The sequence below is a fragment of the Girardinichthys multiradiatus genome, chromosome 17 (genome assembly GCF_021462225.1).
Source record: "Girardinichthys multiradiatus isolate DD_20200921_A chromosome 17, DD_fGirMul_XY1, whole genome shotgun sequence".
NCBI classification, from domain to species: Eukaryota; Metazoa; Chordata; class Actinopteri; order Cyprinodontiformes; family Goodeidae; genus Girardinichthys; species Girardinichthys multiradiatus.
Genome location: NC_061809.1, coordinates 12,882,277 through 13,170,634, shown reverse-complemented (window position 1 = coordinate 13,170,634; position 288,358 = coordinate 12,882,277). Strand labels below are relative to the sequence as shown.

The following is a 288,358-nucleotide window of genomic DNA, read 5'->3' as shown; positions in this document are numbered from 1 at the left end:
GGCAGGGCATTAAACTGGTACATTCATAGGGGACAGGTGGATCAAAAAAGAGAAGGTTTTGGGTTTTTCTTTATTCTTTGTCATACAGAGAGGGCTTGATTATTATTTTTCTGTTAATGATTGTCAATCAAAAGTTCTTTATATCTGGAAAATGTGTTTTTATGTTTTTTATTACCATTATCTAATTTTTGTAACCATATTTTCTTTGTCGTTGATGACAAACCAAATTAAAACATGTTTTGTAGCTGATTTTATTTTATTTTTTTAAGTTTCAAATTGTGCCATTTATTTATAACATACTGCCTTAAAAATCATTTGGGGATTTTCTTGTGTCCACTCTTTATAAGTCAATACTTTCCATCTTTTTTTTCCCCCCAATTAAGCTTAAGAGTTCTTGTGTTTTGTATAAATTCGTGCTGTGAAGTAGCAACTCACCAAGCACAGCAGTTACTCATCAAGGAACCAGTGTTTTGTTACACAGAACCTCAGAATCCCTTTTGACTGTTCTTTCATGCGGTGCTGCCTTAAAGGGAGTGGAGCTGTGTTTCCAAAGACGCCTGATAGCATCATTTGTAGTTAAATCTCTTTAATGTTGAAGAATAAACTCATAAAAAAAAAAATCTGTTTTGTGTGCAATAATATTCAAAACTGATTTGTTGAATTGCATCTTTCCCACCAGCTCTGACCAGCTTCCCTGTCCCAGAGCATACTGCTGCCCCCTCCGTGCATCATTGAGAGAATGGTGTTTTCCGGGTCATGTGCAAATCAGAAACAATGAAGTACTACCTTAATTTGCTCAGTGAGCTTTCATCTCAGCTGGTCCATCAGCTGGTTGGGGTCACGGGGTCTGTGCGTCTCAGGATGTCGGAGGGGCTGCTTACCAGGGCAAAGTTAGGGGATGACCTTGATAAGATAGTGGCATTTGCATAGCAAGGAGAGCAAAAAGGAAAAGTGCCTCAAACTACAACAAACTATTTTGTTTAGAACACTCAACTGTTTTGCAAAGATGAGCGTCAAGCTCAGTGGGGAACTAGCAGGAAATATATTTAAACTGATTGTTTTATGTCTTTGCTACAGTCTGTGAGCTGTGATTAACATCTAAGGTCAGGGATGGGCTACTTTGTGTTGGTCTATCAAATGAAATGCCAGTTGAATACATAAAAGTTTGGGGTTGTATTTTGATAAAATATAAAACGGTTTAATTGGGTGTAAATATTTTTGTAGAACACTGAATACCCAGTACTATGCACCACACTGCATACATACAACAGCTCTTACTTTTTAAGCAGCATCTTTAGGATGCAAAAGGAGCTTTTTTTTTTTGCATCCTTTTCATCCTACGTTGTCATTTAGTTGAACCTCTGTTCATTATTATCTCCAAAGCTGTTCCTACTCAGAGCTTGTAAAAAGTTTTGCTCCTACAACAATACTCGATTTTAAGAGGAAAGATGTGTTTTATTATTATTGAAGTGCTTTCCAGAAGGTCTCGTTGCTGTGACTCGCTGTATGCCCAACGCTGAAATGTCAAAGCCATTACCTCGATTACCTCAATTCTGTTTGGAGGTTGTTACACAGTGCAGGATTTCACAATATGTGGTGCACACAGACTGCTTAAATCTTACAGGTATTCTCGTATGCCTTTAGGTTTTGGTGTCCCACCCCAAGATTATCAGTTTCCCCCATCTGGCCACGTCTTTTAAAAAACCTTTTGGATGTGCCCCTGCAGCTCAATGGGAACCTGAGTTTTGCAATCTCTGGCAGCCATTTGTTTGTTACAGTTTCACAGTCTGTTAAAAATGCCATGTATGACATAAAGATAACTTTTAGATGACCTTTTGGCTAAAAGTGACTTAAACCAATAGATAAAGCATCGCATAATAAATTTTACAACTTCTAAAAAAATGAAGTAATATTTCGAATAAATAATGATGTCAATGATTACATAAATATATATTTAAATATTGAAATGAGGAATTATGCAGAATTTAGATTAGTTTATATGGAAAGGTGTATATATAATTATTTCTGTTTGTTATTTTATCATTCCTGAGCCACAGAGTGCAATAAAACCATCAGAAATAGCATATGGCATATTGTGAAATGGCATGTTGGCTCTTTGTGAGCCTCTGTAGGGATGTGTGGGGGCTTCAGATTTGGCCGGCCTTTATTACAGCTGGCCAATGGTGGTCGGGGTCTTTTGTTGGAGGTGTGTTGCTTGACTTTGCAGGGATCTGTTAGTTGCTGGGAAGCAGCAGAATCCATCCGTTTAGTACCAGTCAGCTAGGGGGTCTTGGATGCCATGAGCTAAGGGTGCGGTTAGGGGTCAAGCCCAAGCAGCTGGCCAGGACTTGAACCTTGCCCACCCAGTAATCTGTGCCATGTTTGCAGCCCGAATCTTTCCAAAGTTTCTGTGGTTTTGCTTTGGAGACTTGGCAGGGCTGCTTCCGGGCTTGGTCGGGGTGCCGTTTTCTTTCCTGTCCCTTTGCGACTCCCTCTACATTTAAACATCTAGAAACATTGGAGGTAAATGATAAGGCCTTCTCCGGGGTGTTTAACTGGCTACAGAGATAATAAAAAGAGTATACATGACATTTGAACTGAAGTTAGCCTGGGCAAGTATTGAGGTCAGGTGAAGCAGACCTTTAAGCCTTAATCATTATATATTGATCTTTGTGAATTTAAGGTCTGTATTTTGAAATTATACAGATATTAACTGTCTTTTATGTGGGCTTCTTTTGTTGTCTTGGCACGGATTTTACATAAATCTCTGTGTGTTTAGTTACAACACGTACGAAGTGATAGAAATCAGAATTTTCAAAATGCAAATGAACTAAAGTGAGGTTTTTTTTATTAGTTGGGCCAGAAAAAATTATTGTTAGAGTTCATCTTAAATCAAACTGAGCTGTTGGTTCTCCAGGCAGCCAAATATACTTAGCATGAGCCAGATGATGCTGATATGCCAGATTTAATTAAAAGCGTAAATCGGAGCCTAACAGGACTGTCAGCCGTCTGTGTGGGACCGGAGGTTCGATAATTAGCCACGCTGTCACAGTTGGGTTGAGGCGGGATGGGGCGAGGCTGAGCAGGCCTAGAGAAACAGATGAGTTTTCCATTCTCATCACACATCTGGAAGCCCAGATGTCTTCCTAAGTCAGCCAGGCTTGAACCCCGTATTTCTGCTCACAACAAGTGCTCATTTTGATGTCAACTGTGAGAGTCAGCAAAGGGTTTTGGTGCTCAGTGGTAATGTCTTTATTGGTAGCTCTGGCTAAAACACATCTGCTAAACGAATCTTATGCAACATGCTTTAAAGATCAACTGGTGCAAACCGGATTTCACTTTAGAGATGTTTACCGAAAGTTGCAGATACAAATTTTCTCCAGATGGAATTATAAAAGCTGTAAGGGATGATTGGTAAATTGTATAAATATAAATAGATTTTGCTTGGAATTGCTTGTTGTATAGCTGAAGGTCAGCTAAGCTTCAACTATCAGAAGATGACCTCACTTTTAACTTAAATATATGTAGGTAATGCAGAAATGTTCATGCTCAATTAAATGACTCCAAAATGCCCTTGTCCTTTATTTGCAAAACAGGCACATATCTTAAGGCATCCATCTCAGGGCTTTCTTTTTTGGCCATCATCTGTTTCATCATGGGGTCACCTTTAACATTAACAGACTACAGGAGGACAATGAAAGTAATGGTTAATTAAATAACACCAAACTATTCATAAGCTCAAATCATCAACTCTCCACCTCCGTTCCATGCTTGAGAATTTGAGTTGTTGAAGATTGTATTGTCTGTCATTTGTTTTTGTAATCAGATGTAAAATTATGGCCAGATATCTCCACATTGAGCTTTTTTATCAAACGTTTCCTACAGAAGTGGAATGGATTGTTTAAAATCAACTTTGCAAACTAAAGATAAAATTTTTTCAGAGAAACATATGATTTCCCTTTTATTTAAGATATTTTTTCAGCACTAATGGCCTTTATGTATTTATTTATTTTTTGACAGTAGTCACACAGGAAAGAGGGGTAGACGTTCGGCAAATGTCACCGGGTCCAGGACTCGAACCCAGGACGGCTGCTTTGAGGACTGTAGCCTCAGTATATGGTCACGCGCGCTTAACCCCTACACCATCAGTGCTGCACATGTTATATACCATTTTTCAGCATTTTGTTTAACAGCATAGTCATCAATTTTGATTTTTAAAATGCTAATGGAGGCTTTTGCCATTTGGGGTATTAATTTGCTTTTTAGTGATCACCTGTTGTACAGATTAGGTTAAAAAATAAATAAAAAGATGGCCTTCTGTTTACTTTAATGAACTAAAGCAGAGAATTTGATGCTCAACTACATGACAGCAAACTGCTCAAGTCCTTTAGTTGCATAACCAGCACATATCATGAGCCCTCCACGTCTGTGCTTGACAGATGGTGTTGGAGCTAGCATCTTAGGTTGGTATCTTAGCTATGTACAGATCTCCTTATTAACATCTTCTCTCTAGACCAGGAGTCTCCAACTCCAGTCTTTGAGACCTACTACCCTGGAACGTTTAGATGCACCCTTGTTCCAACACCCCCAAATCAAATGGATGACCTATTACCACGCCTCTGCAGAATGTTTTGGCATGCTGAGGATGTAATTCAGCCATTTCATGTAGGTATGTGGAATTAGGGATGCATCTAAATCTTGCAGGTCAGTGGCTCTTAGGAAGTGGAGTTGAACATCCTTTCTCTAGTGTATGTACTAGAACTCCCATTGAATGTTCAAAATCAACTTTGGAAACCGGATGCTTTCTTTTGCAGATCTTTCCAAAACACCCTAACTTTTTCTATTTTTTTCAGAAAAGTGTTGTCAATGTTTGTTTAACACGCTAGCAGAAGGTTTTTTGTTTTGATATTAAACTTGCCTTTTGTCAGAAAAACTTTTGCTAGGAATAACTTGCTGAATGCCTTTAACTATCATAAGCTGGTCTTACATTTAACTTGGTTAAACAATGCTAAGGCAGAGAAGTTCATGCTCATATAAATGGTAGAAATAGATGTATAATGAACCCAGATTATGAGCCTACCTCCCCTGTGCTTGACAGTTGGTCTGAGGTACTGGAGCTGGTATTGTCGTTTAGATTTGATCCAGTGTGACATCCTGGCTAAACATCTTCATACTGATGTCTTTTTTAGATAACATCCTACAATTTCAGAGAATTGTTCCAAATCACCTTACCTGGGTATTTGGTGATGGCATATTGTATGAGAAACGGTTGCTAGTTTTAGGTATATCTTTTGATCTCAAAATGATTAACAATCTTGAATGCTTCTGACATGCTCTACACAGGTTATGAAACTGAAAATGTATCACATGAAAGTGCTACAGTTGACATATTCTGCAGATAAAGTTGGATTTGTTTAGACTGCTGCAGACACCTCTGTGCAAATGCTTGAATATATTCATGGAATCCTTTATTGAGCGGAATTTGAAATCAGACAGAATTAATGCAAACTTATATTTGTGCGACACATCTCTATGGACTCCCAGGGTGCCTTGAAATTGTCTTCCCAGCTAATGCACTGCTGATGAATGACTCACCTAAGCCCACTTCTCCAATTGTCAGTCTGTGTGACTCAGTAAATGTGGTCTGGAGATGCACTTGGAGTCTCTTTCCTTCCACGACATAACATACTCAGTCACTGACCTGGGACATACCTGTTTACCAGCTGTAACAAGCTGGCTGTAGGCATTGAGTAATATTGGATTGCTCTCTTGAACCCTTGTAATGAGGTGTTTTTGCTTTTGAACCCCTAGGAAACTGCTTCCCCTGTCCAGCACACAACCTTGCATGAGCGGCATATTCAGTTTAAAAACTGTCAGCATGGGATGGATTCCAAATTTATACCACAACCTTCCCCCAGAGTCAAAGAAAATCCTGAAGCAGAGTTGGGTCTTTGAATAATGAGAGAATCCTTCTGTGAAAGAACAAAAGCAACATATAATTTTGGGATTATTAGTGAGTACATGCTTGTGTCTGACCTGCTGCTTCTTGTAATATTGTTTATCTACAGATGTGCATGCAATGCTAAGAAGATACACACTTTTTTCATATTTCTGGGTGTGTATGTGTGTGTGTGTGTGTGTGTGTGTGTGTGTGTAATGTCAGCAGAACCCCAGGAAGTTTAACAAGAGCTCATTTGATTGCAGCCTTACATCTGGCTCATGCAGTTCGCCAGCCGAGTTCCGAGTAAGGAGAAACGAAAGAGAAGAAAAAAAAAAAATAATAATAATAACGTGATAAACTGTGATCTATAAATAGTGGAAAGGACAGCTGTCTCTTTAGCTCTGGCTAATAAAAACCAACAATGTGAATAAATAGAGATAAATAAAATGTGATGAATGAGCCGCATTTGTCTGCAGATGCACGGATAACACACTAACAAACAAGCTGCAGAAAAACCCAAAACAATTGTAGTCCCTGTCCACACAGATGGTTTACTGTAGGAATTAAAAGCATGCTGAAGCCCTCGCGCAGTTAAACTGCTGTGATCAGAGCTTCATGCTGCTGGGCAATTGGGCAGCGACATGGAATACCATAATTTAGAGGCAGATGACTGAGTGTCCCTGAACAGAGGAGAGGAAAAATAGTCAGAAAAAGGCAGGAGTATACTCAGCAGCCTTAAACAAGATAAATACTTTTTATGTTGATAAAAAAAAGAGCCCATAGGGGTAAAAGGATGCAAAAAAAATAAGATTACACTGAGGATTGCAGTCATTTCTAAATAAGTAGGAGAGCTTAGAGAGATTTAAAGGATGTGTAACTGCAGGAATAATGATGTTATAACTATCGACCAGCTTTTTAGACCTGATCTTCTATTTATCCATATACTGCACCAAAACAAATACAGACTTCTTCAGCTTTGTTGTCACACTTAAATGTTTTGGATCACCAATAAGATTTTGTTATCAGACAAAGATAACCTGAGTAAATACAAAATGCAGTTTTTATTTTTAACCTTGAATTTTCTTCCTCTCTTCTTTGGTAGCCTTTAAAGTCTAAATGGTTAAAATCCCACAAATCCAGTTAGTATATGTCAGTCTCAAGTATTATTAAAATACTAGCCTGTTTAAAGTGGGGGAAAACATTGGTAAATAACATTTTCAAAGCAGATATCAGGAAGCCAACATTTTTTTTGTCAGTAGGATATTTTTCTTTAAATGGGGAAAACAATAATGATGCATCAAATCCAATGAGCCAGTCAGACCCACCTCAGGGCCTAATAATAATATTAATAAAATATGCCTTGAAGTTACAAACAACCAGGCAGACACACAGTCACACCTACAGGCAATTTAGACAGACAAATTAACCTAAAATGCATATTTTTGAACTGTGGAAGGAAGCCAGAACAGAACATGCTAACTCTGTGCAGAATGGCCATTGCCCAGATTCAAAACCAGAACCTTTTTGCTGCAAGCCAAGAGTCTGTGTAGTCCCCAGACTCCCCACAAATTTCTGATCACTGACATCAATATTTCAAGCAACAAACTGGCTTGTTTAAAGTAGAAAAACAAAATAATATTGAACATTTTTACAGCCGTTATTGGAAACCTGATGTTTTGTGTTCTAAGGATCATAAGTGTGTTTTATTTTTCTATATGATATTTAAAATAAGCAAATATTCCATGAAACATATATTTGAAAGATGGTTTTATTTGTTCTGTTTCAACAAAACATGTGGTCTAAAGTAGACATAATAGCATTTAAAAGGTGAAACAAATCTAATATTAAATAGAAATATTTCAGACTGAAGTAGTTATACAAAAACTAAAAGCACATGGATATATAAGAATTGTTTTCTTCAGTTTTTGAGAAGCAGAGTTTTTTGCCACTAGGTCCTATTATATTAGGATCTTAATGTCATGATGTGAGGGTGTTTGAGTTTTTGTTTTGGGGTTTTCTCTGATTCTGAATATGTTCTTTTTTGTGTGTTTTGGATCTTGCTTTTAATCGTTATCCAGGTGGTGTTTTAGTTCTTTCCATAGATTTAGTTTCTTATGATTCCTGTATTCTGTGCATAGTGCATTTTAGGTTATGTTCTCTTATATCTGTATGATGTTCCTTAGGTTTGATTGTGACCTTGTATTCCTGTCGTTTCCACTCCCTGCCACAGTCAGCTTGGAATCAGCTTCATTCGGTCCACCTGCACTTTACCAGTCAGTCTCCTTGCATCACCTGTGCAATGCCCCACCTCTGTTCTAGTTACTCTTTGTTGGTTTATTCAGCTCGGTTCATGTGAAGATTATTATCCATGACTGTTTGCCTTGCCAATCCATGTCCATGCCTGCAACTGCTTCCACCTGCCTGCCGGTAAGTTTTTGCTTATTTATTTAACCTTTTTATTTATCCCCAATCTGCTCCTTCCTGCCTTCATTTGGGTCCACTCCAAGAGCTGTTCATGACACTTAAAGGACTTCTTGAGGATTAAGATTCCCACAGTTTCCTCTTCAGCAACCCTGGTTCCCTGCAACTGTTACCCATCCAGTAATTGGACCCACCTGTGTTCAGTCTAGCATTAATCCTCCCAAGTATTTAAGCCTCTCGGTTTGCATCACCTCCTTTCAGATTCTTCTGTTCTCTCCTGGGTTTGTGCCTGTTTGTTTCTCTGCTGCCTATTTGTGCCACTGCTTATTTGAAAGTCTTTATACCTTACTTTTATTTAGTATAGCCTCACCTTCAATATGAGACTCTTCTCATCTGCAACACAAAGTGTGACAATTGGTCTAAAATACATAAAATGAGGCAATTCCCATGTTTTGTTTCTTATGAATTCAACAACATTTGAAGTTTAATTTATTTCTAAATTGCTGTGCAAGAAGATAATTCTAACAAATTATAGTGTAGTACCATCAATGTATGAATGATTGTGTTTTTACAACTTTTACCTGTCATTTTCGATATAGATTAGACCCACATACAGAGAACACTCAGGAGGAAACGTTTTACGGTTTTTATTGTCAAAGTTGTCTAGGACGGGAACACCAACTGTAAGGGAAGGAAGGAAAAGGGATTGGTGAACAAACGAATGATATGAAGCAACTGATTACTTAGATCTGAGAAATGGCTTACTAAATTGTTGTGTTGGAGCAAGAACCGCCAGGGTTAGAGAGATTCAGAGTCTTAACTTGCGAAGGAGGATTGTTCAGTTGTCTTCTCTGTTGTGAGCTTGGTGGCAGCCAAAAGGAGCTCAGGTGCCGATGTTCAAGATGGAGGAAGAAGCAGGGTGTGCTGATGCCTGGGTCCTGAAGTCGAGGGAAACAGGAAGCCGCCAGCTTGGTCCATGTCCGAAAGGCACAGACGGAAGTGAGAGAAATCCACAAGAAGGTAGTTCCTTAACTCATTAGCTGATAATCCAGATGCTCAGAGATACACTAGAACGAAGTCGGAACTCAGCAAGATGAACAAAGCCTCTGGTAGAAACCTGCGTGGGAACAAAGTGCAAAATTACTTGAGTTCAAAAACGAAGCACAAAATCAGTAGTGGCTGGGCTTGTTACCACTAAGGCAAACACTCTGGCATCAAAGTGCTGCCAGCCTCCCTCTTAAGTACTCCTCCAAGCAATCAGCAGATAGAAAACACCTGTCATCCGGCGCACCTGAGAACTCCAGCACCAACTTAAACACTGAATGGTTAGATAAACAAGTACACAATACACACGCAACACACACACACACACACACACACAGACTCAGACTCTGACATTAGCATATTTGTCAATCTATTAGCACAACATGACTTACTGCTGGAGCTACTTGTTTTTAAAGCAGTCTTAACATTACCAATACCTAAAAACTACTGATCACATTCCCAACAAAAATCAGCCAAAATAGCTGATAAAAAACAAATTATAAATAATAACACAACTTCTAAAGCATCTTGGAAAAAGATAGTAAAGTATTTAAAATGATATTTATAGTTCCTGTAGTTACTAGCTGTTATTCAGGGCTGATGTTAGCTTTTATGAAAACAGAAGCGTGTAGAGATTTGGTTTAAGATGTTTTATTGTTTTTTTATTCCCCCTATGACATTCCTACAGCTAACAACAATTTATTTAGCCTTCTATGCATGATTTGAGTCTTACCTGCAGTAACCAATGCAACAAAATACAAATAGAAGTTTTACTTTTGCGAGGGCAATGAGACAGTTTTAACACTTGTTTGGCAATGAGTGGTTGGAGTTTTAAACTGCTGCTTTTCTAAGTTTCTGTAGTAGCTAGCTGTGCTGCAGGTTTAACAGTGACTTTTATGTAAACATGAACATTACACAGACATTTGTTTCAGCCATTCTTTTCTTTTTCTCTTTACAAAACTTGTACAGCTAGCAAAAAGAATCTTTGCAATGCGCTTAAAGTTGCTTTGAGAGCCATGTAACTTAGTCCTTAAGCCAGCACAAGTGAGCTGAGGGGGTTTTGGGTTTTATATAACAGATAAACAGCGTTTCTGAGCTAGTGAGCACATATCCCAGATGTATAAATGTTTCTTGAAGGAATAAAATCTTTGAACTGCAACTTGACAAAAAAAATATTTATTCTGAACTGACTAATCTTTCTCCATACAAAATACTTTGTAGTTGAAGAACACCACTTGAAATAACTCTAAAGATGGGGGAATTATCTCCATTATTAAAGCTTGCACTTCACACTGAGCAAATTGGTAAGGGATCAGCATTTTTTAAGAAACAGTTATTACTAAAAACAATAGCCATGTCATAAGGGAAATTAACAAAAAGCAGCTTTTGTATTCAGTCTCCTTCTGATTATCATGAATGAGGCATGAGACCAACCAACCTGTCTCATCACCAGGGGGCGCATTGCATTGTAATGCATGAAATGTGCTATATGAATCGAGTTTGCCTAAATATGTGAATAGCTTCATACCAAAAACACAGAACATAATTAAAACCTTTCTGAAACATGTCTTGCGGCAGCGTTTTAATGATGCCTTTAAGGGCATGCAGGTTCAAACTGCTGTGTGAAAAGCTATTTTTTCACAACGTTCTTGATGGGTCTCTTTAATAAAATCTTTTTTCCTTGACCGTTAATCCGCTACTGGCCTTTTCCACTTCTCCCTCCCAGAACTGCAGCTTCGTTTTGAGCTGCTAAGCCGATGTCTCAGGTTGAGCTGTTTTCAACACCCCGCCGTTGATCATATTTGGTTTAATTACCTATGAGTGGACCGCAGGGGCATTTGAAATCATGGCCTGATGCATATTCAATAAATTCACTGAAACAGCAAATGGGTATGATGTGTGTTCATCTCTGCGCTGAGGATTTATACGAGAGTGACCTTCAGATCTCGTCCATCTTTGCAGAGAAAATATGACAGAAATCCCATTAATATTATGTTAATAGTGAGAAAAACCTTGAGCACGCTGAATAGTACCTTATTTGAGATGCGTTTAAGCTCAGATTTCCATTATTTGCTGTGTTTAACATGAATAAAACAACTGTTGCTACTTTACTCAGAATGTATCATTTGCAATGGAATACGTTAACCAAAGCACCAATTCCATTCAGTACACTTTAGTTTATTTATATTGCGCCAATTTAAAACAAATGTATCTTAAGGTACTTCACAAACAAACCATTCCAGTTTCTATACATAAATAAATAATAAATTAAATTCCTCAATTAGATACATTCTAAATTTACCGTTTATTATACGAGTTATTAAAAAGTTTTCTATTTAATGAAAATCACCTGATCGTATTGAGTCTCTAATTTTGCAACAATCCCTCAACAGAAAGAAACTGCCAACAAAACCTGGTTCAATGTGTGCGGACATCTGCTGTAACTGACCAGTGGTTTGAAAAGAACCGGAGTTTATACACAACATAGGAGGGCAGTTTTAAACAGAGTGCTCCCAGAGCACGTGTTCCCGTGCTCTGGGAGCCCTTTGGATGTCTGTAGTTCCCATCTCCTCCATGTCTGTCTCTGGTCCTAGGAGACAGGTCTGTTGCTCCTCACACTCGCTTTTGAATATTTTTATGGAGAAACAAGCGTGCTCACACATACACCCACAGGTGTATTGATTCAGGTGTTAACAGATACACAGACATATTGAGCTGCGGTTGCCACTGAATGCATCTTGCATTCATTAGTACCATGTACTTTTCAGTATCGTTGTTTTATATGCATTTCTGCAGGTGTAGAAGCAGTCTTCTAGGATGTTATCTTGTGTTCTCTTTATTCTTCTTTAACTCCTCTTTTCTATTCTTTTCTCCTTCTCACCCTTTTACATTTTTGCCCCACTTCTCTCTTTCTTGCTCCTATTTTCTTTCCCTTTTGTTTCCGTCTCCATGTCCATTACATTTGAAATAATCCCTAAGCATACTGTATATATATATATATATATATATATATATATATATATATATATATATATTTATATATTTATATATAACATAACTGTATTTTTGCTCTGATCACTAGATAGGTGATTATGCTTTCACTATATACACACTCAGACAACAAATTTAAGTGCTTCTCTGCCAGACAGGACACGATAAACAAATAAAAAAAGCTATATTTTAAGAGATTTAACGGAAACACTTGCCTCTGTGGTTATTGTCATCCCCCATATCTGATCTTTTACTGCAGAAGCAGAATCTCACAGTGGAGACTTTTGTTTTGTTAGCCCACAGAACATTTTCCAAAAGGCTTCGAAAGACTTCTGTTGTGTTTTTATATTGTTCTTTATATCTTTTTTTATGTTTATGAATGTGAGCCAGGTCATTGTTCTTTCTGTGTTGGTTTTGGCTTGCAACTCTCCCATTTAGGCATGTTTGCCCAGATTCTGTCTTGTTGAATCATGACCATTTACCTTAACTGAGGCAAGATTTCTTCAGTGTTTCAGATGTTTTTGGTTATTTGACCTCCTGGATTTGTCATGAAGATACACTCATGAGTAGTCTCTGTAGGCTGGCAACTGTTTTTGTAGCTTCACCACTGTTTCATATTTTCTTAATGTGTGGATAATGGCTCTCACTGTGGTCAACTGAAAATAGCTTAGTAACCCTTTCCAGACTGAAAGATCTCAATAGCTTTGTTTCTCATCTGTACTTAAATCTGTTTCTTCAGATTGAAGCATGATGTGTTGGCATGTGAGATATTTTAGCCTGCTTAGTGTTGTCAGACAGGTTCTATTTATGTGGTTCCTTGATTCATCTGGCAATATGTGGAATGGGCAACTAATTAAAAAGTTGATCACAGTCAATTCATGATTTAACAAGGATTGCAAAGACATTTTTCACATGGGATCAGGTTAGTTTGGAAAGTTTTTACTCTTAATAAATAACAGTTTTAACATTGAAGTGACAAAAAAAAACTAAATTTAGATGAAATCTGTAAGGAGTGGGTACTTTTTCACCTCGCTGTATATGTTGCACATGAATCACCTTACGAAATAAAGCAGACGTTTCCTGCGCTCTTTTTATAATCACGAAAAGATAAATTCAAGTCTGACCCTGACCTGAGGAGAGAGCATCTGCCAAGCTGCTGCAAGTTTACTTTATTTACTCATCAATGAGGCTTCCCTGTGGTGGCAAGATTGAAGCTGCAACATCAGGGAATGACTTTTATTGCCTGGGGGTTCTTTTGTGTTCTTGGCAGTCCACTGCCAAAAAAAAAAGGCTTTTTATTGATTTTCTCCAAGCAGGAAAGGAGATTTGAAAACATGCACAGGCTTGGTTTGCAATCTCTGAATGTGTCTCAAGATGACTGCTAATAACACAGGAAGTTATTTTACTGTTAAACCTTTTACCCCAGTTCTATACAGTCTATATAATACACCCTTCACTGTGTATTAACATGCATGCATAAATGTTAGCCTTAATGTGTGAGTGTTTACATGGGTGAACTGTGTGTACATTTATTGCCTTGTGCAGCATCACAGAGAATTAACAGTCTGAATAACTTAAGCTCTCACCATGTTAATTAAAGCAGCTTGCCCTCGCAGTGATGCTGCAGCCATGGCGAGACTAATTCATTTTTGAATGGATGCTTTTTTTGGACACAAGAAGGTTTCTGAGAACTACTAATGTCAAAACCTTTCTGTGCAGTTTACCAAAGAAAATGTTATTAAAAGTAATTAATTATTGTTGAGCAGAACATAAATTCATTTTCCCCCTGTTTCTTACAGCTGCAGGGGAAGTCTTTGTTGTTTCTGGGGGGTTTTTTCAGATGACTGTGTTCACTAATGACTAGACAGTTATCAAAGCTAGAACACATCAAATACCCCCCGGCTAGCTTCATCTGTATCCTTGCATGTCAAATACATTGTTAGTGCCTTGCAAAAGTATTTCAACCCCTTGAACCTTTTCACATTTTAAAATGTTACAACTACAGTCCTCAATGTACACCAACAGAAATAACGAAAACCTTTTTTTGAAAAACATGTGGCGTTTTTTTCTGCCCCTTTATTCTGATTCCCCTAAAGAAAACCTGGTGCAACGAATCATCTTCAGGAGTCACCTAAAGAGTAAATTCAGTCAACCTGAACACCCCATCCCAACTGTGAAACATAGAGGTGGTTGTAGCCCCATGCTGTGAGTTTGCTATGTGACACAGCAAACATGTGGAAGAAGTTGTTCTAATCACATGGGCCTAACATCCGTCTTATTGGCTTATATACAAAACTATATATGTGGCACATAACCCTGAAAACAGCATCCAGAGAAATATGGTGTTGGCAAGATCATTTTGTGGGAATGATAAAGGACAACCAAACAAATGTCAAAAATATGTATCCAAACTGTGGAAGATGGCATTTACGGCATCATGCAGTGGGAATCCTAGAGGACAGCAAACATGTGGACATAGGTCCTCTCATCAATGAGACCAAAATTAAACTTTTTTGCCTAAAAAATATGTATGTGTGCACTTCCCTCTGAACCAATTATCCCCGTAGTAAAGCATGGTAGTGGCAACATCATGGTGTGGGAATGGTTTTTGTAGGGATAGGGAAGCTTTGGAGATGGATGGAGCCGCAAACCATGAATCATTTTCCCTCGACTTCACTGTTATGCAGTACTTGGTGTTGGTCTATCACATAAAATGATAAGATACATTAAACCATGTGATTGTAACATGACAAAATGTGAAATTCTTTTATAAGACACTTTATACTTCAATGCCTCAGTGTAGAAATTAATTAATTTAGGAGTTATACACAAGGAAAAAAGGAACAGGACGTCCTTGCTGGCAGCATTATTATCACTCAATAACAAATTTAGATGATCCACGTGATGCCGGAAAAAAGTGACCTCTCTTCCTGAATACAAACCTTGAAATTTGCATGCGCCATTGCCTACCCAAAGTTGGTGTGCCTATGATTGAGTATACATGGTTCTGTGTTTTCTGTGTACCTTCACAGCACAGTGCCAGTTGGCCTGGGGAATCTAAAGAAAACACCTGACCTAGAAAGCTGTACAAGGAATGTGAGGCATAACCCTGTCGAGCTCTCAGGTCCCCCATTCATTCCCATCAGGACCTGTAATAACGCTTGTAACTCGCATCTGAAATTGCTTTCTGCCTTGTTGGAGTCGGTACAACTGGACCGCTGCATGGGGGATGGGAATGTTTCAGTGTCAGTGTTTTTAGTGTGTGAATGTGGTTGTAAGAAGCTTGTGGTCAGCCACCATGAAACAATCATATTAGTGTAAGGATTTATTTGTGTTGAAAGACCAGGCAGTCCTTGTGATATAGGTTTACAACAGCATTATAGAGTGGCCTCCAGGCATGCTGTATTTTTACACTCCTCCTCTTCTCACCTTTTGCTATGTACTGAGCACTTCATTTGTTAGTGCTGATGTGATAAATAATGCACGCTGACATGGATTTTACAGGGTACTTAAATTCTGTGGAGCACTTTTGTTTCTGTCTGAGCAGCCACCATTTGGGTTTACATTGCATTTCATTGTAAATGTGTTGAACTATTTCCCTTTTTTGTCTCAGTACAACCACAAAAGAAAAACATATTGGGATTTTTTTGTTGCGATTTTACATTATCTACCAATAAAAAGTAATGCATAACTGTCAAGAATGAAAATAAATCTACATAGTTTTAAAATACACTCTGTATTTAGTTCCATCCATCCTTCCACTAACTTTGAGCACCTTTCCTTTCCCTGCTGTAGAACAGCATCCCCACAGCATGATGCTGCCACCACCATGTTTCAAAGTGGGGCTCATGGTGATACAAAAATTATATCAACAATTTGATTTTTATTTATAAAAATAAATGTGTATCATTTTCCTTTCATTTTCTCAATTATTCGCTACTTTGTGTTGATCTTTCACATACATTTCCAATAAAATGGAAATGGATATTTGTGTCACTAAAATAAAAATTTTAAAGGGTACAAATGATTTTGTCTCACATCTGCAGTGCCTTGCAAATAACCCCCTGGATGTCCTCTGATGATACAGAACTGTAGCATTTCACACAAAACCCCAAATTGTATCCAGAACACTCAGTATGCAGGTCAATATGACTTGTTGCAAGGTAATCAGTAGTTTCATTTAACCTGGGCTGACATTTGCAGCGATCTCGCTGCAGCTTGTCAAGCAGCTCAGGGCTCTATTTGAGAAATCTCAGCCAATCATGCCAAATATGCAAAGAGCTCTTAAAAATGTAAAAGGGTTCAAACTGTAGCGGAGGTAGAATCCCAGTGGTTACAGCCTTGAAATAATCGTATTCTACTTCGAGACTTGAGGCATGACTGTATTGATTTTACTCAAAGAGCTGGAAGGTACCCTCTTGCAGATACTGCTCACACCCTTATAGTGCTTTTTGAAAACAGCTATAAGGGCAAGCATTAAAACGGGTGATTAAGCACAAACCGACTGTCCTCCCTTCTGAAATATATATTGAGAAACTATATGCTGTGTCAGCTTCTATAAAAGCATTGTCGTCAACATCTATTTCATCATTACAACAAAAGTACTCTTACTCTGCACTCTACTCACCTCCTTCACAATGAAACTGGCAAAAGCTAACACAGGCTAGAAATGCATGACCGAAAGCTTTTTAATAAAAAGTTTAAAGTTGTGTAAGTATGATTTATTCATATATATATTTGCCACCATTATTCATAAATTATAATTGTTATCAATTTCACATTTGTGATCTCAATAATAATATTAAAAGGCTAGTTTTTGTATGTGCAGGGTAGTATGGAGTAGTTATAAACAGGCATTTGTTATTTGGAATGGAAAGTGATAAGATCAAACTCCATTAAATATTGTATGAAGCCGAGTGCCAGCTGCTAGTCTGAGTTTAATTAAACTGTTTGGGTCTTTGGCTGTTTCTTTTTAAGAATATGAGTCATCATCACAGATTAGAGGTATAGGAGAAGAGATGAATGCTTTAACCAGAGACGAAGTAAGAGAATCAACAAGATCAGTCCCAAAGGGGAAGATTTTTCAGAGGTCAAGCTAAGCAGGCCAATTCCAGAGCTAAGTGTTGTCATTTAAAATCCAAACCACTCAAAGCTGTACAGTCTATGAATGCAACAAATGATCAAATAGTTCTTAGTTTAATTAATCAGAAGGCATGTCTGACTCATGCCATAGCAGACACTCCAAGCATTTGGCATGCTGAAGTGAGTGAGCCTTCACTGTCTCAGAGAAAGCATCTGCATAACGTAGCATGAGATTAAGTAACATTAATAGTCACACTGGAACATTTGAGTAGTTTAGCTAATATTTCAAAATGTGATTCTGAGATCTTACAAACTTTGACAAAGTTCCATTATGAAAAATGGTAAAAAAAAAAAGATCTTGGAGTTAAGATTTCAGCTCAAACAATGGTGTCATGCACCAAGAACCTGCCTATCCATTTAAACTTCCTTGTCCTTTAACAATCCTGGCTCAATTATGCACCTAGGTGATATTTTGCAGATAGACTAAAACAAAAAGAAGATCTGTGCGGAATCAGTGATAAGCAGTTCACATACATCCTGCAAAGCTATGAAATATTTTCCAGAAAAACTCTATGGAACAGAACAAGTTGACATGTTTGTGTGTATCAACCTCTACACTGTAAAATGGGGACAGCCATAAAAAAATAATTGCCCTGGCTGTTTTTGGATTGATTCAGCAATCAACTTTGGAGGGGTCAAGGCTGAGTGAGGTTAAGATTAGTTTTAATGGTTTGAGCCTTGGTTTATGGGGGGTTAAATGGCACAAGGACCCAGAAATATGTGCTACCAAAAATTCAATTTCTTTTTAATGCCCTATTTTCATGAGATGACAGAAATACTGCTACCTTTATTCCTTAGCTTCCTGTGGGATTGTCACTAAATTTTGCTTATATCCGGATCATTTGGCTCAGCCCAACACCAACAGTGAGGTCATTCAGCACCCCGGTGGCTTTTCACTCTGTTATACTACTCTATGCTTTTATAGTTAAAACTTATAGTTTAAATTTTATTACATCTGCAAAATTGATATGTAGAACATATAAAATACACTCATGGACACACATAATTAAAAAACAGTGACCATGTCCTGCTGTTATGTGTTATTCCATACTCTTGTAAATATCATATTTATGTTTTTTTTTATGCACAAATATTAAGGCACATTTTGTAAACCTTTAATCCCCTTTAATAGAAAAAAATTAAAATCTCAAGAAATTATATGCATTAAGTTGCACAGTTGTTTTAATCTGATTATACTATTTATAATAACTGTATAGTATTTTATCTGTCTCTTATTTCAGATTTTTGTTAATATATTTGAAATGTGTCTATCTGCATGCTCCAGTTTTGTTGTCATGCTGTCACTTTGCTGCTGATACACCTGAATTTCCCCACTGAGGGACAATAAAGGATGTTTCTATTCTAATAATAATTTTTGCGTGGTCAAAATTGGTCCAGTTTGTAGGGTTACATTACTGGTTTTTGAGACTGTGAGATTTGGGAATACTTTTTCCAGTTATTCAAATTTATTTTTCCAATTTCTTTTTATTTGTGGCTTTTTCAGTTGTAGGTGAAAGAACTACTTAAGGATATTATGCGGCAGTTCTCCACAATTTTTGGCGCCCTTAGCCTTAGCAATGTGGTCACTGTGATATCAGGTCCTCTTCCTGTCTAGTTTGTCACAGTTCAAGTTGTTTAAAATATTGAATTAGTACTGTGACAGTAGACATGCATGAATTTTGGAAATTTTCTATTTCATGTTGCAATGTTCTGACCTATGAAGATCAAAGCACAACTGACAATGGAAAGGAATGTCCATTTGTCTTTTGGCTAAGAGTAACGAGCCTTTGTGTCACATCATATTTATGATAGGAATCCACAAGGTCTTGGAGGACTCATTGAAAGTTCCTAGACACTCTGATCATCTAAAAATAAATGATACATCAAACATATTTAAGTAAAATTTGGTTTCTTACAGCTGTCAAAAGAAATCAACTAAGATATTAGGAGGCAAATCGTGGATCTCTAATTGTGGCACTAAGGTTATTATGCCTTTTTAAACAGTGATAGGTTAATTCAAAACATTTGAGTTAAAGGATAGCACAATTGTGTATGTATGTATTTAAAGACCATAACTCAAACATGCTGCCTCTATGTGTGGCATAACGAGGATTCAAAAGAAATCAGCCATGAGATGTCAGAAAGAGAAATGTGAACAATTGGGTACAATTTCCAGATGCCTGAAGGTCCATCATTCATCTGATCAAACAATATTGTGCAAGTATAAACACCATGCCAATGCCCAGCCATGAAACCATTAATGATGGAGACAGGTTCTCTGTTGCAGAGATATGTTTGTTTTGGTGCATAATATATGCATCAACCCCAGAACAAAAGTAAAAGACCTTTTAAAAATGCAGGATGCAGGAGTGTCATTATTCTCAGTCAGGAAAGTCCTGTATCAGCATGAGCTTAATGGCCACTCAACATTGCAGAAGCTATAACACCAAAAGCAACATAGAAAGCGAGATTGCAGTTTGCAATGGCACTCAGGGACAAAGACCCTAATTTTTGTAACATGTCCTGGGGTCGGATGCACACCTGCTTCCTAATACTCATCAGTTCTAACTTAAACAATAATACTAATATCAGGTCACTTGCCTTTACACACATTAACTTGAGACATATTGTATTCTTAATTCATAGAGGTAAAATGTTGGTGGCCCACTCTATATTGCTTTAACAGCCTAATATCCTGATATAAGACTTTCCACAAGGCTTACTCAAGTGTTTGGTGGGATTTTTGACCTTTCCTTCAGAAGTGGTTTTGTGAGATCAGACACTGATGTAGAATGGGAAGGCCTGGATCTAGTTCATCCAAAGATGTTCTGTTGGGTTCAGATCAGGAGTCTGTGCATGCCAGTTAAGTTCTTCCACACCAAGCCACCTTATTCACAACTTTGTGGACTTCACCTTGTGCAGAAAGGGGCTATTGTCCAAAGTGTCTTGGTCTCCAGAAACATTGAGAGTTCCTCTCACTGGAGCTTTGGGGCCAAGCCCAAATCCTGAAAAACAGGCCCTCATCTTTAGCCCTTCTGCACCAAACCTTACACTTGACACATCCTGTCAGGCAAAGGCTGTTTTCCTGTGAAACCGTTGACCCTGGAATGTTTAGTAACACGGAAATTCCATTAAAGGACTTTTAAGGAAGCCTCCCAACATGGTCCCAAACCGGAATTCATTAAGCCACCCATTCTTTCTCGAATGAATAAGCAGTCTGCTTGTCTTGGTGGTAGATTTTATACACTCGTGCCCACAATATTTTGGCAATATAGTGTAGGCTACATGTAGTTCCCTTAAAAGAAAAAAGAAGGTGGATTTTTCTTTAATAATTTTCTTTCCTTTGTCAGTGGATGGACATTTTCTTCTTTACCACACCTTCATGACTGACTGCAGACTGACTCTAAAAATGTATTGTCCTTAATCATAAAACATATAGTCACTAATAAATCTGTAATTAAAATTATATAAGGCTGAGAAAGATTCCAGGAACAGGTCTCTGTCTGTGCCAGCTTCAGACTTTAGGCTGTCTTGAGCTAAAGGGAGTGGATTGTCAATTTGTTGCATCACTGCTTTGGTAGTCACAGAGGAGGGCAAGGGGAGCTGATGCAACACCCTGGAGGAAGTCGGTGTCCAAACTTCTAGTGAACAATTATAAAATTTTCGCACACTGGGGACACTGGGGACATACTAGAAAACAAACATCAAAGAAAGCCTTGTTTCTTGGTGGATGGGATGAAGAAAAGCACCAACAAGATATTTTTATTCTGTTATGTCTAAGTATAAAATAGAAAGAGAAATGTCTGTTATTGTCCCACAGTGGGGAAATTTAGGTTGTTTCCCCAGATATAATGTAATGTCAAAACCCAGGACATGGTCCTCAAGAATGGTTCGGTAGTCCTTGGCGCGCCCATCTAGCACAAGTATTGGGCCAAGGGAATGCCATGATATGGCAGCCCAAACCATCACTGATCCACCCCCATGCTTCACTCTGGGCATGCAACAGACTGGGTGGTACGCTTCTTTTGGGCTTCTCTACAACGTAACTCTCTCGGATGTGGGGAAAACAGTAAAGGTGGACTCATCACAGAACAATACATGTTTCACATTGTCCACAGCCCAAGATTTGCGCTCCTTGCACCATTGAAACCGACGTTTGGCATTGGCATGAGTGACCAAAGGTTTGGCTATAGCAGCCCGGCCGTGTATATTGACCCTGTGGAGCTCCCAACGGACAGTTCTGGTGGAAACAGAAGAGTTGAGGTGCAAATTTTTTTTTCTTTCTGCTCTCGGTGGAGGAGGACGCTTTTTCTCTTTCTCCCGCACCCCTCCCATATCTGTCCTGCTTCAGCTCTGTGTCTTGTCTTCTTTTTGGAGCCTCTTTTCTCATATCTTCCAAATTCTGAGTTATGGATTTGGTCAGCTGGTCTCTCAATGTAATTGATCAAATTTTATCGACGAGAAGCCAGGGTGAAGGAGAGCCCAATTTGTCCGGACCGGACGTTTTTCTCTGGATACACAATGGACTCCTGGCAGAAATTGAGGATTGTGTGTTTGTCGATAATGTCAGTTGAGGATGTGGAAGATATGTATATAATTGGATGTTTGATATCAGGATTTCTGCATTTTGGAGTCAGTGGTTACCTGGCATATCGAGAAATTCGGAGAATGTCAGCAGCTGTTCTGGCAATTGTGAAGCTGCCTGGCATGTGTGATGGGATCTTCAAGGCGATCAGCACTCAGACTGAGATGTTACGTGAACTGAATCGCACACTGGATGTGATCCTTAGGATCGCAGGCAGGTTGCGGTTCCTGGACTCGGGGGTGAAATGGGATAAATCTTGGAGAAGGTTGTTTGCTCGGATCTGGCAAAAGACCCAGAATTTGGGTGTTTGGATTCACCTTTGAGAAGCACCAGTGAGACTCTCATGGCTGACGGAAAACTAAGAGTCAGCCTAACCCAAATAATTATTGTTTTTCTGTATCTGGCTCCCCTGCACGGCTTTGATGGCTGGCTATCTTCAACTTCTCCTGGAAGTTATGTAAACATGACGCTCTGCTCCCTCTGCCCCCTCCCTTCCCTGAGGACATCTGTGGACCTGCTCAGAACTTTGTGGCCTGTTGATGAACATTCCAACGTACCATCAAGGACAATGGCCTCTGGGACAGTGCTTCATGGACTTACTTGCACACACTCACTAGCACACACACACATGCTCAAGATAAACATATGCACTCCCCTCACACCAATTAATTCTTCCATGATTTGGTCAGCCGTGGTTTTATGTTTTTTGGATACAATCTGGGTTAGCACCCGAACATCCCTTTCAGACAGCTTCCTCTTGCGTCCACAGTTAATCCTGTTGGATGTGGTTCGTCCTTCTTGGTGGCTACCGTGGCTCTTGATACATCACAAAAGACTTGCTATCTTGGTCACAGATGCGCCAGCAAGACGTGCACCAACAATTTGTCCTCTTTTGAACTCTGATATGTCACCCATAATGTTGTGTGCATTTCAATATTTTGAGCAAAACTGTGCTCTTACCCTGCTAATTGAACCTTCACACTCTGCTCTTACTGGTGCAATGTGCAATCAATGAAGACTGGCTACCAGGCTTGTCCAATTTAGCCATGAAAGCTCCCACACTAAAATGACAGGTGTTTCAGTGTCATTGTCCAACCCCTGTATGTACCTGACTGTTGTGAAGTGCCTTGAGACAACATGTGTTGTGAATTGGCACTGTGTAAATAAAACTGAATTGAATTGAATTGAATTAAGGTGCACACACTCATTCATACACCTAAGGGCAATTTAGAGTGACCAATTAACCTAACAGGCATGTGTGTTGCCCTGCGATGGACTGGCGACTTGTCCAGGGCGTACCCTGCCTTTCGCCCATAGACTGCTGGAGATAGGCACCAGCTCCCCCGCGACCCACTATGGAATAAGCGGTAGAAAATGACTGACTGACTGACTGACTGACTGAATAAAGGTGATGCACCTTCTCCGGCAAGCAGCCAGCCTTCATCCAGGCTGCAGCTGCAGAAAATCTGATACAGATGACTTCATCAGTTTTGCATAGTGACCTTTCTGGCTTCCCTGTGTTTTTTTTTCTTTGCTCCACACCTCCCTCTCCTCCCCATCCCTCCTCCCCACACATACCCTTACTACATTCATCCCAGAGTGTCTGCAGCTTTTTAAGTGTACACCATCCCAACCTTTCTCGCTGTTCACCTTGCCTCCTTTTCCACATCCCACTACCTGCCCTCCCCACACTTCCTTCCAAGGACATTATTCCAGGCGAGGTTGAGCGTTGTTTCAAGGTTAAGCACTTAAAAACTCTGTAGAGCTTGCCGTTGTTACCGTCACTGAACTCATTTGCCCGTTGCACAGAATACATCTCACCTCAAAACCAATGGCTGGAGGCAAGAGTGAGCGCAGCGATCGATGGATTTCAGCACGACCCTGCGAGCGGCTGTGAATGCAATGCAAGACTGTGCATTTATTAGGTGGAGAGATATTAATAAGATAGTTTTATAGACTGACACAAAAAAGTAAAATTCAGCTGTGTTAGTTGCAGTGCAGGGAAGAGTTGTATGTGGAGAGTGGAGTTTAGTGTGTGGAGGAGCTAAAAGAATATAGAGGCTAAGGATTTTTTTTCCTGCTCTGAAGAGTTAACTTAGAACACTTTACTGTCAATCAGAACATGCATAAAAACACACAAGGAAGTTTTGAGGTGAGCAATCAGAAAAGGTTTCATAGCTTGGCTCCCCCTACTTGCCTTTTCTTGCACACACAGAGTATAAAACAATAATTTCAATCTGAAAAGACTCACGAAGAGAGGGTTGGCAATTAGAAAAGTTTTAATGATGTGGAATTACATTATTATATCTTTGGCGCTCAGACCTGGGAGGAAGACATGAATGCTGTGAATGATATGAGCTAAGATGAACATTTGTAAGGCTTAGATTTAGAGATGTCTTCCCCCTGATCCGACACTGGTGGTGGATTGGCGGCCAGGGAGCGAGGAAGCCAGGAGTAGATGTGAAGGAAGATGGTGGAGGTGGGGTGGAGGAGGGATGAGCTCAGCTGACAAGCGAGGAGGAACACGGTAGAAGCTCCTTTAAAAACAAGGCGTCGGAAAGTGATTGGATGATGAATCAGGCGGACAGGATGCTGATTGGAAGGCCGGAAGACGCAAAGGAAAGTCATTGGACGGTGGAGACGGCGAGGGTGAGTCTTTCATTCTGAATTTTTGTTTGAACTCCATTAATAATTTTCTGATCTGAATTCGATCAAGTTTCAAGGAAGTAATTCCATAAATATTAACCTGCTTTATTCATTTAAGATTATTGTTCTGATGGAACACCCAGCTAGATGTTTAAACCATCTAGCTCTTTATTTGAGGGGAAGTTAAAGAATTTGGACATTGTCCTCCTTAATCCTTTAATCCAGTTTGCACAATGCAAGATTACCACTAGTTGTGAAATAGGTCAGCAAGATACTGCCACTACCGTGCTTGAGAGTCGGCAGTTTCTTAGGTATGAAAGCCTCTCATTGTCTCCTCCATACTTTCCTTTGTCATTGTGGCCAAAACGCTTTTGTCCAAATGTTTATCTAAAAAGCGTTTTTAAAATTAAACCAAGGTGGAGGTTGGAAATTCTACAACCTACTTTAACTAGTGCAAACCCAGTTTAGGATCTAATTTCTGATGGAACAATTATGTTGAACTACTAACAATCTGATCTATCATGTGATCCTAAAATGAAATTAATCTAATAAATAATTAATAAAAAACAAGTTTTGTTCTAAACCTTTTCATTGTGTTTTTTTAGGGGGGAATTTTTCCTTGGATTTCTTATTAAATGTATTCTTGTAGTTCCTGTATAGAAACTTTCTATGAGCCTGCTTATCACTACACTGTGTATAGATGTTTAAAGATGGTGGAAGAAGTGTAAACAGAATTGGTTTGCTTAATTAAAACCTTGATATAACTTGCTGCAAGTAAATGTGGGCTCACACACCTCTAGGGACTATGGCAGGTAAAAAAGCTATCTCAGCTACTTTTCTGTCCTTTTAAGTCATGCAGTAGATCATTTTCAGCTTCTGCGTCAAACTCACCTCTGCAAAGACTGTTGTCATCACCAAGGCAATTCTAGCTGTAGGTGAAAAGGCTTGTATTTTATTTATTTTTTGCTTCTAAAAAATAAGTCCTACAATTACTGGCAAAAATCTTCTGTAAACTTCGTTAACACACTGGTAGAGTCCGAGTTTAAAACCTTTTTGGGACAAGCAGTGATACATGGAGATCCTAAACAACAAAAAGCTGTTCAAAGCACAGTCTGTACTTTCCCAAGAAGTTGTGATAGGGATTCTTGTTATATTTTAATTAAGCCCAATAGGCACTGCATAGAGTCTGAACTATCTGAACTGATTTACAGTAGAGAAGAAGTAAGAAGTAAACCAGGGGTTACTACTCGGAAAAGGTATAGTATGGAAAATAGAGTATCCATACATATTCCATTAACTGAACGATAAAACTCGACTTTCTTTTGCTTTCATAGTCATGTTTGGTGGTGCTATCTGGGTCCGGGGGGGTTCCTTAACACGTGCCGGAGGTTGATTCTGTGAGGAAAAGGGAATAAGTGGAGAATGTGGAGAGGTTAGAATCTGTGCACTAATTTTCCTAGTTTGAGGTCAATGATTGAAGCCAGAGAGGTGTAAACAGAGTTCAAAGTTTGTTGGTCCATGTGATGAACTGGATCACGGAATGGAGGGACACTGGAGGGCAGACAGATTGAGGCTCGGATTTTACAGGAAAGTGGAAGCTTGAGGTATCTGGTCGTGGAAGGAAGTTGTCCGGGAGGCTGGGCTCGAGATGGTTTGAACAGGAAATCCAGGAACCTTTACCGTGGAGAAGATCCAGGGGAGAACTTGAGAGGTAACCTTGGGAGATGGTTAAGCATAAAGTCGGGAAATAAAAAGAAGATTAAACACTATGAAAATTCACAAAGGGTTATAGGTACCACATAGATTGATACTCAGGCGTCAATTGACTGGTAGCCAGCTCCTCTTGAGCTTCAGCTGATGAGCTTGATTATTCGCAGGTGTGCAGGAGCACACCGTTCAGCCTGCACTCCAGGGAACCCTGCAGCTCAGTTAAATAAATTTAATAATTTTGTTTAAAAAAAAATTTAAATTACAGACAGTAAACGGTGTTAGCACACAGTAAAATAGCCCGTTACCACACTCCCAAATTGGGAGGCAATTTCATTTGGCAGTTTAATGATTTGTGGAACCCTCAGATAAAATGCTAATGTTTTGTACTCAAATCTCTGAAATGTTTTAAAAACCGCCAACCAAGAATAAAAATTGTATTGTGGTAAAGTATGTAATTTAAAAATGGAGCATTTCTTATCAAGGAACCCTGGTAAGCAGTCTGTATATTCATCTTATTCCTGGCTGTGCAGCTGGAAGATTGATTATGTTAACAACTTCTGGTATTTTAGCAGCAGGCACAGTAAAGTAGTTTGTTTTAGTATGTAGTGATCTGTGTTTTTGAAGTAACCAGTTAGATGTTTAGCTGAATTTATTATTTGTGTCTGTCATGATAGTCACACATTCAAAAACGCCTACACTTTCTACTATATGTTGTCTATGTGTACCTTGAGGTGATTTTGCCTACTAAAAACAAACCAGTCTTGTGGAAAGGATTCCGTATACCAATCACAGACTTTTGACAGCAGTAAAGCAGTAGCAACACGGAAAAGCTTTAAAGAACTTCTCGTCTCTCTGAGGACAGATAATGTGAGGTCTGAAGCAGATGAAATGGAAATTTTTCAAAGGATCAAGACATATAAGAGGGTCTTCTGGGATCTGTTTCAAATGAGACTGCTGCTCTCTGTACATTGCACAGTGAGCTCAGAAATATTATCCAAATTGCATTATCCCAAGGTAAAATTTATTTTCATTTTGAAAATGCATTAAGTAAAAGCTAATAAACAGCAATCAGAAAAAAGTGTCTTAACATTCCCCAATGGAAGAAATGGAAACTTTATCCATTGACTTGACTTAGTCTGTAACTGAGACAAGGAAGCACAGTTGTTTATCTAATCCTAAAAATTAGATTGGTATCATGTCATTTTTCAAGTCTTGAAACAGAGTCTCCACTAGATTTAATCTGGGCTTTCACTGTAAATCTTTCTCTGACCTTTATTTTATCCCAACTATCTTCCCATTAACTGTAACCAGCTTCCCTGTTAAGGTTAAGGTTTCCAGCACAAGTTGTTTTAGTTCTATAAAAGCTATTAAGAACTGAACCAGCTTCAAGACAATGGAAACATAGATTTTGACCTGAACTTACTTCCCTAAACCTCTGATCCAACCAGTTGACATATTTAGCTGATTTCTGCCTCTGCGTTCAAATGCAGTGATCTAAAGAAAACTGCTCTAAACTTCTCCTGGTAAAAAGTCTTTGCCATGTCTTTCTCACAGTGATAAGATGAAAATTAAACATGGAGCTGGTGCTTAAAAATATTGAGGGCGTTGCAAGAAATGGGCAAAAAGTCCTTCAGTTTTAGTAGTTGCAGCAAAGATTGTTTAAAGTATGGTTTTCTATTACTGACAAAGCTGCCTTCAGGAAGCGACAGATGCACTTAATGTGGTATCTCCGTTATAAGAAAACTGCAAATAAATTCCAAAACCCAGTAAACAAGGGCATTTGGTCCAACAGGTAATTTAACAGCACTGCAATCCAAGATGTAAAGTAGGAATTTTCAGCTGGCATCTGGGTTTACCAAAGTAGTGCCCTCATTTTGAGGGGGGTTTCCATAGTGACACATCCCTGACATGGACATTATCTGTTAAACTTTTCTGTGCATTAACAAGTGATGCCAGGGGGTTCTGACATAGTTAGGAGTGAGATTCCTTTGAAACAGTGTAATAAACCAACTGATCTATTTTTCAATTCAGATGGAGTTGGATGACACGACATACACAGAAAGCACACATTTTCTTTCAATGCTAAGGAAATATTTCATGCGTGAAAAGGTCGTTTCATGTGTGTGGCAGTATTTAATAAAAGGAAGGTTATATTTTTCATCCGTGGGCATATGTGGTCTTCATTATTCCACCAAATGCATTAGTCCATTGCTGGTAGCATAATGAACAGTGTGTTGTATGCTTTACTTTTATGCTATTATTCTAATGTCTTTTTTATGTTTCCATGTAAAAAAAATAAAACTGATTTTATGGAACATCAAGTTAAGTCATGGCTAGGAAGCATTTATCTCACATTTGATGTGCTTCCGTTTTGAATAGTGCATGTGGGTTGGGATTAAAGGCATGGAATTCACAGTGTTCTTCTGCATCTGGACAGGGTCTGTGACTTTTGCTGTGATGTCTCATCTTTTATATATATTTTTTCATTATTAATTTGATTGATACTCTGGTATACATGGTGTGTGAGAGCTACTCCGCTGAATCTTTTTGACATGTCCCAAAGATCTCTTGGACACTAGTTTAACTGGAGATCACATTACAGATTTTCAAACTTCTTTGAAATTTAAGGGAGTGACATAAAACATTTTAATCTACGTGTGCACATAATTATGTATCGTACCTTTTTTCACATTCTATTCTATTTTTCATTTTGATGCTTACAGAAAATACTCAAGAATGCACAAAAATAGAATAAATTCCCAACCATTATGACAGAGTGGGAGATGAAATGTTGCTGTCATTTTTATTTAACAAAATTTCTAACTATATATCTAGGATTTAATGGCACATTGTATTATAAACCAAACATAAAGAATTTTACTATTTTAAAATGTATTATTGAAACACTAAGGAGCTTTATTGCACTTTCTTTGTGCACATCCCAGCACACAGGGTGACACTGACAATAGAAATGCTTGGAGTAGTGAAATGTTTCCTATCATTAAACCTCACTTCCTGAGCTCGGAGAGGTGAACAAGGAGGCGAAGTAAACATGCGACGGCGGTGACAGCACTGATGGAAGGTACACCGCATACTAACACCAACGCATTTACCTGCACTTGTAAAGGATGATGGAATGCATTTAACCCTGAATGCCAAGTAAAAGCAGTGACAGAAATTTACCATAAAGTTTACCAACAATAATTGGCCTCCTCCTAGCCTGCTGCTCTCCTTTCCCAACATATGGTTGTATCTTGGAGAGGGGTTGAGAATAATGATGGGTGGTGTGTATGGAACAAAAATCTTGCTCCACTTAAATAGTAAAAGAGCAGAAACTTTCCGTATTTTCCATAAAAAAGCACCTGGCCATTTAAAATGTTTTATTAGATATTAAATGCAGAAGGCTATCTAGCTGAGCCTTAATCTAATTTTCTTAATGTTAACCTTTCCTCTATCTTTCAACGCCCTTTTTACCCTTAATTTGAACTCATAAGAGATAGTAATTAAAATATTCCACAATGACATAGGACAACTCTTCAAAAAGCCAATGTACCACTAATAGTTGTTTCTGCTTTCACTTAAACAGATGCTAAGATTTTGCCAGACAATTATCAATTATGCTATTTTTCATAATTTCAAGAAGATTGACTGCAATAACTAAACAGATTGCACTGCAATGCACCAAACTAGACATTACAGTGTCTGTTGTGACAAAAAAATATATATATTTTTTTAAATATCTTGTTAGTTTCAGGATACACATACCTCCTGGCATGACGCGCAAACCATAGAGTTAAGGGTCAGTGCTGAGGGGTCTAATGTGATTCCCCAAAAGATTAAGATTTACTTGTTGAAGAAAAATCACAGGGGAGCTGGATGTTTAAACTGCCCTGACTACTTGTGAGGAGACTGACATGCACTAACATGTCCAACCTAGCTGTCACAACATGGGCATAAGAGAGTTAGAGATGCTCCTCCTCTTCCATTTAGAATGTTAAAGAATCTATAGTATCTCTTCTTGCTTGCATCTAAAGTAGACCCAGTTATATTGATTATCTTACACACTCACTGACCTATTTGCGAGGTACCATTTCCCAGTACTGGGTTGGACCCTGCTTTGCCTACAGAATCGCCTTAATTCTTAAGGGCTTAGATTAAACAAAGTTTCAGAAACATTCAAAGATTTTGATCCATATCCATGATAATGTTACAAAGTTGACTAAACAATTCCACCATATCCCAAAAGTGGTCTACTGGACTTTTGGTGACTGTGGAGGCCATTGGTGTACAGATAATTTGTTGTAATGTTCAAGAAACCAGTCTGAGATGATTTGAGCTTTGGGACATGGTGCAATTGCTGCTAAACGAAGCCCTTTGGGGGATAAGTACACTGTGGTCATAAAGGGATGGATATTATCAACAACACATAAGTAAACTTTGGTATTTAGTCTATTAGTTTATTTTGAACATGATTGGAAAATAAAACAGTTAAAGAAACTGAAAAATGTAACAGATACAACCCACAGAGAATTCACACTATTCACAATATAACAGCTCAATGTTATGTTCAAAATGGGGTAGGAAATGGCATAAACTTATTAAATCTTACCCCATTACCTCAAACTCAAAACTGCCCATGTCTAATCAGGTTGATGCTCTGTGAGTAGCCATTAGGCATTATACATGTTTTAAACATTAAAAGGTTCTATTTAACTTATGTCAATACAGCTTCATCAGTTAAATTATTACATAATTTACATTTACATTACATTATTTTAAGTAAATATAAGTTGCATCATGTTATTTTTGACACAAATATCTTTCAATCTTTTTTTAAACTGGTTGTTTGGATACTCCGGCATTTGAATGCTGAGACTCTTCCACAGCTTTACTCTACAGATAGAGGAACAAAATGTTTTCATAATTGTTTTATCACTGAGAATCTGAAGCTTATTTTATAGCTTCAATCTCTGTCTGAAAAGGTCTTCTGTATATTTACAGGCAGCAGGTTGTGTCTTGCTAAGTACAATATTTGTGCAGTTGTGTATATGATCAGATCAACAAACCTTAGAACATTTGACTTTTAAAATAGCATATTCCTATGTTCATGAAAGCCAGCACTGTTAATCATTCTTATCGCTCTTTTCTGTAGTTTTCATAATGGTTCCTATGCTGTTTTATACATGTTTCCCCAAACCTCTACACAGTGCTCCAGATTTGTACATTAAGGGAGGAATACAGTATTTGTAAGGGTGATCCCCCATAGTGTTCCAACTATGGGGGATCACACTCCTCAGCCTCCCTGGAAAGGCCTATGCCAGGGTATTGGAGAGGAGAGTCTGGCCGAGAGTCGAACCTTGGCTACAGGAGGAGCAGTGTGGTTTTCGTCTTAACTGTGCAACAATTGGACCAGCTCTATACCCTCTACAGGGTACTCGAGGATTCATGGGAGTTTGCCCAATCGGTCCACATGTGTTTTGTGGACCTGGAGAAAGCATTCGATTGTGTCCCTCGTGGTGCCCTGAGGGGGTGCTCCAGGAGTACAGAGTCGGGGGCCCTTTATTAGGGGCCATCCGGTCTCTGTACAAGCGGAGCAGGAGTTTGGTCCGCAGTGCCGGCACTAAGTCGGACATGTCCTTGGTGCATGTTGGACTCCGGCAGGGCTGCCCTTTGTCGCCAGTCCTTTTCACAACTTTTATGGATAGGATTTCTAGGGGCAGTCAACGGCCGGAGGGGGTCTGGTTTGGGGACCAGTGGATTTCGTCCCTTCTTTTTGAAGATGACGTGGTCCTGCCGGCCCCCTCTAGCCAAGACCTACAGCATGCACTGGGGTGGTTCGCAGCCGAGTGTGAACTTTGGGTCATCACTGAGAGAAAGAGATCCCGGATACAAGCGGTTGAAATGAGCTTCCTGTGTAGGGTGGCCGGGTACTCCCTTAAAGATAGGGTGAGGAGCTCGGCCATCCGGGAGGAAATCGGAGTAGAGCCGCTGCTCCTCCACATTGAGAGGAGCCAGCTGAGGTGGCTCGGGCATCTATACCAGATGCCTACTGGACACCTTCCTTGGGAGGTGTTCCAGGCACGTCCCACCGGAAGGAGGCCCAGGGAACGGCCCAGGACACGCTGGAGGGACAATGTCTCTCAGCTGGCCTGTGAACGCCTTGGGCTCCCCCTGGAGGAGCTGGAGGAGATGTCTGGGGAGAGGGACGTCTGGGTGTCTCTGCTGAGTCTGCTGAGTCTGCTGAGTCTGCGACCCGGTCCCGGATGTAGTGGAAGACAACGAGTACGAGTACAGTATTTGTAGGGATTCGTAATTTTAAAAGTACTTTGGTTTACCTAAAATTGAGATACTTCTTGATAAATTATATGTTTTGTGTCATTTCTAACAATGTTATGATCTATTGTCTCACAGAAAATTTTATTTTTATAAAGCCTTTCAATTATTACATTTTTTACTTTCACATTTACTTCCATAGTTTTACTAGTGTTTCCAAATATTATTAATTTAGTTTTGATATTTAGTATGGATTTGTTTCTGTTGAACCATCTCCAAAAGCTTTTCTAAACTGTCCTCTAAGCCCAAATGTCTGTGTCTTCTGCAAATAATATGAATCTCATTTTATTTGTTACCTTGCACATATCATTTATACAAAGAATAAATAATTTGGGACCCAACAATGACCCCTGAGGGACTCCGTAGGAAATTTCCAAACAGTGTGATTGCTGTATTTGAACAACTCAACTGGTATGAAGGGGCCCAAAGTCTGCCAAGTAAATATCATCCACATCATTACGCTGCCAGACAGGATTGTAGATAAAACGCAAGATGGAGGCATTCTTTCATGTTGTTTACCCCGGATTGTGGCTCTACCATCTGAATGTCACATTTGAAATCAGCACTAATTTGCCAACATTTGTCCAAAATGTTAAATTCCAACATTGCTGAGCCTGTTTGTATTGCAGCCTATGTTTCTTGGTCTTAGTTGACAGGAGTGGCACCCAGTGTAGTCTGAAGTCATCTGCTTCATGGTTCACCATTTTGTGCATTCAGAGATGGCATTCAGCAAACTTAGTTGCTATGAGTGGTTATGTGAGTTACTGTTGCCTTTCTATCATCTTGAACCAGTCTTTCCTTTCCCCTCATTTTTGTCCACACAACTAGCACTCACTGGTTATTTTTGCTTTTTTTAACATTGGCACCAACAACTATGCTTTAGGTGACATTCAAAGTCATCTAAAGCCTCTTTCTTTCCCATTCTGATGCAGTGTTTGAACTTCAGGCTAAATGTGGAGAGTTGCTGCTATATGATTGGGGTATTTTCTATTTTCTTCAGCAATTGAACAGGTACATCTAAAAAGTGGGTCATGAGTGTATAGAAGGTCAATAAGACAAAACTGAATGTTAAAACTTTAACATTGTTTAAGTAGTGTAGCATTGAGCATTAAGCAGTAAGGCTTTCAAAAACAAATGGTTTGTAAAGGTTATTAGCATAAAAAGCAACTAAGTTAGATCAAGTGGTCACTTCAGACCTACAGTGCATGCCAAACCTGTACACACCCCTGTCGAAGTGTGGGATCATCTTAAATAGTTTTAAAAATTCACGCTTCACCTACTGTATGACCAGTACTATTTAAATAAACAGCAAACCAATCTGACTGGAGAGTGTAATAAACAAAAACGTCTGCACACCCTTAAACTAATTCTCAGTTGAAACACATTTTTATTCACTTTTAGCACTCTACCTTCTTGGATGTGAATACGGCATTAATTGCATTCAATCTGACATAATTGACATACAATTCTGCTGTTTGAGTCCTGACATTCACTCAGTTTGCAGAGTGATTACAAAGAACTAGGATTAGAGGATTGTGTCATATGTTGCGGATCATAGTTTGGAAAAAAAAAAAAACTGAACTCTTGAGCCACAATTCTTAAGGATATGTGTGACATGAACCGTTTCTGTGTATGTAGGTCCTAGTAGGTTGTTTCTGTTTTTTATGTACATCGACTTTTAGAAGATGAGATGAGATGTACATAACTACTTGTCTTTTTCAGGGTATGTCCTTTCATCCCTTTGTGTTTCTTCTGGAGGCAGGATGTAAACAGCTATACCATTCATGTACACAGAGATGATCTGTGTATGTGTGTGTGTGTGTGTGTGCGTGTGTGTGTGTGTGTGTGTGTGTGTGTGTGTGTGTGTGTATCAGAGGGCTGTTGGAGCAGTCAGCCTTGCTCTGAGAGACCTTGCTTAATTTAGCACATACATCCAGGCACTGTCACACACAACCACACAGTGCTAAAGGCATGAGGCACACAAACACACTCATACACATACATGCTTGCATTCATGTGAATAAACAAGCATGCTCACCCAGGGGACAAGGACATATTTTGTCATTGCTGCTTTTCAACAGATATAAACCAGAGACAACTGATATGTGTGTGTGTGTGGGGGGGGGTGTTAGTCTAGTCAATACAATTCTAGTCAATATTTAATCATGCATGTGATGTACCTCCAAAACCAAGCAAGCAAGAGGAGTGGGAATAAAAAAATACTTCATTTCAGGCCAGAATCAGGATTCGTATAATGTCGATAGATCTGTACAAGGAGAACAGGCACTCACCTCACCCTCCCCATGCCCCTTATTAACCTTACACCACCTTGTCTAGTACAGAACAGCAATTAAAAGGGGGGAAAAGCACCACAGTGAAGCTGAGCAAATTAAAAAGAGTGTGCAGTGGGTTGCAATAATGAGCCTAATGAGAGATTTAGTGGTTGGTAAAAAAGGAGGTGAGAAAACCTCCAGAAAAACTTCCTTTATGAAACCAGCCAATCCAGCGGGTGAGTTCCTATAGTGATGAGCAGAGGCGACCAATCAACTCGCTCGTTCTGAGCCTTGGCAACAGCTTCCCCAGTACAGAGAAAACAATAGTGGGATGCATGAGTGTGTGTTTGTGTAGATGTCGTAACATCTGTAGGAGTGTAAAATGTGTATTTATGTAGAAAATGTGCACTTCGTGAATATTCCTTTAAAAATCAACCTCCTCTATTCAGGTGTGGTATGAGACCTGGTATGTCATGCAGACAGCCACGTCTGTTCCAGTCTGCTGTGTACACTGAAGACCAGGGCTGCTGAGCTGCTTTCAACCCTGTGAGTGACAGATTAATTGATGACTTCATGAATTTCTTATTGCGGTTCCCTAAAAAATGTGCGATTCAGACCTAATACACACGCAGGATTGTGTGCCTGCATAAATCCAACTATCAGGAAAAATTCTCCCAGGTTGGATCAGACAGAAATCAAATTATAGAGTAGCTGATGTTACAGATAACAATACCCTCTAGCCAAATTGAAACCAAATGAATTATTATTATTATTATAGGGTTTTTTCCAGTAGACCAAGATCAATGTCAGATTTTTTTAATACTGTGTCTGTTGGTTCTTTTTAAACTCCAGTTTCCATTTGGCCCCTGCAACAGCAAAAAGCTGCTGTGTAGAGTCAATAAGTTGAAAAATACAGTGTAAGCACAGTGCTCAAGTTCAAAGCCGACAGACAACCTTAGAAGCAGGTGCTTCAAATTCAAACATGGAAGAGGCTTTGGGGAAAAATGGCATTGACTACATCTGAAGATATAGACGTGTTTTATATCTTTTTTCAGCAATTTAAAAGCGAAAAGCTAAACCCGATTTTCTACATTTCAGTCTTATACCTCCGTTACACCTTTGTGCATCTGCCTTGCAATGTCTTAGGTACATTTTTCTGCTTTTGATTTATCTCGAACGTCAGAGCTCAGACCTGGGAATGACATTATAATTCAAGATGAGCAAACACCTTCTAGTTGAAAGTTAGAAAATCTGTAGAGTTAGCTAATTGCTATTATTGGCAATACAAGACAATAATTACCATTTTATGCATTCAAATACTAAAGGAATGATAGAGATTGTACACTGCTATGTGGGATAAGAAGTGGCTCCAAAAGGCAGACTGCCTGATCTATTTTTTGATTAACTCAGATAAGAATTATTTAACCATTGAAATACACTCACAGACCGTGTAAAAGGCTTCAAATGTTTATCTTTAGATAATTAGGTATGAGAAAAATGTTATGGTTACGTTGCCACAAATGTAACGTACGCGATCCTGATGCAATAGAACACTGGGCATTTTACACCTTTTATTCCAATCCATTTGCACCATACAAAATGTAGGAGCATCAGAAAAGACAGACAAGCTTTCTATATTCATGTCCAAAAAAAACATGACCGTGGCATTCAAAGGTTTTTGAAAGCCTTGCCTTTCAAAAGTGTCTTTCTTTTTTGAACTTTTAAAATCATTGTGACAGTCTTTGTCAAACTGCCAGTTTGAAGCTGCGACTTTGGCATTCAGCTTGGGGGGTTGGAAGGGACAATTTGAGGACAAAATCATGGAGCTGTAAATCTATATTTGAACTCGGTTGGAATAACACGTACTTCTTTGCTGAGTGACCGACAGCAAACTACTCAAAGGGGATTAATCTGAGTAACAAGATTGTCATGACAGTTAGAAGAAATTACTGACTTAACTTTATGTTTTTTCACAATCAGCAATGTTCGAAAAACTAATGGCCATAGCTGGTACTGCATTTTAGGGTCAATTGTTGACCTTATGCATCACATACACTGACATAAAAATTTATCCTGCAAAATGGTGGAAATTAAATCAATCTGCACATGTTGAAAGGTTATAAGACTGAACTATAGTGATTACAATATCAGATCAAATGACTAATGGAGTTGGAAGTACAGACACACTGCTGACCCAATATCACTAGGATTGGGTACCCTTGTGGCTGAATACAAGTGACAATTTGGTGCAGAATAAAGTCATGCTGCTATTGTATCCTCTGCTGTAGCAAGTTGCAGCTGTCCCTTAAGATCCACTATATTGGCACTTTGTCAAAATTGATATTTTTGAATAGGGAAAAAATTGGGGGACCTGACTGGACCTGGATGTTGAACTCTTACAACACAATGCTTCCGGTCCTTAGACAAATGTGATGGACATCTGACTTGTTTAAGGATTGTACCATAGGTCTTGCTGACAAGGGATATGACATGTGGACACAGAATCATGCTAATTTAGCACTGTGGTATCAGAGTCTCCAAAATCAGTACCAGAGATGACCTGAAGTCATACCTTGTGACACTTCAATCCATTATGACAGGAGTAATACCAGTATGTCTCTTTAAAACATTGGTAGGATTTTCTTCTTCCCCGTTGGACATTGACACACGTACAAACTAAGGTCATTTGTGGTGATGCAGAAGTGAGATTTATTTCTGAAGATAATATGATGCAACTTGTGACAAGTGAATGCCTCCCAGTTACAGACCACAACAAATGAGCTGCCTTTGCTTCCTGTGACTGAAACATTGAGTCTGTAGTCAGCCTTTGAAATCTGGTGCAGGAAAAGACAGGATGTTGTAAAGAGATACTGTAAGGATTGTCGCACAGTAACACAATCATGTGGTACTGTGAACCTTTCAGTAGAAAAAAATGCAAAACCTAGAACCTTCAAAGATGTGAGTGGGTGATATCATGTATCTATTGTTTCCATCATATGGCACATGACCTGACAAATTAGCATGTATTTGTATGCACCATGTACCAGGAAATTATATGATACAACCATCCTCCCTTGTGCAAACCCCTGTGCAACCATATCAAGTGCTATTAATGAAGTATAGTGTGTCTAAAATAAAAAAAAGTGCCCTCTCTATCTAAGATTACACTAACTTTTTTGCTGATTGCCAGATTTTCTGGTGACTTCTTGCAACACAATCACAATCAGTGACTCCAGCCTTTCTAGACATGCCACTTGCAACTAAATCATTAACATACCCATTGCTGGTTTGAGTGTGTACTAAATTATGTCTTGGACATTGTATGATTTTGGGTTCTTGGAGGTCTGAGATACAACAGGAGTTAGCATGAGGTAATTGTGATATAGTGAGAAAACATAGATGTTGGTATCTTCAGCGCTAAAGTTCAGGAAAACTTGACATGACTAAGAAATAAGTCAGAGAAGAGATAATGCATGCAGCTCATTGTTACATAGTATCCCCAGAAAGTATTTACATACCTTCTCTTTTTCCAAATTTTGTATGTTACAGACTTATTCTACAACTGATTTGAGTATAATATTCTTTAAAAATAGGCCATTATGAGAATGTAAAATCATGGTTTTAGGTAAACATTTTACCATCATAGGTACATTTGTATTTATATTAGAGTTCATTAGAAACTTGAGAGCTGACTTGGGGAAAAATGATTTGTGAACATCTCTGGTAATAAGTGTAAGATCTCTGCTGGCTGGTTCTGGCACTTCATTGTTCTCAGCTGCAACTCATCCAGCTAATGAGCTCATGGCTTTTTAAGACAGCTGCTGACACAGTCTGTTGCTGGAACATAGTCTCTGTTATGTGGACTTCTGTCAGCCTGCCTGATCGCTTGTTGTCCTGCCTTCCTGTCGATCTGCCCATCTGTCTGCCTGCCTGCCTGTCGCCATATGGAACTCTTCTTCAGGAAATCTGCACTGTAAATATTTCCACCGCCAGAACACTCTCTCTCTGCTCGGATCCTTGGGGCTTCCTCATCCTCTGGCTTCTAACAACTCTAATCAAGGTCTACCTAAGTTGGAACAATAAAACCTCATTTCAATCTAATTCTGTGCATCGAATCTGTGTCATCTTCTGATTTGGTTATATTTCGACAACCTGAGTAAATTAATGATAGTATGTTCCAGCCAGCAGACATGTCGAGAAACAAATCAGATGAAGATGAACAGACCTCCTGGAGGGAACGCCTCCAATCCACTGAGACCATGCTTCAACAGTTGCTACAACAACAAAGGACGACAGATGCCCATCTCACAGAACTTGGTGGTATGGTACATGCCTTAAGTGAAATATTAACCAAACTCTCACCCGCTCCTTCCAATCCTCCAGCTCGTTCTGAGAATCCTCAGCCACCCACAACCCACTCGTCCGGAATCCGAGAACCTGATTTCCGTCCGTCTGAACTTTTTGATGGCAACCCTAATAATTTTGGTGGGTTTTCTCTCCAATGTGAGTTGGCTTTTAGTCGTTCCCCCTCTCTGTTTCCGACTGCTGCTTCCAAGATCACTTTTATTGTTACCTCCATAAAAGGATCTGCTTTACGCTGGGTGCACGCTTTTCTCACAACTAACCCTATTGAGTCTCTGAGTTACGCTGTTTTTTTCAGTCACTTCAAGGAAGTCTTTGATCAACCACTCCAACAGGAGACAGTTGCTAAGACGTTACTTACCCTCAAACAGGGAAAGAGGGCATTGGCGGAGTTCGCCATCGACTTCCGGGTGGCAGCACAGGAGGTGGGTTGGGATGAAGCGGCACTCAAGGGTATTTTTGTGAATTCCCTTACAGATCAGATAAAGGACCAGTTGGTTTTAAGAGATCAACCCGTGAGACTGGATGATTTAATCAAACTGTCAATCCGTATTGACAACCGCCTAAGAGAGAGACAAGCAGAGAGGAATCATAAGTCAGAGTGGCAGCACTTTATGGCACCTCGGACCGCTTACCTTGATACACCCACTTCCTCTTCGGAGGGATCTGTGGAACCTGAGCCTATGCAGGTTGGTCACACTCGTCTCTCTCCTGAAGAGCGACAACGTCGTTTCGGGGCTGGTCTTTGTTTGTATTGTGGACAAGGTGGACATTATGTTGCAAGATGCCCTAAGAAGGGAAAAGAGGGGGCTCGTCAATAGGTCAGGGGACTTTGATGAGCATGTCCCATTTTTCCCCTATATCTCGTCTGTGTTTTCCAGTCACTATTATTATTGGCCAAGAAAAGTGTCCAGTGGATGCTTTTATTGATTCTGGTGTGGAACAGAATCTTATTTCCTTGGATCTAGTTGACAAACTTAAGATACCTTCTCAGTCTCTCAACCACCCCCTTTCTGTTTCAGGCATCACTGGTCATACCATATCTCAGGTGAAGTTTAAAGTGCCCCACCTTCACATCATTACCTCAGGTAACCACCATGAATGGGGTGAGTTCTTTGTTGTCTCCTCTATCTCCCCACAATTGGTTCTAGGATTTCCGTGGTTGCAGAGACATAATCCCACAATTAATTGGGTGGAGGGCAGAGTAGAGAAGTGGAGTGATTACTGTCTCCAGAATTGTCTAAAGACTGCTGTCTCTCACTCTAGCAAACAAATTGAACCACCTGAGCCTGTTGATCTGTCTAAGATTCCTCCTGAATACCACAATCTTGCATCTGTTTTTAGTAAACAGGGGGCTCTTTCTTTACCCATGCATCGCCCCTATGACTGTGCTATTGATCTCCTCCCAGGTGCTCCGTTACCATCCAGCAGACTATACAATCTCTCTGGACCGGAGAGAAGAGTCATGAAGGAGTACATTGAGGATTCCTTAGCATCCGGGATCATTCGGCCATCTACCTCCCCAGTTGGCGCCGGCTTCTTCTTTGTGGGGAAGAAAGACGGCACATTAAGACCCTGCATTGATTATAGGGGGTTGAATCAAATCACAATAAAAAATAAGTACCCCTTACCACTCATTGATTCTATACATGACCAATTACACTCTGCCAAGATTTTTACCAAGCTCGACCTGCGCAATGCGTATCATCTGGTTCGGATCCGAGAGGGTGACGAGTGGAAGACAGCTTTCAAGACTCCCCTGGGACATTTTGAATATTTGATGATGCCTTTTGGATTGACTAACGCACCCGCTGTTTTTCAGGCTCTTATAAATGATGTTCTCCGTGATTTCCTCAACCTCTTTGTGTTTGTTTATCTGGATGATATTTTGATTTTCTCTCAGAACATTGATCAGCATCACCAGCATGTCAGGACCATACTCCAGAGGCTTTATGAAAACCAACTCTTTGTAAAAGCCGAAAAATGTGAATTCGGTGTTTCTTCTGTGACCTTCTTGGGTTTTATTTTTGAAGCAGGCAGGTACAGAACGGATCCTGAGAAGACCAAGGCAGTGGCAGAGTGGCCTACTCCAACGGATCGCAGGCAACTCCAAAGGTTCTTAGGTTGTGCAAATTTTTATAGAAGGTTCATAAAGAACTACAGTCAGGTCACTGTGCCTCTCACTCAACTTACCTCCCCTCTGAAGACATTCCATTGGTCCCCTGAGGCAGAGAAAGCTTTTTGCAAATTGAAAACTTTATTTTCTTCTGCACCCATTCTGACTCATCCTGATCCTAGTGTGCAATTCGTTGTGGAGGTTGATGCTTCTGACATTGGAGTAGGGGCCATCTTGTCTCAACGTTCTCCTATAGACAACAAGGTGCATCCTTGTGCTTATTTCGTTTGTCGTCAGCAGAGCAGAATTACGATGTGGGAAATCGAGAACTTCTGGCTATCAAGTTGGCGCTTGAGGACTGACCATAAAAACCTCTCTTACATCCAAAATGCCAAGAGACTTAACTCCAGACAAGCCCGTTGGTCCCTGTTTTATGCTCGTTTTAATTTTTCTATCTCTTACAGACCCGGCTCCAAGAACATCAAGCCCGACGCTCTCTCTCGCCAATTTTCTCATTCTGAGCAATCCAAGACTGAAGCTTCCATCTTACCGGAATCCTGCATTGTGGGCGCCCTCACCTGGGCCATTGAAAAGGACATCAGGGAGGCACAACAATCTGAACCAGACCCAGGTACTGGTCCTGTAGGCAAACTGTTTGTTCCGAACTCCGTCATCAATAAAGTTCTGGATTGGGTTCATAATAATAAACTTACCTGTCATCCGGGGATTAATCGTATGATCACTTTTACCAAGAGGTATTTCTGGTGGCCCACTATGAATCCCGACATTAGAGAGTTTGTCACAGCTTGTCCCACATGTGCCCGTAACAAGAACTCAAATCAACCTCCTGCCGGTCTTCTTCAACCTCTGTCTACCCCCAGTCGCCCATGGTCCCACATCTCTATTGACTTCGTCACTGGTCTCCCGCCATCTGACGGAAACACAGTCATCTTTACCATTGTTGATAGATTCTCTAAGACTGTTCATTTTATTCCCTTAACTAAGCTTCCGTCTGCATTGGAGACTGCTCAACTTCTGGTTCTTCATGTCTTCCGTATTCATGGCATGCCCTTGGATATTGTCTCTGACCGAGGCCCGCAGTTCATTTCACAAGTCTGGAAGGAGTTCTGTAGGGCTATTGGTGCTACCGTAAGCCTTTCATCTGGTTACCACCCTCAGTCTAATGGGCAGACTGAGAGATGCAATCAGGAACTGGAAGTAGCATTGAGATGTGTGATTAATGACAACCCTTCTTCCTGGTGTAGACCTCTCACTTGGATAGAATATGCCCATAATATTCATACTTCCTCTGCTACTGGTTTATCTCCCTTTGAGATTTCTCTGGGCTATCTACCTCCATTATTCCCCAGTATTGAACCTGACACTGTTGTCCCCTCTGTTCAGCATTATATCTCCAGGTGTCGTAAGATCTGGCGTCAGACCAGGAGGACACTTCTACGCACTTTGGAACAGAATAAAAGGTTTGCTGACCGTCACCGTTCCACTGCACCGGTCTACTGCATTGATCAGAAGTTCTGGCTCTCCACCAAGAATATTAAATTAAAGGATACTACTCGAAAGTTGGCCCCCCGTTTCATCGGTCCTTTTGTCATAGAAAGGATCATCAACCCTTCTGCGGTGAGACTCAAGTTGCCAGCTTCTATGCACATTCATCCTACCTTTCATGTTTCACAGATCAAGCCAGTCTCGGAAAGTCCCCTGAATCCACCCACCAAGCTCCCTCCCCCTGTTCGTCTCATTGATGACCATCCAGCTTACACGTCAATCGTATCCTGGATGTTCAACGTAGGGGGCGTGGTTTTCAGTACCTTGTGGATTGGGCTGGATATGGACCTGAAGAAAGAACCTGGGTACCTCGTTCTCTTATCCTGGACCCTGCTCTCATTACATCTTTTTACAGACGTCATCCGGAGAAACGTTCGGGATTGCCTGGAGGCAATCGTTGAGGGGAGGGTACTGTGAGATCTCTGCTGGCTGGTTCTGGCACTTCATTGTTCTCAGCTGCAACTCATCCAGCTAATGAGCTCATGGCTTTTTAAGACAGCTGCTGACACAGTCTGTTGCTGGAACATAGTCTCTGTTATGTGGACTTCTGTCAGCCTGCCTTATCGCTTGTTGTCCTGCCTTCCTGTCGATCTGCCCATCTGTCTGCCTGCCTGTCGCCATATGGAACTCTTCTTCAGGAAATCTGCACTGTAAATATTTCCACCGCCAGAACACTCTCTCTCTGCTCGGATCCTTGGAGCTTCCTCATCCTCTGGCTTCTAACAACTCTAATCAAGGTCTACCTAAGTTGGAACAATAAAACCTCATTTCAATCTAATTCTGTGCATCGAATCTGTGTCATCTTCTGATTTGGTTATATTTCGACAACCTGAGTAAATTAATGATAATAAGTAGGCATAAGTAGACGAGATTTCTTTCCTATAATCTTTAGTGAGCTGTTAAATTTTTGTTTATTTTTGCAATATATTGATAATTGCCACAAAAAAAAAAGTTCCTCCTCTAGGAGTGTAATTGTTGAAAGCTCAATGGAAATGTCTAATTTATGCTTCAGATAAATTTGCATGTGTAAGCCATGGAAGGAGTTGATAAAAGGTAAGCACAGGGGCGGAAACCCTTCAACATTGGGGTGCCATCTGTGACTTAGACTATGAGTCAGAGCTTTGGAAGAAGGGTCACAGCATGTGATGTCCTCAGCTTTAAATGTCACGTGTGTGTTAACCCAGATTTTTATAGTTTCTTATGGTAAATATGGGATTTCTAAGAGCTAGAAATGCATTACAACAGATAGAGGCTTCCCCATAATAAATATGTAATTGTGTGGGTCTGATGCTGCTGCATGCTGAGGCAGTGTCACCCCCTTAACTATGGCCTCTTGCCTTGTCTTTGTGTGGCATCATCCGGCAAACAGTTGTCATCCCTGACAGGGGTTTGCGCTTGTCACTGCCGCACAGAGGAAAAGAGAGAGTTTGAGTGTGTGTGAGAGACACAAAAGGAAGGCAGGGTGTGTGGCAGAGAGGAAGGTATGCTTTATGAGGGACTGGATGCGGGAAAAAGCTTGCTTACAGCCGTGTTTGAGTGCGTGCACTTGTACATATCGCTCGTTTATGTGTGAGTGTACAGTAGCTGTGAGTCACGCAATGTGGGGGCTACGATGCATCTGTGCCCAGCATGACAAAATGTGTTTCACTTGACTTTATTTCAAGTCTACAACCACATTCCATATGGTGTCAGCTTTGCACAGTAGGATGTAGGGCTTCACTTTGTTGTGCTGCAAGATGAAAGGGATGCGCAGGCAGTTTGTTGTATGAGTGCAGGCCATCTATCTATTTCAGAGCATAAATGTGAATGTTTTCTGAATTTACTCAGTTCATGCAAGGTAGGCAGGGTTAGTGGAGGGGAGGTTCACTTCAATCTGAATCTATTATAATCAAAGAGTTGCGAATGATTGACGGTTATTTAGTTATTTATGTGTATGTCTGATTCATTGACTTCAGTGATATACTTTATATTTTCCATCAGGATGATCCTCTGTATCATCAAATATACTCAACTGCAAGCGCAGAATTCATTAGTGTGATTTTGAATGTTGCTTCACCTGATGGCTAAATGGTGAACAACTGCCACCAGCTGGTGAGGTTTGAAATTACACTTAAGGGACATTACGTTCACATGAGAAACAGAATTTAATGACCCTGTGCATTGAGCTTAATCAAGATTTTTATTATTTATTTCAATATTTAGTGTATTTTATATTGATTTTAAGAAAAAGGTAAAAAAAAAAAAAAAAAAAAAAGGAACACAGTGTTTTACAAATAAAAATCAGAAATAAATGTGCACTTGTATTTTTAGGGAATATTAGTGAGCGAAAGGCGTCATGAAGATCATCGAACACATTAAGCAGGTCAGGAATTAAGTTGTAAAGACGTTTAAGCCGGGTTAACTTAATATAATAATGTTTATCTTCCGGTTGTTCATCAAAAACTGAAGAGAGCATAGCACAACTGCAAACCTACCAAGAAAGGACTGTCTACCTAAATTTATAGGCAGCGCAAGAATAGCATTAAACATAAATAACAGCCGAGAGGCCCATTGTTACTCTGAAGCACCTGCAAAAATCCACAGCTCTCTATAAATCTTGCCTTTTATGGAAGTGTTGCAAAAAGAAAGCCATTGTTTGCAGTTTGCAACAAGCCATGTAGGGGACACAGCAAAAATGTGGAAGAAGTTGCTCCAGTCAAATGAGACTGAAATTTAACTTTTCGGCCAACATGCTGTGTGTGTTTAAGAAAAAAACACCGGTCACCATGGAAACATCATTCCCATTATGAAACGTGGAGCTGGCAGCCTCAGGCTGTGGGGATACTTTTCATCAGTATTGACTCAAGGAGTCTGAATAGAAATGCACAATGTGCTTCTTAGATTTTTACTTGTAAAAAAACTTTAAACACAATGTTTCCTTTTCTTCCACATCTCAATTATGCACTACTTTGAGTCTTTTTGAGACTTTTGGTCTATCACATCAAATCCAAACAAAATACACTGAAATCTGTGGTTGTAAAGTGATCCGATGTGAAAAGGTGCAAGGGTTGTAAATACTTTCACAAGGAGCTATATCTCTATCATTGCCCAAGTTTTACTTTCATCTAAAATCAAAACACTACATTAAAGGAACGCATCAGGAAATAAATGAAAACTTTTCTATTGTCGTATCGACATTAAAAATAATTGTGCTGTGTGGTATTCCCTTCTTATTTAAATTAATGGATGATATAAATGTAGAAAAGGGGTCATATAAGCCATAAATCTGACTTTATAGGGTTGGCATTCAGAAGTATTTACAACCAGATAGAGAACCAGGCATCTGCCTCTCTCTTTCCTAACGGATGCACAGACCTATAAATATGTAAAAGCAAGAAAATTATATTTTTTCAATGAAGCTGTAGTTTATTTATATTGCGCAAGACAAAAGCTGCCAGTATAAGAAACACATCTAGACAGACATCATAAACCTTATTGTGTTCCTGCTGCAGCAGTGATTCCCATCAAAATATCTGCGGTGCCTCTGCAGCCATCATATTATTCCACAGCTGATCTGAGGTAGGACAACACCCCCGTCACATGTGGGAATCAAACAGAGGAGAACAAGACATTCTAAATAGCTTTGTTTCTTCAACACTTAAGTCATCTCTGTGGCTTCTGCTCTCTAGACTCTGCTCAAATCCTTTTGAGGAATCCTCAGCATGGTTGCTGTAGTCACTGTATGGCTTTAACAGAAAGTGACAGAAAGCAAAATGCAGGCAGCAGCCATTTTTATCAGTCACTACATTTGACATTTTGTTGTGGAGAAAACACACAGCATTCATTCAGTTGGGCAAATGATGATCGCTTCGATCCATTTTTCAATGTTAGTGCTGAGTTGAAAAACTCTGAAAAGAAGGGGAAAAAAAACAGTGACGGAGTGCAAGTATGTAGAACACAACTATCAATGTCAGACTTTAACAAAAAAAAAGGGAGCATATTGGCTGACAGAGCTACAAATGGAGATATTACAGAAGCTTACAAGTGGAATAATTGCATTAACTATTCAAAAGCATCCATCTGGAGAGGCTGTGTGTGCAAGTGAACTATTCTTGCTGACAGTGACTGGAAACATGGGATTGCCTAACTAGCCATAGCAAAGACTGGGTCAGAGTGCTGCAGTTGATCAAGCAGCCTGCCACATTAGCTTCCATTGACTCATGTTATTATGATATTAAAACAGACTTTGCAAATTAAATCAACTGCCTTGGAAGGCCAATTAGCTGAAGCACAATTAACATTTCCATAACAATCACATCTAATAGTCATCAGCAGCCATCATTTAGATCATGCATAAAGCGACAAAAGGTGGATTTTTTTCTACTGAAATGCTGCCACTAAGCTCGCTGATCAATACCTAACCACCACAACGACTTACACTGTTTTCTATTTGCATCAGAGGTCAGATCTAGAGATAATACAATAATACATATTCTTGTTGGACTTTGAGGAGCCATTATGATGTATGCTGCTTTTAGTTTTTACTGAGAATGCAACATTTCTAAATTTCAAGTCAGAAAAAACCGCTGGGATGCCCATGAAAGGGAGATTTCTGACTTTAGCCAGAAGATTTCCCCCAAACCCGGCCCTCAAACTCCAATATGGCCGTCACATGTCTAAAACGTAGTGGTAGCTGCAGTAGTGCATTCAGTATATAGGTATACTTCTGATGGTTTGTACTTCAACACAGCACCTTGCCTGGCACTGAGCAGAACAATAAGCAAATTATACAGTTTTTTCTTTCACTTTATACTGGACCACGGTTATTTCCAGGTTCTGACTTTGGAGACAAACAGAAATGCAACACCTGTGCCCAGGGACCAGGCTATTCACTTCAATCTAATAACAATGTATTTCATTGGCTATCTGTGGTTTTTAGAATTGATTTTAAGGTGTTTTATTGGTTTTAGTACCACTCTGTAAATAAAGTATTGATTAGTTGATTGGTTGATTCATTCATTGGTTGACTGATTAATTGATTTTATGCCTTCAAACCTTGTAGCGGCACATTTGCTAACAGGTTCTGTGTGTGGCAGTCTTAATTAGATTAAAATCATCAGGAGGGTCACTAAACAGTTCATCACTGAAGCTGTCACCATGTTTTATACTTTTTTGAGGTCAGTATCTTTTTTGCTCTTGCTATTACCATGTTGACGGCCATATTGGATTTGGATCAAAGATCTTAATTTCATTTCTGTGGGGCATTTCAGATTATTATTATTATTATTATTTTTGCTTATTGACCACATACTAGCTGAAACAGATGTTTAAGTGGAAAGATCTTTTCTTTCTTTTATATTTTGTGGCACTAGTGGTCTACATGGTTTTCAAAATAAGCAGACAGGAAGTGGGGTGACAAGAGGGGGACAATATGGGGGGGACAACTGACACATTTGCTAACTATCAAAAATTAGGGGGTAATAATTTATTAGTTGGTTAAAGTGTTTGTTATAAATTGACCTTGAAAAACATGTTTTAATCATTGGTGTACTCCGACTAGAAATGAGGATCCTACCAAGGTTCCCAGACCCACAACATCACAGATCCTCCACTGGTTTGCTGCCCATAAAAATAAATGCGACATTTAGTCAGATTCAGTTAAAATGCCAGCAGGTTGGCAAATTAAAATGTATTTATGCAATGAAACAACAAAAAGGCACTCATGTGAAAGTAACCATTCTGCCATGTTTAAAACACCAAAATCTAATACATTAAACTGGAACTGCAGTTCCACCAATTTGTTTTTCCTATGCTTGCTCTGCAAGTCTAAAATATGCTGCAAAATCAAGACAGCAAATGCACTCCGTTACTTTTCAGTTCCACCATCCTCTAATATATAACCACTACCAAAGACAATATTCACTTAGATTCAACATAAACAATAAAAGCTAACTTATTTGTGCAAAGTAATACAAAGTCAAAGGGTAAAATGTGTTACACCATGTGTTTTAATGTAAATAGAATATTAATAGTACAAGACAAAGGTCTAAATTTTCCATAAATTACTAAAATGCAAGGAGAAAAAAAATGAATACACAGCAATATGAGAAAATACACATCTGTACAACACCACCAGTCCGTCCAAAATCCATTTTTAAATATTAAATATTTTCATCCTGTTAGTCGGTGATGGACAAGATGTTTTATTGATACATTAGAGGACATCAGTTGGCATAACATAGCAAATGTTTCAAAGGAGGGAATTTCATAGACTTCAGAAGTTACGGTCACATAAACACACATTTCTTACAATTCTACTAAAAGTGGCTTAATAGAGCTAACAGGTTTAACAAATAGTGAAAAAAAAAAAAGATTTAAAATTCTCCCACATCCACCCTCTTGTCTCTGAACTTGCTTCTGGCCTTGGTCCGAGCCTTGAATGCTGCAGAGTTGTGGAGATGCTGAAAAAGAAGAGTTGAGATTAGAGCAGGTCTTACACAGGAATAGTCCAACTTTATAAACAAGGGACCCTGTAATGCGTATTTACCCTTTCAAAGCGAGAAATTTTCATGGCCTTCATTGTGGCTGAATCAACCAAAATGGGTGGTCCCAGTTCAAACACATCCCTGATGAACTCATTTGCCTGGAGGAACAGAGGATAATGCATCAGTATGAGACACAGTGCTTTCCAAAAGCATTCATACCCCTTAAACTTCTTCACATTCTGCCACGTTCCGATTGCAACCTTCAATATAATCACCAAGATTTTGAGTGATAGACTCCACCTTCAACTGCAACACAACTATAACTCTTGAGGTATGCATCTCTCTACCTCCGGCTGTATCCTTAGTGTCGATGTTCTGCTGAAAGGTGAGCTTCTGCCCCAGTCTCAAGTTTTGAACCCTGAAATAGGTTTTCTTCCAAGACTGCGCTGTATTTAGCCCAACTCATCAACTCTGACCAGGTTGCTTAAGACGAGCGACAACCACATCATGATGCTTTCTCTGCCATGTTTCACATCGGGGATGGCATGTTGAGGCTGATCCGGTGTTCTAGTTCCCCATCCAACACAGAGCATTCTCTCTCTAGGCCGGAAGGCTTCATTTTAGTCTCATCTGACAAAAACGCTTGAAGGCAGGTTGTTGCCTTGACTTTATTTATGGGTATCAGTGTAAGCAGGGAAAAAACTAATTCACACCACAAAAAAATAATACAAGTAAATAAAAATTAGGCGCATTGAAACTTGCAGTTTTAATGTGACAACATGTGAAAAACCTCAAGTGGTATGTTTATATTTTTTGCATATAGAAGATATAACCAGTAGTCAAAAGTAGATAATTTTGTGGACAGAAATTTGTATATAAAAACAGGTCTATCAAATAGATTTTCCTTAATAATTAACAAAGACTTTATTACTTGTAGGTGGTAGTTCATCCCAGAGCCCACAAACTCTCTGAAAGCATCATAGGTCCTCTTTCTGACCCAGCTGTCAATGGTCATACGTTCGGTTCCAAAGCGAATCGTCTCAGATTGGAAGTCCCCCTCCTGGAAACAAATACAAATACTTTAGGAATGTCCTCTTAAAAAAATTGGAATCCTCTTCACCACAGAGTGAGAATTAAAACCCAACAAACAAAAACACCCACCTCAACAGCTTTTAGTACATCCCTAAACACAGACCTCTGCTTCCTCTTGTCAGTTTTGGCTCTGTGCTTGTTGCAGTCGGTAGCTAACGCATTCAGCTTATTACACAGTTCATCCCACTCGTCAAACTCAAATTCCTGCATATTTGAACATAAAAATATCTTAAGTTAGCATCTTGCTGTGATGTCAGAAATAAAACCATTTAGTGTCTGACAGGTGGTGGGAAATTAACCCATTTGTGAACTTACCGAATCAATGTCCCTCGCCAGCTCAAAGAGCAAAGCAATAGTCTCCCCTGCAGCGATTCTCATGTTGACATCATCGCTCTCCAGCAGCTGCTGCAGTCTGGGCAGGTGCCTGCACAACAGAACGGCAAATATTTTCGCAACAAAACTATTGATTTTTAAACGCCACTGGTCGGAATCTCACTTTTTTAAGATGTCTTTGAGCTGGCTGGCTGAGCAGATGGTGAGCAGCAGGGCCCAGGAGAGCAGTGCGTTGACGTGGAGCTGACTCGTCTGTGGATTGATCGAAGGACAAGTTCCGTCTGCCCTCGCGTACGACCGGGTGAATAGGTTCTCGAAGCACTCCATCGTTGCCTGCACGTCCTGAAGCAGCAGGAAGCAAAAAGATGTTCAGAACCAGGAGTGCAAAACCATTCACAGCCGATTTATGTAACAAACATAAACCTCAACGTATTTACTTTCTCCTCTGTTTGTGGTTGCAAGCGTGAAAAAGTTCCAGGAGTTTAAATACCTTGCGAGCCACTGCATGCCCCAGCTCAGCTGCTAATGCAGCTAATTTAGCAAGTGTCAAGACCAGATTAGGCACGACGTCACTCCTGACAGCGAGCAATAAATACACACATCCAACAAAAGCCCGTCACAGCGACGTCTCTGCTGAACCCAGAAGTGTCAACCCAACAAATAGACGTGATTAAGCTGCTCACCAAAATGTCATCCTCTGCAACAAGCGTACAGAGCCCCAGACTTGTCGCCACCTATTAAAGAAGAAAAATGCCGATTTCAGTTGACGCTAGCTTGGAAATTTCAGACGTCACAGCTGCAATGACGGGTCAATGAGGTTTCACCAGACTCACAGCTTGTCTCGCTTGTATGTTAGCTGATCCATCTGCCAAGATAGTTTTGAAGATGGGCTTTAGGGTCTTGAACACCTCCTCGCTCTCAATTCCCGAGCCTAGCTGAATACACAGCAAGCACGCCAAGGACGCTGCCGCCCTCTGCTCCTCGCCTTTACCTGACAACGGGAAGAGAAGGCGTCAACATGGTCCAGGAGAAATTTGCAAGGAATATATTGGCTTTTAAAACAACATCTGCTGATAAATGGACCAGTCATTAACATGAAGACAGATGGACGTTAGAACAGGAGGAGTCTTCTGCTGATACCTTTCTTGAGGCAACGCTCAATGCTGTCTGTGATGGTCATCCTTCGCTCTGAGATGAACTCGTACAGGATCCGAGTGGCCATCGCCGTCTTGAGGCCGTCCAGAGCCCCCTGTCTTGTCTTAGCACTAAAGAGACAGAGACAAAGAAGTGAAGTCTAATCCGAGCACGATCTGGTTTCCAGTGAAAGTTTGATCTTTACTTAGACTAAATCAGCATCAGTCCCAGAGGTTCAACTAGTGATCAGGCTATGCCTGTATGTGATAGCACTGGTGTTAGAATGAAACTATTTGCTTTACAACTGTTTTTGCCGTGAAGCCTATTTTCTGATTGGTACCGTGATCAGAGAGGGCGAAACTGAATGCTACCCAAAAATCACACCTTAACTTTGTTTCTGGCTTGTTACTAAAGTTTAAAGTTCTACATGGATCTGCGTGAAGGGAGCAATTTCCACGAGACGAGATAACATGAGGATGTTAGAATTTGAACAGGACTTTAACCTCTTATCCACAGTGCTGTCTATAAACCCCTTCAGCTTATACTGGAAGTCCTCCTGGGCAGTGTCCTCACTCGCCTCTCCACCTACAAACAATAATAAAAAGAATCACATCATTAATAGTTCAAATTTACAGACGTACGTATTAGCATCCTTTAGAAGATGTGTACAAAGCCTTATAATAAATAAGATGATCTCTATATTAAAAACTAAAATATGTCAAAAACCCAACTTCTAATTTGAGTTCATTTATTCAGTGTGGGTGGACACTTTAGGAGGTAATTTGATCAGTCTCTTGAAACGTTTTATTACCCTTTAATTAGTAATCCACAATTTCCTGTATCCCTGGGGTAGAAATATGATGTGACACAGAAGGAAGTTTCTGCCAGACTCTCTTCGAAATGGGAAAGATGAAAGAACATGGCATTCTAATAAGGATAATTAAAATGTTTTACACACACACACACAGAGGAGGGTGATAGGAGAGGTTATAACCTCCCTGGTAGACAGCTGCCACAGAATTTAGAGGTTTAATACACATCTTTACCAGGGGTGCTATTAACTGTGAAGGATGGGCACAGAATAGAAACAGGCACAGATGAGCCTACCTTCATCTGCTACACTTGTGACGTCACTGAAGCTGCTGCAATGACTGAGGGTCTCGATGGAGGCATCCTCATCACTGAAAGGCTGCACAGCTCTTTGCTGGCCCCCTGAGAAAAAAAAATAATAATTAAAAAAAATAGCATAGGAGCTTCGTTCTGCACAAACGTGTAATAGACAAATTATGTAACTCAGGTATCGTACAGGTATTGCAGCAAATACCATTGTTATCTAATCAACTGTGCGCTTTGCGTAGCTGATCCTGCAGATACCATGTATGAAAAGCTAGTCAGAGCGAACTGACTGCGGTTGCGTGTGCAAATACAGCTGGGTTCAGATTGGAAAGACACAGGTTGTCAATATAGCTCTATTGACCACTGCAGTTGCAACACTGAATACAAAGACGGAGCAAAAAATAAATAAATAATAATCCAAATGTCTAACTGTTGTTGAAAGAGGAAGCAGGCATTCACATTATGCTCAAAGTTATTTTTGACCAAAAAGGAGAAAACCACTCAAAGCCATCTAGTGGAGTTGGCATAGGGCTGATCAAGCACTTAATTCTCGTCATACCACTTCTATGTTCCATGTGCTTTGAATGGGGGTCCAGACATGTGCGGAGGACCTGTTTCTGCACACTTCTAGTCAGCAAACTGAAAACAAATGCATCTACACATCTTCCATGCATACTAGGGTCATACCAGGGCCGATCATCGATCTTTCAAAAGCCTGACCTGTTGATTTTGGCCGATACTGACTTTCTTTTTTAACTGACACCATCAGATGTTATAAGGTCATAATACACCTTCAATGTTCCAATATCATTTTATTGGAAAAAAACAGAACAATACCCATGAAACAAAATAAACTTGTTTTAACTGCATATGAGGCAGTGCTCTCAAATATAAATGAAAAGTCTAGAGCATTGCAGTTCCTTTAGTCTTTCATTTTTAATATTTTAAAAAGAAACAAAACTTGCAAAATAGTTTAGACAAGTGGATAAGATCTGTTTCGCATGTAAGTATCTCCGATCTTTCAAAATTAAGGAAGATGGGGGCCGATCGATCGGTGCAACCCTAGTGCTTACAGAAATGTTGTTTTCGCTCTGTATAGTATTAGGTGAAATAAGCACACTTATTTGAAAATGACTACATTTAGGAAATATTTACTACATACTTTTAAATAAGTAAATGACCAGTAGCATGACATTATTATAACTACAATGATCAATATTATACATTATTTCCAAACAGCAGGAATCAGAGATGCACCAGTAAAGACTTCCTGGTTGACGTAGATTTCCAGCTGTCTTTGTGATCTGACCAGCCAATTTCGCTTTGACCAATACAGATTTTTTTCTATTCTAAGGACCATTAGACAAAAAAACAAAAAAAAAACTATATGCTGCCAGTTCTTTACTAGACGTAGTTGTTTTGAATACAAGAGAAAATGGAGATCACACTCACGACGACTTTCATTGAAGCATCAAAGCAAATAGCACTCACCTTTCTCTGATTCTTTAATTCAAAAAAAGCCCATCGGAGCACATGCTGTTTATCTCTGAGTTGTATAGACCAAAATGGGAGATTTTACATAGAACTGGGGCTTTTCGAAACTAAAAACAACTTAAAAATATACTTTACTAAGTGAAGGAGTGAAATTATATATACTTAACAGCTGGCAGCGTAATGCTTTAAACCTTAGGAATCTTTCTTTATTCATTTAGAGAAGATCTTTCAGTTTTCAGGAAGAATAATTATAGCAGGTAGGAGCCAAGCTGAAATCCAACCAGACCAGACTCAACAGGCTTCACCTCAGAAGGACATGCATGTTAGTTTATCAATATAACAATTAGTTTCGCAAATATATCTGCCATACATTCAGAGCCAAGTCAATGCCCTTTAGCGAGCAATTTACAAACTATCAGTTTAATCACGTCACACATTAACGCGTGTTTACACAGTGCTTTCCCCGCAACACAGCTGATTGCTGGGAACCGGGCGGCGCCTCTTCGCTGACCCGCTATACGGAGGACAAAATGTCCTCCTTCTTCTACTACACCGCTACAACTCATAATAACAATATAAAAATACAAACACCGTTTATAAAAACGTGTGTAACGTCGGTAAATATGAGGTATGACAAACAACCAGTAAAAACAAATATGGCTAATCGAATAAGATGGAAATAATACGACTTCACCTCACAAAGCCCGACTTCTCTTGATTACGTACACATTAAACTCCAAATACGCCACTAATTAAACAGCAATGATAACCAAATGGCGCTAAAAAGTGTTTTAACACAATAATTTAATATTGACGGCAGCGACGTGTTTAGGACAGGGAGTGGCTGATGTTAGCTTATTAAGCACATAGTAAACAGAGATTTTGTGTCTACTCTTGTATGTGAAATTATTACAGAATATAAGCATAAAGTCATATAATTTCTAACTTTTAGCACAAAGCAAAGCTTTGTGGGATAATTTCTAGCTAGCTTTTGTTTCCGCCTAGGCCGGGCTCCAACGTTTGTAGTTCCAACTATTAACACGTACAATTCCACGCAATATGCAGGGAAGGCTAAAAGAACTACAAGTCCCATCACGCAGACAGCTTACAGAGGCAAAGCCACAGCTTAGCTACCGCTCGACTACTCACCCTTGCTGTTCTTCTTCTTGTTCCTTGGCATTGTCCTGTAATTCAATAACAATGTTTAATCAAAAATCAGCCAATACACGGCCAGCTTTTATTGTATTGTCTAGTAAAGTGAAAACGTTCTCGTGGCACAGTTGATAAAAAGAAATCGAAGGCGATCTTGGAGATATACTGTTGGCCGAGACGATACATTTTCCTCGCATACACCAGTGCTTCGCCACAGGATAACCGCTCTCTGTATTTATACCGGCAGCATGTCACGAGGACCTTTCCCGGCATCACTGACCAATAGGAGAACGGCGGGGAGGGGGAGCAGCGAGGGGGGTGTATTGCGTGTGTTTGAGCGTGACGCAGTGCGTTAGGTGAAATGGTGACCAATAGGATAACGGCGGGGAGGGGGAAGAGCGAAGGGGATGTATTGCGTTTATTGTGTATTGTGTTTGCGCGCGACGCAGTGCGTTAGGTGAAATGGTGAGGCCGTAAAGGTTATCAAAAAAAAAAAAAAAATTGCTACAGCGCTATGTTTATTTTACTTAACATTTCTATCAACACTTAACTGTAAACACACGTACACTGAAAACTCACTTATCCATTAAAAAATATCACATAAGATTTAAGTTTTATTACACATATATATATATATACAGGGGTTGGACAATGAAACTGAAACACCTGGTTGTAGACCACAATAATTTATTAGTATGGTGTACGGCCTCCTTTTGCAGCCAATGCAGACATATACAAGTCCTGCACAGTGGTCAGAGGGATTATAAGCCATTCTTCTTGCAGGATAGTGGCCAGGTCACTACGTGATACTGGTGGAGGAAAACGTTTCCTGACTCGCTCCTCCAAAACACCCCAAAGTGGCTCAATAATATTTAGATCTGGTGACTGTGCGGGCCATGGGAGATGTTCTACTTCACTTTCATGTTCATCAAACCAATCTTTCACCAGTCTTGCTGTGTGTATTGGTGCATTGTCATCCTGATACATGGCACCACCTTCAGGATACAATGTTTGAACCATTGGATGCACATGGTCCTCAAGAATGGTTCGGTAGTCCTTGGCGCGCCCATCTAGCACAAGTATTGGGCCAAGGGAATGCCATGATATGGCAGCCCAAACCATCACTGATCCACCCCCATGCTTCACTCTGGGCATGCAACAGTCTGGGTGGTACGCTTCTTTGGGCTTCTCCACACCGTAACTCTCCTGGATGTGGGGAAAACAGTAAAGGTGGACTCATCAGAGAACAATACATGTTTCACATTGTCCACAGCCCAAGATTTGCGCTCCTTGTACCATTGAAACCGACGTTTGGCATTGGCATGAGTGACCAAAGGTTTGGCTATAGCAGCCCGGTCGTGTATATTGACCCTGTGGAGCTCCCGACGGACAGTTCTGGTGGAAACAGGAGAGTTGAGGTGCACATTTAATTCTGCCGTGATTTGGTCAGCCATGGTTTTATGTTTTTTGGATACAGTCCGGGTTAGCACCAGAACATCCCTTTCAGACAGCTTCCTCTTGCGTCCACAGTTAATTTTGTTGGATGTGGCTCGTCCTTCTTGGTGGTATGCTGACATTACCCTGGATACCGTGGCTCTTGATACATCACAAAGACTTGCTGTCTTGGTCACAGATGCGCCAGCAAGACGTGCACCTACAATTTGTCCTCTTTTGGACTCTGGTATGTCACCCATAATGTTGTGTGCATTTCAATATTTTGAGCAAAACTGCTCTTACCCTGCTAATTGAACCTTCACATTCTGCTCTTCCTGGTGCAATGTGCAATCAATGAAGACTGGCTACCAGGCTGGTCCAATTTAGCCATGAAAAGTTTGCTTGGCCCAGGTGTTTGTTTTAGATGTGTCTCTTTCCAGGATGATGCCAATGACGGCGCTGTTGCTACCATTAACATTGGACTTTTAGTTTTTCTTTCCAGTACAAAAATTGCTTCTGACTTAAGGTCTCTTTGTTTAGGAGAAAGCATTGGGAAAAAATGGTTGTAGAGAGAAAGATCTTAGGAGAAAATAAATCAATCCGGGGGGTGATTTTTGGTATCCCTCAGGATGAAGATTTAGACAAAATAAAAAGAAGCATTACTGGTGCAAAAGTGAACTCGCTGAAAAGATTATCAAAAACTGTTAACGGAGAAAGAGTAGGAAGTCTGTCAGTGATTATTTAATTTTGCAGAAACAATCTTGCCAGAAAACATAAAAATAGGATTCTTGAGCTTCCAAGTAAGACCATACATCCCTCCACCACTTAGATGTTACAAATGCCAGAGATATGGACACATAGCAGCAGTTTGCAAAGGAAAGCAGAGGTGTGCGGAGAAGATCACAAAATAGAAGACTGTAAAGAAGTGCAAGAAAAATGTTGTAACTGTGGAGGTCAACATAGGGTTACATATGGAGGATGTGAGGTGAGGAAAACAGCAAAGGAAATCTAACATGTTAAGATGAGCAAAAACACAAGTTCTGCAGAAGCAGTCAAAAGTGTGAAAGGACAAAAGATAAGAGAGGTGGAACAAAAAGAGAGACAAATTCCTCAAAAACCGCAAACAGAGGAGAATATTGAGTTGTCGGTAGAAAAATTAATACTATTCATTGCTTACGTCATCAATTGCACTGACCAGGCCAAACATAAAACTGAAAAAATTAAAATAATTGTGAGAGGAGCAGAAACATTTCTAGGTTTCAAAGAGAGATCTTGGGAGAACATCAATAAGAGGTTGGAAACAGAGGGGAGACCAGGAACCCCAGCTGATAATATATGAGAAACTACAGTGGAATGCTAGAAGTCTGATAGCTAATGGGCAGGAACTGAAAGGATATATTGATGGACTTGAAGAGAAACCAGAGGTGATTTGTGTACAGGAGACATGGTTAAAACCAACATTAGATTTTGTTATTAAAGGGTATGGTAGTATAAGAAGGGATCGACCAGAAGGAAATGGAGGAGGGTGTGCGATATTTATAAAGGAAGGAGTACAATATCAAATATTAGGAAAAGGTAAAGATTTAGAGTATATAGTTGTTGAAATTTGGGAAAAAGAAGGAAAATGTAAGATAATTATTTTTATAATCCATGTAAAACATTATCAATGGAGTGGATGGAGGAGATGTTGGAATATCTGGAGGAGAAAGTAATATGGTGCGGGGACTTTAATGCTAATAGCACAATATGGGGAAAATGTAATGATAAAAATGGACAAGTTATAGAAGTAATAGAAACAAAAAAATTAGTATGTCTTAATGATGGAAGAGGTACAATAATTAATGTAAGAACAGGAACAGAGTCAGCAATTGATTTAACTTTGGTATCAAATTCGTTAGTTGGTATATATGAGTGGGATATAGATAAAAATACAACAATAGGTAGTGATCATTATCCCATTAAGATCAGAACAGGACTAACATTGAACATTAAGAATATAAAAATAAATAAATGGAATTTTAATAAGGCAGACTGGATTAAATTTCAATATCTCAGTGAAAATAATCTAGGAAAAATAGATATGAAAATGGATGTAAATAATATAAATGAATGTGTTTGTAAGATAATTTTAGAAGCTGCAGAAAATTCAATAAAGAAAGGAGTAAGATGATGTGATAAGAAAATGGTACCATGGTGGACCAGTGAATGTAGAGAAGTAATAAAATTAAGAAATAAAGCATTTAAAAGAAATCCAATATTTCAGAATATAAAAGAAAACAAGCAATGGCAAGGAACATTATTAGGAATGCAAAAAGAGAATATTGGAGGAATTTTTGTAATACGGTAGGGAGAGAAACAAAAATTGATAAAATATGGAAAACAATTTAAAAAATGAATGGTATTAAGAAAGAATATGGATATCCAATATTAAAAGTAGAAAATACAAATATAATAAAAGATGAAGAAAAAGCTGAAATACTAGCTAAAACATTCAATAAAATTCATAGTTCAAGTAACATTAGTGATGAGGGAAGGAAAGGGAGGGAAGCCACAAAACTGAAATATAAATATTTACTACAGAACACTGAAGAAACACATAACTTAATGAATGAACCATTTACAAAAGTAGAACTGAACTCTGTGGTTAGAAAAATTAAGAATACGGCACCTGGTAAAGATCAGATTTGTTACACAATGATACAACATCTCAGTGAATCGTCCAAAGACGTCATATTAGAGCTTTATAATAAAGTCTGGGAGGAGGGGGAGCTGCCTCAGAGCTGGAAGGAGTCAATCGTCATACCAATAACTAAACCAAGAAAATGATAAACCTTTTGCTTTAACATCAAATGTATGCAAAGTAATGGAAAAAATTATTAATAACAGATTAACATTATTTGAATTGCAACAAGTACATTACTAAAGTGCAAAGTGGTTTTAGAAAAGGGAGAAATATTAATGACCCAACGTTGTGTTTAGAACACGAAATCAGAAGAGCGCAAGTTAATAAAGAAAGTGTAGTAGCTGTATTTTTTGATATAGAGAAAGCTTATGATATGATGTGGGTTGAAGGATTACTGATTAAATGAAATTAAATGAAAATTACTGGATTAATTTTTTTTTTTAACAAATAGAACTCTTCAAGTTAAAATAGATCAAGAAAATATGCTGTAGACAATGGAACACCACAAGGTAGTATTATAAGTCCAATATTGTTCACTATAATGATAAACGACGTATTTACAGAAATTGGAAAAGAAATAGGATGTTCACTTTTTGCAGATGATGGAGCCATATGGAAAAGGGGGAAAAATGTAAAGATAACTGGAAATAAAATACAGGCGGAGATAAGAAGGATAGAGGAGTGGGCTTTTCAATGGGGATTCAAGTTCTCAGTAGAGAAAACAAAAGTTATTGTATTTACACGGAAAAAAACGAGAAGAAATAAAATTAAAATTATACAATCAAGAATTAGAACAAGTTAAATGTATAACATTTTTAGGAATATGGTTTGATGAGAAAATCCTATGGAATATACATATTCAGAAAATAATAGATAAATGTAAGAAAATATTAAATATTATGAGATGTTTGGCTGGCAGTGACTGGGGAGCAGACAGGGAAGCGTTAAAACAAATGTATACAGGATTGATCCGATCAAATATAGATTATGGAAGTATTATATATGGTTCAGCAGCAAAGACGCACCTGGAAAAATGCGATATTATACAACATCAAGCATTAAGACTTTGTACAGGAGCTTTTAAAACAACCCCAACAGCAGCACTCAAAGTAGAAATGGGAGAAATGCCGTTAGATTTGAGGAGAACACAATTAACAATAAATTACTGGATAAATTTACAAGGCAATAACCCGGGTCATCCAACACGTGAGATCTTGAAGCCATGCTGGGAAAAAATAAAAAAAGAGACAAGAAGTTTTGGATGGATCATTAAAAAAATATCAGAAGAGTTTCATATACAAAATATAGTAATAAGTCCGATACTGCCAATAGCTGTTGTACCACCTTGGATCTTACCAGAAGCACAGGTAGATATGTCTTTAATGGAAAAAAAGAAAAGAACATGTATATTAGAGTTAAATATAGTACAGGAATATGTTAATAATTATTATCAATATCTTCAGATTTATACAGATGCATCGAAAATAAATGACAAAATAGGAATAGCATTCATACTACCAGAATTTCAAATAAGAGTAGGAAAACGAATCACAAATGGTGTATCAGTATAGACAGGAGAAATATTAGCAATACTTTTAGCAGTACAGTGGGTGGAAGACATAAAGCCTTTAAAAACAATAATTTGTTCAGATTCAAGTTCAGTATTATTGAGTTTAAAATATAACCATTCAGACAGCAGGCCAGACATTCTACTAGAAATACAGCATACTTTATTCAGACTACAAATGATGGGTTTATCAATAGTATTCTTATGGGTTCCAGTTAAAGGAAATTTAATGGCAGATAAGATGGCTAAGAAGGCAACGCAAATCATATCAATTTTACAGTACATTTAAGTAAATCAGAAGCAAAAAGCATCATCAAACAAAAATTGAAGGAAGAATGGCAGAAAAGGTGGGATGGAGAAAGAAAAGGAAGATGGTTTTATAGGATCAAAAAGGCAGTCAGTGAAAAAAGAACTGGAAGAAGGAATAGAAAGAAAAATGTAATAACAAGAATAAGATTAGGACATACAGGACTTAATTATACACTTTTAAAAATATATAAACATAATACAGGACAATGTGACTACTGTGGGATGGATGAAACAATTGAACATATTTTTATAGAGTTTCAGAAATATGAGCTGGAAAGAAGAAGCATGAAGAGAGAATTTGAAAGGATTAAAGAAAAGTTTAGCATAATAGATTCATTACAAAAGACAATAGGGAGCAAACATATACAAATTATTTTAAGATTCCTTAAAAGAACAAAATTATTTAATAGAATTTGACTATATAAGATATTAATCCATGTTGAACCACACTCCATACCAGTGGTGGTGGTAATGCACACCTACAGATTCATGCCAACCGCCATTAAACACCAGAAGAAGAAGAAGTAAGAGGTCAGTCCTGGTTTGTCAGTTTAGGTTGATTCTTTCCTATGGGCCCATTTTTCTAGATTTGTTTTGTGTGCTTTTGATGGATTTTTTTTTCAACTTTCATAGAAGAATAAATGGAGGATATTTCTTGTATACTTTTGTCCTTTGTCTAACTGTTTGGTCCCTGACAATTGGTGTCAGGAGAGGGATCCATCCAGTTAAGGACATTAGCATTTATTTATTTTTTGGTTAAAATGAAAGGAGCCAAAGGAGGTAAAGACAAGTTAGCCCCTGTAGATAGGGAAGAACAAACAGACCATGAGTATTGTGAAGCGGCTGATGGTGAAGATGATGGACAGGGGAGAGAGCCAACTACAGGTCCTTCTCAAAATATTAGCATATTGTGATAAAGTTAATTATTTTCCATAATGTAATGATAAAAATTTAAAATTCATATATTTTAGATTCATTGCACACTAACTGAAATATTTCAGGTCTTTTATTGTCTTAATACGGATAATTTTGGCATACAGCTCATGAAAACCCAAAATTCCTATCTCACAAAATTAGCATATCATTAAAAGGGTCTCTAAACGAGCTATGAACCTAATCATCTGAATCAACGAGTTAACTCTAAACACCTGCAAAAGATTCCTGAGGCCTTTAAAACTCCCAGCCTGGTTCATCACTCAAAACCCCAATCATGGGTAAGACTGCCGACCTGACTGCTGTCCAGAAGGCCACTATTGACACCCTCAAGCAAGAGGGTAAGACACAGAAAGACATTTCTGAACGAATAGGCTGTTCCCAGAGTGCTGTATCAAGGCACCTCAGTGGGAAGTCTGTGGGAAGGAAAAAGTGTGGCAGAAAACGCTGCACAACGAGAAGAGGTGACCGGACCCTGAGGAAGATTGTGGAGAAGGGCCGATTCCAGACCTTGGGGGACCTGCGGAAGCAGTGGACTGAGTCTGGAGTAGAAACATCTAGAGCCACCGTACACAGGCGTGTGCAGGAGATGGGCTACAGGTGCCGCATTCCCCAGGTCAAGCCACTTTTGAACCAGAAACAGCGGCAGAAGCGCCTGACCTGGGCTACAGAAAAGCAGCACTGGACTGTTGCTCAGTGGTCCAAAGTACTTTTTTCGGATGAAAGCAAATTCTGCATGTCATTCGGAAATCAAGGTGCCAGAGTCTGGAGGAAGACTGGGGAGAAGGAAATGCCAAAATGCCAGAAGTCCAGTGTCAAGTACCCACAGTCAGTGATGGTCTGGGGTGCCGTGTCAGCTGCTGGTGTTGGTCCACTGTGTTTTATCAAGGGCAGGGTCAATGCAGCTAGCTATCAGGAGATTTTGGAGCACTTCATGCTTCCATCTGCTGAAAAGCTTTATGGAGATGAAGATTTCATTTTTCAGCACGACCTGGCACCTGCTCACAGTGCCAAAACCACTGGTAAATGGTTTACTGACCATGGTATCACTGTGCTCAATTGGCCTGCCAACTCTCCTGACCTGAACCCCATAGAGAATCTGTGGGATATTGTGAAGAGAACGTTGAGAGACTCAAGACCCAACACTCTGGATGAGCTAAAGGCCGCTATCGAAGCATCCTGGGCCTCCATAAGACCTCAGCAGTGCCACAGGCTGATTGCCTCCATGCCACGCCGCATTGAAGCAGTCATTTCTGCCCAAGGATTCCCGACCAAGTATTGAGTGCATAACTGTACATGATTATTTGAAGGTTGACGTTTTTTGTATTCAAAACACTTTTCTTTTATTGGTCGGATGAAATATGCTAATTTTGTGAGATAGGAATTTTGGGTTTTCATGAGCTGTATGCCAAAATCATCTGTATTAAGACAATAAAAGACCTGAAATATTTCAGTTAGTGTGCAATGAATCTAAAATATATGAATGTTAAATTTTCATCATGACATTATGGAAAATAATTAACTTTATCACAATATGCTAATATTTTGAGAAGGACCTGTATATCTGATCTGGCGAACATTCTTCAAGCCCATATTGGTCAACAGAAAACTCGAGAGGAACGATGGGAGAAGGAGATGGAACGTCAGGACCACAGATATAAGGCTCTCCAGCATCAGTTCAGCTTATTTCAAATGGAGGTGCAGACATACCCTTCTATAGGCCTGAGGCCTGTAGTACAAGACCCCGCCCACTCCTCTGTAGGCTTGAGGCCTGTGTCTCAGGAGAGGCCGGATGAAGAGGATTTAGACCATTTGCCACCGTTGATGGTGGAATTAGCTAAAAAAATTAAAATGGATATAAATTTCTACAAAAATAATAATAATCCTACATTTAAGCTATACACTGTTTGCTTAAACACATGTCCAAGATATAAAAACAAAATGTGGCTAGCAGAGCTTTATTAATAATTCACAAGACAGTGTAGTGTATGATGCAAAACAAGAGCTTAGTTTGGGCAGGTCCAGGGGACTTGATTGGTTTTGAATTCTTTGATGGATGAAAGCTTTCGGAGAATTTGTTTCAAAGGTCCGCTTTGGAACAGGAACTGGACTTCCTCCCGGGCCACACAAACTTGTACCCCTAAACAAAGTCAGATGCAGACTTTTGAGCTGTGTCATATTATCCAGCCAGTGAATTCAAAAGGATTCTTAATTTAGCCACTCACCAAGATTTATTCCTCTGTGAAGTCATAGAAATTCAAAGATGTGCTACTTTATCAATTTAGTTTCCCACATGTAAAGCTATGACATAGTAATGATCCTACATTGAACCATTTCGTGTATAATTAGGGATTATGTTAACCAAAAGGAAAACAAGCATTTTATCTTGCTGTCCTTTCTGTCTAGGAAATGCAGATGAAAAAATGTTTTTGCTACATTTGCAGCAACTCCCTGTCAAATAAACATTAACAATGTCAGTTCTTTTGTTCTATACTTGTCTAGTTTTTCTATGTCATCGTGATGCTGTTTGACTTTGTCATCACGCAATGTTGTTTCCTTGTGCTTGTGTGGTTGGTCCATGTTGTCTTTGGACTTTAACTTATTATATGGTATATATAATAGACGCACCATAAGAGCACCGCAGACAGCATAGACATACACAAATGTTAACGAGCATATTCAGCAGACAGTGCATCAATGAACTTGCACAAACATTTTTGCCTTATTTGGAACCCCATATGTTTTCAGATAAATTGAAGTGAACAGGAGACTAGGGAGTTTTTGTAGATGAAAAGTCAAAGTTAAAGGGCTGGTTTATGCAACACCTTTATCATTTATTTGGCTTTGTGTGTGTGTGTTTGTTTTTCTAGTACTGTACAAAAAAAGCTTGACAAATGACGAGTGAGAAATCTCACTAGAGATGCAGCCAGCTTGCTTCCATTCCCACGGCCAGACTGTCAGCAGCGTTCCTCCCAGCCCTGAAAAACGTCAAAAAGTGCTGCAGCTTGCAGAATCTGAATCTGACCTTATTTTTTTTTTTCATGCACACTGCATTAAAGTTCAGGAAGGCTTCCAGAGATGCACCAGAAACCCAGCCTTTTTTTCAATGATTACATTCATGATTCTATTTCTCTCTTCTTTGCTAATAAAATACTAACCAGCAAAGTCACTTTTCTTGTTCGGGATGCACCGCTGGATCACTGAACTCATCTGCAGCAGTGGCTACGCTATGCCCTTGAGCCACAGCGTATACGGACAGAAGTGCAGTTCTGTTTGCAGCATGAACCTTGAATAATTAATTAGACTATGTACAAAGCTGGGGTGTGTTGAGTGGGTGCAGTGACACCGTTTGAAGAGTAAAGTTGAATGGGGATCACACTCACCAATACCTCTAAATGCAAAGTGTTATGCATGGTTAAAATTAAATTATATAACACTGGTGTCTGTAAAGTACTCTTGCTTAAATTCATTTGACCCAAAAAATGGTTAGTGTCACGCTGCTTAAAATCTTCCAGCATTGCTTGAAAATATGGAGGTTCTCTGGGACTTCCTCACTTTAACCTTAACCGACTTTGACACTAGGGGGTGCCATCCTGAATGAAATTCAAAGAGACATCATCTCTGCTATCAATGCAGTGTAGCAAGTGGAATTCTCTGAGATGTTTTTATGATGCATAATTTATGAAGTGAGTGAATGTTGCTCACTGCTTGGCTGTGTCTTGCTTTAAACGTTTAATGGCCTGGAGAGTGCTATGGAAATATGAAATGATACAAGAGGGGAAGAAAGTGGAATCTAACATAGTCTGATAGATGCTGAGGAATAAATGAGCAGATGTTATATTTAAAGGCACGTTTAAGCGGCTCTGGCAAGGCAAAACTGTTGTTAGAGGGAGGAGAGAGAAATCATCGATGTAGGAGTGATAGGAAAAAAAAACAGAGCAGCTTGGTCCGTCCTCGTTCAGCATGCCCTGCGTGTTGCATCAGTGGGCACAAGCTCTGACCAACCTGATGCCACAGGAATACAAATCATTCCCTGCAGAGAGTGGGGAGTGAGACACGGAGCTGACAGGGGATAATAGAAATTGTCTGAATATTAATTCCGTTTGCAATGCTTCTGTATTAAATAATTCATAAATGACAGCCTGGAGCTATGTGTGCTGAGACTGACTGGGTTACGCCTGTTGCAGTTGAAGGAGAGCTAAAAAATAATCTTGGTTTTTGTAACGTGATGAAAACACAATGTTAAACAAAGATGAGCAGAGGTGATCTTTTAAAGACTGCAAGCAATTTCGTTTGAAATGTCAGAGTGCCCTCTCCTTGTTGCTGTAAGCTGCTTCAAACATTTCCAGTGACCAGAAGGAACTGTCTAGGGTCTGTATTTGGTCCGTTAAGTTTATTTTTCATGAAAAAAAATCTATATTATTTACAGGCCATTTCAGCAGTGTTTAATGAATATAGCTAATGTTTTAGTGTCCTTTTAAGTGGCTAAGCTACAATAATATGGACACATTTCTTCCTAAGTACAATATTCCATTGAAAAAAATTGTTATGCCATTTTTGATAGCACATTTGTCTAATAAATATTCTTTCATTTGTCATTAAACCTAGCTATGAATTATTAAATTTTGTTTGTCCACCAGATGGCACCACTTTTTCTTCATTCAAAGCATGCAGCAAAATAGTGTAGATGCATTTTGTTTAAGAACAAAAGAAGACAGTAAAGCCTTTTTTTAAACATCCAGTTCTTCGAAAGGTTAAAATATCCCACAAATGTTTTTATTAATAATGATTCATCAACATATTGTTGCTTACAACCACTGACCTAGTTTATATATATATATATAGCAAGGCAAGTGGACATTTTTGTTAACATCTTTGTTAACTCTGCTTTATTTATATAGTTTACAGTTTATAAGTTATACAATTAAATCATGGATTAAAAGTAATTGTTCTAAAATATGTCTTTATTACAAGTCAATAATGCACAAACATTGTCAGAAGTACATTAAACATGAGCACGGGCTGGTAAATAACAAAAAGGACTAGGCTGCTATTAAAACAAGTGGATGGATGATTCCATGAAGAAACTCTCTTCATATAATTTTGTAGGGTGACAACGTTATATCAAAATGAACACTACTGGGACAATGTATTTTAGAATGATGAAGCTGAGCAAGAGATGTTTGGCTATATTCTATATAATGCTCAGGGTCAGGTTTGACAAAAACAAAGCAGAACTTATCAGCACAAACCTCTCATGTGAGCTTTTAAGCAATATTATTGCTGGAAGGTTGATGATAGGGGCTTGTTGTGCTACCATAGAACCTGAGTGCCTTGCAGTCATTGAGTTGAACTTACACTAGTCTGTATTCCAAAGTGTACTTCAGGCAGATCTGAGGGCATCTATCTTATAGTTGAAAGGTTAGCTGACAGTGTCTCATGAGCAGGGCAATGAACCCAAAACATGACAGCTGATCTACAATCGTATGACTAGAAAATTAAAAAAATCAAGATGTAGCAGTGGCTCAGTCAAAGTGTAGACGGCAACTGATGAAAATGCTCTAGTGGGACATTAGGAGGATCTGCATAGATGCACCTCAACAAACCTTCATGAACTGAAGAAATATTGTCAAGTTGGGTAGAAATCTTCCACAATTGATAGACTGATAAAGTAATAGGAAAACACTATTGAGAGTTATTGCAGATATGAGTGGTTCCCCAACCTCAGCAATGGTTCCTTTTATCATGTCCTGATACTTAAAACCCAAAAACATTTTTGCCATGACAGTGGTTATTTACAGCTTATTTTACAGAAACCTATGAATTTTTGTAAGGATGATTTCCCAATAAAATTAGCATTGAAAATCAAAGGAAACCCTCTCTTTATAATTAGAAATTTAGATTTGCATTTTTATCAAACACTCACCCCATGCAATAATATTAACAGTAAAGTGCTGGTTAATAGATCTAATTGGCCCGTCCTGCTCATAACAGACTGTCACTAAAGCTCTTATTATTTCCCCTCGTTTTACTTTTTGCTTTGACAGGATTTACCACTTCATCAGACAGTGAGACTACGCTCCAGTCACTGTAATTACCTTTTCATCCTCGCCCTTGTTTTTTCTTGCTGCCTCATGTTTTGTATCTTTAATCTCAATCCATTAACCTTTTAACAAGACTCCAGAGGGACAGAAGGGTGAAAGGGCCTTTTTTCTGGGTTTCACCGAGGTGTGCGCCGCACCCTCAGCGCAATCGATAGGATGGATTTTTCTTGATAAAAGGCAGTAAAACGGAATAGAAAATTAACTTGACTGGAAGGTCAGAAAAACAAAGAAAGAGAAACAGAAAAATACCTGCGGTAGCATTTTATCACAACTTTAAACCTATTAGCAGAGGCACTGAGTCACAGTCTATCTTGGAGCATTGGTTAGCAGGTTTATTTACAAGCCAGTCATCTGATGACATTCTTAATCACTCCTATACCTGGTCATTGTTGAATGGTCTGAAGAACGTTTCATTCATGGACAAAAAATCAATATTCTAAATTTCCTAAACGATCCAGGATAGTAATCTGAGTGAAAGAATTTTACACTCCAGATAAAACTTACAAGATTAACAAAAAACTGTTTAGCACTTTAACGTCCATGTTGCAGGTTTTCACAAACAGTCAAGAAGCCCCTTGCATAAAATGCAATCAGTTTTTTGACAGCAGTTTCCATTTCCATTCCCTCAAAAAAAGCCTCTTCCATTATGGAAATGTCCTCTTTATTCCCCTTTTCCCCTCTGCTTCTAGTATGGAAAAGAGTGCAGAAAAGGCTGGCTAGATATTGCTTGAAAATGTTCAGGTATCCAAGTATACAGATTAGGCATTCATATTGTTTAAACTGATGCAACTAGTTAGTGGTGGGCAAAAAATCCCATCGATATGTCTTAAAACAGGAATGAGCTGAATTGTGGTTCTAAGTAATTCCCTAGAACAAGCAAATATTAAAATATGACATCTAACATTTACAAAGTGCATTCTGCCGGCAGTGATTAAGGCTGCTGAGTTCTGTGCATGTGAGCTGGCAACAGCCGTCCAGACAATGGGATTTCTTCGAGAGGAGACGTAATGCCCACAGGCTAAAGCAGGCAGATCTGTTGGGGAATCTCTCTGGCTTGGCAAACCAGATGACTATGTCTCATTGTTGTTTTCTCCCCCTTTACCAGTCTATCATGTGCATCCGTTCTCTTCAGTCTCTTGTGTGTACACACACAAAAACATCTGCCATCTGTCTATCAACCCTTGTGGTACTGTCTCCACTCTCACAGCCAGAAAACATCAAATGTCGGATCTGAATCTAGAATTTTTCATTTTAGTTTTTTTTTTTTTTTTTTTTTTCAGAAAGCCCTTCAGTCCAAGATTATTTTTTATTAAATACATATTTATATATTTTTGCAAGCATCTGAGTTCAGACAAATATTTAATATTAGCTGAATGTGTTTGAAAGTTTGTAAATGTGTTTTAATTTACAGGACATAATGAAAAACTTTACTGAAAATTCTATTTTCATACAGAATAATGTGATCCACATCTACAACTTTTGGACAGATGTTGTGCTAGACAGCAGTGTGTGGACCTGTGGAATTATAGCTGATTTAAAGGTTAATAAATGTCAAGTGTTTACACCAAATAAACCACAAAAAGAAATCGTACACCAACTAAGCTCTTCTTCCTGCTGTCTCGATGTTTTACCCACAGGGGGCAATTACCAGTAGGTGATTGCGCTCTTTGATTTAATGACCAGGGTTCTATCAAAGACTAATCTTAGAGTAAGTGAACAATAAAGAGCAATTGTTAGAATGTATCAAGGCACAAAACTCAAATTAAAAGGACTTACCTTTGCTGGTTAAGTTGTAAAAGTTAACAGAAACAACTTTAACAAAATGGACTCCACAAAAATGACGTCAGGTAAGTAAGTGTCAGAGCCCACAAGAACATTTCTTAGTCTTTATTGTGTTGGCTCTGATGGTTTTGTCTTCGCTGAACTTTTGCAGAAAATCAGAACATTATGTGCATGTTCTCTAAAATTTGCTTGGTTAAGGTCAACATAATTTCAGTTATTTTGTTTAATTCTTGGTCAGATATGGACTGACTCAGTCTTGTGTGGATGTGACACGAAAGGGTTGAATTACAGGTTTGACCCATTATACAGGTCCATGTTTTCATCCCAAAAATAAGTTTAAGTGACTAATCTCTTACATCAAGGCTACCTATGAGTGGCATGAAAAATGGAACATTAAACACTCTGCAGTTTCAGATTTCTGGATCAAACAGATTTTCTAAAACTGTGTGATGAGTAGCTATATTGAGTTAATTTCGACTTTCAAGGCAGCATTCGGTGGATATTGAAGGGGTAAAGGGTCTGTTTCAGATCTGCACACCAGAGAAAGTGTTTGATTTTATTTTAGTCAGTGCAGTGTGCACAATATTGTGTTGCTTTGGTCTAATTTGATTTGAAGTTCTAAAGACAGTACGATGGAGACAGAACACTATCCATTATACTCCATTGCAGAGAACTCCAGAACAGGAGCCTGAAGAGGTAGGCTGATCTTGAATCCCTTGGAGAACTTGATAACAGGTGCCTTAAAAGGCAGACCTCTCTGAACCCCCTTATGGCAGAAAGAAATTTCCGAGAAACCAGGGGTTGTCCTCAACATCGAAGATGAGACAGCCACTTGAGACAAGGTGGACCTACCAGGACCACCCCAGTGAAAAGTTAGGCCCAATGAAATGATCTGTGCTTTGTTTTAATCCACGATTTAAAGCCAGAGACCAGTTGATAAAAGAAAAAGGAACAGGTAAATGGTAAAAAGGCAATAATTGTAACTTGGCAACCTCATTCTGTGTTTCCTGAGATACGGAGTCATAACCATGTGGTATTATTAAGGGAAAAAGTACAAACCTTTGGTAAGCACTTACTGTTGAAAAGATGTTACATGGCAATGTAAAGATTTCAGCAAATTCTATGTTTAAAATTATGTTTTACTTGCTAGTTTTTTCCATTTTCATTTTAGTCAACCTGGTTTCCAGCAGTTGGAAGACCAAAACTTGTAACTCTTGCCAGAACTGTTCAGACAAATCTTGGCAGAGACATAAAAACGTAGCTATAAAGAGACGAACTTCAAAGAGGACCCAAACAGGGACACAGCCTCAAGTTCCTGTCAAGGCACTGTGTCCAGGAAGTCAACTCATAAAACGTTCAGTTCCCCTTTTAGGCTTCTCTGTTTGGTATTGTTTTTATCATTGGTGTAGGTTGGTAATGGCTGAGTTGAGTAACATCACTGAACTTTGAGGCACAGACACAGAAGAAAGTAGGTGGTAAAAAGGACGAGAGTGTTTATTTTTCAGCCGCAAAAAGATTGCGTAGATGCGGACAGATGTTCATGGCGTTGCCTGGCAACCGTATAGCCACAAAGTGGGGGAAGTGTAGTGTTGGTTCAGTTTTTTTACATGAGTGTGTAGACGAGTTTTAGAAGAAAGGACAAAATAGCATATTTTTATATAATATCTGGGAAGGCAAAACTGAAAGAATAAGAGCATTAAGAATTGCTGAATGTTATGCTTTGTGGTGGAATGTACAGCAGACAGTGTAAAAAGCATCCAACATTCACTAAAAGGTGTTACAGTTTCAACTTTATATTAACTCTTTTATTTCACAGATAAACTTCATTTTCCACTTGATGATAGATTAGAATCCATGAGAAACTCTGGTGAACCTGCTGTTGGGGGATTTTTCTCTCCGCTATGGGGCTTAACCCTTGTACAAACACAGCCTTTTGGTATGGTGATCATGATGTTCCTATGGCTGCACAAAGGTTTATAATGATGGGGTAAAAAGGTGAGGAAATATCGTGAGACCATGGGAATATCCGAGAGCAGCTAGAGGATCATGGCTTTCATGTAGCAGTAGCTCATTAGCTTTCCTGCTTAGTCAGTTGTAAATCTGCAGAGGGATACCTGCAGTGTACTTGAACTCAGGTTGTTCATTGTGTTAAACCAAGCAATATACTGAGCCGTGAGAAAATACTTGCCCCCTTTAGAAAGTTTTAATTCCAACAAAGATGAACCAAGTAAATATAGAACGCACTATTTAAATGTCCATTTCATTATTTATAGGGAAACCTATCCAAATCAACTTGGACTGACGCCAAAATTTGACTTCCCATTTGTTAAGTCATGCATATGTGTTTAGCCACATTTCTTGGAAAGTCAACTTCCAATTCACCAGCCACACCCAAGCCAGGTTTGACATGAAGAATCAGTAAATCCTTTAAACCGAACTTGTCTGACAACATGAAGTTGGCTAATAGTATCATGATCCAAGGGTGTTGGTGTTTTTTTGTTTGTTTGTTTGTTTACTGATCATTTCTGGGTTGATAATTATTTTTGAAAGGACTGGGCATACTGAGTTAATTTCTCTGTCTTGTTAATGGTTGTTAGGGTCTTACCATGTGGATTTTTTGCTTTTGTGTTTAGTTTCTTACTCAATTTTTGTGTTTATGTTCTCTTTGCATTTTGGTTAGACTCCAATGAAAGTTTTAGTCTTTTACCCCATTGGTTTGTGGATCCTTTGTATTTAGATCACACTTTTCTGCATTTGTTTGTCTCTTTCCATCAGCTTCCCTATTCAGTAGTCTTCCTCAGCATTCTCCTGATTAGCCTCACCTGGTTTCTCTGTCACTCTTCCCTCATACTCAGTATTTAAGCTCCCTGGTTTTTATTGTTCCTCGCTGGTTTGTTCTGTAGTGCTCATCCCGCTTCCATGTTCTGTTTGCCTTGTTTATTTTCGCTAAACTCCTGTCTTCTCCAAAAGAACACATCCTGTCCCAATTTAATGAAATTCAAGAATATAAAAGAAAGTCAACAGAAATATCAGTGCTATTCTCATCACAAATGTTGATACTTTACTGTCTAACACCAACCATTCCCTTTCCAACCTTCCCTTCACCAAGTTCTGCAGCATATAAGCTGTCATGTTTTATTTATTAAGCTCTTCTCTTTATATATACATAAATTATATGTAGACATTGATAGATTAAATCTGTGCATACAATTTCCATACACTCTTGCACTGTACCAATAGATGGTATGAAGAAAGTAGGGTCCTAAGTGGATGTGTACAAAATGTACTGGACTGCATATGTATTATGCATGTCATTGCACCTGCTATTTCAATCAATATTCAGCTGGTACGAGCATCCAAGCATCTTGAAGGTATAGATTCTGATTTACACTGACACAACCATTGCAGTGATCTGTCTGAATCCTCAAATCACTGCCAGGGGCTACAAATAAGGATAAGTAAATCCCAGCTTCCTTGCATTCTGGCCCAGAGGCTTGTAGGCTTGGGTGAACCTATATTGTAAACAGCATGAGCGAGACTGAGAAGAGAACCTGAGAAATGAAAGATCGAATTATTATTCACAGTTGAAGGACTGATGTGATGAACACACAAATCAGACAAAGAGCAGGAAAAAATTAGAACCGGTCATGGTAGGAAGAACTTGGTAGGTCAAGTGAGTCAAAGAGGGTTAAGATATGGATAATGATAGAGACTGAGAAATACAGTAATGGCTTTGGGCAGTATTTAAATGAGTGTGCGTGGTAGTCTAGTACACAGAGTGGCTGTGAATTATTACTAATGTGTGTTCACTGGAGCTGCTAGGCCAGTGGCTTTCCTGTAATTCATAGAGACAGAAACAGAAAAAAGAGAACAGAATATTGGAAAACCCTGGAGGTCAAGTGTGTAGCATGTTCAATTAAATTCATACAGTTTCTTTAATCAAATATATTACTTTGTTCTTGTCACTTGGTCAATAGTCTCCTGTCAGTTTCAGAAGTTTGAAAAAACATTTAGAAAACTGGAGGCGCAGCGCATGGCGTAGCAGTAGAACACGTGACCCATATACATAGGTTTAGTCCTCAAAGCATGCTGCATGTCTTCCCCTGCTCTCCACACCACTTACTGTTTGCCTACTTTGGAAAAATAACAAAAAACTAGAGGCCAGTAGTGCCGAAAACAAATCATATAAAAAGAAAAGACAATAAATCATCCGAATCCTTCCTTTACTCCTCTGCTTACATATTTTTCCATTCCACTGAGGTTTTCTATCCTCCAGAATTTGTATTTTCCCTCCCATTGATGTAGGTGAGTGTGTGGTTGGGACTAGGTTTCTAATTGCAGAGGAAATCTGTAGAGCGTTGGCAAAAATCTGACAACATGTCCCTGAGTCCCTTAATTATCTTTACCAACACCGCTGCCTGAAGCTGTAAAAACTCAACACAGAGAAACAAGCACTAATATTACTTGGGTGTTCACCTAAATCAAATATTTGAGCTTAGACAATGTTTATGTGGTTCCTGTCAAGAGGAGTTGCGGTCTTAAAAGTTAAAAAAATTGATATTCATAAGGATGCAATGGGCTGCACGGTGATACAGTTGGTAGCACTGTTGCCTTGCAGCAAGAAGGTCCTGGGTTCACCTCCCAGCTGGGGGTCTTTCTGCAGGGAGTTTCCATGTTCTCCCCGTGCATGCGTGGGTGCTCACCGGGTACTCCGGCTTCCTCCCACAGTCCAAAAACATGACTGTTAAGTCAAGTCAAGTTTATTTATATAGCACTTTTCAGCAAGAAGGCACTCAAGACACTGTACATAAGGAAAAATATTACAATGATACAGAAAATCAAGCAACAGAGGTAATTAAAAAAGTAGAGAATAGAATGATGGATAAGAAAATGAAAGGAAAATTGGAATGAAAACTTAACTAATAATGTTTAGATGACACATTCAAAGGCCACTCTAAACAAATAAGTTTTTAATATTGATTTAAAGCAACTTAGGGTTTCAGCATTTTACAGTTTTCTGGGAGTTTATTCCAGATTAGTGGAGTATAAGAACTAAAAGCTGCTTTTCCATGTTTGGTTCTGGTTCTGGGTATGCAGAGTAGATTTGACCCAGAAGACCTGAGAGGTCTGGGTGGTTGATACACTGACAACAAGTCTGTAATGTATTTTGGTGCCAAGCCATTCAGTGATTTATAGACTAACATAAGTATTTTAAAGTCTATTCTGAGCTACAGGGAGCCAGTGTAAGGACTTTAGAACCGGGGAAATGTGCTCCACTTTCTTAGTTCTAGTGAGGACGTGGGCAGCAGCATTCTGGATCAACTGCAGCTGTCTGATCGACTTTTAGGCAGACCTGTGAAGACACCGTTGCAGTAATCAATTCTACTAAAGATGAACGCATGAAATAGTTTTTCAAGGTCCTGCTGAGACATTAGTGCTTTAATCCTGGAGATGTTCTTTAGGTGATAGAAGGCCGACCTTGTTACTATTTTTATGTGCCTCTGAAGGTTCAGGTCTGAGTCCATCACTACACCCAGGTTTCGAGCCTGACTGGTGGTTTCTAGCTGTATTAACTGAAGCTGTGTGCTAACTTTTAAACGCTCTTCCTTTTGTCCAAAGATTATTACTTCAGTTTTGTTTTGATTAAGCTGAAGACAATTTTGGCCCATCCATGCATTGATTTCTTCTAAGCATTTACCCAGTGCTTGAATGGGTTCATGGTCACCTGGTGACATCGTAACGTATAGCTGTGTGTCGTCTGCATAGTTATGATAACTTACGTTGTTGTTTATTAAAATCTGAGTTACAGGGAGCATGTAGATACTGAATAGGAGGGGCCCTAAGATGGACCCTTGGGGAACGCCACATGTGATTTTTGTGGTCTCTGATGTAAAGTTACCTACTGACACAAAAAAGTCCCTGTCCTTCAAGTAGGATTTAAACCAGTTGAGTGCTGTACCAGAAAGGCCGACCCAGTTTTCCAGGTGCTCTAATAAAATGGAGTGATCAACAGTGTTGAATGCTGCGCTAAGGTCCAATAATACCAGCACTGTGGTTCTTCCACAGTCTGCATTTATACAGATGCCATTGAACACCTTGACAAGAGCAGTCTCTGTACTGTGGTGAGCACGGAAGCCTGACTGGAAGACATCAAAGCAGTTTGTCGTTGTTAGGAAGTTGTTTAACTGTTGAAACACAGCTTTTTCAATAATCTTACTGATGAAGGGGAGGTTTGATATAGGCCTGTAGTTCTGTAGTAGCAGCTTGTCCAAGTTGCTCTTTTTCAATAGAGGTTTGATAATTGCTGATTTTAGGGCCTGGGGGAAAACACCTGACAAAAGGGATGTGTTTATTATTTGTGTTAAATCAGATGTTATGACAGGCAAAGCTTTCTTAAGGAATGCTGTGGGTAAAACATCGAGACAGCAGGAAGAAGAGCTTAGTTGGTGTACAATTTCTTTTTATAGTTTATTTGGTGAAATTGGGAAATTTTGTAAAAATCAGTTCCCCTCTGATCTTTTGGGTTTTTTCAGTAAAGAATTTAGCAAATTCATTGCAGGTCCTGGTAGAGTGGAGTTCAAATGCTACAGTTACAGGAGGGTTTGTTAACCTGTCGACCCTGGCAAATAATGCGCGAGCATTGTTTATGTTTTTGCTGATGATGTCGGAAAAGAAAGATTCCCTTGCATTTTTCAGTTGTAGGTTATATCTGTATAGTCTCTCTTTATAGATGTTATAGTGAACCTGGAGTCCAGTCTTTCACCACCTGCGTTCAGCTTTTCAACGCTCCTTTTTTTCACTTCTGACTGGTGTAGCACTTCTCCATGGAGACATTTTCTTCCCAGAAATGACTTTCACTTTAATTGGAGCAATTGAATCAATGATGTCCAGGATTTTAGAATGAAAGTTATCTACCAGCTCATCTACAGTGTTATAGGGCAACGTGGAGGTAGAACAGTAAATGTGGTTAAAGGTTTCAGATGCACCGTCCTTAAAGATGCGTTTTCTTATCATGTCTCTTTGGCAAACTGAGTCATTGCAGATGATGCTTTCAAAAATAACAGAAAAGTGGTCAGATAGAGCAACATCAGTTAAAGACACCTTGGAAATGTTTAGACCCTTAATGATGATCAAGTCCAAAATATGTCCCTGTTTGTGCATTTGCTGTTTAACATGTTGAGTCAAACCAAAATTTCTTAGAGTGTCGCATAGATCTATTGTACTTCTGTCTTCAGGATTGTCCATGTTAATGCTGAAGTCTCCCACAATAATTAAACAGTCATAATCAACACATATCACAGATAAAACCTCATTAAAATCACTGAAAAAGTTTGTTTTGGACTTAGGAGGCCTGTAAATATTCAAGAACATGGTTCGGACCGGACTCTTTACCTGGAGAGCCAAATATTCAAGAGTCAAATTTGCCCAGAAATACTTTTTTACACTCTAATAAATCTTTAAACAAAGTGGCCACCCCTCCACCTTTTCTTTGCTGTCTGCTCTCACAAAGAAAATTGTAGTTTGGAGGCGTCGACTCTATCAGAATGGGAGCTTCATTAAATTCATGTAACCATGTTTTTGTTAAAAACATAACATCAAGATCGTGGTCAGTAATGAAGTCATTGATTAAAAATGATTTTCCTGACAGAGATCTAATGTTCAATAAAGCCAGTTTATATGACTTAGTTGCTGATATTAACTCTTTGTCTGGTTGTACCCAGAAGGGTCTGCCTCTATCCAAAGAGATCATGTCGCCAACCTATAGAGCTCCTATCTGGGATTATGTGATCCTAAGCCCATCCTTCAGAGTTGCTTCATGGGTCCTTGCAGTCTCCTAACCGATCTTCTGAGCTCCTTTGTGGGTTTTGAGAACTTCTATGTCATCAGCCTCTGTCAGATTAACAACTTTAGGTAACTCTGTTTTATTCTTTGTGTTTCTTGTGTTTTGCACACCATCAGAGGCTGTGTCCATCTGCTCATGTTCAGGTTTGTTGTTTCAAGCCCTTGTTTTGAGGTCCCCTGTCGAGATCTTTGTCTTTTGGTTGTCACTCAGTTTTGTATGTGAATTATTTTAAATGTTGTTGACTTTCGTTATTAGTGGTGATCCGTACAGAGTTCATTCCTTTGTGTTGATGTTCTTTGTACGTGGTTTAGAGTCTCATTTTGGACTCAGTATTAAGCTTTTGGCTGATTTAGATTACTTTTGTGTCAAGTTAGATTCAGAAATGTTAATTTCAGTATTAATTATTCATTTTCGCTCAGCTCCTGTGTTAAGTTTTTCTCCCAGGTACACTGTGTTCCATCGATTGGTTACACCCGGTTTTCAAATGGTATTGCTCATTCACTTCCCCTGTAGTTTTAAGCCAGTCTTTTCACAACCTCATTGCCAGATTCTTCCTTTAGTTTTTTTATGTTCCATTCATGCCGGTTTTCTTGTGCTCTTGTTGCGTCATTGTTCCTCATTTTGTAAGTCTTTATGAAATAAATCAGTACCTTCAACATCAGTTAACCTTTCTCTCCTCTGCATATAGTCTAGATCCATATCAGTTTATCACCTATCATGTCAGAATCTACTGATCTTATATGTGGGGAGCCCTGAGGCTCTGTTTCAAGGCTAACTCCATCCTGAAATGGTTTTAAAATGAACTCTCTTCAGCTAAACTCTGAGAAGACATACTGTCTTATTATTGCTCTGGAGAATCTGGTTCTTCTGGTCACATCACAGATTTATTTGAAATCTTCATTGGAGCCAAACTTAAGGAATTTAGGTGTTTTCATCTAGTCAATACTTATTGATGGTCACTCAAAAAAACTCATCCGAAATGGTTTCCATCATTTGAGAAATATTTCCAAACTAAGCACGTTGGTGTAAAAACATGAAAATTAAACGATTATTCATAATTTTATTTTCTTCTGCTTTGACTATTATAACAAATTTTTTGCATAGATCTATTAAACACTCACAGTTGGTGCAAAACTCTGGCAACAGAAGAGCTTACAATATTCCAGTATTAATATAACTTTTGGGATCCTGACTTTGACCAGTGCCCTGCATGGTCAAGCTCCTTCCTGTTACCAGATTATTACAAGTAGTCTCAATGACCTGGTATAAAACTCAAGGGGATCGGGCTTAACGGACTGTTGCACCTTTACTGTGTTACAAGCGTCCTTTTTTTTTACATTGTCATAAGAGTCTTGACTCATTTAAAAAGCAGCTGTAGGCATTCTTATCCAACCAAGCAAATTTTCTAATATTATTGTATTTGTTTTTAATTATCTGTATTGTTTTTTTTTTTTTGCTTTTTTAATTCATGTTTTACTTTTATGCTGTTTTTGCAAAGCACTTTGCAAATGTTACCTCTGAATGTGATGTATAAATAAATTTGACTTACTGACTTAAAAATTTCATCACAAATTCAATTTTGTTTTTCCCATCTGAGAGCAAGAAAAATTCAAAGACAAACTAATGTTGGATGATGTGAAACAGCACCATAAGCCGAGCAAACAGCCAATATTATTGTTTCGCTTGTTACAAAGACTTTTAATGGAAGCCTATGATTTTAATAGGGTGCAAACAGCTGAATGAGGAAGCTTTGCTTGCTCCCACCTGGACAATTTCTTGGCTGCCTCTCTGCTATCAGCTAAATAAACTCCATAAAACAGTTCTGGCACTGACTCCTATTATTAAAATGCCTAATTATGTATTATCTTTTTCACTTCCTTGTCTGCATCTGTACTGGCATGTGCAATATATTCCCCATTTTTTCTCCAGGTCTAGGTCTAATGTTGCCTTTCTGCCTTGCTATCACAGGATCTGTATCTCCTAGTGGGTTTTTTTTCCTCCCCGGACTGTAATGATTCTGCTTTCAACAGCAATGATGTACGAGTGTTACTTCACACTGAGGCAGCTGGTTGTTTGTTTTTCCTTGCATGTAGTTTACCCCATTTGTGTTTGTTAATGTGTGACCCCCCCCCCCTAATCTTTCTGCTAGTCAACAGACGGAGAAAAGAAAAGCCTGCCAAAGGTGAACACCCAAATAAGATATCAAAACATCAACTGTCAAATCTATGTGTTCTGACACAGACATTCATAAAAAACATTATTTGGGATTTCAGTGGATTCTGTAATTGCTGATATTGTGTTTTCGATTTAAAAATATGTACTTGCAGAAACATTATTCTAACCCAATACCGTTCTGCCTCATGGTTATGAATAAGGTTTTTCGCTTTCTTTGGAGAATTCCAAAAGAATACATGTTTTTCCAGCTCCAAGATGTTTTTACTACGATTCAACCCTGGTAATGCATGCAACTGGCACAGAGATCAAAGATGCGTACATCGTATTTAGGTGTTTGCATTTGCATGTATATGTGAGCTGCCAGCAACCGTGTAGTTTGAGGGTAAAGGGCGAGAAATACAGGTCCGGATGTCAGAAGCCTCCACGCAATGAGCTGCCTTAATGTGCTCAGTGTGAAGGTGAACCACAAGCTGTGGTGCCTCAAAGCATTGTCAGTGCATTTATTACATCACTATGCAGCCTGTCCTAAGACATAAATATAGATTTAAAAATTAAATGAACAATAACAGAGTGTACTGTAGACCTGCGGTGTCTAAATGCGGCCCAGGGGTACATTAGCCCCTGGGCCTGGAAAGATTAGGCCCTCCAAATTTGGCCCACCAGCACAGGTTGTTAATGCAGATGGACACTTATTATTTTTAATAAGGACATAATACTACTGACAAATTAAAGTCTTCTTACAATGGAAAATATTTGGTGCAACACAAAGTATTTGTATTTTAATAAGTTTGCATTCTCTTTCATTTCATAGTAAAGAGGACCAAATCTTTCCAGTGACTTTTACTCAAGAAGAATCTTTGGTGCAACTAACCATGCTTTTACTTAATTGATCAAACTCGGCTAAGTACAGGAAGCATTTTTAAAGAATGCGTGACTCAAATCCAGTTTTTGATGGACTATTTATTTTCTCTATAGTTTTCATTCGAGCCCCAAATAATTTGCAAACTGGATACCGTCCTTTTAATAAGGTAAACATGCAAAGCTCCTTTTGTGTTTTGGATCTACATTGATTTACACGGTCCTTGCCTTCAAAAAATCTGACTACTTTGCTGGTTTAATAAAGAATTTCCATGATTCATTTGTTGTTGAGCAGGTAAAAATTTATTTAGCATATAAGTTCTTGTGATTTAATTAAAAAACAACTTTCTTTTAAATGTTAGTACCTTTGACTTGCCGACTTGGTCCATGTGTCAAAAGGTTCGGACACCACAGTTGCAGAGTGAACGTAATTTCGAATATTTTGAGTCTGTGTTTGTTAATTTAAACTTTCAATAAAAGGTTTGCTTATCTAAAATTGTTGGCTGCACATTAAAAATTGTCTTACATGTGAAAATATATTGGCATTCAATGTATAAGGACACACATAACCTCATTGTTTGATATTAAATCTGATTAAACTTTACCTGTTTCTGTTTAATTAGTATGTTGAAATGTGTTTCTGTTTGCTAAAAACCAGAATATGTAAATATCCTGGTTTTTCTAAATATTTAAATAATTTTGGAAAGCCGATATCATGACTTTGTAAGTTTCTGTTTAATTCACAACACTTAAATGGACATATTTTAGGGCAACGCCTTAAACTTACCGCCTTCTCTTGTGACATCATGGGAAAACAAATCAGTCAAAGCATCAGGAAAAGAATTATGGATCAAGTTTGGTTTATCCTTGGCTACAATTTCCAGATGCATGAAGGTGCCACATCCATAAATATGAACACAATGCAATTGTCCGACCATCTAACACGTCTTGGGAAGGAGACAAGTTCTGCGTCCCAGAGATGAACATATTTTGGTACAAAATCAGCAAATAAGCCCCAGAACAAAAACAAAATACTTTTTTAAGAAAGAAAGTGTCATTATTCTTAGTCTAATGAATAACTCCATGGGCTGAAGGTTTATTCAGCAAAGAAGAAGCCATTACTCCAAAAGCAACATAAAAATCCAGATTGCAGTTTTCATGTGCTGCTTAATTTCTAAAGACATGTCCTATAGTCTGATGAAACTGAAATTGAAGTGTTTTGCCATAATGAATATTGTTAAATTTGGAGGATGTGAGAATTACAGGGGTGGTAGTTATATGATGTGTGTGTGTGTGTGTGTTTTGCTGCGGAAACAATTGGTGCATTAAAAATAAATGGCATCATGTAGAAAGGACAGTATGTGGAAATGCTGCAGTAACATGTCAGCTAGGAAGTTAGCCCAAGTGGACATCAGTTCTAAGTAAACCACCAAATTATTTACAGAGTGGCTTAGAGAGGAATGGACCAAAAGTCTAGCAAACTATTGCAAGAAATTATTGGAAGGAGACCCAAAACATTCAAACCAAGGCCTACAATTTTTAAGGTTATTCATGCCTCTTTATCTTACTTATTTTAGGTACTTTGATTAATTGTGGAGATTATAAAATGCTAATTTTTAATAACATTCTAGCCTTTGCTTTCAGTAATGCCAAATGTGTAGTACTCATCAGATCACTTTAAATCATTAATTTTAATCTTGGACTTGAAGATTAGAGATCATACATGCAGTGTACATCTGTAGATTACAGTATTTACATCATACTAAAAATATAGAGGTTGCATGGTACTAGAAAAAAACAACTTTCAAATTTTTATTTAAAAGAAACTGGAAATTAAGCATCATTTTGCTTTCAACTTAAAAATTGAATTTTGTGGCTTTAATGGGACAAAATATGAAAAGGTTTTGTGGAATTAAATACTTTTGCAATGCACTGCATGTCAAGAAATATATTCACTCAAATGCATTATTCACTCAAATGCATTTGGGGCTTGGGTAAATAAAATGCATATCCATATTGATAATTTAATACCATTCATAATAATTCACTCAGCTGCATCTTTGTTGCAAGTAGATGTTCATTTTAAAGTGCTACATTTCAACTGAATATCTGCTGACAGACTGCTGCAAACCATGGAAGTTGGACTTCCATGAAATACATCACATCAATGTGAGAATCAAAGACAAAGGGCTTTTAAAGGTTACGTCATGGTTTGTGACAGTTTGAACAAAAAGTAAGATCCACTGGGACTCTGTCGTGTCTCTCAGGCCGAAGATGAAGGAGGGAGATAGAGAAAGAGAAGCAATGGTGTCTCTGTGACAAAAGAAAGCCTAATAAATGCAGTAAAAATCAGATTAGTAATTGAAAATAACGCATATAACAGTTATTTCACAGAAAAACTGCATTCAAGCACAGAGTTAATCGATGCTACGCTTCTGTAGAAACACTGTATTTATTTCTTCTTCCTTGGGATGTGTGAAGGTGTGACCAGAAGCCTGATTGGTTTGTCTTGATTCAACATAAATTAAAGGAGGTGATAAATCAAGAGTACACAGCTGTTGCTTCGTCTATTCTGTTCGTCCGTCCCTCACCCTCTGGTTGATTGTTCAGTCATCAACCAACAAGCTTTGCTGCTGTGTCGTTGTCAAGCTGTTGCAGCCTGATTGAAAAGGCTTAAAATGCAACCCATGCGTGTTGTGGCCACTCAAGACGCCTCAGTTGAGCTAAGAGGATGTCCAATCAGATCAGACGAGGGCAGATCTGGGTAAAATGTGGCTTTTGATGTTCAGAACTTTTCCACATTTTGTCACGTTGCAAATATAAAGAATTTATTCAATTTTAGTAGGACTTTATCTGACAGGCCAACACAAAGTGCTACATAATTGTAAAATACAAGGAAAATCTAACAGAACAGAAAGAATAGATTTTCAAATTAGACGACTTATGAAGGAGGGCTGAATGCAAGTGTACTCCACACCTTTCAGATTTTATTTTAAATAATTAAACTTCACAAGAAAAAACAACAAAAAAACGCACCACATTGCGCTTGTAGATCAGTCATATAAAATCCCAATAAAACACTGAGGTCTATGGTTTTATCATGTCAAAATGTAAAATAATTCTCGGCATCTGAATACATCTGCAAGGCTCTGTACATTTCTGTATGCTTCAGAGACTCTGTCACTGTGTGTGTGTCAGTTGCATTCGCGTCAGCATCTGTGATGTGCCCTGCTTTCTGCAGCCGTGAGTAGAGCAGCATTTCACAGAGCCTCCTCACCTCCCCATCAGACTGTTATCACACTAAAGCCCGCTGCATCTCTCACCTCGAACACCTTTCATTTGGGACTTTATGTGACTCTACCCAAACACACGCAGAGCCCTATCATTAACTTGGATTAATAAAGTATTTTTGAATTGAATTGAATTGAATTGAATTGAATTAAGGTTTTCATCCGTGTCCGCCTCACTAAACCCTGTTTTTGGGAGTATAGAATTTACACAGTGTTGCACAGAAAAGAAAAAAAAAAAATTATGAGTCTTTACCTTTATATGGTTTAGGTAACTACTGGCTCAAATGGTAATTATAACTTAATAATTTAGGCTCTCAAACATTAAAGTGAAATTGGGAATAACGGGTAAATATAATATCTTTTGCACATGCTGCTTGCATGTTGACATTAGGCTCTCTTGCTCCAGGAAAACTATTTATTTTTTGGCTCCATGTGCTACAACAAGTGTCAGGATATGACATTTTTGGACTTTGCTTGTGACTTTGTGTTAACCTTTGTTTAGTTGTTTCCATTTTGGATTGGGCTTCATGTTTATTAGTTCCTTTTCCTCCCTCTATCATTTCCTAGTATGTATTGTATTGTATTCCTCTAACTCTTAGTTTCTTTTGTGGTTGCTTTCTTATTACTTTTTGTGGTATTATTATTATTATTATTATTATTTCACCCTTGGATTTTTATTTAGTATCTCTGTGTTTAGTTATGGATTGGTATTTGTTTCACCTGTTCCTTCTACTTCCCTGCCTCCTTGTCGCACCTGTTCTCAGTTCCCTTGATTCCCTGCCTTTGTCTTTCCCCAGTATATTAGTTGGTTTGGTGTCTCTGTTTGCCGCTGGTTCCTTGTGTTTGTCACTACCCCTTTCCCTACTATGACTATGCTTTGTTTATGCTTTGCTTGGAGACTTATGCTACGTTTTTGCCATTAGTACCTACAGTGTTTTGTAAGTTTTGGATTTTGACTTTGATTTATACCTGCAGTGTTTTGTTACGTTTTTGCCTTTGGTGAATAAACTATGATGCGGCTACCGACCTCTTGTCTGCACTTTGGTCCGACCCAAAATCCTCCCTCGACAACAAGAGGGTTTTTTCAGCTTTTGAACTAGGCTTTCAGTGATGTATGGATGATGCTGGATTGCTTATTGTTGAGAAATAGAAGCATAGCCTGCTGCCGAGAGGTGTTCGGTTTGCTGAGTTGTCTGAGTGAGAATGAACAGAACGTGGCGTGCTTTGTGATGGAAGTTTGGTAGCAGAGCCATTAGCCTGGCTCAGCCTGTAGCTAACCTGTAGGAAACAACTACACCACGGCTTTTCTGTGCTAATGTTTCTTCCTTGGACAACAGGTTTGATTATTTATTGCTACAAGTACATTCTTAGCATGTACACCTGAAAGTAAGAGACTGCTGTGTCTGTTTTTGACTAAATCCGGCATGGGTACCGGTCATTTCATTCTGTACCTTTGCAGTTTTGGCTGTTTGGAACCCAACTTTTTATCCTTCATTAGGTAATTTAGTAACTCCTTCTACAACAGATATTTTTGAAATCTCTATCATCTGCTCCTAGTCCACTGATAAGAAATGTTCTTATATGACTCCAGTAAATAACCTCTGCCATTTTTGCTTAATCAGGGATCCATCTGTCATATTGGCCCAAGTGGCCCAAATGGGAATCAGAACAAAAATAAATGAAAATAGGGTTTAATAACAAGATTTGAGAAAATAATGTACAATCAAATGAAATAAGAGAGATCTGTAAATGTTTGACACATTTTATGATAATATTAACCCGCAAAGAAAAATTAACTGATACACAGTGATTGCATACATGGATACAAAATGTTTTATTTAAGGGTAAAAAATGGAGGTAGCGAAAGATGAGATGGCAAATCATGGGTATTGAATAATGGAGGGATTTGGGGTAATGACAAACTAACCGGGAGGCCCAGGAGGATGTACTAGTGGGTTGGCAGATAAAATGCTTATGTCCCAATGTCCAAGCGACGGGTCTCCTGTGAGATATCTGATGCTGTGCTGAATGTTTGAATTAAAACCCAATGCAGTGATGGAAGTACCATGGAGATTCAACATAGACTGCTGGACAGTTCTTAGGAAACACCTCCTGGTACGTACAGAGATGTGGCATTTAGGGTGGGATCTCATTCATCGAACGCAAAGGAAACACAATTTTATGTCACCTTTTGATATTGATATTCTGATATATTTAAAAAAGACAATACAATAGCTGTTTACTGAATACACCCCTTACATAAGAAACAAGAAGCTGTATACTTTACTAAATGGATCAATTCCATTTTCATTATTCTTTTGTTTATGAGTACCCAGCAGCTGTCAATGATATATGTATAGAGCTTGTGAGACGGTGTACCTAATTGTGCTTTGCAGTGCAGTTAATCTTCGCTGTTTTATATCCTGCTGTGATGTGTAATCCTGTTACCTTATCTTTTCAAATCAGCCTTCCTGCCTCTGGTTTTGCTGACAAACCAAAGCCACACACACATACAGACATGAACATCTGTCAGGATATTTTTTGATATTGTTTAAAGTTATTTTTTCTGCTTGCTCTCTAACAAAGAGAGTCTACTAGTTACATCCAGCTGTGTCACTGTAAGGACTCAGCCTATATTGTCAGACCTTTTCTTATCTTCAGCTTTAACATTTCCTTTTCTTCATCCTCCAGGCAGTCAATCCCCACTGGCATACGAGCTCACCCTAATAATGATATTAAGATAATGACGGAAATGAAAGAACTTAATTGCCATATGAAAGAATTAGCTGGTCCATTGACCTCAGCTTATTTCTTCACTAAATGTTAGATAAATAAAATCAAAGATTATCCATGTACGATTGCAAAATTTATTACGTAAAATAAAATATAAAAGATCATTTAACAAAATGACAGACTCCTGTCTGATTGTAATGGCTCATTAAAGTCTGAATCATGCAGACATGTTCTTATGTCGGCTTTTTTACATAGCTCATGCAGTTCTGGTGAGAAGTTTCCATAAACTCATCGCCAGCATGGATAAAATATAGATATTTGATTTTTAATCATTTATTAAAACCATTTTGTTTAGTGAGCACTGATTAAAAAAAATAACTAAAAAAAACACATAACTTCAATGATTCTTAAAAGCAAGATTTAGGTGCACGTGTTTAAATTGACTGTAAACAAACTTCCCCAGTAGTGTTTTGTGAAATGTTTGAAGTTGCAGGGAAGCCACATGCTTTTCATAGCTTCTGACACAAATCTGCTAAAAAGAGTGGTCAAATATCCATGGTCACTCTTTTTAGCAGAATTGTTCGAACTAATTAAAATTGGTTGGTTCCCCAGCATTTACACAACTTTTAAGTTGATGTCATATACTGTAGGGATCAATTTTAAATTGGGCTGAGTTCCAGTTGGAACACTCAGCTGGGTCCATATTTCAGCTGACTAGTTATTAATCAAATGTGATGTTGAAGAACTTGGAGGTAGTCTACTTAAATCAGAATCAGAATCAGAAAAGCTTTATTGCCAAGTACGTTTTTGGACATACAAGGAATTTGTTTTGGCGTAGTCGGTGCAATACAGTACAAATTAAACAGTATAAATATTCTATTCACTCTGTGATATGAGCTAGTAGTATCAGCAAGAAATATCTTTAATTATACATTTTTGTATACCTGGATATAAATGGGACCTTTTTATCTTTTTATCTTTGTCACTTATGACAAATGTACATGACACTTTGGTTTCAGGTGGGTGACTAAACAGACACAACAGAGTTGGGCCATTTTTAAAATAAACGTCACCTAAAAGTACAAACAAATGTCTCATTTATTCAGTATCATGTTTAATTCAAATCCTAATGTTAAAAGATCACTACCAGAGTACAAACAGTGGATACAGGACTTTGTGGACTGGTGCCAGCAGAATCACCTCCCAATCATTGCTGGAAAAACCAAGGAGCTGGTGGTAGATTTCTGCAGGCGCAGACCTACCACACTGACACCAGCGAACAAGAAGTTCAGATCAAGATAATGGACCCTTATAAGTACCTGGCTGTTTATCTGAACAGTAAACTGAACTCCAGTCACAATACTGATGGTGTTTACAGGAAGAGTCAGAGCCGACTCTACCTGCTAAGGAGGCTAAGTTCTTTTGGAGTGCAGAGTGCACTCCTTAAGACCTTTTTTGACTCTTTGGTGTCATCACTCATCTTCTGTGGTGTAGTTTGTTGGAGCAGCAGCTTATCTACAGCTTAGAGGAAGTGGTTAGATAAGTTCATTAGGAAGGCCTATCTGTCCTAGGATGCCCCCTAGACCCAGTGCAGGTGGTGGGAGACAGAAGAGCAAAAACATCATCACTGTTGGACAATGTCTCCCACCCCATGCATGAAGCTGTTGCAGAACTGGAGAGCTCCTTCAGTGAACGACTGATGTATCCTAGGTGCACAAAGAAGCATTATTGCGATCCTTCCTCCCAGCAGTTTTTTCATTTCTTGTGAAAAGTCTGTTGTTGCTGTTTATGCACAATTATAGGTGCACATTTTGTAAATTTTTTAAATGACCCTACTGAGCTGCACATCTCGCTTACTATTCTATTTTTAATAAATGCACAGTACATTTTGTTATGTTGTCCATTTTTCCCTGTAAAGTCTTCTTATTTTTTGTTTTTTATGTTTTACCTTTGTATGTATCTGCATGCTTCTGTTTGCCTTTCACTTTGCTGCTGATACATTTCCCCCCACTGTTCTATTCTATTCTATTCTATTCTGTGTATGATTTTGATCCTCAGTGGATCATACTGGACTTTATTATTTATTAAAGCGGAGTAATTTGGGAATCTTTTTTTTTTTTCCTGGTGTTGACTCTATTATTGCATCTCATCGTGCCAAAAGTGCTTAATGTTATTACATTTACCCGAAGCTCCCGTGAAAACATGTCAGTGTGCCTTTTTAGACCATGTAAACAAGGCTGGATACTTAACCGTACCTCTTGTGGCATTTTCATGCTCCATGGATCAGGTGAATCAGAAAAGCAGAAATTATCAGCTCACCTCATATGCACCACCTCTTTAGAAGGATTATAGAGGATGTAGGTGTTGCAGTTACGCTATACAGCACAGACTGCTCCACGCTCCAACTCCCACAGACCGAGTTACTGTTCCAGCAGCTTAACTCGATCCGGAAAAAGAGAAAACTGCTCTTAGATGAAAGCTTCTCAAGCCTTTAGCAACGTGTGATTTTAGAAGCCATACCTGGTAAAAATTTTAAAACTCATTAAACCTTTGCACATTTGACCACATTACAACCACAAACCTCAAAAAGAAAGTCATTGTTGAAAGAAATTAATAAGGACTTTTCCAAAAGTCATGAAGGGGACTTTTCTGTTTAGTTGAGACCAAAGGTTGAACCTTGTTGCAGACATCCAAAATGTTGCAGACATCCAAAATGCTGTTTGGAGGAAAACTAACACTGCATACCACCCTGAACACCCCATCCCAATGTAAACCACTAAGGTGGCAGCATCATGCTGAGGGGATGCTTTTATTTCAAAAATTCAAAACAAAATCAAGATGCTTTTTAATCCCAAAGGGGAATTAAACGTTGTTGTAGCTCATACTATGCAGGTTTCTTCAAAGAGCCGTTGTAGATGCTGATGGCTGTGGGCAGGAAGGATCTCCTGTAGCGCTCCGTCTTACAGCAGATCTGAAGAAGCCTCTGACTGAAGACACTGTTGTTGTACGACCGTTACATGAAGAGGATGCTCAGGGTTCTCCATAATACTTCTTTGCACAATGATCTCCAGAGGATCCAGAGGAGTTCCCGGAACAGAGCCAGCCTTGTTTATCAGCTTGTTGAGCTTTTCGAAGTCCCTGGCTCTAATGCTGCTACCCCAGCAGACGTATAGAAGATATGCAGCATCTTGCTGTTAGGGCTTGCGAGATAGAGGACCCCGGAAAGCAGACTAGCAGGCAGCATGATGGTAAGTGCAAAACAATTTAATAAAAAACAAAAACTCACTCTCAGAAGAGGCAGGAACAAAACAATAAACGGATAGGCAGGACAGGCTTGGCATGATCCACAAAACAAGACGTGAGCATGATTTGGCAACAAGACATGATTTAAGAATGATTCCGCAATGAATAACTCAACAGGTGTGTATTCATGGAGCGTGACCAGGTGAAACAAGAAGGTGCAGGTGATCCGAATAAACTTAATTGACAGAAGAACAAAATGTGGCTGGAGCAAAACAGAGACTCTTGAACACAAACTAACAGAAACTAGAAAAACACGAAACAAAAGCATAACCAGATCTGAAAACCAAACTTGACAAAACATGAACAAGACAACAAAACTAAAGCATGACCAGAAAAACAAACAGAAACATGATTCAAAAATCTAACAATAATAATAATAATAATAATAATGATAATAATAACAATAATAATAATAAACAGAAGAACAATTCAAAACAAAGAAAAAACCCGAAATCAAAAAACCAAACAAACCCAAATCATAACACTTGCTGCAAACACCGAAGGACTTAAGCTTCCTCAAGAAGTACAGTCTGCTCTGTCCCTTCTTGTAGACGGCTTCACAGTTGCATCTCCACTCTAGTCTGTTGTCCAGGTGTCCACAGTGGACCCAAAAATAAAGGTAGTTTTGTGTAGCAAAATAAATTGCTGGGAGTTGCAGTTGTAGCCAGTATTGAACCTTGTCTTTAGCAATGACAAATGAGCCCTGTAGTGCCTGGAATGGAGCTATTGGCCTGTTGTATTTAAAGGCCTAATTTTGGGCTTAATTTGCAAGAAAATCTCCTCAGTGTTTAACACCTGTGAATAATCTTTCCCTGCACAGAATGATGGGCTTTAAATATTTTGGAAATTATTGTATAACCTTTCCCAGACTGATGAGTCTGGGAAATAAAAAAGCTGATGGCAACAGTTTCTTCTTCTGCTTTTATTAGGTTATCACAGTGGTTGATGCTTAGTTAATTAAGTGCATTTGATCAGCAGCACTTGGATAGTCCTTCTCTAAGGTCATCGCTGATCATTGTGTTAACACGTACTCAGGATTTCCCTCTCGAATTCTATGAAAGCATACACCATTACTTAGCTTGGCTTCATTTTTCTTAATAAATAATGACAGTGTAATATCTGATGGGTGTTTTTTGTACACTTTTGTACATTTTGTTTTTGAAGTCCAGATGTGTAAAAATCACAGAACTGGTAAAGGATATAGCTCCTGCTACTAATCCTTAATAGAACAGTACACTATAAACCCCAATGTGCTCACTCAACTTAAAATATTTTTGGAAACAGCATGCACACAAAAGTTTTTTAAAATATTTTTGGAAACAGCGTGCACACAAAAGTTTTAGTTTAGTGCAGTACAGTAACATAAAAGTTATGAGTACACCAAACACAAAATCATTGTGTTTAATTCCATGTTTATTGAACACAAACAAAATTATGTGTAATTAACTTATATTTTATGTACATAAATTGTTGTTTTTAGGTGAAATGAACACAACATTTTTCATTGTTCAGCTAAATCCAAATTTGCTCACCCTACTCAAAATTATTTTGGAAACAGGTTGCACACAAAACTTTTCAATACAGTAACATGAACGTTATGAATGTATGGAATTAGTTTCCAATTCCATATGAATGCAACCAACACAAATTAAATGTGTAATGTGACCCTTGTCTGACTGAGATTTCCGTCAGCACAACACACTTTTTTTCAGTCAAATTATAAAATAGTTTTTGTTTTACTAACATTGAATAGTATATCATTTAAGTGGGAATAGTTAGTGGGCATAACACAAACCTTTTGAGCCGTTATATATAAATGTATTAATATGTCTTTAATTTCACTAAACAGAATTCTTTTAGTCAGCCTAACGTTAAGGTATTTAGTGTGCAGTAAGTTGTTTTTTTTGTGTAATTAACAAAAACATTTTGCACTATGATGACACATTTGGGACTGTACATTTGAACCAAATTGTTCATGTAGTTTAAGGCATTTTGTTGTGTCTGTTAAACTTAAAAAATGTAGGTTTTAAAAACGCAATCAAATCACTGTTCTATACACAAGAGAACTGCTACAAAATGGTTATTTTTGTCATTTTGGTTATTTTTTTACTGTAACAATTAAGTCAACTTCACACATTTTTGTTGAACTTATTCAATGGATATTTTCTCCCATTTGAACCCGTGTTTTTAAAGTGGTGTTAAATTAAAACTATTTAATTGTTTTTAACAGTTTTACAATGAACTTTTGAGCAATACATTTCATGCTTTCTACACTAAATATTTATCAAGTGTAAAAACTATTATGGCAATTTAACAACTCCTATTCAAGTGTATATACTAAAAACTAATGTTAACTAAACCAATTATCTTTGACGATTTCCACCCATCTTCTGAACATGTACCTACTAAAAGCATTATGTTACTGCTAGCAATTCACTCATCTAAAAGTAACTCTTAAAACATTTTGGAAATACCTCAAAATTAAATATATATTACAAAAAATGTAAGCTAGCATTTGCACAGTTCTATACAAGGAAATAATAAATTGTTATGTATCAGAACATGTAGTTGTTTATACAAGCTCTTGTGGTATCTGTACATTATCACTACTAATGCAAAATTATGTGAAAAAAAAATAAAACAAAATATTGGCCATTATGTTCTAAATTGTATGTATTTTATTTAGCAGACTGTAACTACAATATAACACCACAATGATGGAAATAAACAACAAACATAAATATCTGTGCTTTCCGCTTAACAAAAGGCTAAACAATAAAGATAAGTTTCTAATTAAGATGAACCCAAAAAATAGAAAATATAGAAAAAAGACATTTATGGCACAATATGGGATACATTCCTGAGCACGTGCGCAGGTTGACCAGCGCTAGCATTCTCTTTTTTTGGTGATTAAGAAAGTATGATTGTGTTGTGTATTAATTAGTCTAGCCAAGGACAACTAAAAAAGGACGAGTCCTTGCATTTGACCAGGCTTGGGAGATAATGAAACTATCATGACCACCACTTTACACCAAAACATTTAGCAAAATCTGACTTTAATTAGTATAAAAACAAATACTACTGTTTGCATCTGATGTAATCAACACCAAGAATGCATTGTGCCATCCAAATTCCCTCTTTTTTTTCTTTAAAGCTAGCAACCAATTGGATACAAAATAACCAATCAGGTTTACTTTCTCTGAGCCGGTGATTGACTGGTTTTTGCAACCCACTGTAAAGCTGTGACAAGTTGTGCGAGAGGCAGAGTTAAAAGCAGACCCTCAGTGAGAGGGCAGTTTGCACGGAGGAGGAGTTGTGTGCAGGCGCTGAGTGGCAGGTGCAGAGAGTTTAGCAAACAACAAATGTTTGTTAGCTCAAATGTATATTTTCTCTTCACAATAAGATATGTGCTTTCGCGAAGTCACAGTTCGTGCGCTAATGAATGTGTCACACATATTAGGCCATAGAAAATAAGACCTGTTTGTATGAAACAATTACCCAACCTCAGCTGATCAGAACACACATGCCTACTGTGAGTCTGCAACAGATGAACATTACTGTACACCAAGCAACATATCTGCTAAAATCTGCAGTCACTTTTTTTCTCTGATGAACAAATTATGTAATGCAACACTTAAACACTTCTTACTTCCTTATTTAAACTTTGTTTGATCAAGGATCAACTGGACTGGTTAAGGTTGAAGATGTTTCATTCCTCATCAGAAGAGCTGCTTTTGCTCGACTGAATGGTAGGGAACACCAGCTGTTTAGTTTTAATTAGGTCCAAGTCAACATGATCCATGCAAATAGTTTGTTAGTGGTCCTGGTTGTTTTAACCAGTCATTGGGAAACCATAGGATCAGGTGGTCTGAATGACCATCAATTGCCAACTGTGAGCATTTATAAGAGTTTCTTTGGAAACAATGACAGGATTGTGTTGTTAAATGGGGGAGAAAAGTGGGCAATGACTTTGTTGCTTTGTTACATTACCTCAGTATACATATCTGTACATCATATTGGGAAAATGAAGCAACTTCTTCATTAACGCATAGCCCAGCACAATTTTAGAATGAAAATGTCTGTTTCTTTTTTGCTGAAATAACATATATTAATGTTTACATGAATTAAGCGCACAATCACTTTTGCCCATATGTCCTTGTTCCTCCACCTGTGAAAAATTTTATTTATTTCTGTAGCACAGTTCCTAACCAACAATCATAATCCCAACTGTATGTGTGCCCTGTGTTGAGAGTGGAGGAACATGCCATCATCTGTTGTGACATGTGATCTGCAATGCATGTTGGTTGGTGGTAGTGTGAAGGGGACACATTGCCAATGAGGGGTTTCAACATGCTGACAGATACCGCTGTTTATGACAGCCATCTGCCCAGGATGAGTGTGTATGTGTGTGCATGTATGTGCTCCCAAACAAAGTTGTGTTGGGGTCCAGGTGGCTGTGTACTGTAACACTGCACCCTCAATGGGCAATAACACAGGAGGTGTGGGAGCCCAGCAGAGCTTGTTGGTCGTAAAAGCACATCCATTAATGGCCTGCTGTTACCGTGAACTGAAGACTGTAACCTGAGACAATGGTTTTTAGGGTTATGGGTTTTGTTATATTTCGTACAATCAAAAAATTGTACAAAACTTTTTTTGCCTTTTAAAAGTGTATATACCTCTTGAACCTTTCTGTATTTTGTCACTTGACAACCACAGATTAAAATGTATTTTATGTGGATCTCATGTTACAGTCTGTGAAAAAGTAGTTTATTGATTGTGAAGTAAAAGGAAAGTGACAGAACTGTAAACCTTCGAAGACATGCCCATCCACTTAAACTATAAAGGCCTAAAAAAGGACAGCATTAATCAGAAAAGCCACCAAAAGGCCCTTGGTCACTCTGAATAAGCAAGTAAGATACACAGCTGACAACAGGACAACTATTCACTGTGCACTCCTCAAATCTGACCTTTATGATAGATTGGCAATAGGGTGTGGCAATGATGCCACGAAAAGAACCCACCAGTCAATAAAACAGGTGTAACTATGGCAGCGCATGCAGGAATATTGGCAAAACGCACATATTAATAACAGTTATTAAAGGAAGAGAGGATGATATTCAAAGAAAATTAGAAATTATACAAATGGACTAGACTCATACCAGATGCCAAACAGCAAATGCAGTCAGAATAAAAGTGTGTATGCCACTGAAGAATTCAAACATTGATATGGATATTACGTGGTGTTAGTAAAGCAGACAAGGAGTTTAGTTAGCTGAGTAAGAAATGTGTCAGTGGCCTACACTAAGGAAAAGCCAGCTACTAATACCAGAAAGGTAAGAATTCTCCCTCTTTTTTTCTTTAGCTATTAGCAAACGCTACAGGCCACAAGCTTTTAATTTGAAAAGCCATTCAATTCAACTTGCATCCACCCTGTTAAAAATGCTGAAATTGAATGGTTTCAGATTTCTGTTTTTTGTAAATTTATGTGAATGAGCTAAGATTGCATTTAAAAGCCGTTCATGTTTCTAAAATAGACGCTTAGCTCCTGTATGTAAAATTATTATTGGTAGGTTCAAACATTGACTAAGCCCAAGCACCCAGCTGGTGTTAACCAATTAGTAATGGTGGTTGGTAAATGATAGAATGTTCTCTCATCTCCTTGCTTTTCTTTATCAGGGACAGGAGAGATAGTTGAGCTGATGTGAAGAAGAATGGAAATGCATATATTTCAGTCTGTGTGAAAATGTGCAAATCTGGTAGCAACATACCCCTAAAGACTTGAAGTTAATACACATGCTCACCATACTTTGCAGATTTGTTGTAAAAGATTTGAAAAACATGTTGCTTTCACTTCAGCATTGTACCCTGCTTTGTACAGTACAGACCAAAAGTTTGGACACACCTTCTCATTCAAAGAGTTGTCTTTATTTTCATGACTATGAATATATTAGCTTCACACCGAAGGCATCAAAACTATGAATTAACACATGTGGAATTATATACTGAACAAAAAAGTGTGAAACAACTGAAAATATGTCTTATATTCTAGGTTCTTCAAAGTAGCCACATTTTGCTTTGATTACTGCTCCGCACACTCTTGGCATTCTGTTGATGAGCTTCAAGAGGTAGTCACCTGAAATGGTTTTCCAACAGTCTTGAAGGAGTTCCCAGAGATTCTTAGCACTTGTTGGCCCTTTTGCCTTCACTCTGCGGTCCAGCTCACCCCAGACCATCTCGATTGGGTTCAGGTCCGGTGACTGTGGAGGCAAGTCATCTGGCGCAGCACCCCATCATTCTCCTTCTTGGTCAAATAGCCCTTACACAGCCTGGAGGTGTTTTTGGGGTCATTGTCCTGTTGAAAAATAAATGATGGTCCAACTAAACGCAAACCTGATGGAATAGTATGCCGCTGCAAGATGCTGTGGTAGCCATGCTGGTTTAGTATGCCTTCAATTTTGAATAAATCCCCAACAGTGTCACCAGCAAAGCCCCCCCCCCACACCATCACACCTCCTCCTCCATGCTTCACGGTGGGAACCAGGCATGTAGAGTCCATCCGTTCACCTCTTCTGCGCCGCACAAAGACACGGTGGTTGGAACCAAAGATCTCAAACTTGGACTCATCAGACCAAAGCACAGATTTCCACTGGTCTAATGTCCATTCCTTGTGTTCTTTAGCCCAAACAAGTCTCTTCTGCTTGTTGCCTGTCCTCAGCAGTGGTTTCCTAGCAGCTATTTTACCATGAAGGCCCGATTCACACAGTCTCCTCTTAACAGTTGTTCTAGAGATGTGTCTTCTGCTAGAACTCTGTGTGGCATTGACCTGTTCTCTAATCTGAGCTGCTGTTAACCTGCGATTTCTGAGGCTGGTGACTCGGATGAACTTATCGTCCGCAGCAGAGGTGACTCTTGGTCTTCCTTTCCTGGGGCGGTCCACATGTGAGCCAGTTTCCTTGATGGTTTTTGCGACTGCACTTGGGGACACTTTCAAAGTTTTCCCAATTGTTCGGACTGACTGACGTTCATTTCTTAAAGTAATGATGGCCACTCGTTTTTCTTTACTTAGCTGCTTTTTTCTTGCCATAATACAAATTCTAACAGTCTATTCAGTAGGACTATCAGCTGTGTACTGTATCCACCTCCTGCACAACACAACTGATGGTCCCAACCCCATTTATAAGGCTTGAAATCCCACTTATTAAACCTGACAGGGCACACCTGTGAAGTGAAAACCATTTCAGGTGACTACCTCTTGAAGCTCATCAACAGAATGCCAAGAGTGTGCGTAGCAGTAATCAAAGCAAAAGGTGGCTACTTTGAAGAACCTAGCATATAAGACATATTTTCAGTTGTTTCACACTTTTTTGTCCAGTATATAATTCCACATGTGTTAATTCATAGTTTTGATGCTTTCAGTGTGAAGCTACAATATTCATTGTCATGAAAATGAAGAAAACTCTTTGAATGAGAAGGTGTGTCCAAACTTTTGGTCTGTACTGTATGTATTGCAAATCCAGATATACATTTGCAAGTCACTCCACAATCGCACAACCTTTTCCATGGTAAACAAGAACATCTTGATGTCAGAGCTCACTGGTGAGCTTTTTGATAGTAAAGCTAGGTGTATTAGAGAAGCACTTAAACTTGAGAAGAGACAAGATGAAAGGTATCCCAGCCTCTCCCAGACATTTGATCACAGAACAGGAAACACTTGCAAATAACACAATCCCGTTGTGTGTGCTGTGAATCATCACCTGTGACTGAGTGTGATTCTGAGGCTGAAAACTCAGAGATATCATCCACCGTGCTGCTTTGCATTTACACTGCCCAGAGAGAATGAGAAAGACTATTTTTACTTCGAGCTGGAGAACAAAGTGAAAATTCATCAGAGGGGAGAAAAATAGTGATGCTGCTGTCTTCTAAAAAAATATGTAGATGCGACTTTATCATTCATGTTGTTTAATTAAAACCTTTAAAGATCAATGTAAAATAGGGAACATTGCCCAACTTAATATTGACTGATTTCAGAAGTAATTGATGGTGTCAGCTAGCAGGTTGATCGTGTGTATGTCATATCCACGGTGGTTTGTGTACAGGCTGTGTTTTTGTGTGCTGTGTTTTCTCTATGCAGGGTGTGACTGGGAAGTGCTGCTGCACAGGTGTTGCTCATCTGAGAGCAATCAGCTGGGCTACTTATGGAGTGGAAACCCAGAAGGAAGCGTCATCTCGTTTTCTCACTTGGCGTGATCACCCTTCGCTGAAGGAAGTCGTGGAATCTTTCTGGTCTCCGTTTTCACTCGTGTCAGGTTCTGAGGAGTTTGGGAACTCCAGCCTCGACACCTCAGCCCTGAGCCTCCTCTCTGCTTCCAACTCCAAGCCCAGCTTCTCAGGAGCCACCTGAGAACCACCCATCAACCTGCCTGTCCACCCTCCAACGTTAAAACTTTCCAACCATAGTGGAGTTTTCTGGAAGAGAAGAATCTACGCACTTCATCCTCCAAAAACTGTTCACAGCCACAAGCCACCTTGGAGAAGGACTTCTTTTCCCCCAGCCTAGCCATGAACCCCACCCCTCTTAGTCAGCATCTAAAGAACACATTCACATTTTCTCCGTTTCCACCCAGAATGTTTACCAGCTTCTGTCTTTCTCCTTCAGAGAGACCCCACATTCGTCCGCCAGCTCCAGTCCTGGTTCCAGTCCAACCTTTATCCGTATTTCTAAATAAACTGTTAAAACAATGTCTTTGTCCTCGTGGTTGTGAATCTCAGAGTCTAAGAAAACCCCTTTATGACAGTTTAGTGATAAACATGTCTGGAAGAGAAAAAGAATGCTTTTTGCTCCTAGCTATTGGTTCACAGATGTTAAAAGTTGACAGGAATGCCTGGAGATGTGAACGGTGCAATGGTTGGTAAGTATTGACTTTGGATCTTTTAGGTAACCCCACAGCAGAATATTAGTTTAAAAGACACCGAACAGATGTTGTCAGAATGCCATGAGTGTTGCAGAGGGCAACTTGAGAAGAGTTCAAGGTTGTTTTTGTCTAAGACAGAGTGAGACATTGGAAGTGAATGGAGCATTGACCTTGCACTTGTAAGACAGATTTTCTGATTTCCCAGTCAGAAAAGCAAGAAAGCCCCCTGAAGTCAGAATCCTGGCTAGAAATGGTGGAGCTAGCCAACCAACACCAAGTTTTGCATCCAATATGGTTGTGTGCATAAAGAATTTAGTGAAAGTTGCAGATATAGACGATGAGATAAGCACATCTGATGGCTTTCATCACTTTAAACAACTGGTACAAATAGTCCTGTAAAATATATGTCAGCATGATCCTTATTTCACCAGGGACTTAATTGCACATACGGTAATCGCAGGTAAGCGAGACACCGGAGTCAATGCTGCCCAAGGAGGAAAGCCGCTGCACATTTATAGGTGTGAGAGCACAGGGACGTTCTGCAGAATTGTGACAGAGCAAGTTTAGAGTAGTTACTTTGTGAAAGCCATTTCCTGATTCATTTCAACAAAGATTTGTCTTGTTGAATAGCATCTTCTCTGGCCATTCTTATTTTGAAAAGTGATTTCAAGAAAGGGTCCTCTGTGTCACATATATGTACCCCAGAGGAAAAAAATGTCGCTATTTACTGAATAAAAGTTCCTTGAAAGTAAAAAAAAAATAAAATGTCAACTATGAGTTAGAAAAATGCTTCAGTCAAATTTATTTTATAAGATTTGTTAAAGGTGGCAATAATTACAGCATGTACTCAAAATACAGGTTGGTTTATTTTTTACATTTTTCACTGTGAGATAATCCTACCGCAATAACAGGTTAATTGATTTTAAGGCTTTTTACATATCTTTAAGTTAAAAGTTGAGTGCGCAATATGCAAATCCCTATAAAACCATCACAGTAAAGACCTTTTTTGTTGTTTATACTTGAAATCATGACATGGCAAATTGTAATTTGAACTGATTATTAGTAATCTCTGGGTAGATTTAAAACTGTGACTCCGATGTTACTTAAATTAGTAGAAACCGAGAGATATAGGTTTGACACATACACTGTGGTATGGTGTTTTGATAATACGTTGTGGACTTATAAATTAGGATCAATTAGAAGAGTGAGGTCTCACTCTCAGGTGACACTGAAGTGCTCATAGATTGCAGGATTAGACCCTAGGAAGTTACACACAGTGTATAGGAAATGCACATAGGCTTAAGCCTTTACTAAGACGCAATAAGCAGGGCAAATCATGAAAAATAAACCCAAAGCAAATAAGTCCACTGATTGTACATGATGATTTCTCATGTCTTCACACAGTACAATGTGTAAAGATGGGTGTGTTTTTCCCTACCAAGGCACAGCCTATTTTCATGGCTATATTTAGAGGCCTGCTTCTGCTTGAGGTGAGGATATAGCCTGCTGTGTGTGAGGTGGAGGAGGCATATGTTTTTTCCCCCCATCTGACCCACGCTTCCTGGTGTGAATAAAATCAGAGCTGAAAGTGCTAAGAAGCTATGATATGCAGTGGTCTCTTGGGATAAGCCAGTGTCACTTCTGTTCCGTTCTTTGGGCTTAGCGAATTGGACCTACTGTTTGCAGTCCCATTTTTTGGCATTGTAAACTAATGGCATGTGTTGGTTTGAAACCCCAAAAAATGAGAGGACACAAAACAGAAGCCAGAACTAGCACTTTGCCATCTTTAACCTCATTTGTTTATTTCAACTTGTTTGTGTTTCAAAAATCAACACGAGAGTCTCATTCGATGCGAAAGCAACACAAATTCCTTTCTCCTTCGCCTTCCCACCCTAACTAGTTTGATTTATGTGCCGCAGATGTTACATGACCAGAGATGAAAAGAGGATGGTTGTCGAGTGGCAGAAAAGATACGCAGTCTTCATCGGCCAACACCGTAGTCAAATACTTGACTCCACATTGGACATATGGGTTCTTCTGATGAAACTCAGGAGAAACATAAAAAGTTGGAGGGCTGCTGAGTAGGGACAGAGTAGAGAACAAAGATGAGGAGATGGCAGGCAGGAGAAAAAAAATAGCTCCTGAGAACAATGCAGGATGCTTGATGTGCCCTAAATCTGACATGGCATTCCTCTAAGATATGCCACCTCTGATCCTTCACCCTATTTTTTCACCTTCTGTCCTGCAGTTGTTACTTCATCAGTCTTTTGTTAGCCTGTGGAGTTACGGTTGGGTTATTCCAAGCAAGCTCACCTTCCCTCCCCGGCTCATGTCATGGAGTTGCTTCAACAGATCCACTTTAATGTAGCATTTCTAGATTTGATAAATTCTTGCATTTTACTGGTTTTCATGTTGTTTTCATCTCTAACCCTATGCCCAAGGGTCTGTGACTGTGGCTCAAGAGGCACGTATAGTTCTTTGAGCCCTCCACAGTTGTTCTAATAACTTTGGTCCAATATTAAATTGAGCAATGATTTTGAATCTAAAAGTTAGAAAAAACATAGTTTTAGCTGTTTTTTCTATGTGATTTGGTTTAATATCTATGTAGAAACCCCAAAGAGGAATGACAAAAAAAAAATGAAGAAATATTTCTTTGGTTTCATTTTTGTTTTGTCCATTGTTTTGTCATAATTCTACAATCTAGAACTAATGGGATGCAACAGAGAAGAGTATATTTCTCTGAGATCTTGAACAGCTTAGTGTGAAAAATTACCAAGTGGATAAAAACACAAAAGGATAAAAAAAACATAATCTTAACATAATTTATGCATTTTAGGCCACCTTTTATGTAGATTTCACAGCTCAAAACAAATTTCATTGAAGTAGAGCGAAAGCAAAAATGCCACTTTGCATTCAGTAGGTTGCTGGTCACTGCCATTTTCTTGAATATTTGAGGTTTAGTCTCTGATACTAAGTATCATCATTTTGCCCAACTCTTCCTGGGCTTCTCGAATTGCTAATTTGTATTTGTTAATTTAATAAAAAAGATACTATTTGTTGCATATATCCATGCAAAATAGAGACTAACTTGAGTCAAACTCAAGTCACAATCTTTAATGACTTTAGACTCAACTTAATAAAAAGACAAAACACCATGGACTCAACTTGAGCTTTAACAGCAGTGACTTCACTTGAACTTGAGCCTTTTTACTTGAAAATATTACACCTAAAGCATTGATTGACTAATCATACATTAACAATATTGATTTCCAGCCTATTTATACAAACTATACGCAGTCCCTAAATCTAACACAACATAGAATAAAATTGCAGAAGAGCAGCGTGAAACATAAAGTGATTTTACTGAACACAATTTGGAGAAAGATGATATCAAACCTCATCTTTTTTATAGAGAAAAAATATGACTGCAGATGGAAGAACTTGCTTTGGCATTTGAGCAATAAATGTTAATGTTAACATTACAGCTGAGTAACTGTTTTGCTTTCCAGGTAAATCATGGAGCCTGGAAAGTCATTTTACAATAAAGGTCCAAGGCATTGTCTTGTTCTAAGTTTGAAAAATAATTATTACAGTTACTGATTTTAAAAGTGACAACTTCACTTGTCTAAAACAGTCAAAACTAAAGGATTCTTGAAAATAATCAAATTTGCTCAAATATTAATACATTTAAAAAGGATTAAATGTCAAGGTATGGTTTTGGATCGGACCAAAGTGCAGACAAGAGCTCGGCAAGATCATCTTTATAATTCATAGGTTTATTTATGAAGTCAAAACGTAGAAAAAACACTGCAGGAACGAACCAGAGTCCAACTACAAAAAACTTACAAAAATCACTGCAGGTACTCCAAGGCAAGGCGTGGCAAAAGATCCAAGGCAAGGTAATGCAAAAAAACAAAGCATAATCATGGACAAGAACAAGGTGTGACAAACACAAGGAACCTGCCCTGAACAAAGACACAAAACCAACTTATATACTGTGAGATAACAAAGGCAGATAATCAACGGAACAGGGAACAGGTGTGACAAGGAGGCAGGGAAGCAGAAGGAACAGGTGAAACAAATACAAAGGCTGAGGATGGGCAAAGTAACTAATAAACAATAAACAGAAACACAGATCAAGCAAACGTATAGACAAAGATAAATAATCAAATGGGGAATAAGAAAACTAGAATAATCATGACTAAAGTAAACAGAGAAACTAGAGGGAACATAGGAACAACAATAACAACCTGAGAACAAACAAAGAACCCATAAAGAAAACCTGAATACAAAGTAAACAAACCTAACCACACTGACTGAAATAACTGGAAAGGAAACAGAAAACAAACTAGTAAACAAGAAGAGTGCAAAGGAACAAAAATCACAATTAACCACAAAGATACTAAAGAGAAATAAAACTAGAGAATCCAGGGAAGACCAAGAACTATAATTACAATAATAATAATAATAATAATAATAATAAACCATACAAAGTAATAAGAAAACAACCATAAAAGAACTTAAGTAGTAAACACTAGGAGGCGGAAAAGGAAGAAAAGAAAACATGATACAAAAACCGAAATAGAAACATCTAAGCAAAAGGTAAACAAACACAAAGCCACAAACAGAGTCCAAAAATGTCACTCCATGACACTAAATCATTGTTTGTAAAGCTTTAACTATAAGATGTTTTGAAATAAAAACGTACTTAAATGCATTTGCTATATAACTGTTCCTGTAATCTAATAACAAAAAACCTACTCAAAAGATTCATTTTTCAATTGCCCAAACAACAAAGCTGTCCTTTGCACTTATATTCCTCCATAATGGAGGTAATTTTTCTCTTTTATTTAGACAACACACAAACATACAATGTCCCCTTAAAGATAGAAATCTCCAATTTGTCATTCTGGGTTAATATTGTTTGGGAACTGTAACTTGATGCTTATTCTGCCAAATAAATAGACAGATAAGGCTGCACCACCTGTTTTTAAAAACTATCATTATTGTTTAACTAGATTACATATGAGGTCTAATAACTTGTTTAAACTTAAGACTCTAGGGACTGGAACCTCCACGTTTTCACTTTGAACTTGACTTGAGAAACAAATATTTTATCTTGAGTGTAAGACTTGAGACTTACTTGTGACTTGGCCCATGGCTTCATAAGCATTGCTTAAAATTTGTTAAACAAAAAAGGAAAATGGTTATTATTCTATATTTTACAATACATTTTATATATACTGTATAACAGTTCTTTAATCAGGTACAAAAAATGTTTTCTGGTTAGTAGCTGGATTTCCCTAAAAAGCATATAAGCTGTTGAGATGCAAATTATCAAAGGGATCTTGTTTTTATTGCAAATTGCAAAAAACTGAGGAAATACTATGCAATTGCCGAAGCTCTAACACAAATTTCGATGCAATTCCAGTGATAGTACTTGGTCTGCCTCTGTTGGTACTCAAAATAAATTTTACTGTTAACTATTAAATGAGATGTGGAGCTAATAAGCACTAACAGTCAAAAACATGTATTATTCAAGCCCTCCAGAAACCTCTCAAAAGATAAGTGCAGTTGAGAAAAATTCAAGACCTTCCAATACAAACTGAAGCAGCCAACAGTAAAGCAGGAAGTGCTGGAGGCTACCTAAGCTGATTTCCTTTTACCTTCGAATCTTGATCTGACTGGGAATTACATGAAACCCAACTGTTTCCAATACCAAGTTAGAAAACCAACTGTGTATGAGAACTGATATGTTCAGGGACCATGCTAGCAACACAAGCTAACAATGTCATTCTATGTGGTAAGGGGTTGTTTATGTCAATGATGTATTGAGATGCAATCCATTCAAGGAGCAAATAAACAATTTTATTCTGGATCTATTGGCCTTATTGTATTTTAACATCAGGTTTGGGGAAAAATCTCGTCATGATTTATAGATGTGTGTGTTTTTGGTTTTCATGTGTGTTTGCATTTTGATCATTTAGGATCATTTATTGCTGTCAATGAGGTCTTTTCATGCCAATATATTCTATTGTGTTGTGTCCCTTCTTATTATTTGTGTTCTGTACTCTGAATATTTTAGTTAAGCCTATAATTTTTAGTGTTAGTCTTTTCCCTTGGTTTGTAAATCGTTTTGTGTTTTGGTTCTGTCCCTCTGAGTTCATTTGGTGTTCTATTGTCACCATCCACCTGTTTCTTCTGCTTAGACTCTCCTCAACTGTTCTGCATTACTCTGATTGAACTCACCTGGTTTCCATGTCACTAATTACACCTACTTTGTATTCAAGTTCCCTGGTTTTCATTGTTCACTGCTGGCTTCTTCTGATGTGTCCACATTGGTCCCATATCCTGTTTATCTTCTGTCCATTGTGTAAGTTCCTGATTATATCTTTCTCATCACTATGTACCTGCCACTGTGTTTTCTAGATTTGGGTCCATCCCGACCTCAAAACTTAACTCTGACTATCCCATTCAGAATTAGTCTTTTAGGGACCTTTGTGTTGTTTTTTCAACCTCAAACTTGCAAATTTAAAACTGAATCTTAAACTGAAATGCATCATTAAACTGTAAGAGATTATTCACATTTTTGCTTGCTTTATGCTATAACATAACAAACTGAAATATCCTGTTGTACAACTGTTCTGTAATGTGTGCCATCATGGTGCTTAAAAAACTGGACATTTACTGAGGTTATAATACATTTAGGAGCAACAGCTTTAAAGGAATCACGTGAAGTTTCACAACCTTCTTTAAAGGTGATGCTTTGTAAGAGACGGTGAAATAAAAATGGAGTAACTTTTAGATTTGAAAGGTGTAAAAAAGATGATCTTGCTTGTCTTGTTTACTTAAAGAGTGGGAAATTGGATCTTGGAATGGAATGGCACCCAACTTAACCGAGTTTTCAAGGCAAGTTGGAAAACCAGTAATATTTACTAATTGGTGGGCCCTATGACCAGGTTAATTACTACTTGCAACAGTATTCGCACATTATACCATTCAAAGACTGTAACAACTTCAGTAACTTGTGTGTGTCATATTGTGGTTTGCGGGCGGACCAAAGTGCAGAAAAGAGCTGGGCAGCAGCATGTTGTAAAAGGTTTTAGCTTTATTTCCAGAGGTTTTCAAAAGAAACCAAACAAGGCACAGCAGATACAAACAAAGTCCTGATCCAAAAACTTACAAGAGGTTCTGCAGGCACATGGAAAAACTCAGCACAAATACGTGGGTTGAGAACAGGGTATGACAAACACAAGGAACCAGCAACAAACAGAGACACCAAACCAACTAATATACTGAGGAAAGACAAAGGCAGGTAATCAAGGGAACTGAGAACAGGTGCGACAAGGGGGAAGGGAAGCAGAAGGAACAGGTGAAACAAATAAACAATAAAGAGAAACCAAAACCTAAGCAGAACAATAGACTAAGATAAAATAACCAAAACATAAAAAATCTAAAATAACCAAGAGGTAAAGGAAACAGAGGAACTGGAAGGAACAGAAAAATAACAAGAACCTAAGGCCTAAGCAAAAGGAAACCCTGACTACAAGTAAACAAACACTGATAGAAACAAACTGAGAATGAAGCAGAGGACTATAATAAAAGTAAACAATAACTCAAGCTGACCTAACAGGAATCAGAACTGGTACACTAGAAACTAAACATAAAGAACTAAGCTAGACAGAACAGAATAAAAACACAGAAAGGGAATAAAGACGAGGGGGAACAGAAAACAGACTAGAAAAACAAGAAGTGTGCAAGGTGAAAAAGAATTCAAACCATAAATAAACACAAAGATATTAAAAGAGGAGCTAACGAATCCAGGAGAACAAAGGACCCTAACACAGAGACTAATCAATAATAGCACCATACAAAGTAATAAGGAAACAACCATAAGGAAACTTAATGAGGGAGGAGAACAACAAAACACCAGGAGGCGGTAGAGGGAGCAAAACAAACTAATAAACTTAATAGAAACATATGGACAAAACCATTGCAAGAAACCATAAAACAAACTCCAAAATGTCACTCCATGACAGTGTGCTACTGATTCTTTTGGGAGATACAGGGAAAATGAGTAGTGCCTTATTATAACTGCAGCTATCCCCATTTTTACACTTGTGGCAGCCATGGGCTATTAAATTTTTCAAAATGGGTTAAAAACATGTTCTTTGGTGATGTAAAATGAGTGAGTTCTAGTTTAATGGAAACAAATGGAATGCCCTCTGAAGCTGGAATTCTGACTTGGAAAGTCAGAGGTTTCTCACAGACCCTGAGCTCAATATCCAATATGGCTGCTGTGCAAAAAAATGTAGTGATGTGGTCACCAATATACTCTTGCTGTTTGCATCGCAAAAGATCAGCTGTAGGTGCTAAACAAATTACTGTACAATCTGTTAGTGAGCATGGTGTCACAGTGTTGGAGTCATATAATATAGAAATACCTTTGCACTAGTGCTAGTATTGCTAGTAAATAACAGCCTATAAGTATCTTATTTTGCAACTGTAACATAATTCAGATGAAGGTGATGTTATTCCCACATTGGAGTAATGGCCTCCGGTGTAAATGAAAACCCTTTCATTTGACTTTCTAAGTTGAAATTCTGACATCAGCAGGGCCTCCTAGTTGATTGTTGTTTACGCCAAATTTTCAGATTCTGACTTCAGAGTCCAGCTTTTAAAGCAGTTTAGACTTTACTTCTTACGACTGGCAGTGCTGCTCCAGCTTATCTTATCTCTCCTGTTTGATTGCTTGTGTCATCACATTTTCCTTCTTTATCCACACATTTAATGTAAAGCTTAATCACTGATCTCATGATATGGAGGTAATTCTTGTTTCCTCTTCATAGACATAAAAAAAATGCACATTGGCTTTAATCTGCTATCGTCTCACGGGGGATTCCATGGGGTTTCTTGGTTTACTTTACTCCCTTTGGTAATGGTTTATTCATGTTAAGTGGAGCATTCCAACACTTCCAGCCTGCACCAATAAGAAATATCAAAGCAATGGAATGTAGTGGTGCAACATGTAAACCCAATGTAAAAATAATCCAGTTCTGTAAGAAAGCGTACCATGAGTTACCTTAACACACACAGAAGTAAGAGGATAGAAAGAAATCCAGCCTACCATGGCTTGATGTGATTTGTTTTCTAACCCTCAAAGCCGGCATTGTGCCTCAGGTTGCTTGCTTTTTCACACCACATCTGTTCACAGTTCACCATCCAAGCTACAAAGGTGGGTAGGTATGTGGACATGTGAGCTGGTGGTGAGCTACAAAGAAACTAGTCACTTTTGACACTTCAAAGAATTTTAATGCATCATCCGCCGCATGAGAAATGAGCGTGCACCAGAGAGGATGTTTGTTAAAATCCTTTGTACTTAAAGGCAACACCAGCTACACCCAGGTGATGATGAGCTTGGGCACAGAAGAAAAAAGTAGCGGTTGTGTTTTATTTGTTTGAAGATATGCATTTAATGCTTTTTTGTTTGTTTGTTTTATTTCACGTGTTTGCTCCTTTATTTTGGAGTGTAGTGCATTTTTCACTGTTTGTCACAGCAAACAGAATCTGTCTCAAAGGCTTCTCTGCTATTAGAAGGTCGTGATTTACAGAGGCACCTTGATCGTCTATGCATAGAACCTGCATTCCTGTGCCAAAATGTCTATTTTATGGCCCTAAAAAAGCAACATATATAAATGTAAAAAGTGCAACTAAAGTTTTAAAAGGATATCTTCACCTAAAAGATCTGAAAACAAATCTTATGGCACCCTAATGGTTGAATGTGAAAATGAGTAAAATGATTTTCTGACGTAATTGTCTGTTACTACAAGTCCCAGAATACATTGCTGTTGTTTCTCGCCGCTATGCCAATGAAATTGCTTTCACGTCCTGCTCGGACATTCCATTACTTAAATCACAGCTTCGTCATTAGAGACTCCCTCTACTGTCATTTTGAAATTAAAAAGTTGTACATTATTCATTCATTTAACCTAGTTAAAATTGTTAAGCAGGCAAACCTCTACATAGGTGGTGCATTTTTATTTTATTCGATACCAATTTCAGCATTGTTGACCAGTTGAAGTTGGTCCATAATGTTTTTTATGTGCTTACACTGTGGATGACACAGGAGGGATGCAAAGTCAGTTAATTTGAAATGAAAATAAGCACTGTGCAATTGGCAAAATATTTTTTTTTTTTTGTTCATTGGTTGCTAATGGGGTCTGTACAGTGGTGCAGTTGGTAGCACTGTTGCCTTGCAGCAAGAAGGTCCTGGGTTCAATTCCCAGCCAGGGGTCTTTCTGCATGTTCTCCCCGTGCATGGGTGGGTTCTCACCGGGTACTCCGGCTTCCTCCCACATTCCAAAGACATGCCTGTTATGTTAATTGGTCTCTCTAAATTGCCCTTAGGTGTATGAATGAGTGTGTGCGTGGTTGTTTGTGTGTTGCCCTGGATTGGCGACCTGTCCAGGGTGTACCCCACCTCTTACCTGTAGACTGCCGGAAATGGGCACCAGCTTCCCCGCGACCCACTATGGAATAAGCAGTAGCAAATGACTGACTGACTGATTGCTAATGCCGGCTGGAACGAGAACTTGATCGCTTCAGTCTCCAGTCTTAGAAGCATTCTGTTAGTGGGCCAATGTTCACTGAAGGCCAGAAACTTCAGTTTTGGTCTCATCTCACCAGAGCACCATCTTTCACGTGTTTGCTGGATCTTAGCTTAAGCCACCCTTCCATAAAAGCCAGATTTTTAGAGTGCAACTAACAGCTAGTTGTCCTCTTAACAAATTCTACCACTTAAGTTGTGCATCTCTACAACTTATCTAGCCATCAAGGGCACTTCTTGCAGGTTTGCTGTTGTGTCATACCCTTTCTATTTTCCAATGACTAAATTGTACTCTGTGAGATGTTTAAAGCCTGGGATGTTATTTTATAACCAAAATTTGCTTTAAACTGCTCCACGTCTTTATCCCTAATTTGTCTTGTGTTGTCTTCATGATGCTGTTTACTATGTTCTCTAAAAAACAAATGTATGTCTTTATTAGGTGACTCCTGAAGCCAGTTGGTTGAAATAGATTTTATTTAGGGGTATCAAAGAAAAGGGGGCTGAATGCGAATGAAAACGTTTCGAGGATCTTTATTCTTAAATAATGCACGTGTGAAAATCCATTTTACTGAGCGATCCCTGCAAACGGCACTGAACACGCGGTGGTCAGGTTTCCTACAGACCCTGAAGGCAGCACGGCTCCGTACCACTACGAGCAGCAGCAGCAGCAACAGCAGTGTATGTGGTGGTGGAGGCGACGCTTTCTCCTTTCTGTAACCTAAACAATGACTCCTGCTACAGACCGGAGGAGAGCCCACTGATAGAATGCTTCACATAGACCTAAAACCTGACATTTAGCTGCTATTCCGTCCGCTCGTTTAAACATCCCGAGCGTAAACATGTGGATACCTTCAGAACATGAGAAATACGGCGTCGGTGAGTTTATTATTGCATTTTATTATTATGATGAATGTAAAGCAAAAATAAAGCTTGCCCTCTTCTTTTGACGTACGCAGTTGTAGTGTGTGTGTGTGTGTGTGAAAATTAATGTGCGGATGGGGAACTGAATCTATGCCTGAGGGATTGTTTTTATATTTATAAGGCAACATCATTCTGGACAGTTTCAGCTTTAATTGAGTCCCACATTGCAAACAAGTTGATCGTTGCTCTAATGTATCATTTTCTACTCGACAAACCTGCAGTTTGATGTTTGTTTGTTTATTTGTATTTGCGATTTGCCTGTTTTCTGCTTTGACATTAACAGGAGAGCAAATCTAAAATCGCTGTCTTCGCTCTTCTGTGTGTTTGAATGGGAACCCCAGCTAAGCCTCGGCCAGTCGATGTATATATTTCTGCTACAAATTATCCGAGAGAAAATATCCTTTTAGAGGAAAGTGATTAAGAGGTCCTCAATAACTGCGCGACCTACGTTGAAATTGATGTGGACGCACGAAGATCATGGTACAAATGAGTGTGAGTGTGTGTGTGTGTGTGTGTCCTCCACACTGCATTGTTCCAGACAGTCTGGGGATCAAACAATCAAACAAGCGACAACAACGCAAGCGATGCCAATTGTTGTTTGGAAAAACCTGCAAGTAGACTTTGTCCTGTTTGTGTTCTTGTGTGAATTTCCGTATTTGTCTGCAAAACGGGGTGCTTATGGAGGTGGGGGTCAGTCAGGAGGGACCCGATTCTGTCATATGGACATTCCCCAGAGAGATTTGCTCCGTAGAGATGCTTTTGGTCAATGCATGCCTCAACAGTCTCATTGAAAAGGACTCAATCATTGGATGGGAGTTTATGCCACCTCCTTAAAACGGATTAAACTTCAATTTGTCGACTGTTGACAGGGTTATTCTTCCCTCATTATGATTGTGTGGTCAGATCATATGGTTGATGTGTTGCAAAGTGTCCCCAAAATCCAGCACTTAACTACTATTACCTGAAGTAGGTAAAGAACCAGAATTGAACCAGAACCTAGCCTCTGGTCGCTCATTGTCGCACTGTGGTCTGGTCACTTGACTGCTGTGCCAAGATTTTCCCCTGGTGACTGCTTGTTTCCCTTCCCCAACCGACCTAAATTGCTGCACAGTTATTGCTTATTTCCATCCTGTGCCACACACTCCTCTGGAGCCTATAACCCCTACATTTACAAGGGCAAATTGATTTATTCCATTTACCTACTTAAACCTACACCTACAGTCAAAGTTCACTCTGCTGAATTTGGTCATTTATTTTGAAGGCTAGTTACCATTGTCCCAAGACTTCTTAAGGGTGCCTAGTTTATTCGATTATTATTTTTTTATCTATATTTTTTCAGTTTTCTCACAATAACAGCAGTAAGACTCGTTTAATTGGCTGTGATTTATTTTTTTAAGACGTGTTGGCAACCGCAGACATCTTTGTGAGTTGTTTCTCGTTGAGGAAGGAACAGGAGCGTTTTCCTGTTGTGAAATTCTGGTAGCATTATGACCATGCACACACATGTGCGAGCACGCTGACGCATTCGAATATGACAAGAAGCTGTTTTATAGCACAGAGCAGCGACAGCTACTTTAAGACATAAGCTACAGCACGTGAACTGGATGAAATCAGAGGGTCAATTTGTCTGGTTGGTGTCTGGAGAGGATTTAATTCATTCTGTTAGATCAGCTGAATCAATGGACTGAAGAGAAGCTTTTCTGTGCTTAAGGAGCATCATGAAGGTGAAGGTCGAAAATCAAAAGGACAAGCTTATTTGATGATTAAAAGTCAAAACCCCAATATTTGTGCCAAATGGTCACATTGGGAGGTGGGAGAACAGGTGTGTGTCAGAGAAATTGTAATGAAATTTTTTTTTAACATATGAAACTTGGATAAATAAAACTAAAACCTTATTTACAGTGGAATATTATATTGGTGTATTGTTGTATCCCAACAAGTCAGATTGAGGGCTCGTCCGGGATATGTGTGTGATGTCGGATCCTGGTGATCCCCTCCCCTTGATAAAGTGGGAGTCCTTTGGAGTGAGGGGCTGACTGGGAAAACCTGGACCCAGCGTTCTTTCATTTTAGACAAGGTTGACTTAGGGATGCTTGGGTTTATGTTTTGGTATTTTTTATCGGGCATGGACTGCACCATGGCATAGTTGTTGGTACTGTTGCCTAGCAACAAGACAGTCCTTGCTTTGTTTGGAGTTTGCATGTTCTTGCTGTGGATAGGTTTGCTGTCTCTGGGTACTTCCTTCCACAGTCCAAAAACATGTGTGTTAGGATAATTGGTCTTAGGGGTGAGTGTGTTCATGTATTACGTCTCTGTGCTGCCCAGGGATGGATTGGCAACCTGTCCAAGATGTAGCCTGCTTTCCACCAAATTGCTGCTGGTCATTGGTGTCTGGGTGGCCCTCGTGAACCTGCAAGGGTTAAAAAGGCAAAGAAAATGTGTGACGGATCACGGGAACACTCATGTTATCACAAACATGAGCACATTGTGCAACTAAATTACTAATGCTCAGCACCCCTAAGTTGATTATTTTTGTTCACTTGTTCTTGGTTAAATCTAAGTTAATTTAATAAAACACACAAAATTGCAGCTAAAATCACCCTGTGTTCCACTTCTGTTATTTCTGAAAGAGTTGGGATTACCAGTGCGTGAAGGCTGTAGAAATATAGGTTAGCTTGCCCTTCTCCAACATAGCAAAGTTGTACATTTGCCTTAGATCATAACTTGAAGTGTTGCCGGCTGACCATGCTGTTCAAAACCTATTCTCGTTCAAAGCATTACATAGCAGAAAATCAGGTTAACTGGATTGCAGACTGCTTATTTGGAAAGAGAAAGAATTATATCAGTCATGATCATTGATCCCCTCCGGAAATCTCTGGAAAGAAGAGTCAGTTCCTCCCCATTTCTCCCAGGAGTTTGTACAAAGCCTTACCTACAATAACCTTGTTGAGTTTTTTCTTAATGTTACACAAGTCATTAATATTTTTGTTCCGGAACTGTTGTGATACTCAAATATATGTCCAAGTACGTCCTTGCGTTAGTCATTTTAAATGTGACTGTCATCTCCAGTTGCTTTAAATGACCAGTCTATCCACCTTTTGACGGGGATCTTAGTTCCTTAGATCCATGCAGGAACATTTGATCTCAGAGGCAAATTGGGATGAGCTCAGAACACCCTTTTGTTTAATTGGAACGTTGCAGCGTTTGATGTCAATTTGACTTATGAGCAGAACCGTGCCCCCCTGGACGACGGGAGCCACTGCCATTCCTGACATATGAATGGAGTCTTAGCGAGTTGATATCTGGACAACCATTAGGGCATCAGTAGAGTAATTATTGGTTAATAAGCTATTACAAGAGAGGTTAGAAGATTAAAGAGAGAATGTCTGTATCAAATTCTGTAATAGAGACATTAGACCTCAGTCTTTTGTATTTTAGGTTGAATTCACACCTGCCATGTTTGGTCCGCTTTAAATGGACCAGGGTTTCCCCTTTGGTCCAGACCTTATGTGCAGGTGTGAATACACTCACACAAACCCTGGTCCAGACATAACAACTGGACCCAGACCCACTTTTTGAGGTGGTCTCTACTTCCAAACACTCTGGCTGAACCGACCCAACTACAGGAAACATACGCCTTTCTGGACTTAATGAGCCTCCGTAGTAAATGTTGTGAAAAGTGAATGCACTGACGTCATAGCTGATCCGCCATTTTTTGCTTAGCAGCGCTGCTGCCAACATGTTATGGTTCAGGGCATGCAAGCACTTTACTTGTAAATACACCCTTAAAGTTAGGCATTTCAATGCAAAGAGGTTTCCTTTATCAATACACAGTTTGAAATAATTTGTAACAGTAATAAGAAAAGACATAAAGTCATGATATGATTTGTAATAATGGAGTCTGCAATGACAGACATATCCAAGGATGTCTATGAGAATATGAAAACTAGTCAGTCACAGAAGCTAAGAAACTTTGACTCGTCCACTGGCTTCACAAACCACTTGAGGCTGAACTGTGTCATGTGTGGAGAAAGCAGATGTTCAACAGGGTGAAGCCTTTTTCTTCATTAAGGCCCTTTGATTCAGTCAATCAACCATGTCATTGCTCATCAGAATTCAGACAAGTAATTAAACCATTTTAACGAGCCCATCCTGGATCTATTCTCGCCGAAGAGGAATTCTTTGCCTGTGGTTGATTGGAAAATAATAGTTTTCTATGCACGTCTGTTCTGTTCGATGAGTTCTGTGTCAAAATAAGCTGGCGGCAACAAAACAGGCAGATGGTTGCAGCAGTCTGATAGAATGTTCATGCTGGAGGCCTGGCTGAGATAGAGGGCAGACATAGAGGGCAAACATGAGGCCTTCGGCTTTCCTGTTCTCCCATGGCTGACATTACTTCTACCTCCCTTGGGAGCATGTCGCTAGTTGGTGGGTGGTGGGGTACTGACGGGTGTTGGGGGGGGGGGGGGGGTTGTTGATTGGTTTAGGGTGTTGGCGCGTGTCAGGGGTGGACTCATTGTCAGGTCCGCTGCCTTGCCCTCAAATTCAGCCCCCTCTGTTATCCCCCTGCTCTGCAGGGGATTAGCAAGTTGTTTTGGAAGGAGGCCCTGAGGCCCATTCCACCATTATACCCATGATTTCTTAATGCAGCAAGCCCCAGGGCAATGTATGGGGGATGGTGGGTGACAGGGGCGTGGCGAGGTGAAGCCTACCACCTTGTAATTGCTTCATCTCTCTTTGCAGAGATGGAACCCTTTCTCTTCTGTGTGTTTGCCAAGAAATATACACATGAACTAGCTTCTTGTCACTAGACAATCAATCGGCACATTGGAGGCTCCCCTGTGAATAAAATTGTTTGAGCGTATAAGAAAATTAAGAAAACTGTCCGACATGACATGATATATTCAATTTATCTAATAGTGCATTTGGCATGCAAATAAATCTACATCGACATGCGACATATGCCTTGATTGGTATATGATTATTCATCACTGATTTGCTCTGACAATAGGCATTGTAGCACAAACATGGAACAAGATGTGAAAATATGCCCTTGCTGGCTTGTTGTAGTACTGAATTAAATCATGCTCCATTTAATATGTAACCGAGGTTCCCCAAAGCAAAAATTTCACCTTCAAAATAAGACTGTTTCTGTTCTGACACATTCATTGTTAACACTATTCCCATTATTTTTGGTAATAAAATCCCATATCTGATTTTTTTTTCATAGACCCACTAACATTCTTCTAATATTCTCATTGTTTTTTGTGGCACTTACAAAACCATATTCTTTAATTGCCTGTCCACATCAATGTACTTTTTTGAGGTGGGGGTTGGGGAGTCTTTTCTGCACATCCTCTGCAGTGACAGTCTGACATGCGCGCAGTAGGAAGATGGTGCATCTTCTCATAGATGGGCGGTTGAGTGATTACCAGTTAACTAGAATGCATATGATAATTTAAATGACCATTATTTCAATTTGGCTTCACATGAATTATTGGTTTCATTTGGATTTCTGTCGGCTAACTGTTATTATCATCATCATCATCATCATTAATAATAATAATAATAATAATAATAATAATAATAATAATAATGTCATGTTCATCCAACCTGTCCATGAATTATTCAGGAAAAATAAGAAATTCAGAAAACCTTTAATGGAAACTTTATTCCATTACAAAGGAATAATTCAGCAGAATATTTTTCTATACTATTGCTAATTGATGATTATTTAAATGGTGTAAATCTAATTTCACAGTCAAGGCCATTTAGTCTATGCAACTGTTTTAACACATCAAAGTTGACTAAATCAATTTACAAACGTTCAGTATTACGCTAATGTTAAAGTTGGCATAATGCGAGTTGTAAACTGTACTGACTAGGTGGTTTGAAAGCAAACACTTGGACAAAGTCAGAATTTTATCTACAGCCACAAAGAGCCTGAATTAATAGACATTTGGTGTTTACAAATTCTTCTTTGAAAAATGAACTGAGTAGAGATGATCCCGCAAATATTAATAGAATAGAATTTCTGTCATAGAGAAGGACACAAAGGCAGTGAAACAAAAAACTATAACCAACTACTTTGTTTACTTACAAGCTAGCATTATCACTGTTGCACAGCTGGTTGCAATGGGATGTTAGAAAAACTTTTTTATAGTAGCAGTTTCTTTAAAAAGAGGGAAAGGTTTGTTTTATATGTTTCTAAATTTTATTTTCACCCAAAGCATCGATTGGGCAGATGGCTTCTGTAGGGTCTATTCGTTTTGTTTTTGCTGGGTGTGTTGCCTTTATATTCCGCATAATAGTCACTAGCTTCAAAGTTCATATGACAATGAGTCTTATATTGCCAGTGTTCATGGATTAAGTCTAAAATGCTAATTTGTCAGACAGTTTATGATTGTCTGTACAACATATAGACCATACAAAAGCATTGGTTGCATAATATGAGACGATCATTGTAATAGGGTGTGTATATGCATTTTGGTTTTATTTTTTTTTAATGCAAACAGATGCATCTTTATGTGAGATGTATCAAATTTTGGACAACTGGAGCCTGTGTTGAGTTTGCATATCTCAGTAAATGTGTTGCAACTCTAGTTTTGTTTGCATATCCCAATCGAGTTTCATGACATTTAAAAAAAAGAAATCTGTAATTTGGCATGTAAAATGAGTTCACTGGAATAGGAGAAAGACTTCAGTTGTAGAAAACAAACATCATTTGGTTAGCATCACTGTGTAGACATACTTTTTTGTTTTTTAAACCAGTGTTAATGTTGAACTGGTGTAAGTTCTCTTTTCTTTATATCAAATATCAGTCTCTGATTTTTGTGTCGGATGTTAACGGGATGTGTCCCATTAAGAATTCAAGCATTTAACTGATCGGTAGCCCCTGCAGCAGAGACAGCGGAGGCGTGTGCTACATGTTTGTGTCTCTGCTGTTTGTGTGGGCAAATGACAGGGAAGAATGACAGGCATGCCTCTCTTCATAAATGAAGAGCGTCTGCCAGTGACAATCACTGTGAGTGGCAGGTGAGAGGAGCTGTTTATGCATGGAGAAACACTTGTTTTTAATTTTCTCATTTAGAGCAGAAGAATCATTTCTTGGACTTAACTAGCATCAGTTTTGTCTGGCTTGTGGTTGTGATTTGGGCGTCCTTGCATTGATAATAGAGGAAGTGGTCATTGATTTGCTTGACCCAGAGCATTAATGTGACCTCGAAGCTTTCATTTTCCCCTCAAACCTCATTTCATTGATAGTTACACATACCCACCGCCAAGTTACTGAAACCAATGTGTTCACTTCATTATTAACATGCCAATAAAATGAATTAAATCTTAGGGTTCACAGTCCATGCCTTGTGAATCAGCTATAACTTTTGAATGGGCTTATCTTTATAATCCTCTCAATGATGCATGGTCTCTTGTTTGAAGCCCTTATCTACCATATGTTTCCTTACACTTAACTTTACATTAATATGCTTGGATACAGCACTCATTAAATATAGACAAGTTCTTTATTAATGACCTTTTAATGACTTGCAGGACAACTGTCTAATAAGCAGTTGTATAAGCCATAACAAGGCCATAACACAAAATTTCCCTGTTAAAAATGTAATTTCATGGCACGGTGGCACAGGGGTAAAAATGCAGCCTCAATCCTTGCTACAGCCCATCATGGGTTTGAGTCCTGGCCTGTTGACCGTTGCTGCATGGCTCCCCCCTCCCTCCACTCCTTTCCTGTCAGCTCACTGTCAAAAAATAAATGAGAAAAATAAAGCAACTAGGGCCTCAAAAACATAAAAAAAATTAATTTCTTTATTGATGTTATGTTCTATTCAGATTAACTATAAGTAATAATCAAAATAAAAGGTACACTTCATCTTATGAGCATAAATAATATAACGGGTTATAACGTAATTTTCTGACAATATTCTGATTTACTGAGATGCATGTATTAAAAATACATGCTGTCAAACAAAATCTGGATCTAATATAAAAAAAATACAAAAGAGATTGCTACCATAATACTGCCATGCCCCACTGTATACCCACTGTGTCATGCTTTTTAGTTCAATTGATTTTCCTGTGCATTTTGGCCCATTGATGTATTTATGGACTTAAATTCTGGCATAAATGTGCTAAAAAGCTCCTATCAAGATTTTGCCTCAAAGAGCAGTGCAAATCTGCTCAGTTCTTCCATAGATCGTGTCCCTTAAGACTTTATGAGCTATGAGCAGAGTTAACTTTTTGATTAGTGCAGATGTGGGACAGAGAGGAAGGAAAGGAGGTGATGCCTCAACCGTGGCTGGGTGTTCATTGAGCAGTGGTGTCTATATATGCTTCTCATGCCTGGTCCGGTGTTGTGTGGTAGTGAATTACAGGTACATCTAGAAAAATTAGAATATCATAAAAAAGTTCAAGATTTTTGTCATGCATTTCAAAAAGTGATTATATAAATTTAAAACACATGGTGTAAAATATTCCAAACCTTTATTTCTTGTAAGTTTGATGGTTATGGCTTACAAAAAATTCAAACCCAGAATTTGGTGTCTTAGAAAATTAGAGTATTACACACCAATTTAAAAAAGCATTTTAATGTAGGACTGTTATGAAATGGAGATATTGTGGTCTACACAATTATGGGAAGACTGCTGGGTTGACAGATGTCCCGAAGACAGTTACTGACACTCTCCAAAAGGTGGGCAAGCCACAAGATGCTGGTTGTTTGCGGGATCTAAGCCTATTCATAAAAAGTTGAGTGGAAGAAAAAAGTTGGGTACAAAACGTTTCACAGGAAACAGCAATAACTGCAGTCTTCGGAGGATTGTCAAGCAAAATCTCTCTCCACCTCCTTTCTCTGGCTCATTCTTGTAGGGTGAGCTCTTTTCAAAGACAGCAGGTTGCTCTGTGATGACCCTTAACTTATTTTCTCCCTCCATTTCCTCATCTATTGCTCACCCATTCCTGTTCTGTCTGGATTTTTCTTCCCATTCTTTTAGTGGCTCACTTCATAGGGTCTGTGCTGCAGTCTTTTTCCACCTTTATCTCTCTTCTGCATACATCTTTTTTTCTCACTCCCTTCCTGCTCTCAATCCGTACTCACCTGTCCTAGAAATCCCAAGACACAGTGTGTGTGTCTGAGTGTTTGTGCTTTATATGTGAATTTGTGCACACTGTTTTGCAAGCGTGTGCGTTAATCTTGGCCTCAGCATACTGCAAGTCTGAAGATGATAAAACACCACCAGATACCACTCTGGCTTTGGAGTAGATACAGAAGATCTTACATAACTATTTACACATCTTCCCATCACATCCTGCCTGGCATTTTTCATTTTATTGAAAGAAATTCTCAAATGAGATTTCAAAATAAGAGGTTTAAATCCACTGTATATTTATTGTACATGTAGGAGAGTTGACACATAATCATAGATTTCTGTCCTGTTGGATGGATGGATGGATGGACGGATGGATGTAAGGAAGGAAGTGGAAATAGGCCAATAAATTGGCTGGCAGTTGTTTCAAATATTGGCCTACCAAAGGAGGGTCAGAAGGTCACTAGCCACTTTGTCTCCGAGTCTTCATTTGGCTGTAGCTCAAATTCTGATCCCAGGTTGTGAAAACAAAAAACAAAACAGATTGTTGAGGGTAGAAAAACATCAGCCAAATAAAGCAAAAAATGATAGGCCTTGAATATCAGCATCAGATACTAGCTTTAGTATCATTAGAGGATAAGAGGTAACCAGTTGCGGTATTTTCAGTTATTACAAATCATTTTGTATCTTATCTGTCCCCCAGCTTTATTCATGCATAAGCAGCAGTGTGGTTGGCCAGCTTAGGTTTTTGCTGAATTGGTCAGTAGACCAAGGCAAGAAATTCTTTCTTAAAACTAAAGAATTTTGCAGGTAGCCAGAAGGTATATTTTTCTATAGATTAGGTTTCAATCTAATCTAATCTAATCTGTTCCTTTATTGTGGTCCCCATTTTCTCTAAGTTTACTTTGGAAAGCTGCTGATCTTATAACTCCTTGACATTTGTTTTGTAGTTTATTAAACCTGTCAATTATTCGCAGTACTGTGTAATAAAATATTGTTGTGCTAGCCTTCCCGTCTACCAGTGAAGGTTATTTCTATTAGTACCATGTATGATCTGTATACATACAAAATAACTAAATCAGAGCATATCTTACTCTCGGTATTGACCATGCAAATCTCTCTCTCAGATTGCACACCTAGACTGCAGGTATGTCATATAAGTGTATATTCACTGTGGGCTCTGGCAGTAACATTGATCGATTTAGCCCCCTCTCTCTCCTCCCTGTGATTGAACTGTTTTCACTTCTCCATCGCTCTCAGTCTCTCTTTAAAGATCACGGTGGGAGGATCAACTGCTGCTTGGCCGATAACTGTCCGACCTTGGCTTCTGTTGGCAGTGTTATTACCCGCTCAGTGTGTTTTTGCGAGTGCAGAATTATCTGCTGTAGTTAAATCTGCCCCCCCACATTTGCACTTTGTGTCCTTTGAGGCCTGTGCATGCAAGTTATCAGTTTCCTGCTCACATGGTGAGAATGTGGTTTGGCTCATCAAGTCAACCTGCTGCCTGTCCTTCTCAACAGCCCTGTTACCTCCCCCTCATTTCCTTTCTCTGCCCAGGCAGTAATGCCACTTTGATGTCAGGTTGACTTTCTAAAGTGCTTTTTATTTCTTTTTTTAATCACTTTGGTGTTGATGCCCTTTTCACCTAGTTTAAGAAACCAATCTGTTAGAAATCCAGTCTATTTATTTTGACAGCAAGATTGCTTTGCGGTTTGAAACTAATTTACTCTAAGGAGGTTATTGGACAAATAGCTGCTTTTTTTATTCTTTGTTGAGATGCAAAGTTAGGATTCAATACTGTGAAATGAGATTTACACCAATAAAAGTCAGCCAGTAGCTCTAAGACTGACTGTTTCCCCTCATTTGAACAATTCACATGAATTCCTAAATAAATGAATTAAACAGACTCTGAGAGTCTGTTTAATTCATCAGGTTTACTAAACCTCCAAATGTGACCCAATTCCCTTTTTACAGCTCTCCCATTAGCCTTCTTCAGGGACTTCTACTATTTGGAACATTTATCCACATCAGAGGAAAGTTTTCCAACCACACAGACAGAAAGTGAGTTTTTATCTTAATGATTCAATATAATAACGGTTGATAGTTGGTTTGTCTGCGGGGAAAGACTACAAGTCATTTTCTGCTTCCCATTGTCAATTATAAAAGGGACTGTTCAGTATTCTCCCAACAACACCAAAGGGTGGCATTGCAGTGAATTGGGGGAGTCGACTAGCTTTGTTTGTGTTCTTATTTTGGAAGTTGCACAATAAGGTTTCTTTTGTTGGTTCAGAAGGCCTGATTTTTTCTTCTCCTGGCATTTAATCCGTGTAGCTGTAGACTATTTTTGAACCTTCCCCCTGAAAAACATCCTCAGTTTACATAATGATGGTCGCATGACAATTTGTCAGTAATACGGATGTTATTCCAGCTGTTATAGTAAGAAATGCAACAATCCGAAAGGCTATCACCATTTTTTTGGGGGGGTCGGAGCTGCCACTTCTAATTTTAACTGATTTGGATTTGCCTTACGAGGCCCATAACAAAAACAAATTTATTTGTGCGAACCTTGGTGTAAAAAAAAAAAAAAAAGAAACCAAAAAAAAAAAAATGGGCCGTGCTTTGCTTGTGAAAGATTGAAGGCATTACAAGCTTATCCCTGTTTAGGTATCAGTTTTGTGAATTGGACTAAATTCAAAACAAAGTGCATCAAAGAACATTTAGAACTAGAAACCTGCAAGCAGCTTTGAAGGCCCTCGCACCCCTCAGCGCAACTCGGGCTGTTGAGCGACCGCAGGAGCCTGTCATCACCTCATACATGCCACCGACGATGACACTGCTTCACTTCAACACGTCGTCACTAAGTGGTACTGTGAGCAACATGTCATATGATCTTCGGTCATGCAGTGTTTCGGTCTGGCAAAAAGCATTCAAAATTTCGAATAAATCGGACTTTCCAGAAGGACGCTGCAGTCGCTTGTTTGTTTGTGGGCGGGGCTAAAACAACATCATCAATTGACTGTGTCAAAATGTCCATCATTAACTCATGATCATGTATACTACATTTCAAGTGGATCCGATGATGAATGAGGGAGATATAGCCCTTGAAGTGTCCTAGGGGGTGCTGTTGATTCAAATTTAAATGTAATCCAATAGAGCTGTTTGGGAGCTGACAAAGATCAAGCATATTCAGTTTGGAGTGATTCAGACCATGCATGTGTAATTTAAAGCCAAACGTATGGCTGTGGCGTGACATCAGAATTCGCCACGCCATCATAGCCACACCCTCCAGCTTCAGCAGTAAGTACTGGCGACTGTCTAAGACCATGATGTTATCTGTTACTTGGGACAGTTTCACATTGATTAGGGGAAGAACATCAAACATTGACTCTCTAAAGGAAAATGTGACACTTCCTGTTCTGAGGGGGCGGGGCATCAATGATGTCAGCATCTGATCAGTGAATGTTGTTCAGGCCTAGAAGCAGATCAATCCCAGAAGGTTTCATTTGTCTGTGACTTTCCTTGTAGTAGCTATATCAATGTAGTCTTTTATGTCGAGAAGTCATATTTTGAAGCGTGGCCACGCCCACACGCTTTCATGTATCAAAAAGCTTTTGATAACGTTTGATCCCCAATCCCTTAAGAGTATACTGAGTGATTTTGAAGTCTGTAAGTCAAAAGCTGTAGGAGGAGTTCGCTCAGATATGTGTGCTAGAAATGGTGAAAACTGGGTCAAAATAGCAACTTCAATCCAAATTGGCCGACTTCCTGTTGGGTTTGGACCAATGCTCCAATAGACTTTATTGTAGGTCCTGAGAAGATACATATGTGTTCCGAATTTCAGAATCCTCCGTCAAAGCATGGCTTGGGGCTGATTTTTTGAAATATTGTAGGGGGTGCTGTGGACGAATTAGGCCACGCCCACCGAATATGTCATCAGATCACTGTTGGGGACTGGACAAGGATCAATCACATTGAATTTGGTGCAGATCAGATGATCTATGTGGAAATTAGAGCCAAACGTATGGCCATGGCCTGACGTCTGACTTCGCGGCGCCGCCACGGCCACGCCCTTTTATGAAAAGTCACTGTGCCTAAAACGAAGTTAGACCCACTAGTTATCTGTCTTTTGACACACTTTCAAGTTGATTGGGTCAAGAGGGTCAGAGAGGCACCTTTCCAAGTGAAAAAAGTGACTTCCGGTTCTGAGGGGGCGTGGCTATGATTATGTCAGCATATGACCCCATAGGATCGTCGGGAACCCGAAGGTCCTCCTTCATGCCAAGTTTGGTGTGATTTGGAATTTCTTTGGGAAAGTTATTGCAATTTTTCACTTTTGGCACGAACGCCAAGTTCATGCCCCGGCCACGCCCCCTAAACATGGCCAAAAACTCACGATTTTGATAACTTTTAATCCCCCATCCCTTAACTGCATGTAGACCAAATATGAACCCAATAGCTCAAAATCCCTAGGAGGAGTTCGTTTAAGTTCGAGGTGAGTAAAAGTGAAAAATGGGCAAAAATCGGCCTTTGACCCAAAATGGTCGACTTCCTGTGCATTTTAGGGCATACCTCCAAGAGACTTTTTTTCTTGTTTTGAGGAGTTCTAGCATTGTGCCGAATTTCAGATCTCTACGACTTACGGTTCGGGCTATCTCACATTTGGGGGCGTGGCTAAGTGGTTTGGTCACGCCCACTGATGACGACATTAAGGATCAAGAATTTCACGCGGGGGACAATTTTGGGTGAAGTTTGGTGAGTTTTGGGGTATGATGTGTTTATAGACTTAAACCATTTCATAAACAGAAAACTAAAATTCAGTTTTGTTAATAATTGACAACCCTATTCAGAGACGATAAATGGAGGCTTAACCAACTTAAATCCCTTACAGATTAATTATTGGATGCATAAATCATCTTAGAATGGGTCCTGGACTTTTCGGCCCTTCTACATTTTGCACTTCTGCAGTTTTGGACCCAACTTTTTTGGATGTGGGATATTTCACAGCAGTCATTCATCAATTCATACCTACCTAGGGAACATTTTGTATCGACCTTAAACCAGTCTGTCCGCCTTGGCATCCTTTTGTACCTGCTTCAATGATTAATGATTAAACAATTTTCTCCATTTTATTTATTGTCTTCTGTAAGGAAATGCAGTTCTGTGATTCCAATAATCACATTATAATATAAAATATTTTGAAAATACTAGATGTTTAAACTATATCTGTCCAAGTTGTATGGTGTGCACCTTGGACTGGAGACCTGTCCAAGGTGTACACCACCTCTGCCCAACGAGTGAAGAGAGGCAAATAAACTTATGTCAGATTTCAGTGTTTTTGGCATTATTTATCTACATAAATCACAATGGCAAAACAAACCAACATCTGAACCAGTTCGTTTACAGGTGCAAAATGAAAGTGGATTGGAAGGAAATGGTTATAGTTGGCTTTTCACTGTCAAAGAGGAACATTGACCTGGAGCCTGTTAATATTTTCATTTGTAAATGAATGTGTGTTACTGCAACAAACTAAAGCACCGCAATGGCTCTGTTATATCATTAAGCATACCAGGTTTGTCAAATACCAAATTACAAGTACATCTGATTTTCTAGATTTTACTATAGTTGATAATTTTCTTCAGATTAATGTTTTGGTCAAAAACTAAAGTCAGTGAAGATTGGTTTAACTTTTGACTTGTGTTGTAGTTAGAATCAATGAAAACTGTATACTCAGACATCTTAGGTGCATACTGTATAAGGGAGTAAGGAAAATTAAGTAATTTTTATTCATGTTTGTTATTAAAGTTAATGTAATGATAAGGATATATGAGTTTTGCTCCTACATACTGAATTGCTAAACCACATGCAGTATGTAATTATCTTGGAGACACATCACACAACAGTAATGTGTGTAATGTGTGTTTTTTGGCAATTACAAGAATTTTTTCTCTTTTCTGCATTCAAACATTTCTTATTCTCCTTGATGTTGGTGTTACTGATTCAAGATCAGATTAACATTGATTGTGATCATATTACCTTTCAATTCATCTAAGACAACTGATTTTGATTTTGGGCTGCATGGTGTTGCAGTTGGTAGCACTGTTGTCTTGCAGCAAGAAGGTCCTGGGCTCGACTCCCGGTCGGAGTTTAATTTTGAGCTTCAACCGGTAAAGTGTACTGTCAGTCAGTCATTTTCTACCGCTTATTCCATAGTGGGTCGTGGGGGAGCTGGTGCCTCCAGCAGTCTATGGGCAAGAGGCAGGGTACACCCTGGACAGATCGCCAGTCAACACACAAACAACCATGCTCACACTCATTCATACACCTAAGGGCAATTTAGAGTGACCAATTAACCTAACAGGGATGTCTTTGGACTGTGGGAGGAAGCCGGAGTACCCGGTGAGAACCCACGCATGCACGGGGAGAACATGCAAACTCCATGCAGAAAGAGCCCCAGCCAGGAATTGAACCTAGGACCTTTTTGTTGCAAGGCAACAGTGCTACCAACTGCGCCACCATGCAGCTAGTAAAGTGTACACTCTCTCCAATGGTAAAATGCCAACAAGTTCTTCTTAAAATCACTAATTAATAGAATATCCCATGTTGTTAAGTCATTTTTTGCAGTTATCTATTTAGCTAATCAAAGGATTGGCAAATAAATCGAGATTTTGGATGTAGTTGTGTTGATCTTCTTAGATAGTAAGAAATGAGGAATGAATATCCTAATTAAGATCACATCCTGGCTGTTGTACGAGTCATTGTTTTTTATATTACAAGTGTTGCTTGAATTTGAATTTTCTTTCAATTCTGAACCTAGAATTAACACTGATATAGGCACTTGTTGACAAGGTTGCCAAAAACAACATTCAGCAAGGTTGTGCTGGAACTGCCCCTTGTTGCTCCAGATGGTCGCCTCGGCGTGTTGGTGCGCATTGTTTTGTTTTGTTTTTTGCTTTAAAACGGTCTTCTGTGATGGTACCCGGAGCTCTCTCACCAGAGAAGAACTCATGAACATCAGGGCTACTACACCAGAGGAGTTATTTCCAACTTTTCTGCTTACTGCACTGGAATTTTTGGACATTCTGGTCAAAGGTGCGCTCACCTTTGTTCACGCGGTGAAACGCCGGAAGAGAGGGAAACGGGCTGGGGTGCTGGTACGACTTCGCCAGCGTGGACTACGAACACCGTTACCTGGAATATTTATCTCTAACGTGCGCTCACTTCCCAACAGAATTGAGGAACTACAACTGCTGTTGGGGAAAAACAGGGACTTTAATTCATCGGCAGTTTTGTGCTTCACGGAGACGTGGCTGTGTGGATTAATACCGGACTCTGCGCTGCAGCTGGCAGGATTCCAGCTCTACAGAGCGGACAGAGACACGGAACTCTCCGGCAAAGCGAAAGGTGGAGGAATCTGTTTTTACCTCAACAGTGGTTGGTGCAACGACGTGACAGTGATTCAGCAGCACTGTTCTCCAGACCTGGAAGCCTTCATCATAAACTGTAAGCCTTTCTATTCCCCCCGTGAGTTCGCTTCGTTCATCCTGGTCGGTGTTTACATCCCGCCACAAGCTAATGTGCAGGTCGCACAGCGCATGCTCCCCGACCAGATACTGAGTGTGGAGCGGACCAACCCGGACTCCTTAGTAATCGTTGTTGGCGACTTTAACAAAGGTAATATGACCCACGAACTCCCCAAATATAGACCGTTTATAAAATGTCCGACCAGACAGGACAACATTCTGGATCACTGTTACACCACCATCAGAGACGCTTATTACGCCGTCCCACGTGCTACACTGGGCCAATCCGACCACATCATGGTCCACCTGATTCCTGCATTCAGGCAGAAACTAAAGCTCTGCAAACCTGTTGTGAGGACGACAAGGAAGTGGAGCAGTGAGGCTGTGGAGAATCTCCAGGCGTGTTTAGGCTGTACAGACTGGGATGTGTTCAGGACTACTACCAACAGTCTGGACGAGTACACAGAGGCTGTGACTTCCTACATCAGCTTCTGTGAGGACAGCTGTATACCATCATGCACCAGGGTGAGTTACAACAACGACAAACCCTGGTTCACAGCCAAACTCAGAAGGTTAAGACTGGATAAGGAAGAGGCCTTCGGGAGTGGGGACAAAGACATATACAGAGAGGCTAAGTACAAGTTGGCAAGGCAGTGAAAGAGGCCAAACGACTGTACTCTGAGAAGCTCCAAATCCAGTTCTCAGCCAACAACTCTGCATCTGTCTGGAAAGGGCTCAAGCAAATCACCAACTACAAGCCGAAAGCCCCCCACTCCATCAACGACCGACGCCACGCCAACGACCTGAACGAGTTCTACTGCCGCTTTGAAAGAGAAAGGGACAGTCCTGCAACCATCCCCCACGACGCCCCCCAACAGCTGCAGCCACAATCCACCACCCCCACCTCCCCAACCTCAAGAGGGGCCTTGGCACCTCCAACCCCCACCCTGAAGTTCCCCCCCACCAGCCTCCTACCCACGCCGAGGACGGCTCTTTCCATCCAGGAGAGGGACGTCAACAAACTCTTCAGGAGACAGAACCCCCGGAAAGCTGCTGGTCCGAATTCTGTCTCACCAGCCAGCCTGAAGCACTGCGCTGATCAGCTGTCTCCAGTCTTCACAGACATTTTTAACACCTCACTGGAGACATGTCATGTGCCAGCCTGCTTCAAGTCCTCCACCATCGTCCCTGTTCCCAAGAAGCCAAGGACCACAGGGCTTAATGACTTCAGACCCGTCGCCCTGACCTCTGTGGTGATGAAGTCCTTTGAGCGCCTTGTGCTCTCACACCTAAAAGACATCACCGACCCCCTCCTGGACCCCCTGCAGTTTGCCTACAGAGCCAACAGGTCTGTAGATGATGCAGTCAACCTAGCCCTTCACTTCATCCTCCGGCACCTGGACTCCACAGGAACCTATGCCAGGATCCTGTTTGTGGATTTCAGCTCTGCCTTCAACACCATCGTCCCAGTTCTGCTCCAGGAGAAACTCTCCCAGCTGAGTGTGCCCGACTCCACCTGTAGGTGGATAACTGACTTCCTGTCTGACAGGAAGCAGCGCGTGAGGCTGGGGAAGCACGTCTCTGACTCCCTGACCATCAGCACCGGTTCCCCCCAAGGCTGTGTTCTCTCTCCTCTGCTCTTCTCCCTGTACACCAACAGCTGCACCTCCAGTCACCAGTCTGTCAAGCTTCTGAAGTTTGCGGACGACACCACCCTGATCGGACTCATCTCTGATGGTGACGAGTCTGCGTACAGATGGGAGGTGGACCATCTGTTGGACTGGTGCAGCCAGAACAACCTTGAGCTCAACGCTCTAAAGACAGTGGAGATGGTTGTGGACTTCAGGCAGAACCCAGCCCCACCTGCCCGTGACTCCACAATTGACACTGTGGAATCTTTCCGCTTCCTGGGAACCATCATCTCCCAGGATCTCAAGTGGGAGCCAAACATCAGCTCCCTCATCAAGAAAGCCCAGCAGAGGATGTTCTTCCTGCGGCAGCTGAAGAAATTCAACCTGCCAAAGACTATGATGGTGCACTTCTACACAGCCATCATTGAGTCCATCCTCACCTCCTCCATCACCATCTGGTACGCCGCTGCTACAGCCAAGGATAAGGGCAGGCTGCAGCGTGTCATTCGGTCTGCTGAGAAGGTGATTGGCTGCAGTCTACTGTCGCTCCAGGAACTGTACACCTCCAGGACCCTGAAGCGGGCAGGGAAGATTCTGGCTGATCCCTCCCACCCCGGTCACACACTCTTTGAGACTCTCCCCTCTGGCAGGAGGCTGCGGTCCATCCGGACCAAAACCTCACGCCACAAGAACAGTTTTTTCCCATCTGCCACCAGCCTGGTTAACAAAGCCCGGAAACCACCCTGACACTCTCCCTTTCCCCCACACCCCCCCTTTTTTTGCTGACAGGACACCTGTAACCTGTAACTATGCGTTACATTAACGCTCAGCATGGACTCCTGCTTTACTTGCACTGCTTTACTTGCACAATGATCACCTGCACTGTTGTATTGCTCTTGCATCGTATACTGCTCTATATTTACTCTCACTCACTTAAAACTGTGCACATATATTTATATTATATTGTAGATATGTTTATACTGTTTAATTTGTACTGTATTGCACCGACTACGCCAAAACAAATTCCTTGTATGTCCAAAAACGTACTTGGCAATAAAGCTTTTCTGATTCTGATTGAATAATAAACTGAATCTGACTGCACTGTTTAGGATTCATTGGAATGTATGTATCTGACTTGAAATCTGTATGATTCAATTAGATTGACTTAAAAGTAAAGTGCCTTGATAAAGACATGTGTTGTGAATTGGCGCTATGTAAATAAAACTGAACTGAATTGAATTGAATTCGAGGATGGAGAATCCAGGCAGCTGGTTCAGCACTTAAGAGGAGCTCATAGAAAGGAGGCAAAAGTTATTTTTTGTTCATAGCATGAATAACTGGAATCCACGCAACTTCCATTATAGTGGTTGCTTGTGTCCATTTGACTCCCAAGGACATTTGAATTTAAAAATAGCTTAACGCTTGTCAAGACGTATTGTCCCATGGAGTAATCTCTTGTGTTAATGGATCAATACTGGAAATCACTTTCTAGATCATGTATCACCCTGCCCATCTATTAGCCACCTAATGACCCATTAGTGGTCTCATTGCGTCTTTGATGTTCATCACAGAGGCTAATATTATCTTCAAGTCCTTTAGCACCTCCAGCACCCATGGCTTTTTGAAGAGAGATGCTTTCATTATGTTTCCATATTTTAAGTTTTAAAGAGTATGTCTGGAGTATGTCTCTTGCTTTTGAAACATGAAACCTTATTTCTTGATTCTTTTTCCCCTCAGCTCTTGCCGGTGCAGTTCTAAGCTTTAGACATTGAATGTGTTTTCACATACAACACTCCTAAAAATTGCAATTTACTGGATAATAGGGGGATATGCATTCTTCACAACTAAGATGCACATGAGGGGCTTGCATGCTTAACCATGTGCTAATGTTCAAATGGAAGCAACGTCTTCCTTCCTGTTTTTCTCTCACTTCAGTCTGACCAGTTTGCTTTGCTGTGCTGACATAATGATTATGGGAGTGCTAAAAATACCAATGCACAAATGGAGTATGTGTCACTGCACCCATCTATGACATGCTGTAGGATGGGTGCTGATGCTGCTGTTATATCTTCAAGCAGCAATGTAAGAACATTATGGCTTGCAACTGAAATTAAATGATCAAGTTATAACTCAGAGTTTACAAGTAGAGGCATGTGGGTCATTAATCAGCTTCCTTTCCCCCAGCTTGGACTGAGTTCAAAGGTTACTGTGGTAATGGTAGAGATTGAACGGGGCTGTACCGTACCATTGATTTTGTAGGGTAATATTTTCTGACACCAACAGTGCTGATGCATCACCCATAAGCTCACCCCAGTCCCCTCAGCTGGACTGCAACCATAATCCTCTTTGCACTGACTGTCCTAATGCATATGTAACCTTACCATCACCACCTAGGAATACAGACTTGGCAGGAGTAGGTGAATTTTGTCTTTGTTGTTTTATAAAAGGCAAAATTGCACATGCAATACCAGTGGATAACATACATACATCACCAGGTAAAAACAGTGTCCTTTTTTTATCCTTACTTTATCCTGCACTTAATGTCAATCTTATGCCCCTTTTCCACTGGCTCGATTTGGCCCGACTCGGCTCCACTTGGCTTGCTTCATGAGCATCTTAGCAGGGCTAAGCGAGGACGAGTCGGTACCGTACGTGACGTGAACAAACTGCTATTCACTGATTGCCGTGGGGGCGGCCAGCCATAAGAGTCGACCAGCGTAAAAAACAAAAACAACCGGCATTTTCAAACGTGCATTCAAGCGAGTGAGAGAAACATATGATGGAGTACGCACAGTTATCCGGAAAAGTCACCCCTTGCAGCAACGACGAGGTGCAAGCTTTTCTTGCGATCATAGGAGACTGCAATATTCAGCGGCAGGTGAATAAATATATATAGGCAACAACTATAAGAAATAAAATGGGACCCAATTTAAATCTTTCCAAGTCTCTTAAAGCGAAAGTGAAAACGGATGTCAAAATCCTTCTCATCAAATCTGATTGTCAATGCAGTCATCAGATTTAATCCCCAGGCAATAGATGTGTCACTTCTTGTTTTTGTAACGCGTTTCGGTCTTTTCTTCTTTACATTGGCGGTTGGGTGTTTTATTCGCGGTTATGCAGCATGACACATGATGCTTTAAAGCCACGCCTCCAGGAGGTGTTCCCTTCAGCGGAGCAAAAGCGGGTCTTTGGAAATGCAACACACAACGTGCAGAGCCGTGCGGAGCTGTTCCAGGCTGGCCAAATCGAGCCAGTGGAAAACGGCATTAATTTTGCATTTGCATCACCAATCTGCACTTTTTACAGATGTTGAATCAAAACAAAATCAGTAGATGGCAAACCATGAACTACAAGCAAATGATGCAATGCAGAGGCCAGTTACCTGTGTTGAGGTTAACCAAGGTTTTAAAAAGTTAAACTACAAAATGTTCTGTAACATGACATTCTGTGACATGCCAGAGAAAGAAGCAGAGTGACTAAAGTGGGCCTGCCCATTCACCACCTATTGCTGTGCACTGCTGGCCATGTTATTAAACTGGAAGAATAATGCAAGCCACACGCTATTTGATGCATTATAGTATGTGCCATGTTAATTTGACCCTACACACATGATGTGCATATGAAAGCATATGAAGCAAATTTTGTGTAATTCCAATCCACTTGTCAGGTCATACCACTTTATGAGCAGCTGCTAGCTTTCAAGTTGTCATCGCTGACCTGGATAATCCTTTTTAGGTGGGCAGCGTTGGACAAAACTATCATTTTCTAAGGTAAGATAATGGATGAGGACTAGTTGCTGTTTGTCATCAGTCCATTAATGACAAACAGCAAACAAATGCAATGATTACATCTTTTAACCCTACTTAAATGTTACTAAGATGAAATGCAAAGTAGTCCTCTGTGAATGTTGTCAAAAAACATTTGCTGGTTAGTAGTTGCAGTAACTTTCTGTTATATGCCAAAAAATATCCTGAATTTGTGCAGATAATTGTCCTGCACAACAAAGATATTAGCCAACCAAGACCCTGTATCTTGTTTACTAAAGTAGTAACTAGTTGTCAGACGGTAATGATTCAATGCCAGACATATTATGAGATTTTGACGGAATGTAGCTTTTCTTGGATTCTGGTTGGATATGTACAGGTCCTTCTCAAAAAATTAGCATATTGTGATAAAGTTCATTATTTTCCATAATGTCATGATGAAAATTTAACATTCATATATTTTAGATTCATTGTACACTAACTGAAATATTTCACGTCTTTTATTGTCTTAATACAGATGATTTTGGCATACAGCTCATGAAAACCCAAAATTCCTATCTCACAAAATTAGCATTTTTCATCCGACCAATAAAAGAAAAGTGTTTTTAATACAAAAAAACGTCAACCTTCAAATAATCATGTACAGTTATGCACTCAATACTTGGTCGGGAATCCTTTGGCAGAAATGACTGCTTCAATGCGGCGTGGCATGGAGGCAATCAGCCTGTGGCACTGCTGAGGTCTTATGGAGGCCCAGGATGCTTCGATAGCGGCCTTTAGCTCATCCAGAGTGTTGGGTCTTGAGTCTCTCAACGTTCTCTTCACAATATCCCACAGATTCTCTATGGGGTTCAGGTCAGGAGAGTTGGCAGGCCAATTGAGCACAGTGATACCATGGTCAGTAAACCATTTACCAGTGGTTTTGGCACTGTGAGCAGGTGCCAGGTCGTGCTGAAAAATGAAATCTTCATCTCCATAAAGCTTTTCAGCAGATGGAAGCATGAAGTGCTCCAAAATCTCCTGATAGCTAGCTGCATTGACCCTGCCCTTGATAAAACACAGTGGACCAACACCAGCAGCTGACACGGCACCCCAGACCATCACTGACTGTGGGTACTTGACACTGGACTTCTGGCATTTTGGCATTTCCTTCTCCCCAGTCTTCCTCCAGACTCTGGCACCTTGATTTCCGAATGACATGCAGAATTTGCTTTCATCCGAAAAAAGTACTTTGGACCACTGAGCAACAGTCCAGTGCTGCTTCTCTGTAGCCCAGGACTGGGGAATGCGGCACCTGTAGCCCATTTCCTGCACACGCCTGTGCACGGTGGCTCTGGATGTTTCTACTCCAGACTCAGTCCACTGCTTCCGCAGGTCCCCCAAGGTCTGGAATCGGCCCTTCTCCACAATCTTCCTCAGGGTCCGGTCACCTCTTCTCGTTGTGCAGCGTTTTCTGCCACACTTTTTCCTTCCCACAGACTTCCCACTGAGGTGCCTTGATACAGCACTCTGGGAACAGCCTATTTGTTCAGAAATTTCTTTCTGTGTCTTACCCTCTTGCTTGAGGGTGTCAATAGTGGCCTTCTGGACAGCAGTCAGGTCGGCAGTCTTACCCATGATTGGGGTTTTGAGTGATGAACCAGGCTGGGAGTTTTAAAGGCCTCAGGAATCTTTTGCAGGTGTTTAGAGTTAACTCGTTGATTCAGATGATGAGGTTCATAGCTCGTTTAGAGACCCTTTTAATGATATGCTAATTTTGTGAGATAGGAATTTTGGGTTTTCATGAGCTGTATGCCAAAATCATCCGTATTAAGACAATGAAAGACCTGAAATATTTCAGTTAGTGTGCAATGAATCTAAAATATATGAATGTTAAATTTTCATCATGACATTATGGAAAATAATGAACTTTATCACAATATGCTAATTTTTTGAGAAGGACCTGTATTCGGGGTTTGCACCATAAAGTAACTGTGTAAAATCTTTGCATTGATGTCTTGTATGGATGCCCTTTAGGTAGATCTTGCTTAGGTCATCCGTCATCTTATTGCACTTTGAGAACCTTTGGTACCTTTGGTGGTCTATATTATTCTCGGGAAGCAATTAAAAATAAAATCTACCAGTGGTAACTTTCAATGGAGCTTTTCAAATTATTTAAATTCCCAAGCTTCAAATTTCCTCTTTTAGATGTAGTAGGACAAGAAGAAAGAAGAATGTAAAGGCAGAGATAAATACCAATAAGATGTGAAGGGATATGGGTAATCTGGAGGCAGTGAGGCAGAGAGAATGTGAGGGTTGATGGGCTGTCAGTTGTCAGTCTACATGGAGTTTCTCCTCAGAGATGTACTGCCAGTGTTGGCCAGGCACCATGCAAGTGGGTCTCTGTTGGCCCCTTGCTGTGCTTAACTAACACTCCTTGAAGCTAATTAGCATCCGTAAAATCTCAACCATCCCTAAGGGAGTGTTAGGGATTGAACCGGCACATAAACGAGGCTACCTATCTAGTTTGTATATTCGTGTTCATCTCTTACTGTGGGGGAAGACATACAAAGCTGGAATAATCACCCTCCCTGTTCTCCCATCTGTGGTTTCCCTTCAAGTTCAGGGGCCTCTGCTGACTTTTTAACTAGTTCTGTTTAATTACAGACAGCTTTAGAAGATGCACATGATTGATGCTGACCTAAATCAGGAAACTGGGGCATTTTCTCCCTATCGCCCCCCTCTCTAACTTTCTTACTCTACTTTATTGATTTCAGCTGTGTGGACCTGCATGCAAACAAATTAACTAAGCAGGGCCATCAGTTTGACACTCTGATTCTCCGGGTCCTGCTCTCATGCTTGCCTCTGTCCTATTGTGCTGCATTTGAATTTGACCACAGCTACTTCTACTTTCCAATTTATTCTAAAGGATATGTGGGGGGAATTGGGCTTCTCCATTTGGGATCCTTGACATGTACAAGAGCCATTTATGAAGCAAATTGGAGAGCAGCCTCATTGTTCACGCTGATGTTGTATCTGTAGTGAACGAGATCAAGTCAAAGTGTGAAGCAGCTCCTCGAGTAAAAGAAAAATTCAAAGCAGGCAAGGGAATTTTCTTTTTTTTGTTTCCTGTGTGCATGTGTGTGGCAGTTGAATATTGCTTAATTATTTTTACGGTGTGAGACTGTTCTAGGGGAGCATCTCAATATTCTTTCCCCTGTGATTGTTAATCAGTGCAGCTCTTTGCATTGCCATTTCCTATTTGGTTTGCTTTGACAACCACAGTTCCCCTTTACTGGCCCTTTTGCCTGGCTATCATTCCTAAAAGAAACAATTCCAATCTGTTTTGCTTCTAGTATTTGTCTCTACGCCCCATCTATCAAATTCCAAACTCCACGGGCCCTTACAGGAGTAATCCCCTGTTACTCCACAGGTGGCATGCAGCGGTCAAGAAAATGGTCTCAATGACAGCTGAGCCCCCAGCCTCACAGGAATGTTTAACCATGTGCACACACAAACATATACTCACACAGGCCATACAGTCACTCACAGTGTGTGGTTTAGTGGGCATTTCATTATAAGGTTTGCCACTCCAGCAATAAGCTCCAAACCTCCACCCTCCAATATTAGCTAAATTGCTTTTGTTTACATCGGCTCCAAGGGAACAGAAAGTCTGTCCTCTTTTTTAAATATAGGGCCTACAGTTACTAAAAACAAGTTCAATGTAAGGTGACTACAGCACTTAGGAGGAAGGAAGCCAATTTTCCATTATTCATGATTTGAGGTTCTTTTGCATAGAAAAGTGTAAGAGACTGGTTGTGGAATAGATTTCTCTACAAAGGGTGCATTAAATCAAGGTCTGGTGTATTTTTGCAGCACCTACAATACAGGATGTCTCAAGTTTGCATGTTCTTGTCCCCCACATATCTATTGTAGCTAAAGTTGTTCAACTTAAACATTTTTAATATTACATATATAAGAATATAACATTACAACTACAAAGTTTGATGCGATTAATTGGGATTTTATGTAATAAACCCTCATTTCTTTAGTTTTCAGCACGACCTTCTCCTCATAGGAAAAAATGTGAAGCGGTACCCTTATAGAAGTGGACACTCCTACTCCCACTCATCTGTCTTCCACATCTTGTGCCTCATGGAAAGCAGGATGCATATCACATGGAGACGTTTTATTTTTATTCTGAGGCGGTTAGATGACAAATTCCGTTCTTGTGTTTTTCGGCTTGGTCATGCCTCACTGCGGTTGCTGCCTTCTCATTGTTAGCTCGTCAACCTCTCACATGGTCTCCTCTGCTCTTCTTACCCCACTGAGCTTTGTGGGTCTTGTGGCTGAGGCTTCAGATTTTTAGTCTTGCTTATTGCCTGAGACTCACTGGTGCACACAGTTGAATGCCTCTTTGTTTTGCAGGCTTTTAGGATTATAAACTGTAATTGCAACAGTGTCAGAATTTACTCAAAAAACTACTGCGCCGTATACTTTAACAATTGAAACCCAAGTCTCCGTAGTTTTATCTGATGGAGTTATTGTCTGTTCCTTATTGAGAAGGTTTAAGTGAATGCTATTTCTGTCTTCCCTTTATTTCACACGTCTACATTAGAACTACTCATGGAAATCACTTTAGGCTTCAAATTAAGCTGGCCTTTTCCTCTCAGTAGGAGAAGGCAACATATTCAGAGCTACGAAACAGGTCTTATTATGAAGCAGTGACTGGCAGCCTTAGCTGGTAATAAGGTACGCTCCAGTGGCTTGTATTTGTGTAACACCTGCCATCTGTGTGTCCTTGAGTGGGCCCACTAAGTGTGTATGTGCATCAATTCTTGTGAAGTGTCTTCAATTGCCTCGGCTTTGACCGTTTGCCAGAGTACCTACGGTGTGTTTCCTTTTCTTGAGGAAACACACTGTAGGTACACGTGTATGTCTAGTGCATGCCTCCCTTTCCCCTCTATGACTCTTCCCTTGTCTTGACCTCAAGAGGCAAATCTGAACGTTCAAGTTTGAAACCTGCGCCAGGCAACCTCCAACAGCTAAGCACAGATGAAGGACACTGTGGTCTTTTCATTCACTCTTGTGCTTTTCATACACTCGCTGCTGACTAGTACCACTCACTCTTGCTTCGTTTCTTGCTTGTCAGTTATACAGTCTTTCTGTTTCTACTTGTCAGTGGCTCCTTTGTTTTATTTTCTCAGGGGAATTGAATAAAGGCTCCTGGGGTGGGATTGAATGTGAAAGTATACAAGTGTAGTGAAAGCTAGCCTGTTTATTATTTCCACTTCAATAAAAATTTTTTGGGCTTAATAAACCTCTTGGCAATTAGAAAAATGTTCAGCTGTTTGTAACGTTGTAGTTAACCATAGTGTCAACAATTTAATCAGTCTTTGTTATAATAGGCAAGGGCTAGTTTCAAAATTACCAAGGATTTAAAAGTGACCTTTCACACACGTTGCTGCACTTTGCAGGTCAGCTTGCTGAAAGATGGCTATTACACGTTTCTCTGATTTAAAAGGGCAAAGTTGTCTGTTTGGAAAACGTTCTGTTTGTAAATGATTCATACAGTCCACGGCATAGAGACTAATACCCTGTCATACTATTGTACATTTTTCTTTTGTTTTAACAGTGTAGGCGATCCAGAAACTATAAGAACTTTCTGAATAATTCAGCTTATTAGACTTTGAGGCAGTCTTAGAAGTTTAAACTTTTATTTTTACATATTGCAATGTCAGAAAAATTATATTATACATCCCTGGGCAGCAGGACACTGAGTTCCACACATTTGATAGCTCCACACATGCTCTATTAGTAACAGGAGAACATCAGAATTGCTGCACATATCAAGGCATGTCAGTAACTGATGTTCCACCAAATTCTTTTAAACCTTAGGTTTCGACCCATTTAACAGGTTTTTCAGTACACATATACACTCTATGTCACACAGAGCCAAAAAAGTGTGACAGCAGCATCTGTTTGGCATTAAGGGGGTAAACCTAATTTGTAGGGCTATCTGGGTGTACAAATCAAGTTATTTCAGAGGAACCCTAATAGTGTTTCCGGAACAGTTGGATAGAACCCTAAAGGCTAACTAGTATGGGTCTGACTAAGGCAAAATTGATTTGTAGTGTTTTCTACTTACCAAAAAGTTACCCACCCTGTAAAATAGAAGGCCTCCTTGTTTTATTATTTCTATAAGTTTGAAGCTATGAGTAAAGATGCTGCTCCATCAAACAAGGGTAATTAAAGGAATTGAGTTTGGATCTTTGCCTCTTTTTTTTTTTTACTTTTTTTTTTATTTTCCAACATTCTTACACCCACAGTCATGTATAAAAGTCCAGGCTTGCCCAAGTTCACATAATACATCTTATAGTTATACCATGTATATCTGGTGCAAGCGTTCTGGAAATTACGAATGAACAAATAATATTAATAATAATAAAAACAAAACAAAACAAAAAGAAAAATAACTCATAAGGTACACAGATCATAAAATACAGTTTACCAAGTTCGCCTCTCTTTTATTGTCAGTTGGGACATCCTGTAGGAGACTTGGGATTTACAGGCAATTGCATAAATCTTTTTTCAGCAAATAATTTATACTGTGCATTTAAGACTTGCGTGCTAGCCTCCTTTCTGATAGCCTATTAGCTATTTGTCGTACTCTATTCTAACAATATATTATCATATATATTTGTAAGCATGATGGATAACCTTTTATTGCTAATGTATAGAGATTAAAGTGGTCAACTTTGAAGTCTGAATTAACCCTATGATTCACTGCTAACCCTTCCTTTGTTCCAGAACTGTTAAATCATGTGTGTTTTCTTATGTCTCCGACCCTCGAGTTAGTGCTTACAGAAGCACTTCATACCCACAGGATATAAGTCAACACATTCTGTAGTTTAGACCTTTTGATGAATGACTTTTTTCATGCATCAGGCATTAAGTGCACTTTGATACTATTTGATGTACCTTGTGTGCAACTGCACGGTATGTGAATGTTTTTAAAAAGTAATGCTGTTCCTTTTCACAGAAATAAGGAAGAGACATCTGTTTTCATTTCCTCGATGGCCTCTTTAGCAAATATGCAGCTTGAGCATTTATGACCTTTTACTACCACACGAGAAGATAAAATTAGCTTTCATTTTAGTTTGCACAACTGAGCAGGCAAAGTTTTGTCTGACTTTTATGGGGGCTTGTGTTTCAGTTTATGTCTTGACAGCTTTATCAGTAACTTTATGCTGTAGCAGTAAGTTGCTTAAAAAAAATTTTGTGTTCTAAACATAATATAGGCAGTATTTATTTGTAATTTGTAATGCAACTTCTCCCAAAACTGTTAAATGGTTAGACAACTAGCACTGTGGCATTCTCATGCATGACTTTATGCTGACATAATGTGTGTAAAATCACATAATTTTTATGCGGTTATTATAGGGAATTGTGGTATTTTCTAATGAGAAGAAGCACCATCTGTCCAGCATAACTTGGGACTACCAACTCATGAAGGCAGAGCATTAATGCTCTATTTCTTGCTGAATGTAATTGAGAACTGAGTTGCCCAGAGTGTAGAATTATCCAGGGTAAAAAAAATATCAAACTTTAAAAATAATTCAAGGATTAAATTACTAATTTAGAGAGTATAAGTTTTCCAGCACTAGTCTAGAGGATATGAATACTGAAAATACATTTGAAAAATATACATTACCGTCAAAAGTTTTAGAACGCCTTTCTCACTTAATGGACCTCTTTATTTTCATGACTATTTTAATTGTAGATTCTCACCTGAGACAACAAACCTGTGAATGAACACACATGGAATTATGTAGTAAACAAAAAGTGTGAAACAACTCTCAACATTTTTAGATTTTTACAAAATATCCATCCTTTGCTTTGATGACTGCTTTGATCTCTTGGCATTCTTTCCATGAGCTCCATGAGGAAGTCACATGAAATGGTTTTCCAAAGAGTCTTGATAGAACTTTCTAGACATTCTTTGAGAGATGGCCAAAGGTTAATATTTCACTTCAAGGATTCTAAAATATAACATATTTTAAGTTATTTTACTATTTTTGGTTTGCTACATAATTGCATATGTGTTTATTCACCTATTTGATGACTTGATTGAGAATCTACATACAATGTAAATAGTCATAAACATAAAGAAAACCATTATCTATGAAAGGTGTTCTAAAACGTTTGACCGGTAGTATACACAGGGAATGTATGTGTGGCCCCAGCTAACCCAGAAATCATCAGTGACTGTCTGAATTCCTGAAGAATTTCAGCTGCTCCTGCTTCCTCCTAGAGGGAAATTGCACCAAAGGCCTTGGTCCTAATTGTGTTGTAGTAGAAATACCTTTATGTAGTTTATGTGGTGCAAGAAGGTTTGGACGGCCATCAGAGATTGTAGACTGTTTACAAAAAGTTATACGTTTTTCATTATATAAACTTTAATAACCATGTTTCCTTTTACCTCAATTTCATATTTATGCACCATCTTGTGTTGGTCTATCAAATCAGTCGCAATAAAGGTTTGTGATGGTAATGTGACAAAATGTGGAAAACAAAATGTATGAACAGCTTCAAGGCACGATAACTTGATATAAAAAATTCACTAGTTGTTAATGCTTTTGCATGATTTTGTATGATCGTTTATTATGGGTGGGTTTAAGGTTTTGTCACCACATCTCTGTAAATTTGTGCAAAAAATATTAGCCTGTGCAAAGTTTTAAATATGATTGGTCATATATCATCTTAAATTTTAAATGTCAAATCAATGTTGGATATCTACTTAATTGAAGGGTTTTGAGTTTATGACCTAATTTTAATCTTTAATACATTGTTGATGTTCCTCATTCATACCTGTCATTGTCTGTTATTGAACAAATACAAGCTTTGCTCATCACTGATTGGTTCCCCTTCTTTTTGTCTTTCTGACAGTTGTCTTTCTATTATTATTAAGTTCCTCTAGTGATTCTGTCCTCATTAGACAGGTGAAGTTGTTTAAGATAAAGATATAATCTTAAATAAAGGTAACACTTATGTACCTCCATCTTTATGACACTGTTTTCTTCGATTGCTTCTCTATGATTGATTTGTACTTGCATTATCCCCTAACTCTTGGTAACACATGGTACACGGCTGACAGGGACTTTCTCCTCTCCTCTCAAGCTGACAGGCAGCACAGGAGCACACCAAATGCAGCAAGAGACACAAAATCCTGACCGCTACTTATTTCTTCTGCCTCCCTCCCTCCTTTTGCTTTGCTTTGTTTTGCTTTGCTTCTGTTTTTCAGTTACTGCTTTTCACCGTCTCTCTTCCTCTCTGTTGCCTCTCGCTTTGTCACGCCTGCCTTTTTGCAGTGTTAATGCTTCCCTGCCTGCTCTGTCTATTTCCACCTTCCTGCACAGCACAATTCTAACTAGTGTTTGTGGACGTAGACAATGTCCCTCTCTTGACAGGCACACAGTCAACACTAGGGAAAGGCCAGGTATGAAGGTATGCCTAGGTTTTAAAAGCCACAACTTTAAAACTGCTGAAATTTTCAATCATACCATTACTGTGGTATAAAGTAATTCTAATGAGTGACTACAATTTTTTTTTTTTTTTCCATGCATGTTGCTGCACTCTTCCGGTCACCCAGCTTACAGAAGTATGAATACTCTTACTTACAGAAAAGACAATTTCAGAGGTTTATGTATGTTTCTAACTTGAAATAAGTTCAAACAGTCAAACTGTTGAAGTAAAAGGAGCACCCCCCATCACTTTTATTGAAGCCCCCCACACCGAACACTTTTTTGAAATTCTGCAGACCTTTAACACTGCACATTGTGCGAGGCAGAAAATATAAAAGCTCTATATGATCTCCTGTCCTACTGTATGATGGAAAATGTCACATTGCATGATTTTTGTGCAGCAACTGGATCACCTTAAAAAAGTGTAATAGAGATATTAATCAGACAGTTAATTGGTGTCAATATGCATGTTTTCCATTAAATACAATTCGGTTAAATTAAATGCTTTCTTAAACCCAAGGGGAAATGAGATATTTTAGTACCTTCCACTAGCTTAGTTTATTGAAAAAGTCATTATAGATTGTTTCAGGTGTGGACAAGAAATATTTATTTGGGTTGCTAGACCACATAATAAAACAAGTGTGTGTAAGAAAATCTCAAGCACTGTAAGAAAATCTGAAGACGTGACATCTCATGATATTAAAACGCTTCAATATTTTCCTTCAATGTGAACCCAATCTAACAAAATGCTGCAGCATGTGACTCTGTCTGAACAAAGTCTAAGGTATCCCATATATAACCCTGTGAACTTTAGGCTTAATTACATGTATCTATGCTTGAGACACTTATTTTGAAATAAGAAAGGAGGTGGTTCTTGAGTTGCTCTGCTGTGTTTGACAAAGTCAACTAAGAAATAGATTTTGTTAGGCTGGGCAACAAGAAAGAATACTGGAACCTTCCAGCAAGTTGGTTAGGTATCTGCACTAAATAAAAGGTCTTTTCTTTTTTTGTAATGAGTCTTAATTGCATTTTAAAATATGAATTTAAAAATGGAAAAAAAATAGGGACCAGAACTCTATAAAGGAATAGAACAATTTTTCTGCCCCAAAATATTGCTAATGTTTAGTCTCATTCTTGTGAACACAATAATGTGTATCGGAATTAAAGGTGCGGCAGGGTTCTTCAATTCTGTCGGCCAGCACAACAGAGATACTGTATTGGTTGAGTCTGTCAATACATCAGGGCAACTCAGAAAGTACTTCCTGTGTTATGTTAAACAAGTACTCCCAGCATTGATACAGGTTGTCAAACCGAAAGTCCACACCTTCAAATCTGTGGTTTTTTATAATGGCTAGATAGACTGTGCCGCTTTTAATACTGTGAGATCTCATCGTGCAAGGTGTTGTTACACTGCTACACCATGCACTGTCTTGCTCTGGACCCATTCTGCTCCAAAAATATAATTGATTTACCTTCTGCACATTAAGACTGTCTTCCCATAGTAAATGCTACACCACCAGATTTTCCTTTCTTTTTTTTACTTTACTTTTTACTTACTTTTTTTTTGGGGGGGAAATTCGGTTTGTTGGTGGATTTTGTTTCATCACTTTCATCACTGGGACTACTAGTTTGACTGCTAGACCACAATGCGATTAAAAAAAAGGTGTTATTTAGTTTTTTCTCCTTACTCGTCCTCGAGGGTCGTTTTACTTGTACCACTATTTCAGCATAACGTGATTTCAAGCGATGTTTCATACTGCTGCTGAAACAAAGGAGACAGTCAAATGCACCATTTTAACAGCTTTTGACCGAGAATGTGCTTGAACGTTTTCTGCAGACTGTGGTCTGTATTGTTAAGGCTGCATATGTGTTTTCTGGTTACATTTTTTGCTAAATGTGTGTACTCTTTCTTCTGAAACAAAAGTGCATAATTTGTTGTAATTGGATTCAAGAGTGCCTGAAATGCAGATGGAGGTTAGCCACACCAGCTCCTCCGCTGAAACAGAGTGGGGAGGGAATGCTTTGGAGGTAGATGAGATCAGAGGAAGGAAGTGGAGGGTGCAGTGCATTCAGAAAGCTACAGACTGATGCAGTTTCGTGTGACACTCCCACTTTAAACGGTTGCACCTGAGAGAGGAGAAGCAGATGTTTCTCAGCCTGCCTTACTTACTCTCACATCTGCTGGCAGGCACTCCCTTATCCATCTGTGCCCCTTTCATGACCCTTTCCTCCATCATTCTCAGCAGAATCTTTGTCTTCCTAAATCTCTTGGTTTGATCCCTCTTCCCATCAGCTACACTAACGAGCTTAAATTACCTGCTCCTCCCTGCATATATTTGCATTTCTTTGCCTTCTCTCCAAGAAATGTTAGAGCTTATCTGCTGAAAATCAACAGCTCACAAGATTTAGATATAATAAAATAAGATTAAAAAATGCCAGTTGTGTTCATTGAAACTGGGAGGTATGAGTCATTAATACTGTTTAGACTTCCTCAAATTATTGTCTTCTTATTAGAGGTGCATCGATTTAGATTTTTGTGGCTGATTTCTGATCTACAGTTTTTATAAGGCTTTGACCTGCTGATCCTAGTTTAAGTCAGTTAAGATTCCAATTCCAATTTCTGTTTAAGAATCAGACAAATTTAAAAGACATCCTAGAATAGCCTGTTAGTTTTTCTAACATGTTCAACTGTTGAAGTGTGGACGTAACCCTAGACAACATCGAAATAGCTGTGTGAGACCTTCAGAAAGATTTCAGCAGCCTCTGAATCTTGCACAGGATTTAAATGCAGTAATTTCAATAATAGGAAAATAAAGGTCCTTCTCAAAATATTAGTATATTGTGATAAAGTTCATTATTTTCCATAATGTCATGATGAAAATTTAACATTCATATATTTTAGATTCATTGCACACTAAATATTTCAGGTCTTTTATTGTCTTAATACGGATGATTTTGGCATACAGCTCATAAAAACCCAAAATTCCTATCTCACAAAATTAGCATATTTCATCCGACCAATAAAAGAAAAGTGTTTTTAATACAAAAAACGTCAACCTTCAAATAATCATGTACAGTTATGCACTCAATACTTGGTCGGGAATCCTTTTGCAGAAATGACTGCTTCAATGCGGCGTGGCATGGAGGCAATCAGCCTGTGGCACTGCTGAGGTCTTATGGAGGCCCAGGATGCTTCGATAGCGGCCTTTAGCTCATCCAGAGTGTTGGGTCTTGAGTCTCTCAACGTTCTCTTCACAATATCCCACAGATTCTCTATGGGGTTCAGGTCAGGGGAGTTGGCAGGCCAATTGAGCACAGTGATACCATGGTCAGTAAACCATTTACCAGTGGTTTTGGCACTGTGAGCAGGTGCCAGGTCGTGCTGAAAAATGAAATCTTCATCTCCATAAAGCGTTTCAGCAGATGGAAGCATGAAGTGCTCCACAATCTCCTGATAGCTAGCTGCATTGACCTTGCCCTTGATAAAACACATTGGACCAACACCAGCAGCTGACACGGCACCCCAGACCATCACTGACTGTGGGTACTTGACACTGGACTTCTGGCATTTTGGCATTTCCTTCTCCCCAGTCTTCCTCCAGACTCTGGCACCTTGATTTCCAAATGACATGCAGAATTTGCTTTCATCCGAAAAAAGTACTTTGGACCACTGAGCAACAGTCTAGTGCTGCTTCTCTGTAGCCCAGGTCAGGCGCTTCTGCCGCTGTTTCTGGTTCAAAAGTGGCTTGACCTGGGGAATGCGGCACCTGTAGCCCATTTCCTGCACATGCCTGTGCACGGTGGCTCTGGATGTTTCTACTCCAGACTCTGTCCACTGCTTCCGTAGGTCCCCCAAGGTCTGGAATCGGCCCTTCTCCACAATCTTCCTCAGGGTCCGGTCACCTCTTCTCGTTGTGCAGCGTTTTCTGCCACACTTTTTCCTTCCTACAGACTTCCCACTGAGGTGCCTTGATACAGCACTCTGGGAACAGCCTATTCGTTCAGAAATTTCTTTCTGTGTCTTACCCTCTTGCTTGAGGGTGTCAATAGTGGCCTTCTGGACAGCAGTCAGGTCGGCAGTCTTACCCATGATTGTGGTTTTGAGTGATGAACGAGGATGGGAGTTTTAAAGGCCTCAGGAATCTTTTGCAGGTGTTTAGAGTTAACTCGTTGATTCAGATGATTAGGTTCATAGCTCGTTTAGAGACCCTTTTAATGATATGCTAATTTTGTGAGATAGGAATTTTGGGTTTTCATGAGCTGTATGCCAAAATCATCCATATTAAGACAATAAAAGACCTGAAATATTTCAGTTAGTGTGCAATGAATCTAAAATATATGAATGTTAAATTTTCATCATGACATTATGGAAAATAATGAACTTTATCACAATATGCTAATATTTTGAGAAGGACCTGTATTTTACAGGGGACGATAAAGAACTGTCGGCAGGTTCACCCTGAAAGCAGATTGCACTATGCTAAAAGATGTCTCCAAAAGCCTGAAATGTCATAATGGGACCTACATAGACTTTCTGCTGTTGTGAAAGTACTTACTCCTAAAATTAGAAATATACTTCACAGTTTATATCAATGGGAGGTGGTCAAGCAGGAAACCTTTGTCTGTCTGTGAAAACGTGAAGCCCACACTGAAGTTTGCCTGAGGGAACATAGAAACTGATTCAATTATTTAGACACCAAACAGTCATATGAAGCATACAACTGGAAATGTCGTGGTTTAGGGACACTTCACAGCAGCTGGACCTGGCCAGCTTACCATTATATAATTCACTGTGTTCTACCAGGATGTTTGAGGAAAATATGAGACCATTTATAGACAAATTAAAACAGGGGGGAAACTGGACCCTGCAAAACAATAATGACCCTAAACATCTTGTACTGGTTGTGAATAAAAGAAAAGTTGTGAGCATGTACAGATGTCCTTTTTAAATGGCTTCAAACACCTTTTGTGTTTCCTCTGACCTCAGTGTCAAACTCATATATAATGTTTAAAATGACTTGCTCTGAATGAACTTCCCTCTGTAACACTGCGCGTACTGAAGAGTGTTGTGATGAACCAGTTGCGCTTAGGTTTGGTGGCTTCAGTGATCGGACAGACATTGTGTTTTTATTTTTTATTTACTGCTGGCCGACCAGAGGTTAGGGTTGATTAGCAATAGCTGACATTTTACCTGAAAACGTTCCCACGGTAAATCCTGGTTTCGTTTAGCTTACAAAGAAAGCAAACTGTAATTTACATGACAGGTTAATTGAATTAAAAAATCCTCTAACAGCTTCCTGATCCCTGCTGAAGAAAAGCTGCCATCACCATGTTCCATGGTTTAGATGTGTGTTCAGGGTAATGTACAGACTTGAGTTTACTCCACACATCAATTTGGTATGGTCTCATCCAACCAGAATACCTTCCTGCCACATGTTTGTTGTGTTACCTACATGGCTTTTAGATGACACAAATATTTTAAAATGCTTTCCATTAAAAAAAACAAAAAAATAAAAAGCCTGCAACCATAACTGCTAAACATATGAAGCATTTCTTGTGTGGAGAAGTTAGAACATCTTTAAATTCAGTTAACCTTTTCGATTGACTCATGCTGCCCATGTCACCTTCTGAAAGTCTGTGCAGCAGACAACAGTGAAAAAACCAAATAATTATTGTTTTAAAAAAATAGAATTTGCCACAGTGTTACAGTTAGTTTCACAGTTTTGAAGCCTGAAAATTAGTATTCTTGAGTTCACCATTTTAGATTTTCCAAAGCAGACTTGACGTACAAGAAATCGATCTGACTGAAGAAAACTGCTTTGAAAAACTTCTATAGTAAAAAACACCCCACAGAAAATGTCTTGCTAATTTATCTATTTTACTGTAAATTGTGCAACAGCTTGAAAAAATAAAAACTGTCACAGTAGATTGGAAATTATAAAATGTCACAATAAACCCAAAACAAACAGCATTTAGCCACGATATGCTCAAACAGGAGTAGAAATGTTTTCCTGCTCTGGCTTCAGGCTGCATTTAGGTGAAATCTGACCTGATTTGTCTACTACCCAACCCAGATGTAGGATGGACTTTTGATGTCATAGCTCAACTACCTTTCTTTTAGCTGCAGACAGATAAAATGGCACAATAGGAAGCAGGGTGAAGTTTAATAGTTATTTTAAAATTTATTTTAATAAATCTGAGGAATTTACTTCCCTTATTTTTACAATATAGTTATTATAACTAACATTAATGCTATCATAACCCAATGACAACTCGTGGAAGACTGATAAAATTGCCCATTTATTCAGGGGAGGTAAGTCCTCCTGAGAAGATTATCATAATTATCTAATCTCACCTTTGGCATTGGTGGGTTATCTAATGTGTACACTCATCTGGCTTTGACACACACATCTGCATACAAAAACCTCAGACAGATTACTAGCAGAGAATGAGGTGAGGTTTTAGTGCTCTGACCTATATTTCTGCCCAATCCGTGTCATTTATGATATTTTTTGCTTACGCTGGCCAGCAGGACAGCTTGTGGTAGTCCTTTTTTCTCTTTGTACCTGATGAACTGGGCAGACCTGGCATTACCTCAGTAGTTGTAGTAGTAGTTGCAGTGTACCACAAGCCATATAATGGACACAGGAAGAAGGTGCTGTGGTCAGATGAAAAGAAATGGAACTTATTTGGCCTATGTACAAAGAGACAGAAAACTAACATTGCACCCTTAACCACACCAATACTACTGAAATATGGTGGTGGCAGCTTCTCAACAGGGTTAGGGCAGCTGGTGAGAGTTGATGGCAAGAGCTAAATATGGGGAGATCCTGGTGGAAAATCTGTTAAATGCTGCGAGACTTGAGACTGGGGCAAAGGTTCACCTTTCAGCTGGACCAGGAGATTCTGGGGCATGAAACATAAAAAATTCCGTTTTAATATTTGTATCTATTAAAAAAACAATGAAATCTGCATATTTCTCTACGTCACAATTAGGCACTACTTTCTGTTGGTCTGTCACATAAAATACATTGAGGTATCTAGTTTTATCGTGACAAAACGAGTAAAAGTGGGTAAGAATACTTTTGCAAGGCATTGTAAATACTTTCATTAATTATGTATCTACATACTGGTACTTCATGCTTCTATTTATTTTCATTTAATGCAATAGATTTTATATTTGCTACCCGATCCAGAGGCAGTGTTGTCATATCACTAAGGCCTGAGCTGCACTTTCAGTCATGCAGTCATTTCAAAAAGAGTAATAACATTGCCCGCACGGCTCAGCTTTGAAAGCAGCTTGCTCCAGCAGTGTGATTTAAGCGAAAGGTTTATTGTTGTCAGGGAACAGTTTTGTGACAGTGGCTGGGTTGCTATCTCCCTGCACACAATGGCAGAGAGAGGAAACTGGCGGCCGGCAATGGAGAGGACTAAATGAAAGCCGTTTCTCCTGGGTGATTCTGCATGCCCTGGTTTTTGTCCGAGCTGCCTATCAGAGCTCTGCGTCTGGTGTCTGTGTGTTTTTTGTTGCTTTGTGCGTAACCGTCTGCCAAGTTGAGTGCTGGTTGAGTAGGCCTTTGCTGCTTTCAGGCGCCAGCATGCTCTCTCTTCCCCTTCTGCCGACCTCTGCAGGTTGTGCCTCTTTTGAAATGCATGATTCCACTTCCCATCATTCCAAGGCTCAACGTTTTTTGCTGATGCACACTTACAGACCGTATCTTTTCCTTGCTCACACTGAAACTGTCAGGTACCCCTTTATCTGTCAAGCCACATTGATTTTGCTTCTTGGTGTTTTGGATTTTCCATCTTTAGAAATCTCTGGCTGTGGACATGTGCGGACATTAGCAGCTACTTTTCACGCTACTGCATAGAAAGAGGGATGCCTGAAGCCTCTGAGTTGGAACATGCTGTGAGCGGACTTGGCATCAAGAAAACATAACTGAGCTAGCTTTGGTCTGAGTAGGAATGTTTTAGTCACATTGCTGGAATAAAAAAATTCACTTTTGGTTTTGGCAAAGGAAGGTTCTAGTCGATTTATGCTTTTAATCAGTGTACCAGACGGGAGATTGAGCAGAATGAGGGAGCAAAGAGGTATGTTGATGTGTAATTTTAATCTCTAGCATGTTTAATTATTTTAATGTTCACAATTTAATAAGTCTTAAAGTTCCTCAGCAATCTGTCTGAGGGATGAAACCTTTTCCTTCCCGTTGAGTAATTTATTGTTACATATTAAACAAAGAATGAGGTGTCGTCTGTGTATTTCTGAGGATTATTAGTTTACTTTAATCCAGCCCTAAATGTAACACTTCAAATAAAGGTTCTAAGAAGAATCAATGAGAGCTTGTAGCTAGTTGAATTAAATCTATTGTTTATCTACTAATATCTATTCACCACTGATTAACTAAACAAAAGAAACACACAACACTAAAAAAGACTACAAGCAAAAACACTACACTTGTACACTAATCTGTAAACCACTTGTTAATAATAATGATTAAAGTATTAAAGCTAATTTAAGATCTAAAATTTATCAAGAACTTTAAAGTCTCTGAGGCCCAAATTAATGACTTCTCTGAATTTCTAAAATTCTAAAATGTTTAATATTTTACTGTGTGCAGCGGTGTTTTTAACAATTCATTCATGGGATGAATTGTTAAAAATGAATGAATAAATGAATTTTTTTAACAATAAAGCTGATAACAGATGTAAATTACCCTTACTAGTAACCTTAATAAAGAGGTGTGTGTGTGTATGTGGTCATATATGTCTAACCTTGTATGGATCAATCCCTGATAGAACACTAAAATTGTGTGGACATTCTGCCTGGTCTACACAAGGGGAATTGGGTTATGTGGGTCAATGGTTAGGTTTAAGACAAATGCATGAATTGAGTTTAGGGTAAGGGTCAGGGTCAGGGTTAGGTTTTAGCAATGAACAGAAGTCATAGCAAGACTCTGAGTGTGTGCACATTTAGGTGACTTGTAATTTAACTGGACAAGAATAGACTTACCTTCTCATTTGGAGGATTAGGCTCTTTCTCCACTTTATAATCAATTTGTTAACCTTATTTTGTGCAGTTCATAATGCACGCATATTTTCCCACACACAAATGAAACATTCTTGGTCTTTGCATTTGGCACCAACAAAGGCCATTGGAGCTGCACCAGTTTCTGTGTTGTCAAATTTGCATATTAATGACATAAATGGTGTATAATTAACACGTGGGAGTGGATTTTGCATGTGGCTCATTGTGGGATCAGTCATAGACAATAAAGGGTTTGGCTAATTAGGTAAAAAGGAACATAAAGGCGTGTTTAGTGAAACAATTTTCATTAGATGTATTACATAACATGAGAAAAAGCTGTTGGCTCACAAATCAGCAACTTCTTGTTTCTTTTCCCTTTGCTTTAGTCATGAAGTAGCAGAACGTCATGCTTTGATCACGTCCTGCTTTTGTGAAGTCAGGTCTGTCTTTTTAGGCCAATTTTCAACGAAGGCTTAGTTTATCCTCCCAGCTGGAATCTATGGCGAAGTGTCTTCTCCTAAGCAGCTTAGATGAGGCAATGAGGAAACCGGACGTGACGGGCCTTGACTCCAAGTGGCTTGCACTAATTTTTGCTTGATCTGAAGTCCATCCATCCATCCATGCATCCATGCATCCATTGCCTTCCGCTTATCCGGGGTCGGGTTGCGGAAGCAGCAGCCTAAGCAGAGTGACCCAGACACCCCTCTCCCCAGCCACTTGGGCCAGCTCGTATAGGGGAATCCCAAGGCATTCCCAGGCCAGCCATGAAACATAGTCCCTTCAGCACGTCCTGGGTCTTCCTCTGGGCCTACTCCCGGTGGGACGTGCCCGGAACACCTCACCAGGGAGGTGTCCAAGAGGCATCCTAACCAGATGCCCGAGCCACCTCAACTGGCTCCTTTTGACGTGGCGAAGCAGCGGCTCTACTCTGAGATCAAAAATCTAGACTTATGGAAAAACTTGTAACTAGTAACGGAAAACAAGGAATTTCTATGATGGACCAATGCAAAGTAGTCCACATTTGTTAAAATGTTTGAAATCACTTCACAAGTGGAAATATGGTGTTCATTACCCCTTCCCAAATTAATACCTTTACAATTATAGTTTTTTCAGTTATAGCTGCAAGTCTTTTGGGGTGTGACTATGGGTTTGGTACATCTAGATCATGAAATTGTTATTCTTATTCTTCCTGTAAACAATGATTTTCTTCAATAGAGACAGGGAGGTTAGGTGCAGTGTTAGCAGTGTTTGGTTATAAGATGTTATTTCAAGCATTGAACATTTTACAAGTCACTGGTGGCAGTGTCATGAGCCTAAGATTTTTTGCCCTAACCTGTCTGCTGTCTCATTGGGTCTTCATCATGCTGTTTGTTATCTAATGTCCTCTAACAAACCTGTGGCTGTGGATAATCTAACGGATGCTTAACTGACCATTTTTATAGAACTTTTCAAGAACCAGCTCTAGCGCCAGAACAGCTTTGGTGGAAAACAAATTGAAGCGCTACTATAAAACTCTTGATTTCAAAATTGCTCTTTTCAATTTGACAGGATTTAGCTAACAGTGGAGAAATGAAAATTGGATTTTTTTATGTATGTATTCAAGGTGGAAGGGTATTTTATGGATTATCATCTCCATGAGAGCTCAGATTTTCAAAGCACTGACCTCAGCTGTTGTGATGGTGATAAGTGCTGCCCTGCAAGTACTGTCAAGACCCATTGACACACCGCATCAGCATCAAGCTACTGAGCTCCCCACCAGAGACTCTATCACCAATTCTATTTCAGGTATTATTGCCTTGTTTCTCATTCGTGACCATTCCCTTTGTGGCCAAACTTGACAGCGACCACATTCTTTGATTGTGTTTTGGTTATTCATGAGCACATGGCTGTTCCAGGCTGCTGCTTGTTTCCTGTAATGTTTATTTCGGTCAAGAATAGCACTGTCGTCACCATTGCCCACTGGACCAGCATCAGATAGCATCAGAGTGTGTTGTTGTGTGTCAGGATGGATAACCGTTATCCTTGCTGTGGCCGCAGTGCTGATGATTGTGAGCCATCTGGAAAGCAACAGCAGTCCAACCAGTTCAACAAACAAACAGTGTTTGAATGTTGATGTCATATTTTAGCATAAGCAGGTCTCTTTTGGTTTACTTTGTTGCACACATGCCCCAGTGATCCCAACTCTGATGTGATATTTTTGTGATGGTGTACACTTTTGTCTGGTTACATTTCTTCCGCTGCTTTGCCTTTTTTTTCCCTTACTCTGCAGCTATTGTGTGGTCAGAATGCTTTGAATATTATCCGTCTCACTGTTTGTGCTCACTGTTTTTCTTCTTCAGCATCATTGTGCACAATGCACAACTTCCCACTGTTCTGGATCCACAACTTGATGTACAGTCAGGTTAGCTGAAAGACAGTCGGACTGATGACAGGCAGCTGGGTGGTAGCAGACAGATAGCAGCTGGCTCGTGGATCGAAAGTAACCAAGCTTTCATTTTACAGCAGGAAAAAGAATTACAGTCAAAGCTGAATAATTGAGTATGGTGAAGCTGAGGTGGTAACTTGGGGAATTCATACATTTGTGCAGAAGTGAATGTGTTTGCCCTGACTGGCCCTCATGTAAATTTGTGAGTGACAGGGCTTTGAATAAATTACAAAAGGTAGGCTTGTTTCTTTGCATGTGTGCACATGTCTTGGAGGGAATTGCAAAGGATGTGCATGTGACAAACCCTTTTTATAGATGGTTTCTGCAAATCTGGGGATAACAAGAAGCCAGTGATCCCTCAGCATTGGATGCAAAGGAGACAGACACGTTCAGGAATAACAGATCAGAGAAGCATGTTACTGTTCTACTGACATGTACAGGAATATAACCCTTGAATTTAAATGTGATTGTAAACTTTATTTCAGTAAGTCAATTTAAAAAGTGACACCCAGGTATTATTTGTTACCAACAGGGGGGCACATTTCAAGAAATTATTTTTGCTAATTTGGATGCTTATGGGTTACAGCCACAGAAAAACTGAAATTCTGTTTCTCAGACTACAATAATATGACATGGCACCAATAAAAGTGGATTTCTAATACAGAAATCTTATGTTAAGGCCAACACTATCATGGGGAAAAAGGTTAAAAAAAAGGCTAAAAAACCTGGCAGTTTCCAGTGTGCTTTATTCAAGCATTTTAATGGAAAGTTGAGTGGGAGGAAAAAGTTTGGAAGTAAAAGATGAGTTAAGTTTTAAAGTTTCTGAAAATGTTTTTTAGGTTTTCATTAGCTGTAAGCAATATTAAAGATTAGTAGAAATAAATGCTTAAAATATATCACTGCGTGCAAAGAATATTATTAAACAAACTAAATTAAGTTTGAGATGTGCCATATTCCTACCTCAAATATAAATATTTAAAAGTTACAATTAATAAATGATTCCCTAAATCTCCCATCATGCATCGTTCTGGTACAATAAATGAGCTCTGCATGATAAAACTCTCTTTAACTCTTGAGCTTTGGCAGGATTGCTGCTGCATAGTGGGAACTCTTGTGCATTTCTAACCCAGATCCCACTTCTGTTGCATGTGTGTGTCCATGTGTGAATGGCTTCCTGTGTATCCATTTGTGCCAGCATACATTGCAGTTTGAATGGGGCACTTGTGTGAATTTGCTGCCTGTGTAGTTGCCAGGACAGTTAATGCGTTGATGGGTTTGTTTGAGGGTAAGGGTCCTGTGATATCCCCATGTAAACACTGAGCCCTGGCTAATTCACCTTGGACAAGTCACATCTCTGACTTCAGATGATTGTTGAAGAGCTGGCAAATGACACTCTCAAAGACTGTTAAGACTTCTCATCCCATACTGTATAGTTTTGTAACTACATTTACATTTGTTGAAGATGCTAAATGTTACATTTTTCCTCAGGTACTTGAAAACTTCAAGAATGCAGTACATTTTTTCCAAAATGCGTTTTAAAGATTTTTTAGAAAGTACATAATCACTTTGTTAAAATATCTATAATTTCATGTAAAGAACATTAAGTAATTACATATTTTTCCCATCTCGTTTAAAGGGCAAACACAACGATGCTACACTTGAACCTTTTTGAAATCAGTCACTGTAACAACAGCTGACCTTAGAGGTCAATGCAATTTTTATGCTTGGTTGCATATGATATGCGGAAAAATACCACAGTATCACAGCATTTAAAATTGAAAACCAAAATGAATTACATGATGTAATTCCTTTAATTTTAATAAAAAAAACAATATAAAATTATATTGCTCGTAAAGTGATATTATTACAAATAGCATGTGTCTCTAAGACAAACCCTAGATCAAGCAACAGCTGTAGTTAATTCTGAAGTAAATGTCCTCCTTTAGAGTATTTAAAGTTATGCTTATTATAAAGTTGCACAAGTATTACAAGCTGATATAAGCCAGTTAATTGGTCACCCGTCTGCTCAGGAGTTTGGCCTGCAGTGGGTGGCTGAACAGAAATGTCACCCCTAGCTGGCCCACTGTAGTTTCATAGCAACTTTAGCTTTATAATAGAGATGATGGTGCTCATTTAACCTCCACATCATGAAAAATGTTCTTACTGCCAGTCCTTTAAGTGAAGTAAAAGTGTAGTAACCTGTCGGTCAGCGAACTGGCAGTGCACAGTAACAGGTGGGGGAGGGGGAGTGTTGTTCTGCTCTATGGTCCAATAAACTCCGGTCACTCACATGAACAGCATAACATCTCATTATTTAGATACAGAAAAATAAAGATCACCATCAGCTAAATTTTGTCCTCACTTTTAAGTTCTTATACTTGTGTTGTCCTAAAACAGGGAGTTTAACAATCAAAAAGTAGTTGGTTAATTAGTCAGGCTATCTGCTCAGGTTGTAGCTTGCTAACGGTAGTTTTAAAATAGCCTTGTCTAATAGAAATGACAAGAGGTTCCTCATTAGTTTAGACTCCATTACTGTCCATGATTTTCATGAGAAAAAAAAAACAAATATGTGAATTAAACTTCTTCTTGTCTTGGAAAAAAAAGGGGTCTTCTGTCAGCTAGCTAACCAATAGTGCTCTGGAACAAGTGGGAGAAGGACAGTGCTCTATTAAGCTGTGCTCAATACATGCAGAGAAACTTCTAGTCAGTCCGCACCTTTTTCCATTGAAAAGACTTTAAAGCAAAGGACGAGTTTGATGGATCCTTTAATTCTTAGCTTTGAGACCGTAACTTTTTAAAACCTTAACAGTACTTGATACCAGTAACCAGTCTATGCCTCTTGAGGTTATATTTGTAGATTTCTCAAAATAATCTTGCTAAGAAGTCATGGTATTTTTTACTATTTGCTTGTACTGGCTTACAGCAGTTAGAATTGTTGCTTCGTGGTTGAGTCAAAAACAGACTGCTTTAAAAACTTTCATGACAAAAAATGATTTATGATTCCTACGTAATTAGGAATGACTGACCCTTTTAGTTTTAGCAATATAACTGTCCTTGCAAATTTGCAGTACATGTAAGTTATGTTCAGTTTCTGCTTGGATAAAACTTCAAATTCCAAAAATATTTGAAAAGTTTTCACTGTTTTTCTTTTGGTATTATTGTGTTTAGTTGGAATAGAAATTAAGGATCTCACTTATTTTTTAATTACACCTGGCTTACATATTTATTTAGTTTTCATTTTGTGGTTGTGATTTGTCTTTTGCCCAGCTCTGCACAGTCAAAGCATTGCCCTGACTCAAATTTGCTCATGTGGGTGTTTTAAACCTCTTCCTTTGCAGTGCTGGCCAGTTTTCGAGGAACCGTCCAGCATGGCCTCCCACTGGAAATCGGAGATACAGTGCAGATTCTGGAGAAATGTGAAGGTAAGCTCCACACAGTGACATACAAAGAGCTGTTTACTCAGAGTGAAAAAATATTAGAAATGAAACAGAATACTAAATGTAAGGAAATAATTTGCTTCCACTTGAGTGGAGTCATAAAAACATGCACATCCCCTCAGTTTCTCATTGGCAAGATATATTAAGGATGCAATAGCTTCTATTTTTATAATTTACCCTGTTAAAACCCCCACAAATATGTAAAAAAGTATATGAAGACTACAGAATTAAGAGATTTATAAAGTAGAGATTTAGAACTTAACCCTTTTTGACATTGATGTTGAACACAGTGGAGACCTTACTTCTTTTCACATCCCTTGAACTTTTCCACATTGTTTCAAATCAGAAACCTCAGTGTATTTTAAAATGTATTGCTTTGACAGATCAACACAAAGTAGCAAATAATAGTAAAGTGGAAGGAACATTTCATATGGCTTAAATATTATGAGTTAAAAACCTGAAAAATGGGGTGTGCATTTGTATTTCTCTGTTACCCCTAAATTAAATCAAGGGCAACCTTCAGATGTCACCTAATTTGTGATTAAAGGTTATTGTGCAGGAAGAGGGAAGCTCCTTGGAGCTGAAGTGACACAATGTGAAAAGTTCCAAGGTTATGAATGCTTTTGCAGATAAACATTATGATACAATATCTGCAGAAAAGTGAGCAGCATCCTTATGCACAATGAATGCCTGCAGAAATTTATGGTGACTTCATTTCCCTGAAGCACAGGCTTTTTCCCAGCACCCTGAGCCTGTTTTTTCTCTTCTACTCACTTCTCTTTAAAACTCTACTGTTGATTCTTTTCAAATGGTTCTCCTCTTTCTTGTGCTGTAGTTTACGTCTCGCTTCACTGACTTTTGTGAGTTTCAGAGCAATCTGAAATCATTTCACTGCGGGGCAACACTCTTTATGCATGCTTTCCCACAAATAACCAGCCGTTCAAAAACAGTCACCTCAATCTCTTCCGGAGCTCTTCTCTCACTTCCTTTTTGAAGATAGAAAACCATACACGAATACCTGCACATATGCTGAAATACTGCCAAACAGGCAGGCAGTCGTGCATCTTGCCAGTCAGAGGGATGAGATATTGTGGGAAGGGACCTAGAGGAAGTAGACAATAGAAGAGCCAGTTGAATGCTCAGCCCAGAAGGGAGGAACTAAATCAAAATCCTGCCAGCAATGAAGAGACAGGGGGACAAGCTCTTGACAGCAGAGGAGACAGACTAATGGCTCTGCCTCATGTTGATACTATTGAAACTTCTAAACAAGCTAGCATAGTGTTTTTAGTGGCTGCTGGCTCCTGTCTGATACCTCAGCTATTGATTTTTGGCTTGACTCTTCATTTCCACTTTCTTTAGTAACTTCTGTGGGTCAGTGAATACATAGACCCCTATAAACTGTTTAAAAACTAGGAATGGCTCTGCCTGACAGAGCACTAAACCCTAAGCTTGCATTTTACCTTCTAATGTAATATATAGCCAGTTGGACAGATTCACACGGCATCAGACACTCACACCTGACACAAATGACATTGTCCAAAAGGCCAGAGATCACAGAGTGATGGAAGCACAGTTCAGAAAGAGGAAAGAAGAAAGGCATACATCGCAACTGATACCGTCATTGCAATATATACCAATATTTTAGCCATCACAAGAATTTCCAATATTGTCCCACCCTACCGTCTGCTTAATTAAAACCTGCAGTAGGCTGTTCAACAGGCATTCTTTTCTTAGCTTGCCAATTGTAGTTTTAAGCCCTGTTACCTTAGTAAAGGTCTGGCGATCCTTTAGTTTTCACACCATGACTCTGTTTTTCTTGTGCCAGGAAATAATTCCAAACAACCAAATTTGTCTTTCTTGGAAGTGAGATAAATATGAAATAATCCTCTGAGACCTTTTTAGGCTGCTGACTAGCAGTGTGCAGTCACAGGTGGGGGAGGGGCAATGCTGAGTTTTTCTATCCTCCATATACCTGGATTTTGGAATTTCTTTAAAACGCTTTCAATCGTAGTAACTGTATGATGGAAAATCTTAGCTGTTTTGTACCTTTTTTATAATGGTAATCAGTCCACAAGTACTCTCATTTTTAGTTGGTATAAATCCAGATTAGTTGGTCCTGGAAGCTGAAGCTAATGGCTTGTCCGAGAGCGATCAAGACTAAAGTGACCTTTTATAGTCTTCAGATGACTCTAATCAAAAAAATGCAATAGCAGTTTATGTGAGTGCTGTTTTATGAACCTTTGTTTTCATTTTTGCACTGGCTATTTAAGATGAAAACCAAAAATAATTTACATTGAAAATGAAAGTATAAGACATCAGTAATGATCTTCCTGTGTGAAACACTTACTGAAAATAGAACATAAATAGAACTTCTATTTAGTGCAATTACTTGGCCATTTGGATGGTCTCCAACTGCTCTTGATGTCCACACCCGATGTGTATTTTTTGTGCATGAGATGCTGTAACGCATGGTGAGTAGCAGGGACATTGTGATGAAGGAAAAGAAGAATGTAGTATATGGGTTAATCATAATCAACTGTTATTGTAGTCTTTAGCAATAGTATTGCAACTAAATGTTTTCTTGATATTGACATAAAATAGCATTTTGATTACCTGTTTTAACATTCTTTTAGAATGGAGGTATTTTAAGACCGGAGATCTGCTTCTGTCTTGGCCAGCTGTTAGCTTGGACTAGGTGTTAGCTTCACCCTCTTGGAGTTATCCTTGAACTGTCATTTTAAGATATGAAATATTTTTAAACCATGCAAGGTGATTAGAAGTAAGTTGTACTGTGATAAAAGTAACGTTCATGCACCTGATTCATCAAAAGCTGGTCAAGTTTGGTTTTTCAAACGTTTTAATGTATTACACCTTACTGTTCAGCTTACTGTCACAGTCTTGGTATTAAGCTACCAGTGTTAAGCAAATGCTACACTGACTCATCTCTGGAAAAACTAAACAGGTTCAGTGCAGATAAAGACAAATTACTTAATAGTAGCCTGACTGTATTTGCCTATAAAAAGATGAGGAAGTCACTGATGCTCTGATGAAATCTAATAGTGATTACAATAATCTCATACATTTACATCTGAGCTGTTTAGCTAATGCTCTTATCTGCAGGGACTTACAATGGCTACCCTGGCAGTGGAATGACCTTCAATGGTCTGTTTTGGGTGAAGTACATCAACTCAGATCCATACACATGGTAAATTCATTAAATTATTTCTGTCTGGGTTGGGATTCCCAGAAAGCATTGCATGTTACCTTATTGGGTACAAGTCCATTTTGGAGTGTGTAGTGGTTTGAAAAGGCAAACCACAGTTTCTTTCAACTTCCGGCAGTTGCATTTTTAAACGTGTGCCGGGCTGCGTCATAGTTATTTACAGGGTTTTCTGTGGCTTTGTTTCAGCCTTTTCTACTTGCCCTGCTCTGAATTCACATGTGGTAACAAAAGTTGATCAAAAACATGTTTGAAGGCTGCTCAACATTACAGATTAAAAGGAAAATGCATTTTTATACCTCCTTCCATTGGAATCGCAACCAACTAAACTAAATGACTGATTTTGCAATAATCATCATGAGCTGTGGAAAGGAATAATTTGCTTTGCATTCACGAAGAAGAATTAGCTAAACACAGAAGCACTGAGCCAGGAGAACTTTTATATGTGAATGGAAAACAAATAGTATAGAAAGTTAACAGTAGTAGTAGGCCCATCAACAGCTCCAACCAGGAAGAAGACGCAGCCAGCATCAGATGCACTGAGCTAGGGGTACTTTCTATATGAAAGGAAAATAAAACAAACACGCCTTCTTCAATCGGGAAGAAGGCACATCCAAACACAGAAACACTAAAGCAAGTGTACTTTTCTTTTAAAAAACAAAAAACTGACCACACAGTAAATGGCAACATTATCTCCCACCTACAGCTTTTTCCTGAAAAAACATACAAAACCAAACACAATTACCGGAGCAGTATTACTTTCTATGAGATGAAACCAACCTTCTGCCTATCTAGGATTATAAGTATAAAATCTTCAGTAATGCTCAGCAAATTCAAAGTGCATTTTGTCTCCACAGGATGGTACAGAGGATTTATTCTAAAGAATCCTAACGTCAAGGTAAGGTTTTAAAAACATGTTTTTCTCCTTACTTGTATGAAATATTATAAATGAAGTCTCCCTCCCTCAGACTTGTATATCTTAGTCAAAACCCATCACCTGCGCCAGCTTTCAAATCCCTTTGGTGTGACATAATAGTCTCCCCCAAATCTTTACTACTATAAAAGGACAAAAAAGCATATCCTCCAAACTTTCTAAGATGTTAAAATGTGAAAATTTTAATGAGCAAGCTGCATTTCAAATCAAGCTCAATACACCATCCCCTTGAAACATGGTGGTGGTAGTATCATGTTGCAGGGATTGCCATTCTTCAGAAGGACAAGGAAATTGTTTCAAGTATACTAGTTGGATGGAGCTGAATACAAGATTCCCCTGGCAAAAAATCTATTTGAGACAAGCTGACCCATGAATGGTCGTCTCGAACAGACCTCCAGAAAGGTTTAAATAGCATTCTGAAAAGACAGTGACGCAAATATGACCTTGATGGAAAAGGGTTCAGAAACGAGTCTCTTCATCAGATTTGATGTGTAGCCAAGGCCAAAGATGAAAGGGCAGAGGAACCTTAAAATGCCAAATATGCTCTATTAAATATGCTCCATTGAACAAGTGAATCTCCCTTGTACTCCAAATAGTGTTAATGTTTTAAAGTTTTACGCATGTAAGGCTTTCAAAGTTCTACTTTGGACCTTTCATGGAAATTAACTATCTGAAATGCCATCATTAACTTGTAATAAGGGTTTTATTACTCACTTAGCTATTAATAGTAGGGGGATTTGTTTTAAAGCTGTCATAGTTGCATTCCGCTAGATGAAATACCATATTTGGGAAATGACAGATTGACAGAACATTCCTTATGAAGTTGGTCTAAGACTTGTACCTGATTGTGAAAAACAGGACCGATGGAGATACGTGGGTGAATGGGTTATAGAGACGGACTGACGGACGGTTTGGTTGGCTGGCTGAACAGTCAATGGGTTGAGGGAAGACGGCCAGATGATGGATAGATTATAAAAAACAGATGTAAGGATAAATGGGTAGACGCAAATGATGGACAAACACATGGATGGATAGACAGAAATATGTAACATTTAGACAAAGTGGAAGGAGTCTGGAAATAGAAATATCTTTCAATGATCTACTTTTTTCCATATTTTTCCACACCAGGAAAATGGTTGAAGCCTATACTTCATGGCACAAGGACATTTTAGAATATGTAAGAACACTGGTTATAACTGCCTTTCCACTCAACACCAGTGATGAGAAAGGTAAAAGATGTCCAAGTGCCAAACACAATGCAGAGTAATCGGGATTTTTGGAATAGCTTGTGGGTGTGTTTGTGTGCTGAATACTTTCAAATACGTCAACATAATTTCTGCATTAATCTTCTTCAGTAAACCGGCAGTGTATTACTGTGGAATGTTTTTAAATCTTTTTTTCTCAATGTGCAATACCTCAACCATCTTCTTCCTTTCAATCTTCTTCATTTTATTCACACATATACTAAGCTCTGAATTCATTATCACATGAAAAACAATGTAATGCTAATGGTGCCAGAGGCAAATGACACGGTGAACATTTCAATTAACCTGTCCATCTTCTTTCCAAAGGGTATCTTTCCATCCAGCTACATCCACCTGAGGAATGCCATTGTGAAGAACAAAGGGTAAGTAAGGTTGCTCAGGTTTGCTATGTCCAATCCTAAGAGTAAAAGTTCGATCTTATGCAAACGGCCACATTTGCAGGCAATTTGAGACCGTGATTCCCATCGAAGACTCGGTCATCACGGAGATGACATCGACACTGCGAGAGTGGGGCACCATGTGGAAACAGCTCTATGTGGTAGGGATGATTACATGCAAACAAACCATCACAATTTCAATGTGAGTTTATTTGGGGCTTGGTGATTGGAAAACAGTTACAGCCGTTTCCATACACTTTCATTTGCTGAATTGATTGTGTTTGTGGCCCATTAAGCCATATGGGGGGCTGATTGAACTGAACTGATGAATACCGTACTTTGAGATTGAAGAGAATAGATTCACTATAAAAAGCAGCAGGACACTGAAGCTTATTAGCCTTTTTCTCATTATTGTGAGACTCTAAAGAGTGCCCTGTAACTTCACAAGGTTGTGTGTTTTCACTCTTGTTTCCTTAATAATTATTTCCCTTATGTAATACCCTTTACATTTATAGGCACCCTTGGTAACCTTGGTAAGGTTTTTAAAAGCCTTATAAGCTTGAATCTTTTATTGAAGTAGCATCCCACTTGAAAAATAATCTTTGTGTAGTTAGCGAAAGAATATTCTCTAACTAGACAAAAAAAAATGTATAATTTTTTTAAATGCCACAATTTATGGCACCAGAAACGTTTTCTTGATTTTTGTTTATATCTTTTGCATTAGTTGATCAAAGTCTCTAGTGCCTTTTATTTGTTAGTTTATGATTTGTTCTTCTCCTGGGGTGTAAATATAAGATGGCACAGAGGCCACTCTGCAAAATGGGAAAGATTACAGAAGATCCCATTCAAGTAAGACAGGTGAGAAATCTTCTTTAGGCAGCAAATGGTGAGAACAACCTTATCATCTGAACCTGTTCATATCTACAATCAGATCTATGACTGAAAAGTTTAAAAGGCACTTTCAATGGCTTTTTTGTCCTGCCATCAGAAACATAAACATGGGAAGTAACGCCCTTAAGACTTTAACTGGAACCGTGTGTTTTGCTCAAAGGAGAGTTTAATTAAGCATTCTGTTCAAAAAGCTACGTGAAAGTAAAATTATGTGAAAGTATGATGGAGGTTCTGTGATGCTGTGGGCCTCTTTCCTGAGAACACTGGAAGAGTGCATTGCATCATGAATTTTATGAATTACCATAAAATTTGTTGGACCCCGCCATAAAACTGAAAATTTGTCATCACCCAGTCTTTCATCAGGATAAAAATCGAACATACAAAACAAATCAACAAGGAAACGGTTCACTAGACTCAAAGTCATGGTCATCTCAGCACAATCTAGTGAGATTTTTCAAAAAGAAATTGTTTATCTGTATATACCAACATACCATGTGAAATAATTTTGCATTAGATGTGATGTTCTATTGGCAAAAGGAGGTTGTATAAACTATCAAGAACAGGGTTGCAATATTCCTTCACATTTCATGTGATGATGTTGGGCCCACTAGGAGATGTTCCGGTTGTCTTTAACCCACAGCTCAACCCCCAGGTTTGAGCTCCAATCTCACTTGAGGTGGTACGGGGATCTCATCAAGAGGCCTCCTGGGTGCCTATGTGGGAAAATACTGGTTGGACAATATATCCCTTCCTGCCTGGGAATGTGTTCAGATCCCCCAAAGTAAGCTTGAAAGTGAGAGGGAGAGAGATTTTTTGGTTTCCCACCAAAAACTGTTACCCCTTCGACCAGATTTTGAATAAGCAGAAGACAATGGATTGATTATTATATATTTCTTAACATGGGACTTTTTACCCGCTTTAATAAATTTACTCTGATGTTGGATATTAAAAAATCTGTGTGAGATTGTGCTACTGCACTGAAAGATTATTATATTTTTAAGACTTTTTACACCTTGTACCATGGGTGCCAGCGAGTGTGAAGGATGCTTTATTTTCCATCACGTTTGGCTTTGTCTCCTAACGTTTTCTTTGCTTCTTTCTCCTTCCTCTCAATCACTTCCACCTCCTGCAGAAAAACGAGGGGGATTTGTTCCATCGGCTCTGGCACGTGATGAATGAAATCTTGGACCTGAGGAGGCAGGTGCTGGTCGGCCACCTCACTCACGACCGGATGAAGGACGTCAAGCAGCACATAACGGCGAGATTGGATTGGGGCAACGAGTGAGTATCAGGCCGGTGGGGATGAAGTACCTCTTGCGTAGAAGCAATACTGGTTCAAAATCAGGTGTGTGAGCTTCAGAAACACACAGCAGAGTTTAATTTTCTGTGGTGTTCTGCCTAAGCCCTATTTGTTTGAATTTTGGCAAAGGCACGCATAAACCATCAATGTTTTTCAGTTGCAACCATGGATATGATGTTTGGAGCCCCCTGCATGCACAGCGAGCAATACATGCAAGTTGTGATGTTTAATAGGCCCCAAGACTGTAAACAACAAGGGAAACTCTTTTTGTTCTGACAGAAAGCATTGTCTTTTTGTAGATTTGAAGGTTAGCTGATTTTTCTGTTGTCAAGCCAGACTATTTTCATTAAAGGCTGCAACACAAGCCAAAAAATAATAAGTCGAATAAAAAAGTTTTATTGTAGAAGATTCTTAAGTGAATACATTCTGCTCCAGCCTCATTTGTCCACAGGACTTGTTTTTTCAGAAGCGCTTCAGGGGTTTCTGTTGTCAGAATAAAGGAGAAATTTTCTTTTGATGACTTTTCCGTGAAGGTCACACTCCTGTAGAGTTCAGCTAAATCTTTGATTTGTTTTTCCCAGCAATCCCATGAGCTGCGTCTAGACAGGTTTTCTTGGTCTTGCTGAGTTCATCTTGACCTTCATTGTTTCTGTTTTCAGCTTTTTCTTATTTCTTATCCTGTCAAAGCTTTAGGATTCTTCTGCTTCGTAGGGATACATTGTGCAGAATCGTTGGGGGCTATCTGGCTGCTTAAGTTCATTGTTGATTAAATGTTTTGAATCCAATTATTTGTATAGATTGTATCCTAATTGTGTGATTCACTTTCTTAAAACAGAGTTGCATCTGACATCAAAGTAGAAAGGTCACATTAATAGAATAGAAGTCTGTGTTTGTATAACCTTCAACTCTTTGGGTAATTTGTATGTGTGTGTGTGTGTGGTGGGGGGTGCTAATTTGTCACCTGAAGGTGGAAAGTTGTTAGACTGGTTAGAAGGGTAAAAAACCTTCAGTACTCAGTGCCCAACAGCAGCCCCAGGTAGCCATACACCCGTTGGTTGTGAAACACCTCTACCCAACCCCTGCTGCCAACCCCCCCCAGTGCAGGTCAAGCACTGAACCTGGTTACGACAGCGAGAAGAAATGTTGCATTGGAGAATTCTACTCAGTCTTTGTCTCAATTTATATTACTTGCAGGATTGTAATATTTTCTTGAAGAATATCTGTGTTTAAATCATACTCTGCTTTGAAATGTTTTGGGAAAAGAACCAAAGCACTTAAACATTATGGGAATCTTGGGTCGAGATGTGGTTTCTGATTTCTGTTCTTGTTGGTTTACCACTGATCAGGGAGGCAAGTATGATTTTAAGATAACTACCAATAGAATAATGGATTACCTTTATGTCTCTTCAGTGTGGTCTTGTTTATCTAACCTTTTAGGTTCAACTAAACTTTTCTTGGAAAAACAAAATTTTCACTTCACTTTTCTGCGTCCGCTTCTTTCTTGCACACTTTTGCAGCACCGTGTTACCTCTCCAGCTGTCCTCACTTCTCACACTTCTGTCTTTTGTTACCACCACCCCTCCGGGCAAGGACACTCCTCACTCAATCAATTCACTCTCACACAGCCGGCGTTTGCTCCATTCCTCCTGCTGTTTTTCCTCTCCTATCTCTCACCGCTCAATGCTGATGGTTTAAAAGAAAAAGAACTCCTGTCGTCCATCCTCATTGCTGTGCCCTTACTTTTCTTCATTCTCCTGCTGTTTGCTGTTTTCAAACAAGCACATGTCCATCATTAGGGAGGGGGATGTTTGGAGAGTCTCTCTCGACAGGCCTATTTTTTTTTTTTGCTGCAAAGGATACACCTTACACTGAATGGCATGGTCCTAACCACAGAACATGGAATGATGAAATAACGACTTTAATTCCCACATTCTCAAGAGAGCTTGAAATCAGGGATGGAGAGGCTTATAATTGATGTGACTAACTCCTAAGAGGTGTAAAAGGACAACAGAAATGGACGGAAACTGTATAAGAGAGCAGACCTCTGTCAGAATTTAAAACCCTTGCAGAGGTGACGTCTGTCTTGTGGATGCACAGCCCTGCCTCACAGTTCAGTGAGAATGAGCTCTTCTCATAATCTGTGTCTAATTTGTCTTATCTGTGTTTGTTTTAGACAACTTGGCTTGGACCTGGTGCCCAGGCGGGAGTTCAGCATGGTGGACCCTGATGAAATCGGTGTAACAGAGCTTTACAGACTGGTGAGGTTTCTTAATGTTCTTCAAAACCTCATTTATGGTTCAGATGGTTAAGGGACTTGCCCTTCTCCTGTAAATGGGCCATAGGTTTTTCTTATGTTCTACTGACACATTTTCTGTAAGTTTTCCTTACTTTGTATTTTAAGGTTTTGGAATCAATATGTATTTTTCTGGGCTTCTTTTAATGCTCTACACAAGATGAGCAGGGCCAATTCATATCCAAATATAGAATCCAGTGAGGTCAAAATTCAACCATAATAATTACAATGCAATCCAATCATCTGGTCGCAATTAGAACCCTGTCCAATTCAATCCAAAGTATAATATATTAAAGATATATAAAACACAATGTCAGTAGGTTACACAATGTAAATATCTAAAGAAACTCAGCGGACTCGGTCTAGGTGTGAACCTTGCAGCTTTCCTTCACCCTGAACAAGCAGGTGGTGACAGTGGACAGGAACTGTTCCTTTTAAGCAAAAGGAAACATCTAGCATCACCTGGTTCTGTATGAGCAGCCATTTATTGTGACCTCTTTGGGGTTGTGGGATAGAAAAGTGACTGGAAATAAAAACTCACAAGCACTTATCTAGGAGAATTATCTGAAGATGCATCAATCAGAATTTAGTGTTTAATTCTTTTGATAAATTGTAAACTGAGCTATACATTTTATTACAAGTTTATGCATTCAGACATTAAAGTTGGTTCCACAGTATTTGTGGGACTGATTTGATGAGGAGCAAACTCTAAAAATTGTCAGTAAAAAGTTTGTTGCTACCACCACTGTTGTTTTATACATGTGGCAGCCATATTGGATTTCATGCTCTGTTTTGAGGAGAATCCAGACTTTGCATGTCAGACTTCTGACAGTTGTGGTTATTCCAACTGATTTTTTCTTTTTGACTTGAAACTCAGATATTCAAGTGTCCAGTTTCACATAGAACGGAAAATAAAGCTGAAACCTAAGAAGATAAAATTGCCATCACTTAACAGTTTCCTGCTTGCATAGGCATCAGCTGATTACATGCAGGTAAAAGATCTGGTTGCTGCTTTTGACAGTTTGGAAGCCAAAGTTGGTAAAACAAATTTGGTTTTTGACAACCAATGTGGTACCAACATAAGTGTTTTCCTACGAGAGCAGCATTGTTGTTGGACAGAATTGGCCCTCCTTCCATCTGCTTCCACATTTCCCTCCTTCCTTTTCTCCTGCCGTTTCCTCCAAATTTTTCCAACCCGCCTTTTCTTGAACCCCATCCACTGTTACCGTGGCAACCACTTCTCTGTCCCGGTATGGAGCAAGGGGAGAATTATATCACACACACTATGTGTTGGCTTTTGCTTCAGAGAGGGGTAATTTAGGCTCTTAATCCATCTGTTTCATCTCTGTTGTTAGCTGAAACAAAAGCAGCCGTACTAGGATGAAAGCAGAACAACATACCTCTGTTACAAAATGAGCAAATGACTGCAAAGAGAGGCACTTGCTGCATAAAATCCATGCACAAGGACCCAGAAATAAGAACACACAAAGGCACAATAAATCATGTAAATGATCCTTAATTACAACAGTATTTCTCAGTGAGATCTTAAGGTACAAGAGAGCTATGATTATATAAAGTTAATAACAGCAAATGCTTTCTTAGTTGATCTAATGAGGATAGAGACTCACAAACGTGGCGCCACTGAGGCGGGAGTACTTTCTATTGACAAGAAAAAAAGAGAGTACACCAAAAATGCACCTAGTTAATAGCAACAGTAGTGAATTTAATGGCTCTATCCTGAAGAGTGACCTTGATAAACACACAAGTCAGAAGTACTTTCTATAGAAAAACTGAACAGATTTAAAGGCTGCAATAATTCTGTCAATGGCTCCATCAAGGAAAGAAACACAGCTAAACAAAGAACCAACAGGGCAGATAGGCCTTACATGGAAAAGAAAAAAACATACAGTACACCAAGTAAATAGCAGCAGTAACACAATAAATTGTCCTCTCCAGGAAGGAGATATAGCCAAACAAACAAGCAATGTAGTGTTGGGACTTGCCTATTTTTTTTACAAGAATGACAAACAAAGACAGTACACCATTGTTAATGAAAGCAATAGCTTGATGAAAGGCTCTATCATTGATAGACACACAGATGAACATAGAAGCACTGGGCCAAGAGTACCTTCTAAGGAGCCATTACATAAGGTAATAACAGAGTAGTTATATAAATGGCTTTGCCCAAAATGGAGTAACTTTTGTTTCGTCAAATATAAAGCTACTTCTTAACAAATCATGTGGTATTTGCCCAGTGACGGGAAAGAAAAGGATAAGCTAAAAAATACATTGGTCTCAGAATATTTAGTAAACATTGTATGCCACCTGATCAGCTCCCAATTGCAACAGTAAGTAAATCTCTGACATCTAAAAGTTTGAAAGTTGGATTTGTGTTCAGAAATTAGTAACATCCTAAAATGTTGAGTTGTAAGATCTTTTGCTTTGCCTGTAAAAAGATGTTTTTCAGTTTTTCCGTACTAATTCAAAAAGAAAATTAACACCATGTGAGATTTTGGCTTTCGGGGAAAGATAAGAGGATTATTTTACTATCAGGAAAGCTAGAGTTTAATTTGCAGCTCTGTGTATTATATCTCCTTTATCCTGGTTGCAAGGGAAATTTATAATTTTGTTTTGAATTTATTTGCTTTGACTTCTATAAAAAATAGATTTTTTTTCTTTATCCTTTATTTATTTATTAAAAAACAGATTTTAGAAAAAAACAGTCCACCTTAAAAACCATAACTGGCTTCCTATTCTCAACTTGAGTCCACGTCCCCTATGGCTCAAATGCAATTGAACCACAAACCTCCTACTTACTCTTTGGAGACCGAGATCAGTTCATTAATTTTGGTGAATCATACAACTGTGATGGATCACTCAGGCCTGGCTCAGGACATGTGCTGGCAAAGCTTCTTTGGCTTTGCTTATGTGGGAGAATGATGGCACTCTCCAAGATTTTTGGCACCCCTAGTGAAGACATAAAAAAAGCCTGAAAAGAACAACATTTTAAATTGCAGTGGCATAATGGATCTCTTAGTAGTTTCTTTTTTTGGTAAGATCCCACTACTACTGGGAAGGTTCACCAATGTTCTAGGTTTCCCCATTGCTGTGGTTCGCTGGAGTCCCAAAGCTTTACAAATACATTTGTAATCCTTTTCTGGACTACTAGATCTCAATGACTTTTTCATCTGGTCTTGGATTTATTTACATTGGGGCACAATGTTTAGCTGTTTAGCCTACTTCTTGTTGTCAGAAAGGCAATTTATATATAATGGCAAATTATATATATAAATGGCAAAAACTGCAGCATTGTTAGGTGTTTTTAGTGCATGCACAATATACAATTTTTCAAAATGTCAATTTGTTGTACAACTGATACCATTAAAATAAGACATGTTTCTGAAAATGGTTTTCAAAAAATGCTTTTTCTGACCAAAAAGTCATTTGTATATAAATAACAGGTACAAACATAGTGAAAGAAATTTAAAAAACAGATTGTTAGAAGTGACTCATAGAAGGGTATACATTTTTTTTCTCCTGTGTTAGTTTGACCTGTGTTTTTCTTCCCCTTTGTAGTTTTTCCAGTTTCTTATTTGGTGCACTATGTACTGTTTTCAAAAATTCCTAAACAGCAATAAGACCAAAATTACATTTGCCTGTCCAGGTGTCTCCTGCCTTCTCCTTGTCTTGCCAGATGAATGCTAGTCTCTTGTTTGTCCTTTGTGTCAAGTCATGCAGAAGCTGGCACATAACCGCAGACTGTTCACATCAGGCCACTTAAATGACACGCCGAAAATAACCTCATGATAAAATCCCAAAGCATACATTAGGCTTTCCCCGGAACTAGTCATTTTAGAGAGGGCATTGTTCTTAGATAATTCTAGCAAAGGTGGCTATTCAATTCAATTCATAAATACCTTATTAATCCCAAAGATAAATTAAATGTTGTTGTAGCTCATTATGAAGGTTTCTTCAAAGAGCCGTTGTAGACACTGATTGCTGTGGGCAGGAAGGATCTCCTGTAGCACTCCGTCTTACAGCAGATCTGAAGAAGCCTCTGACTGAAGACACTCTGTTGTTGTAGGACAGTCTCATGAAGAGGATGCTTAGGGTTCTCCATAATGTTCTTCGTTTTATGAAGAATCCTTCTTTGCACAATGATCTCCAGAGGAGTCCCTAGAACAGAGCCAGCCTTTTTTATCAGCTTGTTGAGCTTAAGTCCCTGGTTCTGATGTTGCTTCCCCAGCAGATGGTGGTAGAAGAGATCACACTCTCCACAACAGACTTATAGAAGATATGCAGCATCCTGCTGCAAACACCAAAGGACCTAAGCTTCCTCAAGAAGTACAGTCTGCTCTGTTCCTTCTTGTAGATGGCTTCACAGTTTCATCTCCACTCCAGTCTGTTTTCCAGGTGAACTACGAGGTATATATACTCCTCCACCACCTCCACTTCTTCTCCCATGATGGAAATAGTTTTTGACTTATTCCTGTTTCTCTTAAAATCTACAATCATCTCCTTTGTTTTAGTCACGTTCAAGATGAGATGATTGTTTCCACACCATTCCACAAATCGGTCCACCACCTTCCTGTACTCAGCTTCTTGTTCATCTCTGATCCACCCCACGACTGCAGAATCATCCGAGTACTTCTGCAGATGACAGGAGTCTGTCTTGTACTGGACGTCTGAGGTGTACAGAGTGAAAAGGAATGGTGAGAGTACAGTCCCCTGTGGTGCTCCTGTGCTACTGACTACCTGGTTAGATTCACAACCCTTCAGTCTCACAAACTGTGGTCTGTTTGTCAGGTAGTCTTTGATCCAGGAGATTGTTGAGGCCTCCACCTGAGTCTTCTGGAGTTTCTGACAAAGCAAATCAGGTTGGATTGTGTTAAATGCACTGGAGAAATCAAAGAACATGATCCTCACAGTGCTGCTGGCTTTGTCCAGATGACAGTGTGTTTGTTGAAGCAGGTGTATGATGGCATCTTCAACTCCAACTCCACAGTGATAAACAAACTGAAGAGGGTCCTGATGGTTTACTGTTTGCTTACTCAGGTGGGCCAACAGGTGTCTCTCTAGGACCTTCATGATGTGGGATGTCAGGGCAATAGGTCTATAGTTATTGAGGACTGATGGGTGAGTTTCCTTTGGTACTGGAACAAGACAGGAGGTCTTCCACAACACCGGAACCTTCTTCTGGGCCGGGCTAAGGTTGAAGAGGTGCTGCAGAATCCCACAGAGCTGCTCTGCACAGGCCTTCAGGACCCTAGGGCTGACATCATCTGGACCTGCAGTCTTTTTCCGATTCAGTCTCTCCAGTTGCATCTTCACCTGACTTCTTGAGACACACAGGTGGAAGGGGGTGGCAAAGGAAACATCAGCATCTTCTGATATGGTTGAAGGCAAACATGTAGAAGCAGAAGGGTCTAGGGCTGAGGTGGAAGATAAAACATTTGAGGTGTTACTGGACAGCTGTGGGTCCTGTGGGTCAAAGGATTTTTATTTTTGGGGTTTCACTCAAGCAGATCAGACATATTTGTCACTTTTGAGAGGCGTTATTTTAAAAATATTTATGAGCTCATTTTTGCTGAAGTCTCATGAGAATAAGCGGTTTTTCAATTATCTGTATATAGCAAAACTGTTTTCAAAAGGGTATTCTTGTCATATTCTACTCTTATCCTCACTGTTTAACTCATATTTGACTTGCATGTGTGCATCATGTCTAAGCACAAATTCTCATCTTAAAGTATTATTATGTAGGCTTTATTTTTTTGTCAAAGATATATTGCCTTTAGCGAGCAAGCAATGATCTTACAGTGGTTTTCTAGCATTTCTGAATATTTAGTTTGAACCCTGGATGCTTTTTCTCTTATTTTCAGTTCATATATTGGTCACATTTACGTTTTCAGAAACATGTTTTGTGTTGCTAATTCGATCAAAATCCAGCAATAGTCTCCTTAAAATCTAGAAATGAATGAACATCTAAAGGTATAGTCTAGGTTTCGTGAAGTGAGGTTCTGTTTAAATGTTATAAAGCAGTTCATCTACCCTCAATAACTCTCTTGGCAACTTCATTTATGGGGGCTCCCTTTTGAACTTGGAATTAAAGTTTTTCACGTTTCCAGTCAGTGAAACAACAGCATCTGGGAAAGGGTATTTTCTATCTATTATGGCCACCAAACCAGAATGCAGTGAAGGTTGCTGGTAAAAAACCCATTTATTAGTGATTCTGATGGGTTGCATCTCATTAATCTAGTGGCACGCAAAGTGGTGTAAAATATCACTTCTGTGTTTAAAGGTATAGAATGGAACCAAACACTTATTTGTACTGCTGATAGTAATTACCATTAAAATAAAAATGAAATCCTACTGGTTTTCTGACTGCAGTGTGCCCTTCTTAGGTGTCATAGTGATTTAGGCTATTTTATGAACCTTGAAACCACCATCATATTTGGATTGGCCAACTATTTACACAGAAGCAGATGATTATTTACACCAGAAATGGAGGTAGGAGGTATTGTCCCACCAGTGATATTCCTATGTGAAACATGTGCTTAGAACAGAACTACTTGATATAAAAGTAAGGCAGTTTTAAAACTCAGTAAAACGTCTTTCTCTTAAATCACTAGATTTAGATTTTACACTTTCTTTTTGTATAACACAATTACTTTGACTAGAATTGCTTTACAGATTGTGTTCTCAATGCGTGTTTCATATAGGTAGGTAATTTGTGACACACCACCTGTTTTCCCATTTTAATAGTTAATGGATTCTCTGCAAAAAATCGCAAACATGATCATGGATTAAATTTTCATAAAACAGTTGTAGGTTAAACCGCTATGTTATTTATTTACTTACTCATTTATTTTTTTAAGATCGAATGCATTCAAGACTGTACAAGTCCACTTTAGTCTTGGCCCTCTTGGACTTACTGCTAACTTTGGCCTTCAGGGCCGACTAATCTGAACTCTAAGTAAATAAGGAGAGCAAGAATGTTATTTATTGCTGTTGAGATATTAACTGCTTATAGCCTTTTGACAGAACCTCCCTTAAAAAGTCCTGAATTATCCGTTTAAGTCAGATCTGCTGACTTTCCATTGATATTTGTCTGTTAAGAGTGGCAGAATTTACTCAACAAAAGCTAAAAATATTTTAACAGATATAAAATGATTTTTCTTTAACAGAACAATATGCAACTTTGCTGATGCAGACTTAACTTTGTAGGTAGTCACCATGGTAACAGTTTGTTCTTCTCTGTCCTTGACTTGCCCCTGTTTTTTTTTTAGTGCACTTTTTTTTTTTTTTGCTCATTTCTTACTCCTTGATTTTACCCTCTACCCCCACCCTCGTCCTGCTGCACCCCAACCTCCTGTTGTGTGTTTTACTACAGCAGTGAATCCAAGACATAATTTGGCAGTACCTCTATTGGCCATCTGGTGCAGTTTGTGTGTAGTATTTTTGGACGTCAGCAGCAGACTGGGACAAACCTCTCACGCTGTTAAGTGAGCGGTAATGTGCATGTTGATCTGGATGGTATTTACAATGCTATGATGCCATCCTGGTCGAGGCCATGCTGATGTTTTCTATATAGGCTGACCTAATATAGCGTGTAATGACCACATCCAGACCCACACAGAGATGTGACATTTACTTTCTGTTATCATGCTTCTGTTGCTGCATTAAAAGACCATTACTTCATTTTGTCAAGGATATAATTGGAACCTTTTAAGGAAAACAGCAGTAGAAAGGTTGTAGTCATTTAGGTGATATACAATGCATTTTTTCATTCAGTGGTGTAAATACATTTCCTTAAAGGCCCTTGTTTTCTTTTGCACAGAAAGAGAATTAATCTTAGTTCATTCTTTAAGTTTTTTATTTTTTGTCACATCAAAATTCAACGTAATTCATTAGGATTTTTTGTGATAGACCAACAAAAGCATGAAATGATTGTAAAGTGGATGATGCTGCATACATTGCAACTAAAAATGTGAAAAGTGCGGTGTGCATTTTAATTCAGCCACCCCTGAGATGATACTTTGTTAGAGACACTCCTGAAATAACTTGCGATGGAAACTGCCCCAAAATGCGATTCTACAGTTTTGCACATGTATAGATGACAATTTTGCCCATTCTTCTTTGCAAAAGAGATCAGTCTCAGACAGACTGGATAGAGAACATGTGTAGACAGGAATTTATAGGTCTTGTGGCATATCCTTAATTGGATTTAGGTCTGGACATTGACTATGCCATCTTAATATATTTATGCTTTCCCAACCATTCCTTTGTATCTTACTTTCATATTACTAGCCTCCTTTTCCCTGCTGAAGAAACACTTTTGCACAGCATGATGCTGCCATTGCCATTTTTCACGGTGGGGATGGTATATTCAGAGTGAGATGTAGTTTCCCACCACACAAGCAGTTTGCATGCCCTCCAAAAGGTTAAATTACATTATAAATAAAAAATTAAACTACACAAAAGTAGGCAATTGATATCACTTAATTTGTTTTGAAATTCCCACAGCATGATACTGTCACCCCATGCATAGTGTAAGTTTCCCACCATAAATGGTGTTTGTGCATAGGTGGAATTATAATAATTTTATTTAGGTACATCAGAGCAAAGAGGGTGAATATAAATGGAGACCACACTTCTCAAATTTTGCATATGCAAAAGACATTGAAACCCATTAACTTATATTTTTCCTTCATCATTTTGCACAAATTTGTGTTGGTCTATCACCTAAAGTCTCAATGAAACAGAAGAATCAAAGTCTATAATATGATTAAAAGTAAATGCACCCTTTTAAAAGGCCCTGTAGACACTCACTGTGCTGCACAGCCAATGTGCTGATTGTTTTCCTTGTTATAAGACTAAAACGAAAACTCAACAATTCAGCTAAAGCTCTCACATATTACCTTCTAGTGCTGTAGGCAGTCTGAAATATTACATGCTTCATCACCCAGATCTGATTTCTCTTAATCTATATCTTTGCTGCAAATTTGGAGCAAAGATACAACCCCCACCCCCCACCCCCATGAGATATCTCCAGGGGGTTGTTATTTATCTCTGACTTGAAAATTCAATATTAAATAAAGTACCTAAAACGATTGGCTGGTATTTACATAACCGAACCAAATGAGTTTTCCCTCCTGGTTGTATGTATTTGTGTTCATTCTCATCTTTTTAATATTGACACCTCGCAAACTTTGCTATCCTTTTTTTTAACCTTGCAAAATGACAGATTCTCCAACTTAGAAAACCAATTGAAAAATCTTTTCACCTGATTTTCTTCTGTCTGCTGCAGATGGAACATCGGCATCGTAAGAAAGATACTTCTGCGCCTGCGAGCACCCATCATTTGTTTGTCCATGTGAAAAGCCTGATGAGTGCCAATCTGGGGGAGGAGCTGGAAGTTTTCTTTCACATTTATGATGGACGGGAGAATCGGCCGCTCAGGTGAAAACGAGATCTAAATAATCTGGTTCCTACTCTGGAAATATCTGGAAATGTAGGAAGTTACGTGTGTATTTTCCAGCTCTGATTAACTTAATTTTCTGTGTCTAAAAAAAAGTTCACCCATTTAGTCATCCACCCATCCACCAAAAATCCGTCCCAACGTCCATTTGTTTGATTTCCAAGAATTTGCTTTTTTCAGTATTTATTTGAATATTTTGTTTTTGGTATGCAGTTCACAAAATTCCTTTTAAATTAACTGAGATTTACAAATCCTCTGTTTTTGGTCAAAATACAGTCGTGAAGATTTATTAAATGAAGCATCTTGTTAAAGTACACTCGGACACATAAAAGTGGGCAGGGCCATGTTGTTACCATTAAATTATGGCGTCTTTGCTCGCCACATGAAAGAGCTTGTCACCCAAGGAGTCTGCACACGCAGCATAGATGTATGCTCACACACATCCACATAGGCCACATCCTCCTGATGAGGTGTCACCCCAAAAGAGTGGGGACTGTGTTTAAGCTCCCTAGTTTCATAGTTCAAAGGAAGGAAATTCAATTTTATGTCAAAAACAAGAGGTTTCATGAGGAAAAAGAAAACGAGGGGGCTGACAAGTGAGTGGGTTGGAAAATTGAGCTTGGCATCATTGAAACCTCTTTTGAAAAGTCATGCTTTAGTGACTGTTATTTTTGCCTCACAGTATGACAACAGAGAAATGAGGATTCTATTGATGGGACCTAATGTTTCATTACCTCATCCAGGATTTATTTTAAACTATAACTCAAACCAGACAGATTTGTTCTCACCACCTGTGTGAATAATTTACCTTGATTAGAGATGTGTTGGTATTAGAGCTTTGAGCTACAACATAGTGAAACTAAAATCAGTAATGGTACTACTATCACTACTTCAGCCAAAATAACATTGCATATAGTTATATTATTGATGCCAGATGAATAGTTATTAGCCAAGGTATCTTCAAATAAAGCAGGCCTGACTAATGCAGTTTAAAAAGGGCATTAACTTAAATAATGATTGGTTACGCTCATCTAGTGTCCCAGCCATGACTGTCTGTGATTTTTGGTTCCAGAAAGATAAGTATTGTCTCTGGCATATCATTAAAATGATTTGAAAACATATTTAGAATGAAATGATGTCACATTTATCCTTGTTTTTAAACCAGTATATATTCAGAAACCCAAATGCGGTCCATGCCTTCTTTCATACTTCTATGGAGTCTCATTAAAATGTATTTCCAAATATGGGAAAGAAAGGGTGTCAAACTGTAGTGAAAACAGAAAGTGACCCATGCTTTGTTTGACAAGGTTTACAGCCAGATTTACAGTTGTTTTTATAAAAGTTTCTGGGGAACTGAATTTTCTGCCTCGAGACACGGCTGACTGACAGCGTGCAGCACCAGTTGGAAGAAGGGGAGTCCTTCCCAATACTTTATATGAAACCTGCATCTCTGGCATCTTATGACGGGGCGATGGTGGCAGGGGTTCGTGGCTACAATGTAGCTCACCACTGTCAGTGTGTGAATGTGTGCATGAATGGTTGGATGACTGAATGTAGTGTAAAGTGCTTTAGGGTCTCTGGAGACTTGATAAGGATATACAAGTACAGGCCATTTACCATTTATCAACAGAAGCTTAAACCACAAGAACAGCATATTGAAAAATTTTATTGGCTTTTAAAGCTAACATATTTATCTGTATGTTCTTTAAAACCAAAACATGATCAACGCATACTCTTATAAGCTGGAGGAATTGGTGATTTGTAGTTTACACCAAAGTGTAAACACCAAAATTCGTAGGGATCATCAAGATCTTATTTAGTAAATTGGAGACAGATCTTTGTTTTCTCATCAGTGAGTTTTGTTTCAGAACTGTCCAATGAATGCAATTTTTTTCTCTTATCGCTGAATCAAAATCACTGACCTTGATAGAGAAAAGTGAGATTAATTTGTCACTTCCTGGATGGGTCGTGATGTGCTTTTGGACTAATTGTGGTTTGTAGATAATGGGTCCTGCTGTAGTTCACTGAAGCCCAAAAGCCTTTGTGGGGCATCGTGTAGGGGTAGAGCGGTCGCCCCACGGTTCGATTCCAGACTGTGGGACCTTTGCTGTATGTACACATTCACTACTCTCCTTTATGTGATATTTTCACAGGAAAACTCCATTATGTATTTACTCAGGTTTTCTTTGTCTGACATTAAAATTTGTTTGAAACATTAAATTAACAATACAAGAAAAGTGCAACAAATCACTAGGGTGCAAATACTTTTTGCAGGCACTCTATATTTTCCTATGTCTCTTCATTTGCATAAGTCATATAGCAGGAGTTTTGGAGTAAAGACTGAAAATATTGCCTTCAGAGTCCCATTTCCTCTGTGCTCTTTGGGCGCAGTTGTCCTTTTTGGAAAATCTCACAGTGGTAACTCGTCAGTGTTGTCTCTCACTTTCTGGTCATGCATAAACATAGACACACACACATTAATGTAATCTGACTGGCAGATCGCCATACTGTTAATGCTCCCGCTGTGTTGTTACTGCCATTTGTCAGATGATTGTGTGCGCGACCAGATGGGGGTCTGACCCATCTTCTCAATATTGTACCAACACTAGCAGCCGTGGCAGCTTCTTTGTGTCCAGTAGGGACTCCTTGTCGGCCCCTTTTGGTATGGCAGACACACACACAAATGCAGTGGTTATACTGTATTGCATTCAAACCGATCCTCCTCCTCCTTTTTCTGCTGTGTAAGTTTATTGTGTTAATCCAGAGTCAAGACAAAAACCTTTCTACCATGACTCCATTGCTAACTGCAGTAGTGAATACTGTGCTGTCTTTTTTTTTTTTTTTGATTCAGCAGTTAATCAAGTTTGTTACACTGTGTGTGTGTTTTTTTTTTTCTTTTCATTTTTTAAGATGTACACTTGGCAAGTGTCACATTTAAATTCTCCTTTTCTGGTTGGAAAGCACAGTGGGAGTTAATCTAACCATCTTTTTGCATGTCAGTTGCTCACCATCCAGCGCCACAACCTGCAAACCCACCCCACCCCCATCGGGTGAGCTTCCCGCTCCTAATGCAATCGTCAATATCAGCAGAGGGAGCAGCTAGCACTACCAGACCCCAGAAGGGAGGGAAAGCAGCCATTCAAGTTATGTTAATACAAAGGGTGCTAGAGGCAGTTAAAGTCCCACTGTGGGGAACGTTGGTCCCCTCGGATCTGGTGATCAACACGCTGTAGCTGTGAAGCAGAAGACTTGGCGGTGAGGGAGGGTTTTCGTCAAAGCAGCATTGGCCAGTTCCTCTGTGTTTGCTGGAGCAGTTGTTAATTGGCGACTGAGATTTAGACAATGAGAGCGCTAATTAGGGTTCGGGGGAAAGCACACGCAAAATCTCATGTCTGATGCAAAGGTATCCATCTCCATATGGTTGGGATAAATGGCGTGGAAAGCTGTGGAGAGAGCAGCTAATGAGGAGCATCAGTGTCTAAATCAAATTAGCAGAAACTGGTGCATTCCAATACTGTCGATAATAAAAGGAAAACTTTACAGAAGGAATACATGTATGAAAAATCAGAAGAGCTTGTATAATTAATTATCAGGAGCATAATTAATTCAGGCATGGGCACCCAGTGGCCTACATACACAAAACACTGAGTTACAGTGCAGGCAGCCGTGTCATATTTACAGCAGTGGCAACATTTTGGATTGTATTATAACTTACAGGGTTCCCATGTAGTCTGGAAAGTCGAATTACATTTTAAGATTTTACATTGAACAGAAAACAATAGAGTATGGGAGAATATTTAACTTTATGTTCCCCCTCTTCTATTGTGTAAAAGTTTGTTCATTCGTTACTTTGTCCCTTCCTTCCTTTCTTCTTCCCTCCTCCCTTCCCTCCTTAGTCTTGGGCTTGTCCAGGCTTCAAATTTAAAGCCCGACCAATTTCACAAACAGATTTTTTTGAAGGATCTTAATTTCTTTGTAACTCTCTGAATGCTGGATAAACCTATAGGATCTGTTCAGATGTGACTGCTGTAGCTAGTGGGGCTACCAGGCCCAGCGACTTGGCTCATTGTCGAGCGCTAGTGAATTACAAGGTTTTCTCTCTGCTTATCTGTAGACTGTGAAAGTCACCTAACTGGATTAGCCCTCAGTTCGCCAGCCAAGATGAGAGGCGCCCAGCAGGACATGGCTGCTGCCTTGCTTAAAATGCACCATATTGAGGCTGGGAGGAAAAAGTACAAAGAAAAAAAAAAAGACGGCCGGCATCCACGCTTTCCTGTTTTTGCATGACATTCAATTTCAAAGGCGATGTATAGGTTTTCGGGTCAGTTTTCTTTCTTCTTCACAGATTCCTTGTTATGTTCATTATGTGCAGTTATTCACATCAGGAGTCCTATGCAAACTTGAATTTCGGAAAATTATTGAATAATCCTTTACTCATCTAAAGTATTAAATAATACTGCATAATCTACTGTCCGTTCGAGTAAAAATGGTCTCTGCTTGATTAGACCTCAACTGACCTTTTTTTTTTCTGTAGAAGCCTTTTAGATGAATGGCGAAATGCTTCAGGAAGGAAGAAAGGAAGTCCAGTACCAATTTAAGCACTTACAACTCTACAATATCCAGGCAACCAAAAACCACTCACGATGCCAACAAAGCCACAATGGGGTTTTTTGCTATTTAGTTTAGCTTGTCTAAAATATTCCCTTTTGTAGGAGGAGACGATGACCAATGTTGACTGATAATTCAGGTCATTTTACTAATCAAAACCACCAAAACCTTGACGCTGAAAAGGTGCCATTGTTATAACAACTAAAACGCTAATATGGCTGTATGTCACTTTTTATCTCGGAGCATTTTTAAGTGTCAGTTGGACTATCTTATTCCAAGTTGCTTTCTTGTTCATATAAATCCACAAACCAAGGTATTGTCTCTCTGTTGCCATGCCACTTTAGATGCCATACCACCTTAATAATACAAGACAATTCATGTTTAAAAATACAGATTATTTTTTGTGTTTGGATATATCTGATACTATCAAATTCTCCTTAATCACCTCAGTCATGATTGCTAACACTGTTATTTCTTATGGCAGTCCATTATCGGGATAAAAAGTGTCAAAGGATTCAGAATGTACAAAATCAAACTTTTACCCACCCAAAGAAAAGGCTAATGTCACTCGTCAGACATTTTCCAGACGTGCTACGTTGGGGATTGGAATATCTTCTTACCCTCCATCTTTTCCTTCTGCTTGTCTTTCTGCCATCTCATATTCTATTTCAGACAGCTATGGCAGCAGTTTGATCTTTGAAGTGATTCCGCCTGTGCCTGCTGCTCAGCACTTGACATTTCTGACACGGTTTCTAATCTTTATTCTGTTCCTGCTCGCAGAGTAACTTGGACACAGTCGTTTATTTCTGCATGACAGTCAGCCAGTGCTCCTGACCTCTTTTAATCAGTGTGTGTGTGCTCCCTCTCCGTCTGTCTCCTCTCCTACAGTGAACGCTTCTTTGTCAGGCTGAATAAGAGCGGCTTGCCCAAGTGGCCAGAGAAGGCCGACAGACAATGCACGCTGTTTGTGGTAAGCAATGAAGGTTTAATGGAGCAATTCTGTACAAATTCTTCATTCTGTAAAATAAAAGCAACAGAATAATTAAGTCAATTATCTTCTTTCAGGATTTGGGAAGCAGTGATCTACGGAAAGATGTCTACATTGTTGTACATATCATAAGAATTGGTAAGATTTCTTCCTTATTTTCTCAAGCACTTTACGGGTGCCTTTCAGTACATGGTCAAACAGGTCAATAGAAAGTGGAGTGGAAGAAAAACGTGTGGTGGAAAATGGTGCACATACAGCAGGCACAACCATAGCCTTGAGACAGCTGTAAAATAAAGCCCGTTCAAGACTTTGCAGGAAATTGACCAGGCGAAAGTAAAACTTGCATCACATTGATTTATGACACAAAGAGTGATACGTATATATTTCAAGTGTTTATTTCTATTTCAGATCAATAGAACAAAGTCTTATATGCATGTTGCTGCCTGTGTACTTCCACACTTTTTCCCTTCACTCAACTTTCCATTAATCTACTTTGATACAGAACTCTGAACAGCTGGGTCTTTGTAGCGTACCTTCCTTGGAGGGTCAAATTGGCATATTTTTTTTTCTGGTTGGTTGGTCTTATGCAATATTCAAATCTTCTAAGAAGCAGATTTTTTTGTTTTCATTATCTGTAAGCCATAAGCATCAAAAGTGAAAGAAGTTTTATGAGTGAGTTCCTGAAATGTATGAACATTTCCATGATACTTTGATTTATTTGGATTTGCTTGTATGTTGTACATTTTAATAACTCTCTTGATCTTTTTACTGTGTGTGTCTGTGCAGGGAGGATGGGAGCAGGAGAGAAGAAGAACACATCCAATGTGCAGTACAGGCGGCCATTCGGCTGTGCTGTTGTCAGCATTGCTGATCTCCTCACTGCTGACTCCAAGGATGACCACTTGCTTAAGGTTTATGCGTAAGTCAAAGGAAAATATCATTTGCCTTTCAGAATCCTAAGCTATGATCAGATGAGTACTTCCATAACCTAAATGAACTTACATTGAAAACAAATAATTTTTTTGCTGGTTGTTCATTAAACAAAGCGGGAAATATAATGCAACGTATAACAAAAACAAATCCTTTTCTGATGGGCTTTATTGACTGCAGAATTGGCAGAGATGGGATTTGCTGGTCTAATATTATTTACTCCAGTCATGCCCTTGAGTGTCATGATAAGTTATGGGTGACACAGAAATTTGACCTAAATAGTAAATGGAACAAGTAAATTTAGTAAAAAAATTATACAACTTATTTTAAATGCATGGTATTACTAAAGATGGTTTGGCAGTAGTGACCTTAGTGTTTCAGCTCAGTGTATTTGGACTTTGGGTCTACAAAGTCATTTGTTTCTATTGCCCATATGGTTAAATGTTTCAACTTGAAACACCTAGCTGTGTTTTCTGAAAAGCTAAACTTGGATATATTCATAAAACAATACTACTTAAATGATGTTTTAAAACAGGAACTGAATGCACAAGTTTCAAATAATTGTGAATTTTCTATAATGCAATCTAAATTAAACATACAGGTTTAAATATATTTTTATAACCTTGAAAATATATGTTAACTTCTTCTTAGCAATCACAATTGAGTGAAGCTTATACTCAGAACAACTGGAAACTCCATAGAACTCAATGAGGCTCTATTTCTAAACATCCGCAACTTCCAACATCATTAGTTCAAACCCAAGTTATTGGACCCAAGCTGTCACGCTCAGACTTAAGCCTGTCATGACCTGGAAACTGCTGGAACACCAGTGAAATTTGCAGCTACCCACAAGAATAAGCCCATTGGCTTCTGGAGAAAAGATTTATTGCAAAATATGGCAAAGATTGAATTATTTGTCTTTGTTTGGATAAGTCATGAAGAGTGTTTCAAAACAAAATAATACTGTACTGTTGAGTATGTTGGTGGCCACATGGTGCTGTGGGTCTGTTTTCCTGTCAGTAGTGCTGTTCCAAAACCAACTGGATGTCTCAGCAGGAAAATTATCCCAAACACATATCAGAAGTGGTTTTGGAATGGATGAAGCAGGCTGACATTTGGCATCTGGAAAAGCTTTCCCAAAAGCCCTGACCTTAACCTTATTAAAGATTTATAGGATTTGATTAAAAGCCAGGTCTGTGCCAAAAAAAAACAAAAAACTTTATATGAGCTATAACAATCCTGCCAGGAAGAGCACTCATACATCCAGCTTAAATCATACTAGAAGCTACTTCGATGGCTATGAAAAGGCGTGTGTAGGAGGTGCAACTTGATAAGAAACATTTAACCAAATGTTAGTGGGAATGTATGTATGTATTTGATATGGAACGTTTAATTTCAGTAATTAAAATCCCAACTTAATATGGCATTCACCCCATGATGTGTCTATGTATAGTTCTGACCAGAACTGTATATGTATCTGTTTTTACATTTTTCTGTAAGTCTGTCATCTATAAAATATACTTAAAATGGGTTTTATTTGTCTTCCCATTTAAGATGCAACACAGAGATTGAGTGGTACCAAATTCACGAGAACATCATAAAAAAGGCCAATTCCAGGTACAACTTGTCTGGATCCAACACCGGTAAGAGTCTATTTTTTTTTTTCAATTTTTGGTCGTTCAGGGACAGGTTCAGTCGTTTTTAAACCTATCACTAACCTTCAGTCCTAGCAGCTCAGTTCTCTTGTGAATATCTTGCAGTTTGACGCCGTTACTGGAAACAGCTTTTATGTGATGTTAAAATTCCTGTCTAAAGCAGCACTAACATGGTTGTGTCTGCAGACATCTGTGATTTCATATGCATCCAAATGGTTTATGTAAGTAGATAGCTGTGTCTGCATCATACTGAACATCAGCATCACCAGTTTCCCATAGCAACAGGTTGGCGGGAAGTCAGAACATTCAGTGCCTTGGATGTCAAAGAAAAACTGTCAGTGTTAAAAGGTATCATAAAATCACATACAAGAAGTGAGAAGTAATCATTTTGCGTTTCTTTTTTGAAAATTCAAGGATGTATTACTTTTGTCATTTCCTATGAAAGTCACCAACTAGAGTAACTGCAACTTGTGAATAATGCAGAACAACCTGAGAACTAGAGGAAAGATGCACTGAAAATAGAAAACTAAAAGCAGAAAGGGCAACGAAAGTTGGGTACACTGACATACATTTATAAATACATATGTAATCTCTAGCCTTAACATGAGAACTGTAAATTCTGGTTATCCTGATGACAGAAAGTGGTTGTTAAATGTCAGTAAATGTTTCTTCAAATTATGTTTTGGACTAGGAGGTTCTGTTAAATGGACAAATAAATGTCAAATTGTATAAAGGATGTATAAAGGATTTAAATTTGGTGAATAAAGATAAACCGAAGTTCAGTTGCAATAAGAACACCCATAGTTCTTTTTAATTGCAAATGTGTTTACAACCTATTTCAGTGAAATTAGTGAAACCCATGCTACAGACTGTTGGAAAGATGTTTTCACTGGAAGTCTAGATTTTTGCCAGTGGAAGAATTTGCTGAAATCATAATGCTAACATTTATCCGAAGAACACAAAACGTGTGGTAAAATTTATGTGGAAAATGGGTTCAAAGTTCCTTTCTTTTTCTTATTTAAGACAATTACATTATGACCACCTAATTAGATTACAGTGAAAACTAAAGAACTAAGAATCAATAGATGAGGTTGAACTGACAGCATAATATGAAAATATAAATGACGCTACAAGACTGCATTTCTGTCTCGTAAACCATTTCTGTGTTGTTTGGCCATATGTTTTTGATAGTTACCCTGCTCAAAAGACCCATTCATGGCCCATTTTCTGTTTTCTGGCTCTGACCACCAGTACTTTTTTTAAAGAATCCATGACATAATGCATTCAAACAAGTTTCACAGGCCCTTTGGTAAAAGATCAACAACATCACAGATCCTCCATAATGTATTTACCAAAGGGTGTGAGGTTTGCAACGTATTGTTTTTCTGGTTTCACAACATACCCACCTGAAGTGTTTGCTAGAGAAAAGCTAAGTGTGTGCTTCCCAAATAACCCGTTGGTGTATATATTGCAGCTAATGGCTGGCATAGAGACTTGGTGACACCAAGATGGTACACTCTGCTCCAAAAAATATATTTTCTTCAAGTAAAACATTTAAATATTATTATCCTTACAAGTTAATAATACAGAAAAGGAGGAATTAAGGGGAATACAATTGGGGAGTATTTAAGCTTTAGTTTGAAAGTGATAGCTATTTTGCATGTGTTTGCATTAGTGGACAAATGTACAACCAGCGGTACTCAGTCAGAAACAGTTGATCAAGTTTATAACTTGTACGCCCCGAACCTGCCTTCAACCATTTCTGTTCAATTATTAATTTATTCATCAGAGAAGCACAACTGTTCACCCCATACAAAAGCTTGATAATTGAGAACCATTGGCAGTAAGCAGGGGAATTAGAGAGAAGTGATTAGTAGAATGTCAAGAATCCCCCAGAAGAGCAATAACTTCTTGAGGGAACTTATTGCAAGTCTAAGATGTTAAATTGTCATGAGCATACTCGAGCTTGAAGTGCTGTGATGAGAAAGAGCCATTAAACACATTGTGTAGAGTCAGAACAGTGCTTTCCACACCACACTGGTTCATGACATAACGGGTAAATGGCATAAAATAATTCAATTGTGTCCATAGTGGGGAAAATGTTAGACCTTTTGCATTTCACAACAAAAGCTTGTAGTCATATCTGATAATTAAAAAGTTAGGCACCTGTTAACTTAATTCGTCACAGCTTCCTCCTGCTGGTTTCTTATCTCTTACTGAACTTCTAATAAAATCTTAGTTAAGTTCCTTTTAGATTTCAGCTTGATTTGCTCATCACTGTAATTTAAGCTGACTGGTTTTCTTATCACACAGCCTCAACCATGGGATCAGATGAATAGGAGATGCTCATGCAGAGAAGCGTTAATACCGCTACATCCATGATTGTTTGTGCTTCTCTGCTTCACTCTGTTTGAGGCCTGGAGATAAGCATGTCACTTAAAGATAACAAGATAATGCTTTGGTATTTTCTAGAACTGTGTCCATCATCGTATCTTTGGAGTTACAGTTAAGGCCTTCACAAAAGGCCTTAAAAATTGACAGTGATGTTTACATTCAGTCAGAGTAGCTATGAATTAAATCAGTGGGAGGTTCTTTTTAGCAGGTACTTCCTCATCTTAAAAGAAAACCTGAGAGAAGATTTATTGGCCATCAATCAGCTTTTACTTAAGGGGGGCAGTCAGAATAAAATGTGTCTCTGGCATCCGAAAGTAACTTGAATTAACTTAAAAAAGTTATTCCGTATTTAGTCTACTGTCATTACAGGGCCCCCCAGAATAGAGAAAACTCTCTCTGGCATGAGATTGCACAATTGAAATGAAATATCAATTTTAAAGCAGTTTACATATCTTTACCAGGCATATTAAATTTGGACAGCGTTACATCATTGCACCTGAGTTACAGTTATACAACAATAACAAATATAACCTGAAAGGGGCAGCTCTATTGTGGCACTATGAAAACATTATAAAAAATATACCTGTGGTAGTTTATCTTCACTATTTAGCAATGTCTCTTATTTGAAGTTTGTCCGTGTAAGAATACAGATGCTAGGGTTAGAGAGCACTGTGCCTTTGTATAGGGGATCACCATTTATCAATCTTCCTGTCAGCAGGAAGGAAAATAAGTGTGCAGCAGAGTGAGATAATCCCATGCTCAATTCCGTGCATGTATTCACATATTTGTCTGTATGGGTCCTTTTTTAACCTGGCCTGGCAATGTAACCAGAGTCTCCTATCTGCAGCCAATTAGCATGGAGGAAACAACAGTTTTGCCCTTAAATTCAAAGTACACAAGCTGTAATACAAAGGAAAAATTTGTGAAGAGCTCTTCAATCCCATGTACTCTAATATTTTTTTTTTTCCTTCTGTACCTGTGTTTCAGGGCCACATGTCCCTTTCAGGTAATTGAACTCAACAGACAATAGAAGGGGCTGCTGAGTGTGGATGATGATTTTGTTTACTTGGACTCTGTAATCCATAAATGAGATTTCATAAGAATTTGGCTCTGTATGAGTCAGGCTGATAATTCAGCTCCCACGCCCGCATGCGCGCGTGTAGGCAGCAACAGAAGAGGTTGCGACAACTCACTCTGTTTTTGTTTTTCTGGAGTTTTTTTTTTTTTTTTTTCTTATTCTTTATTTCATTTTCAAAGCTGAGAAAAGGCAGTTTACGTGAGCTGAGAACAGCAAATGTTGAAGGTCTTTGTGTCAGCCTCTGCTACAGCTACCAAGCTGAATAGTGATCTTAGTTCCCTGCAATAGTTTCAAGAGTTTGTGTATAGAAAAAGGTTGAAATTAAGATTACACTGCGTAGAGTACAATAAAAAAGTATGTGCACCTTCATTTTTTGTGCTTTTTTGTCATTTTTATATCACAAACACCCAGATTAAGATGTTTAAGGTCATGCTACTACGTCCCTATTATTTATTTATTTCAGCCATTCAGAGCTGGACTTTTTTGTGTGCTTCGGGTCTTTGTCTTGGTACATAATGCAAGTGTGCTTGATCTTAAGGTCACAAACTGATGGCCGGAGATTCTGCTTAAACCTTTTGTGGCAGACAACAGAATCCACAGTTCCATCAATGTGTTTAGGTCCTGAAGCAGCAAAGGCCATCACATTACAACTACAATGTTTGACTGTCATTATATTGTTTGGCGAATGCCTCTTGAGATTCTGTGTTTTCTCCATTCGTTTATAATGGCTCTCATTGTGCTTCACTGAAATCTCAATGTTATCTGTTCTGAGGGGAAATATGAACCTAAGTATTCCATAAATTATTTTGAAAAGTCAGTTTAAATTGCAGATTTTTACAGCTCTTCCTTTTACTTTGTGTTCTGCCATTTATAGCATAGATAATTATATTAATTTCCAGCTTCAATGTGAAACTGGAAGAACTATGTGGTGACACATCTCTTGAGGATGAGGATGTCAGGAGAAACGTCAGTAGCTTGGGGACCTAACAGCCCGACACCCTACCCAGGGATTTTATAACAATCTGTGGCTAGCCCAGTGTGCCTGTATTTCACTACATGGGTAAATTAAAGCTTATGATGAAACTTCCCATTTAAAGAAAATCTCAAGTAAATGTCATTCATGCTCTTTGATCAGCATTTATGAACATGCAGTGAGTTTGTAAAGCATGGACGAAGTTAATAGAAGCCGTCTAGCATTTACAGACATTTAACAGTCTGTGCTTTAGTTGCAATGGTTCAAAGGTACCACTATAAGTCATTCTTAAAGTGGTAAGTCAGTCTACAGTTAGTTTCTTTACAACCTCATGTTGGTTTGTCCATAATTTCACACTTCAAGCTCATTTGACACATTTGGTGGCTGGAAGTAAAGCTTAAATACCCTTTTTTTCTCAGGCCCCCAGGTTGCTTCAGCCTATTGTCATTCGTTAAATCATGAATAGAGAAGTTGTTTATTTAGTAAAATGATTCATTAATGTCCACAGATGTTTCATTCTGACATAAAAAGTAAACAATGTGGAAAGATTACACATTTTATACTTGAGCTATTGTTGAAGCATAAATTGTATTGTATCCTTATCTTTGAGGTTTGGGTTATTCATCTCCCTGGGGCCGAGTTTACAATTATTGCATAATCCTAACGCATAGAGTGATTGTTTTTGGTGAAGAGAAATTGACCATTTTCACCTGTTGAAGCTCACCCTCTTTTCCTACATACCAGGATTTTTGGGGAGGATAAGAGTGCTCACTCCTTTTCTTTGTTACAGATTAGCAACCACGCATCCATTCAACATAAAAGCAGGAGAAATGTTTGGTTCTTTTGTCCAAAAAAGCTGATATTTTTACAGTTGGCATCTGCACTCTGCTCAATCCTCATTTTGTGTCAGAAAAGTGTGTATTTAAAATATCAAATGTCGTGTTTATAATTTTTTTGGTTTGTTTGTTTGTATGCACCTTGCTCTAAACATGATTTATGCGCTAAGTTGGGAGCCATTTAAAATCAAGGTGGCCTAAAGTGGTCATGTAAGGGACTGCAGTTTCTGGCATTTTCATTTTGGATTTTTTCACAGGCACATTATGAACACTTAAGGAGTCTTTTTGTGGGATTTTTTGTTCATTGGCTAGTGAAAAACTTGTACAACAGTGTTCTAAAACCCATCCAGTACATTGTTGCTCTGTGACTCCTAGCAAATTGGTTCTTTTGTGGCACACAACTTCCTTCAAACTTCATCCATAACAGCGATAACTACCTGCATCGACCCGTCTCTCTCTGACAGCTCTCCTGTTCTTCACCCTGATCAGCGAACACAGAAAGGCATTCTCACAGGGGCATCGAAAAGATGCAGTTTTAGCCTTATGAATGCAAGATGGTGTTTTTTTATTATACCATTGCCGATATTTGAATTTGTTGCATAATGATATTGGTTTGAGACTGCTACCTTTATGCAAGATTTCCTCATGATGAAAGGATACACATTACTCACTGGCTGCTTGTATTTCCCTGTTTATGTATATGTGTGGGAGTCAGCTTTCCCTCTATACAATAAATAGCAGTAGCAGTTGGCAAAAATATATTAGTATTCTTGTGTCTAATAAAACTTAATGTGTCCAATCTTGTACTTCATTTTAGTTATCCAATACTTTACTGTTTACTATGTTGATAGTAGGGTGGTGGTTTATTTTGAGGTCTTCATTCAGTGGGTTTGGTAAAGAGAAAGAAAGGAACTAACCAAGGCAAAGCTGTGGCTGTGTAAGAATACAGTATGTTATGTTCAAAGTTTGAATGTTGTCATTATGTCATATTTTAGGTCTGGCGGTGGCTCTACAGCTCCTCCATGGAGACATAGACCAACTAAGACGAGAGTACATGGTGCTCTTCACCCGGGGGGTGTGCATAACCAGGAAACTGGGCTTCTCTGACATCATCATGCCTGGTAGGACTTTCCAGAACTTCCTTCGGCAGATAGCGGAAGAACCTCAATTTTTTTTTTCTTTTTTTCTTTTTCGCACAACAGTGTCGGTTAAATAGGGGCAGTATGAAAACTTATAAAAATTATATTCCACAACTTCATTTTAAGATGGCTTTGTGCAAACCAATAAAATAATAATAGCCTTGATGCCGCTAAGTTTAAAAAAAAATAACATAAGTTTAAAGGGCCTTTATAGATTTATACCTTTTACAAAACAAATGAAGAATGTGAAAGGACCACCAATACAATCTGTAAATTGTGTAAAATATACTACGCCCACATTTTATTCAGTATGAAAGAACTCATTTCGTTCCTGTTTTAGTTCCGATATTGCGGAAGTAAAAATGTGCATTAAAAGACTACATTTTTGTTTGTTCGAGAGCTAAAAATTAAAAAAGCTGAGAGAGTAGCAGTAAATATGTTTAGATATGTACATATTTGTACTTATGGATTGAAAACAACATGCATTTTATCAAAATGTAGCTAAATATTATAGCTCTACAGGCAAGACGCTACACCAAAGATGTCCTTCAGTTTGTTTCCATAAAAGAAAAAGTGAAAGTTGTTCACAATTAATCGTAATTTCTACCAGAACACTCATACAGCAGCAGCATGTCTGTGACTGAGATGCTCGTAACTCAGAGATGATGCAGCGCTGACAAAATGCCTCTGTGGTAAATGAGAAACAGAGTATATTTTGTGGATGTTTAAATAAGTATTTAATCCTGTAGTAACAACAATAAAACTAAGCAGAGAGATGTTGCTCCTCTAGTAAAGATGCTCTGCTTGTAATTATGATGTTCTGAATTCAAGTCCATCTTATTTTACCTATTTTGCTCTTAATCTCTGTTATAACAGGTCTAACTTTAGACTTCTAATAAAGGTCTAAAAACTAATTTTAGACTTTTTGACCAAATACATACCAGCTTTACCGTAGATGTACGCCGAAGTCTGTGTCTCTCTGTTTAGCCATTGTTTACATCTAGTTACAACTATGTGATGTGCAATGTTCATTCTTTCACAAGTTTCCCTTGTCTTCCTGGGGTTTGTGCCAAACTGACTTCTTACAGCTTTCTTTCAACAATTGCCTTCTTCTAGCCACATATTTATTTTGAAAAAATGCAAAAACTATGTTGCATTTTGCTTTCCCTTCTGAAATATTTACTATCTTGTTGTGGTGTTTTACATAAAATTCCAGTTTTGTGTGAAACAGGACAAAACCTGAAAGTTTTGTTTTGCGAATCGCTATAAATTCTTTGTGTTATATGAAATGCCCCAGTTCTTTACAATTAAGATTGCTCTTTTACCATTTTACAGTATATAATGCCCCAAGATCCTGGTTCAACAGGAAATTAGACGTAGGAAGATATCATTTCACAGAACATTTAACAAGACACTCATGTGGTAACACAGCTAATTTAACAGCAAATTAATCGTCTAACCATTTCACCATTAACATAATCATATTTTACTTATTTCAGAAATATGTTTTGCCACTTTACATCTACAGATCTCTAAGCATACATTTGCAGTAAATCTACTTTTTTCTGTTTTGTTCAGCTTTAATGGTGTAGTTTCTGTTTTGAAACTGTTTCAGTCCATTCATTCCTTAAACTCCTGAATACTCTGAGTATTAGAGCTTTTAACCCTGGTCATATTGACCTGTTCTAGGTCAAGACATGATCATAGATAGAACACATAATACAAATCAGTCATAATCATAACTATATTAGAGGAAGTAAGACCAATCTGAATGGGGTGTATTCTGCAGCCTTAAATGGGAATGGGAAATTCATCATTCTGCATGATATATAACATTAAAATGCACACAAAACAAAGCAAAAAACATATTTTGGCCTCACCTGAGTCTATTTAGCCTGTTACAAAGATGGACAGCAGTGTCTGGCTACCTGTACACTACGCTATAGCCTCTCTTTCTGCTACAGGGATACCCTGGAAGACTTACAACAGGGCACCAGCAACAGTGTGCTAATAGCAGATACAGTCGGGTGTACCTTAATGAATTCAAAAAGAGTGGATCTCAGATCCCCTGTACTGTGAATCTGTCTCTTTGAGAGGTTGTGTATAAAATACTATACAAAGACTGACAGAGCTATGTCTCACACCTTGACTCTAAGATATAAAATCAAGAAAGCCCTATGAAAATAAGTTTTTTTTAATATTAGCAAGTTGCCAAAATGTTCGGTAGTTTTATTATAGTTTGCTTTGTCCACTCTGCCTTACCTAACAATGAAGTGTTGGTCCAGCTGCTCTCGTTGGACCTGCTAGCCATTTTGGGGGTATGGTGTCTGTGAACATCTCTTTTCAAAACCGTTTAAGTCTGGATTTTGCCTTGTTGATTCTAACACATTAATATGTTTTGATGTAAACCATTCCATTGTAGCTCTGGTTGGATATTTAGGGTCATTGTCCTGCTGGTGAACCTCCACCCCAGTCTCAATTCTTGTGCAGCCTCGAACAGGTTTTCTTCCATGATTAGCCTATATCAGAATCAGAATGAGCTTTTTTGCCAAGTTCGTACATACAAACAAGGAATTTGTCTCCGGTACACTTTGCTCTCTGGTTTTTGTTTTTGCATTACAGAATATACTTATATACAATATACAAATATACACATATATAAATAAAAAGGTGCATTTGCAACATCTGTATGCTGTTGTTCAACAGAGAAACAGCCTGGGGGAAGAAACTGTCTCTGTGGCGGCTGGTTTTAGTGAACAGTGCTCTGTAGCGGCGGCCTGAAGGTAAAACTCTAAATAGTTTATGTGCAGGGTGTGTGGGGTCTGCAGATATTTTTGCAGCTCTTTTTCTGACCCTAGACCTGTATAAGTCCTGGATGGAGGGAAGGTCAACCCTGATTATTCTCTGCAGTCCTGATTATTCATTGCAGTCTGGACCTGTCCTGTTTTGTGGATGAGCCAAACCACACTGAGATGGATGAAGACAGGACAGACTGAATGATGGCAGGGTAGAAACTTAAGGAGTTTCACGGACGGGTCCGATGAGGTGCAGTCATTTGTGTACAGGGAGAAGAGGAGTGGGGCTAGAACACACCCCTAGGGAGCACCAGTACTTATTGATCTGCTGCGGGAGAAGATGCTCCCCAGTCTCACCTGCTGCTGTCGGTCTGTCAGGAAGCTGTTGATCCACTGACAGGTGGAGGCTGGGACGTTGAGCTGGGTGAGCTTCTGGTGGAGGATGTCTGGTATGATGGTGTTGAAGGCCGAGCTGAAGTCTATAAACAGGATCCTGGCGTACGTCCCTGGGTGGTCGAGGTGTTGCAGGATGAAATGTAGACCTAAGTTGACAGCATCATCTGCCGACCTGTTTGTTCGGTAAGCAAACTGCAGGGGGTCTAGCAGGGGTCTTGTGATGTCTTTTAGGTGCTTCAACACCAGCCGCTCAAAGGATTTCATGACCACAGACGTCAGGGTTACAGGCCTGTAGTCATTCCACCACCATCCCGGTGCCACCACCATCCACCACTATCTTCCCATCAACTCTGACCAGCTTCCCTGTCCCTGCTGCATTTCCATAGCATGCTGCTGCCACAATCGTGTTTCACAGGGGAGATGGTGTGTTTAGAGTGTTTTTCCCCTACTCATAGAGATCTGCATTCAGGATACGTAAAATGTTTGTCTCTTTTACCAGAGCATCTTCTTCCACGTGTTTGCTATGCCTCCTAGATGGCTATGTGGAGGTTCTTTTTTGATTCAAAATGGTTTCAGCAGTAGTTTCAGTTGCAAAAACAAAATCATTTATCTATTAAATTGAGTGCTTGGAAAAGGACTGTTAACAGTTGTCACAAAATACCAAGGCTATTATCATCCAGTCATGAAGTGTTAATCATTTAGATGTTTATATTGCAACACTTCAGCTAATATCCTTTTATTTTCCTCTTTATTGTCTTATTAAATGACCTGCTCATTGAAGGAATTATGTTACAGAAGATGAAATATTGTTTCTTGAAGATTGTCGTCTTTTTAAATTAAAGACCCCAAGGCTTAGTTTGATGCAGTCTTGTCGCCTTGGTAACAAATAAAATTCCACTAGACTGTGAAACGGGACCAAACAGGTACATGTTTTTGCCTTCGCAAGAGGAGAAGCAACTAAGGAAAGTGCAGTATCAGTTTAGAAAGAACACGAGGGGATCTTTCATTCATGAAGAAGCAGATTTTCTTTTTTTTTTATGAGTGGATTCCTGTCTGGTCAGACAAACCACAGACTGTCACTCTAGGACCTCACTAACACATATTTATCTTTACTATCTTTCATTGTCTTTGTCTGGCTGCAGACCCTTAATGCTGAGTGCTCTCACTTGTTTCATATGTTTAAGTCAGCCCTTGGGCAAAGGAAACAGTATGTCCTTTTTTTCTCATGCTGCTAGTCTAGATTTGTATCTGACTGACTGCATATTCCTCCTCATTATGTTTTGCACAAACTAGAGTGCTTTCTTCCTTTGGCATTTTCCTTAACCATTTCCCTCTCTGCTTCTAGTTTCCCTATTGTTGTGAATGTAAAAAAAAAAAAAAAAAAAACTCACCTTGTCTTAGCCTTCCTGTACAATTTGTGTTTGTGCAAGTGTGTTTCTCTCTGTGTGTAAAGCAAGGATACAGTATAGATTATATAGAATAACTTATGTTGCCATGGTTTCTGCTGTTAAGGACAGAAAAACAACATTGACCCCTGTGGTAGGGATCTGATGATTGCACACACACTTTATGGTTGTTTTCTAAGTCAGAACTTTCACAATCTGTCTCAAACCTCTGCTAAAAAGAGGAAGCAAGCCATTGCTGACTTTTACCCTGCATGCTTTGCAGATTTGAGGATGCGGTCAAAAAAAGCAGGAAAGGGCCCCTGTAAAGTCTATAAAAGAAGCATTCCCATGTTGAGTTGGCCGTGTGATTTGAATTATTATTCTCTTGAAAGAAACAGTGATGACACATTTTCATTTTTTTATCAAATGCTGCAAGATTTTATTTGAAAATGCCCCACTGTAGTGCTATGTGCTCCAACAGCTTTCCTCAGCCTTTGGAAGCGAAACTAGCCCACAGTATCATAGATCCTACAATTGTACTTTACATATCACAATAATTGATATATTGTTTATAAATGCAATGCCAACATATACAGGAAATCACCCACATTTTTCTCATTCTTCTTATTTTCCATCATCACAATTTCCCCAACTGGTCCTGTTAGCTTAAGCATTTTTTGACTTAAATTTACACTACCAGTCAAACGTTTGTGCATCAAGGAAATGGCCAACTGCCCAAATAAATGATTTGCATGCGGAACTTTAATGCATATCCCTTGGAATATAATAACCTAGCCATCTGTCATTATTTCAAGGTGTTTGAGTCTTGTTTTGTGTTTTTTCTCTGATCGTGTTGATGTTTTCCAGGTGGTGCTTCAGTTCATTCCTTAGGTTTAGCTCCCTAATAATTCTTGCGTCCTGTTTATGATGCATGTTGGTGGTTCGCTGGCTCATACTGCTTGTTTCATGCCATGTCCGCTCTGTTCCTGCCAAATCTACCCATGTTTGTGCTTATGGTTTTTTGCCCATGCTCCAAACTTCATTCTCCTCATGCCTGACTGTAGGTTTTGCTTTTTATTTATTAAATCTTCTCCACCGTCTTCTGCTGCTTTCCTGTCTGCACTTGGGTCCCACTCAAAAGCCACCTCCCCAACACCAAACATTGTCTTGGTGACCCTAAGATGGCACTCTTTGATGTTGTTTTTTTAACAACAAGCTCTGAAGCTTTTCCTAAAAAATCTGGAACCAAAGCCAAATTTTTCTTAAGCTAGGAAGTTGTTGAAACTGACAAAAATGTGCAGTAAGTCATCTTTTCATGCTCCTGCAATAAAAGGATGAATTTATTTCAAGGTTTTTCATACATCTTTAAGAGGAGTTATAGTGACTGAGGAGGGGACCTGAAATGTTGCATGCAATGTTTGGTTTTATTTCATGTTGTAGAACCATTAAACCTCATCTAGGGTTGCAAGTTGACATCGTACTTTGAAAATATACTATAAAGTTAAAATAGATGATTACTGTAGGAAAAAATAAACCGCAACATAACAAAAATAAACAAAATAAAGTGTAACATCCTTCTTGATTTCCTTCTTATTTTACTTGTTCAGGTTTCACAAGAGGAGATTAAATAGAGAACATTTACCTTATGAGGTAAAAAAAAAGCATTAAAAGTAATGTTTTTAGGAATCCTGAGCAAAAGAGGCCTCAGTCTTAGAAGCAGTTTTATGCACCATGTGTGTTTCTATGACTTTTTTTCCAAAGTGAAAATCTCTTTTTCTTTAAACCTAAAGCTATTTAATAAACCTAAGTATCATTGCCATTGGCAGCAGGAAATACATGAATAAATACTGCTAGCTCAAATGTGTCCACCCCTGCTGTGAAATATTACTCAAATATCTTAGTGCTCCCTAATAATGCCGTATAGACTGTGCCTCTTAAATGTGTTGAGGCCTCTCTGGCTTTTCTGCTCCTGCAGGTGAGATGAGGAACGACCTTTACATGACGCTGGAGAAAGGAGAGTTCGAAAAGGGTGGGAAGAGCGTTGCCCGAAACGTGGAGATCACCCTGTACGTGCTGGATGCTGATGGACAAATCCTCAAGGTAAAATACTTCTTTTTGTTCGGATTTTTTTGTTTTGTTTCTGTCAGAGTGTTTAAACGGTGGGTTTATAAATGGCACACCCAGATGGAAGCTGAGTGTGTGTTAGATGTGTTGCCCATTTCTGCTTCAGCTATGTGGTTTCCTCCACCACCTCAGCCTTGGAGAGAAAGTAGAGTCAAATATAACCTTGCCACTGCTGCATTTCATGCAACCCTCGAATGCATATAAACACGCATATAAAGCTTGTCCTCATAACTCTGTTGCTAGTCCTTTTATTTCTCCGCCCGTTCACCTCTTAAACTCTCTTGTTTTTGTCTGTCAGGGTTATGTGGCTGCTGGCTCCGGCGAGCCAGGCGGGGACGAGTACCACTCCCTGGTGCTGTACCACAACAACAGCCCCCGCTGGGCCGAGCAGATCAAGCTCCCCATCCCGGTGGACATGTTTCGAGGGTCTCATGTCCGCTTCGAGTTTCGGCATTGCTCCAGTAAGTGAACTGTGATGCTGCAGACAGCACATGATGTGAACACATCTTGCTGAGCTTTCAGTTACACAGAATGTCATCCCATTCGCCAGCTTGCTCTATGTTTGTTTGGATGGATTGCAGGCAGAGGGTTTCCTTCTTGCATGTAACCTTCAGAACACCACACAAACGTCTTGACGCCGTTCCCACACATTCTGGAAAACTCTGGAATTTGATTTCAGTTTGTACCAGGATTCCATTATTTGTATTTTCTGATTTTATTATTATGGTATTGTCTAGATGTTGTCCTTTCTTACATACTTCCTTCCTTGCGTCTTTTTACCTTCCTCATTTGCTTTCTTATTTTCTTACTTCCTTGTGTCATTCTGTCTATGTGGCCACTTTTTTCCTCCATGTGTCCTTCCTTCTTTCCTCTCTTTCTTTTGTCCTTCTGTCTTTTAATTGTTCCTACATTTCTCTTTCATTTATGCCCTTCTGTCTTTCCTTTCTTCTTTGTACCCTATATTCCTCTTTGTCTTTGCTCTTTCCTTCTTTGTGTTCGTTCTTCTTCCCTTCCTGCTGTCTTTCTTTCTTTCTTTCTTTCTTTCTTTCTTTCTTTCTAGTCAAATTTACTGTCTTTTCCAAACACTCAGCATCCAGGAGTAAAGACAAATATTTACAGCCAAGTTATCTCCTCTCACTAGCTCACCTTTGTACTGGATGACACATAAATGGTACTGTCTCTTTATCTCTTAACAAGCCATTGTTATTGTTTTGAAGCCAGCCAGCTGTGTGGTTATGTACCGTACGTATAACGGTCTTATTAATTTTGGCAGGGCTGTTATTACCTCCCAAAGCCTGCCTGTAAGGATCCTAATTTAAACCTGTGGTAAAACCAACGTTAGAAGTCCAAATAAGAGTATGCACCTCAGTCAAAACTGGTAGAATGCATGTGATTAGCAGCAATATTCATTTTCTACAAGGTAAAGCTGACAAATACAGAAGCATATAAGTAACCTACAATATCATTGAAATGTTAATTTATTTAATTGATTTAGTTGAAACAGGGAATTTGCTGTATTATAGATTTATTATACAACTAACAATAATCAGTTTCTCAGAAAATATTACATATGACGGATTTAATAAAAAATGAATTTAATGCAGAATAGTTATGTTATGGAAATCATGAACAAGAGTGCTGACTTGATTTTTATCCAGCAGACTAGTTATTCGCTATGGAAGCAACCTGGGCTTTATTAACACGTCAGCAGAGGGACAGACAGATCACCTCCATGCCACGCTGCATTGATGCAGTAATTCATGCAAGAAGAACCGTGATATACATGATAGTCAAACTTTCTGAGAAATTGGTCTTTGAGCTGTCTTGAGCTGCAAGACATAATTATTAAAATGAACATAAATAGAAGCTCTCAATTTATCACTTTGTGTGTAATGAACCTATGTAATATAACTTTCACTTTTTTAATGAATCACTGTAATAGATAAACTTTTCAATGATATATATATTTTTATGTACACTAAAGGAGTCTCTAGATTGAAATAACATCCAAACCATACAGTTACTTGTTACTTTATTTAGACATCATAGAAACTGACTGAGTCTGTAAACCATTATAAAATTCCAGAGCTGCTGAATGACTTTGTGTGAACTACAGAAAATAATTTGGAGCCCTAAAAGCAATTTATAGTAAACAAGGCTGGCTCAAAATATCTACAGCTGTTTCCTTGCTTCACACCTGCTTCATGGTGTCACATGCAGCACAATTCGCATTTACTGTCAAAGCCTGGTAATGATGGTAGACTTAAAATAAATGTGTATTTTAATGCAGTAGCATTAAAAAACAGCATTGTAATTTAGTTCATTTATTCATCACATCTACCACAATTATTTTCTTTTTATCTATCTTCTTTTTTCCTGTCAACAATAACAAACCCACAGCATTAAAGAGCCTTGACTGTACATAAAGGTGACCGTGAGGTACTTTTTCACATCTTCATCGTCTGCTTTATGCCTGACCCACTTGTAATGGTTGTTGCCAAAATGCACAATTTCTTCTCTGACCAAAGCACATGGTTAGAATCTAAGCAGCGTTTAGCTTAATCTTCAGGTTTACATCTGTGATGGTAGGACTGAATCATGTTTTTAGTATGCACCCTTTTTTTAAATAATTATTATAGTTCCTTTACCATCCTACTTACAGCTTATAGTAGCAAGTGGCCGCATCCAGCTTGTCACAGTATCAGTTTGGAAACGTTTCAGTTACTGTTAATAAGTATAGGCAAGAAGCTGTTTTTTGAAGCCATTTCCTGACTTTGCAAGATAAACACATTTTCCTTAAATGAATGCCATGTTCTATCGTCTTCCCATTTTAATGACTTACATAAAGAGAAATTAACCATCTGTGTAACATGATATTTATAAGGATGGCAATGAGTGACACTAGGGATTAAAAAAAACAAAAAACAATTGTTTCTGAGTAAAGATTTTGTTTCTACTCAAGTGAAAGTAATTTCTTAAATCTTCCATTTGTTTTTGCAAACTTTTTTAAACTTTGAAAGCCAAATTCAGACATACTAATGACAACTTCCCAAATAACACCAAACATAATTTTTACAAGACAGAAATGTGCTTGGCAGCAGTTTGTTTTCTTTCACAGTTTTACGGTTGCTTGAGGAAGTAAGTACACACTGACATATGCACAAGACTAAATGACTGGCCTGTATTTTACTTCCTTTGGTTCACGCTTTGCACTTTACTGCTAAATCTGCAGATGCATTAGATTATATGTGGTAAGATCAGAAGTGTTACATTAAATATGACCTTGGTTGAGGGTTTTGTTTGTTTATGAGGTGGATGCTCCAGTGTAGTAAACTCTTCATGAAATTACTGACCCTTGGATGGACACATTGCGAGTTTAGCACATGTCCCCAAATACCCATAGAGCAGCTCTATCGGATGTCTTTAGACATAATGTATAGTTTGTGCTGGTTTATCATGCTGCAGCGTCTCCTTGTGGTTAGAGGTGGATATGGCACTCTACCCGAACAGAAGGTTTACGCAAGGAGTAGCAAAGGATAATTTTTTTTTTATAATCAGAGATGATAAAAATGTTTCTGGCTGCTGCACTGATATGGAACTTTTTCTTCTTCTCATTCAGGGACACCTAACAGTGCCACAGTGTAGATCTATACTAGTTTCTGTTCACATACAAGCTGGCGTTAGCACTGCAGCAGAGCTAGCTGACACAGGAAGTTAGAACATTTGTATTTCCAAAGATTCCATGAGCAACTGTTTTTATAATCATTGTGGCACATAAATACTGTAATTATTGTTACCTTATTAGCAATTATAAAAATTCCTGTTTTTTTTCTTTTTGTTGCTTCAGGGCCGAGGTTATTCTTAATGTAGTCATATCACCCTGAAATTACTGTAGTCACGTATTGAAATAAGCGTTGTTTGCGACACATCAAAAGTTTATCCAACCTCACCAGGTGTAGACAAAACTGATCTGTTGGATACTTTCAAAAACAATCTTAAGTTTGTGCTGATTTATTTCCCTGAAACATTTTCCTGTTTGTTCTCTTGCAGACTTCTGTTGTCTACTTGGGCTCCTAATCATGTCCATGTGTTGTTGTTTGACAGCTAAAGACAAAGGAGAGAAGAAACTGTTTGGATACTGCTTTGTTCCTCTGATGCAGGAAGATGGCAGGACTCTGCCAGATGGCACCCATGAGCTCATTATCTATAAGGTAAAAACTGCTTGCCCTGAGTACCAAGGTTTTGCCTGAGCAACATGGAAACAAACAGTCCATGTCCTTGGCAAGGTGTTTGTTTACATATTAGCAGTAATATTCATCCTCCAGTCACATTCTGTTAATTAGTAAAATGCAGTTTGGGGTCTTGCAAGTAAAATCTCTTGCTGGTTGGCCTTAGTGTTGCTAAGAGTACCTCAAAGGGGTTACCAGACCTGTTTATTATTATTATGTGAATCATGTCTTCTAAATGACAGACCATACTTATGCGTTTTATCATTCTGTTTGCACCACTGCTTGAGACACAGCTTACATTGCGTCCAGCAAGCCAGTGAGTAATGCTCTTTCAAGGTTAATTTTAACCTCTAGTTAAAACCGATGTTTAGCTGCTTGGTTATAAATGTAGAAAAGACCATTCTGTAATTTTTTTTGCATCTCAGTTTGTCATTTCATGCATTTAGAGTTTGAGATGTTAAAGGACAAGTGCAAATGAAATAAGTATTTTCTCTTAAAAGCCACTGCCGTACTGTCTTGAGTGTAACTGCAAATAATTACAGACTACTTGGTTTTCCCTAGCCACAGGCGAAGGGTGTGTACATAAACCTCCAGCTCTGAGAAAGAAACACACTATGTTTCTATGTGTAAATGCCAGGGTGGAATTTAAACAGTCTACAAAAAGCAAGGTTTGATTTTTTTTTTTTTTTTTTGTACTGTTGGTCTGTTCATGATCTGGTAAGGTTTAGTATTCTCCATCCCTGAGCCCATACCCTGCCTTTCTTTGAGGCCAACTTTGTTAGCTCTTTGTGTTCCCACCATTAAGGGGGTGAAGGCCCATTGTAATGTTAGATGGACTGTTGCTGAGAAGCTCAAGGAAACTGGCATGGCCTAGTTTCTCCTCAGACCCAAAATAGACTCTGAAGAATCAGTCCAACACTGAGTGGAAGCTTTGGATCTCAAACAGCATCAGTTGTACAGCACATCCAGGCAGTACAAAGTGGAATATTCATCTCTAGATTTCAAACAGGCTTTTCAACCTAACTTAAAGTCTCTTACAGGAAATGGTACATAGATTGCTTTCCTAAGATGAAAATATAATGCAGAAATGTGTTTTGACAGCTGGGTTGCTTGAGCTTTGCCATACATCTACATTGCCAGTTAACTCATTAGTTTTCCTGTTCTGTCTCTCCAGTGTGAGGAGAACACCAGCTTGGCGGACTGTTCGCGCTACCTGAAGCTGCCGTTCTCCAAGGCCAACCTTCCGTCCAACAATCAGACGCTGAAAGGCGCCAAGGAGTCTTTCTGGATCACCAGCTTCCTCTGCTCCACCAAGCTCACACAAAATGGTAAATAACTCACAGTTGTTGACCTTATTTTAAACTGCAGTTGGCATGGGCAGTTCTTATACTTGATGGAAGAGTAGTGCATAGGTCGGCGTTGGAAATTGGTTGCTCCACTTGTTATTCCTGTTACGTATAAGCTAGAGTTAGAGCTGCAGCACAGCAAACTGATACAGACGTTTAGAAAAACGATAAAGGGGATTGTCTATCGTTCATTTTACAGAAAGATTTTGTTGTAAGTGTATTCAAAAATGGACATTATTTCTGCCAGAGTTTTGTGGAACATTGATGCCAAATTTGTGTACAGTCCCTTGTATAAGATGTTTTCCCACAAGCTGCCTGAAAGCATCATGGCTTAAAAATGCTGATCTTGATCTACAGGTCCTTCTCATAATATTAGTATATTGTGATAAAGTTCATTATTTTCCATAATGTAATGATGAAAATTTAACATTCATATATTTTAGATTCATTGCACACTAACTGAAATATTTCAGGTCTTTTATTGTCTTAATACGGATGATTTTGGCATACAGCTCATGAAAACCCAAAATTCCTATCTCACAAAATTAGCATATTTCATCTGACCAATAAAAGAAAAGTGTTTTTAATACAAAAAACGTCAACCTTCAAATAATCATGTACAGTTATGCACTCAATACTTGGTCGGGAATCCTTTTGCAGAAATGACTGCTTCAATGCGGCATGGCATGGAGGCAATCAGCCTGTGGCACTGCTGAGGTCTTATGGAGGCCCAGGATGCTTCGATAGCGGCCTTTAGCTCATCCAGAGTGTTGGGTCTTGAGTCTCTCAACGTTCTCTTCACAATATCCCACACATTCTCTATGGGGTTCAGGTCAGGAGAGTTGGCAGGCCAATTGAGCACAGTGATACCATGGTCAGTAAACCATTTACCAGTGGTTTTGGCACTGTGAGCAGGTGCCAGGTCATGCTGAAAAATGAAGTCTTCATCTCCATAAAGCTTTTCAGCAGATGGAAGCATGAAGTGCTCCAAAATCTCCTGATAGCTAGCTGCATTGACCCTGCCCTTGATAAAACACAGTGGACCAACACCAGCAGCTGACACAGCACCCCAGACCATCACTGACTGTGGGTACTTGACACTGGACTTCTGGCATTTTGGCATTTCCTTCTCCCCAGTCTTCCTCCAGACTCTGGCACCTTGATTTCCGAATGACATGCAGAATTTGCTTTCATCCGAAAAAAGTACTTTGGACCACTGAGCAACAGTCCAGTGCTGCTTCTCTGTAGCCCAGGTCAGGCGCTTCTGCCGCTGTTTCTGGTTCAAAAGTGGCTTGACCTGGGGAATGCGGCACCTGTAGCCCATTTCCTGCACACGCCTGTGCACGGTGGCTCTGGATGTTTCTACTCCAGACTCAGTCCACTGCGTCCGCATGTCCCCCAAGGTCTGGAATCGGCCCTTCTCCACAATCTTCCTCAGGGTCCGGTCACCTCTTCTCGTTGTGCAGCATTTTCTGCCACACTTTTTCCTTCCCACAGACTTCCCACTGAGGTGCCTTGATACAGCACTCTGGGAACAGCCTATTCGTTCAGAAATTTCTTTCCGTGTCTTACCCTCTTGCTTGAGGGTGTCAATAGTGGCCTTCTGGACAGCAGTCAGGTCGGCAGTCTTACCCATGATTGGGATTTTGAGTGATGAACCAGGCTGGGAGTTTTAAAGGCCTCAGGAATCTTTTGCAGGTGTTTAGAGTTAACTCGTTGATTCAGATGATTAGGTTCATAGCTAATTTAGAGACCCTTTTAATGATATGCTAATTTTGTGAGATAGGAATTTTGGGTTTTCATGAGCTGTATGCCACAATCATCCGTATTAAGACAATAAAAGACCAGAAATATTTCAGTTAGTGTGCAATGGATCTAAAATACATGAATGTTAAATTTTCATCATGGCATTATGGAAAATAATTAACTTTATCACAATATGCTAATATTTTGAGAAGGACCTGTATATCTTACCCTATCACTCCTTCGGCTGATTATTTACTCCATAAAGTGAGTTTTACCAGTATGAGTTCATAACAATAAATGAATTAAAAATGTAACCAGTCTTTTGAATGCATACTACTGTACATTTTCTGTTAGTGGGCATGTTCCTTTAGCATTTGAATGCATAAAATGCTGACAAATACACTGTCAACAATTGACATGTGCCACTGGTTTTCCGATTTGCAACTGGAGCACAGTTAAGTTGGGTTAGGTTTTATATCATTCCCATACTTTCTTTTCAATTTTAGAGGTACATTAGGAGCCCAAAACACTTCATGGTTACCTGTTGTCTGGTCATTTATTTAGATACAACTCCCCCAAGTTCTTGAATGGGTTTGGTTGACAATCCTCTCAAGGCTATGGTTGTCCCTGTTGCAGGTGAACCTTTTGCTACCACACGTTTTTCTTCCACTGAACTTCGTATAAATATAGTTTGATACAGCACTCTGTGAGCAATAAAGTTCCTTAGCAATGACATTTTGTGGCTTAAACTCTTTTTGGAAGGTGTCAGTGTCTTTTCTGTCAAGCCAGCAGTCTTCCCTGTGATTATGTAGCCTCCTGACCCACACTGAGAGACCATTTAGAGGCTCAGGAAACCATTGCAGCTGTTAAGTTTCCAATATTTTACTTTTATAAAAATATAAAAATTTTCTGAGACAATGCATTTTGAGCTTTTGTTGTTGGTAAGCCATAATCATCAAACATTTAAGTAATAAAGGCTTGTATTGTTTTCTTGCACTAATGGAAAGCACTTTGGCTCAGTAGTGACTGTTGTAAAGTTCTATACAAATACAATTTGATTGATTGAAAGGCTTGAATTATTTCATTCTATGTGTAATGAATCTATATAATATGAGTTTCACTTTGCAGGAAATATTACTTTTTGGAATCCTGCTTATATGAACAAGGATTAAAGAAAATGCTCACACGTTATATGTGTTAGGAGAGGAAAATGAGTTTTGTGTTTTGAAGAAAAGAATGGCACAATCCAACTCATTCACATGCAATAACAAATGTGTAAATATCAAGGAAGGAAACTTGGCCTTTGTATCTGTGATTAGGAGAAAGAGTAATATCTGGTAACATCTGGCTTTTGTATTTAGTGTTAACGGATACAATTGACATTAAGTCCACCACAGCATTTACAATAGTTGGTTGCCTTTCCCTCCTATGTAAATTTGCACAGCAATGTGCATCCTGCCTGGTTCCATTTAGGCTACCTGCTACTGAGAAAACAGTCTACATGCAACTTTTCTGTACAATGAACCCACAAATCTATTTGTTGTCGAGCAGAGTCAGAGTCCCTTTTTTACATTATGAAATAGAAGGTTAACCCAAAAGATGTGACTATATTTGAGTCATTGTAGAAATACATAATGTTTTCATCAAACTTGTTGTAGAAATATTGCTGATGGGTTAAATAGGAATATACAAGGTAGATAGATTAGAGATATTTTTAGACAAGCATTGGCAGCGACGTGCGCAGGCAAAGTCAAATTTAACACATACAGAGTTGCAAAGAAATACGCCTCAGAAAACTCGAGACAATTGAAAGACTTTCTTTTAAGGCTTATGTTTTATTCATTCAAGCATCTGGGGACCCTAGCTTGGGAAAATGACTGTTTATCTCCTTCATCCCTCCGCACTAGAGAATGTTGTCATTTGTTTGGTTTCGGTAGTGTTTCGGGGCTATAATTGCATGAGGCTTTGAGAGCAGAGTTGAGTTTTGCTCTGCTTGCTATGTTTTTTTCTTCACTTACAAACAAGACATTTGCTGCGGTTTGAAGTCTCGCTACTCTCTGGATTTTTCAGAAGCATGGTTGGCTCTTTTTACAGGTGACATGCTGGACCTGTTGAAGTGGCGAGCCCACCCTGAAAGGATCAACGACAGCCTCTCGAAACTGAAAGAGATAGACGGCTCTGAGATTGTCAAAGTAGGTCCATCTTTTCTGTTTCCCATTAAATTTTAATCCATCAGATTCAGCCTGAATCTGGAACGTCTGAATATGTTTTCTTTTTTTTTGAACTTCTTGTATCAGTTTCTTCAGGACACCCTGGACACCCTCTTTGGCATTCTTGATGAAAGCTCCCAGAGATATAGCCTAAAGGTGTTTGATTCACTTGTAAGTACATTTATTGCACCCTTCTGATCTTTTCAGTCTACAAAAATGACAAATAGAAACCCTAACCTGCGGGGGGAAAGAAAAATAGTGATGTAACGCTTTATAGCTCGTTGAACCAATCCCAGCGTGCTCCTGCTTTACAGAGCAGAGGCGGGAGATCGATCTTTGAGTCTCTGCTTCTGTCTCCCTGTGCATCAAGCTCACACTGAGACATGAACACACTCTCTCCGCACTGTTTTTAATGATGAAAAAGCTTGGTGAGCCACCACTCTTATCAGGTCTGCTTTTTACTGTTTTGCGATCAGTCCGAAAAGCTTGGCAGGTTAGGACAAAATTCTTAAAACATCATACAATAAACAAAGGCCTCAGATGGCTGTCAAATTATTTCAGCTTTTTCATGAATATTACTTAAGGGGAAAGTTGTATGTTATCACTTTACACTTTACAACTGCAGTAATTAACATATTTTATTCAGGTTTTATGTGATAGTCCGAAACAAAGTAGTGGAAGTAAAATGATTTTCAAAAATTGTATGAGAAATAAAAATCTGAATAGGGTTGTGCATTTGTTTTGGGGTATGCTTTGCTACTTCTAAATAAAATTGCTTTATTTTGGCCTACATGCACTGTGTGGTGGAAAACCTCTAAATAAAATGGCTTTATTTTGGCCTACATGCACTCTGTGGTGGAAAACTACCACCGCATATCACTGTGAACACCCCAAACACGGTGGTGGCAGTGTAATGCTATAGGGATGTTTTTTGGGGGTTTTTCAGCAGTCTCAGGAAATCTGGTTGACTGAACTTGATGTGTTTTGTAAATAAAAATGTGCAACGATGTAGCTCCCTGTATGTGCAAAGCCGGTAGAAACGTTCCCAGAGAGACTTAGTTTGTAGAACCACACTTCTCTATCAAATCAGGTCAGATAAATGCAAATTCACACCATATTTTAAGACTTTTTTGTTGTCCATAAGTGACTTTATTTCTACCTCTACTTCTAATAAGTATTCCTAAAGACAATTGTTATTTAGTGGTCCTAAATAATCTTATTTGTAAAGAAATTAGAAACCTTCTATCATTTTCTTTCATCTTTACAACCATGTGCTATCACATAAAACCACGATAAGAAATATGAATGTTTGGAGTTGACATGTAAAACAAATTGGAAAATTTCAATAATACAGTCTCTTTGCAAGGCAATGTAACTTACCCTGAGATTAAGAACCATCTTTTTAATACATGTTTTCCCCACATTTCCAGGTTCATATCATCAACCTCCTTCAGGACAGTAAATTCCAGCACTTCAAGCCGGTCATGGACACCTACATTGAGAGTCACTTTGCTGGAGCTTTGTCTTACAGGTCTGTATAGTCTTCTATCTCTGATTCACTCATATGTAGCTGCTCGTGGATTACAGCAGCAAGCACCTTGAGTTTGAGCACTGCAGCCTTTCCCACGTGTTGTATTTTAATACATTACAGCAGCCAGCCTACACCACCGCTGAGAGGTGGTTCTGTACAACCTGATGCTTTGAGTCAGGTTCAAGAATAAATACAATGCTCATGGTGCCACCTGGCTGATGGAATGAGAATTATTGAATTGTGCATCTCACTTCTCGTACATGCACAAATTCACAAACTGTTGTTCTTCACACTTGTCTCACTCTCCCTATTTTTTTCACCTATTGTTGACATATACTGCAGCAAACTTTAAACTCTGTAGTTTTTGTTTTACCTGACAAACACTGCAGACAAAGAGTAAAAAAAAAAAAAGTCACTTTTAGTGCCAGTGCTGCAGAACGGTTTCCACTTCTTAAATTTTGTCACGTTACAACCACAAATTTCAATGTATTTTATTGGAAACACATGAATATGCTTTGAACTGTTTTAGCTCTGGCTGGATGTTCAGGGTCGTTGTCCTACTGGAACGTGACACCGCAGTCTCAGATGTTCTGCAGCCTCTAGCACGGTTTCTTCCAGAATTTATTTAAGGAAATCAAAGTAAAGCTGGTGTGCTACACATTTCAGATCTGTTTGTGTCTTTTTTTTCACTTAACAATGATCTACTATTTTGTTAGTCTTTCACATAAAATGGCGATACAATACATAGAAATCTATGGTTGTAATGTGACAACATTCCCCCTCATTAAAAACGTGCTACTACCTGAACTAGATTTCTAACCTTACCAAGCTGGAATATTGTTTTATTGCATTTTTTATTTACTATTCCATCATTATCTTTTGCTGCAGCATTTGATTCGGCCATGTTGATGAAATAAGTGCAACAGGGTTGCATGTTAAACCACGGCATTGCCTCATCGACTGTATTTTTGCCAGCTTGTTTGGGAAAAGCAATCCAGATGAAGGTAAACGGGGATCTAGCTTCTCTTTCTGTGTCTCTGTCTTCTCCAGGGACCTGATGAAAGTACTGAAGTGGTACATGGATCGCATTGTTGAGGCAGAGCACCAGGATCACATACAGCAGGTTCTCAAGGTGAGGCACACATGTCTGGACCCAATTTTCAGAATGTGTACAACCTTCACACAGAGCATCCAGAAACACAAACAGATTTATCACCTCTTGCTTCCACTGTTCCTTATTCACCTTCTCTGTCAGTCATGCTGCAAGAAGGTTTAATCAGCAGAAACACAGTGCCTCTGGTGCTGGGGATCCTCATAATTTTATTCTAATGATGCATGCAGAAATATATTGCAGTCTGTCTGCCGGCGAATAGCAAATGGGGCATATACACCACAGCCAAGTCTGCAGCATCGCGCTTCATAAGTAATCAACTGCTGCTGTGGTTTATTATGCCACTAACAGTCATGGTAAAACGTAGATTGTACATTTCAGTACATGATGAAGATGATCTGGTCTTTAACATCAACTGCACTAAGGACAATGGATTTTACATTGTAATGATATATTATATGAACACAGATGAAGCCAAAATAAAAAAAACAACTTTGTAGATGTTAAACAAACTTTATAACTATTAAAGTAGTTGTTTTCTGTATGGCTTTATGAGTCTGTTGAAGAATTTTGGCCTGGGGCTTCTTTACAAAAACATCTTCAAGTAATGGAAGTTTGCTGATATTTCTGTTACTGCACAAGTCCCTTAAAGTAGCGTTTTACTCTGAGTTCTGGACTTTGACTAAGTTCATTGCAACATCTTCATTCTTTACTTTTTCAGTCACCCTGTTGTAGCTTTGCTGTACTTTTTGTTGCATGGTTCAGCTGAAGGCCATGTTTGGGCCAAGCATTTGATAATCCAATCGGAAATTCTTTAGCATACAGAGGAGTTCGTGGTTGATTTAGATAACAAAAAAAACAAAAAACAAACATGCATGTCCAAATAATCACCCATCCACCTCTATACTTCTCAGTTATGTGAGTTTTGTGTGCTGATGTGACATTTTTTGTTTTATCCAAATATAGCTCCTGCATTTAGGCTTCTTTGGTCTCATTTGTCCTCGGGATTTAACTCTTGAGTTTCATTCAGATCAATGTTTGCAAACCAAAGTCGTTTGACCATAACCTTTTTAGAGCGAAGAGTCTGTCTCCTGGCAACCCCTCCAAACAAGCCATGCCTGTTTAGTATTTTTCTAGATGTAACCTCATGAACTTTAACATTTAACATGCTAACTAAGGCCTGTAAAGTATAAGATGGAGCTCTTGGTGTTTTCTTTTAAAATTTTGCTGTGCATTGAATAATTTGGACTTGGAGTAAATTTGCTGGGATGTCCACTTCTTAGAACATGTTTTTCATGTGTTTATATTCATTCTCAGTGCAGAATAATGGACTTCAGATTGTTTAGCAATCGATTTATAACCCTTCAAGGATTAATGGGCTGCAGCTATTGCTTCTGTAAGGTCATTGTTTAAGTTTTTCTGACTTGGCATTGTGTTAACACACAGTTTGTTCCAGACCATCAAAATACCATTATACTTTTTTTATAGAAAAGGTCACACAAATAAGTCTGCTACTTTCTTTCTTAAATTAAATGACACCACAAAAGGTTTTCCTTGTTTTTGTCCTTACTCCGGATTTTCCCATTCAGGCCTAATCTTTGTTTGACGAATGAAAGTGAAATTTTTGGATAATTGTATATATATTTGTGGGTGAATTTAAATAATTTTAGGATCTGGTTTTTCCTAAAACCATATATCAGATTGTTTTTTATGTTTTGATCAATTAAAGCATAGAATTAAACAAGGGTGTACTTTTTTCCATCATGAGTATTAGTACATCATTATTAGAGTTAAAGAAATGCCCTTTTTACTTTAGTTTGAAAGCTTTAAAACCCAAACATATTCATACAAGAGTCATTTATTTGACCAACAAACAGTGACTGATGGCTCTCTGTCTTTCAGGCCAGTGAGTACATCTTCAAGTACATTATCCAATCTCGCCGGCTCTTCTCTTTGGCCACTGGAGGCCAGAACGAGGAGGAGTTCAGAGCCTGCATCCATGAGCTCTTCATGTCAATCTGCTTCTTCCTCTCGCAGGAGAATAAAGGAATCAGTCCAGTCGCTCAGACGCAGGTGTGTTTATCTAGATCTGTCTTTGTGTGCTTAAACATGCATCAAGCCTTTAAAAAAAAAACTCATCAGACTGCGTGTACAAATCTGTACGTCTCGCTGCCTGCTGCACCACATCGTGTTTTCTTTGTGGAGGATGTTAACGCTGTTGTGATGTATTGAGAATTTGTCTGTAATTGAATTTCACACTGCCAGAGGGGGCCGGAGTCGAGGGTTAGGAATTTCTGACAGTTTTCTTTTTTTTTTCCTTCTTCTCTTTTCCGGTGGGAGGTCCGCACAACGCTGTGGCTGCTTTCACAGAATTTAACCAAGAGAAAAACAAGCAAACTAAAGACGCCAAAGATACTTCTAATTACACAGTGGGAACAAATGCCTGTGCGGCTGAGCACTGGAAATTATTTCTGGGTGTTTGTGTCGTGTTCCCTGTTTGATCTTTTGTCTGCTTATTCTGTTTAAACAATTAGAACAATTTAAAGCACTCCACAGCCTGTCAGAAAGAGTTGTGTGGACAGAAAAATCACTCCCCCCCTCGAATGCTCATTTGAATCTCAGTTATAGCCTTTTGCAAATGTATCCACAGACCTTGAGATACACCAACCTCTAGTAGTGCATGATATTATATAAGCAGAAGGAAAGTTATATGATTTTAATTTATTTTGCAAATATAGATCTGTAAAGCATTCCACTTTAATCTGTTACTTCTCAATAAAATCCATTGAAGCCAGGCTTTATAAGTGACATAATTTCTTTAATAAATCCATCAGAATTTAATCTGAAGAAAAGCCTTTCTGATTTGTCGTGGCAGCATCATGATGTACTGATTTTTCCCCAAAGCAGGGACAGAAGATGGTCGGAATTAATCAGAAGAATTATGGCACTAAATACAGTGCAACCCTGGGAGAAAAGCTGCCTGGTTTTCACACTTAAGAACAAGCCTAATTGTTTAGATTAAAAGGCTTATGCAAGGCATTTTATAAGTGCAGCATTAGATCTTCCTGCAGATGCAGCCTGACTTCTGATCTGTGTTAATCTTTTTCTATACAGCATAAACTTTGGCCGGATGCAGGTCAGGCTGCTGTTAATCCCACTTAATCTGTTACATGTGCTGCATACACTGGCCAACAAACAATAGCACACTCACACAAAGGGAAGTTGGTCATAGGTGTTGCTAAGAAGGGTTTTCCTGAAATACTTTAGATAAAGAGAGACACATTTCCAGATTTTAGCCCATGTTTCTTTTTCAGTGGAAATGAGAAGGAACCTTTAAAGCAAGAAAGTCATCTCAGAAAGTGATTTATAGCAATCCCAGATGCTCTTTTGTTGAATCCACACAGTCAAAACATGCTGGAGTTGCAACCAAATCTGGTCCTGATGGTGACTTTTGTCATACTGGTGAATATTTACTTTCGTTTCAATTATAAAAAATCTCTTGGGTCACTCAGCATTGACAATGAAGATTTGTTGTGTGTTTTCTTATAGAAATCAGCTAAATTTGCAGTAATAAATCCCCTGATGTGCCTCCCTATTGTCTGTTTTCTTTGCAAAATTATGCAACATTATGCAACATTACATTATGCACTTCTGATTTAGCCAAAGATGTATTGAATGTACAGACAAAATATGAATAATGAATAAGATATGCATGTGCTTGTACAAAAGGCTCATTTTAATCTAATGTTCATCTCGAAGGCTATTGGGCTGAGTGATTTAAACAACTGTCGTGATAATGGATCTTGCTGAGCATTCCTCATCTCCCAATGCACAGGCGGTATTCCTTCGAACCTTCCCAGCCATCTACAGCGAGCTGCTGAAGTTCTTCACTGTGCGAGAGGTTGCTGGATTCGTCAGGGAGACGCTGGCAAGCCTGCCCACCGTGGTCCAGGCCGACAGTCCCCTGGAGGCGGTCAAACTGCAGTGCATTTCCAAGACAGTGGAAAGCCAGCTTTACATTAACCCAGGTGAAGCCACACACACTGACTTGGAAGCACTTGAAATGTGTTCCATTGCGGGCAGAAGTGCTTATTTAGGCACAGCATAAAAGAGGTATGTTTGGAGCAGTTAAGGGGAAACTTTCCAACCATAGGGCAACATTGTACCCACTGCCAAGCACGGTAGTGGCAGCATCATGCTGTAGGACTCTTTCCCCCTACTATTCCTGGTGCATTGCACAATGTAAATACAATGATAATGAAGGAGGGATACTTCTAAATTTTTAAGATTCACTTTAAATCACCAAACCCATCAAAACTGATTTTTTAATAGATAAACCAGGCTTACATTAAGCTTCCAGAATGGCCCTAACCTCAACCCTGAAGAACATTTGTGGATCACATTTAAACGCTGAGTCTAAGACAGGAAACCTATCTGTTTAAATTCTGCAAAGAGCTGTCAAACATCCAGCCACAATTATGCCAGAGAATTGTTGCTTACCACAAAAAGCATGTGATCAAGATGGAGTTTGCTTAGGGGAAGGCATTTGAGCAGATTTTTTTGAGGATTATTTTTGAGCCTAGAAAATCCAACCAATCCAACCTTGGACAAGGCAAGTCAAGTTTATTTATCTAGCATATATAGTAACAAGGAAGTCACAAAAACCTTTAAGCTTTGCTGAAAAACAGAGTCTAATATGACAAACTCTTAAAAGAATTGCATAAAAAGAAACAAACATTAAAATGCTGATTATTTGTCTTTAAAATGCATTGCAGTTTATTGTTTTTTTTAATAATTTCACTGAAAACATAAAGGTAATTAAGTAATAGCAAATGAGTGTAACATTTTAATGCGTGGAAACCATTTGTTTTACAGAGTCCCGATGCATCCTGCTACCCGTTGTGCTCCGAGTGCTGCAAACCTGCCTGCAGGAGCAGAGGGATCTGGTCATGTGTGCACGCATCTTCACCAGCATGCTGTCCCTCATTAAGAAGGAGGAAAACGGCATTGTGGTGAGTACAAATGGGTGATTTTTTTTTAACCAAATAACACAATGGACCATCTGAGCTGCACAGATGCAAAAGAGTTGATTGTGTTAGCACCATTTACAGACATAATTTAAGCCAACTGTAGTTGATTTTGCAGCTGCAAGATTGATTCTTCAAGCGGCCTCCTTGGCAAAACATTCCACAAGCAGACTGCTTTATTTGTTGTGTACTGTCAATTAGTGGTGGTAACATGGACATTGGCAGGTGTGCAGCTCATTAATGAGGCTGGTCAATTTAGCAATGGGGCTGTTGAAATGAATTTCAGGCTGTCCATCTGTCTGATGTGTGGGTGGGGGGGGTTTAAGGTAAGTCTGGATTGCAGCCTTTTCTGCCAGAAGGGCAGTTAATTGTAAAGGCTTCTAGCAGGACAGACACTGCACATATTGGCACCATATTTAAAGGGAGGTGATAGTGTTGGTAGCCAATGCGCTAGTGAGACTTCTTCTCATTATCAGTCCAAGACCTGTCTGTTTTGTCAGAAGGAGAGAGGACAAGAGAGGGGGGGTTGCACACCAACAAGGTTTTTCTCCCTTTTTCTGTTTTATTACATTCTTCTCCATTTTTAGCATCTGTGATCTTTTATTTGTTTTTATTTAATATGGACATAACAATACATTTACATACAGCCCTCTGCAATTATGTGGATAGGTGTATAAAGATGTGTATAATTCATTTATGACGCAGGCTTAATATCAAACACAAAAAAGGTAAATATTCAGCTTTTAACCTGGGTACATTGATGCAGTGACTAAAAAAAACGTATCTCAGGCCAATAACTTTTTAGGAGGGAACTGGACTACTTCTCTTAATTCTTGAAGACATGTATCCTCCTATCCAAAAGGCTTCTGGGTCACTAAACTCAGCCATGAGTTGTTGCACCTTCCCCCTTTTTATTTTTTTTAAATGTCTTCATTTGGAGAACCAAAGTCAAATTCCTTGTTTGTGTGCACAGACAAAGCTGATTCTGATTCTGCATTAGTGGTAATTATTTAGTAATCAGTGACTTCCTGGATAAGCTAAATAATTCTACACTGAACAGAGATACCTTAAGATACTTTTTTATAGAACTGCATTTTGCAAATATAAAAGGGAACATTTTCAATACTTTTCTGGCATTAAAAGCACCTCAAAATTAGACAAGCATAAGAACATCAATATATATGGCCTAGTAAATTTAACCTTTGATCAAACAGTTTTGTAAATTCCTAATTTCTAATCCATGATTTCTAACACAGAGGTCATTTTTCTTCTAAGGTCGTTACTCTTCAAAATTCTTTGGTTTGGTAGATGGATGTGAATGCTGTCAAGTGTTTCTGGTGTTTAGTTAAAAATATGTGATGTCTCTGCTGTTTAGGAGCCTGCTGTGTTGGAGGAAGTGGAGCTAATAGTGGAAAGCCTGCTGGGAGTGTTACTGAGGACCATCCTGGAAATCAGCAACCGGCCCCAACCTGCTGGACCTGCCATGAGACTGCAGTTTCAGGATGTCACTGTATGTTTGTGTGTATTTGTGTGTGTTTGTTAATGCTAAATTGTTTTGGGAATGTGCAAAATATTCAAGCGTAATTAGGGATTTTAAATTGAGTTGCACCAGAGGCAACTTTCACTCCACCAAGATTATTAATATTACAGGCAGTAATTAAGATTTATGATGCAAGCACAGATGGGGAATATTGATAATAAGAACTGAAATGTAGGTGGAAGACCTCCCCTTTATATTAGACATTGATCACTTTGGATTAGTTCTTGCTGGCTGCTATCTAGACATCTAATCCATCCTCAAGATGTCAAATAAAGGAAAACAAATCAACCAAAATGGGAAAAAGAAAGAGGATAATATAGTTATTATAGTTCAGGTTCCACTAGAGTGGGTAACTTGCACATTCAAACATGACTGAAGTAATTTGGAATGTTTAATGATGTTGAAAAATGTACTACATCTTACACAAACCTTCTAAATCTCAAAATACAAATGAACTCAGAAATTTCATGCACCTTTAAGGTTCCCAAATATGAAACTTAATAGTTCTTTGTGTTTATTGTGTCAGGGTGAGTTTGTGGCATGTTTGTTGGCGCTTCTGCGACACATGAGTGACAAACACTACCAGAAGCTGCTACAGGCCTTCAGCAGCAAGGACGACTTGAGGGTAAGATCACATTTGTCCCTGTTTTTCCTTATCTGGCTGTCTGTGGGAAAACTGCTCTCACTGATCCGTCTCTAATTGTATCTGAGATTTTCTGAAAGTAGATTAATGCAAAACATTTTTTATTAGTTTATTTTGATTTTTATTGTATTTTTTTGTTTTCTTTTATCTTTATTTTGTTTTGTTTTAATATTTTTTCTTAATATTTTTTTTATGTAGTGTTTTTTATTTTACTTTCAAAAAAGCAAAGAAATGACAAAAATGTTTTCTGACTAAATCCATAGTCATTCACACGTTCTTATGATTACATTTTTCGGTTATAGATATTACAAGTCATGTTCGGTACGTTTTTAAACTTTACTTCCTAACGTTCATGTTTTCAAAACATAATAAATGCACAACCTGTAGCAAATTTGAACCTTTTCTCACTGAAAAATGAAGTAAATTAAGTCTAGTATCTCTCGAAGAGTGCAGGCATTTCACCCAATGCCCAATGCAACTTGTAATCACCCTGCGAGATCAAAATGTTATAATTTCCTGTTAATATAACTGTGGATTTATTGCTTACATATACAAAAGTCATATTTGGAGTTGAAAGGTTGTTTTTTCTTTTAGAAAGGAAGCATAATAATGACTTTATAATGACACCGAACTACGGAGAAGATTAATGCAACCTTATTGGAAAACTTGTATATCTGAAAATGCAAACTGCCTCCAGGTGATGTCTGACTACATCTTGGTGTGTTCATGTTGCAGGACTTCCTGCTTCATATCTTCACAGTCTTCAGAATCCTAATCAGACCTGAGATGTTTCCCAAAGACTGGACTGTGATGCGACTTGTCACAAACAAGTAAGACCACAATTGCAGTAAAACTTAACCCGTGATTATAGAGATGAGAGTAAGACTGCTAATCTCTTTCGCCATATTCATTGCTGTTCTTTCCCAATATTTATTGACAGTTTCGGTTCGTGCTTTTCACATATGAATAGTTAATAAAGAAGCTTCTGTCTGGCTTTTTCTTTCAGCGTCATTATCACAACCGTCCTCTACCTTTCTGATGCGCTGAGGAAGAATTTCCTCAGTGACAAGTTTGATTACAAGGTATGACTGTTTGAATCTGTAGGAGCATGCCACATGTCACCTTATCCCTACCACCCTGACTCCAAGATATTAATGGATTTATGTCTAATTATTTATTAGGCACTAACAACATGTTGGCTTGAAAACTAAATCATGATCAGAAAGGAGAAAAAAAAACAAGTGAAAAAGAGTGAAAGTGTAATTTTTAAGATTGTACTAATGCCAAACATGTCTCTCTAAATTCCTGAAAATGTAATATTTTAAAAGAGAGCTTGGTTTGTCACATTTTTTAGGTTTGGGACTCCTATTTCTACCTGTCTGTAATATTCATCAACCAGCCTTGTCTTCAGCTTGAGTCCTTCTCACCCTCCAAGAGGAAGAAGATTCTGGAGAAGTGAGTGTTAGCTGTTGTAAGTCGCCGCGCACTAGCCTGCATTCCTGATAAAAATGTATTTCCTTTGTCATGCAGATATGGAGACATGAGAGTGATGATGGGCTGTGAGATCTTCAGCATGTGGCAGAATTTAGGTAAACTGTCAATTCAATGACTGGTCTTTACTGCACTGTAAAAACCCATATCTATTCCTCATATATTTTATTTTAAAAGTTAAACTTTGCCTTTAATTGTATATTTGCACAATTTAAGATGGATTTTAAATCAGTTTTAATGTTTTTTACAGATGCATTTAAATAATTTAAGACATAATCAAATGGTTACCTGATTTCAGTAATTCAATTCAAAAAAAGGGGCTGCACGGTGGCACAGTTGTTAGCGCTGTTGCCTTGCAGGAAGAAGGTCCTGGGTTCGCCCTCTGCATGGAGTTTGCATGTTCTCCCCGTGCATGCATGGGTTCTCTCTCCAGCTTCCGCCCATAGTCAAAAACCATAACTGTTAGGTAAATTAGGCTCTCTAAACCACCCTTAGGTGTGAATGAGTGTGTGCGTATTTGTTTGTCCTGTGTGTCTTTGTGTTGCCCAGCGATGGATTAGCGACCTGTCCAGGGTGTACCCTGCCTCTCGCCCATAGACTGCTGGAGATAGGCACCAGCTGCCCTGTAACCCACTATGGAATAAGCAGTATAGAAGATGAATGAATGAATGACAATTCGAAAAAGTGACATTCATATAGATTTATTACAATCAGACTTACAGTATCTCACAAAAGTAAGTACATCTCTCACATTTCTGTAAGTATTTCATCATTTCTTGGAGCACACTGCAGATATGACACTTTGATACAATGTAAATTAGTCAGTGTACAGCTGGTATAACTGTAAATTTGCTTCCCCCTCAACAAAACTCAACGCACTGCCTTTTAATGTCTAAACAAAAGTGACTAAACCCCTTAGTGAAAATGTCCAAATTGTGCCCAATTAGGCATTTTCCCTCCCCAGCGTCATGTGACTCATTACTGTTGCAAGGTCTCAGGTGTGAATGGGGATCAGGTGTGTTAACGTTGGTGTTATCACTCTCATACTCTCTATTACTGGTCACTTTAAGTTCAACGTGGCACCTCATGACAAAGAACAAAGAATTGTTGCTCTACAGGAAGATGGCCTAGGCTATAAAAAGATTTTCAACACCCTGAAACTGAGCCACAGCACGGGGGTGTGCTCACTTTTTTTGAGATACTGTATATGTTCCATATATATTTATGTTAACTTTGATGATTGTGGATTGCAGAAAATGAAAAAGATCAAATATTACCTAAGACCAATAAAAAGGTTTTTAAAGACACAAATGTTCTGTTGTGGTTATGCTATGGCCTACACCAACATGGGGAAGACTGATGACTCTATAATGAGGTTAAAGCCACAAAAGGTCAATGCTAGAGAAGCTGGGTATTCAGAGTGCTGTATCTAAGCAGATTAATGGAAAGTAGTGGAAGGGAAAAGTTTGGTTAAATTAAAAGTAGGCAGATTGTAAGTTTCATTGGCTGTAAGACAGATTTATTGAAGTCAACAAAAGTAAATGCTTAACATATATCACTCTGTTTATTGATTCTAACAGTTTCATACGTGAGTTTCTCATTTTTAATGAATTATCAAATTTGTTTTTTAAGATTCTCACAGCGTTACATGAACGGCAGTAGATTACAATACAAAAGAAAATGAAGTCTTTAAAGATGAAATAAAATCAGTTCTTAAATATTCTACGTTTTAAATCAATTGGAAAAAATTCAGAAAATGAAACAAATCTTCTGAGAGGTCAGTCAGTCATTTTCTACCGCTTATTCCATAGTGGGGCGTGGGGAAGCTGGTTCCTATCTCCAGCAGTCTATGGGCGAGAGGCGGGGTACACCCTGGACAGGTCGCCAGTCCATTGCAGGGCAACACACAGACAAACATGCACACACTCATTCATACACCTAAGGGCAATTTAGAGTGATCAATTAACCTAACAGGCATATTTTTGGACTGTGGGAGGAAGCCGGAGTACCCGGTGAGAACCCACGCATGCACAGGGAGAACATGCAAACTCCATGCAGAAAGACCCATGGACGGGAATCGAACCCAGGACCTTCTTGCTGCAAGGCAACAGTGCTACCAACTGCGCCACTGTGCAGCCCCTCTTCTGAGAGGTTTTATGAATAAATCCAAAGTCTAACCTTTGTCTTGAACTTTGTCTCGGATTCAGGGGAGCATAAGTTGAACTTTATTCCAGCCATGATTGGGCCGTTCCTGGAGGTGACCCTGGTGCCCCAACCCGATCTGAGGAATGTCATGATCCCAATCTTCCATGACATGATGGACTGGGAGCAGAGACGCAGTGGCAATTTCAAGCAGGTGGGCCTCTGTTAAACTTTTATCAGCCACCTAAAATCTTCATCTTTATACTTTAAGGAGATCAGAAGTCGAATGAGTTGATAAACTCATTATGAGTTGATAAACAGGAGGAGGCCTAGGCTTTAAAACTTGAGGGATGGAGGGCTCTTTCAAAAAAGGTGAGCTTGTCTGAGTAAGGTTTCAGACTTCAGACATCCAGGTTCTTTTGGGTTAACTGAAATAATTTTTGAAGGCTAACGCAACAGTTTAAATCCACTGCAGAGATTTTCCCTCCAGATAGATAAAGAAATTGCCCATACCCACACCTCATGAAACAGCTTCAAAGTAAACCTTAAGGCTACATTAATTTTACTTACTGAACATTTTAAGATTACTAAAAAGGCACCAACGTGTATGCACTTTTTTTCATAACACGGAAAAAGATGAAAAGTATGAATTAGAGGTATTTCGTCTTTTTTGCAGACTTCTTATCTCTTCTGTTTAGGTTGCAGCCTGCAAAAACATCGTCTTACTTTTTTTTTTTTTCTCCTTCTGGCATGACTTAAACACTTTACTATGTTGCTGCTGAATTACGTGGATTATTACTTTTTTCTTTTCCTCCCTCACAGGTGGAGGCCAAGCTGATTGACAAACTCGACAGTCTGATGTCTGAGGGTAAAGGAGATGAAACGTACAGGGAGCTCTTCAATAGCATGTGAGTTATTAAAAGATTAAGAAAACATAGATTATGTAGAATAATAAAGAATAATTCAGCATAGAAATCTTTTTCAAACAAACGGCGCAGACACAACAAAGAACCGAATTTAAGATTAACGTTTCACATTTGATTTCAAGTTGATTTTAAGTTATTATTAAGAATTCTGCAATAAGGAGTTTTACAATTGGAGTTAAAATCAAGTAGCCCAGTTACATGACGAGGTAAGTCGTGAGTGTTCGGTTGGTCTTGATTCACACCACATCTGTTGCTGGAACTTCTTCATTCTGTCCTTCTGTTTGCAGATTTCTGTTGCATCTGTTTAGTGTTTGTTTGCATGCATACTTCTGTGTGTGTGTGTGTGTGTGTGTGGTATTTTTATAATTTGTTTTTCTTTTTTTTTTCTTTATGTTGCCCTTCATTGTAGGCTAATATTTAGACATTACTGTTAAATCATTCATGTTAAATAATTAAATAATTCAGGTTCATTTGCACAAGATACGTCTCCTCACTATCATATACTGCGCCTTACAAACGTATTCACTCTGCTTTAACTCGTTCACATTTTGTCACAATACAAGAGCCACAGCTGCAATGCACTTCATAGGGATTGTTATGTGATAGACAGAAGGTGGTGCACAACTACGACGGAGAAGGAAAATTATACATGGTTTACAGAGTGTTTTAACAGATAAAAGACACATCTAAAGACTGAAACGTTTGTCCATTCTTGTTTGCAAAACATGTGAAGGTCACTTATGTTGAATGGGGAGCATCTATGAAAAGGAATGTTGAAGTATTGCCACAGATTCCTTGTTGGATTTAGGTCAGGACTATGATTGGGACATTCTAACACATGAATATGCTTTGCTCTAAAACATTTCCATTGTAACTCTGGCTGGATGTTTGTGGTCGTTGTCCTGTTGGAAGATCAGCCTCAAGTCTTTTGCCAGCCTATACCAGGTTTTATCCCAGTTTTGACCCATGTTTAGCTCCATCCATCTTCCCATCAACTCTGAGCAAACTCCATGTTGCTGTTAAAGACGAACATCCCTACAGCATGATGCTGCCACCACCATGTTTCACCATGTGAATGGTGTATTTAGGCTTATTTGCAATGTTAGATTTCCCCCACATGTAGCATTTCACATGCATGCCAAAAAGTTCTGATCAAAGCATCTTCATCTTCATTTTTGCTGTGTCTCATATGTGGCTGTTTGTGAACTGCAAACAGGGCTTTTTATTAACAATGACATTCTTCTTGCCGCTCTTACATAATGATTTGTGGACTGCACAACTAATGGTGGTTGGGTCAATGGATTCATCAAGCTAAGCTGTGGATCCTTGCAGATGTTGCATAGTTACTTCTTGGCTGCGTCTCTGATTAATTTTCTCCTTGACAATACCGTTTATTTCGGTGGAACAGAACAGAATTCCTGTATTTATACTAAGATTAAATTACCGGGTACACGCAGATACATTTGACTATATCACCAAATTAGTAAACAGTTTAAAGGCAAGTTGTTGCACTACATTTCATTTCTGGATATCAAACTTTTCTGATTTTTATTCGTAAAAATGGGTGAAAACCTTGGATAGTTTTCTTCCTTCCTTATTTACGTCTGAACATCAGCATCATGCTGTTGGGAGGCTTTTCTATGGCAGGGTCAGGGAAACTGGTGTTATTCTAACACAAAATCCCAATAAAATACCTTGAGGCTTGTGGTTGTAACCTGGCAAAATGTGCAACAGTTTAAGAGATATTGATACGTTGGTAAGACGATGTAGGTGTGAATTTATCTGTGATCCTTTTGTTGTAAATCATTCACCTTTCCATCATTTTTTATGTAGGAGAAATAACAGAGTTGACCAAGAGCAATAAATACTCAAGGAGCTTAATGTTTATATGAAATGGATAACATGTATGTCATTGTAATTATGCAGTTAGTTAGCAATATTATGATCCTTATTTTATTTATTCTAGTCAGTAGCTTGTTGTTTCTTCTGTTTGAATTGCAATATATTCATTTTCTATGATTTCAGCATATTTTAGTTCCGTTTTGCTTTCCAATAACTGTCCCACCTGCTGACTTTTACCACCCCTTAAGCTGAGCCGTGTGAGTTTGTGCTGATTTTAATCATGTTAATATTAATTTATTCCGCCTATGCTTCCCGCCTGGAGTAGAATTCCTCTGTTTGGTCCGTACCCTAGGTAAGATGCTCTCCTCCTTGGTCTCTGTGTCGTCTTTGTCAGGGGAAACGGGAAACGATTGGTCCGTCCCAAAATAGAGCTATTGTGTGTCTGATCTCCTAACTTTCCATCAAACCAACCCGTTATTATAATCTTTGTAATTTGTTTAGTTTCCTATTATAACTCCAGCAGGCGAGCCAACAAGCATAGGTGACTTGCATGATTGAGATTAATTTCTTTGCTTTGTGCCATTTTCTTTCTTCAGTGATTTCTTCCATTGCTGTTCCTGTTCCCGTTCTGTCTCTCTCTTGCCTTTTCAGGTCATGACGTTCTCTTTGTCTTGTTCTTGTCTCTTTTCATTTTTCCCGCAGCCTGCTGAAGAAGATTGAAAGGGAGACATGGAGGGAGAGCGGGATCTCTCTGATTGCAACTGTCACTCGTCTGATGGAAAGGCTGCTGGACTACAGGTCGGATAACACACACACACGCGCGCGTCCTCCGAGATACATAAGTATATCTGTTTCGGTTATCATGTCAGATAGTTTTTTATATTTGTGTTTATTCCACAGGGATTGTATGAAGTTGGGGGAAGTGGATGGTAAAAAGATTGGATGCACCGTCAGTTTATTGGTAAGTTTATATTCTTCCCTAAAAAAGATTATACAATTACTTCCACTGATGTGAACATCTGGTTAATGTGAAAACATTTGTTCACTAAATTCCTGAGTTGCATTAAATTACGCAAAACGGCTAAAAACGGCATTCATATGAATAGTGCAGCAATTTCTTTCATCCCAGCCACTCAGAAATAATGTGAACTGGATGATCAGTTTTAAGAAAAACAAAATAAAAAGTAGATGACTTGCCAAATATGTATCACATTTTCTCTCACTCTTATAATTTTATTTATTAAATAAAGATTAGCCTAACATTAGCTCTGTAGGCGGCCATCAAAATCAGTTGAAATGTATTGGGTTGGAATGTGATAGACTGATTTCTTATCCTGTGAAAAGCTAAGAATGGTTTAGATCTTAATATGTCCTGATCAAGACTCTTTTTTTTTTTTTGTCCCCCTCCATTCAGCATTTGCTGGTACTGGGTCCCAGTTTAATAGTAAATAGTTCATAAATCCAATACCATGTACGTGTGTAAGCTTGAGAACAGTAGGTTAAAACAGCTGGGAAACAACACAGTATATTTCATTAATATTGCAATACATGATTATACTGATTTTGTCCCACTTAATTCATTCACGGGTTATGTTCAGGACAATACAGTTTCCATCCTTGAAGATACTTTGTCTCAATCTGATTTTCTGCAGGTCAGCCTCAATATGTTGCTCCTTTCCAGGTTAACTGGAATAAGAAAGCTACTGTAATGTTCTGCAAAACACCCACAAGTAAAAAATGTCTTGTTAAAAAAGATCTGACTGACTTCCGGTTGTGATATGTAGAGGGAGGACACATGTGAGAGGGCTCTTGGTTATCCTATTGCATTTCTTCTATTTCGCCTACCCTTTCTTCATAACTTTAATATAATTATCAGTGCTAGGTTAAGCTAAGACTTTCCTATCCAAGTATGAGTAACTCCAAGAATCCTAAGTCATCCATGAGCGCTCCAACTCAGGCAACACTTGCTACGGATCAGCTGTCAGCAGGATTTGCAAAACAAGGGATCTCCCTCAGGGTCGATGCATCCCTTCTTATTAAAGAGGCCAGTGATAACTTTGAACAGCTGTCAGTAGCAGAGTCCAACTTCAGAGAGCTCCAAAACCAGATACTTTTGGACCGGCTTGACGACCTTGAGAACTGTTTGTGGAGAGCCAATCTCCGCATCCTGAACATCCCCGAAGGCAGTGAGGATGGTAAAGATCCACTCATTTCAGAAGTGTTGATTGGTCCCAAGGTTTTTCCTACGCCACCCGACCTGGAAAGAGTGCACCGGATCCAGTCAAAGATCAACCCCACATGCATTCCTGGTCTGCTTCTCTACATTCCAGCAGAAGGAGGTTGCTCTCTGCTGGGCCAGAAACCATGAGCTGCAGTACCAGAGGAGTTTCCAGGATATCAGTGCAACCCTTGCTAAAAAAACGAGCTGCTTTTAACCATGTGAAGCAAGCTCTGTACCCAAAGAACGTCAGGTTTCACATGCTGTACCCGTTTCAGCTATGAGCCATCACGCGGTAACGAGGTGATTACATTTGGCATGCAATGATTCACAAAAGCTTTATGATTGGAAGTTCAGCCAAGAGTAAGAAATAAATAAATACATCTTGGACTGAAAACCTCTGTTTAGCCTCGAGATGCTAATTTTTATCCTCTGAGACTTCTATATTACACACAGCCCATGGAATTAAGGGTTAAAGATCTTCCTACTTTGGAATTACTGGGAGCCTTCTCTGGGAGGAAGGTAAAAGGAAGTTGTTTTTTGTTTTTTCAGAAGTTCTTGAGGAAAATGTTTAGCCTGCAGCTTACCTCAGAGAGAGGGATAAGTATAGGCATGGTTCTAGTTATGTTTGTTCATGATGTGGGATTGGGATATGGGTAGGGGCATCATCAGATCTTTGCAAACCGTGTATTTTGTTTTGTTTTTGTTTTTGTTTTCTGTCTTTTTCCTTTCAAACGTGGTTCTCAGAGAGGAGATTGGTGTAACTGTCCATTCCGTTGCAATCACTGCAGAATACTGCAAAATTGGAAAGCAATACAAATACAGAAAAAGCTGCTAATACAGAAAAGCTGTTTATCTGTTTCATTCTAATCTTAATTCCAGAATGTCTGGTACTGCCATTTTGTTGCACAAAAAATTCAATTCATTCTGCCAAAAATTATTTCTGACCCGCAAGGGCGATTTGTAATGATATCCAATCTCCTCTATCATAAACCTGTCATTTTGGTTAATGTCTATGCCGCAAATTGGGATGATGACAAATTCATGGAAAAAAATTATTTCATTATTCTCAGAGCTGAACTCACATCAGTTCATTTTTGCAGGTGATCTAAATTGTGTAATTAACCCTGTAATGTACCGTTTCAATCCTAAATCTATGAATCTTTCAAAAAAGGCTAAATTGCTATCTGCTTTTATGGACGACAGGGGGAATTGACCCCTGCCATTTTTATTCCCTCAAAGCAAAATGTTCTTCTTTTCCTCAGTACACCGTTCATATAGTAGAATAGATTACCTTTTTATTGTAAGGTCTCTTCTTCCTCTTGGCAAATAGGTGGAATATTCAACTAAAATAAAAATCAGATCACGCCCCTATACTACTAGACTTTGCATTTCCTCTTTATAAAATGGAACAACCTTGAAATTCATTGACTGAAAAGGTATTTTGTGAGCTAATATCTCAAAAAATTGATGATTTTTTAGAATTCAATAAAAAAGATGGTACTTCCCCATCTCTGCTGTGGGAAACCCTAAAAGTAGTGATCAGGGGAGAGATAACATACTCTGCTAAAATAACAAAGATGAATAGTACCAAACAAGAGAAGCTTCTACAATCAATAAATGTTATGGATGATCTGTATTCTGCTGCCCCCTCTCCTGAGCTAGATAAAAAGAAACTAGACCTTCAAATGCAGTATAATGTATCTACTGGGAAGACGGAACAACTATTGTTAAAGTTGTGGGGTTACATCTATGAACATGGTGAGAAAGTGGGCCGTTTGTTAGCGCAGCAGCTTAAGACCCGTTCAGCTGCTCAACAAATTTCACAGATAAAAAACGACAATGGGGACCTAACTATTAATCCACATGAAATTAATGAAACATGTGCTTAGTTCTACTCAAATTTATATTAGTCAGAAACATCACAAAACAGTACCAACATGGAACACTTTTTTATTAATCTCCAGAGCCCGCTAATAAACATAATGCATAGAACCCAGAATGAACTACCATTAAAACACATTGAAATCCTTAATGCAATAATGGCAATGCAGAATGACAAATCACCAGGCCCAGATGGGTACCCAACAGTTTTTTTGTTTTTTTTTTAAGTTTGCAGATAAACTTTCAAAACTCCTACTTGAAATGTTGAATAATGCTCTGTCCCAAGGATCTCTCCCACGCACACTGACAGAAGCGTTAATCATCCTACTGTTAAAGCCAGCACAGAATGCAGCTCTTACCAACCAAGATCTCTTCTAAACAGCAACTTTAAAAAAAAAATTTTGCCAAAGTTCTTGCTTTAAGCAAAGAAACCACAATGCATGACGTGATCTCTGTAGACCAAACCGGTTTTATTCTTGGATGTCATTCATTTACAAATATCCACCGACTCCTAAATATTATTTACTCTTCTGCATCTGGTGTGGTGCTTGAGGTGGTTGTTGCAGTGGATGCAGAAAAACGTTTCATAGGGTGGAATGGGGATATTTACTCACATGTTAAATGAAATGTGGAAATGGCCCTAAACTCATTTCCTGGACCAAACATTTGTACACATCACCTAGAGCTGCCGTAGTTACTAATGGCAAGCAATCACAGTATTTTCAGTTGACAAGGGGAACCTGTGAGAGATGCCCCATTAGCCCACTACTTATGCCTTGGCCAGAGGGCCCTTATCTATTGCTCTTACAACACTAATATCAATAAGTGGAAATTATAGGCAGGGGGATGGACCATAGAGTATCTCTGTATGCTGATGATCTATTAATGTATATATCGGACCCTCACATGACATATACAGACAGGAAGGCACAGCAGCCTATAAGGTCACATGTTTACAGTGAGCGTCATTATAAAGGATTGAGAAACACTTGCTTGTTACATAAATTAAATCAAATTGAAATTCATGTCATACATTTCAGATTTCAAAGCCATGGAGAGGAAAATAGGCCATATTTTTTTTAAAACATGGCCAAACAAAAAGCAGTTGCGGCACTCACTGGGGTTGTAACAGAGAATATCACATAGACTACACCAACAGCAGGGGGTGCAGTTGAGTATAGTCAGAAAGTCACAAACTGGTTGCCTTCATCAGGACCGTGATGCTACATTTGGGTTTGGATTGCAACATCTCTTTTAAAAAGTAAATATAAATGCATCAAATAAATTAATGAATATTCTTGGCTTTTACTGAAAATTTCATAACAAGATTCCCTCTATTTGTCCTGGTGAATATGCAGTTAGAATTACTATTATCCCAAGTAAGTCAAGAATTAGAATCTTAGTTCAGCTTACGTTTAATTTATATTATATTGGTTTAGTTCAGCTGCATTCACTGTCATAAGCGGTACCGACGTTGTCTTTATAGCTAGACAGAACAACATTTGAGATTGGGCCGCCTCTAACATTTTATTATATCCATCAATCCATGTTTTATACCTGCTTCTTCCGTACAGGGGGAGCTGGTGCCTATCTCCAGCAGTCCACTGGCGAGAGGCGGGGTACACCCTGGACAGGTCGCCAGTCCATTGCAGGGCAAAACACAGGACAAACAACCATGCACACACCCATTGACACCTAAGGGCAATTTAGAAAGAGACCAATTAACCTAACAGTCATGTTTTTGGGAGGGACTGTGGGAGGAAGCCGGAGTACCCGGAGAGAATCCAAGCATGCTGGAGGAGAACATGTGAACTCCACGCAGAAACACCCTCGACTCGAACTGAGGACCTTCTTGCTGCAAGGCAACAGTGCTACCAACTGTGCCACCATGCAGCCCATTTTAATGTATAATGTAAAAAAAAAATTGTAATTTATTTTTGATTCCGATAAGGGTTGAAATGAAATGCTGACAACGCTGAGTACTCCGCTGAGTAATTAATAAGACTTTTCTATTCTGCACCTTGATACAGTTGTTTCTTTTGCAGAGCAAATTTTGATTCTTGACATTTATTGGATTGAAAATATAAATGTGTACCCTGCAGGCTTTGCTTATGTAACTAAATCCATCGCCTGGGTGTGTGGGCGAGTAAATCAGAAGTTTCTGTTACTTTGCAGTTGATATGTGTTATTGCACCTTTGTTAAGCATCGGCCTTTTATTTTCTGTGCTTATTTATGTCTTTAAACCCTCAGATTGTTGCAGCCTCGTTACCCCGTTTGCCTTCCTTCTCTTTTGCTTTTCTTTCAACTGAATCACCCTCTTCTCCTTTCAGAACTTTTACAAAACGGAACTGAACAAGGAGGAAATGTACATCCGCTACATCCACAAACTGTACGACCTCCACCTCAAAGCCCAGAACTACACAGGTACTCCCCTGGGGAGAGTGTTTTTAATGATATGCATCTCTTGTTTTTCTCCCATTATCATCTTATTAGTCATACCCCTTAAACTTTTCCACATTTTGTCACATTATAAACACAAACTTCTTTTATTGATATTTAATGCAATAGACCAACATAACGTTGTGCATAATTGTGATGGAGAAGGAAAAGCATGCATTGTTCTGAAACATGTTTACACAAAACAGCTTGAAAACTGTAGCATGAGCACAATGTCAACATTTAGAAACATGTTGGTGGCATCATCATACTGTGGGATTGTTTGTTCCAGCAAAGACAGGGAAGTTGGTCAGAGTCATAATTACCAATTTCTCATTATTTATTTTCCATCAGCCTGTTATTATAATATAAGTAGAAGAGAGAAATAATGATGGGGGGGAAAAGTGAACAAAAAAAATGGTAAAATGTTTAGAACTACAGATTAGATACTACAAAAACGTGATCATTTTTAACCATAACCATTTACATTTTTCTGTGTACCATCTGGTTAACAGTCTAAATAGACCAAAAAAAGAGATAGTATATTTAATGTATATTTTTGTGCAGTTATTTATGTTAAACAAAGACATTTTTTACATTTACATTCCACCATTAGCAACCTTGTACATGCCACAATTATTTATAGTGTGGGGTCATGCTCCAACTGCAGGTACTACATGAGGATTGTGCCCCCTGTGGGTGTTTTCAGATGAGTTTCAGGCCCACTGCACCCGCTGCCCATTGAGCCACAGCAGTACAAGCTTTTACATTGGGGTCTTCAGAAACACTTTAAAAAGTCACTAGATTTGCCACTAGTCACAGTTTGAAAAATAGTTGCTAGAGAGGTCGGAAAAGTTGATAGGCTGGCTTCACCGGTCAGACTTGATGAAAAGATGGTTGAAACTGAATACAGGCAATTCCGGATGGTAAACTTCATCTTACAACAGGACAACAATCCATCACATACAATCCCAAAAAAGATTCATATTTGTGGTTGTAACATAACAAAAGTGGAAAAAGTCTAGATCTATGAATACTTCTGAAAAGCTGTACTGTATTGTTTTTCCCTAGTCGTTATCTTACTCCAAATGTCTAATCTGTACCGCGGTCACCGTGTTTATTGCAGAGGCTTCATACACCCTGCTGCTGTATGACGAATTACTGGAATGGTCAGACAGGCCGCTCAGAGAGTTCCTTAACTACCCCATGCAGAGCGAGTGGCATAGAAAGGAGTACTTGCATCTCACGATCATCCAGAACTTCGATAGGGGAAAGGTGAGGTGGCACACAGCATAGTCTAACTTACTCTGGATTTGCATATAAAACATTTTGCAGTCCCTGCCTCCCGCCCACAGACTGCTGGAGATAGGCACCAGCTTCCCCGCGACCCACTACGGAAGAAGCGGTATAGAAGATGACTGACTGACTTTCATTTCGCAGTTAATTCTATGATGCCGTGTACCCAGATTTAAGCTGAATGCAATAACTTTTCACAATTTAAGGGTTTACATGGTCCGATGCTATTTCACACATAAACTCACTTCTTGCAAAGGGAAATTATAGAAAATTTTAACATTCCAGAGGAATTTAGGAATCATTCAAGCTACTCCTTTGTGGTTGCTAATAGTCCACTTTTCCCACGCATTCACCAGCTTCACCATCTGTTTGTATGGCCGTTCAGGGTCCAGGAGGCAGCAGGAAAGAAAAGTTTCCTGTTTAATTTGCAAGTCTACCGGATTCTGTACCAGTATTTGATTCTTTCTGTTTGGCTCAATAGTGCCATCAAGTGGTTTGATAGCAATCCTGCACATTAAGAGTCGAATTTTCCTTAAAGGTTTGTGCTGAGATGTTACATGTTTTTTTTCTTTCTTTGTTTCTTTTTGAAACCTCAGTGTTGGGAGAATGGCATCATCCTTTGCAGGGAGCTTGCTGACCAGTACGAGTCTTACTACGACTACAGGAACTTGAGCAAAATGAGGGTAAGCTGTGAGAGGAGATGCATGCATGCAGGTGGAATTTTGAAACAGCATAGTTGGTAATCCATTCAGTTTAGGAAGAAGAGAAAAGAAGCAAATAAAAATACAGTGGCTGGTTTTCTTTGTCAGATGATGGAAGCATCCCTGTATGACAAAATCATGGACCAGCAAAGATTAGAGCCTGAATTCTTCAGAGTTGGCTTCTATGGAAAGAAGTTCCCTTTCTTCTTACGGGTAAAAAAAAACAAAAAAACATTATTCCCATATTCTCTATTGAATTGTGTAGTACTTTTAACTGTCTAAAATCAAAATAAAACTTCAGAAAGATTTAACATTCTCTTAAATAATACTCCTTCAGTGTAAGGTGACATTCAGCAACTTTTATTCTGCGCCATTTAATGATGTAACAGTCCCTGTCTTTGTTGCAGTTTGCAGTTGCATGCTGCAGCCACTAGATGTCAAGCTAACCCTGTGCTGCTTTTTCTTTAAACACGCTTCCTCTGCTGCAGAATAAAGAGTTTGTGTGCCGCGGCCATGACTACGAGAGGCTGGAGGCTTTCCAGCAGAGGATGCTCAACGAGTTTCCCCACGCCATCGCCATGCAGCACGTCAACCAGCCGGACCAGACCATATACCAGGCCGATGCACAGTGTATCCTTGGCAATACAGAATTTATCCGTGCAAGTGACTATTGACAGCACAATACATGGGCACCTGTATGTTTTTTGTATCCATAACTGACCATAATGAGCTATCACATGCCTATCCCCGCTGTTTGTCTTGCAATAATAATCAAAAACCATTCACATTCAAAAATAGACAGATGCACTGTATTGCAAATGTATGCATTATACACATTTTGCAACAAACTGCAATCAGGCACACTGCTGGAGGAATTTAAAAGTGAACCCATGAGGTGGTTTTTCAAAGAGGCTAAATACTTTTTACTAGATTACGGGATACGGTTTTGATAAGGCTGTGTTTTTTTATTTTTTTTTATTTTTTTATTGATTTACAGAAAAGTAGCAAAGTCTGCTAATTAGATAGTCAAGTGGATCATTCCATGTGATCTTGAAGAATTAAGGTTGAGAAAAAGATCAATATATTTTTTATATGCTAAGCTGTACAGATGGCATCTAAGGCTACCTTAGCTACTAGTGTGCTGCATGTGTCTGTTTTCTAAAACCAAGCAAACACCCTCGCTGTACATATCTCACAGTCCGTTAGGGAAAGCTCGTTTCATTTCTTTGCATTGTTCGAACTCATAAAAACAAAATTTTGGCCCTTTTAATTATTCAGACAAATGTAAAGGACAAGTGTTGGCCCATATAGAAGTGCTGAAATACAATACCCAGACACAAGAGCAGAATAAAACAACTTTTTTTTTTCCTGTCCTTATATAAACTGTACATCATATATACAGTATGAGAGAGACAGAGAGAGAGGAATTGTGAAGCGGAATTGTATGCATGCATGAACGCACCATATGCTTGCACAGGGTTATTTTATGCCTGTATATGTAATTGGAATGTGTGCACATGTCAATCTTCACATGTTAACTTGAAATAAATGTGCAAACCTGCCAAATCTATTAGTCTTTAGTGAAATCTAATGTATGTCTGTGTATACATGTGAATATGGACAGACATGTGTGTTATGTGTTGGTACATGTGAATTGTGTTTGTGCATGCTAATAGGATCTGTGTATATGTGGAAATGCAAATGTGAAAATGTGAATGAGTTGTGTGTTTTATGAACTATCCATATTCATGAGTTGTTTGCATGCACATGTAAATTGCACATAGATTATATGCATGTATGTGTGAATCCTTTGCCTCTATAGTTCATTTAGATATGTGTACAGGGAAATGTTATGTGTGTACATGTGAAATGTACGCATATACATTAGTTTTCATCTGAAATTTGTATGTAAAATGTATAAAAGTGTATATGCGAGTTGCGTGTGCCCACATGTGATTTATATATGTGCACATGCAAATTTGGTGAGAGCACATGTGAACTGTCTACATGCGTTATATATATACAGGCATTTCACATGTATGCACACTTAGATTGCATGCATGGATGCAGTCTGTGTGTGCATACATGTGAAATGACATGCAAGTGCGAATGCATACGCATTTAAATTTTACATGTTCACATGGACATTGTTTTCGAACGCACATGTGAATCGGACTCTGACAACAATTGTTTACATAACACCAATCAATAGCTTCTCTGTCAGATTGTTCACTCATTCGTGTATCGTGGTCACAAGCACGCATGCACTCTGTTTTATGTGGATCAGTCGTTCTCCCTCTGATAAAGATGGTTTTTTTGCAATCAACCACACTTTTGAACAACAACAAAAAAAAATATCTGGCCTATTTGTGTGTAAGTGGGTCCTCATCTGTCTATCAGAGCATCCTCAGTTTCCTGTATTCTTCCAGGTCATTGAAAGATTGTTGTCCATTTCAGTCCCGGAGCACTTTTCCCTCGTTGCTCATGCATTTTCCTTGACTTGTGGGGGGCTTTCAGATCTGCAGATCTATGCTGTAACTCCCATCCCAGAGAGCCAGGACGTGCTGCAGCGAGATGGGGTGCCTGACAACATCAAAAGCTTCTACAAGTTTAATCACATCTGGAGGTTCAGATACGACCGACCGTTTCACAAGGGCACCAAAGACAAGGAGAACGAGTTTAAGGTAAAGAAAAAGTAAATTCTTGCAAAAGCATGTGAACACCCACACATATGGATATTGGGGAAAATAACTTGCTGCCTTTGACTGTGACTGGAGAAGCTATAAAATAATTTGTGTTGTGAAGTCAGAAAATAAGGCTCCAGTAATTCTATTAGGACTTTCTCTTCAGAACCATTTGAAACAGCCTCATTGACAACCTTCGTGGCATCACTCTTTTATCACACAGCATGTGCTCAAGTGTTAGTCTGTGTATGGCGTGCATGTTTTATTCTTTAGGGAAGCGCCATCAGTAATTATACACAAAAACCCGGGCAATAGTCAGAGCCGTGTAAGGCTTGAGCGCATATGATGCCTTTTCAGGCTGATTCGGTCCTGCAGCTGTACACACTTTAAGACGCCTAGCAACACAGAGCCCAATATTACTCTCATAAATATTCAGCTTTACTGCATGGAGGCTTCATGCCGTTTTCTCATCACTTCCATCAAGGTTACTTGGCTAAATTTAATCACGGTATCACATTTTCATTTAGGCTAGATATCTCTGGCCTTGAGGTAGGAACAGTGTGCAATAAACATTAATGTTGTGACTAGAGTGCACTGCGGGTGTGGAAATGTATGATTACTGTATGATCACCATAAATAAAAAAGCCATCAATCAAGTGTTTTTTTTATATATATATTTTCTTAGAAATGCAGAGACTTGTATTTATGTCAGATGTTTCTGTCAACTTACTGCTATGAAACACTTTTTTACTTCCCACGAGCTGTGTTCAGGTGGGCCTTTAAAAGCATCAAATCAATAAAGGGCAGCAGGGTTGTGTAGTGAGTCGGAAGACCCTCCTTCAGCGTGAGGACACTGGATCGATACTGCATATCAACTTTCAGCTGCTCTTTTGGGGGGTCCTGGAGCAAGACACTGGGTTCGAAACTAGATTTAAAGTAAACAAATTAGCCCATCGTGTACCTGCACATTGATCCTAATTTGTGGTTAAAAGTGTCCTGAGTGGAAAAAAACTGTTTGTTTTTTTAAAGCAGGGCTTTGCAGCAGATTGATTTCAAAATATTTAATGAGCTTTTCTGTGATAGACCAACACAAAGTAGTGCATGACTGTAAATGGAAGAAAAGTATACAGGTACATTTAAAAAATTTTGAATACTGCATAAAACTGCAATATTTTTTGCCAGTCATCTCAGAAAGTGGAACTCATATAATATATAGAGTCATGAAAAGTAAAGTAATAAATTCCAAGCCTTTGTTTTTGTAATTTTGGTAATTAAGGCTTACAGTTATTGGAAAACTCAGGATCTTACACCCTAATCAGCTTATTAGCTCAAAACACCTGCAAAGGTTTCCTGAGCCATTAAACGGTCTCTCAGTCTGGGTCATAGGCTACACAATCATGGGGAAGACTGCTGACTTGACAGAAGTCCAGAAGACAGTCATTGACACCCTTCACAAGCAGGGTAAGCCACAATAGGTCATTGCTGAAGAAGCTGGTTGTTCAGTGCTGTATCCAAGCATATTAACAAAACATTGAGTGGAAGGGAGAAGTGTGGTAGAACAATGTGCACCAGCAACAGGAAGAGCCGCAGCCTTGACAGGATGGTCAAGCAAAATCCATTAAGAAATTTGGGGAAGCTTCACAAGATGTGGACTGACACTGGAGTCTGTGCATCAAGAGCAACCACACACAAATACTAGACATGAACTACAAATGTTGCATTACTTGTGTCAAGCCACAACTGAGACAATGTCAGGAGCGTCTTACCTGGGCTAAGGAGAAAAGGAACTGGACTTTTGGTCAATGGTCCAAAGTTCTGTTTTCAGATGAAAGCATTTGCATTTCATATGGAAATTAAGGTCCCAGAGTCTGAAGGAAGAGTGAAGAGGCACAGAATCCACGTTGCTTGAAGTCCAGTGTAAAGTTTCTACATTGAGTGATGGTTTGGGGTGCAATGTCATCTGCTGGTGTTGGTCCACCATGTTTTCTGAAGTCCACAACCATCTACCATGAAATTCTAGAGCACTTCATGCTTCCCTCTGCTGACAAGCTTTATGGTGATGCTGATATTATTTTGTAGCAGGACTCGGCCCCTGCCAAAGATACCAGAAGCTGGTCCAACGACCATGTTGTTCCTGTTCTTGAATGGCCAGCAAACTCCCCTGACCTGAACCCCATAGAAAATCTATGGGCTGTTGTCAAGAGGAAGATGAGAGACACCAGACCCAACAAGACAGATGATCTGAAGGCAGCTATCAAAGCAATCTAGGCTTCCATTACACCTAGGCAGTGCCATAAACTGATCGCATCTATGCCACGGCACATTAATGCAGTAATTCATGCAAGAGAAGGCCCAACCAAGTATTGAGTGGATAGAAATGGGCTTTTTAGGGACTTTTCAGAAGCCTGACATTTGTGCTTAAAACAGCCTTTTTTGATTAGCCTAATGTGATACTGTAATTTTCTAACACCAAATTTCGTCTTTACCTGTAAGCCATAATCATCAGAATTACAAGGAATACAAGTTTAAATATTTTACTCTATGTGAAATGAATCTCTATAAAATAACTTTCACTTTCTGAAATGACTGGCAAAAATATTGCACTTTTACGCAATATTCAAATTTTTGCTTCTCTGATTAATTTTCTCCTTGCCTGACCTGTCAGTTTAACTGGAACTGACCAGAACAGAACAGCTGTATTTATACTTAAATAAATTGCACTCACTTAATTATCCGACTTCTGAAGACAACTGGTTGCACTGGATTTGATGTAAGGCTATCAGAATAAAGGGGACTGAATACCCAACAGTAAAAGACATTAAGGTTTATGCTTGTGTTAGAGCTGTCATCTGTAAAGAGCTGCACTATAAATATTCAGCAGCTTTCAATTCCTCAGGTTTGTTGACATGGCTACAATATGGCATAAGCTGTATCACATATGCAGCACTATAGGATACATTTGTTACATTAAAAGCCTCCTGTAAATACTCGAGTTGCCATAGTTTACCTTCTGTCAGAGTGACCTTGCAAGATGGGTGCGTATTGACAATCATGCCAGCCTGTGTAAAAGCTGGAACGTGAATGATGACATAAAAAATCAGACATGACGCCTTCCCTGCAACCAAAAGTGAACCTTTAGCAGCATGTGCAGCCTTATGTATTGCCTAAGCGTTAGACATTGAGTGCATCTGTGTATTAGGAAAGAGTAAGGATGGATTTTCTTTGATGATCAGCACAATCTCATGAAGGTATGTTGGGTTGTGTTTTTGTTTTGGGTTTCTTTGCAGAGCCTGTGGGTGGAGAGGACTACCCTGACTTTGGTTCAGAGTCTCCCCGGCATTTCCCGCTGGTTTGAAGTTGAGAAGCGAGAGCTGGTGAGTGTGAACACTCTTGATAAAATTACCTTGAAGACATAAAATCATACCCAGCCATCACACACAAGGGACACTACAATTTTGCAGGTTGCAGCTTAGAGCTCATCCCGCTGATACCTAGGTAAATATTGGCATCCCCAAGAAATGGCTCGGATCTTGGGAAAATGTTTGAATTTCTACCGTTTTCATATGTGTGGGTTTGTGAACACAAAAATCCTAAAACAAATCCTAAGAATCTTTTTGTTTCATTCACATCCCAAAGAACTGGGTTGAATGTCGCTTTGTCCAGTTAATATGCAAAACATGAGGCGGCATGTGTCTCTTAAGGTCTAAGCTCATATTCTTTAGTTCCAGCTGCTGAGCGGGGTGTGAAATTGTCTGAATGTAAAGGCTGTATTACCCTGTGATGGTTTAGCGGTACAATTGCGTATGAAATATGAAATTGGCGAAAGGATTAGGCTTTGTGAGACACTAAAATAGGAAACTCGAAAATGGAGAATGAAAAGAAGAGCCTGCACAAAAGTGACCTGGAGCTGAGTAATTGCTTGTTGACAAGATGTCAAGATAATTATTACCCACTTATGTGGAGAGGATTTTAATTATTTGTTTTTACTTTTTTCCAAGATGTATTTAATAATTTTAGTTCACTACATCAGGAAATTGCTCTGAAAATTCAGTGTATTATTTCTCAAGTACAAAACTGCACGTTTTTTTTTTTTTTTCCACTAAGCAAAACTTTTTTAATATAATAGATTAATTGTAAAACAAATTACAAGATTATTGTTTTACTGAAGTAGTTTTCAGTTACAGTTCAGTACAAGAACAAAAGAGTCTCTTATGGATTTGAATCAGAACAAAATATCAGAGTTAACATCCTTTAAATGAGTGTTCAGTAAGAAATTGTGAAACTATCCACTACTTCAAGATGAAAAACAGCTAAAACTCAGCTGCCTAACACTGTTCATTAAATGCATAACTCCCATGAGTATTTAAAGTGAAACCATGGTTTTAAGGTTTAATGTCTAAAATTACGAAGGCACACATTCTGAGGTATCAGCCTGTTTTCAGCTTTACCAGCTGGACCACCATAGAAGATCACAAGAATTGCAGGCTTAGAAATCTATTTTGTACCTAAAAGGATTGAAAATATGATTTATTTACTTGCAACATGATGCACATATGTGATGTTTTTAGTATTGTACAAATGTGTGTTTTTTTTAAATTCACTTTCCATTAATATGTTTGGGTGAATAACTGTCACTGGGCAACTGTCAAGACTTCCTCATGATTGTGCAAGTCCTAGCATGGTTATAATGAAATATTTCTTAATCAAAAAATATCATTATTCATCTCATGTAATAGTCAGATTTTCTGCTTTGCTTTTTCAATTAGCTGTAAGCTAGTATCATCAAAATTACCAGAAATAAATGCTTGACATCTATCACTCCGAGTGCAGTAAATCTATGTGAGTTTTGCTTTTTAAATTAAAATGTTGAAATAAATTAACTTTTTGACTAAATTCCGATTTATTAAGAGGCACACGTAGAGCTAAATTCAGTTAGAAGAAGCTGTAATGTGAAAAATATGTTTATAATCTCCCTGTTCACAGGTGGAGGTAAGTCCGTTGGAGAACGCCATTGAAGTGATCGAGAACAAGAACCTGCAATTACGCACTCTGATCACCCAGTGTCAGAGCCGGCAGATGCAGAACATCAACCCCCTCACCATGTGCCTGAACGGGGTCATTGACGCCGCCGTCAACGGAGGGCTGGCCCGCTACCAAGAGGTACGAACGGCTCAGCCGTGGGCGGCGTCGGAGGGTTGTTCAGAGAGCGAGGGTCGGGAAGCACTGACATATAGATTGCCTAATGATGTATGAAGGTGGAAAGTATGAAGCGGAGGGCCGTATGGGGAGTAAAAAAAAGAAGCAGATGAACAGCTGGATGGATGGATGCACCATCGGCCCGGCGAGGTTTTGATCGAATTTATAGATGAGTGGAAAGCAAGAGGGGGTTGGAAGCAGAAAAATGAGATAGATGGTTGATGTTGGAATGAGAGGATGGAATGGAGCTTTCAGTCAGCGAATAGATGGGTGGATGGAAGGATAGATGAGGGGAGAAAGCGGCGTCACGTAAAAAAAATCGCATAAAGAGAAATGGGGGGGGGGTGTAAAGAGATGGATGACTAATATTAGCTTACTGAATGAGGTAGGAGGAATTATGCAGCTGCTGCATTGTATGGTAGAATGGTAAAAGGCAGACACAAAAAGAGAAACATCTTCAGTCTCGCTGACAAACATTTGCATCTATTTGCAGTTTCTCGAAAGCACTGCACGAGAGATTGCAGGATAAGCGTGTGGTGCGCTCCAATTTTCCACAAAAAGCAAACAGCCTCAAAAAAAGGGAAAAACTACTTAAAATCTACTCAAGAAGATAGTTTTTAGCTTCAGCAAACTGAGTGGACTCTTCTCCCTGTCGCTTAGCAACTGCTGGGAGCGTGGATCTGGGGGCTGAAGAGGTTGGGTGCATTTCCTCGTCATTTATGCCTGCTTGCAGGCCCCATTGCGGAAAGCTATTTCCACATTTCTCTGCTGCTTTTCATTTCTTGTAAATTTCCTTCTCTTGCCATGCACAAGTAAAACAAATTAAACACATTTTTAATATTTTCCCAATAATCAGACAGATAAGACTTATTTTTCTGCTGCAAACAAACTGCCACGGACATCAACACCCGTTTTTCCTTCAAGGCACGCATCAAATTGCAAGCCATCACGGACCTTGCTTATAAATCTATTAATTTCTTTTCCCTCCATAAGTTCGATTGACAGCCATGGAAGCCCTGCTGCAAATAAGGGAGAAATTATTATTAATATTTAGATTTATCGCTCTAGTCTGAGTTGAAACCCTTCCGAAGAGAAGGAGGGAGAATTGGCTTCTGATTTATTTTCCCTTCCCATCAGCGCTCCCTCTCTAATTGGACTTTACTAACGATTAACTGAAGTTGCTCAATGGCCGGGTCCCACTCGTCACAGTCCAAAAAAAAATGTTCACCACGCCAGATTATCGATCAGTTTTCCAGCCTTTTTCCTGAGGCTTATAATTTGGGGTTGCTGCTGAAATGTAACCAAAAACTGCAACATTTATGCACTGAAATATTAAAAGAAATGTTATCTAGCCATTTTGCAGAGCTTAATAAGATATGCTATCCTGTATGGTGCATACTAATTTGATAGACTGCCATCTGGTGATATTTGGAATATAAAAACACCTCGAGTATTCAGACTCTGAATGCCTTTTGATGGGGATCTGTGTTTGTTTGTGAGTGTTTAAAGCAGCCTTAAGCATATTTTCTCTCAGTCTGTCTCTTTCGAAACAGACAGGTGTGTCCTTGAGAGGAACTGTACTGCGCTTTCTGCAAACCCCCCTCTTTTACCTCTAAGTGCCTCACCTCATTTGTTTTTTCTTCTTTTGCTGAATTTCCTTTTGGGCTAGATTTAAGAACAGATTGTGAGCTGGGCTTTCCATCATCTCCTCTTCTCTCCTTGCTTTCAGTCTAGTCTAACACAGACTGGAAGGATTTGGAGTAATCTGAGGACGTGTGACAAGTGTTGATGCCACTGTAAACAGCAAGGACCTAACAACAGTTAATGTATAGGGAGTATGAGGGAAACAAGACTTCCTGCTCACAAGACGAGAATACACAATATTTGCTTTGAGGGCTGTGTTGGTTTTTGCATGATGGCGCACCGTGTGAGGACCTGCAAAGAACAGAAATGCAGGAAATCATGTAAATGCTCGGATGGGGTAAAACACAGTGCAGTCTCGCACGAAGCATGTAGAATACTTTCCTTTTTCTTAGCAGGAAGCAGGGGGTGTTGATTCCCCATTGGTTGCACATGTTTGAAGGCAATGAAGAACTTTTTCAAGGTGCACAAACAGAAGTTTTATTTATTTTTTTGACCTGGTGTTCTTGCACCCCTTTTCCAATGCCACCCTGGACAACTGCCCATATGGCCCAAATAAAAAAAATAATAAACTACCACTGTTCACAGGATCGTGATGAAGATTTTAGCAATATTTTTGAAAAATCTGATTCTCCCCCTAAGCTGTATTTTGTGGTGGTTTTCACAAATAGACTAAACGTTAAATAAATGCCAAACTGTGTTAGGGAAAATTGTAATCTGTGGAGAATAATTCAGTCCTGGTTTGACTAGTCCAGGGGTTCCTAGGTCCAGTCCTCGAGAGCCATTGTCCTGTCACTTCAGTTGCATTTCTTCTCCAACACACCTGAATCATATAAATGGCTTTTTACCAGGCGTCTGCAGAGATGAGTGAGCTGATGAGGGAATCTAGAATTTTTTCAGGTGCATTGGAGCAGAGATGCAACTAAAGGTTGCAGGGTACCAGCTGACGATGACTGGACTTGGGCAACCCTAGATTAGTCCATATATTTGGCTATTTATGTTAGTCTAATTCTAAGTTGGTCCCCATGGCAAAAAGCTTTGAAATTCTCTCTTTTCTGTGTTTTCTTACGTAGTGTGAAAGTCTACAAAATGGAGTTTAAATCATTTCTGTTCAGCACAGAGTTACAAAGTTCAGTTTCAATTTGTCCAATTATAGATTTTGATCAAAAGTTTAGCGATTTGAAAACTGTGAAACTAGTCCTTTTGTTTAGCTTCACCACAAAGCCAAATGCGAACATTGGCACTGATGGTGAGCTGCTAGACAGTGTCATAAATGAACCTGTGAGAGAGCAACTATCAAAAACAATTATTTTAACCAGACTATCTACAACTGCAGATAGCTTGGCTAATTAACCAGCTAGTATTAGCTTGTTAGCCTTCATTGGCATTTAAAAATGTTTTACTAAATTAACTGATATTCTATTTATATGATTAGAACTATGCATCAAAATAAAAACAATAGTAAATAAATGACATCAGTTACATTATTATGACCTTAATGATCACTATTTTAAATAATTTAGGCAGGAGGAGGACTTTATTTAGTTTTTATTTAACCTTTATTTAACCAGGTAAGTTATTAAGAACAGATTCCTTTTTACAATTACAAGCTGGCAGGAAGGTCTAAGGTCTGTTTTTCTGATTTTGCAATTATATCAAATTATACATTTCTGTTTGTTTTTTTGTTTATATTGTGATACCTTCGCATCTTTACTCTAGGTCAATATTCAATGAGAATTTGATACTGACCCATGCCAACATAAATATAACTTTTATTTATTTTTTTAATAGATCAATAATCATTGGTACTAATGAAATTGATATAAGAACCTTTTTATATATCTTGATTTTTTTATATCATTCCTTTTGAGTCCTCAACAATCCAAACGGTAGTGATGCTCTCTTTAGTTTAGTCTCTTTGTATATTTGCTCAGCCGTCCTGAATGCATTGAAGGACTGTGCAAATAAAAAACTGAGTCAGGCCTGCTGGGATTCAGGTAGCATTGCCACACAGAACACATAACCACTTCAGGCCTTCAGATGTTCTCCATTTTGTTTACTTGCAGGCCTTTTTCGTGAAGGACTACATCATGAATCATCCCGAGGATGGAGACAAGATTGGCCGACTGAGGGAGCTCATGTTTGAACAGGTCTGAAATATAAGCTATATAAAAAAAAAAAAAAAGAAAACCTTCAAACTAATACATGCTGTATATTTTTGATTTAGGAATGTGCTCACAAGATGTTATGATTATTTTTTACTATTAATGGTCATGTATTGTAAGTATTGTTTTCTTTTTTACACACAAAAATACAAAATCTGTGAAACAAATGCAACTGTAGTGCATGTCAAAAGTTAACATAGCTTGATCATCAATATGAACATTACATTATTTTACCTTGTTTTGAGGTGGACGGATAATACAACAAATGATGTTTAAAGAGTCAACAATATACTCAAAAGCCCAAAGATTTACATACACGCCCCATACACAAATATGCAAATAAATCTCAGTTTGGTTACCATCCACAAGCCTTTGTTATAATTCTGTCAGGGTATTCAACCAGCCTTCTTATAAGAAAGTTTATCTTAACTGATTTGTTTAGTGGACCAGATCCCTCTTTTTAATATAGTCCATAAATCTTTAATAAGATTGAGGTTGGGTTTTGTTCCAGAAGTTTAATATGAGCCTACATCCTGTTGAAACACTTTTTCAGTTTCAGGCTGCTAGTTGTGGATTTGAGGTTAAATTAAAAGATTTCATTATTCCATTGACTTTGTGCAATGCACCATTAGCACTAACAGTGATCCCGACAGCATAATGTTGCCTCCACATTACTAAACAGTTGTTAAAGTGTTCTTGAGACTGAAACCCTCACCTGAAATACTCCAAATATACTTCTTGTCATTGTGGCCAAATCTAAGTTGAGCTTGAAGATGTAGACTTTTGGAGTATGCTCTTTCTTCTTGGTCAGCACCCTCTCAGTCCATGGTAATGTAAAACTGCATTCAACTTTGGACAGTAGTCCCTCTCACAAAACACATCAAGGTGGGACAAAGATATTGTAACTTTTTGCTGTGTGTTTTTGTGAAAGAACTTAAAGGGTTAAAGTCAACTGCTGTTAAATCCCTGCCTTGCAAAGCGATGAAGTCGCAAACCTGTATTGGATAAATTGAGGAAGGATAAACCTCTGTTTTGACCCAAGTATTCAATACAGCTATTGCAGTCTGTGCGTCCAGGTGGCCAATTAATTTTGGACAAATACACACAAAGACCACCTATGTTCTATTATAAGCACATCATTTCTCACCATTAACGCACATTGGAAGAGTCATGCTGAAGGGAGTAGAGACCGAACGGATCAAATGACCTCAGCCAAGTATAAGGCATCACATACCATGTGTGTCTACCACTCTATGGCAATCCTAGTGAGTTCTACTCAATGCCTCCTTTGGATTTGCAATGTTGGTTTGATTTTTGAAAGCTCACATGGGCTCACTTGATGGCTTAAATTTGTCATTTATGAATGACCAGAGGCAGCTCAGAGAGTGGCTCATGTTTTAACAGTTTTATGAAAGAGGTTTGTTTCACTGGTGCTCCTGGATCTTCCACGTTTCAATCAGCTTAAGCGTTGGTGGTTCTGTTAATCTAAGGATGACAGTTTAGGTCAGATAGTCGGAACCTGGACACAACTGAGTGTTCCAACAGGAAAATGACCCCAAACCTCCTTCAACGAACTAATTATAATGAACTGTACAAAGTCTCACAATGAGATTGGTCAAATATCCAGCAAGAGTTATGGCAAAAGCTTGATAATGGTAGCCATTAATCAGTAACTACAACTCTCATATGAAAGGATGGTGGTTAGTGCATCCAGAAAAAAAAAAAACTATATTCTGAAGTGCCATGAACTGGAAACTGCTGGAAAACCAATGTCCCTATCCACAGCAAATCTAGATTTGGATAAACTCAGAGGTTGCTCACCAAGAAAGAATCCTCTGCTAAAAAAAAACCGGCAAGACAAAAATTTTACCTTTTGGCCACAATGAAAAGAAGTATGTTAGGAGGTGTAAAGTTTTATAAGGTTTGCAAACCTAAGCACACTGTATCCTCAGCCAAGCATGCTGGTGGCAGCATCATGCTGTGGGACTGTTCCCTGTCAGTAATACTGATGTGGATGGAATAAGAGGAGGAGGATTACCCTCCAGCTGGAAATGTTTTTGATATTTCTGTTTCTGTGTTGCAGGCGCACATCTTAGAATATGGCCTCACTGTTCACGAGAAGTATGTTCCCCAAGACATGAGACCTCTCCATAAGAAGTTAGTGGACCAGTTCCATCTCATGAAATCCAGTCTGGGCATACAGGTAGGCCACCAGGTTGTAAATCAGGGATGAATTCAAACATCATATAAAACCGAATTGTTTGATTGCATGTGTTCTGTCATTTCCTTTGAATTATTAACAGACGTCTTTGTGGAAGTGTAAGCCAAATTTGACAGCAGAAAGCGTCTGCTGTGCTCAGACTTCCAAGTAAATGACCCCTGCAGTTCTTTCAAGGGGGGAAGCCACCCCTCATTAAACAAAGTTCCTCTCCTGTGCATACCACGGATTTTATTTACATACCACATGCTGGCATCGAGAAGCATTTTAATCATGTCCGCTTTCCCGCTTTTTCTCCATCTGAAACCCCAGGAGTTCCCGGCTTATGTGCGCGCAAGCCCTGTGCCCTTCATCAACGGGAGCCCGCGGACTTACAGGAACTCCGTGCCCAGTATCATCAGCCCCGACACGGGCAGAGGGGTTGCAAGGCGGAGGTGATGACCTCTTTTTATTTATTTATAAAGTGTATCTGTGTTTAACTTAATACATTTTTTTAATTTATAACTTTTAATAAAACTTCAAAGACATCTGTTAAAGACTTATAAATCATCCTAAAAGTACCTGTCCTCATCCTCCAGCTGTTTACTCGTGTGGCTCTTTTTTGGCAATTAATAAGTGAATGGGGGAAAGGGGGTAACCTACTGGGATCGGCAGCTGACTGTGGGTGTGTGTGGGAGTTTTGATATGTTCAGCGACCCTTCCACTCTGTCTACCTGCGACATTTTCCTTCCACAGTCTGGTCCCACGGGGGACAGAAAACTTTGGGGACGCACACATCACTTCAGTCTTAAAAAGTTTGGCTTTCTATGACAGCAAAAAGTGCAGGACATCTGTTTTTGATTTCTTTAAATTTTTATTTTTGATGAAATGCTGTAATTGTTGTAACAATTGTTTTTTTATTCAAACTGACATCCCTTGTCTCTCTTTATTTCCCACCAATTTGCCCATTGCGTTGGACTCCATGGCAAATGTATGGTAAGTGAAACACAGTTACTTGCAAAAGTAACTGTGGAAAATAGCCTAATTTTGTCTTGCTCTGCTGAAAAACATTTATGTATATTACTGCAACCTGCAGGTCTGGAGCCAAATGTGGCCCTTTAGCCACTTATAACTGTAGCCAATAATTGGCATCTTTTGATATTGAGATGTAATAAACGCTTTCATGCAATATCTGCAAAGAATTTTCACAAAAGAATGACAGTAATGGCACAAAAAAAGTTTATTCATTATCATTCATTTTTTTATTTCACATTTTATTCTAACTTATTCCAATACCTGTTTTGTCATCATTCTCTAATAATGTCCTTTTCTATTAAAAATTTTAGTAATAATGGTAATAATTCTAGAGAATGTGGATGTCCTTTTCTCATAAGGGAGAGTAGCAATGCCTTTTGGGTTGTAAAGGCAGTAAACAGCTAGGTGTGACAAATGTGTGGAAGTAAACTAAGTTTAATTTTGTTTTGAAAATTAAAAGCACCCCCACAGCATGATGCTGCCACCACCATGTTTCACTGTTGGCTTGGTACGTTGGATGTTGGCTTTTTGCCTCATATGTTGTTTTGCATGTAGGTCAAAAAAAGGTTGAGACCAGGTTGCACTTAATTTTATTTAGGGGTGGCAGAGTAAAGGGAGCAGAATCCAAATGCTCCAACACTTTTCAAATTATTTGTAAAAATACATAAATACTGTTTTTCTAACATCTCGTATTGTGTTGGTCTATCACATGAAATTTAACAAAATACTAAACTGAAGTTTGCATTTTTAACAAGAGAGAATGTAAAAAGGTTCAAGGGGAATGAATATTTTTGAGAAGCATTGAATCTTGAAGAACATAAAAGATAAAATAACTTATTTTTGTTTTACAAAATCCACCATAACAAACTCCCTTTGTCTTCTTAGCCCCCACAGCTACCCTGCAGTGAACCGTTACTCCTCATCCTCTCTTTCATCTCAAGCCTCCAATGAAGTCAGTAACATCACCGGACAGTCAGAGAGCTCAGATGAAGTCTTCAACATGCAGGTAATCCCTTGTTGTTAAACACACATACAAGCAGCTTCTTTTGCACTACCCACACGCCCTGGAAATGACTCTTAAAGTAGAAGATTGAGTCCACATCCCAACATTTGCCCTCCTGCTCCCCACAGGCTCAACTTGCATCACTTTTTTTCTAATCCATCCTCGCTCCATTCCGCCCTCATTTTTTCTTCTCCTCTGACCCCTTTTCTCTCTATCATCCTGACTTTCTTGTCCAGGGCTTTGTCCAACCAAGCAAATTGTCATGAATATATCAATTCAGGACACAGTGCTTTGTGTGGGCCATCCAGAGAGCCTGCCTAAGTCTAATCTAAACTAGATTTGGCCAATTCAAAGAGCTGCCGACAGCTCCTGGCAAGCTGTCTGCCGCACCTGGCAGGCCTGGAGTTATAGTAAGAGAACATGGGAGAAAAAGAGCCGCTGTCAGGAATCTGCCTGAGTTAATTAGGATAATAGGTTGGAATATTAAAGCTTTTCTTAAACAGATTATGTGCAATTTACTGAAGGATGGAACAAATTTTTACATTTAATGACATCCAAATAAATATTTATGTTTTCATTTGTAGGTGTTATTGTCAATCAATGGACATTAGTAGGATCAAACAACAATACAGTGAAGCCCAAAAGTATTGCAGATGTAGATTTAAAACCATTTTTACTCAAACAAGAAGTTGGGTTTTGAAAGGACATGAGGCAGGCACCTCTTAAAAGATTAAAAAACACATTCAATACAACGAAAAAATAATTTATCAGTTTTTATTTACATTTCATAAAAAAATGCATTTTGAAAATGATTTATAACCTTCTTAAAATCTGTCAAAAAATCTTTATCAGCATTACAGCAATGTTTCTGATTATTTACATTGTACAGAGATTCTCACTGAAGGCATCAAAACTGTGAATGAACACATGGGGAATTGTGTAGCAAATGAAAAACTGTAAAAGTTCTTTAAATATGTTTTATATTTTAGATTCCTAGCCTAACCTCCCTTTGTTGTGATGACTGAAATATTAACCTTTGGCCGTCTCTCAATGAACCTCTGGGAAGTTCTTTCATAGCTCTTTGGAAAACCATTTTAGGTGACCATCTCATGAAGCTCATGAAGAGAATTCTAAGAGAGCAAAGCAGTCATCAAAGCAACGGGTGGCTATTTTGAAGAATGTAAAATATAAAAATGTTCAGTTATTTCACATTTTTTGTTTAGTATATAATTCCATGTGTGTTCATACATAGTTTTGATGCCTTTGGTGAGAATCTACAATGTAAATAGTCAAGAAAATAAAGAGACCCATTAAGTGAGAAAGTGTATCTACAACTTTTGACTGGTAGTGTATATTTGGTGATCAGTGTTTCCACGGTAATTTTGACAGTTAGCTCCAAGTCTTTGAGGCTGAAAGGCCTCCTAGCCATCACCCTAAGCTTTAGCTCCCTCCAGATTCTCTGGCAGATTCAAGTCAGGACTCTGGCTGGGCTGCCCCAAAACAATATTACTTCCAGTCAAATGAAACATATTGATAAAATTAAGATTTTACCAAAATTTGCCAACAGTTTAAATAATTGAAGCCTAACTGTACGTATTTAACCTATACTGATACCTTAAGTATTGAGTCTTAAGTATTCTCGTAAACAGTTGCTCCTTGTATTTTTTATTTTTTTTATATTGTTTTTCACTCATGTTCATTAGACAAGTTCAGGTATAGATATTATTGATATTGCAGGTTTTGTACTCCTATTAAATAGTATTTCTCCATTTTCTCCAAAAATGCCCAAGGTTAGAGTTAGCATAGCTTACTGTCAATGTTGGATGTTAAAATATTACAGGTGCAGCTATTACTTACTTTTACAGATTTTACTTTTCACTTTCAAGTAAACTAAATCAATTTTAAATAGAAAAAGGTTACAGTTAATGTTGATAACTGCACTAAGCCTGCAAATTGTCTCTCCGCATCACTTAATGAACTGTTAACATAATGTCTCGAGATCCATTTAAAATAAATAACAGCTGTATCTAACTGAAATATGAGATGTAACAAAGTTCTAAGATGTAAACTGTTCAAGCTTTCATTTATTTATTGTGACTTAAGATGAGCCTTTGTCATTAATTATGTGTTTTAGGACCAGAGGTATGTGTGAGAGAGAGCACTTAGCAGAGCTCTTAGCTCTGAAATGTCTAAAAGACTGTCAACATTTCCAAATCTAGCATGTTCTGTAGAAGACAGAGGTTCAAAGCTCAAAATGGCACTCTGTTTAGCCTACCTGTTATCTCCTTAACCTCACTCCTTTTATACAGCAGACATGCCATCCTGGAAAAAAAACATTTTCCATTCTAAGAGCTTCGTTCAGATTTTATGCTCTGGCTTTCTTCACACCTAACTGATAGTAAAAATGATCAAACTGAGCCTTCTTTCGGTAGTATCGACTCTCGCACCAAAGAGTGTTGTCACTAGTGCCAACTTAGCTTAGCTATAGAGCATACCTGTCACTGTGTTTTTACCAAACCAAGTTTGATTTAAGTATTAATTTTCTGGTGTTTTAACACAGATGTTCATAATGTTGTCTTTCCCACCTACAGCCCAGTCCGTCTACCTCGAGCCTCAGCTCCAACCATTCCGCCTCGCCCAACGTCACCAGCTCGGCCCCCTCTAGTACCAGAGGTGAGACGGCTTCTTTTCCAAAATAAGCGCTGCAGGCTTGCATACAGCTGATATTTCAGTCCCGAGGGATCCGAAACAGTGTTCCCTGCTTCCAAGAGTGCACTTTTGACCTTTTGTTAATGCAATGGCATCCTGTCTGATGAGGTTGGAATCTGGCCGAAGAGCCTCAAAGAGAATGGAGAAAAGTAAGCTTGAAGGAAAACAAACTGGGGAAACGAAAAACAAAGAGAATACAAAATGAAGACTGATAAATAAATGAGCTGGAAGAAATGGTGTTGAAGGGAACATAGAGCCGGCGAAAACGCGCAACATAATAAGAGAGAATAAGAGATTTTTACAACTGAGCTGACTATTCCCTTATAAAAACCCCTGTCCAGGCCAGCCTCAGTTATCGAAGCCTCCTCTGCTGTGCAAAGTGAATAGCTAATGCCTCATCCTGCCGCCCTATCATCCTGACATGTTCAAATGTGTAACTGTGTTTCTGCCTGATCCCGATCATAAAAAGTGAGAATATATGAAGACGTTTATGGAAGTGTATGCACTCCCCTTTGGCAAGATGCTGACAGCGGGCGGTGCCCTTATAAAAGTGCCCTCTGTCTACCCATAAAGCGTGCAGAGAATTATTGCCTCTGTGGTGCTACCTGAAGGAGAGCCAGCGATTACTATCTTATATTCATATGATAGCCTTCCAAGTGCTGTCAAGTTGGCTAATGGCACAAGATTCATGCAGCAGCTGCTGAAGGGAAGGGCTGCAATAATAAAGAATTTGCATGTTTGGTTTTTGTGTCTAACGTCTTTCGTTACATATTTAACCGTGTCGAACTGTGGCTCATGTCCCTGTTGTGATTGTCCAGTGTAACGGAGACTGCAAGGGAGTGAGGTTAGAGGGAGTGAGAGGTGTGTGTCTGTGTGGGTGCGTGAAGGAGAGGTCAGGCCATTTATCATGTTGTGGAGCTTGCTCATGTGTGTGTGCATGTGTCACAGCTTTAACATATCATACTGCTCATTTTAGGTTCACCTCAAATGGCAGAGAAACACAAGCATTCCAGAGAAAATGCCTGTCTGTCTCCGCGAGAGAGACCGGTCAGTGCCATCTTCCCCAACCCCCTTGATCCTGCACAGGTTAGCAAATACATTTATATACATTCTCTTGAGGTAGAAATGGGGAATTTTACCCTTTATAAATGACTTTGTGGTATTGATAGTTCATACATTGCCATTGAAAAGTATTTATTCTCTAGCATAGTTCATGGTTTCATCAGTTATGACAAGTTGTTGAGGTAACTAAATCTTTAAGCACCATATACTATTTTAGTAATAGCTTGGTGCTTACAAAAGAGCAAAGACTGACGGGTGAATACTAGTTTCTACACCATGGCTGTCCATGTTTATGACAGCTGTAAATTTTTTCAAACAGGCAAATTTGTAAAGATGAAAAAGGTGAAGGAGCCTTCTTTAAGTCAGCTGATAAGCAGTGTACAGGTCCTTCTCAAAATATTAGCATATTGTGATAAAGTTCATTATTTTCCATAATGTCATGATGAAAATTTAACATTCATATATTTTAGATTCATTGCACACTAACTGAAATATTTCAGGTCTTTTATTGTCTTAATACGGATGATTTTGGCATACAGCTCATGAAAACCCAAAATTCCTATCTCACAAAATTAGCATATCATTAAAAGGGTCTCTAAACGAGCTATGAACCTAATCATCTGAATCAACGAGTTAACTCTAAACACCTGCAAAAGATTCCTGAGGCCTTTAAAACTCCCAGCCTGGTTCATAACTCAAAACCCCAATCATGGGTAAGACTGCCGACCTGACTGCTGTCCAGAAGGCCACTATTGACACCCTCAAGCAAGAGGGTAAGACACAGAAAGAAATTTCTGAACGAATAGGCTGTTCCCAGAGTGCTGTATCAAGGCACCTCAGTGGGAAGTTTGTGGGAAGGAAAAAGTGTGGCAGAAAACGCTGCACAACGAGAAGAGGTGACCGGACCCTGAGGAAGATTGTGGAGAAGGGCCGATTCCAGACCTTGGGGGACCTGCGGAAGCAGTGGACTGAGTCTGGAGTAGAAACATCCAGAGCCACCGTGCACAGGCGTGTGCAGGAAATGGGCTACAGTTGCCGCATTCCCCAGGTCAAGCCACTTTTGAACCAGAAACAGCGGCAGAACCACCTGACCTGGGCTACAGAGAAGCAGCACTGGACTGTTGCTCAGTGGTCCAAAGTACTTTTTTCGGATGAAAGCAAATTCTGCATGTCATTCGGAAATCAAGGTGCCAGAGTCTGGAGGAAGACTGGGGAGAAGGAAATGCCAAAATGCCAGAGGTCCAGTGTCAAGTACCCACAGTCAGTGATGGTCTGGGGTGCCGTGTCAGCTGCTGGTGTTGGTCCACTGTGTTTTATCAAGGGCAGGGTCAATGCAGCTAGCTATCAGGAGGTTTTGGAGCACTTCATGCTTCCATCGGCTGAAAAGCTTTATGGAGATGAAGATTTCATTTTTCAGCACGACCTGGCACCTGCTCACAGTGCCAAAACCACTGGTAAATGGTTTACTGACCATGGTATCACTGTGCTCAATTGGCCTGCCAACTCTCCTGACCTGAACCCCATAGAAAATATGTGGGATATTGTGAAGAGAACGTTGAGAGACTCAAGACCCAACTCTCTGGATGAGCTAAAGGCCGCTATCGAAGCATCCTGGGCCTCCATAAGACCTCAGCAGTGCCACAGGCTGATTGCCTCCATGCCACGCCGCATTGAAGCAGTCATTTCTGCAAAAGGATTCTCGACCAAGTATTGAGTGCATAACTGTACATGATTATTTGAAGGTTGACGTTTTTTGTATTAAAAACACTTTTCTTTTATTGGTTGGATGAAATATGCTAATTTTGTGAGATAGGAATTTTGGGTTTTCATGAGCTGTATGCCACAATCATCTGTATTAAGACAATAAAAGACCTGAAATATTTCAGTTAGTGTGCAATGAATCTAAAATATATGAATGTTAAATTTTCATCATGACATTACGGAAAATAATGAACTTTATCACAATATGCTAATATTTTGAGAAGGACCTGTACAGCAACAAGCTGTCCGGTGGCAGCGCTGTTATTTATACTGTATATGGTAAGTTGTGATACACCCAGATAAAACGCTGTTCATTCATGCACCTTTCTGTGGCATTAAAGGCATTTTAAACCAATGCAGAGGTACAATGGAAAATATTAGCCGATTTGTAATTGAGACATTTTCAAACCTTTAAAATTTTTTTGAGTCCCAGCTAGAGTCCCAATTTAAATCTGATAGAGAATCTGTGGAGGGAGATAAAGATTAAGCCAATGCCAAGGAGGCCTTCCAGGCTCAAAGACTTGGAGCTCATCACCAAAGACAAATCACCACAATACCAATGAACATGGAAAAAGCTGCTCAGATATTATAATAAAGATGTGATTGCTGTAATGCTATCCAAGATGTTTTTGATGGATAATTGGGAAGGGTATAAATAATTTTGGACATGCCAGTTTTTAATTCAATGTAAATGAAAACGGATCTTTTTTTTTCTTATACAAATGTTTTATTGTTTTGTTGTGTTTGAAGAGATGCCTGTTTCAGCATATCAGAAGTAAACTTTTTTATTGACAGAAAATGATTCTAAATTTCAATCTGCCAGAGTCATGAATAACTTTGGATGCAAGTGTATGTAGCTTGATACAAGTAACCAGCCGATGCCTTGACACACAGCGTGTAAAAGCATAATACGAATGTAACGACCTTTTCAAGGAAACTCCAGTCCATGGAATACAAATACAGTAGCACTGGAAGACAATGCCATAAGAAAATAACTCTCCCATATTATCTTGCAAGATTTGATCACTAGTTAAACTATCTTGCGACTAGCTGATTTTGGACATGTCAAAATATTTTGCCTCATGAGGGTGAGCATCCCTCACAGAGCCTATAAGCCTCACATATGCATCTACGCTACGTAATCAGTGCAACTGTGACTCAAATGTTGCAGCAATGGCACAAAAATAACATAAATTAAACTCACACCACGCCATGCGGACCTTTAATTACCTCAAGAGGTGCAGTAGTTGAACTAGCTGTGTCATAGATTTGGTTAGTATTTATTTTGACCGTCGGGGGCCTTTACCTAGTATTGAAATTTCATTCCCAGACGACAGCATCTTGATATCCCATGAAACTAATTTACCCAGTCACAATGGAGCAGAACACTGTGATATTCACATCTTCAAGATATATTAACGTTTTACTGTCTGGGTGTAGTTGAGGTGCACCACAGCGAGGAAATCTTCATTTCTTCACATTTAGAATTACCTAACAGGGTTTTTTTTATGCCTGCCTACATAGTAAGATGGCAAATAGAGTGACAGTAACTTAATAACTAGTAAAATGTAAGGAATACATTGCTGGGGAGATTTTCTGTAGAACTGAACAAATTGTAACCCTTTTAAGATAATCATGTAAAATTCATGTGTATTAGATGTCAGATGTTTACCTGACCTCCTGTTGAGTTTTGTTTTTTGTCAAAGTGTGCAGTTGTGTGATTGGACCACAAAGACAAACTAGCAAGTTGATCCATGGTTGTCCAGCACGGTGTTAGAGGGGAAACTCGAAGTTTATAACAACTTCAGTACCCAACGAGATGCATACTGTGGCAGAAAACAAGGTCACCTTTTTATTGTACAATACATCTCAATGGGTGACTTCTACCTAAGAGACAAAAATGTCTCCTTGGTGAGGGCTCTTGGTGTAAGGCCATTTTGTCGCTGAGAGGTGCAATTTTTCAAGAGCAGTATAGGTTACTTCGGTTTTTGTTTAAGATTAGCTCTGCGTTATTCCAGTATAGAAAAAAACAGTCCTGTTGTACACCAAACTGATGTTAACATCAAAACAAGAGGTTATAAGAGCTACTTGACATTATAATTGCTTTCCTCGTTGAAGGACGGTATGCAACCCCAACCACACAATCAGTCCACAAACAAAGCTCTCATAACAAAAAAAAAACTAATCTGTCTGCATTTCAAGGCCATTCATCTCTTGCAATCACAACTTAATTTGAAGTTCACCTCTTTTTCACCCTGTTTATGTTGGATTCTATAGAGGAAATTACTGGCGATTACCTATATACTACAAAGCACTGTTATTGGGTGATTAATGTTTGTTATTGGAATATTAATTGTTTAGCTAGATTCCTATTTTGCAGTTTGAAGGTTTGTGCAAAGTCACAAACCGTCAGGGGGAACAAAAAAGTAAAGTGAAAAATTGTTAAGTCATCTATAATCTTTTATAAGTTAAATAATAATTTAGATCTAGTAGACACACTTTTCTATAAAATCAACCAAAATGTCTTTATATGTAGTTTATCACCTATAGAACATGTCTTGGCCAGTTTTCCCATTTGTTTGTATTGAGCATAATATTAATTTGTCAAGATAAAGTCTTCCTTCCCAAAACCAAGCTTTCATGCACACATGCCCCTTATGATATCACAAAAGGGATAAAGCAGTTAATCAGTTATTAAAGTATGTCCATCTGTATTTTTCCTCTTCATTTCAAATTTCCAATGTGGATTTGTATTCCGTCCATATTGTATATTAATGCCAGCTGATGAGCTTTATTTATTTGCCTCTTGTAGCTGCTCATAAACACAAATACAGACAAAATCCAATCCAATCACCGTATTTTCTTTTTTTCAGTCAGTGTTTTTTTTTGTGTGTGTTTTGTGAAAAGCTGTGTTTTTATTATCAGTGCACTTTTCTTGGTGGAAAAAAATACACCAATGACGTGAACTGGAATTGGGTCCCCAAATCAAATTCTGCTTAGAGGTCTATATAATCTTTGGCTGGTTCTGTAGATTTTTAAAGTGTAATACTCCTTTTTTTTCTACTGAACATTTGTTTAACATTCAGCTCAAATATGTTTATAGGCTGGGTGTATTTAAGATTCACTGGTGTGATTTCTGTTTTCTGCAGAGAGTTCCTGCTCACCAGATAGGTGACACCACTCTACCCAGGAGTGACCCCAACCTCTCAGCACCAGACAAAGGTACACATTCGCTATCACTACACATCTATTTATACTCTTAACTCCTACTAGGAACTGTCCACTCAGCAATCAGAAAAACAAAAAATGACTTTCCGGGGAATATCTCCTATCTTATGTCTATAGAGAAAAAAGTCACAATTCCCATATTTGTGTCCATTTATCCTAATTCCCAAAGAGAAATGGCTGCCATCAGCGTTATTATGCAGAGCTGCAAACACAGACAGCTTCAAGGATTTTCATCTATGCCTACTGTCCAGGCTGTCAGCCATCTTTCATACATGCAGTGTGCACCTTTCTGACTACACATTGTGGTGAGGCATTTTTTTTTTTCTGGAGCTGCTGCAACTACCTCCATTTTTCTCAGCTATAAACAGAAATCCAACAGAAATGCAACGATTGTGTTTTTGTGACCTTTACAGAAAGCAAATTTTTATAAAGCCTTGCCCGTGCATTTCCTTTTTCTGGCTGAATCCAATTTTTCTCGAAGAGCCTTTATTGACACCACCTATCTTTTAGTTTTGATGTTTTATTTGTTGCAGTCAGTGAGACCAACACTTTTTTCAACAACCCCTTAAATCAAACTTAAAGAGAAATCTCCAACATTTGCCATTTTGCTGTTAAGATATGCAGCTTGCTGTTGGTGAAAATAGTTATTTCTACAACTTTGCTCAATTGTCCACACCTCGTTATACAAACTGGTGTTATATCAACTCTTGAAATTCTATCAAGTGCATAAGTTATAGAATGAGAAGAAAAAAATCAGGGTTTCTGCTATTTCTTGAATGGTTTTGAAAAGTCTTAAATGTATTAATCTTGATTCTAAGCCTTAATAAGCCTTAAACATGTCCAGTGTTTTTATACTGCATTTTTATTTTACTTAAATTGTTAATTAAAAATATTTCAAAAAACAAGCCAGTTTGACACAGTTCTGTTTAACTTGCTTACGTTTACAAGTAGGAAAAATATCAATTCAAAAATGTGCAATAAATAGAAATTTATGTGAGATATTTCATAAGTCCCTTCTGTAAAAAAAGGAGATGATAAAGGATAAGATGCATTATCTGCAATGCTGATAGATCAGTTTAAAGACGTTTTTTGTCTGTATTCACCTTGTAAGCGAAAGACAATACAGACATTTGCATTTTGAATTGGGTTAAAAAAAATCAGAAAATAGAAGGAAATACTAGTTTTTTTGAGGCTTTTATACTGTACACATTTTTTCATCTGAATCTAGGATTTTTTTCTGATAAAGCAAGAAAACCTTTTTTTTTTTCTTTTACTGGCGATGTTTTCTTAGAGACAATTACCCACTTCTCCAAAATACAAAAGCTCCATCCAGTTTTCCTGCTGAACTTCCCAAAAAGTTTCTCACCTCCATGTATATTTTGTAATATTTGTATTTTAGAAGCAAGCAACCAGCAACAATTCCACACTTTTGCCTCTGCGTAGGAATAATTACAGATGGTGGCAGATGACACACCTTTAAGTAAAGAGCGAGGAGCGCGGGTGTGATAGCTTCCTTGCGACTCACACGAATACACACACCTTTTCCGTGCTCTGTAAATAATGCAGAGAAGGGTGCAGTAAACACCCACAATATGGTGATGTGGGCCACCTGTACACATGACAATAATAAAAAAAGGTGCTAGAATTTACACAGAACCTCTTACTTCAGAAGTGTAACTTTTTTAACCTCTAATTATATCTTTGGATTGTGTTGTTAGAATTTTACACCCACTCTAAAACATAAAATAAAAGCTTCCACAGCTTTATAAATAAAACACTAAACAATTACCCATGCACTGATTTCAGTTTTTCTGACTGATTACAGTTTATTTTTACAGTAATAAATGCATCTTAAGTAGAGACTGAATGTCTTTATAATTTACTGAGCAAGGGCTGCTTAAGATTTCAAATAAACATGCCTTATTTATTTTTCACTTTGTTCCTTGCTCTACTGATAATATTCAAATGTGCACATCAAAGAAAGTCTTTGGAAATCAAAATTAAATCTAATATTTATTTTGTTCCCTTTTTTTTTATATTTAAGCAGCAAAAATATCTTCCTAAAAACAGATTGTTTAGATCTACTTTGATTGACAGTGAGCAAACAACCCAACAAATGTCCTCTGTGTGTGTTTTTGAAGAATATGACATTGCATCATTTCCACTCTTTACTCCTGCTTCAAAGAGAAAAAAAAAATGTCTTGTTTAATAAGTCAAACTGTTGGAACAGTTCATGTTGAACCCACAGTGCCCTTCAGAATCACTGGCACTTGTTGTAAAGATTGGTAAAAGCTTTTAAGTAAAGTCATGTTTTACTGCATCAAATTCCTTTAATTGTTATATGAATAATTATTAGTCAGACCCATTGAGGCGTGATGTCATGAACTCCAGCTCCACTCCTTGGTCTCCCTCTTGGAGGCAAAAGAGCCCCGCTGCTGTATTAGAGCAGAGCGAGAAACATAGAATCTGGAATTTGAATGAATTAAATTCTAATGCTAAAAAGGTGTTATGTGCATGAATACACACCAAGATTTATCATGAAAGCAAGCCTTCATTTGGTTCTCTAGAACTGACCCCTAAAAAAACATGTGACATCTGCAATCTGGAGCTCGTAGCCTCCTCCTGGCCACACACAATGGCTGCACATAGAAGCAGCCCCCTGATTAGAACATGTGGAGGTGGTTGGGGACATTGAGGAAGGAAATTGATTTAAGAAAATACTTCATGGGCAAATCTTTCCCTGTATCTTCAGTCAGAGCAATAATTAAAACTTTGACAAACGAGGCTGGATATGGACCCAAGCTTATCTTGCCACCAAACAGTGTGAGAAGCTAGAGTTAGGTAAGGTCAATGGTAATTTTATTGTCCCCAGTGGGAATTTAACTTGCAGAATGTCCACTCATCAAAGGGAAGTAAAAACAACAATAGATGCAATGTAAGCTAACCAGTTGCATGGAGGATATGCCAGGCAACACCCTTTTTTCCTTTCACCATCACATACATTACCATGTGGACTTTGTTAAACTCTACTACTTTAGCTGGAGCCGCATGCTTTGGTCAGAGGAGACCAAGATTAAGCTTTTTGGCAACAAAAACTCAAACAAACTGGGTTTGATAAATATGTGGAAAATCAGAATCAGCTTTATTGCCAAGTTCGTGCATACAAACAAGGAATTTGACTCCGGTACACTTTGCTCTTTTGTTCTGTTTTTGCATTACAGAATATACAAATTTACAATTTACAATGTACAATATACACATATCTAATAAAAAAAGGTGCATTTGCAACATCTGTATGCTGTTGTTTTGTACTCTATTGAATGTTCATCAGAGAAACAGCCTGGGGGAAGAAACTGTCTCTGTGGCGGCTGGTTTTAGTAAACAGTGCTCTGTAGCGGCGGCCTGAAGGTAAAGCTCTAAACAGTTTATGTGCAGGGTGTGTGGGGTCTGCAGAGATTTTGGCAGCTCTTTTCTTGACCCTAGACCTGTATAAGTCCTGGATGGAGGAAAGGTCAGCCCTGATTATTCACTCTGCATTCCTGATTATTCGTTGCAGTCTGCACCTGTCCTGTTTTGTGGATGAGCCAAACCACACTGAGATGGATGAAGACAGGACAGACTGAATGATGGCAGTGTAGAAGATGACTAACAGCTCCTGTGGAAGGTTGAACTTCTTGAGTTGCCTCAGGAAATACAGTCTCTGCTGGGCCTTCTTTCGAACAGTGTCTATGTGCGAAGACCATCTCAGGTCCTCAGAGATGGTGGTTCCTAAGAACCTGAAGTGGTCCACGGCCGATACAGTGTTGTTGAGGATGGTGAGGGGGGTGTATGGGGGTGGTGTTCTCCGAAAGTCCACCACCATTTCCACAGTCTTGAGTGGGTTCAGTTCAAGGTAGTTCTGACCGCACCAGTGTACCAGCCGATCCACCTGCTGTCTGTATGCAGACTCATCACCGTCCTGGATCAGTCCAATGACAGTGGAGTTGTCTGCAAACTTAAGGAGTTTCACAGACGAGTCCGATGAGGTGCAGTTATTTGTGTACAGAGAGAAGAGGAGTGGGGATAGAACACACCCCTGGGGGGCACCAGTACTTATTGATCTGGATCGGGAGAAGATGCTCCCCAGTCTCACCTGCTGCTGTCAGTCTGTCAGGAAGCTGTTGATCCACTGACAAGTGGAGGCTGGGAAGTTGAGCTGGGTGAGCTTCTGGTGGAGGATGTCTGGTATGATGGTGTTGAAGGCCGAGCTGAAGTCTACAAACAGGATCCTGGCGTACGTCCCTGGGTGGTCGAGGTGTTGCAGGATGAAGTGTAGACCTAAGTTAACAGCATCATCTGCCAACCTGTTTGCTCGGTAAGCAAATTGCAGGGGGTCCAGCAGGGGGCCTGTGATGTCTTTCAGGTACTTCAACACCAGCCGCTCAAAGGACTTCACGATCACAGACATCAGGGCTACAGGCCTGTAGTCATTTAATCCTACGATGGAGGGTTTCTTGGGAACCGGGATGATGGTGGATCGTTTGAGGCAGGAGGGGACCTCACATTTCTCCAGTGACTTGTTGAAGATCCTCGTGAAGATCGGAGCGAGTTGATGTGCGCAGGCTTTCAGGCATGATGGGGAGACGTTATCAGGTCCTCCAGCTTTCTTTGTTTTCATGCGCTGAAAGAGCCTATTTACATCTTCCTCGGAGATCTTTAGTGCAGGCAGAGGATCTGATGGTGGGGGGTTGGTTGCTTTATGGGAGGAATTTGTTCCTGAATGGGATGTAGAGGAGATGATTTGAGGTGTGAATGGCTTCTTGTCATGTCTGCAGTAGAAGCCATTCAGACGGTTGGCCAGGAGACGATTCTGTTCAGGATGGGTGGAGGGGCTCCTATAGGCAGTCAGGTTTCTCAGACCGGTCCATACAGCTGAAGTGTCACCAGTAGAAAGACTGTTCTTCAGCTTCTCACTGTAGCTTCTCTTGGCTGCTTTGATCTCCTTTGTTAGTCTGTTCCTGGCCTGTCTGTACCGCGCCCAATCTCCACTGCTGTGAGCTTCTTCCTTTTCCTTGCACAGATTCCTGAGGTGTGGAGTAAACCATGGCTTGTTATTCCCAAAGGTGCAGAAGGTCTTGGTCTGCACACACATGTCCTCACAGAAACTGATGTATGATGTCACCACATCAGTTAGTTGGTTTAGGTCAGTGGCTGAAGTTCCCAAACAGTCCAGTCTATGCATTCAAAGCAGGCCTGTAGCATCTGCTTTGATTCCTCAGTCTACTTCTTAACAGTGTGAACCTGATACCCACTGTTAAAGTATGGTGGAATGTTTTTGATTCTGTGGGTCGGTTTATCTTCCAAAGGCTCTGGGAACCTTTTTTACAGTGCTTCAATACTTTGAAATACCGGGACATTGTAAATAAAAATCTTGTGGACTCAGCTAGTGGGAAATGATCCAATTCATATGGCTAAATCAACACAAGAATTGGTACAAACAATACAAAATCAACCTTCTTCCATAGCCATCTCTGTCCTTAGGCAAATATTTTAAAGACAACCTGTTGGCTAGCTCAAGAGGAAAGCGCAGATGAGTGGACCCAGGTGTCTGGACAATCTATAGAGATTGTGTAAAGAGAAATTGTCCTTTTCTTCCCCACTGAATTTATGTATTTAGACTAAAGATTGGATTTTTCTATATGTTTTTCAATGTGAGATGAAGCTACTGTAATAAAATCTGGGTAGGGTAGAATTTTATCAAAAGTGCCAAGAAATGCAAAAGCTGATGTATGTTAAAAAAAAAAAAAAAAGCCAAACCACATTCTTCAGCATGTTGTCATAGATAGAAAATGTCCATATTTCCATTGTATGTTGTGTTTTTGCATGCAAACCCATTATGTGATTGTTGTGGTGTCTCTGTGTGCTGTAAAGTGAGACCCACTCCCAGTAGCTGGAGCCTAGACAGTGTCAAAGAGCGTGCAACATCCTTCTCTGACAGTGTCGGCAAACCCGCATGCCCTCCAATACCTCCTAGGCCACCTTACCAAGGTAAAATGGCCGATCGTGGTAAACCCTCCTCTAAAGAACACTACTAATTTTCAAGTCTGGCTTTTGATACCTCCTGCTCTCTCTGGCTCTTCTTTCTGGTTTCCCATCTGAGTCTTCATGCTGCTCTTGATGTCCTCCACAAGCCATATGGCAACAGTTCTTTCTATAGTGACTGGATTCCCTATATGTTATGAAATGTGTTTGTTCAGCTAACTTTTTTTTCCCTTTAAATTTGTTTAATAACATTTTAATGTTTCTTTCCCATCAGCTCAACATGTTTAATTTTTAGATTCTTATTTACAGATAATACAGATTTAATTTCAGTGTTTTCAGATGTAGTGCAGTTACCCAACAGCATCAGCAGCAGATGGAGTATCTCTTCTTCTCTACAGTGTAAGAACAGCTGTTAGGTGTAGAAACAGCTTAAGGCAGGCCAAAAGACCTGCGGAACAACAGTGCTTATTTGTTTTTGCTGATGCTTTCAGCTGTAGGCCCTCTTTGCTTCATGTGTGCTTGTTTGCATGACTTCATATACTGTCATCCCACTGAGTGAAAGAAAACACCGCTCCTCTAATTTTGTCCCTTCTCTGACTTTTGGTCTGCAGTTTCCACTGCCAAAAACGCAAGGTCGCAGTCCCCAGGTCCCATGTCCAGATCGCCGCAAAAGGTTGGTTTTGCTTCTTTTTCTTCTTCTGGAAACGGTCATTATCCAACTCTGTGTCAAACAAAAGACAGAGGGAACTTGTATTACTGCTCACTGGAGCTGTGAACGGCTCCACTGCTGCTGATTTAGGGCTTAATATGTCAGCTGTCCCAAAGAGATCCCAAAGCGGGACTGGCCTGAGGGCGTTCATTGTATTAGCTAAATATATAAGTTCTGTAGGGATGTCACCTGTTTAATGCAAAATCTGCAAACCTACATGGATTTATTAGGCTTCTTGCTGATAAATTTAATATAATTTACGAAAATACATAATTTGCACAAAGTGGTGCAAAATTGTAAAGAGATAAAAAATTATACATGGTTTTTACAAATAAAAATCTATTGCATGCATTAGTTTTAGCCCCACTGAGTCAATATTTTTTGTATAACCACCTATTTCTGCATTTATACCTGTCATTCTTTTGGAGTATATCTCTGCCACCGTTTTACATCTAAAGAATGACATTTCTGATCATGATTCTAGTTTGCTAAATAACTCCGTCAGATTTGATGGAGAGCTCTATAAACATCATATTTTAGGACTTGCCACTACTCAACTGGATTTAACTGGGCCGTTCTAACACTGAATGCGCTTTGAGCTGAATCAACTCTTTTGTAGCTCTGTCTTTGTGTTTAGTGTTGTCCTGGTAAAAGCCGAACCTCAACACCAATCTAAAGTCTTTTGCAGCCTCTAACAGGTTTCTTTGCAGGATATGCCTGTATTCAGTTGCATGCCTATGCTATGATGCTGCCATCACCATGATTGGATTGTTTTGTTCATGGTAATATGAACTGTTGCCTTTTCATCAGCATTTACCATGTAGGCCAATAGGCTAAATTCTGGTCTCATCTGATCAGAGCACCTTGTTTTACATGCTTGATGTATCTCTTATGTGGCTTGTGGTAACCTGGAAACAGCTTTCAACGACTGCTATTTTCTTGCCCTTCTTCTATAAAGACCAGATTTGTTAAGTGCATGACTTGTAGTTGCCCTTTGGACAGATTCTCTCACCCGAGCAGTGGATCTCTTCATCTCCTCCAGAGCCACAATGGCCATTTTGGCTGCTTCTCCATGTAGTACAATTGCAGTATAATTAAAGAAAAATGAAGTCTGAGGTTAAATTCTCAGTACATGTGGGGGGAAATTCTTGTTTATGAATATTTTTGCAGGGCACTGTAAATTAAATAGATTTTGCTCTTGAGACCTGAGTAGGCAGCACTAAATGCTCCCTTCAGCATCTATCAGCTGAGGTGTTGAAACAACAGTTTAATATCTCTGAACTCTGTTTTTATTTAACATTTATCTGCAGATAAACTGATTATTCTTGCTTTGACTTCAGGCTCTGATTTATCATTAATGAGCTTCTTGTTAGTTAATACCAGCCAGTCGTAGCAGCAGAGATTCGGGAAAAGGTTAAGTAAGAGCTGCGAGAGTTCTAATGAGGGTAAAAGTTGTTTTGAAACAGAGCTGCGCCGATGCTGGTCTCCACTTGCCTGGACTTAGGTTTGCTTGGATGTTTTGTTTTTGGCGATAAGCTCCCATCTTGGCTGCAGGTGTAATGTCTTCTCACGGGTAACAGCTACTATGTGTGTGTGTGTGTCTTGAAAATGTGACTGACAGCCCAGCGTTCACCGTGCTCCTTCAGTCAGGTTTGTGTGCGATGCAGCACATGCACCTCCAGCAAGTTTGTGAGTGTGTGCTGCTGTGGCAAAACAAGAGGCTTGGAGCGAAGCAACAAGCTGCCCATCACTTCACAGCACAACGACCTATCCTCTGTAGACCTCAAGCAGGGCTGCATTATCATGAACATGAGCGCACACACATCAAGAGGTTGCAGCCAGGGGCCCATTACCAGCCCGCAAACCCAAAGCAGCAGTGAACCTGCAGAAAATACATGCAGCTGCTCTGACAGGGCTGCACTTACTCATCTCTAGGAGCAGAAACAATGTTTAGTCAGAGCTTCTTTTAAAAAAAAAAAACAGCGAGTATAAATTACTTATGAGTGCTATATTAAATCTATAGATTTTTATCAAGCTTGACCCAGATGAGATAAGGTTTCTCTACTTGTGCACATCAAATGATTACCTTTCTTTGTGCATGCCCCCTGTAGCGTGAACTTTACTGATCAACTCCATAGTCCACTTGATCCAATTAGGTTTTAGCAGACACACTACCAGCAAGGTGCAATTGCGTAGAAAAACATTTTGAATATTGATGAAAGTTTTGTTTTTGTTTTTTCTGGGATGCACAGCATATTGTATTTTTTCATCTCTGTGCACCAGATGCATTAGAGGAATATAAAAACTCGCTCCTCTCCGTTTTTTAACCGGGTTCTGTTTATACAAGTTATTACTGCTGCTGTACAGACCGCAGAACAGTGGATGCAAATACTAGTCAGATTTTATTTGAGTGGCTTATGATTTTTCCATATGCAAACGATTCTAAAGTAATCCCAAACAGCACTCATAATTTCTTAATGCTCCCTTAGTGATGAAGTCAGTTCATTAAATTGTTTAACCTTGAAGTATTTTTTTGTATTGACCAAAGCAGTTATGTTACATAAACATTCAAATAAATCTGCTTGAAATATGAGAATAAAAGTGTTCATTATTAGGTTGGGGTTGTGTGGATTAATTAATAGCAGGTGGCATATTACCTGCAATAGTGAGCAGTCATTGCAGTGGCAAATTTGAAACCTTTACACTCTGAAAGCGTGGCACAAATAAAGACATTGTTGAGGGAACGTCATAAAAATTCCCCTTTGCAGTTTGCAACAAGCCATGCAGCGGACAGGGCAAACATTTAGAAGGTGCTCTGATCAGGTGATACTAAAATGTAACTTTTTTTGCTTACATGAAAAACACAATGGGAGGTAAAACACTATACATTACCCAGAGTACACCATACCCATGGTCAAACCTGGTGATGGCAGCGTCATGCTTTGGAGATGCTCTTCGCCTACAGGGACAGGAAAACTGGTCAGAGTTGATGGGAAGATGGGTGGTAAGTACAGGTCGATCATGGAAGAAAACCTGTTAGAGGCTTCACAAGACTTCAGACGGGGCCGGAGGTTTATATTCCAGCATGACAACAGTAAACAGCCAGAGCTACAGTGAAATAGCTTGGATCAGAGGGACACAGTCAATGTTACAACCTAAATTCAATTGAGAATTCATGGCAAGACTTGAAAATAGCTGTTCAGATGATAGTCATCCAAACTGACTGACTTGTAGTTGTAACTGCTGTTAAAAGCTGTTATGATAAGTAAGAAAGCTGAATACATATTCACATGACACCTTTTGAAATATTATTTCTAAAAAACATTGAAAAACCTTTCATTTTCTTTTAACTTTGCAATGTTGGTACTTTGTGTTGGTCTATCAAGAACGAACCCAATATTTTACATTACACGGAAGTTTGTGGTTGTAGGGTGACAAAATGTATTTCTTTAATTCAACTAATTACCATCAAGATGCATACATATCGGACATACAAGCAGACCATTACCTAAATGCATGGCATCATGCTTTGATTAAACATTTGTACCAACCACATAACGCACAGATGTCATCTTATGCAACACATTCAAAATTACCATTGTGGAGAAGAGGGGATTCTTTTCGATGTCAACTCTTGAAGGTTCACAGTGTTAATTTAACTTATCCATCAGAATTTCTCCTAGATTCACTAAACTGAGGTAACAGTGCCTGCCTACTGCAGGTTGGATAATAGAGGAAGGATTGCTGCATAGTAATTTGATGCAGTCTGCTGTTTTCATTAGCATAGGATCGAAATGGAGTGTATTTAATTGTCTTTAAATCTGTCTGTATGATTGGATTGAATTCACAATATATTACAATACTTAAATTGTTTCTGTTTGTACACTGTCTTGGGGCAACAATTGTTTATGAATTGCTGCAATATAAACTTAATTTAATTTAATTGACCAAACTATCTTGGAAAAAAAAAATCTAATTGAAACAATCACTAAAGCGGTAAAACAGAGCAGGAATGTGTAGAGTATCATGATTAAAAAATAAGATTTCAGATTGTTGAAAAAACAAAAATTCAGCCTAAAGAAGAAAAAAAGAAACAAATTAGCAAATTCATTAATAAATTAACAGAAAGGTTCACCTTACAATGCAAGGTCACCTATTTTTAGCAAAGAGCTCATATTGTTTCAATCCAACAAAGAAGAGCAACCTTCAATGTAATACGGGTTGCAGATGATTCATCATGTTCCTATTGTAAAAAAAGACCACATAGTTTTGTGAAAAATCTTTGCCTCCACAAGATGGCTAGAATCTGTTTTTGGTAAAAATGAATGTGTTCACCTTCATCTGCCTGAGTAACGACTCTGTGATTCTGTGGATGTTCGGACATAAAAGAATGATGTATGATGTCAATTTTGTTGCTAGGTAGGAAGCATTTTGAAAATAGCAGAAGTAATAAAAAACCAGTGAAAATCTATTTATTTAGATACAGGCAAAAAACACAAGGAGGGGAAAGATGTAAACTGTTACAAATTTTGAGCTGTTATTGCTTAAAAAAAACTGTTTGCTGAACCAGTGGGGTGTATCATGGCTGATTTGACATAAACATACAAACGTTAGATATACTGTCCATTTTTCTCCTTCCACAGACCACCATGCCACCTTTCACTCCTTCTCCCACTGAGTGCCAGTCTACAAGCCTGGTCTCCAACTCCCCAGTGCTGTCTGGCAGCTACAGCAGCGGCATATCCTCCCTGAGCCGCTGCAGTGTGTCCGAAGCCTCAGGCACTGAGCTGCCCACAGGTGACCACCCGCCCCACCCTCTGCCCCCGCCTAGCGCCCTGCCAAACTCCATCTCCAGCAGCTCGGACGAGCCAATCCGCCGAGAGAATAAGACTCCCCCTCCTTACAGCGTGTATGAGAGAAACAACCCCCGCCGGCCCGTGCCGCTCCCCCACAGCCTCTCCATTCCGCCGCAGACGGACCCCCCAGCCTTGCCACCCAAACCTCACCAGCTACGCACAGGCAGCATGAAGCTGGACGGGAACGCTGACCCTCGGGTGCCAAGACCAAGACCTCTGCCCAGGAAGGTGTCTCAGCTATAGGTGTATATGTAGGTGAAATAATAAAACACACTGGCGTATTTTGCACTTTTCTACCTGGCACTGATGATGTGATTCTCAGTTAAGTGTTCCTGACGTTCCAATAAAACAGGCAAGATTACTGATTACCAGGCAGTCGGAAACTAACAAAATGGTAAAACCACAAGATAAAAAAAACACTTCACTTCCATATTTACAAGAGGCTTCGACTTTGACGTGGTCATTCCACATTGTCTCTACAACAGACAGTGAGTCAACCACGGTCAGTCATAATGTATGTTTACCTAAACATTCTAGAAAAAAACAATTTTGATAGAAGTAATTTCAGATGTATGTATATTGGTATAAATGAGGTTTTTTTGCCTTAAGTATTGGAAACAGAGTCTTTTATCTGTGAGTCTTGCACGTTTTTTTTTATTATCTCTCTTTTTTTTAATAACTCAGTATAGTTCAGCAACAAAAGGTGCTAGAGGCCTTGAGTATGCATTTCAGTGAAGTGTGGAAGACAAGGGTGTGTTCTCATTGTTATATCCTCACATTTGTAGAAAATCTATCAAAAGAGCATAAACTTTAAATTTTTGTAAAATTTCAATTTAGAGTTGTGTCAAAGACTGCATTTGTACCTCACGTTACAGTTCTTAAAATAGTTGTGACTAGACGTGGGCCAGTATGAGATTATCATGGTATTGAGTAAAAATACCACAGTTTCAGGGTACCATATTTACAAAACATAAATTTAAGGAATAATAAGAAAGCTGCAACCTGGTAATTTGACAGTAGGAATGATATTGTAAAAACATATTTAAACTCTAAACATTTATGGCCTTTGGATACTATTTTTGAACATATTTGGTAATTTTTCTGCAGTAATGTAAAATGGCTAAATTATCTTTGGCACAGTAACATCTCATGATTAAGAGTAGAGACGTTTTACATGCTGCTTTACAAACCAACACACTGTCCATATTTCTTAAACTCACTGAAGTAAAGTCATGAAGTCTGGACCAAATGCATGCACTCATACCAGTTTGCTGACCGAGGTTTAATGCTCTTTATGTGAACACACCCTATTCTTTCTGCATGACATGTACATGATAACACATCTTTGGGTGTGGAGGGGTTAGCAGTTATTGTGCCAAAGGAAACTGGAAGAAAAAAATTCCTATAATCTCTATTCTTTACCTCAAATTTTGAAGCAAACGGCTGAGAAATGCTTGAACATTGCATTTACAAAATAACCTTCCTTTAAAAGTCCAAGCTAATCTCTACTTTGCCCCAATCAGTTGTGAATCTAGACGAGCACAAAAATGATTTTATGAACCGTATGAGTAAACAGTATGTGGAAGGTGGAGTTGGGGTTTTGCAATCAATAGTGACCTTAAACAATAAATAAGAGGATTGATGTGTGGGATGAATATCTTCAAACAAGTCAAAGTCAAATATTTGTACAGTTGAGAGTTTCTTTCTGTTCAATTAAAATCATGGATGTGAGTAGACTGCACGATGAGTAGTTGCTCTGTTCAGCCACATCATGTTGCATTGCTGTGGTGAAAAGATGTCCTGCGACAGGAACATTTCACACTGTTTTGTAAATTAGAGGGAATGTCAGCATAAATCTTCAGCAAATTAACTTTGGGATGTGGGGGGATTGGGTAGCTTTAGTATTGTTTGTATTTTAATTTTTTATTACATGTTGTGAATTTTTGAGATTAAATATTCACATTAATCAGTACTTGAGAACATGTAAATTATGAAGAGATCAATGTAAGTATGCCAAATATGAAATTTGTGTATTTCAATTAATGTAAATACTGTGTTTTTAACAAGATGTAGCTATAACAATTTACAGCTTTGAATGTAATGTTGAAGCAGCAAATTATTATAAATGTTCAAACTTTTATTGTTTTGTGAGTGTAGAGAAACTGAGGTCATGCACAATGACTCTTAACTCATTTACAAGTTCAATAAACTGCCCTATGGAATAAAGGTGGAGTCACTGAAAGATGTTTTATATCCTGAGTTTGCTACCTTTGTTGCGGAATTATCTTTATGGGGGATTAGATCATTTAATTGAGTAAATTTAACCAATAAAACAAAAGCTGAACTCTGTGGGATTCTGTGTAACAGTGAAAAGCGATTTCTTTTTGCCCGACTTGAATATTCTCCACTGTAAGACAGAAAAATAACCGGATGGTCACTCAGTGGGAATATTAAAAATGAAAGACTGCAAACTAAAGAGGTCAAAACTGTTGCTACTTTATGTAAACTAAAAATCATTCTAAACCTTCATTTTATTTGTCCAAAAACCAAATTTTGAGGTACTAAATATATTTCAAATTTAATTTAAACCAAATATGTCTCATTAGAAAAGTCTTAAAAAATAATCTTTTATAGCAGTATCATAACCTCACACTGATATATTTTCAAAAATCCAACTATCATTTAAGAGCTTTGAGTTATAAAAACATTAACTTTTACCCACATTTACAGGAGCAAATATGCTGTTGTGGGGGTGTTAGTTAAGAGAGACTGTGGGAAGGAAACCATGCAGTTATGCACACAGCATTTAGAGTTAAGTGGAACATCATTATGAGTATAGATTATAGATGTCATTAAATATATAGTGAAGTTGCTTTGAATCTTACAGCGGAGGAGTGACACTGATTTACTCTTCTCACTGAAGTCTGAAGTGAGAGAAACAGAAGCTAAACTGCTGGGGAGAAACAAGGCTGAAACAGAAGGCCACAGACATGAAGTGGTTAGGAAAAGAAGAAGAGCAACAAGGAAGTCTTAATGAAAGTAGGGAGGGCCAAGGTGATCAAGGACATGAGGAAGGAGATGAGATGAAGAGTACAACAGACCGGACAACATGCAGATGAAATGAGTGTTGGAGACATCACAGCTTACCTCCAGCTGAGCTAAGTTGTATGGTATGTAAATTACTGCACAGACACTAACAGACACTGCTTAGCTTCAACTGAAACAACTGATTAATTGTAATTAACAAATTTATCTAATTGAACACAACATTTTTCTATGTGAGAACCCGATATGGTAATTTTCTCCTAATTCTGTTTTTTTTTTACCTTTTCTATAAAAAAAAAAAAAGCAATGTTTTAGAGATTGAAAATATTATTTAACCAGTATAAGAGAATATTAACCCAAATTTGATGGAATAATTAAAATAAATTAATTAGAAATAATCATCAAAAATCTGTCAGCTATCAATTAATTTGTAATAAAAAAGGTAGCACATTTTCTTAATAGTAAAGTAAAAGTTGTCCCTTTTTTTTTATATAAACGTTTATGAACATAAAATAAATTTTGCTATTGGATTCTAATTCACTCAACAATCAGCACTACACTGATGAGCGGGGCACCTTTAGGTGGCTGAATGGAATCACTGCAAAGCGAACCGCTCAGATTTTGTTATACCAGACTCCGGGTTGGCCTTTATCCTATCGTTATTGAGAAACATTTATCGTAAGAATTTAGATCTATCTTGACAATGGTACAATGTTTGAAAACCCCAAAAATTTAGATTTATGTTAACTTTTTTTCCACTGTTTGTTCCAGCACCAAAGGAGCACCAATAAATTTAAATACGCTCGGAAATATGATCAACGGCACTCACTGTGTGCAGTTTAGTGATAGAAATCGGGACTTCTTTTATGTATCCTGAAGAAGCAAATTTTAAGTCTATATTGCCCACCCCTAAGTAGACTGTAAAACAGAATTTGGGGCCTTTACTAACTCATATTGATGGATACAGGCCATGATTATATAAGCATATATATGTTTGCCATACAGTGCAACCCCACAAAATCTCCTGCCTCCCTCTTAGCGTCCCATAAACATTCTGCAAAAAAACAATCATTTTGAACAAAAAGTAAATGAGCATTGTACTCTTGAAGCATGTTGAAATGCTACCTCTGGATGTATGCATTGTCCCATTAGACTGCTTTATAAATAGTTGTGGCTACTACTCGTCACTTTGCACTTCAAGAACATTTTTGCAGAGCATGATGTCTGATTCAGGGTTCTGCTTCTGTGTCCTGGTCTTAAAGCAGAGTCTGTTTTGTTCACTTCGTATGGAGACAAGTGTCCAGCCAATACCAGACATAGCCTCTGCTAATTTTGCTATGCTTGTCCCCTAATGGTCCTTTTAGTTAAATGAATATAAAATGGGGCTAATATGTAAACTGTAAATGCACTTTTTAATCAAAAGCACATCGGTCTTTTTGTGCAATCCCATAAAATATACAACATTTATGAGAGGTACTTTGTCAAAATGCTTGAATTTTACAGCCATGTAAATTTTAACTATGACAACCTCTGTGCAACCTCACGCATCCGCTGGGATATTTACGGGGCACAGACTCCGGTCAGGAACTTGTGCTTCAGGCTCTGTCTCAGGAACCAATTTCACAAGCAAACAGCAGAAAGCCTCAAAGCCCTTCGTTTATGAAGAAGCTGTTTGTATAGGTTAAACAGGGTGTCTTAGTACACAGTACAACACCTGCACATCGGAATCTTTTATTTTTTCACTTTGAGCCATATTTAACATTACAGAGAACCTAGGTGTTAAAAACAATCCTCTAAGATTCAAATGTGTTCTTGGTTCTGTTCGATAAACACAAGAATCAATAGCACAGAACTGTGTTGTTAAGTCTGCCAGTTAAAAATTTCCTTTCGCTTCATGCAGTTTATAGGCCGTGAAGGAGTTAGTGGTGTGTGCTAACAGAAGACACGTTTACACAAGGGAGCAAGTTCCGTGTTTATCACAAAGCATCTAATTATCCGTGGACCATAGCTGCACTGGCTCCTGCTGTATAATCAGCACAACAACCGTGTGTTGATGGAACTGTGCTGCTTGACTGGGGGACCTTGAGCAATTGTTGCAAATTTCTCTCCTGACTGTAAACACTATTTGTATGTGTGCGTTTGGTGAAGATGAGCACACTTCACCTGTCAGCACTTATCATAATTGTGGGTGGTGGGCTCTAATTTGACAGCAATTATTATGTTAGGAATGAATTCCTTGCTAATCGCAGTCTCCTTGCAGCACAAGGAGCGTTGTGCGGCGTCCGGGCCCGGACGTGCTCCTGTTATCGAGCGAGTTTGTGAGAATGACAGGTTTGCCATTATCGAGGTAAGAGACCTTTTAGTTTACAGGCAGCCAACAAATGTGCTTTTGGGTGAAAAGAGAGGAGAAAGTTCAACAGAAATCTGATGATTGCGGACACCGACTTTGTGTTTTTTCACAGATCGCTTCTTTACATAAAGAACTGGACTAATAAATGATGGACAGTTTTATAAGGAAATTGGCTTGCTGAAAGAAAATCATATGAAGCCAACAATAACAGAGAAGGCCTCTTTTTTTTTTTTATTCCACGTCCTGGTACAAAATGACCCATGGCATGGGACTTGTCCACAGCCTGGTGGTTGAGGACCCCTGATGTGGAAGAAGGTACTCAAATTAAACCAAAATTAATATTTTACATTTCAACTGCAACATGCGTAAAAAACTAACAATGTACATTGCTCTGTGAACACCCATGTTTTGGTGCCAGCGGACATGCATTTCTCAAGGTTTGAATATCGCACCGACCACTGATGAATCTTAAAACACAAGAGTATGCCACAACTTCAACCCTACCAAGGCATGGCCATCGACCTAAACTGTCAGGCTGAAGCACTGCTGAGGTAACTCTGGAGGACTTTTGCAAATCCACAGATTAGGTGGGAGAACCTGTTGACAGGACAGTTATTGCACTCCATAAATATGGCCTGCAAGCCATGCAGAGGACACAAAGGAAATTTGGTAAAATATACTCTTGTCAAAGTAGACCAAAATTAAACTCTTTGACCTGCATACAAATGCTATGTGTGGAGAAGCATTGTCATTGCACGTCACCCTGAACAGCCCATCTCCATGGTGAACCTTGGTAGTGTCAGCTTCATACTGTGGGAATGCTTTTCTTAAGAAGGTGTGGGACAGCTGGTCAGAGGGAAGATGGAGCTTAACACAGATTATTTCTGGAAGAAAACCTGGCAGAAGCTGCAAGACACTATAGCAGAGGTTCAACCTCCAGCATTACATAGACTCTAAACATACAACCAGAACCCAAATAGAGAAGTTGGGATCAAAGCATACTCATGTGTTGGAATACCCCCGTTAAAGTTCAGACCTACAGTATATGCAGTACAATTGACAATTTTTGACTAGTCTTGAAAATTGATGTTTGAAGACACTCTACATCGAATCCAACTGAGTGTTAGCTATTTTGCAAAGAAGAATGGGCAAAACATCTCTACATATTAACAGCTGGTAGAGAAATGTCCCAAAATACTTCCAGCTGCAATCACAGTGAAAAGTGGGCCTGCTATGTATTCATTGAATACTAATGCACGCCAAACTTGTCAGTTTCCTTCTGCACAAAGTACTACTTTGTGTTGGTCTGTCACATAAATCACCATTTAACGACCTTGAAGCTTGTGGTTTTAACCCGACGTGTGAAAAAGTGGTATGAATACTTTTGCAAGCCACTGTAAATAACATGACCCGGCAGTCCTCTCTGTAATTGTGAACATATTCAGCACAGTTTTTCATTTTCATTAGCCAGCATGAGGTATTTTGCAGCTGTTTATTATACATGTATTAACCGTTTTCCACTTAAAGCATTCATGGGCAATGATGTATAATTATCAAGGGAAAGGTAGTGCACTGTATCAATTTAAAGTTGCCTGCAGCATATTTAGGAGAACACACACCCGCGGAGAAACTCAAGGTGTTTGTCTCGCTCTGCAAATCTCTCCAGGGAGAGGCGAAGCCGGAGTAGCTCTGCAGGGAGTAAAGAGCCTCCATTTCAGAGGCAACACCGAAGGGGAGTTTCAAAGAGAAGCTCGCAAGAATAGATGGCGTGTTTTATCTCCGCGCTCCACTCCTATATCGGCTTTGTTGTGTTTGGCGGGTTGTAGGGGGGATGAGGCAGGATTTTCACCTGGAAGCTTCAAGTATTTCAGGATGTTTTTAATGGCAAGATGAGTGAAGTTAACATTTTTTTGATTTGCACCCTCCTCATAGGGAGACTGTTGCCTCAGCTGAATGGGAAGTTGACTGGTGGTTTCGAAAGCTTTGAATACTAAAGAGTGCAAGACAAAAAGAGATCAGAGAGTGGGAATGGAGTGGCAAAGAGGAGACATACTGTAAATTCTCTTAAATATTTATGCCAGATTTTTGTCTAACCTCTGCAAGATAGTAGGCTGCCAAGTTCACTCTCTGAGAAGTCACTTCTATAGTTCACTGAGTAAAACATTGTTTACGGTTTTATATTGTGTGGCTAAGATAGTTTAACCAAAACTTTTTCCTTGGGCATGGCGGTAGCGCTGGGGTAAAACACGTTACCTATGTACGGAAGCTACAGTCCCAGCCCGTTGACCTTTGCCGCATGTCTTTCCCTATCTCTCTCCACCCCATTTCCAGCTGGTCAACTTACAAGATAAAGATCACTAGTGCCACAAAAATTTAAGAAAAAGGAAAACATTTTCCCTATGTGTATTCAGAGGTATTTTTGTTTTAAAGAGGGGTGGTTATGAGTAATCAGTATCTCATTGGTAGTAGACAGTACAGTACAGTTCTTAGTCATTGTGGCCAAATAGCTTTTATTTTTTATTTTTTGATCATGGAACATTTTCCAGAAGACATTTAGCTTGTCCATGTGCTCCAAAACACAAAATCAACAATAATTTGTATCCTGTAACTTATGCATCCAGTTCTTGTGTTTAAAATATGTTTAAGTTGCTTGTATCATCATTCCACCTTGAAAAACACAATCACTTTTAAAGACCCCAATTTAATACCCATTATGAGTGTACAGTTCATACTGTACTCGCATGAACTGCTTCAGCATTTCTTTTCTTATGTTACCAATCTGCTTTGAATTTGGAAATACATTTGACTAGCTTGACTCTGCATACTGTGTTGCACAAGCTTTTTTTTTTTTTTACTGTAGATGTAACGGTAACTTCATGTTTGGCACAATTATTTCTCTTACAGTTTATTTAATTGGCTGCTAATGAATGTTCTAATCTTGAGAGCAGCTGGCTTGAGGTTGGACTTGAAGCATAAACAGACATGAAAAAATTCCTTTATGATTGATACTTTTTCCACTTTAACCAAAAAAACTGTGTTCAAGAATACCGCAATTGTATTTACTAGTTCACATAAATGCAAATTTTCTCATTAGCATTAATATCTAACGAGCATGTTGCTTTTCTACTAGTCATTATTTAAATCACCTCCTTTATGAATTAAAATCCTTAAATGTTCTGTACGGTATGTCACCCTGTGTATGTTAAAAACAGAAAAAGAAGCATCAGGATGCTGGAAGAAGGAAAAAGCCCCATAGAATTGCATCTGTATGTTGTTTATGTTGTCTTAACAAATCTGAGGTAAAGTAAAAGTTGCTGCTGTTTTCTTTTATTCATTATAGGCTTTCTCAAGAGAGTATCTTCCAGCTTGTCCTGCTCTCAATGTATTCGTTAACCCAGTGCCCTGCTGTAGTTCCCAGTTGAATCATGACAGTGTCCAATGTTTTACTAAAACAGGATGTATTTTCTTCGCCAATGATTTTAGAGCTTATTTGATTAAATACTACAAATATGGCCTATGTTTTATTTATATTCAGACTTTACACACCAACGCTTTATGTCTAGCAACACCCTTAGCGTAAACACTGCAGAAAATCATGTCAACCATGATGTCAGCCCAGTGTTTAAAAACTTACATCCATGATGGTATTTCTTATAAAGTAAGCTTAAAAATGGACAAACTACTTCTTGCCTGAAGAAAAACCCCTGCTTTTATTTATTGCAAGCTGTTGGGCCTTGCCTAATTCCTTTATAGTAGCTTGAGTGATTTTGTATGTACAAAGATAAAATCATTCTATGAATTGAATCCGTTTCTACAATCAAATGTACAAAGCAAAACATGAAACATGCAGTGGTTGTTGCGCTGCATTATTATGAATGATCCACTTGCTGATTGTTTTCCTTCTGCTCCTGCTTTTCTGGACTGTTGCAGTTTCTTAACCTTTGTCATCGCTACTCACAGCAGCAGGTTTGTCATCTCAGCCTTTGCCCTTACGAGATCATTTCTCCTCTCTATTTGTTTGCGGTGGCCGCTTCTGAATGCGTAATTGCGCATGCAGAAGGCTGAGTTTGAAGTTGTTCTGCAAGCAGATGCTTTATGTTTGTGGTCTGGATGGACCCATTGAGGCAAAGGTTACATTCTGCTCCTCCTTTAATAAAAATATTGGATTACAGGCTATTGCTCAGGAGGGCAGAGCTGTGTCCAAAGTAGCGTGTGCCCTCCGCCATCAGTGCGCACACGGGGGCAGCTGGTCAGTGCGCGTCTGGGCTGACAACACCATAGGAGCGGGCAAAGCTTAACTGTGTTGCTCGCAACAGATTGGCCAATCAATATAAACAATATAAAAGACACACGTCTGTTAATTAATTTTAGAGGCTTACCTCCCTTGAACTTTTAATTCTTTTCCGTGACTCACCCACCGTGTTCTTTTTTTGTTTTTAAGAGTATATGTTTGAAGAGTTCGGGGTTTATCATTATACGTAATATAAGCAACATAAAAATAGTTTGTTGTAGGAGTTAGCTTTCTGCATGTTTTAGCTTTGCTAATTTTAAAACATAACGTCACATAACAGAATTTGACAATGTTAAAGCCTGCATCGTCTTTTCACCACTTGGAATAGGCCGTCCTAAATGGTGATTTTTTTTTTTGATTGCCAAGAAGTGATTGTAGCATCCAGTTTGCAAACGAAGGATTTAATCTGCCTTATAATGTCTTTATTTCTTTCCTATTAATTATATTATCAACATCACAGCACAGTGAGTCCTTCACATGATGTGCAATTACAGTTAACAGGCTATGCGCACTTGATCAGTTATGTGCACAGTTCACCAGGTTTGTCAGCAGCAGATCTCACTGACAGTGATGGTGCGCCGGAATGATCCAGATCAAGAAAAAAGGATTGCAAGGAGTATTATCATAGGAGATATGTCATGGCTTTTGTTTGTGATTGGCTAAAAATCAGACCGATCAGACAGATCTGATTAGCACCTTGTTTATAGATCAGCTTTCCGGACGCAAACAGGTTTGCGTGTGATTTTGTACGCGCAAACCTGTGAAAATCAGGCTCACAGTGTCTTGAAAAAGTATTCCCCCCTTACAGATAAAAATTGTAGTTAAATAATGTAACTTATTATTTCAATCATTAAGGAAAACAAGCTGTCTAAAAAGTATAACACTTTGTGCCTCAATCTAAAGAAATTCCATAACAAAGCAGAAGCAAAGTCCTTTACATCTACCAGTCTGTAAAGGGTTACAAAGGCGTTGGAATTCCAGCAAGCCACAGTGAAGGGAATGCCAGGAGTGACTGGCCTAACCAATTACGCCAGAAGTGAAGACCTTTGGGAAAATGTTCTGTAGAATTTTTTGGAAGGTGTGCATTCCTTAACATTTAGTATACAATAAACAGAACCTTTCAGAAAAATATCACACCTACAGTCAAATATGGTGGTGGTGTGTGATGGTACGGGGCTGCTTTGTTGCTTTAGGACCTGGACATTTGCCGTAATTGATGGAACCATGACTCCTGCTCGCTAACAAAAAATTCAAGTGAGGTTCAGTGGCGTGACTTGTGCCATGTTGTTCATGCTTGAAAATACTCCTATGTGGCTGAATTAAAACAGTTTTCCACAGCAATATAATAAACTCATTGCCAGTTATTGTGGTTGGTGACATTTCTTGACCCCAAGGCTGGCAAAACTAGTTAATAGGATATGGTGCTAATATTTTGTATTTACTCAAGTTATCATTAACTGATCTAAACATCTGTGTGGTGATCCAAAAAACTTTAGTGTGACAAATGAGCAAAAACAGAAGAAATCTGTAAGGGTGCAAATACTTTTTCATGGCAATGAATAAAAGATCTATAGTTAGGGTGATCATATCCCTCATGGAAGTAGAGATTTTCATTTGAAAATAACCCACACATGTCCACATCTCTTATTTTCATTCGCTTCTATTCTCACCACTGACTCATCCTCCAAAGGTCAGTGAATGGCGGCCCTGTTTACGGAGTTTTTGTGCCTGCCAAAGTTCTCCATCCTCCCCTCCACCTCAGCCTTTGTGATTCAGAAGTCTACCCAACTGGACCTGAGGGCAGCTGCATCAAGACTTTCACCAGCCATGTTAAAAGGCAATCTTTTGGCCTTATCAAACCTCTCGCTGTCGCTAGTTCTTATTCTCCACAGGGGTGTGTATTAAATTAAATGAAAGACTCTCGCTGTCTCTCGTCTCTTGGGTGATCGCCTTAGTTCTGCCTGGCTGGTTCGGCTGTGAAGAACCCCTCTCCTGCTTCTCCTACACACATGAATAAACATGAGGTCAGGTGAAACTTCAAACACTGTCCCCTAGAAAGGGCTGTGAGCTTAAAATGATGGCAAATAAGAAGGCACAAAAAGACCAATGAGAACGTTTTCTCTTTCCAAGGCTGCCTCGATCCATTTCCCGGCACAATGGGAATTGCCTCTTGATGCTAAAACCAGTCCTGTAATGGACTGGCTTGTATGGCCTTTTGCCCAATGGCTGTTGATTGCTCTGTATTTAGCTCTCAGCTTCCCTGACCTGCTGAAGAAAACCCCTTCCGACAGCATGATACCACCACCACCATCATGTTTCACCATGGGAATTGGTGTGTTTTCCATCATACATAGCATTTGTATCTAATAGCATGGTCACATCTAACCAGAGAACGCTTTCCAACATGTTTGCTGCATACCCTGCAAGGTTTGTGGCAAGCTTGGACTTCCTTCATCAATGTCCTTCTTCTTGTCACTCTTCCATAAAGCCTAGATGTGTTAAAAGCACAAGAGATTTCTCCACCTGAGCTATGGGTTTTTGCAACTCTTCCAAAATTACCATATACAGTACAGACCAAAAGTTTGGACACACCTTCTCATTCAAAGAGTTGTCTTTATTTGCATGACTATGAATATTGTAGCTTCACACTAAAGGCATCAAAACTATGAATTAACACATGTGGAATTATATACTGGACAAAAAAGTATGAAACAACTGAAAATATGTCTTATATTCTAGGTTCTTCAAAGTAGCCATATTTTGCTTTGATTACTGCTCCGCATACTCTTGGCATTCTGTTGATGAGCTTCAAGAGGTAGTCACCTGAAATGGTTTTCACTTCACAGGTGTGCCCTGGCAGGTTTAATAAGTGGGATTTCAAGCCTTATAAATGGGGTTGGGACCATCAGTTGTGTTGTGCAGGAGGTGGATACAGTACACAGCTGATAGTCCTACTGAATAGACTGTTAGAATTTGTATTATGGCAAGAAAAAAGCAGCTAAGTAAAGAAAAACATTACTTTAAGAAATCAAGGTCAGTCAGTCCAAACAATTGGGAAAACTTTGAAAGTGTCCCCAAGTGCAGTCGCAAAAACCATCAAGCGCTACAAAGAAACTGGCTCACATGAGGACCGGCCCAGAAAAGGAAGACCAAGAGTCACCTCTGCTGCGGACGATAAGTTCATCCGAGTCACCAGCCTCAAAAATCGCAGGTTAACAGCAGCTCAGATTAGAGAACAGGTCAATGCCACACAGAGTTCTAGCAGCAGACACATCTCTAGAACAACTGTTAAGAGGAGACTGTGTGAATCAGGCCTTCATGGCAAAATAGCTGCTAGGAAACCACTGCTGAGGACAGGCAACAAGCAGCAGAGACTTGTTTGGGCTAAAGAACACAAGGAATGGGCATTAGACCAGTGGAAATCTGTGCTTTGGTCTGATGAGTCCAAGTTTGAGATCTTTGGTTCGAACCACCGTGTCTTTGTGCGGCGCAGAAGAGGTGAACGGATGGACTCTACATGCCTGGTTCCCACCGTGAAGCATGGAGGAGGAGGTGTGATGGTGTAGGGGTGCTTTGCTGGTGACACTGTTGGGGATTTATTCAAAATTGAAGGCATACTGAACCAGCATGGCTACCACAGCATCTTGCAGCGGCATGCTATTCCATCCGGTTTGCGTTTAGTTGGACCATCATTTATTTTTCAACAGGACAATGACCACAAACACACCTCCAGGCTGTGCAAGGGCTATTTGACCAAGAAGGAGAGTGATGGGTTGCTGCGCCAGATGACCTGGCCTCCACAGTCACCGGACCTGAACCCAATCGAGATGGTTTGGGGTGAGCTGGACCGCAGAGTGAAAGCAAAAGGGCCAGCAAGTGCTAAGCATCTCTGGGAACTCCTTCAAGACTGTTGGAAAACCATTTCAGGTGACTACCTCTTGAAGCTCATTAACAGAATGCCAAGAGTGTGTGGAGCAGTAATCAAAGCAAAAGGTGGCTACTTTGAAGAACCTAGAATTTAAGAAATATTTTCAGTTGTTTCACACTTTTTTGTTCAGTATATAATTCCACATGTGTTAATTCATAGTTTTGATCCCTTCAGTGTGAAGCTACAAAATTCATAGTCATGAAAATAAAGACAACTCTTTGAATGAGAAGGTGTGTCCAAACTTTTGGTCTGTACTGTATCTCTTTGGTATATTCTCCTAATTAGCTGCAGTATGGAAATATCTGTACTGTGAAGGCCTCAGAGGTTTGTTAGAGAACCCTGGGGAGCAAACAACTTCATTAAGTCTAAAGGTCAAACCTGACAGGTTAGGTATAAAGTTGTGGAGAAGTTTATATCAGGGTTAGATTTTAATTACTGGCTTCCAGAAAAAAGAGAAGAAAAAACAAAGAGCTAAATCACTGTAAATTTCTTTAAACCTTTTTTCCATACTGTTGGCAGCTCCCCACACATTGGTAATGTTGTATTAAAATACAAGACAGCCAGAATTATCTGTCTGTCTGTGTGATGATGGGGTGTTAACAGGGTAAGCCATTGGGAGGATTGCGCATCGCTTGAGCACGCATGGTTTGATTCCTCCAGGAGGATGACTTCACCGGGCTGTTACCGCTTCAGCTCGACAGCAAGCCGAATTGTTCTTTTGTTCTGCTCAGAGGGGCTTTCTCAAATGAATTCCTATTGATTTCTCTGGTCATGTCATCAAATTGTATGTGGCTTGAATCGTGACTACTGTTTTCTCATCTGCTCCCCCAAGGTTCCTCCCCTGTTTAACTTTTTATCCTACATGGACAAGCAAAACAAAACAAAGAAAGACAATGGGGAAAAGCTGCGTCCGACAGGGAAAATTGAACTGAGCACCACGTGAACACCTGCAGTGTTAGTCACTTGGAGGTTTATATTTTAATCCATAACCTCTTTTTGCAGTTGTTTTGAACAAAAGACAAAATTCTTTTGATGTTGGCATTTTTTCATAGCGGTTCTGTAACATAAGAGGTTTCTGGTTCAAGGCTGATGTAAAATGCTCTTTCCCTGTGCAAAAAGGTAAGTATTAACAGGCACTTTAGCAGTTGCATTGTGAAAGTCTGATTATGGAATAAGCCTTGCTCTGAATCCCATCTCTCCCCACAAGTCTCCCCAGGGGCCTTCAGTTGAAGTCATGGTAATATCTAAAATATTTCACTACTAAATTGAACAACACTCCAATACACCATCATTCATCAATGATTCCTTTTACAAAACCTGATGCAACATGTATGTTTCCTGACTTTCAGAACTATGCTTTGTAACTAGTTATATAAATATGCATATGATATTTTTTGAATGATTTACAATGATGATCGACTGAGGTTAAGCATATAAGGTCAGAAAACATTAAACTCAACATTTTAATGACTGTGACAGTAAAACATTTAAGGCAAGAAATACAGCACATGTTTACACTGACTGGCAATATTAAAAAAATATGCATGTGGACATATCAGACCAGACTATCTCCATTGATAGTGTAGCTCACAGCCCTACAATAGTACTGATTATTTTTTTTATACACATATTACAAAAAGTGCATCTGAAACAAAAAGCTGATACATTTCAATTTCCAGCTCTAAACCCAATATAAGCCAGAAGTTGGATTAATTTTATTTTTAAAAGTAAAATTCCATGAGTTTCTGAAAACTTTAGAATTTTCCCTAAGAAAGTGATTTAATCGTTTTAAATTACTTAGAAGTGATGTCTGAATGTAACGACAGTGTTTATAGAATGCATATTTTTGAAACGAGACTTCAATAAAATACTGCTGCTTCTAGGGAAGACACTGCAGGTGCATGGGCAGTCTTTTAGCATGTCTCAGGATGGATTATGTTCACAAAATGGACAGAGATACAAGTGTCCCAGACCACCTGCAAATGTTACCTAACAGAAATGTCTGCCAAACAGCTTTTACGGCTGTCTGGATGCGATAAGGACCTTCCGGACAGATATTAGTGTTATGCCTGAACAGAGTCAAAGACATTCTTATTCATGTGTTTTTATAAATTCTTTTTGAGATTAGGTGGACAGGTGGACTGGTTTTTACTGTTTGTTTGCCACTGTTTCGTTCCAATAGGATTACCTCAGAAGTTACAGTTTCAACACCGCTCAAATATTCTACCCTACTGTAACAGCAGGAATATTTATTGCTTTTCTGTTTTAAATAACTGAAATAACAATCAATTAATGTTATACTTTTCTGTTTTAAATTTTTGTGCAAAGCCATGAAGCTGTGGCCTTTTCACCCATGGTCATCATACCATCACAAGGTTGGCCCAGGCCACTTTTGGATTATGAAAACAAACACAAGCCAACTCTCAACATATCCACTCAAATGTTGTAGTATTATTTATCAGAGTGGATCTCAAAAACATTCTTTTTCATCTGAGCCCAAGAGCTCATCTTTAATAACTTCATGCCTCTACAGCTTGTGTTGTGTCAGCAAGAACGAAGCTGTGGGTGTCATTGATAGATTACAGGCACCTCATTATTAACAAGTCAGCATGTTTGCAGCTCTGCGCTAATTTGCGCTGCTCCTGGAAGACTGTTTGGTCATGATCAACTTAAGCTGCACCTGTATTTGTAGATCAGTTCAGAAGGTGACACCCCATAGGTACTATTAATTATTTTGGGAGTAGACAATCAGCAAGCAGAAGCAGAGTGCTTCTGCTTGCTGATGTTAATTAATCTTACCAAACCACAAAAGCAAACTGAATTGTGTCTTTTTTTATTTCATGCAAACTACTTTAGGAGTTAAAGAATTCTAAGGATTATGACCTTAACACTGAACTCTGGATTCAACGCATTTCACTACCAGCAAAGCTGCTCTTTCTTTACATTAGTCTATGTATTAATGCCAAAACCCATCCATTTGTTCTGATTTTTGTGAAAGAGCTCCACATTTTAGTCTTATTTGTCTATAAGACATTTCTCAAGAGGTCTTGCAGTTTGTTTGAGTTAAACGTTGTAAATAAGACCCTAACCCTATGCTCTGGAGTTACTTTAGATTCTTGAATAATTGGTGTTTGACCAGGACAGCAGGACAATAACCCAAAAGATACTGCTAAAACAACAGTTGAGTGGTTTAAGGTGAAACATTTAAATGTGTTGGAATGACCTAGTCAAAGTCCAGACCTTAATCCAATTGAGAATCTATAGTTAGACTTGAAGAAAGGAGCAGTTTTGCCTTGAGAAATTGGCATAAATCCCAGTGGCAAGATTTGGGAAGCTTATAGAGAGTTGTCCAAAGTGAACCAGACAGATGAATGAAAAGCCTTAACACGTGTACAAAAAAGAAAAACACCAATCGAGAAAAACTTCTCATAACACAAAAATAACAACTAAACAATTACGAAACTTTTGAATGACCCCCCATTTGTCACAACCCGACTCAAAAGCCGTAACAAAGAAAGGGGGGACACAACACCAAAATGGTTTTAAGTCTATTTAAAGGCTCCTATTTCAAATAGAGAAAAATCAGTCTGTATGTTGTCAGTGTAGATGTTTGGTGTGCTGTAGATGCGTAAGGCAGGGTGTGGCGAAATAGTGTTGTAGCGAAGTGTGTGTGCAAAAGAAAGCCATCATGGTGGCAACATGGCTGGGTCTCACAAGCCCGAGGAAGAAGAATGATGTTGACGGTGGTGGCATGGGTATGCTGGAATCAAATGAGCACCAGGCCAGCTACACCAGCAGGGGGCTGTCACATGCTGTTGAGTACCTTGTTAGAGAACAGCAAGTTGTGCATGTACTGAAACACTGAACAGTTGGAAATGTGCATTCACATTCAAAATGTGCAATTCAAGTTTAAAGGTCATATTAAGTTCATCATTAAAGTTATAGTGCATGTTAGGCTCATCCCAACATTTAACCCGAAAGTCGAACATCACTAACTTTTTGTGAGCAGTGTACGTTGGCTTTATACTTGCACTTAACAGCAGGGTAGATAAGGTAGAAAGCGAACAGTATCTGAGCGGTTTCTTGCGTTTGCCAGCACCTAATGCTTCATACTAGCTTTGCTATAATTGACTTTATGTGGGCTATCCAACAATGTTCTGACTGTAGATTATTTCTATATCAATGCTGTTTAACATTACTTTAACATACATTCCATCTTTGTTTTTTGTTTTTTATGATATATGTTTGCAGCACTAGAGGCCTTTATTTTTTAAATTTTTCCAACAGTAGGCAGACAGGAAATGGGGGCAGAGAGAGGGGGAAGACATTTGGCAAAGGTCTTTGGATCCAGGACTCGAACCTGGGAGCCTCTATATATAGGTCGTTTGCTTAAATCCCCACACCACCAGCGACACACCTAAATTCTATCATCGTTAATATTTTATGACCAGGAACAATCAGGATTGTCCGGTATTTGATAATAATGGCTACAGTCATGTAGGTCTCAGTAAGAGTACCCAAAGCTGACTGGCTATCTATTTGTTAATTTATCCGTCCGTCCGTCCGTCCCTCCATTCAGTGGAGGCTTAGTGGAGGTTTTCATCATGACATTATATAGGCTATGAATAAACCACACAGGCACTGTCAGCATCACTGCCCTATTTCCTGTCAGTCTCTTTATTTGTCATTCTGTTTACAGGATTGATAACCTTAAAAATAAGCATCAGAAGGATCCTGTAATGCCAGTATTAACATTTAGCTGTGTCTAAACTGCAGACTGTTTTACTGGGAAGGGGTGTGGGCAGAGTGGATGTTCAGAACAGAATGTGTGTGGTTCTTTGGGAAGTGCTTCATTTTCTAAACCCAGCAAGAAAATAACTGCTTATTAGCAGATGCTACCTTTCAATGTATACCTTGTGCAATTGAAAGAAACTAACTCCAGCACATGCCTACCTTTTACACTGTTTATTTTTTGTGAATTATCTAGATTGTAAAAATTGCAAGGGATAGCGATTGAAAGTTCAAAAGATCAAGATCAAATAAAACGTTTGATTTTTGTAATCTGTGTAATCTTTTTAGCCTTCCTGTTGGTACTGTAGATCCTCGTCTCTCCTTTGTGAAGCACCAAATGTTGCTGCACACAGTTCTGTCAGTTGTCTGCAAAATATCAGGTCTGACAACGATGGATCAGATCCGTCCCAACTCTATTCACAGCATTAAAAGATTGTGCTGACTTATTGTGTATGCACATTATAAGTCAAATTTATCTTTAATTTTGTTTGAATCATTTGTTAGTTCTGCTGTTTGCATTATACTCTCAGCACATT

At 39.0% G+C, this 288,358-nt stretch overlaps 3 protein-coding genes and 1 long non-coding RNA gene across 8 annotated transcripts in view; 2 read left to right on the top strand and 2 right to left on the bottom strand.

The window, feature by feature from the left end:
- The window catches only part of tmem168a (transmembrane protein 168a), an 8,880-nt gene extending 8,631 nt beyond the window's left edge, over positions 1-249 (top strand). The window contains exon 6 of the mRNA XM_047390319.1: positions 1-249. This exon is cut by the window's left edge and continues 522 nt beyond it. Coding sequence (XP_047246275.1) covers positions 1-29 — 29 coding nt within the window. The 3' untranslated portion in view covers positions 30-249.
- An 8,745-nt stretch (positions 250-8,994) lies between these two features.
- Positions 8,995-9,561, bottom strand: LOC124883375. The gene is made up of 2 exons (XR_007042183.1): positions 9,128-9,561; positions 8,995-9,043 (listed from the first exon to the last, which is right to left on the bottom strand). It is a non-coding gene; the product is annotated as an uncharacterized LOC124883375 (long non-coding RNA).
- Positions 9,562-49,099: 39,538 nt separating this feature from the next.
- Positions 49,100-56,140, bottom strand: ifrd1 (interferon-related developmental regulator 1). The gene is made up of 12 exons (XM_047390422.1): positions 55,913-56,140; positions 53,261-53,365; positions 52,657-52,738; positions 52,160-52,284; positions 51,853-52,010; positions 51,703-51,753; positions 51,183-51,361; positions 51,002-51,110; positions 50,756-50,890; positions 50,526-50,654; positions 49,657-49,752; positions 49,100-49,570 (listed from the first exon to the last, which is right to left on the bottom strand). The coding sequence occupies exons 1-12, from the start codon at positions 55,941-55,943 to the stop codon at positions 49,484-49,486; spliced, it is 1,287 nt and encodes a 428-aa protein (XP_047246378.1). The 5' UTR covers positions 55,944-56,140; the 3' UTR covers positions 49,100-49,483.
- A 54,981-nt stretch (positions 56,141-111,121) lies between these two features.
- Positions 111,122-271,659, top strand: dock4b (dedicator of cytokinesis 4b). 5 transcript variants are annotated; one of them, XM_047389716.1, is made up of 53 exons: positions 111,122-111,323; positions 157,673-157,756; positions 161,849-161,889; positions 163,497-163,552; positions 163,632-163,728; positions 165,591-165,739; positions 167,932-168,016; positions 177,359-177,510; positions 183,026-183,107; positions 183,203-183,263; positions 183,912-184,044; positions 185,610-185,698; positions 191,987-192,112; positions 198,682-198,806; positions 199,129-199,291; positions 202,935-203,041; positions 204,234-204,387; positions 208,246-208,343; positions 208,449-208,532; positions 209,792-209,892; positions 210,943-211,024; positions 212,906-213,076; positions 214,839-215,031; positions 215,879-216,015; positions 217,406-217,540; positions 218,097-218,195; positions 218,949-219,043; positions 219,220-219,295; positions 219,568-219,668; positions 219,744-219,802; positions 221,912-222,060; positions 222,669-222,754; positions 224,940-224,966; positions 225,317-225,412; positions 225,515-225,575; positions 231,048-231,141; positions 232,280-232,428; positions 233,046-233,132; positions 233,259-233,363; positions 233,639-233,780; positions 235,668-235,834; positions 239,122-239,208; positions 240,818-240,994; positions 244,738-244,821; positions 246,920-247,039; positions 247,367-247,488; positions 248,963-249,074; positions 251,663-251,744; positions 252,757-252,866; positions 257,753-257,825; positions 263,742-263,858; positions 264,464-264,525; positions 269,205-271,659. In XM_047389716.1, the coding sequence occupies exons 1-53, from the start codon at positions 111,287-111,289 to the stop codon at positions 269,658-269,660; spliced, it is 5,937 nt and encodes a 1,978-aa protein (XP_047245672.1). In that variant the 5' UTR covers positions 111,122-111,286; the 3' UTR covers positions 269,661-271,659. The 5 variants fall into 5 exon arrangements, with proteins under 5 accessions (XP_047245672.1, XP_047245671.1, XP_047245674.1 ...); XM_047389715.1 differs by having other exon boundaries at positions 247,358-247,488; XM_047389718.1 differs by lacking the exon at positions 224,940-224,966.
- Positions 271,660-288,358: the final 16,699 nt, after the last annotated feature.

What these genes read in the sequence shown, in the direction of transcription:
- ifrd1 (XM_047390422.1), bottom strand. Translation starts at nt 55,943, where the DNA reads ATGCCAAGGAACAAGAAGAAGAACAGCAAGG. An exon ending in GACAGCACTGTGGATAAGAG is followed by an intron (nt 52,285 to 52,656) that starts GTTAAAGTCCTG and finishes CTGTCTCTTTAG; the next exon opens with TGCTAAGACAAGACAGGGGG. An exon ending in TGGCGAGGGACATTGATTCG is followed by an intron (nt 50,891 to 51,001) that starts GTAAGTTCACAA and finishes TCAAATATGCAG; the next exon opens with GAATTTGAGTTTGACGAGTG.
- dock4b (XM_047389715.1), top strand. Translation starts at nt 111,287, where the DNA reads ATGTGGATACCTTCAGAACATGAGAAATACGGCGTCG. An exon ending in ACGGCTCTGAGATTGTCAAA is followed by an intron (nt 208,344 to 208,448) that starts GTAGGTCCATCT and finishes TTCTTGTATCAG; the next exon opens with TTTCTTCAGGACACCCTGGA. An exon ending in AGAGGGGTTGCAAGGCGGAG is followed by an intron (nt 247,489 to 248,962) that starts GTGATGACCTCT and finishes TAGCCCCCACAG; the next exon opens with CTACCCTGCAGTGAACCGTT.